Raw genomic sequence first — 232,540 nt, 5'->3', positions numbered from 1 at the left:
GAAAACATACTTCACTTTCTAACAGTGTATAATGCCCTGTGAGTGCTTTGCAATCTTATCTTGATAGAACTGCATCCGCCGACCCATTGGGCCCCTTGTTTTTGTCTGGTTCAGAGGGTGCTTTCACTTATCAGGTTTTTAGAACAAAGCTTGATTTCTGCCTTCGTGCAGCTAATATTCATAATGGGAACATTAAAGGTCATTCATTTAGGCATTTTGCTCATATCGTATTTGTATTTCTTGGATATTGTATTTCTAACGATAGTCAGTAATATCATTGCTATGCAAGGGGGATCTTAATTACTTGTTATTACTACATGATAATGTATCATTTAACTATTATTTCAGGTATTTTATTATTTTCATGAACAATGGAATTGTTAAGTTTTTTTGAATGTATTGTAATTGAATGTCCCAAATGCATGTTGAGTGGATGAAAGAGATCTGTGTCTAAAATGAACCACTTTAGTCTTTCCAGTATTCAACGAGAGGCGCCAGCGGGAACACCATGACGAGACTATATTCCAAAGCGATTGTAGACTGTCTTTTGATGACGTCATCAACACAATGTCATCAGCATAAAATAAACAACTAAAGTTAATGTCGTCAATATCAATACCAAAATTTGAAGCGTACAGTTCATCAATTAAGTCATTAATATAAATAGCAAATAACGTGTGAGAGGCCAAACATCCTTGTTTTACTCCACGTGATTCGGGTAGCCAATCGGTATGCAGATTGTTAATGTGCACACAACAGGTGACACCATTGTAAAGAGCAAAAACTGCGTTGTAAATAGCAACTTTTATACCAGACTGTAGCAGTTTATACCAAAGACAGTCTCTGTCGACCTAGCTGTAATATTGTAGCTCAAAAGACTTTTAGACAGAAAATGGTGTCGTCTTTAGAGCTACAATTGGTGCCTATTACTGCTAATGGAGCAAAGTAATGATTATGCAAACCATTATTAAAACGTTTGCATGAATTTTATCTTATTTGTTTTATATCGCTTACCTACTAGACAATAAAACTGAACCGTATAAAATATCAAATTCTCAGCTAGACATTATTTTTTTACATATACATATCATGGCCTCTCTGAAGAGAATTTATACCGGAAGTCTTCAAATTATGAATTTGACGTCTTGTGAGCGGTACGGTAGATATTAAGAATGGTAGTTATGTTTGTTTAGGATAACAACATTATGTAAATGCTTGTATATGCATAAATTAAAGGGAAACCTATAACAAAATATAGAAAATTGTGCCCGAGTGATTTTCGGAGGCAGTGCTCCACTACGATACATAGGGACCAATTCGTATCCGGTCGAAATGTATAGTAGGCCGGGTACGTATATTCGTTCTACTGTCGACCGTGTCAAAAGCCTTACGAAGATCAATGAAGCACAAATAAGTAGACTGTTTAGCGTTGATACGATTCTTCACGATGCTTTAAAGCGAATACACGTGGTCTTGACAACTTCTCTCCCTTCTGAAACCGTTCTGTGCTTCATGTAGAATATCGTGTTTCTCAAGCCAAGATGAAAGACGGCGGTTAAGAATATCACAATAAATCTTGCATGGAACAGACAATAGGATAATACCCCGGTAAGTCATCGGGATGGTGCTATTCGGTTTAACGATAGGGTTGATGATTCCTTGCTTCCAGTTATCAGGAACGACTCCGTGAATAAGACAGTGGCTGATTAGGGAAAGCATGATGTCCACGCAAGCGTCGTTTTTCAATACTTCCGCTGATATGCAATCGATATCGGCCGATTTTCCTATTTTTGCGCGATGTATTGCGTCAACCACTTTCTGACGTTGGATTGGCATGTTATGATCCGATATATCATAATTATGATTTAAGGGCACTGTATTGTTTGCAATACGCTCTTGTACTATTTTCAGGTGTTCGTCGTCGTGCTCTGTTGACTCGACGTCGTTAGTCGCATTCAAACTCGCGTAGTCTGACCGCCACCGTTCGAGAACATGGCGAGTGTCGTTAATAATGTTACCGGTGCTATCTTTGATTTGGAGCACGATTTGCGTTGGCCTATCGTTTTTTTCCCTATTTTACCGATGCCATTTCAGAATTCCTTGGAGTTTGGTTGTTATAGCTTATTATGTAAATCGTTCACTTGTTGAACCTGAAATTGTCGTTTGACTTTCTTATGTAACTTATAAAACTTTTTACGATCTACTCAATATGAATGTTTCAATTGACGTTTTTGCGACTTTTGCTAATCGATACATCGTAACCAATCGCGCTCTTTTTTACTACAGAGTTCCACTTACGCTTCAGCTCATCGTTCCAATAGGGCTTAGAAGATGATTTTACAGAAGCCCGTACATTGACTTTCGCGTTAACTTTTATACCTGCGGTATCCATATTATGATGCCGAAGGTCTACAAAATCATCATACTCGGCATTGACATCCATTCTATTGTTCAGATGATTTTGTAGTCGTTCAATGGTTGCATTGATGATAGGTAACTGGTGAGGTTGACGAAGAAAGTTATTTGGGACTTTTTTAGCCTTAAAGGGAGTATAAGATTCGGTGTCAACAATTAAGTGTAGCTCTAGATCTGGATTGTTCGCTTGTTCAGTAGGCTGACAATCCCTTGGTGTACCTACAATTTTGTATTGACTATTGACGGTCAAACTGTGCAATTATGAGATTCGACACGGTTCCTTGACCTCGCACTATGTGAACATACAGACGTGCGTGGGTACCTATGAGCTTGACCACCAGGTATTGAGCGACCACTGGTCAGTATACACACAGCCTTCGTCCGTGAACAGGTAAACGTTTTACTATCACGTTCACATACATTTCATTACATGACTAATATCACTTTCTCTGTATACTTTTGACAAAATGTTTGGAGAAACGCACATGCACGTGTCATTATATCTATACCCCACGAATGATGATTGAAGTTCAATATATATTATCGGTGATATTATATTATTGTGTAACGTAAACTTGTAATGCTCATACTAATAGCCATACTTCACTAAATTCCTGGTCCACGTGTGCAGTATATTACATTTTATAAAGAAAACGTACTATATATATTAAAAATGAGAACGTACGATGCATAATTAAAATGTTAAGGAGCGATAGAAATAAAACATATTATTGTACATATATAATTGATTTCATATGTACATGTATAGAACGTACGATTTGTTCATTGCTTTTGTCGAAATACACCAAAGTTATCGTGACTAGAAAGCATCAAATGTCTTATCGGTATATACATTGTACCTAACCCGTTTATAGAGATGTCATTTTGATGTGTTCTCAATATAATTTATCCTATTCAATTCACTAGAAATCAAATCCACTTTTTATTCTTTTCAACAAATGTTTTTGATGTCATTTATATATTATATGGTTTGCAGTGAAATGGCTATTATGCTTGAACCTTCTTCAAGTGCAATAATTGATAGCTCTAAACTTATGACGAAACTGGTCAAACCTGTTCATCAATGTATGGACCGCCATATGTGGTCATTATAAACTAGCCCCGACTCCTTCTTTACAGCTTACGTTTAAAGTGTATTGTCAATAATTGCGTGTCCACTCATCGGACGTAGGTTCAAAATAAACAAGGACCGATCACGTTTAAAGGAATGTGTTTACAAATATAGAGCCTGAGGACAAAAACAGTACACATAGTTTACATATATTACATGTGTTTATGTGTTGACATAAATGTAGATGTATAGTACCTTATATACCCGATATATACCCGATTACGGTCTGAATTAAGCAAAACGCTTCTTGACCTCGTAAATGCATTATCTGTAATATACATATACATTAATATTATTACCCAATGCTCAATAAAATCATGAGCACAAATACACTTGAGTTGTATAAGCAGACTAGAAAACAAATGGCTTATAGTAATTATAGATCGATTAATGGCTGATACTGGCTGGAATATCTGTTATACACGGTATAAATAAATATTAACTAGATAATATAAGTTTCAATTGTTCTTTCCAATAAGAAAGCATTGCATTGTTCATTGTTAACAAGGATTTTGAAAACTTTAACCATTAGAAAGTCCTTTTTGTTTTGTCATTGACGATACGTGCGCTGGCGTCAACATGTGATTGCTATGTCAATTCACAATTAGACCAAAATTCTTACAAATCGATTCACTAAACAAATTCAATTTGACTGATACTATGTCTAGTTCCTGTTTACATTCAGCAAAAACATTTGACAGAGATTGAACGCTGTTCTTGTATTTTAAGAGGAGATAAAAACTCTTAATAAATTGGGAATTTGTGTTATCTTTGTCCGATAATGCTGCACCTTGGTCTTATTTATCATCTTAATTACATGTGATCTTTCTTTCTCAAAAGATGGCATCATTGACTTACACTGAGAAAAGAAAAAGAGCAAATATTAGTACCCAAACTTATATATTAGGATATATTATACAGATGATTGATGACTTATCAGTCAACACTCAAAACTCATTGCCCGAAGTGTTGGGACCTACCTGACGAACTGTTTCACATGCAGTTCTTAGGATTGGTCCCAACACCGTAGGAAAAGAGTTTTGACTGTAAGCTGATAAGACATGAACCGACTAATTTGTTACCTGAACAGAAAGAGGTCTCTTATTCTTGAATATTCCGCGGAACATATCACTATGCCTGAACCAAAATTTTCTTCTTTTCTACAGAAATGACGGCCGGTAAAGGACACAGCGCTTATCGCATCCTCTTGATCCTGCTAACCTGGCTCGCGTTTGGCGTGACGCTCTTCTTTAACTATCTGGGATCAGGGGACGCTGGCAAAGACTTGGGTAAGTCTGCAATAATAACCTTAAAAACATGTGTAATTTGCACATTTAACATCGATAGAGAAGGTTTTAAAATTTTACTGGATAAAAGACGTCCACTCTTGGCTGCTGTCGATCTTTGAATTTTGAGGTACTGCTCTGTTTACAATATATATTTTAGCCTTTCTTTATAATAAAAGTTATTGATGCTTGTAAATTCATTAAAGTGATCTGTGCTGTCTTGTTTCATTTGGCAAGAAAGATAGTATTTTACAAAAGAAGTTCAATCAATACAAATAGTTATGCATGTGAAAAATCGATTACATGCTTATATAAGAATGCATATATTCATCGTTAACCATGTAAGTAAAACCTGTCTTTGCGACCACCTGGCTGTGAAAAGGCTAAACTCTCAATAAATTCATATTATTGGGATTTCGGGATACACTGGCTTTATATAAATATGGAATGTGTTTAATGGACAATTGATCTGGTGATGGGAAATTAGTTTGTAGTTAGTAAGTGCTATGCAATAGCTACAGTGGTTATATAATCAGTGTGTTCTTTAACTTTATACTTCTACAAATTAGTTTGGTTATGTCTTAATCTTTTCTTTCTGTTTCCCCACTTCTTACTTTCGCTATATATTTTGTTTTCTTCCTCTTTCTATGTATTTTTTTATTACAATATAATATTTCATGTGTATGTCGCTTTCACCAATTTTGTTATATAATAGTTGTGGAGAGGGCTTTTATAAGTTGTTATAACTTGTGCCCAATCCGTTTGTTATAAGCAATAAAATATGCTTAAATCATATAAATGTTGTGTGCCAGAACATCACATTTTGAACAAGTAAAATGTATCAAAAAACGTTTGATCACGGTTTTGTTTAGCAATTAATAGTCATAATCAACAAACCAATCAAACAATTGTTGTAAGCGATGTAATTTTAAGCATTTTTATTTCATTTATTTAATTGCAAAATCTTATTTATGTTACAGGTATTTATGAGAGTAATACCGGCGATGTCTCCGATTACTTCTACCTCGAGATTACACCTGCTGGTTGGGTCTTCACGATATGGGCTTTTATCTACGTTTGGCAGTTCCTCTGGCTGATATACGGACTCTCCACCATATGCCGGAAGTCCGACAGTGGTATATACATTTATCAACTTCCGGTTATGCCTCCTTCAATCTACATTATTTACATCCTAAATCTTGGATTTAACATTGGTTGGATGGTTTTATTTGACCGAAAGTACATCAACATTTCTTTGCCTGACGCCGCTCTGATGGCCATCACCTTGTATATTGTTCTTGGTATTTCCTGTACGGCAGTGCACAATAACTTGAATCGGTTGATCAAAGATGGCGGCGGTAAAGAAGCGTGGTTTATCCGCTTTTTCCTTCAGAACGGCGTAGCATTTTATGCCACCTGGGTAACCATAGCGACTCACCTTAACCTGGCTATGGTGATGCACTACAGTGGAGGAGTAGCCAACGACATAGCCTGCACTGTAGCTCTTGGAGTTTTGTTGTTTTTTGTGATTCTGTGGTTTATGACCGAAACAATCCTCCTGGACGTTTACACCAGATACTTGTTCAGTCCCTATATCGTCCTTGTCGTAGGCCTCTCAGGGTCTCTAGCAAAGAACTTTAATCTTGACCTTCGCTACAGGAACACGATTCTCTCAGTCATTATTTTAGGACTGTCTGGATTTTTCTTGCTTTTGAAGATCATCCTTATCCTTGTACGCCATAACAGCAAACCGCTGTCCTCAACTGTTTATTTACAAACAACTTCAGAGAAGTCACAAAAACCAGAGGCGTAAATGACCTTTCCCACAAGTGTCATTGCTACAACAGGACTATATGATAAGACTGTGACACATTCTTAAAATGTGGTACAATTTGTATCAAAATTGTAAATTTGTGTAAACTAATGCTTCTACACATGTACATAATCAATCAAATCATAATATCATAGTAAATTCTGAGACAGTAGTATACATTGTATCTAGTTGTAGGACAGTTTTCATGTTATTTAAGGAAGTGTCAGGGTGCTTTAAGAGTTCATTTAGTGTGAAGAAGATGCATTCTAGTAGCTCTGAGCGAAGAAGTCTCATCTGGGAAGCGAAAATGTCAATGACATGAAATAGCTGTTTTCGTTTTGTAAAACATGTATTGTTGTAAATAGTAATATTTATATTGCATCCCTGTGGGACAAAGCCAGCATAATAAAATCTCAATAATGATTTTCTACCATCGCTTTGTGGTGTGTTCCGGTTGAAACAAAGGTGGCAGGATTCGCAATGAAGATGATAATAATGCTTCTTCTAAGAACGAGTCAATGTTTCAAAGCAACAACGAATGTTTAAATAGCATTATTATATGACTGGTGTTTTTGCTGTATTTTGATTGGCCGATACGTTTCTCAGAAGTATTCATCAACTGCGATACCAACCCCGAAATCGGCGGCGAAAAGCACGCGAGGTTACTGGACTCAGTCCAGATACCTCTCGCGAGTCCAGTAACCTGTGTCAAAAATAGATTGAGGGAAACTACCTTTAGATGTGACGTCATAATCACTTTTGACGTTTGTTGTATGGCGCAGTGTCGCACTTTGCTTGTCGCACTGTCGCTCTTCGCATTTTGTTTTTCACTTTTGACAATAAATTAAATAATCATAGTAATAATGACTTTGGTCAGACATGATAATATGCACTGTAAGCCTATATTATGATATAAGATATGGTAGAAATTATCATATTTGCAAATATGTGATATTGTCAAAACCTTACCTATAGATTGAACTAAACAAGTTATCAAAATCTTGGTACTCTTGGTTGCTTAGTAACATTTAACTTTTTTTCTTCTGATATCGTAACCCAGGCGAGATACTGATTTCTCGAAACAATCGTATTCATAAACGGACTTAAATCGTTTTTCACATAATGTTTCAAAAGGTCTGAGGTCTGTGTGTTTTGTTCCTAGAAGTCGGGGCTACATATGTCTTATGCGACATTATATAAATAAGCGAGTTAAGACATGATCATGTTTAAGGTTGTTCTGATATAGACAAAAACGTAATATCATTCATATACCGTTATACATGGTAGTACTTAGTCGTTAGGAACGCAGGTCGGGGAAAGAGACGACATTTTATTTCATGTTCTGACATTGCATTCATGTTGTTTACATATATGCTACCACAGTGTTACAATCGCTTACCTTTATAACCACATACATATGAAATAATTTTAAAACCTTCTTTAAAAGCCAACTAGCAAATAAAACGGGCAAGTACGAATACCGGAAGAATCGACAGATATATAGTCCCTCATGCTATCGTTGAAAAGTGTGACATGTTATCGATATAATTTTTGCTACCTTGCGATTTTGAAGGTGTTGAATAGAAATGCGCAATATTAATGATATTTATGATCTCGTAGTGATGAGGCGGCCAACGTCGCGAGTCCGATTGGAAGTCTTTCCGTGGTCATGGAAATGTTTCTAATACAGAACCGAATAGACATACGTTTCGGAAAGAAGACGACAAAAAGATAGCTGAAAGTATTTCAGCTCTGTCCGCTTCATGGTTTAATAACTTTTAATGTATATTCCGTCAATGTTGGCTGATGATATTGACGTAACGTTGTCTTTATTCACGCTTATCAACACTTTTAAGAGTTTGTTGTCAACTACAGAAGTGGGGTCAAAATTCACAGTTTTGTGATCTACTAAATAATGAATTATGTATACTGAATTAAGATTATCAACATATTTGATATTTCGAAAATGAAAGTCAGCGGCAGGCATGACTGCACTAATTACCTTCTCATTTCGACAGTGAACAGTTGGGGTTTGATTAGTTTAACGTCCTATTAACAGCCAGGGTCATTTAAGGACGTGCCAGGTTTGTTGGTGGAGGAAAGCCGGAGAACCCGGAGAAAAACCACCGACCAGCGGTCAGTACCTGGCAACTGCCCCACATGGGATTCGAACTCGCGACCCAGAGGTGGAGGGCATTTGGTAATATGTCGGTACATCTTAACCACTCGGCCACCGCGGCCCGGACAGTGAACAGCAGTACAGGGTACAGTGTGGGTCTACTAATACGGCTGTAACGAAACATACGCCGATATCATAGTTATGCAACAAGTTATACAACGGCTATTATCTAACATGCGTTTTACTATCTGAAGTTCAGCTGGGACGTCACGTTTGTAGAAACGTGTTCATAAATAAGGTATACTGTTGGGTTGGGAGTCCTTATTTATTCAGGTCGTAGACCTGCAGTAGTAGGACCGTGTACCCGCATAAGGTCAAACTTGATGGGCTCCATTGTATAAATATGTACTTTGTATGCTGACGCTGAAGTGTTATTTTGTGGGGATTACGATGTGCTAAATTTTTAAGTTTTCTTTGGTTCAAAAACCATGTACGTTACCTCTCGACACATTTGGTTATCACGAATTTAAATGTTTTAAATGATTTTTGTTAAGTTAAAACATATTTTATTAAAGGATTAATTTGAACAGATTTTTTTATGTTATGGAAATATGACATGAAAATCTTGTTGTACCCAAAATAAACCATGAAACTTGTATATGATATTGTCATCTTCAAACAGACGAAAGGTTCTAGCCTTGTTTTATAATTGCTCAGGTAATTGATGCATGTGAAGAAAAAAATAGGTCCAAGTAATGATTGAACCTTTTGAATATGGACAGTATTGCAACTAAAATTTTCATTTAATACCACTGTTTGAATTTGATTGCCGAAAAAAGATGACAATCATGTTAATGTCTGTCAATGCCATAGAAGTATAGTTTATATTACTGTATTATATATTTAGAACGAGAAAGTGTAAAAATTGGCACACAATCCCTTCACCCATTGCACAATATTCTTAAATAAATACTTTAATGTTTAAAATACAATATTTCAAAACAAAACATAAATGATCTCGGGGCAAATGATAGCCTGTATTGCTTCCAACATGGTTTCTTCTGAATACGGTCATCCAATGGCAATAATCATTACAGAACCTGAATTATGATAGAATTAGTAAGATTATGTAAAAAAAAATCATCCTAATTTTTACTTCTTTCTTTTCTTGAAGTTTTTATGAATGAAGCTGTGAAAATTATACAAAAGTACAAAAATGTATTTGTTGCTTTACAAGCATTTGCAACAATACAGAAAGTATGCACTCTTACAGTTCTTGTTTTTATGCTTTATGAATGTTAAGATGAAAACAAAGCTGAAGAAGTGACATTTTGATTACTAATATCATCGTAAAAGTGCGAAATAAAATGGTAGATCACAATTTGGCTTCTTACTTTTGGCAGTATTGCCAAAATTCATTTTGAGATCTTATTTGATTTTGTAAAAGTAGATGTAAAATATATGCATGGTAAGTATTGTAATTGTTGGTTTTTTTAGTGTTGAATAACATATTAAAAGCTTTTCTTGATTCGTGAGTATGAAAATTACGTCACAAGTGACTTTGAAAGGTGAAATGTTCGTTATGAAAGTCGTTGTCATTTCTCTTTAATGAATATCGTATAAATGTAAACAGATGCTATATCAAATATTATCAAATACAAAAAAAATGGAAAAGGTAAATGGTAATAAACATTACAGTAACATACGTTTCTCAGATTTAGGTAATTATCCGTTTGCAAGTAGTGTGGATTGAAAAAATAATATCATAATAAATATTACATTAAATTGTGGATTAGATGTACATACACTTACAACAGTGAAAACATATTTAGGTTACCGTAACTGCGTTACGAAAAATGCGATAACGAACATTTCAACCCTTCATAACCCCTAGTTCTGAAATAACTTACAAATTGACAGTCAGTATTTTGTTGATTTCAAAACAAAGATTTATTTATTTTTTACTCAAATTATATAATATATCATATCTTTCTTAATTTATGCACATTGGTGTGTATGTGGGGGGGCTTTAAAACGAGTGTATACATATTGTTATAATGATTTTAAGTGTGTAATTTTCGAAACATGGTTACACACATTATTCAAAATATGTTTATCCCATAACAATCAACAGAATTTTATATGAAGAAGAAGAAGAAGAAGAAGAACAAAAAGAACGCAGCTAGTGACATGTGATATTCTTCCTCTTCATTGTTTCCATTATACAGTCAGTAAAGATGTTAACACTGAACTTTTTTTAACATTTTGTTATTGATTTTCATAACATACACAGTACAATATTACATTGGACAAAACTAAACCTTACACTACAATACAAACACTATACATTGCAATGATTGCGTGTGTATCACACTTGGCTGTATTGATATATGATGAATTCGACATACATGTTCAGAAGAGGTGACAAGCAATACACATGCAACACAAGACCAATGTCCATTTAGGTTTTAATATGTTTATCACAAAAACTGTCAAGCGATTTAAGAATGTTCTCCTTTTTCAAATAAGGAATGTCATCCATCCCATCGTCTAAGGAACTTAGTATATTCACTTTTTGATTTTTATAGAAACTTTTCAATCTCATAGTATAGGTATATATGAGATTTCAGAACTTTAAAACAAACAGAGCTTTTCTTAGTTCTACAGTGATATACATATTGTTTAAAAAAGTCGTAGCATCGTGTTTATCATATTGTTATGGCGACCATGTAAGCCAAGCAGTAATGATAATGAAGATACGCTAATATTAAAAGTAGTCTTTTCACAAAGCCATTTCTCAAATTCCATACGAAGCTTGGTTATTATTGAACATTCGTAAAATAAGTGTAAATACGTTTCATATTCATTCCCGCAAAAAGTACAAAGCGGGGAGCATTGAACTTTGTTAAGTGTAAAACTATAATAATTAGACTTCTGATTTCATTAACTCTGTGTGTGAATATTGCTTAGATTTCTAGCAATACATTATACATTGAGTAACTGAAGTCAAAATATCTATAGAATTAGTCAATTAAGTTATATACCAAATTTTCCTCTTCGACAGATTTGCTCTTATATAAACGATAGTTTTTTATCAATTTTGTACTAACCAGCTGCCTACTGGTAATACCATTTTCTCTCGTATTAACATTTGATATGCAATAACTACTATTTTGGTGTGGTATTTTTACCGACTCCAGATGAGGGGGATAAAGATGGTTGACGAAGGTGGTCTAATCTGCTTTTCAATATTATTTTAAAAAATGAAAAAAAAAATAACTAACGACTTTCTGTGGATGATATTACAAGCTCGCAACACGGATCAGTTTTTGGAATGACTATGATTTTTTAAAATGATTTTCCCAATACGGCGATACGATTACTACAACGTTCCGGTGATTGTGACGTCAACTTTTGACTTTTTACCCAGGTCGTTATTATAATGTCTATTTTACTCCAAAGTACATAGTACATATCAATAATAAGATATATTGTAACAACATGAAATGGTATGTATAAAATTACGGAAAGAGAGAGACTCGGAGAAGAAAAAAAATACACAACATAATTATGATATATCATAACAAGAGAGAAGAGGGCAGAATCTCTCGGATATTTCTATATCAAAATTATTCTGATGTATATACAATAACAATTTATACATATATAAGGAAATAAACGACCAAGTTTTGCAGTGATTGTAAATCAGCTACATATACAAATTGAACATCTTTTAATAAGTATACACTGATATCAATCTGAATTGTTCCAAATCATACCTTTCCAATGTATAGCCCAAGGGACCTCCTAATAATACATGTATTAATATGAAATAAAATCTACATTTGTGATTGAAACAGTTGAACATATGAAATCATCTCTTATCTTATTTGTTCACTTTAATGAATAATTTAAAACATTATGATTAACAATATCAGTGTGAAAGTGTCCACAAGAGTGATATTATATTACAGAATTTTATAAACGTACAGACACAATCATTTGATAATATATCTTACATTTTCATTTTTGTTTCGGTATGATTCTGTTTAGTTATAGAGTATATTATAACCCGCCTTGGTCATGACATTCTTTTATTCTTCACACGAACAATTTGGAAACATAACTGTATACGAAACAGGTATATAACGTATATGCCACACATATCCTCAATATCCAACGGGTTACTATGTCTGTCGCTATATCCACAGTAGCTATAACGACAGTGATAGTAACCCCTTGGGTATTGAGGATGAGTGATAGTAACCCTGGAATATCAATGATATGTCATACATTAATATGAATATGCATTTCAGTTGATTTCAGCAGTACTTGCATCCCTGTTCTCAAAATGAACGTCATATTAATAATTACAATATACTTCGCTGATACTTCGCTGATGGCGGCCTCGTTGAAAGTGTACACACTTGTAGAGAGGCATTGATGGTATTATAGATCTTGGTGGAGATAGGGGTTTTTCCCCCTCCTACACCGACTTTTGAGTTCCGGATACGCACGCACAGATATTATAGTTATTTACAAAAATTTAAAAGTACCACTATTAACAAAAAAATAAAATATCTATAAATTCCAGTCATAGGGACTGAAAATATGTATCATTTTAAAATATTGGTGTCAAATGAATTGAGGGTACCCTAAATATATATATATACTTCCCCAATATGTTTTGTTGGGAATAAAAAGATGAACACATCTTACAAAAAATTAGATGTTCATATATTTTCTTAAATATCAAAAAAAACTAATTTATAATAATATACATTGTATGTTGTTTTCCTGAAAATAAAGAAATTCGTCATTGTTAGTGCATCTGTACCAAATTTGACCTATTTCGTGACATCGTTTTTATGTCATGTGATATTTAGTTCATGTGAACGGACACTTAAACAACGACCATCCTTCTCACACCAACCACTTCAATCTCGCACCAACCTGCGTAAAAACAATAATCATGGAGTAGGGGAGATGACTCGTGTTTACAACTTGTCAAGTTGCATAACGTAAGCAGACGGCAATTTCACACAATCGAATTAGTTCCGCATGTAAACATACATGGCTTACCTAGCACGACAATGTGTGCGGCAACTAAATTTTAATATTGATGCACATATACAATGTTTCCATAAACTAGTATGTATACTAGATGTATGCGGTTGCTAAATATTAATTAAAATCCGTAACACGGAATAAACCGAGTCGCGTTATAGTGCGGATTTTATTATGCGGGGTAAGAATTTGCCTTAACACCGGATTTACATAAGACGGAATTTTATCACGTGGCTACACACGAGGAATTTCTATATAAACAACGTGATCGGCTGCAGACCGACATACAAGAGAAACAAACCACAGCGTATACGTACAACGGTATGTACAATTTACTTGAAATATTCTATATTTTAAATGGCTTTTCGTCTATTTTAAAGGCTTTTCGTCTGCTTCATGACGATGCAAACATTATCGTTATGGTCCAGTAAACAATGGCATCGTATATTCGATTAGGCTAACATGCAAGATGCGGCTGTTGGATAGCTTGAACAGCTGTTGTTTTGTTGCGAATCTAAATGGAGCTTTACGATATACATCTAGTTCTAAAGTGTGTTGATCATGCATCACACACGCAAGACTACTTCTAGTATATCAGCTGTATGTGTCCATCCATGTAAATATGATTATTATATATGGGTAGTTAGTACATGTAGGTATATATAGGCTTGTATTTTAGGGGTGCGTTATGAGTGGTTGGTTAGGTAGATATAGTTGTTTGAAGTCATGATTTACATGCAGATTACATCAGATCTGAGATTTACAGGAGATACATTCCTGGTTACATTAACATCTGTTAGAAAGTTGTTTACTAAATCAGGACTTTAAACTCAAACATTGAAATCAACTATAAGCATGTATACACGCTCATCTATAGCTTCCGATCACTAGCGATCTCTACACCCCTGGACTATCTCATAGTAAAACTGGAGGCAACAGAATAGAACATGTACAGGTAATTTAGTCATTTGATGTACATCAAAAGAGCGTATAACGGTACACTGTGGTCGACTATGTGGCTTTGAAGTTGGGCGTCGCTCTCTCTGTAGTCTTCAAAGGACATTTTTGCTAGCCTGTGATTGGTCAAATGTTTTCGGCTGAGCTGCCTTCAATTTCGCTATGAAATAGTCCAGGGGTGTAGAGATCGTAAGTGATCGGAACCCCTGGAACATTGAAATCAACTATAAGCATGTATACACGCTCATCTATAGATTTATTGATATATTAAAAAACAAAACTTAAAATAAGTCTGCAATCTTTAGGGCTTTCGTAGCTTCGTTGCTCATCAGGAGATGTTTGATGATGTTGGTAAGACAACAAAACAAACAACAAGGATTGATTACGTCATAGTAATTAACAATTATGAATCACTATGACGTCATAAAATATACTTAGAAGTCATTGTACATACGCTTACAATTATACTGAACTATTTAAACCAAGTTTTAACAACTGCCGTTCTATCATAAGATTGCACGATTGTGTTACAGTACTAGTGTATCGACTCACTGTAGTAGATTACATGTTACAGGTGAAGTGCCTATGTAACACGCATTGTGATTGGCTGAGTTGATCTAAAAATAGAAGAGAAAAACGTGTGTGCACAGTACATAAAGCTGGGTTTTTTAGCCTGCCATGCTTGGTCTCATTTTCTTCCGATATAATTTAACAACTTCTTCACTGACCTTTGTTGGTGTCATGATAGACCGAACACGTGGAAGCAGAGAACCATGTTGTTCCTCGCACAACTTTGCGATGTTTCCGACAGGTGGATTTACAAACGTCGGCCGCTTTAGATATATTTCCATAGGACACCCCATGCCATCATTGTACATTTTCACTACCCTTTCGCGTACTTTTAGATCGGTTCGTGGCTTTGACATGTCGACATATGATCGGTTGAGGACTGCTTCTAATTTTGGCTGTGATCGGTTGAACCGCTTCTAATTTTGGCGCAATTTTAGCGAGAGATTAAAATAGTAACGTAACGTTACACATGTGCAAACACACATGTATCTTACCGGTAACTTATAATATGCACGCGTTGGCAGCTTGGCGATCGACGATTTTTAGTACTTCCACACTTTTTTATTCAGTATAAAGTTCAAATTCAGAGTTAAATTGACATTTTAAATATACCTTACCATAATTATGAAACTGAACAGTTGTTTTAGCAGATACTTTCTTCTTGACCTTCATATTTATTCATTAACGGTACCAGTATTATCATGTTTAAATCAATATTATGTATTCTTCTACAGCTAGTATAACCTGATTGTGTGTTATCTCTTTCCATGTTTGATTTTTTTTCAATCATCTTATTTATATATTTACAACAGCTATTTCAGGAAAATCTGTCGGTCAAGTTCGTCACATGTGCTAGGTGTACTACGGAAAAAACCACCCAACAGTCATGTATATTACAGCGCGAATTCTATATATCAGCGTTATTTATTTTTATAGCGTAATACTTCTATTTTACAAATATTAATTTTTCAGATGTTTATCTATGAACATTTGTAATTGTTTCGACGTACTTACAACGTCCCGATTGCACAAATAGGTTGCATTGTGTAACGTTTATTTATATACACACTTCAGCCAATCACAATGCGTGTTACATAGACACTTCACCTGTACCATGTAGCGATGTAATCTACTACAGTGAGTCGATACACTAGTACTGTAACACAATCGTGCAATCTTATGATAGAACGGCAGTAACAACTGCATACGTACATTTCTGTCCACGAAACAGACACCTTATGTTTAAACCTGTATTTTACGTGGATTTCACTTGAGATAATGCTAGTGATCTATATCAATTAAATTTTATAATGTATGTACTGTGTTATTACGAACTCCCCGCCCCATTTTAGAAGCAAGAGGTCATCTGCCGTCACGTGTCAAACAACGAGTAGTATGGGTCATTTAAGCTCTGAATGTAAACAACTGTGTACTATATGTAGCTGGTAGCCGTAAGGTCACAAGTAATAAATGACAACTAAAGTATTCAGTGTCATGGCCTGTGGCCTCTTGTTGGCTAATAACATGTTTAACAATTTTCATATTATGATTGAATAGGTTTCATCTAAAGTAAATTGACAAACTTGGGAAAATTTTGATAGCGTCTATTTTGTAATATTCTGCCGGGCTTACTAAATTTGGACTACTGGGTTCTGGTATCAAATTAGCCTTAAGGGTGGCTCGATCCCTAGACTAGGGTACATTATGCTTTCCCGTAATACAAAAAAAGTATCCAAACATACACGAATTTGGCGCTGTTAATAACATGTTTTTCTTTTCTTTACAGAATTTTCAAGATGGCGGAGGCAAGCAGACTACGCGTTTTCCTGATCATCATGACGTTGATCGTGTACATCGTCATGGTGACCTTCAACGCTTTGGCTGGAGCTGTGGGCCAGAAGATAGGTAAGCCTGTCTAAGATATATCTAAGAGCTATCTGATTAATCAATAATGCAATAACCAATTGTCTTCGAACGATGTCAAAACATAAGATATTGCACAATTTTTATGTTCTCTTTTCTTTCATTGGAACATCATGAAGATATTGCACAATTTTTATGTTCTTTATTCTTTCATTGGAACCTCATGCCATATTTTGTTTGGTGACAAAATACTTTGTGTTTTGCTTACAGGACTGTTTGAGAATACTACAGGGGAGATATCTGACGTATTCGCACTACAAATCACCCCAGCAGGATGGACATTCAGTATCTGGGGCATTATCTACGCCTGGCAAGCTCTCTTGCTTCTCTACCTCCAAACCACAATCTGTCGTAAAACGAAATCTGGGGCTTACCTTTACGAACTTCCAGTTTTCCCTCCAGTATTTTTTGTATTGTATATGATTAACAACATAGCCAATGTAGCCTGGCTGTTTGTATGGGACAGTCAAGAGATTGTGTGGTCACTAGTGGTCATCGCCATCACGCCCATCACATTGTATGTGGCTCTCTTTTTCTCCTACAATAGACTATACAACAATCTTGGCAGGCTGAATAAGGAGAATGCAGTCAAGGACATCTGGCTTATTCGCTTCCTGGTACAGAACGGCATGTCCCTCTATGCAACCTGGGTTACCATAGCTACTTTACTGAACGTTGCTATGGTGATGACATATAAAGGTGGCATCGCTAACGAGGACTCTTGTACAGCTGTGCTGGGCATCTTAACCGCCTTCATAATCACGTATGTTGTGTTGGAGAACACTATCTGGGACAAATACATTAGATACACCTTCACTCCCTATATCACACTTACAATGGCTCTAGGTGGCGTGGTATCCAAGAACTTCGATCTAAACGTTCGTGAACGCAATTCGATATTTTCACTAATTCTCCTCATTATTGCTGCTATACTGCTTGTCGCCAAACTTATCATAATGATTGTTCGTCACTATCGTCATCCTATCTCACCCAAAATTGAGTACGAACCAACTATTTAAACCTGTTCATATCTCATGAGTCCAAACGTATTTCTATTCATATTGCAACGATTCCGTTGAAAAATCGACGGTTTCTGTTCAAAACTGTAAAAGTAATGTTAACAAACCCCGAGGTGGATGTAATGAGAGTGTGTAAGTGCTGCTGATTGGCATTAACGGCCTCAGACTGATTTTGCTGTATAGTTGTATAATTTTCGTTATGAAATTTTCAAACTGTATGCTACAAATAAGTAATACATGTTACATTGCATGTCGTTCGTTATACATGGGCATAATGTAAACCACGGATATAGCAATATTTCACTTCATGCTAATAAAAGCTGTTCTACTGTAATAATGAGTAATGGTATTTACGAATTAAACTATAGTTATAGTGCTAAATGGTTATTGGCATCACTGGAATTCTAATATAACAACTGTAATGCTATTGAAAAATGACAATGTCATGTCTTTCCTAACAATAAGTTAATTTTATTTTGAATTTAGATGTTATGTAATTTATGTGTATTTAGATGGGTTGTAATTTATATGAAATTGAGGAAAACTAGTCCGTCGACATGCTTTAAGAACTAACAGGTACATGTATATAGATCAGTCAATTACGTGTTCATTTGTGTTGTATGATAATATGTTGAGTCTGTCATGCGGCTGATGGCTCTAGTCTAGAATATAGTTCCTTTACTTATACTATTTAGTTTAAGTTTTAACTGCTGTGGTGCTGCATAGAATAGTTGTCTACGTACGATGTTGCGATTGTCTCCCTTGTGAACACTACGAACAAATTGTGTCTTTAATAAATGAATCAAGATATGTCTTTTTGTGTATTTCAACATATGTCATTGTTTTGTATATTTTCTACATTTATATTGTATACATATTTTTCAATTAAAACAACATGCACAAAATACGCAAAAAATAGTTCGTTTTTAATCCATATCAATTAGTGATTTTTTCTGACTGATGTCCTGAACTGGGTTAATTAGCTTTCCAGGCAGGATATTGCATTTGACTACACGGTATGGTGAGTAAGTTGTTAATCAAATGAATAATCGACAGCGAGATTATGCCTTTCTGTATATTGTTTCAGCTGTAAGAAGCCTGTTTAAATACTGCCCATTATTATTTGTTCATCTGGCTACTCGATGGTATGAAACAGCTTAACTACACTTGGGTTTCTATAACGCTAAGTCAAGAGATATTGCATTAATATTAGTAACTCAACACACGGAAAGCTTAGATGTTGAGACAGCCAACCTTGTTTCTCTAAGAAGCAGACAAACGGTTATTTCATCCACATATATTGATTTAACTATGACAGTTGTTGTATCATTCCATCTATATCAATTTCAGAAGACAGCTGTTTGATCCCAATGTAAATTATATGATTGATGATCTGTCAATGTCTTACGTACGCGTGTAGCGATGTTTTAAGCGTCAAGAAAACGTTGTGCATTCTCTATGTCAAATAATGGGAACTCGATAACAATTTATTTTATTTTCAACTGTGTTAAATAAACTCTCAGTCCTTTGGATCTGCCCCCATGAGTTTCTATTATCACTCATCTGGGATTGGGGTTGCTACAGTAGCTGCGGATGACAGACTTTCTGCTTCTGAAATAGCAAACTAAATTACTATGTATTTCATTATCAACAGGCTCATTTTATTTAGTACATTTCCCCTTCCTTCAGAATTGTTTGGTCATTGTCTAAAATTCATGCAACAAATTATGAGATTGATCAGCATTAAAATCAATGAAGAAATGCATTTCAAGGATCGCTTTTGAAAGGTCCTCCAGTTTTCGTTCTCTCTCTCTCTCTCCCTCTCTCCCTCTCTCTCTCTCTCTCTCTTTCTCTGCCTGGATACATACAGTATATACAAACACTCTCACCAACCGACATTGCTGGGGATATTTGCAAACCATTTTGAAGAAAGAAAACAAAGTTGTTGTTTTTTTTTTTTTGTTTTTTTTTTTCGGCTTTAAAATAATGATGTGATAGTCTGCTCTGATAGATAACCGTCAGTAATACTATCAAATATGGCTGTCAGTGGTCTTCCATGAAGGACTGATCCAGATTGTATTCTTTAGATTTTAGATTGTGGTATTTTAGCGTTTTAAAATGTGGGGAGAAAAATTGTTCTTTCAAAGAAGGACTCCTTCTGAGACAATGTTATTTACCAATGTTGCTTTGATGGTTTGGTGAATCATTGCACAAAAAAAAAAAAAAAAATGCTGAAACAAATTTTTGATATTAATTCGCGCTAATGAAAACACTACATTTTGTACGATAAAACGAACTTTATTTTCGGTAGATCACATTGATTTCCTAAATAAGATCTATCGGATTAAAGATATAACAAAAGCTATAGAAACAGGTAACAATATTGTGATTGTTGGATATGATATTTGTTTCACAAAAGAGTACTTTGTTTTTTAAAGTTACATATCACCATGTCATAACGTTATATTCACATCTAAGTATGTTGGTACGTTTCTTCTTCTATTGTGATATACTACAACGGACATTACATAAATGGTATTTTTACACGGATATGATACTTAATTCGATCAGTTGACATTATGCCTCAACACATTATACACTATGGACATTTATATATTACATACTTTATATTGATGCCATTTGTACATTGCATAGCTTTTACAACATCATTTAGGCAAAAAAATACTTAACTCCAAACATTATAATACACTATGTGAATTAAATATTGTACACGTGCCGTGGCATAACTGGTGCCATGTCAAATATAGAGAAAACTTTGGATCACTGCATTGACAGTTAATTCAAACACTGGGCAGGGTTATAAATATTTCAAGCATTTTTGATCATATTTCACTGTTTAAAATCAAATCGGAGCTAATGTGATGAAACAATGCACAATACTAAGAATGTAACTTTTAACGAATGAATTGTTTAATGATCCAAAGTTCAACCAACGACAAAAATTATTAGAATTCTACTCTTTTACGCAGTTGCTTTTGGTAGAATTGATTTGTTCGATCGTTTTGAATTTCCTTTCCTCTCGTATCGAGTTAAGGTATCGAATTCTGTTTTTATTGTGTGTATAGTAATCCGCAAAGTTAGAGGCAATTATTGCAACGGGCATGGCCAGTAGCAGCAGACCGCTTACGGCACAGAGAACACCAACAACGTAACCCATAGCTGTGGTAGGGAAAAAGTCGCCATAACCAACGGTTGTCATGGTGATGATAGCCCACCACATCGCTATAAACAGGTTGTCATATGTACCATCATGGAAAATTTCTGCGTAGAATATTGCACACGCGAAAATGACTGTAGCGACTCCGAAAGTGATGCACAAGAGAAATAACTCTTTCAAGCTTGCTTGTATGGCAAATAGCAGAACACGAAACGCACTGAACTGTTTTTGTAGTCTTAAAAATAATAGCACTCGTAACACGGTGAAGAATCTGACAACCATGAAAAATATAGCAGTACTTTGAGATTCAATCATGTCACCTTTGTAGAATTCAAACGCAAATGTAAACCACATGCTTAAAGTGAGAATGAAAGTTATGGCCTTCATAGGGGAACATATGAACTTTTTACGGCACGGACATAACACAAAACTAAGAACAAGTTCAACAGTGAAAATTAGCATGCACATAAATTCCACCACAAATAGACTTGGGTCCATATCCTTCATGTAGTATATTCGGAGCTTCTCGGATGGTATGCTATAGTTGACGTGTTCTGGGTGAAGGATGGAAAGGTATAGGTCACTTCTGTACTCGGACATGGACGCCATGAAGAAGACGAGAGTGCTCAAACTGACAACCAACATATAGATCGAGTGCCAGATCTGAAAATAAAAACCATCGTATCGATATTTTAACAAAAAAAAAAAACCATTCTGATTAATATACCATAGAAGATGAGGACAGTACTTAAAGTGAATAGTCGGGCAAAGAATACCAGTCTAAATGCGTTCATTGGCCTTCCAAAAGTTCTCATATATTAATACGACGGTCAAGTTCTGCTTACGTTTCCCAGTTCTGACCATTAAAAGAAAGAAAAGTTGAAAGCATTGAAAGCGAGGCTGCGTGGAAATGTAACCACGGACATAGTCAGCCGGGAGGACGTTTTAGGATTCCTATACTTTAAATTTATTTCTTCGTACGGAGATATATTCTGACGAGAGATTTTATTTTTCTATTTCATAAGAAATTGTACTGGATACATTCCCACCATTTTTACCGACTTTAGCCATCCTTGCCCGACTGTTCACTTTAAATTGACTTAAGTGAATGACAAATTTATAAATGTTCTGATTGATATCGTCATGAAGATTATGAGGGTACTACATTTAATGGTGACCGTAACCAGCGATCCTAAGAATACAGAAGGTTTTTAACAAAATACTTGTACGTACATATCTTCACTGATCGATTTCTTAACCACCCCACTACATATGCTGACCTCTGAGACCTAGAAAGTAGGAAACCCTTAATGCTATTTTATTTTTCCATGGCTTAGTATCACGAATATTCCTTAACTTTAAGGAATTCTTAACTTATGTCCTGAAGTAAAGCATTAACGAAGATAAGGAAAAAATCTTATTAATATTAATTTAAGAATTGAAAAAAACAGTTTACAAGTACATCAATTTTGTTTATCTATTTTCAGAAATATATGATTTTACATATTTTTCCAAACATTGACCCGTGACAACAATCATCAATTTTACTAAATCTGTTGAAAATGATATTTAATTAAATCTATATAACCATTACTTTCATTACTGGCTATTTATACATATATCATTTTCTGGCACAAAAAAAAATATATATCTTAAAGTAGGTCCATTAGATGTTATTAATTCTGAATGTAATGCTGTAATACTTTCCTACGGGAATTTCAAGATAAAGAAATCCTGAAAGGACTATGTATGATTTAGGCTCATTTTTGCCCCCCAAATCCATCAAATTTTCAAAACTGTTATTAAGCGATCAATATGCTGTATTTTAAATTTATAGTCCATACCTGATTCAACTATAATGACTGGGGTTTTTTTTGGTTTCTTTTTTAGCTGTAGTTGCCATGGTAATAATTTGAAATAAATTATGAAAATGTGGAAATTTTCAAATTTTTGATGTTTTTTGCTAAGTTTTTGTCTATGAAACTATAGAGCGCATCCTTGAACAAACTTTATTTTTACTGAGAATAAGTATGTACTTTCGATACATAGGAGAAATGTAAAGTTTGCTCAAGGATGCGCTCTATGTTTTCTTCAACAGAAACGTAGCAAAAATGGTGAAAACTGTCAAAATTTCCACATTGTCTTGAGTGGTTACCATGGCAACTGCAGTTGAAAAATTAGAAAAAATATCTTTATTATTAAATTTGGGATGTACTTAATAAAAAATACTACAATTTAAAAAATCAGTAACACTTTTGAAAATTTGGCCGGAATTTTTCACGAATTTTTCATGAAACACTGAAAATAGTATAAAGATCCTCCCTACTTTCTAGGTCTCAGAGGTCAGCATGTACGACAATAGTCATATGGCAGCTTATGGAGACTTCTTCGTTTACTTCATACTCGTAAAATGTAAACAAAAATGCATGTGTCCTGACGCGAGCTTTTCTTTTATCGAAAAAACGTGTACAAATGAAGTCATTTAATTTAAAATAAATAATGTTAGTTTTAATGATGAGATATATACATATCGAAATAGATTGATCCAAATATACTTCAAGCAATTTGAACGGCGGATGTCTGCGTGAAAAAACGTTGGCTTTGCAATAAAGTAGCTGACAGCACTGCTGACTAAATTAAACGAATATCCCCCCTATAAATGTGTAGTTAACATTTTTGACAATCTGGTTAAAATTGTAAATTTGTATCTTGATATCCGTGTCGTTCCGCTGAATATGCTTTCTGTTGATGTAACGGAGCACAGGTTTGCCGGAAAGGCTTGGATATCATGATTTTAATTAGATTGACATTTTTCATAAATTCATGTGAGTGTGATATCACTCTATCAAAACCTACAAGGTGTATTATCATTTTATTTAATATAATTTCTGAATTTTCGCAATCGCTGTTGCCAGATATGGAATACAGATTACCGAGGGTTTTTTTCAAGATCAAATGGCAGCTGATCAAATGCAGGATATTGGTCATAATGTGAAACGCGTGATTTTTATCAGTTTTAGCGGACTAACTACCAACATATGGAGAAAAGGATGCTCGTCCTGTAAAAACTAAATTTTCTTTTCAATATACAAAATCATTTTTTTAAGTGTCTGCACGATATATAAAATAATTTTTTATTGATATAACCACGATATGATGTATCAAATAAATATCTTTATTTGTATCTATACGAATTGTCGATATAAAAATAAATGTCGAAGGAGAGGGCAGTACTTGATACTGGCTACCAACATGAAGATCGAATACGCAGGTTTCAGATATGTAAATACTAATAGAAAGAATCCGAGTGATATCTTCATGATTATGCGATAAAGCACATTGGTTCTTGTTTCAAAAGATATCAGAGGTCTCATGCATGCTATGGGTCGAATGAATGCTGAAAGGATACCGTCAGCGGAGCATGGTGTGAATGGAATAGATAGAGAAAAGGGTTCTCGTATGCTGAGTTTGGAGTGTACGTATGAAGAGCAAAAAATAACCATTGGAGGTTATGGGGTGAACTGATAAGGAACGACTTTTATGCATGGAATGTGGTTATTTTGTGAATGCACTGACTATAAGATGAACATATGTGAAGAAAGCTCGAACTCATACATATGGTGTGGAAAGATGATTTAGAAAAGAAGGCAGTCAATTTTTGTAAATGACGGCAACATTTTGTTACGTTCTTTCCTATGTTTCAAAACACCAGTCTTACATTTTTGAAGTAAAATGTATTTACGCATCATTTTTTTCTAATGTTTATGATTTAAATATTCTATGCCCAGCACAAGCCGCCTTAAGGTATTGGAAGCACGTGTTACATTCATTGTTCTATAATCGCATTACGTTGAGTTTAGACGATCTATTGCCGCATTGAAACACATATTGGACAATAAGTCATTAAAACATATTTAGTGTCGGTATAAATCGAATGATATATCCAGGAAATATGGGCATTTAATCATCATTTGCGATCCGTCCCAAAATAAAAAAGGTACATACGATTTTTAAACGCCATAGAATTATTTGAAAGTACTTGCTTCTATTACTATTCTAACTGAAATAAGAAAACAACAAAATTAGGGGATTAGTGTCTGTCATGAAATCAAGAGCTGTTTGAGAACAGTGAGCTCGCCTTTGAAAACCCTTTCTTACGAGAGTTTGACCAATTGTGCATCTCAAATTTTTAATAAATGCATATTAACGGTTTAATATTTTCATAAAAAAACATTTATAAAACGCATTTTGAACAATGAGACATCTTGAAATCATCAAAAGTTAGCGCTTTCTCCTCTCAAACGATTTCTTATACCCATCACAACATTTATTATTTTATATTTATATAAAATAAACCTGAGTTGTTACATATAACAGCATTTCAACTCTTGAACCAAACAATTTCACCAACTAAATACATTTGACTGAATGGGCGTCTGGAAATTCTCAACATCTTGGTCTGGAAATTCTCAAAATCTTGTGTTTTCTCCATAAAATTATTGTCTTTATTACCCAACACGTATAAACCTATATTAATGTCGAAGAAAATTGCGGTTGTTATGGATGACAGTATTTCGACACTAGAACATAAACGGATGCCACTACTGACGCCGGAATGATTTTGTAAGGCACATTATTTCAAAAGACAACCAAGTTAAATAGTGAAAACAAATTCTATGTCGACATTCTACAGTGGGGAAATATACGTAATAGGTTGTGGTGTGAATGTTGTGACTTGTCATATCTAGATAAATAATGTTTAAACAAAATCAGTCCCAAGCCTTTACATTTTGTTTCTCATATACACTTTCAAATGTTGCACCAAGTGTTGTGAGTAGCTTGTGCTTGGAAAGATGAAGAAAAATGTATGTTTTCAAAAATTATGTTTTATTTTTTTTTTTTTTTTTTTTTTTTTTGCAAATCAATGTTATCCGATTGCATGTAGATATTTACAGTTGGCTGATCTACATAATAATTCAGAAGGTCATACATCAGTTTAGTTAAGAATAAACCTTTATCAAGAAGATAACCACAGATCGCCATTATTAATGGTAAAAACATCGCATATTATCGCCTGGTTTCACAGAATAATGAAAAAAAAGAAGTTTTAGTACTTAAACATACAATTCTAATATAATTTTTTTTCACATCAAAGTTATCATCTTGGAATTGTGTTAAATAAGCCTCAATGACCAGGATCGTTTAGTCAAATACCTACTTACTACACATCCTGCCTTACCACTTACTTATACCTTATTCTACTAAAGGTTTCCAAGTTTTCGAACTCACTTTGCATTGTCCACAATATATTTCAAGTTTCGTATTTTCATAGACTGTCTTATGCACTTATTCGACATCTCATTGCATACGCTGGTACATGAGATTATTCTGTAATTGGCAAATATAAGGAGAGAGCTACCTTTATAGTACCTCCCGCGAACGCCCCGCTTGATTACACAGGGATATTAAACGAGTTCGATTAGCACACATGAATTACCAAAGTAATAGGAAAACCAGACAGATTAAACGCATTTATCTGTTTCATGTGTATTAGCGATTTCTTCAAAAAATGATAAAGCAATAAATGAATACTGGTCCTAGGGATAATTAGGTTTGCTGGTTGAACATCTGCTGGATTAAGTCAGATATACCCCCAATAAGTACAGGGTTGTTTGAGATAACATTACTAATGATATAAAGCTATATATCTTGACAAAGATGAGGCATAGTGGCGTATAATTGAAGCATGCATAGGTACTGGTATATAAGATACTGCGATATTTCGATCAATAGTGCTAGTTCGGTTTGATAAACCCACTTTATTGTGGATTAACCTTCGTATTCGCCGGTATGCCAGTTGTGTTTATCGAATTAACCAAAGATATTATCGATAAAAAGGGACTACTAGTATTGACGATAAACCGTAGATTTTGCCTACAAACATAATTTAAACATAATTTATTTCTATAGGCGATGAATGTTTAGAAAATATAACTAACAACGTGGTATATTTGTAGTTACATGTAATGTAGCTGCAATATTGTAGCTCAAAAGACTTTTTGACAGAAAATGGTGTCGTCTTTAGAAAGGCATGGTAGGCCGGGTATGTATATTCGTTCTACATGTAATGCGGCTATGTTAAATTCAATAAGGTGGTTTTATAACACGATAAATCTATTACTGAATTCGATAAAACTAGTTTATTTTTCATTGATAAACCATGGTTATTGGTTCTATATAATAGATGAACTCACTAAAACCACTATTAACAGAAAACCTACAAACTAATATATGTTTTGTTGACCTACATTATGATTGATACGCCAACCTTAAACACGATAAAACAGGCTGATGGAACGAACATGCTGATTTTACTGGAATAACCTATTCCTATTTTACCGATGATTAGTAGGTTTATCGATTGTAAATGTCTACCTAAGTGACCATAAATTGAGTTTTTCGACATTTATTTTTTCATTTTTATGTCATTATTTGCTAGAAATAATTCTCACTTTTCTTTGTTGTGGTTGAAGATGTTTTGCGCTGTAAACCATGAATATATTTGCTTTAATGTCGTTTAAGAATAATAGAATCTTACATGTGCCTCTCAAGTAGACAAGGATATCTCAATCCGAGTGTAAGAGTTTGTTTGGCCAACACGAGGCTTGATAGCCTGGCCATGATGTTGTCTCATAGAATTCTGTTGTTTTATTGTATTGTTCAGGAATGAAATAGTGCCGGGGCGAAAAACGAAAACATTATATCACCAGGAGAGAGCAATATAGGCTATTGGTATTGTCGAACCTGTCGATGGATGTAATAGTATGTACAATAAAAAAGAAAGATATCACAGCTTAATATACATAACTCCAATAAGAAAATGTTTCTCACAATATAAATCGTCTTTTACCATTGTCCAAGGAAAGACAAAGGCATTAACCACTTAACTATGTGACCATACTACGGTACAAAAGTGCCCTCTCAACATGGTCATAATGGGTTTTGTACATCAGCTCAGATTTATGGCTTTGAATCATAGTATCAGCTTAGAATATTTAGTTATTGATTTAAGAGATATCACAAAACTATACCTTTATTTCCACATTTTTATTTTATTTTAATTCCAACACCTTAAATATCCATCGGATCCTTTATAAGCCTATTTTGGAACTTGATGATGATAAACCATTGAAAATACTAACATTTCTGCGTGGCTATCACAGACATGATATCAATATTAATAATGCTATTTTTGATAAAGATCAGTGATTGTCAGGGATACCAATATATTTCGTTGATTTTCTTTTCTTTTCTTTTTTTGGCTTGTAATATCATTTCAATCTATATGTAATGATATAAACTAACTGATCGACTTTTTCATGATGAAGTGAGTGTGTCAATATCTTGATACATGTATTATTAGGATATAAAATTTGATTTGTTTGTTTCTTTTTATTTTTAGAAACAACACATTGTATCATTATAATTTTGAAATAAATATTATACATCATTCATCTCATTCTTTCATCACCTATTTCAATCTCCTTGGTTTGTGCTACTGATAATCATTTATATCACTGATTTATCTTTAATTTCGCCTCTAGCACAAGCATTACTACTGTTAGACATCATATTTATGAAAAACAAATTGTAAATGTGTCGTCATAATTAATTGTTTTCACCCAAATATTCATAATTACATCATAATTTGATAAAATAGTTATCGACATTAATTTGCATTTCTGTTTTAACGAAACTTTACACAAACAAAGTTTTCCAATAAAAATGGCCAATTTAAGAATGGCCATGAACTAAAGTTTACGGTTTTAAATTTTTTCTAAATGTGCCAATATTCGATAGAAGGGGCATGAAATGTAAATATTTAAAAATGACGAGTCCCACCTTTTACAAAATCAATAGTCAGGCTAATTATAGTTTAATGCGAATTTTCAAAACAAGCTCAACTAATTTCTTGGAACACAAAATTGACAACATTATTTACTTTCTAGCATATTCTTAAGTAGAGATAAAATTGCAATAATCAAGTTATTAAGCTAATCAATATTTGAACAACTGTGATAAAATGTATGGTTAAATCATTTTCATAAAATAAACAAACATACCAAAGCGGCCTTTGATGACTTTGGGTTGTCCAAGGCAATCCATATCTTGTACTGAAGACTATCCGGGTTGACATCGTCATGGTCTTCCTCTTTTGTGTAGAGTCCATTGTTAACCTTACTTAAGTTTTCCATTACTTCCATACTGTCATCTATTTCATAATAGGATTTCCAACAACACTCAGAGATACAAGATACTGGGATTTTCCAAAATTCCATTTCTTTCCGAAATACCGAACCACATACATTCTTTGGAGTATGAAGTTCGTGCAGTATGTACAGATTGAGAATGGAGTTAAATATACCTGGGTCCCTTTCAAAGAAATATTCGTCGTTTTCTTCGTCCCAGTAATCGGAACTATGGTCCAGCCCTGACAATAAAGAGTTCGGATAGGCTCCGAGGGTGGACTGTTTCACTTCAAACCGAACACCTCTGATATTTATCTTGACTTTTGTGTTGTGATCCGTCGTCATCTTTGTGACAGACTGTTGTGGACCGGCTTGTGGTAATGTATCACGAAAATATCACTCATAAGTGGTGTAGTAGCTCGCCCAACGTCCAGTATTAATACCACATCCTAAATGCTCACTATGCATATTAATGTTGTCACGTGAATGAAATTAGGATCGACCATTCACATAGCTGTTTATTCCTTGGATATACGTTGTTATCATGGAGTTATATACATTGTAAATATAACCAATTACAACAACATTTTTCAGTATAGTCCATAGATCAATAATGCACCGCTGTAATGAAATCCACCAAAGCTACTAATACTAATACCTAACTAACCTTCTTGAATATGAATGAAAGTTTCAATTACAATACGAAATGCATTGTTCGTAAAGTGTAATTCAGAAAAACATTACTATGTATATTGTAACAATACACTGTAGTGAAATGTACGTGAAACACTGTTTACCACGTGTATGTAGCGCGGATTAAGAGGTAACAGCTATTGCTTATATTATACCTATATAGCTATACATACTGATACTTATGTTACACATATGTACTTTCATTCTGTTAGCAAAATAGTTTCGACAGATATACATTTTTGCAATCATAGAGACTGTTCTCTGTATTTGTTCACAGTAAATTACTTTATTTCCGCTCCATTGACTTTCAATACAACAAAAGTAACATTTGGATAAAGATGGATAAAGAAAGTAAATAACTCAATATCAAAGATGTATCAAATATTTACTTTAATTAAACATCTGTCTTTTGAAGTGTACATACCAAACCTCGCCTCTGACAAATATATCATCATATACAACAAAAGAAAAATCAATGATGATAAAGAGAAAAAAACGTCAATATTATCGAAACCATATTGAGAATATTGCCTCATTTTCTAAATTGTAAGTTATTCAACACTTACATATGTGTACATGATTAAAGTATTATAACACAGAGAAAATCTATCCTTCACTTAACATTTTTTCTTTATACCTGCCTTTAGTATATATAAGCTAAAAAATCACACCAATACCCACAATTCAAGTTTTAAAGGCAATTATTATTCTTTCCTCCGTAAATAAAGCTAATTTAAAAATATTTTTAAAGTTTTATTCTTTTTAATTGTATACAATATCTTACTGAAATATTACGAATATAGAGATATGTTTCGTATATGTAATCTTTCACAATTACTCTAGACAATACTAATATCAAAGAACCGGTTTTATTCGCGGAGATGATATTTAATGCTTTTTCGCGTGAAAAATGGACAATATTTAAATATCGCAAATTTGATCTGCGAATTATTTTGAAATAGTTGATTCATTTATACATTTAAAGCCGGACCGCGCAAAATAAAATCGACTAAATTTAATTATTTAGTTTTATTGTTTTGTAACGATTATACAAAAATTGATTTTTTTGTAATTTAATACCTGGAATGGTTGAACATGAGAAAGATGATATTCCCCGAGGCCACAAGCCAATGGAAATACAATTTCAATGGTTTAACAATTTCTCATATTAACCTACAAAAGTGCAATAATTGTTATGTTATAAGAGACGATGCCTGATACAGTGTACATGCTTAACAATTTGAAATAAATTAGAAACAAGGACAGCACAATGACTAATTAAACAGCAAAATCAAGGAATATCTTTATCGACATATCCTTGGTACTTTTAGCAATTTTGCTATTCGTCTTCCAAAGGATATCCTTTCGTGAATAGAAATATTATCCAATCAAACCATAAACGATTAAACATCGGGGGGAAATAATTATAAATTTGTTAGATCATGTGTAAAAATAAGCACTAGGGAAGACTCAGGCGGCTCTGAAGGATAAACATACTTTCGACCAGCATTAGCAATATAGGTAAAAGTTTAGTATAAATGAGTTTAATAGGAAGCGATAATTTCCGTTAGAATGTATGGTATCGATCAATGTCGCTCTATAAGATCCATTTTCACAATGTTGTTGATGACATGCAGCAACCACGAGGAGCGCTGATTAGAGATCCAATGGTTAAATAGGTCACTTTTAAGATAAGATTTTAACAGTAAACACATACATATCAACATGTTGTCGCGATCTAAAGTCTGTACCGTGTCGAGTAACAACACCGCCATTCAGTGTAGCAGACCTCATCACGGGTGGTAACGTTAAAAAGTTCGTGAAGCATGAAGATATATATATTTTGATGAATTTATTTGACGTTTATGTAAAAGTAACCTCATATTTTAATGTAACATCTGCTTGTACAATATATTCTTTATCTATATATGAGCTAGTTTCTGCACCGATTTGTCTCCTTTATCACATTCTGCATGCTATATTTAATTGCTGGGGTGTTCGGGGATCCATTGAGTATAAGGCCACTGCTTTCCTCGTGTGTACGATTCTGTTCTGACGAGGCAGAGGACAGTACTATATTATTGCTATAAAACAGATTCAATTAGAGATGATGTGCTGCACTACCCAGAGTCACGACTTTCGTGACAAGACCAACCGATGAATAAAGATCTTGCTGAATGAACTGGTTCTACTAAAATGATAATTCATTCCTGTTATTGGCTTAACGATTAACTCTCACGCTCCCACCAAAGTCTCAAGGTTGAGTTTGTTTCCGGTTATGGTGACCTAATTCTGAGATGATCTAATTTCTATAAGTAAACATGTTTACGACCCTTCAATTTTTTAATGTTTTACAGCCAGTTATTTTCTTTGGACAGATATTTTGGAGATTTTGTGGGACTATAATCGTTAATATTTAATAAATAAAATATTGAGAAATAACTAAATCATAATCATGAAGACGGATTAATACAAGTACATTGTACTTGTTTCTGAATCCAACCTTTTATGACATGTATGTTGTGCTATATTGTTATTGAATAAAATATTGTTAAAAAATCCCAAAATCGCAAAAACATGACCCTCGTAAATAATCTTCTATTCGACTTCTGATCATACCTTTTATGTTTTGTTAAAAATATCAGGTAAAAACCGTATCTGAAACACCCCTCCTGATTACGACTATATTATATACATGGAAGCATTTGTGGTTTCAGAAAATGTTCATAACATGTCCTTGTCGATATGTTTCAATGTCGTAAAAAATTAAATATAAAAATTATTAATATAAATCAATGTTTGAACTCTTCTATAAATATGATAATGTTACTGTTTTAGAAGCTAGATCACCTAATTGTCGACAAGAATACATGTTATCTTATAATCAATAATTACACATTTATAACCTTTACTGCAATTATATTACATGACGTAAATAAAACTGCAATCTTCAAGAATAATAATCCAACATGTGCTTTTATTTTACAATAAAGTTTCAAACGAGTGTTGTTACAATAAAGTTTCAAACGAGTGTTGTGTATATAACGAAATTACATTCTTACCAATTTGATTAAAATCATGCCTTGATCTCAACGCTGTTCCGTTAGGCACTGTATTCTATCGAGTGGAGATAAAGATATGAATTTTATCAGAAAGATATTCTTTTTCATATATAAAGTTTAAACTCAGCATGTGCTATTTAGATACTTAACAAGGTTAGGTATTACAACAGGTGTCTGTACCATAAAGTATCACTTCAACGAGTTTTGTTAAGGCCCACTACCTTTCCGAAGCGGCTTATAATTTTTGAAATGGGAATGTAAAACGAGATCGATAATTTTGTAGTGTCGCAAAAGTTATTAACTTATAATTACCGTTAATACTACATTTATCATCACCTTCTGAACAATTTCTTTAAAATAAATAAAATGTTAATTTTCCTAACACGGGTCGTTTATGCTTCTCGCCGTCGTTCTAAATACCGCGCTGCACGAGCCGGCAAAACAGCGAAGTTGTCATATATTACGCAGGAAATCTTGATTATGTTTGATGAAAGTACCCTATCTTTAGTCCATCTATATGTATTTTCTTATGTCATTAATGTTTTTAACAAACCTTTAAATTTTGCTCCGAAAAGGTAGTTGGCCTTTAATATCACGAGGTTCATCAAATGGTGTTTACCACAACATACATCCCCTTTATTCTAGGAGTAACAATCACTGTCATAGTTTCCACCCCTTGGCTATGACATGGCAAAACTGGTGGCAGTTCAGGAGAAAAAGTGAAACCAGTTACAGGCCAAAAGAAACTTCCTTTGAAGCGACTCCAACTCCAAAACACTGTGAACCATTATTCCATTATTTTGATGTACGCAAAAGGACAAAATAGCCGTACATCAAAATTATGGAATAACGGTTCCGTTGTCGCATACAAAGTTTCTGTTTTGATGTGATATAGTACCGGGATAGATATTACACACCCAACAATAAATGGTGTTTTCGTTATAAGATTACAACATAACAAATGATGTTCACAAATGGTGAAACATTCCAACATGTTTCGTTCATATCTTAAGGTAAAACTGCCTTTGAATTGTTTCAACTGTTGTTTTCATCAATATTACGTTCCGCCAAGTAATGATTAGATTACAAAATAACACTACAAGACGACTTTAGTGTTGATTACATGACAAGATTTTAGAATGCATTTAAGATACGTAACGATTTTTCTTATTTTGTATTTTTAAAAGAGGGATATCGGACTTACTGATCTAGAACATGAAAGCTGTCTACGGGCTTTCTTAAAATGTAGGCTCAGTGCATTATGTGTGTATAGTGTCTCGGGTCATGTGGACTTTAATTATAAACACCATCTCAATATACTTTCCATTTGTATAAATCAATAGGTTCAGCATACATGATCGGAAGAAAATGCATAGACAAGCATATTACCCATGGAAACGTATAAATTAATGTTTTATTCTATGAGCTGAGCCTTGAAACATGTAGATATGAAACGACGTGTACATTTTAGCTAGATTACATTAAGCTTGGATTTCGTAGTGTTTCTGATAATAGCAAAGGATTCCTTGTAAATTTCATTCAATAATTGATCGAAATAATAGTGCACATTTTACGTGATAACACATTGAATGTTATTGGAATGTATCATTTAATGAGGAATTTTCTACCTAAATTGCAGCCGCATCCAAAGGCGCAGTGTCTTGTACAAATCAATAAGATTTGCAACTTATCCGTGTATGGAAACGAAATACATGTAATTGTACATACTGTTAAGTATAATTAAGGATTATATATATTCCAATTGACTAAACGAAAATTGCGCTCATATGTTATGTCTACATTGTGTTTTGTCAATGTGAACGTGAAAAATGTCTTTTATTGTTTTCTTACATCGTCTATCATTGTTCCCAGCGAAACTCTCGGCAGATTTCGTCACAAAATACTTCATTATGAAACTTGACAGACAGGTATACCCAATATAAGGGTCCGATATGTAACATTTTTGTTCGTGATCCAAGATGGCCGCCTGTCCTATATTCGGCTTTCATAATTCCGTCTCCAATTTCGATTGACATACCCTAAAATCTTGATATTAAGTCTGAATGGAAAATAGACCGGTCATGAAAGTAAGCCTTAGATTTCTTGCAATCAAAATGCATCTTGAAAAATATGCCGGATTCGAGAAAGACAAAAACACTTGAAAATAAACCCTTGGGTTTCTTTCAGGAAAATTATCTCAAAAATCGACTTTAACTGACGCTGACGTGTAATCAATAAAATATTGTCATAATGGAGTATATTTTATCAAACATACAATCTGTTACAGATTGGAGACACACGTTAAATATTAACTGGTAACTGTTAGTGCTATCCCCTCACCGATAAAGGGCTTCGAACTTTAAACCGGTCTCGTAAATAAGGCTTACATCCCTTACAGGATAAATAACTTCGAAAATAAGACGGTCTTCAAAATAAACCTGGGATTTCTGATGTAAAAGAATATAAGCCTCGCCTTATTATCCATATTTTAGCGTATTGTCTGTATTTTTAAAATTCCGAAAAAGGCAAGGTTATCGAAAGGGTTGTCATGGTAGCCAAAAGCAAGAATCGGCTTGGTCATTTTTGTCTCGTATATATGATATATATATTACAAATCACACTAAACGCCAGAAGCCAAGTGTACAAAAACGATATTTTATATGAGAAATCCTCATTAAGCATGTTTGAGCGAGAAAAAAAAATCTCCAAAAAAATTTATACTATAAAAGCCAGATAATAACATCCAGTTTTGAAAGCCGTTTCGTTTTTAAGAAAGTTGCATGTTTTGGGCTGCTATACCTTCTATGCATAATTAAACAGATAGTTAAAACAATTAGACACCAATTATTGGTATTAACGTAAAAAAATCGATATTTTTTGCAACAAAAAAAAAATCAAAATTTAACCAAAAAAAAAAAGTTATTTTCTGTATATCCTATGTGCAAAACACCTTATTTAGCTTATAAACCACTAAACCATGTGGCTAATTCAACCATTGCTATTGCTACAGTTATGATTTTATTAATTTTGATTACTATTTCAAGTAAATATTTCACCGTTGCCATAGTTACAAAAAGCATATGACCTTATCTACTTCTATTTGGGAAACTATTCGTATTTGGTTCAATTAAGATCTATACAAACATCAGAAAAATCTTTTCCACACGTCCCCTGACTTCTGTACACAAAGCTGACGGTTATTCATATATTTTGATATTTTAACTCATGAAATTAAAGGTTTCCTGACCTGGATCCTAAAATAGATACGTCTGTTTTTCGAATAATTAATACTGATCTGTGCATTGAATCAATCATTTTGCATTTATTAGAAATTTAAGCTATCGCATTCTGACTTTGCCACACTGTAAAACAGAATTTCAGTTTTCTGGAAAAGGACGTTTTATATTCCATAGCGTGATCTGAAATTTTGTGAACTGTCGTGACTTTGAATTCAACGTTGTTAGTAACCTGTGAAGAGGTTGATGGTCCGCGGTGCGTTTGTATAGAAACGCCATTCCATCATTAAGTATCGTCATGTTCTGACTCATTATAAGACTTATTCAAATCGATCGTGGTCCAGTGCCTCTTGTCGCCCCGACAAAAGTATGTGGTTAGTTCACAAGTAAGAATTGATGGATCAGTCTTGTTATGCGGAGATATTATTGATACTGTGGTTTAAATATGCTTCCTTTACATGTACAATATTGAATACCTGTGAAGAATTAACAGTTCTGATGTCATTAGACTCTCATATATTCAGAATAAATCAATCCGTTACTTCCAGCTTCATTTTTTGTGTAGGTAGGTAAATGTGTTTATTAAGGATGAGTGAGGTCGATGACATTTTTAAACAAAACAAAATGTCATAATACTATCGATTTTTGTCATCTCTGCGATAACCTTTTATTGTTGAATGTTGTTTTTTTTACATTTTGGTAAAACCCATCAAAAGATATGAGAAACAAAAACAATAGGACACATGTAGTGTTTAGTGGGTAAAAACCTAGTAATCTGGCAATACAAAAAATCGTCAATGCGTACGAACACACGAAACAATTTTTTCCGCTTTGTGTAGGGAGAAATGGTGCCTTTAGGTACAGCGGTCTTCTTTCTCTTCTTTATCTTGTTCTTCTTCTTCTTCTTTTTCCTCCTCCCCGAGTACAGAAACCAACAACGAAGACCGATGTAAGCTACGTATTATCCGATGTAAGCTACGTTTTAAGTTTGATTATCAAAATAATAAGCAAAATGTCTTGGCCACATAATATTAGTTATTAATTAATCATGAATATTTTCGAAACATTTTGGATATGCTTATGTATTGTTATGTACACGTATTTGATAAAAGAATATGGCATTAACACACTGCATAAAATCTTGATATTATGACATATGCATGGAAATTAACGACTTGTCATTAAAGTCATTGCCAAAGTCTTTCTACATATTCATCATAAAATATAGACGTAAATCTATTTTCGTCCTTTTATACATGGAAAGCTGACAGTCAAAGAAAATGGTTGTCTGACAAATTGTAAGTGTAACTACTCTACAGGGTAATAAATACGCTCGTTGTTATGTATATTTCATCTGCTTCTTATGCTCAGTGTTTTCTGAACAGGAACTTTGTGATGGAAGTGGGATAACGTAAATTACAAGTAGACTAAACGATGTGTAGAACTCTTGATAAACGAAAGTACATAGAAACAGTAAAAAGTATTCGATCCATAATTATGATCTTATTTCGAGATTATGAGGTTTTTGTTACTGCCAATGCCACATATGATGATAGATGATGTTTGTAGACATGCATATTATTTGCCAAATAACTGACAGTTTATTCCTATATGAGAATCTACAATGTTGTCTAATTCCGTATACGTTAGTTGTTTGTTTTCTCGTTTTTCACTTTAACCAGAAAAAAATTAAACTTTAATTTTAACGATTTCGAAAATTCGCTTAAATGAACATCAGAGAACATTTGCTTGATTGAATACTTCTAATTTCGTGGGTAAAATGTTCGCGATTACTAGATTGGCACGTGAATTCGCAAAAAATATCACCCACCCCCGCAAAAATTAACTGCTGGACGTTATTATGAAAATGTACAGAATGAACCTTTGGTATAATGTCGATTCCTCACTCAAAGGTTATGAAAAACAAATTGACTTTTGCACACAGGTTTTTGTTGAACTCACAAGAATAAAGAACTATTCCTGATTTACCAATGTGTATAATAAAAAAAATTTCAACGATGCGTTTTTGTTTTTGTTTTTTTTTGGTTTTTTTTTTAATTTACTTATCCAGAATAATGGCAACTACTTGGGCATAGTTTCGTGAAAGTATTTAGATTATAGAAAAATAAAACATGTGAAAAAAATCCAACTACAACAGTAATTTCTTCTTTTTTTAACCTTTGTAGATACAAATAATACATCATAATTGGTCCATTATTATCGGTAATATGACAGTATTACTGATGATAGCCTTAAATGGACCAATTTCCATAACCCAGCGTCGAATGAAGTGGTAGATAATTCAGCCCTGATGTTACAATCTATCGTGTCTTCATGAGAGGGCACTAACCCCATTTAGCTTTATCAAGGGAGACATTAGTGCCTATGATATAATAATACCATCTGGTGGGATATGGTTCTCTCCCCTTACGGTACGATAAGACTAAACAATCATAGATTATACAAACATTATAGATAAATACAAACATATTCCATGTTTATCATGTATCATGATAGTGTATAGTTGTTTGACTTTGCGCGGAGAAAACTTCGAGAGTTCCTCAAAAAGCTATCCAAGTTATTTTCTTTTCATTCTTTCCTTTTTCTTCGAGGTTTTTAAGATATAGCGAAGTTTTATTTCTCACGAATAAAAACAGCTATACAATATATGTGTCATAACAAGGCTCAGGTTAATCAATATTGCTAATTTTAAGGAATCTTTAACTTTCATTCATTAAAACAAATGTTCTTTACCTTACGAATTTTCCATTTTCCTTGTAATGCTTGTCTTTAGACACTTTGGCGCCGACATTTAATTCGGTATAATCGTTAAAGACTGATACAAACCTCTGTCAATCTTCAATAAATCAAATACCTAGTATTCTTATATGGTGTACTGTCTATTCAGTAACATATTCAGACATCTAAACGATTATTTCTAAGAAACAATGAGTGCAAACAATGAGTGTAAACAAAACCGAACGTTTCTGATCCTTATTGCTTAAACGTACCATTATTAGTTCTCCTTTGGAATATGCATGCTTCAATTTTGTCATGTAGTTTTTGCATGGCAACACTGAAGCATATATAATAAAAAAAATCTCCATTGTTTGCATATAATATATTTACAAATACAAGGGGCATAAAACAAATATAACAGGCAATATAGATTGCATTTCTATCTCAAAAAAAACAACATTAAAACATATCATATTACTCTTTTTTTATATATTTTGAGTTGAAATTAACCTACACATATAGACACACAGGAATAGTTACTACCATACTACCCGCTCAATAAGACCACTTTACTATGGCCTCAAATGGTCATTCAATTTTTCTGTCTCTTGGGGGTAGAATGTATAGACAGATTTGACAGAAATTCCAACGGTACGTTGTTATTGTTGTTAGAGAAAACACTTTAAGTTGCTCCATCAAACTTATTTCTATTTGATGTTTTCCTTATCAATACCTATTTGTATTAACGTTGCTGCCTTTCTACGTCCTCGTGGTTAATGAAGCGTGACGAAGGCGTACTGAGCTACGTAAGCTTGTTGACTAATAGATATGGCTTAAATGTTAAAGGATAAAACTGTCATTATTTGCTAAGTTACAACTATTAACTGCTGGCGAATGTACAGGAACGAGTAAAGTGACATCGCTTAGCGCCTACCGAGGCTTTTCACGTTAGCCTGTCACCGATCAGAACCCGGACGCCTTCGTCACTTGTGGACCTTTTTGTTGTGGTCGTATTACCATATGATGTGGTATCTGGGAAAAACAGCTAGAAAACAAAGTAGTTCTATCGCTTTCAATTTGTCATATATAGTCTCTCACTGGTGTCAAAACTAGGATATCGTATGTGTACTGACTATTGAAGCAATTTCTAAAACTTTTTAAGTGAAATTTATTCAGAATACTTGATATCGCGATTGGTGTAGTGCAGCTGTCAGTTTCCAGACATCTTCTAAAATGTTATCACGATGTGGTGTGTAAAAACGTGATAAAGCAACATAAGTCTATGACATAAGACATTCTACGGAACACTTGTTTATCATTAAAATGCAAGGGAAAACTATTTACCGATTGGAGCCAAGACTTAAATCAACAAGCAGGTCCCAGGGAAACATTTGGACTCCAAATGCCGCCATTACTGAGAATGCCCTTAGCCGTCGTTTAGGAGAGCTTGACAAAGAGAAAACATTATTTCAAGCAGATTATCGCTACAGACAGCGGGAACTCCAGAGAGAACTAGAAACCATCCGGGCATCAAAACATGCAGGTAAGCTTTAATTTAGATATCCAACAATCATAGGTATTGCAGTTTGGTAATGCCATATGGCTAGTCGATTATAGCGAAGAATTGGAAGATTTAAATTACTGTAAACCAACTTTTTTTCGTGACGACTTAATTTCGTTTTTCCATGTTAAACGCCCCATAGTGCCGTAAACTATCAATGCGATACCAGTCTATAATCTCATAAAAAGCAAACAATCAGTTATCAGCAATGTACAGTATACGTATACTAATAAGAATACCGTATCAGTTTGTAGATTTACATATAAACAATTGTAGACATTGTTTCAAAGAAAACGAAGGAGTCGAATTTCTGCATAATTAGAGACAGTACTATCATGGAACTATCATATATTACCCTAGTTAGTTGGGAATATGTTTTTCAAAATTTTTCAAAAATAGGTATCAAACATGTATATAGAATATTTGCAAGTATGAATAAATAAATCTTATTTGATTATCATTTCATAAGATGTCCCTTCTAAATCAAGAACATGGAAGAAATGCAACGAAGCTGATAGATACGTGTGATGAGAAACAATGTAAATAACATGTGTAATTTTATTTTCCCTCAAAGATGTGACACTCTGCCTTACTGTGTTTTTCAGTGACTGCAAGGCGTGACCCTAGCCGTCGTTTTTCCAGTAGGCATCCGACTGATCCAAAAAGCATTACAAGTATGATAGATAGATTTAAGAAGAAGCGTACCGACCAAGAGTATTTACAAGACCAGTTACGACAACGGCGAGATAGTCTAGTCAGCTGCATTGGGACCAAATCCAGTACCAATGTATTCTCCGAGGACGATTCGGACATTTCAGATAGCGAAAGATACACTGGTCCAAAGCCACCAAGTGGTACTATCCTACACGACATGCATACAGCTCTCGCCAAGACGAAACCCTCTGAAGGTCTTACTTCTGTAACCAATGAGGCAGGCGAACGGCCACTCCGAGAATCCCGAAAAAGGAAACCAACATACCCTGACGCCACGTTTCCAAGAGGATTGTCCCATTGGTCAAACAGAAGGCGGCTGCGAGAAGGATCTAGAATAAAGAAGCGGGAATCAAAAGAACCTCCTGTCTCGTTAACTATGTCTAGTCCATCCACAAAGGACGAGGATGGAGAATGTATCGAACCAACTCGGTTGACAGAATCTGAGACTAAGGTCGATGCTTCAGACAATCCGCTACCTGAAGATGACAACATGCTCAGTATAACACATAACCCAAATCAAACCAGTGGAAATATGAAAGGTATCAGCAAGGAAGGTTTATACGCAGAAACGAATGAGCATACAATGGACAAATACGCAGGCCCTGAAAGAGAAAATAAACAACTTCTAAAGAAAGAGTTTGAGAACACCACTAATATCATAACTCGGCGATGTTCTGAACCAGTGACCATTGGTAAATCAGAGACGTTCATGGAACTTTCCGATAACAATACCAAGACGGAATACGTTCCTGAAGAAATACTTCCCAGTGTTAAGGATCATAAGATTGTTCGACGCTTTTCAGAGAATGATAAATATCAGTGTAATTTTATTAAAGATTTAATCGAAGACCACCAGCACCCAAAAGACAACGTCGAAGGAACAAAGGAAATGACCGAGTCTGACGTCATATGGGATGACGTCAGACGCTGTCGGTACCTGCGTGGATACGATCCACCTATTATGATAATGCCAAAAGAGGAAATCAATCTTTTTGTCTTTGGAAGAGATGAAAATGACATTCTCGAACTGCAACGGGAAAAACACTTTGGACTTTGAAAACTTTGTCAAAACAAATATTTTTTTCTAACACAATGTGCAAATGTAAGTATTTTGAATATTTTCATTACATATTGGGGTATTATGGACCTAATATTTATATAGATAAACTATGTCAACCAAAAACTGTGATTTCTTCAAAATAAAAAAAACTAAAGTCATATTTTAGTTGTTTTAAATAGTAAAGCAGAGATTGTTAAAGGCCCATTACCTTTCCGGAGCAAAATATAAAGGTTTCTTAAAAAACATTAATAACACCAGAAAATGCATACCGATGATCTAAAATAAGGTTACGACACCAAACATATGCTAGATTGCCTGCGTAATATGTGAAAACAATGGAAAGTCAATTCGCTGTTTTGCCGTCTGGCGCAGTGATAGTCAACTACCGCGCGCTATTTAGGACGACGGCGGGAAACATAATACGACCCGCGTTATGAAAATAAACATTTTATCTATTTTAATCAAATCGTTCAGAAGGTGATGATAAATGTAGTATTAACGGTAAGTTAATAATTTTTAGGACTCTACAAAATTATCGATCTTGTTTTACATTCCCATTTTAAAAATTAAAAGCCGTTTCGGAAAGGTAGTGGGCCTTTAAGTACAAATAAAGGCATACAATCATGTATAAAAAGATACTTATACACGCATAAAAGGGACAGAGATACAAGGAAAGACACAAGAGTTTATGGATACAACAACCGACAGTGGAACAGGTGGACAGGAAGGCAGATACCGTAACTAACAGATACAAAGTTATCTTATTCATTTATCTCTTCTATTGGCTATTTTTTTAGATGTCAGTATTCTATTCTAAAACATAGTTCATCTAAAAGTGTTGATGATATTGATATTTTCATCAGATATATCAGCAAATGGAGTCATTTTACCTAATTTAACTGTGTAGTCAGTCAGGTGTGATTGTATCGAAAGCCTGTTTGAAGTCGAAACATTCTACACCCATGATGTTGCTCTTTGTCAAGCTCATCTGTTTGATCGCTATAACTTAAATCTTTATAATGTTATTTGATACATTATTTTCGTTTCTGATTCTAGTGTTGTAAATCATGTCTTAATCTTCATCGGACTATGAACATATTCCCAGCACTGTTCTTGAACTTTTGATTTACGTTCCATCTATTGATTTTTCATGTCTTTGGGTTGCATATCATTTCTGTTCTGTCTTTAGGCCTCAACATTATTTGGTGTCCGATTTCGCATGCTTTTCCGTTTTCCTTTAATTCATTAATAGTGGTTTCATTGTTCGAGATTCATTTCCCTTCTGTAATTGGCGGCACTGGAGTACTGGTGTATTGATATTAATAAATAAGATTATTCTGTATATAAATTTCTGCCAACCTTCCGTGGAAATAAGTCAATTGAGTTCACGTTTCCACTTTATAACCCTTATTATTTTATTAGCCCTTGCTTGTTGACGCTGCAGAAAGTTCTGTTTGTTGTTGGCAACTCATGATTATATATCTTTGTTCAGCATTGCAGTGTTATGATGATGATTTTTCCATCCACGGTGCTCCGTCCACAGGCAAAATATAGTCAGGTCAATTTCATCTGAAAAATCTGACCTGAAATTTACCTGAACATTACCTGAAATTGAATTGAATCAATTTCAGATCAAACTGACCTTTAAAAATACCGTCCTTACATGACCATAGCTGTTAATAGGACGTTAATTAATCAAACTAACAAACCTTAAAAAATCACGTGAATTCTGGTCAAAATTTTCATGTGAATTCCATGTCAATTCCAGGTGAATTGCAGATTTTCTTGACCTAAATTGACTTCTCGGGTGAATTTTGACCAGAGATATTACCCCTGAAACTGCCCCGACTTTACCTGAAGATATTTTGCCTTGTATATACAGGTCTGGGATAACATTTGCATAATTCAGTAAAAATATCAAGTCAAAAAAGGACCAAATATGTCCTCCAAGTCAGGTAGTCTATAAATCATGTTAAAATAAATGTACAGTTGTACTATCTATTTGGCAAAGACGGTGATACAATAGTTCGTTTGTTTTCAGAAGGGATTTTTTTTTTGTCTCCTGGTAAATGTTTGAAGGTGAATTTCTCAAGTATTATCGGAAAATCCATAAGCTTCTTTTTATAATTGAGTGTATTTTTAAGTAAAAATGTTAGAATTAATAACTATGTAAGAAAATTAATCAAATTAACAAATTTCAAAGTTAAAGTCCAAATGTGTTTTTTTTAACATTTTATCACAATAAAAAAAAAAACATATTGTCTAATTATATTTGGTTTCTGTGTATCTAATGTAAACCTTTTTTTCTACGTCAAGGTCACATACTAAAGTATAGAGAGTATGTGTTGCATCCTTATCGATTGGCTGAAGTTTGTTCCATACCTCTGTTAACAAAACTCTGCTCATAAATAGTGACGTTATCTGATATCATATTAGCATGACATTAAGAATATAGACATCTAATATTGATCTGGAAATATATACATCTGTACTTGATAAATTAATTGGTTTATACATATTTTATTTTATCTTTTATATACAGGTACAAAGGGACTGGCCACAAGTCTATTTATTAATACATCTACATAAATTTCTCTTTTTTTCCTTTTTTTTATATAATATATTGTTAAAAGTAAATCATAAGTTTTAATTTTACTCTTTTCTATTTGGATAACACAGTTTGCAAACTGGGTTTTTTTCATACTCTGATGAAATTACATAGTGACATCAATGCTTAAGTAACAATAGTAACAAAAAGAAAGACACAAATAGACCACTTCTATACATGTATGACCATCAAAGATAAAGTACTTGTTATCACAGATAATTCACCACTAACATTTCACCAGCAAGAAAATATTGTCATATTGATGTCATTTGGCAATTAAGATATAGTATTCCCAACTTGAATGAACCTGAATCTGACATATGTATTGCAGAAAGGCAGCTACAACATAAATCTGCACCATAATGTGTAGGGATAAAGACTGAAGTCAGATAAAATCCATTGTAACTAACACGGTCATCGAAGAGCTGATCAGTGATTGCGTTATGACCAGATTCGGACAGTACAATCACTTCCGCCAGACACCATGTATTCTCCACTGCGGTCAAATATCAGACACTGGACTGCATCTTCGTGTCCAACAAGAGGACTCACCTGTAGGAATGATGAAAATCAATTTGTCAAGACTTTTGCTTCCATACATGTGGTAAGGAAAAAGGGGGGAGGTATGGGGTCATAAACAGATCAGAAACATTTTGCCATGAAAATCTGTATATATATCCAGTAATGTTATCTAACCTTTACATTTTTTAATTCAAAAGTCTAGAATTTATGGCATCAATTGCTTTCAAAGACAAAAAAAGAAATAAACAGTTTGTTCAGGCCATGTTGTCAACTCATCATTCAATTAAATAATGATGCAATTTGGCCTTGATCTCTGCATGAACTTCATGAACTTTACCTTTACATTTTACCTCTACACAATATTTTCATGTAAAAATAATGGTTATCTAAAACATCAAATGTACTGATTTATCAAATAACAGTAAAAGTATCAAATATGAAAAGCATACATGGCAATACGGATTTGAGACTTTATAAAACTTCAAAAGTAACACTTACTCTGCCATTGGATATTTCATACATCTTGACAGTGCTGTCGTTGCTTGCCACAGCCATGACTGAACCTACAAAAAAAAGACAATTTCTTAAATTCATATTGCCTGCTTAAAAAATGCATAAGGCTAGTTTTAAACTTATCACAAAAACTTAACAAAATTGTGTCAAATAATCAACAGAGTATTATACAGTTTAATAAAGTACCAACCCAAACAGTGGTCCATCAATAGTTGCTTTGTTTCAAATCATTATATCATTTACCATTTGTAGAAGTTAATAGGTTAATGCACAGAAATTGTAGAAAATGATGCTGCTTTGACAATGAAGAGGTCATAAATATATCTTATAGATGGTACATACTACAAATATTGGCATTTCATAAGCATAACTCGTCTAATATTAACAGAAAACCTCTTTACGACTAATACATATGCTTACCTGAAGGATCAAAGGATACTCGGTTGGCTGGGTGTGGTCCAGTATCAAAACTGACCATAGGTGCAACAGCTCGGATATCCCATAATTTCACAATACCATAGGAATCACAGGATCCCACTGTATCACCCTGCAAACACAGACACCATCATTCTACAGTCAATAATGTGACATATTGCTCAGAATGTGTGAACGGAATTTGATGCTTCATGAATTTGGTATCTTTCAGATATCTTCAATTTTCAATGCATATTCTGTATTTGCATTTTACACAGTTAATCTATCCTTGCAGGAAAGTATTGACTGTAAGATCAATTGTTTATATGCACATTCCTTCAGAGAAAGCAATCAGTTTTTCTCACAAAATAATAACATCACAATAAAGAACTATCCGCAAGGGCAGATAACTGAAATATACAAAGATGGAATAGGTATTAAGTCTGCAAAGTCTACATCCAATGTCAATATCTAAATGAAATATTGATAATTGTAAATACTTACTCTTAAGTTGAATGAAGCATAATTAACAGAATGCATATGACCATAAAATGTCTGTGCACAAAGGCCCTGAAAGAAAAAAAATCAGCACACTGTCATCTAACAATTTAATGCAATTTGTCAAAGTAATTTTCAAATAAAACAAATAAAGATTGTCAACATTTAGCATCAATCGATGATCATGCATCTTATTATTCATCATCTGATTTTTTTCTTAATTCCTTTTGAAAAACATAATAGAGAGTAGAACGTCTCCCATTTTAAATTATCTGTAGTAAACCGATGGCTTTACCTTTAAAGGCAACATATATACAGTAAGCTCTAAAACTTAAGGTATTTCTTTTAAAAATATTACAAACATGAATGGAAGAATGGCTACGAATAAAAGTATTCTTAAGCTTTGTTTGTTATATCTAATTATCCTATAATTATTAAAAAAAAAATTTTCAAAAAAAATCAGTATTTGTTGTTTACTCACCGTTCTTGCATCCCATAATGATATGGTTTTGTCAGCAGAGCATGTGAGTAATGTGTTGGAGTAGGGAAGGAATTCTATACTATTGACAGAGTCAGCATGTCCTCGCATGGTGTAGCGACATCTCAGACTGTTCAGATCCCATACTTTGGAGGTATTGTCCATAGAACAGGAAGCCAAGAAGTCTCCACATGTGTGCCATGAACAGCCCCATACTATTTAAACAACAGACAAAACTGTCAAAATGTTCCTAAACTACAGTATCTGTTTTAGGATTATCTCCCTTTTAACTAAGAATCTATCAACTTAGTATAGTTAAAAATTAATAAAAAGTTTTGTTAATCTCAATCAAACTTCGTTTTCTCTTAGTTAATTAATCATAACTCAAATACTTGAATAAGTTCCAAGTGTTATCATGGTCCAGTTGACTTCCACTTAACAAGGCTTGACTCAGTTTTTTTTTATCTTAGAAGAAGTTTTACTGTACAATTTTATTTTACTCAAGCTGATTTGTTTGAGGAATAGAGTAATATTATATGTACACGGGGAAGAGGGCTTATTGCAGAGCGGAGGCTTATTGCCATCATAATTTGAAGCATATAACAACAATCATTGAAAAAAACAAGGTTTCAATATTAACAGTCTGAACTGAAGTTTATGTTTGAAATAAAAAAGAAGTTTAAAATGTGTGTTTATTTGATTTCTGGCCAACACACATGGCCCTACACAGAAGGAGCAGTCTTACCTGCATGTGTATGATCTGTAAATGTATGTACACATTCAGCCTTGGAGAAGTCCCAGATCTTTACTGTAGAGTCTCCACTCGATGTTGCCAGCTTAGATCCACTGAATGATACAAAAGTTGATACGTTATAATGTAAATGTTAATTCTTCTTTAGATCCACAAATACATGATAGCATCCAAACAAAAGCATGTAAAAATCGAAAATGTTATATTATTGCTTTACCTAATGCACATACAGCTAATATATAGATCTAGAATTGTGACCTCTGCAATTCATTTATCTAACTGATACATTATACCACAGGTTGTACAGTAGCCTATATCTGTTTTCTAACTTTTACATACAATAAAATTGATTATGTTTGGAAAGTGGAAATTTCTTGGTTGTGACAATGATCAAATAACAGTGAATTCAAAATTTAAAATTTAACGATCAGCTGAGTAAATAGGAATTACCCTATACTTGTTGATATAGAATATGGGCATTGTTGTCCAATACTAATTATGTATTATGAAGCATTATTAACCAGCACACTTACGATGGGTGGAAGTCACAGCCTGAAACCCAGTCCGTGTGACCCTCTCCTGTCATGATAATGTCCCCACTAGGCACCGCCCACATCTTCCATGTATGGTCGTCACTGCTAGTTGCCAGGATCTGTTTCCGTGGGTGTAAGGCCACACTACAGAGGACAAAAACAAATTTACATATATGTAAATGACTTTAACAGTTAGGAGCTCCATAAACGGAATCCAGACAAGTCTGAGGTCATTTCTGGCATCAATATATGAACATGAAAGATTAAACTTGCATAATGTTCAACTTTGTCTCTTTGATTGACCTAATAATGTCAAAACTCACATGTATTTACATGATTATAATTGATTATGATTCATTTTGTATTTTTGGATCTTTATGTGTTATATGTGGGGTAGATGACTATTTCATTGGAGAAGATATAGCAGATGCACTTTTGTATGTGAGCTAGGATGTATAGGGTAGAAACATATTCATTTTATAAGGGATATACACAAGTATACGTGTTTGAAGGATAGGTTAGCATACATGTGCATGTAATATGTTACTCCTTAGTCATTAACAAAGAATTCTGTCAGTAATAAAACTGATTAAATATAAATAAGTGATGAAATGTTATGACAAATGTGCACAAGATGATGTGTTATATGGTTTTGCTGCCAACACAATACTACCTTGAACGTTAACAGTTGAACACTCCATCAGAGGGCTGATACTACAGCCTTGCACGCTGTCATTACAGTCTTGATAAACTGATCCCAGTGTGGGTGATGTTATCTCTATGGTGACGACAGGTGTAATGTTGTGATCAACCAAAACCATTAAAGGTGTTATTGCATCGGCTGTAAATGTATATACCCTAACTGCGCAATTAGAGAATAGCTCACCATGGTGTCAAGACAAAGTTAACAAAGGTAAGGTTTCTTACTCGCTGATGGGATGAGAGTGGGCCTGGAATGTATTGGACAGTCGGAATCCTCCGGCCCTCGACAGATGACCGGTGGGAGCCTTGATCTGGGCCAGTAAGGGGTTCACACCCGTGTCTACAGGGAACACCGAGTCCTACAATCAAACAACGTTAAAGTAAAAATGCATGTTTTTACTTTTCATTTTCAGTTTTCCTAAGTCTTCACTGTATGAGCATATTAATACTCAACATTTTTATACTTAAAATATCTGTTTGACCCATTCATCCCTGAAATTCCAAAATGGACTAGTCCAGTCTTTGAACTAAAGGAATCTAAATGCATCTTCAGGGGTGATTGGGTTATACCTGTACAAAACAAATTAACATAGGATTCCACTGCTGACAGAAATTTAATTATCAGTGACAAACAATGAAATGACCTACATCTGGGTGGCGCTTGTAGTCTTCAGGGATCTTCTGGACGTCCTGTAATGATGTACGACTATGTTCCTGTGCTAGGGCTTTCTGTGTAGGACCGCGCCCCTCAACATCCACAGCCCAGTTACGACGTTCTCCTGATCCCATCTTACCTATGTGATGTATTTAAATATAGATGTCAAACAGAGAAATTATCTCAAATTTTAAATTCTTAATGTAAACTCAATTCAGTCCAACTTAGACCATTAATCTATCACTTCAATCAATAATATTGTAATAACCAAAAAATTGTGCAACAGGCTAAGACTATATGTAGAAGGCTTATTGATAGACCTTGTCAATGAGCTTAATCCTTTTTGTCAAAAAAGGCAAATGAAATATTTTTAAATCAGATACATAAACCCTCTCCTAGCCAGAGATTTGACATATACACATGTAATGATATATTAAACCCTTGATATCCTATTAATCCTAAGAAATTCTGTTTTGTTCATTTTTTCACCATTATATTCAATTTAAGGATGCTCCACAGACGGCAGAGCATGAATGATATTCATCATTTGAACAATAATTAGTGTATAATCGTGTATATTTATATCTAATTAACACAACAAATAATATAAAAAAAAAAATTTTTGCCTTTGGTGCATCCGCAATCAGTACTTCATTCCATATAGGATATAGTGCCACAGAATTTTTTAGGAATGCAATTAATAATTGTTTATATGTTTAACTTGAAGTATAATAAGAAGCTCAAACTTTTCATTGGTGGTAATGGTGTGAAGTAAGTAACTTTTATAACTAAAGAAAATACTTAATCGTCTGCTCCTGTTTTTGATAGTGAAAAAATACCATTTGACAGAGTTGGAGCATCTTTAACCTTTTAACACTATTTCTTCAATCAAACAAGAAACAGTGGAACTTTTCTAAACTTGATGTCAAACAGACCAGCAGATTTTGCCGGTATATACAGGTTCTGGATTATACAGGTTTTAGTTACATAATGTAGAATAAATAAAGAAGAAAAATGCAATATAACTATATGCAAGGATAGGCAGGGATTTGGATTAGACAAGGACCAGTTTGGCAGGTTATACTGTATTTCTGAAGAAAAATGTATAGTTTCAGTCTCTCAGTGATCTAATACAGTAAAACCACACGAACTCAGAGTCAGTCTGCGACTTTAAGCACTAGTCCGATGCCCATGACTAGTAATTTTACAGCCAGACAAGTGCCAATTGTAATGAACTAGTCCGATTGGACTAGTGGCTCACCACCTGATTAAAACTGGTAAACACTATATTTACATACAAGAGCAGTGGTTAATTGCATTTTCAACATATTTTGAGTACAATCTGTATCCAATTATTTCAGTCCAGATGCATCATTTTTCGAGAATTTGCATTCAGACTGTAATTTGGGTCTAAAAATTGAAACTGATCATGACTGAAGTGCTGAAGCAAAACTGCTGTATATTTAATTTCGACTAGTGATTAAATAGTCAGACTAGTAAAATTTTGGGCTTTGACTAGCAGCGAAAAAAATTAACGTCACAGACTGAACTCAAACAACTTAGAAATAGTGATGGTTCGAGGATCATTAAACAATCAAATTTTGGAGTAAACCATACCATTTTGTTTGCCCGAGCCTCCTTTGAAGGATTCCATGGACTTGAGTGTGCTCTGTAATCCTGTTACCTGTCCCACAGCTCGGTCTTTTTCCAGCTTTGACAACATTTTCTCTTTCATGGCAACCTCATATTTCTTCTTCAGTTGTTGTAGGGTGGGTTCATATTGGGCATAGTGACGTTTGAGTCTGAAATGAAACATAGATTGATCATCAAAATTTGGATCCCGATTAAGAATGAGAATATTTGCAAGTCATGCTGAAAATACAAGAACTTAAACAGATTACTGCAGTAGTTGAATATGATGGTTATTTCCTGAAGAAAAATAAGCATCATTTATCATATGTACTATCAGACCAGACTGTATTTGTATAAATAGCTTCCATGAATTTTGCCATTTTGGACCACAAGAATGTGACCTTAAGTATATACATGTATATGTGGTCTTTATAAAGAGGCTGTCACATTCAGGCTTTTTTAATTTACCTTTTCACATCACTTATAAGTTTGTTTTTCTCCTGAACAACTCGTTTATGATGCATCCTATGGTAGTCCCTTTCCTTCCTCAGTTTCACATAGGTTTCCTTCGCTTTCCTATACAGAAAAAATAACAATATATTATTCAGTGAAACATTGACCTTTCATGAAAACTATATCTAGCAGGGATCAATCTAGCTCTGATTTATTACCGTTTATGGGTAAATTTCCCCTCAAGGAATGAATTCTCCTCTGGCCAAAAATTCACCTGAAGATTTAAAAATTCCCCATTTGAAGCTAAAAAATGACTGTTTTTGTAACACAATTTCCCCTGTGACTTATTTTTCATTAATTTTTTATACTTTTGTTTGCAAATTTCTTCATATTTATCATATAGCTACTGCATATTTTATGATAAACTCAATTTTTTCATTATTGAGCTTAAAATTTTGCTTTACTAAATCTAAAAATAAAAAAGTTGTTTTACAGTACTTTTTTGTCAAAATGAATATAATTTTGGACATAAATAAGAAGATTAAAATTCCCCTATATTTCGCCAAACTTTTCCCCTATTTCGATTAAAGGGGTAGTTTCCCCCCAAACCTAGATTGATCCCTGTCTAGGTAGACTCTAAGCATTTTAATCAGAATGTCAGGACTTATTGGTTCATTGAGAAGTACTATCCAAATATAAAGGCCAATTATCAGATTATGAACTTCTTGGCTATTTAACAGAAATCACCTTAAAGTTTTTTCCAGAATGTACCCATCATCTTGACTACATTAAGTAGTCCTTCATCTCAGCATATGTGAACAAATTCAAGTCTCTTAGACTCTTGGTTATTGAAGTTGAAAGAGTTTTTTGCCTATTTGACCCATATGACTTTGAATAAGTAAACAATGCATTGTCTTAAAGATTGTAAATTGTACATATATGTATTGTGTGTCAGATTTCGATCTTATACACCTACATTGCAGCCTCTTTGTATTTGGCGACTTCTTGTTTAAGGAACTTGACCTCGTTATCCAGATCCTGGTTACGCAGATAAATGTCAGGTACTACTCCCACATCTTCTTCATGAAGCAGTCCCTTCTGTTGGAGCTCATACCTATCAACAAAGGGGAGGTAACTGTCATATAAATATTTATATATTTTTATATTTAAGTATATGGAAGTCTCAAAACACGATTCATATTTAAAATGAAATAATATAGAGTTTGAAATCAGAAGACAAATAATGGATCTATTATTGTCATTTTTTAATTTGATTTTTATTACAAACAATCAGAGGTTTGTTTGATTAATTGATGTTTAAATATGATTAAAATATGGCTTTAACTCATAAATTCCCTCTTCATGTCATATGAAAAGGCAGGGAATGACAGAATGTGACAGAATGTGATAGAATGAACATTATACAATATTAACATAATAATATTATGTTTCTTTATCCTGTACATGTTCATACCAGCAGTATAATTACTAATTTAATCAATTACCGAAATAATCTACAAAGTTGAAGACAATTTACATTTTGATAGAATCGAATGTTTTGTCTATCTTACCATTCTGTTTGGAAGCAATCAAGTGTCCGATTCATCCCCATTCGTACCAAAAAGTTACGAACATAGTCATCAACCACTTCTTCTCTTTTAGTAACAGAGAAACGAGGAACAGACTCCTTCTTGATCTGAGAAGCAAATTAAAAATTGACTTGTCATCTTAACATATTGGTTTATATGTATACATTACTTGTGACATATTCTAATGTAGCTTTTATAGCTTCAAAAATTGAAAGATTTCTCACAATAAAAGTTATCATGTCATATTAATATACAGAGAATTGGACTGTACTGAGAATTGGAACTTGCAATACTGAATAGACATGTAAAATTACAGTCTTTTTTAGTTGGGATGTTTATGAACCAATAATTTTCAATGTTTTACAGATTTTGTCCATATTTTACATTATGATTAAGTCTAAACCTATATAAAACAGTAACAATAACACAGTTTAAGCTTACCCCAGCTTGTTTGTCATCTTCCACATCCTGAATTGTTTGTACAGCTATGTCCAAATCTTCCTGGAGATCTGTAATAGAATGATTTTTTTTTAATTCAAACTTTTTTATTGAATGTGGTATAAAATTGACATTGTTTATGCAATGGATTCACATTTTGATAGAGTGAATTCTTCACATTGTCTTTATAGTTGATGTCTTTATCAAGTGTGACAGCATTTAAGTAAAAGTTCATTGACTTACCAGCTGCTAAAAAATCTTCATCTACAGGGACCTCTTCATATGTGTACTCCTCATCTGAGTCAATAGCAATTTTCTCCTCTGTGTCATGAGTTAAGGGGTTTATAAACATACAAAACTTACATCTATAGGTACATACACTGTAGAGCAGATTTACCAATACATACAGATGAATGAGATGATCGGTAAGTGTCGCAATTACCACTTTAATTGGACACAGTGTTCAATTATGGTAGTAATTGCGACACGTGTTAGTTCTCTCATCTCATCAGAACATCTTTGCAAGCAAGTGAAAACAACATGTACAAGACATGATGAGCACAATGTACATTAACATGTACATTATATGTACATATCTTATGTAAAATGTACACTATACACCATGACCCATCATACAACCGGCTCTGACTGACATGTATACATAATGTATACTGGAAATACTTGGATACAACTGATTTAGCAGTCTGTCAAGTGATTTTGACAATTCTACTCACCAGTTCAAACACTGTACCACCATCTGATTACAAATATTATTGACAACAGGTTTTCATTTTACTCATTTAAATTTAGATCTACATTAAGGCGTGATACTCGAGGATACAGTACTAAAACACATGTAAACAAAACATGTTTCATACAATGTACTTGGCATTTACAAGGGCTTGGCGGGAATCTTACTTACGTGATCATGCAGTAAATGTAAAATATGCATAGCAAGTTCACCAACATTTAGAGTGGTATAATTTTTCTTTCGTTAAAATACAAAAATAAAGTGTATAAAGGATACTTTCAAGATAGTATTTCTCCGTTTCCCCGTTCGCCGCCATCTTGTTACTAGTGTGATCGCTATGGAGATTAGTCTGGATCAGTCAGATGCTTGATCACTATACACGCTCGACTGTGTAGGCCTCGCCCAACTCGCGCTATGTACAAATCACAGCCAATGCTGAACTAGCTGGAATGGAATTAACTTGGATGAAAAACTCCATACTACTAGCTGTAAATTAAGATTTCCAATACAGTGTATGAAGTTTTCAGTGGAACCATAAAAAACAGGCTTTCTATATATTGTCTTTAAAAATAATTCTTGAAGTTTAGCTAAAACTGCTGACCGTGAAATAATTTTCAGAAATGAAAAAATTGTATGAAAGGTCAGATACACTTACATTTGCTATCCAAGAAAATGCAATGTATGAAAAAGAGTCGATTAAGTTATCCCGTCAAATTTCGAAAATTTGGTATCTATACAATATAATTTATTTTTATCTTCACTAACAAATTGCAATTTGTGATAGGGATGTAAGAGTTGTTTCCCTTGCTATAATTTGTCACCTTTGAGACGATAACTTCTGTGACGTCACGTCTTTTCTGAAATTCCTATTATAGGCCTACCTTTCCGTAACGGCGCCAGGCGACAAAACAAGGAAATGAATCTTCACTGATTATTTGTTTGGTATTGTGATCTCATGTTAGACCTTCGATATATATATATATATATTTTTTCTTATTATCATTCTTTTTAATAAATCACCTTTATTTTTAGTTTCGGCCGGAAAGGTAGATAGTCAACTAACGCGCGGTAATTAGGACGACGACGGGAAATATAAGACGACCCGCGTTATGAAAATTACTACATTTTTGATTTTATATGAATTGAATTGTTAAGATGTGATGATAAACGTTGCATTAACGGTAATATAATATATGTGACTCTTAAAATGCCAATCAGGCTCGTTTTATATTCACAATTCAAAAATTGAAAGTAGTTTCTGAAAGGTAGTTTGCATTCAAGTAAGTCAACGGCTGATAGCATAGTTATTATCAGGTAATTTTAAACACATGTTTTCCTATATATCTTCCAGTCACTATAATGCTGTTATATTAGTACCAAGTATATGCTAGCATGTATATGCATGTGTATAATGTATAAGACTGCTGTAGTATTATATAATTGGTATGAATATAATATTTACTTTAAGAAATCTATCTCTTCTTTCTTCAAAATAAACGTCTGTCCTTTCCAGAGAATGCGCGATCTGTTTCCTTTTTTGCTGTTCAAAAAGTTATTACGTTTTTATCAAAATATTTTATTTTGCGAGAAAAAAATAATAATGTTCATTAAGGAAATAGTACATGGCATTTATGAATATTTGCCATAAACTTGAAATTTAATGTTGCAAAATTATCATTTATTAAATATATTTTATTTTGCGGGAAAAAATGAAATATTACATGAAATTTGTGGATGTTATTCCTAAACAAATTCCATGATAAAAGTCGTTAAAGATAATGTTACAATATGCGATCATTAAATATTGCAACAACAGAAGAAAAATGGTGTAGCATGCCCTTTAATGATATATCAGGCGTGATAGCCATTGTCGAACAGCATGGCGCATCTCCTTTGATTCAGTCGGATATTTTGATATTCATATCTCTGATTTAGTGTAAACAATATAAACACATATTTTTATGTGACAAACAACAAGCCGATATCTATTTTTATGACAGAGAAGGGAAATAAAATCAGCACATCAAATAAGCTATGAAGATGATGCAGGTTTAATACCGATTTATTCTTAGAGATACATGTAAATGAAAATGAATTGTATCATCGGCGATTTCATTATTCAGCCATCGAATTCGACAATGATTTGATCAGTTTCATTTTGCAACGTCGAACCAACTACAGTCACTTGCACGGGTAAGGTGATTGCGGAGACATGAAGACATGAAGACACACCCTTGGTTGTGTATCTCCACAGACGTCAGGCCCAACTCTCACAGCTCCTTTCGACTCTAATCCGGGAATATTTACCTTGATTATGAAGTATACGTGTGTGGCATCGGAAGGCATTATCAGTAAACACACATACACACACATGCCTATGATATCTTTTGTAGTCACCATTGCTGCACCAGACCATTGTCTAATTTGTAGTAAATACGTTAGCTAGGATCTACATTGACAGGTACACTGTAATAGGGAGTAACGAGGCATCATGACAATTAAATAACAAATGGATCAAACAGAATTCAATACAGTTACGTGTTGTTTGGAATATTTGTGTCGATACATGGGCATCAGCATTTTTATAATTATTTATGTTAGGAAACAGAAAGTTTGAACAAAGTAGTACGTGCCCATTTGTATTCATTAACAAGAGACCGGGTAGCCTCGAGTCATCTGACACATTTTACAGACTCAATTGGGTTGCAATCCATATGCAAGCGTTGAAGATGTGTAGGAGTTTAAAACAAAAAAGTAATAACGACCTTCCTCTTTTTAAATCTTAACGGTCATATGACAAATTTTATTTTAAAGAAAGACAACTTTTTAAAAGAACTGATATGAAATTTAATGACACTCACTTGTTATTATGAGAAGTATGAAACTTCAGGTTTAAAAGACCCTGTTTTAAAAACTGGTGATTTTCTGTATTCCTGTACTTGAACATAACTTAGCTGATATAAAGTATCTACGCATCCGTCCTAACCTTAGATGTTAATGTTGACTCGTAGATTGTTGTGTTGGCATTTGTAAATTTTGGCAAAATATCCAAAAATAATTGAACATTTCAGTATGGCGAGTCCACAGGGTTCAGTCACCAAATAACCAGGCCATTATGTTTACTAGTAGCGCTGGTTTGACCGGATTCTACTTTACAAAGGCGTATATACATCGAGTCCTGTTTGACCTTGTCAGGAAAAAACGGCGGCTGATTATAACAAGCAAATATGGTATATATGGGACGTCCCAATTGATACCAATGTACATATTCATTGTTAAATGTCATGTAATAGTGGGAATAATGTTTCTTTAAGAAAAAAAAATGTTTAATTTAGGAGTGTAAGTGCATTTCCACAAATCTGCATGTTTTGCCCCAAATACAACAGTTAAACTTTTTTTCCCCAAAACTAGTCTTCGTTTCATGTTCAATGTTCCTAAAATATTTAATAGACGTATTTGAGGTGATTGAAATGCCTTTCTTTATGCTAACTAATATTTGCATCATATAATCTACAGTAGCATGGATATAGACACTGTTTAGTAACTAAGCTAAGTTCAAGTACCCCTACATTTGTCAATGATATATTCACTAGATGCGATCAATATGTTATTATGACCAGAGTGAAAGAATTAAAATGCTATGTAATTTTTAGTATCCAAATAAGAATTAAAAAGTTAATCCGAGCACTTGACAATAGTAGGCTATATAAGCCTATCCAGTATATGTGCTAATTTGCCTATTTGGAGTTCGTCCTAATACATATTGATTTAATATGCCAGTAAATCAGTATTGTTGATTTCATGTACAGATGAGTTCGTCAAATGAAACATCCATTGTTATTTTCCATAATGTCATGCATATTGTTATATCATAGGCTAAAGCATTCACATAAATGCTGACGACTTTCCAATTTGTGCGCGGGTTTAATATTCATATATGTCTATATATAGTCTAGTAGCAACCGCCACCAGATTGTTCGCCATAAAGCCAGACCGACCGATCTACGTTCAAGGTTACATATGTGTACAAGAAACCAGTACTACCAGAGTACATCAGTACTACCAGAGTACATAAGGTGTCCCAATTCACTGTATCGGTAGTCAGCTTAGTCCTAAGGTCAGGTTGACGTTACAAGAAGAAATGACGTCCAACACCGAGTTACGGGGGATTGTGTACAATGGGACTAATTGTTATTCTTCTGGAATGGAAAACAGTAGAAAAGTTGTACGAACTTTCACCAAACAAATTCTGCAATGTGTCGGTAAGATATCAATTTAATTGCTATATATTTATGAACTATATGGAACGCGAATTTAAGAAATTTTGATATCTACGATGGGAATTATTTTTGTTTTGAAAAAGTTCATTTACATAATGTTTGGAAAGTTTTACATGCACTTGCAGTGAATATGCAATTGCTTATACAACTGGACATGCATAATAAAACATTAAAATGTAGATTATTTTGTTTTTATTTATATATATTTTTTCTGTTAGAACTGTACATAAATCGTGCGTCAAAAATATTTGTAACTTGTAACGATATTGCAGTTTTTATTATGACGAATTGTTGCTGTAAAATTGTACATATATGTCTAGAATATTTATGTATTGCATAGAATCGGTTATATCAAAGAAAAAGTGTTGTCTTGATCCTTTATATTTTTATGAAATGAATATATCATTGTTAAGAAAATCTCTTGGAACAAGACCACAAGAGCTCAGGGACGATATGCATAGCGGAATTTGGGGCTGCCGATGGAGGCGTGTCACTTGAGCTAATGGTCACTTTGATTGGTAAGAGCACTTCTCATTGTGATAGATCATGAGTTACTTCCCCTTGTATCTGACGGAGTACTGATGTAGTAAAATGAAGGAAAGTAACTCCGATAAATCAGAATGTCTTTTTTCTTGTCTATTGCAACTGTTGTTATTATATTGTACATATCCATAAACATGCGTGTGGATATTTCAACGACGTCGGTTTGTTTGATGAATTATACAAATGTACATGGAACACAAACTAGAAGACGTCAAATTTGAACGGATTAGTTATAAAATTAGATTATAATATTGTCTTTTAGAATTGATAAGTGCCTCTATACTAAGATAATGCCACTTAACCTTATTTGTTCAAGCCCACAACATACTCAGTTTTGGAGCTGGCTTTATCCCTTCATCAGCTGCTGCAAAGCACAGTTCAAAAAAGCTACCTTCTTATAGCTGATGAATTAATATTTATATTAGATATGCTCTGATTTTCAATATTTTCGTTGGCTAATACATGGCCACGTGACGTTCAATATATAGTATATTGACTCGGTGTTTCCATTTTTAGAAATAAAGAGTTAATATTCCTTTGTGAACTTCATTCCTCAAACTCTGCATTCTTCAGGGTGCCGTTCTTTGACCAACGCTTTTTATATTATTCATATGCACATACGAGATTGTTCTTGGCATTTGTTGAAGAAACGAAATATTTGATATGAAAGTAAAGGACCTTTGATTCGGCCCATATACAAAATAATGTAGTGTTATATCGCCCATGTAGATTTTGAAATAACGACCTCGGTCCATATAGTGTTATATCACCCATGTACAATTGTAGATTTTAAAATAACGACCTCGGGCTAAGCCCTTGGTCATTCTTTAATTTACGCGGGCGACATACATGTAACATCATATGGACCTCAACAAAGATCCATAAATGAGATATATTTCATAATCGATAACAGGCCGAAAGACCTGTCAGAAAAAGTATATCATCATTTCCGCTTTCGTGTGATTCCATCATAAGACGAACTTGAGCTTTAAATAAATCTTTCAGGATTTCTTTTGTACATTTAGATCACATTAACAAATTCTTGGACGATCTAAGGGATATCATAATAGTTTACGAGGACCAGCTGTTCAATGACTTCAATGTTTTATTTAAAACAGTTCATGGTAAGTTTCTTTTTTATATGTTTTTGGCTCCCACAAGATCATACTACATGTATAATGATTTAATTCCAATTGTTTAATAATTTTGATATACTTAGTACTTTCGATTAACCAAACGTCGACTGTTTACAATGATCAAACTAGTTTTCGGTGGATCATACATAGAAGTTTAAGGAAGAAAACTGACAACATAAGTTGGTATGATTATTTTGTAATCTGAATAACCTACATTGATAAAATATCCCTGAAAGAATATTTCTTAGTATGTTCAGTACTATAAAAAAAAAGAGAACAACATCTACCAAGATGTATATTTTTTCACTTCAATTCTAATTCTACAACTAACCTGCTACCCCCCCCCCCATATTAGTGGTAAATTATTTTCGCCTTTTCTGTCAATACGTTTTCGTTAAATATAATATTGTAACGTATTTTCGAAAAAGATAGAGGGATTTTTTTTGAGATCGAAAAACAAGCCATTTCGTAATTCAGTTCAAAATAAATTTTGCTCTTAAATTTAATTGTGCAGAAACAATTTCTAGTATTTTTTATGTTACACGGAAATGAGATTACAAGGACTGGAATCTGTAATATAAGGAAACACCACACCATGTGGTACACAAAGAGAGTAGTATAAAATATGGTAGGAAATAAAATAAGCCATCAATAAAATGGTATACTCACAAATTTTTTCACAACCCATTGCTCATGAAATTAAGACTTAATCCCGATTTCTGGAAGCAAACTGACTTGATGAATAACAATCATATAAGTTACATAAGGAGAAAACAAGTTTTGACTTAATCAGCACTTTTGTTTCGGCATATCGAAGCATGTTCTGACATTAACTTTTAGGGATGTCTTTGCTGAGTCAGAAAACGCGCACCTGGGACTGGTATTCCTGAGAATTTCATGAGCTTCCATATCACAGAGCTTTGCTATCACTAAATGTTTATGATTATTATGAAATTAAGTATGTATTCTTATTTTATTTCCAGCCACCAACTCGAACATGACAAATAAATTGGGCGATAATGTACATGTCCTAGCTAGTGCGACATCTATGTACAGAAAATGTGTTCCTTTTGCTTCGGTGGATCTAGCATTCTCTTCAATGGCTAACCACTGGCTGAGTGAAAAGTAGGTATGATTATGTTACCTACATTAAAACGGTAAGTCATTCCATTCTACGGTTATGGTATTGAGTGTTCGTTAATAGGAAGGAGTCAGTGTAACCGAGAATAAAATAGTTGGTCAAGGGAAAGAAAGAGAAAGAAAGAAATAAAGAAGAAAGAAGAAAGAAACAAAGAAAGAAAGAAAGAAAAGAAACAAACAAACAAAGAAAGAAAGAAAAAGAGGGGACATTTGTATATATTTAGAAGGCTGACCCCAAGACCCCAAACTTGACAGCCTTCAAACTGTGCAGCCTTCAAATGTATGTTCTAGGGATAATAAAATGTTTTTGTTTAAAAATAAGTTTGGTATAAATAGGGGCTATAATACACATATTTAGGATTTCTTTGTTCATAAATGAAACATATGCTCAATCTACGAGACTCATCGCTCTTTACATCAACACATGTTCGAATAGTTGACTAGTGAAAAATTATTGCTTATTTGCTGCAAAATCTGTTATTTCCCTTAAAAATAATATCCTACTTTAGACTAAGACCTGCCTTATTATCTTTAGAACAACTGGACCTTGATACAATATATCTAGTTCAGTATAGTTTTTGCGGTTGTCGTTCATGAATCATTATACTTCTTCTAGTTTTTAAATGTCTCTGTAATTATCGAGGGGCTACTTTCAAGTCTTTGCAATATGATCTTATTTTAACTGCTTCAACTTTTTTAGTATTTTAGTTTTTTACAAAACATATCAAGTTATTTCTTTCTTGACCGACGTGTGTAGTGTAAAATGAGGCCAAATGCAGTCAAGATGATAGAACATATAAATATAATGCAAAATCTAAATAACAAAACGCAACAGTACAATACATTTGCGTTATATTACATCATTATCATGAACTATATGAATGATATTTTTTTCTAGACCTTGTGAAAACCGAGACGGTATTTTTCAAACAGACTGTAACAATGAAGATCTGAAAGCATTTCGTCATCAATGGAAGACCGACTGGAAGCAATTCTTGTCGTGTCGTGCAAAAGAACTTCGTCAAGGTATCGCATAACATCCATAATTAATATCAAAATGTATACTTACACCTTAGATATGACTGTTCTAGTCTTATGAGGTACAAAAAAAGCAAAATTTGCTCCACTGCAAAATAGTTTTGTAGTCTTTTAAAATGTCTTTTAGTACATTGTATTATGTACAAGATAAATAGCATGCGGGATCTTTTTACCGTATAGATAAATTAAGTCTATGGCTAGAATTGTTGTCAGTGTGGTAATGAATAAGTGTAGAACAATTAGGTAGACAGAGTGTGTCCTTGGTCTACGCCAGGTGTAGTTTTACAGTAGTTTTACGAGATAAAAAGGGAACAATTACCCCGACACACATTTAGTTGAGAAGATAAGTGCAGTAATATGGCCAAATTGTGAATTTAATCGTAATTTTAGCAGAAGATGCTAGCCCTTTAAAAATAACAAAGGCATCAATTTAGGTGTATTCAGACCGTAGTTTATTGTGCTTTACATAATCATAAAATAACAATACAATAAAATAGATGTTTTCATTTATAGAATAAACTTAAACTATGATCCTCCAATTTTACGAATTACTTAAGCTACAACAATTATCTAATGTATTTATTCTAAGTAAAATAAAGGGGGGAATTAAAGAGTGGTTGGTAAAATAGGAAAAAAAAGACTTTTGCCTTCTGTAACCTAGCTTGTAAATTTCGAAGTGCTGATGTTTTCTCATCAGATGGGACATAGTTCCATTATTTTCATGATTTGCCATTGATCAGTTAGAATAATTTAGTGTTGGTTTACTAATATAAGGCTTTTAATCCCATTGTTCAGTCAGAGTATTTATCACTCTGAAACTGGCCTTATATAACCGGAAACACATGTTAGCAATAACTTAATTAATATTCCTCATTATGATAAAACCATGGCACAGATAAAGTTAATGCCAGAAGAAATAGGGCAAAAGAAATCTTTTTGGCCTCTGGGACGTCAATTTTTTCAAAAACCTCATTATAGATCAATGCTAAGTAATGTTTCTGATTTTTTTCAATTAATTCATTCCTGATTGATGTATGAATGAAAAGAAACATTTGCGACATTAATAGAATTTAAAGAAATTTCATATCAATTTGACGTCATTGGGCGGCATTTTTCAAGATGGCCGTCAAAAATTTTCACAAAAAGTTCATTATAGATCAATGGCAGCAGTTCTTTTATTATTATTTTTCATTTTATTTTTTCATAATTGATGTGTGAATGATGTATGAAAAATAAGATATTTGCGACACTAATTTAAAAAGAAATTTAAGATTTAAACGTCATTATGTGCCATTTTCCAAGATGGCCACCACATTTTTTCCAAAAAAAAACCCTCATTGTAGATCTATAGTAAGCATAATTTCATCTTATTCATTCATAATTGATGTATGAATGAAAAATAAAACATTTGTCACACATTTTTTTTATCATTGCTTTGATTTGTGATCAGGGGGTTCAGAAAAATATTGATTCAAAGATTTGGAGGGGGATCTTCCTAGCCCATGGCCTAATGTAATTGTGAGCGTAACGTCACACTTTTCAGAGAAAACATCGGGAATTTTGTTAACAAAATAATAAAGTCACCATAGAAACCTATGCACAAGGGACGCAACACTTTTGTCATAATATCATAAGATATCTTATTATATTTTGTTATGCAATATATATATGTATATTGGATTAAAATTGTTCGATGAATGATAGAATGACAAGTTGGACTCCTTGCCATTCAAGATTGAAGTTGTTTGTATACAATAAAATTAATAAGTACAAATGTACTTATAGGCGGCTACTTGGCTGTGGTTTCCTTTGTCACTGATGACAATGGTCGATGTAACAATCACGTGGGGGAAAACTCTTACCAAGTCTTCACCAGTATCTGGGAGGAATTCCAGCAGTGTGGCAAAATCACGCAGGTAACAAAAACGTAACATCTTAGATATCTTAATATTGCTAGATAAGGACATTATTTGGTTCATTTTATTTAACTACTATTCAAACTTTTTGAACATTCGCACGTGTGATCATGATGATTTCAAGGTGATGTATAAGTCTTAAAAAGCAAACACACCAAGAGGCACGTAGCTCAACTTTTTAAATTATATTTGATCCATCCATGGAACCGCTAAACGGTTGACTTCCAAATCTGCTTATTTTTGGATGAATTAATAAACAAAATTAAGCTTTAAATATGCATTTGCCTTTATGTAGGATGTGGTGTGTATACAATTTTGTCGTTGCCAGCATGTATAGGTGTTTGGTTTTTTATAGGAAGAATTTCTCCACACTTCTTCGGTGACATATCACCCTACTAAAGCCGAACTCGTGCAACCATTCCAGGACGACATTAAAGGATGCCTAACGCTTGTTTCCTGTACACAAAGAGATATTGAAATTTTTCCTGATCTACCCAACAATGCCGGTAAAGTTGTTTGTAAACACTGTACATTTTTATGTATACTTGACCAAAAGAGTCTTTCAGTCATTTTGTCATCAAGTAAAAATAAAGACTTTATTATTATTATATAAGTTTTATTTTTTCAAACTGTTCAATGAACATCACACTTATGTGTATTTTTCGCTATATCTGACATGAATGGTGATTTGTTTTCAAAATTTATAAATTGTGAACGTTTATTGTCCATATGGTGTTATCCGCTCAGCTTGATAGAATAGAGAATTACGGAGGCCAAATATCCAGTTCCATGTGACCTTGCATAAGCCAACGAGAATAATGAAAAATCGATGCATATTAATTTTTATATTGTAAGGCCATGTTTTCGCTAATTATGAAAAGAAAGGTGATCAAAAAACAATTTTTGACAGTTTAAACAAATATATGTTCTAATGTACCCTGCAGGTATAGAGGAAAAGGAAATGTTTATTGAGAAATCCATAAAGTGTATCAAACCTTGGCTGTACAACATCCTCCAGTCAGGACTATCTAAAGACCGAACTGAAGAGGACAAAGCGAAAATAATGCAGGATTATTTCCGGAAACTCCGTAATATCCTCGCTCAAAAGTCAGAGTTTTGTCCAGTACTATACAGGACTGCTTGTGTTGTAGCTAAACGCACATGAAAAAACTTAGATATTTTTATTGCTACTTGTAGAAGAGAAATTAACTTATTACGGTCTTTATTTGATAGTTAATGAAAAACGAGTGTCGATAAATCATTTCAAATAAATTCACCCTATACTGGCCATACATTTGCTATAAACAAACATAGAACGAAATTTATTTGAAGATATTTCAGAATATGTTTTTGCTTGATATTGAAAAGTGCTTTAAACTCATGTAACCAAACTTTCTTCCGCGTGCAAATTTTCGAACAATTCGTGATTAAAGTAAAATCTCGAAAGTTAATCTCTCCGTGAATAGATATTCTGACCTATCAGATTTATTTCCCCTTGTTTACTATAACTGGTAAATGAGGATGTTATTAGATATCTACCAAGTTGTTAATGAAAAGAATTCAAATTCATTTTCTACTCCGAAAAAAACTACTACATAAATAAAGTCATAAGTATATACTCGGTAATCGCAAAATGTAGTAGCCATGAAAAAAATGGTGTTCTGTACGTTTCTTTTTATCTGTTTAAATACAATAAGTCAATCTACATGTTTTTTCTTCGTTTATGTATCTCCCTCTAAATACAAACAAAGGTAATTTGTTTATTTGATCGAGAATTTTGATACCATTGTTAGAAATTCTTTTCTATTTGGAATGACAAAGTTACAGTTACAATATTGACTAGAGACTTGGTCGTTATTCAGACCGGATTACATACTTTTGGCTGCGCTTATAAATACTGTCGTTGTATTTACGAAGCGAAGACTAGTGTAGATTAGAAACAAGTTTGGCAGACAATCTAGTATTTCTGCTGCATAACGGAATACGACAACAAAGGTCCGGAGAGAAGTATTCGCATGCTTGATTTCTTGCATTTTTTCATAAGGATTCTCGACGGATTTTATTGCAATTTCCGTGAACTGCTAGACTAATAGTTTTACACCTGGCAATATTTATAGCATTTTCCCATGTTGGGTTTTTCTGAAACCGAACAAGACAATGTAAAAATATATGACTAACTAAACTAACTAAAGATCATTAAGCGTACGAATAATTATGCCAGTCGGGGTTATAAATGTGTAAATGTAGTATGCATTTGTTTTCTGACACTACAGTGTCTGGCGAAAGAAAAACCAGGCCCCAATATCATGAAACGGCCTTAAGTCTTAAAATGTCTTAAGTTTAGACTTAGCGTTAGCCAATCACAGATTTTTTTTTTTTTAAAGTCGCATCACTTTTTATTGGCTCAGCAAGACTGTTTCATGATCCCGGGGCACGGGTGCAGCATTTTCATTAGTTATATGAAGATAAATACCTAGTGCTTAATATATGTGTGCTACAACATCATGTTCAAAATGAAGAAAAAAAGTTTTATGTTTTTATACGTACCTAGGGTACATATCATGCCGGTTCAGATTTCACAAACGTTGTTTTAATTTGTAAAATGACAAAAAAATCAAACCAGCTACGTTTCACGGTGGGCAACGTTCACAATCTCTTTCTAAAATGCTTTTACACGTCCTACATAGACATACATTTTATTGAATATACCATCGTTTTTTCAAACTTACATATCACTTAAGTGATCTTGGTATCTGAAATTACAAAAGCAGTAGGTAACAAATGTCAGTTGATCCAGCTAGAAGTCATTGGTTGGACATCATTCGCCGGCCTAACTTATACAGAAAACCACATCCATTGTACATGTGATATCGTTTTGTTATGATCTAGATGGCGGTATAGCATTTTTTTATTTTCCTATACATGGGAACGTAAGTAAATATCTGTAGATCATTTATACGGATCCGTGCCATATCAAGTGCGAAACTAGTATTTTAAAGTTTATAGGCTAATGCATTTCTAATAAAGGTGCAATATCGTTATTTCCGACAGAAAGAGTGTATTTTACCTTTTCCAGATTATTTGGAGATATAGCTGATTTCAGTGAATGAAACAAAATCAACTATTAAAAATCATGTAAGATCCTGATTTATTACTTTTAAATCAAAATGGGTTGGGTTTTTTAATCATAACATAAGTACATTTTTTTGTTAAAAGCAGGCTATAAATAATTGTTTTCTCAAATACGTTTTCGTTATTCGCAACCAAACACAATACTGGGTAAATGTTTACGAAATTATTGACACAAATGGATTAATATGAATAACCATTATTAATACCCGGCATAGCAAAATACAACCATTTTTCCATATCAAAATGTTATCATTTCAAATAGAATTTTAAAAAGAAAAAAGAAAAAGGTAAATAACAAAAATATCAAACCTTATACAACATTTAAGGAAACTGAGTATAGAATTTCATTACATACAGTTTGGTTTGGTTTGTTTATTTTTACGTCCTATTAACAGCCAGGGTCATGTAAGGACGTGCCAGGTTTGTTGGTGGAGGAAAGCCGGAGTACCCGGAGAAAAACCACCGACCAACGGTCAGTACCTGGCAACTGCCCCACATGGGATTCGAACCCGCTTCCCAGAGGTGGAGGGCTTGTGGTAATATGTCGGGACATCTTAACCACTCGGCCACCGCGGCCCCTCATTACATACAGATTGCCTGAAACAAAGCAAAATTTGTTAGTAGTGAATGTAAATGCATAACTCTTTGTTTTATTTTTTGTCCAAGACATTAATATAGCTTATGTCAAGATTTGATAAATATTATATATATAATTTATCTTTGTTAAGGACTTGTATCATATTTTTTTTTATTTATTTCACACGTGGTGACACGACATTTTCATTTATTTATATTTGTGTATTATTTACAAGTGTTTTTCTACCTATGTATTTGTCTTAAATATTTACATCTTTTTTAATTTACTTGATGATATTGTAAACTATTTTGGGTTCCGGCGTTATATGTCTGTGCTAGTTAACTATAATTGCTAATAGCTGCTCCATCTTTGACAAAACAAAAGGAGGCCATGTGACCTGGTACTTATTGTCGGGGTCTTTTTATCAGTTTGCACTGCCATCCGGATTCAATACAACATGGCCAGTTATTCCAATTTACAAAACAAAATATCTTCACAATACCATAATGCATATACAACGTAGGTGAAGTTCGATGTGCCGTCCATTAGTGCCACATTTTGGTGATTATGACATCATAGAAATCTTGTCAAAATATGACGTCACAATCACAGGAAGTCCGGACTAATTTATGAAAAATTCGTACTTCACCCACGCCCAGTTTAAGTATTTTGAAATCGACGTATTTTAAAAGTATCGTGGACCAAAGAACTAAAAAAAATAAAAGATAAATAGAATCTAAGAATTGAAGTCGGTTATGGCGTTGTCTTCCATATGTATTATGCTTTAACGACGATGAATTAGTATAGGTTTGAGTTTATCATAAGTAATTAATCAAGGTGCAATAACTCATTTTGTTAACCTTATATTGTGGTTTCCTTATAATAAATATTTTCCAAAAACTAATTTGTTTTGTTGTTTTTCTCATTTGTGCATTGCTCATATAAATCACTACTTTTCACAAATTTGTGTTTTGGGATGCAGTCATATTTTTGAATTGAGATTTTTATGAAAAGAACACTCGACCATGTCATTGCGCACCTTATATGTTTGTTCCGAGTTTAATCAGAGAATATTCGCCGATAATTTCATATTATCAACTCCCAGTTAACTTCGCAAACTTCGCACCACACTGCAGCTCTCCAAATGTATATTTGAACACCGTATCCCGGCAACCATGCATTCCAAACGCAAAGTTGTAATCGGAAAGCATTAATAGAATGTAAAGCCGTGATGACTTTCCGAAGCATCTTGGTGCACCATAAGGTTAAACCAGCAAAATAAGAAACGGGGGAATGTACGTATGATATATAAATTGAAAACCGTTGATGAATTGAACCGTTTATGAGAACTCCAAAGAGACGTGGAAACTCAAGTAGATAGAAAATTCATGAGATCTGAGCTCAAACAATAGTCTCTTATCAACGAATCATCAATCACAGATAACGTTACACAAAAAACAATAATAATTTAGAATACCAACTTGAGAAACTTCAAACAAAAATGATAGAGAGGAGAACAATTTGGTAAAAGAAATCATCTGTACACGGCGTTGTAGAAAAATAGCACATACAAACCCATAAGATTGTGTTAAATAAACATTTTACATTGAGCACTCTGAGTCTATGATAATATAACTGCAATGTCAAGGTTTTGGAATCTTACACAGAACCTGTACAATACGTCATTTTCTACACTACTTTATCCATTTATCCATTTTGAATTAGGAGTTTTTAATGGGACTTACTATCCAGATTAAGATAAACACCAAATCCTCCGTCTGCCATATAAAGTGACAACAAACCCGAATAAAGATTTGCAGTCAAACCATTGGTATTTGATAATTCTTATCTTAAAGTTATATTTCCTGCAAATTTCACTGTAACGATATGTTGCTAAAACATTTGATATTTGAATATGGACATGTAACTTGATGATTTAGCTCCCAAACTATATGTCGGTCTATATTTTTTACTAAAGCGCCTTCAATCACCGCCATGTTCAGTACCTTCGGGTTTTGTCAGAGTTCCGAATCGTATCACATGACCGACGTCGACACGACCTGCACGTGGTGATCCAGGTGTTTACGTTTTTCTTCTGGCTAATATGAGCAAATCATGCTGGTATATGTCCAAAGAGCGAGTATTTGAAACATCTAATTCACACATTTCCACGATTCAATATGGTGTGTATCAGATATTGTAATGTGCGAGCATTATTTTCTTTGTAGATCCAGTCTGCTGAGGTCGACCACATGTTTTGTTTACGAAAAACTGTTGACATTTTCTCTTGGTTTCACAACTCTCGTGTTACTTCGAGATTGTCGCGACGATGTTCGGAAGAGTTCGGAATGATTCGGCATCTTTCGAGCCTATTTTTTACGTGTACACGTTAAACAGATTTTTCACTTTTATAATTAAAATTACTTCCAGTACTACAACTTTATAAAAAGTGGTAAAATTGGAAAGTTTAAACCTCGGACACACCATACAACTTTCAGTGATCGTCGAATCTTGACTTACCCATACAGGATTACATTGACGTCTTCAGTCTTCTGACACTAGTATATGGCCTTAGGTAGCTCTTCTCACCAGAATTTCACCAGACAAACATTCATAGAAAGACTTTTGACCTGTGTAGACATATGGTTATATTTAAATTTATGGTTAAAATGACACTAGTGTTCGATTTGAGGTGTTTCTTCCAATATTTGACAGAAACAAAGCAAAGTGCTAAAAGGATCAACGGCATACTTTCAAGTAAGGCAAGTATCCCTAACACACTGAGAAATGTACTGCCGTTGACTGGTTGTTCATTTTTACATATTGTGTATCATAGAATATATAGCCCTTTATATTCATCAATAAAACAAGACATTAGACAGAAGACAACAGCATATGTTTCCGTCTCGAGTATTCTATTCATAAAACAATTGTACATATCATTTTAATAATATATTGTAAGATGTAAATAAAAAAAAAATGGGCAGCGGATAATGCCTATCTTAGTCCTCTTCCGTGGCACTGCTGTTTAAAAAGAAAACACTGTGTATCATATAACAATATTAAGATGCGTTCTGTCTAAAACGAACATGTTTGCAAAGAATCCAAGAAACCCCTGGTTATAATGTTATTATATTCATTTACAGAGGTTCGTTATAACCGTGTTCAGCTGCATGTTTAATTAGTAAAAAAATAAGTAAATAATACAATAACTTACAATTAAGCAGTAAACATTAAACGCGTTTAGCTACAATACAAACAGTTCTGTACAATATTGGACTAAACTCTGACTTCTGATCAAGAATATTACGGAGTTTCCAGAAATACTCCTCCACTATTCTCCCTTTGTCCTCCTCGGTTCGATCTGTAGACAGTCCTGAGTGGAGGATATTGTACAGCCAAGGTCTGATGCACTTCATTGATTGCTCTATAAACTTCTTCTTCTCTTCTATACCTGCAAGAACCAACTTGATCCGATAGTTATATAGCAAATGCTAGAAGGTTCATTCCAATAAGGTCTTATAATACACGCGTAGCCTGGTGTCTATTTTTTATTGTCAGTATCATCAAGACAAGAACAAAAAGAAACCATATTCATTGTCTGGAAAACAACAAATGGTGTTTGACAATTGAAAATGAGTACATGTATATGCATTTCAAAATACATTAAGAGTATGAGTTTATCATTACTCAGTTACTTGCAAGATGTTAGAACGAAGATATGAACCCAACCTATATAATTTCAGACCATCTAAAGATAATTTTCTTATCTGTCCTTAGTTTCTATAGAGTTATTTGCCCTTGTGGGTAGGTATTGATTGTTACGTCATATGTTTGCGGGCGTGACGTCATAATTTTCAGTGAAAACTACGTAAATTGCGCTCACAAAATAATTACGTCACAATAGATACCTACCCCCAGGGGATCTAACTCTGTATTATACAAAGACGGAATTGCAGCTATCAATAAGAACATCATTGATATTGAAACCAAGGTGCACTAGGTACATGCACGTGTCAATCAAACGTGTCCCGAGTGTACGTTAGCTCATGCTTTACGTCATCGTGTTAGTTGCGAAAGATTGGATGAGAGAGTTTCACGGACTTCCATTATACCATCAGGGCGAACGAATGGAATAATGTACATATGTAGCTACTCCTAGTAAGTCCATCCTCGATATTCATGGGTTTATTATCACTGTCATAATATCCACCCCTGGAGGCTCCGTTTGCAACATTAGATGTACATCTAAAGCTTCGAATAACATTAGGTTGTGGTTTACGTACAACTTTGAACTTGGACGTCGCTTTCTACATAATCTTTACAGGAAGACTCTATAGGCCTATGATTGGTCAGCTTTTTTTTCTTGAATTGCCAGCTTTACTATAATATGGTCCATGGGTGATATTACGACATTAATAGTAATAAGTATATAACACGTGCTGCATGTTTTCGCGTCTTCTATTTGTATAATAATGGTTTCAGTTAATGTGCTACATTCGTGTTGTATGGGCGGAAGGTTTTATTTGGATTAATTTGAACATTAAAAAAAATCTCAAGCGCAATATTGTATATCAAGACCTGGGTTATTCTATGTCTTTGGTAATAACCTCACCTGCATTACTAGATAGGCCAGGTGATAGTTCCACTCTTTCCGAGTATGATTAACCAGATGAAGATTGGTTTGCATATTGTCGTGGAATGGTTCTAAAAGCTCCGTCTCACTTGGTGTATATGTCGAACTGGTTGTCTGAAGGAATTCCTCCTAAAATAACAAAGAAGAGCGTAATAAAATATCAAATATACATAATCACTTATCATTTTAGTTATCATTGGTATTTAGCCTTTGTACTTTTAGAGGTTGTTCATGAGAAAATACGTAGTATCACATTATGTGTGACACAATGTTAAAGGTACTTTGTTTTTTAACTTTCTCATGCTGCCTCATGCTGTTGCACATCTTTTCGGAACCTACGAGAGCGAGATAATATTTCCAACATGTTATATCAAGACAGACACTTTTCTTCAATAGCAAATTTTGTTTATTCAATAATTCTTTAATTACTACACCTTTACACTAGAAGTGATTCTTTAACTTCTACAGGACATTTTCAAAGAGCTCTGAATGCTAGTATTTCAAAAATAGAATTACAATATATATTTTCCTCATTTCCTTTTTTCCTTTATTCACCTGAGTGATTTTGCTACTCTGCTCGAACTCCTTCCAGATACTGGTGAAGAATTGGAAAGAGTTCTCCCCCACATGGTCGTTTAATCGTCCCTCCGCATCTGTGACAAAGGAAACTACAACCAGGTAGCCCCCTGTATAACATAATAGATATATGGTAGCCACGAAACCCAACTGATGAATCAGTCATTTAACTTATATCTTATAGGCAGATGATTGTTTTCAATTTCAAGTTACGGAGTTTTGAGTTGGCAATACTATTTGCACTATGGCATCACTGACGCCTTCTAATGGGTAGAAACAGCTGTTGTATATGTTTTTCAATGGTTCTTTATATTTATTTATACATAAATATGTATTGATTTATGTAATGTGTAAGATTTATCTATAAGAGATATAAATGTATATGTAATAACTGATTTATGGTATTGTTTAAGTAGTTGACTCATACTGTACAAGTAAAAATTATCCGCCTCATACACATATCAAAATCAAAATAATTTGAAATGTTAAAAAGAGAAGGACGCTGAACATGGGTCGATCATGCGTGTTATTCAATAACATTCAATAGAAAAACATGACGTAGTCACGGTACTGTAAATAATAATGATATGCAAAGAAATCAAACATGTCATGGTTTTATATCACGGCTTTAACAAGAACATCTACACCACAAGAATGCTACAGATTGGGGAAATTGTAAATTACCTAGCCTGAGTTCCTGAGCTCGACACATTAGAAACTGTTTCCAGTCCTTTTTCCACTGTTGTCGATACGCCTCCAGTTCCTCGGTGTCACAGTCAGACTGAAATATCCCTGCTCGGATGTGGCAGGGCCTGGGTATAAAACATACAGGATATTGAAAGAGTGTTCATCTCATGAAAGTTTTGTTATATAAACGAGTCTTCAAAAGCAACAAAAATATTCAAAACATACACAGTAACATTCACACACATATTTATAGTCAAACTTTTTTTCAAAGTTCTAATTTTCCAAAGTCATTATTCAAAGTTATCTTTCATTCATAATGGAGAATAATAAACACATACACTAAAAAGGAGATTGGGGATTAAGTAAGGTAGGAGTTGGAGGGAGGTAGGGGAGATAAATCTGTCGTATGTTAATACTAAAAATTGACCCGAGTTCTATGCAGAGAAATATAAATGTCTTGTTCATGAAAACAAATTAGGTTGAATAACTAAAATAAATATACACAATGTACTTATATCAAAAGTTCAACAACATTGCAGTTATCAAAGTGTGATGACATAAAATTCGATCTTGTGATATAACAATAGTGACACATGTAAAACTAGTAAATGAATACTTGATATTAGATAAAAAATAAATAAAGGTTTTAGTAAAGAATCATTGTCTTACATTTCACTCAGCCACTGGTTTGACATTGAGGAGAACGCTAGATCGACAAAGCCGGTCGGTAGGCACTTTTTGTACATAGATGTAGCACTAGCTAGCACATGGACATTCTCCTTACTTTGAAATTCAGATGGGAAGTTTGAGCTTTCAGCTGAAATGAAACACATAGATCTTCAAGATGACTGCTGCATTGTATTAAATATCAAAAAGACAAAAAAAAACATTATTGTCATGGAATAATGGTCTGGATGCTTGAAAAATGTTTCATTAAAGATGCTTCACTGCTGACAAATTGTATTTTTTTCATTATCAAAAACAGGGGCAGATGATTTAATATTTTTCTTCAGTTACAAAAGTTACTTATCTTTACACCATTATCACCATTGAAAAGTTTGAGCTTCTAATTTTACTTCAAGTTAAAAATATGAAAAATAATTAATTGCATCCCGAAAAAATTCCATGGAACTATATTCTATATGAAATGAAGTACTGAATGGTCATGCATCAAAGGCGAAATGAATTATTTTATATTATTTTTTTTTCGTGTTTAATAAGGCATATATATACTGGATTAAACACCAATAATTGTTCAAATGATGAATATCATTTATGGTCTGTCGGCGGTGGAGGATCTTTGAATTTGTTGCCTCTTTTTTATTTTTGAACGCATTGCCTTCAAAATCAACTAAAATATTTAGTGTCGAGGGATTACAGAACATGAATATCGGAAAGACATGTGAATTTAATTTAATTAGAACTTTTTCGTAAATGTTCAACAAAAAATCTTACAATTTTAGCATGCAAGTAAAATAATGACTCGGACAAAATTGACTTACTATGAACGGTCCTAAATAGAACGTTGTAATCGTTGAGTAACTGGTCTTCGTATACGAGTAGGACTTCTGTGTGGTCGTCGACTAACTTGGTTATATGATCTGCAGGAGAAACAAAACAAGTTTGAATGTGCTGCACTATTTCTTCTAAGCATATTACCGAGTTATCTCCCTTGTGGATAAGTATCACTTGGGACATCATTACCTCGTGAGCAAAACATACGTCTTTTTCATTAAAAAAACAGGATGTAACATTACCTACCCACAAAGACAAAGCCTTGTAATACAGTAAGCAAATGCAGAATATACGAAAAATCCGCGGTTATAGACTGATAATGATAATACTGGAAAGTATCGTTATTGAGTCCATGTCACTTCAAACAGTAAATATTTAAATATTAAATGATTTGCTGGAACTGTTCAATGTTCGATCAAACCTACCTATTAAGGTATCCATCAGTTCTAGTGACACGCCTCCGTCGGCCGATCCAAACTCGGCTATACATACCGTGCTTCTGATTCTGTCTTCTTCTAATAGGAATTCTTCAATACAAACGTAGAGAATGATAGCATGGCGCCTTAGAATGTTGAAAAACAACAACATCACCTATTGTTATTTTAGCGTCTGTCAGGAAAAACATTTCTGATTCATTAATTTACAATTATGTTATGCAATGCCCGGTATGTCGGGTTGCATACTGCAGTGATATGGCACTATAAAACAGGAACATACTGCAGGCTCCCAAAACACACGTACTTCACACACATAACACACCGCATACACGGTCTTCCCTGGTCGTTAATAGGACATTGATCTAATCTATCAACCAACCAATGTCAATATATCATGTAATCACCTCGATATTTTTCCTCACCTACACATTCGAGTACTTGTTTGATGAATGTCCGAACTACTTTTCTGCTGTTCTCCATTCCCGCGGAGTAAGTCTCGCTTCCATTATGCACTACTCCACGGGGCTCTGGCTTGGAGGTCATAACAATGTCTTAGATTCAGGATTGAAGATACTGTAAAAGTACACATTTTGGTTGTAATCCGTTTTTGTTACGAAATCAGTATTTAAAAAAAAAAATTTTTTTTTAATTTGTCTATTGCATGCTATGCGTAAATGTATTTCCAGTATCTCGTACCTGGTTAATACTACAAAATGCCTATGTATGAGATTCAAGCATTTTTTATAATTTTAACTTGTTCTCAAATATAAACCAATTAGACATCGTTTAATTGTTCATGTTAACATTATGTTTTCAAATATGTTCTATATCAAATACACAGAATAACACGTGTGTTATACATATTTAACATACTTATTTAAATACAGTGTACCAAAACTTTGCTAGAAAAAACAACACATAATATTTTCAAAGAAATATTTTTGTCAATATCCCAAACTTATTCTGTAGATATGTAACTGAAAATCAAATCATATAAAACGAGGAATATCAAAGATACCGAAATAAGTCAATTATGAATATTCAAATAAAGATACGCAAAGAAAGCAAAATAACAATACATTACTAAATATAGCATGAAATAACAAACCTTCATGTATCTGTGATGATAAATACCCAATACACATCATAGTAGAAATTCCGTGTAATAATGTTTTGTACTTTTACACAGATGGCCTTTTAAAAGACAGAAGAGTTATAATGCTCAACAGTGCGAAATCATTAGATTAACACAGAGAGAAATTGGCGGATCAATGGTATTTGAAATGTGATGTTATTCATTTATCTTTCCACATGATATTGTTGTGTTTATAAACGTTTATATAAAGGAAGACAGTGATTTGCAACTATAAACATGAACTGAGTGACGATAATTTAAAACATTATTTAACATATTCAGTTTTGATTCCCCCTCTCTTTTTTAGAAGGATGCTTATAATGGTGTTGTCTATGGCGTCAAATACTGAGTTGTCTTCTTCAATAATGTGCAAAATAATTGAATAAAGATGATGTTTGTTTCCAAAAAAAGTGTAAAATTCTAATCACATTTACATTAAATTAAACAATGGTGTTTTTATACAGTAACTCTGTATAGGTTTGGGGAAAACCATCCCTTAGCCTTGAAAAAGCCAGCAGTGTCGACAAAGGATCTGGTGGAACAAAAGTATAGATACTGCACATTGATTAGTTTCCTTTATTTGAAGAAGTTATGGTGAGCTACAGACCTCCCTGGTAAGCCTCAATCATTCAAACAAATGTCGATTTCGTGAACAATGAGGCTTACCTTCCTGGTAAGCCTCAATCATTCAAACAAATGTCGATTTCGTGAACAATGAGGCTTACCTTCCTGGTAAGCCTCAATCATTCAAACAAATGTCGATTTCGTAAACCTCAATCATTCAAACAAATGTCGATTTCGTGAACAATGAGGCTTACCTTCCTGGTAAGCCTCAATCATTCAAACAAATGTCGATTTCAATGAACGAAGAAAACCCAAATACCTGTATTATTTCTTCCCAACCAATTTTGCGGACGAAAGGTGTGATTTTGTATATCTATCTGGTTGCAACGCAAAGGCTTTGTTTTACCATTAATTCCATAATGTGTGTGCATTGTATTCCATAATGTGTGTGCATTGTATATACATATATAATTCATATTATATATTTGATATATTTGTATATTTATCTGAGATACAAACTTTAGAAATCTACTGAGATATTTGTGAAACAAGACGCATGTATATTGACAAAAACATTTTTAACACATGTGCCAAACGGAGTATATATTAAAATATACCGTATATCCCAGATATACACTGAAATCAGTGGGCCCAGATGATGTGCTCATTATAAGCAGGGTTTTACATAATGAGGTTTTACCATTTGTCGAATACAACTTTTATTAAATAAAAGAAATTAACTAAACGAAATTATTTCATAGATTCTGAAATTACACACATTCGATCAATACATTTAAATGACTAAATATTTAGATAAGAAATTAAGATAAAGTAAATAAAACATATAATAAACACTTTTGTAACAGTCGCTTATACGGAGCTGCTCTTTTCAATATATTATTGACTGGATGACAATGTTGATGTGACATTTCTTCACAATAAAACATCACCTATGGACACGTAAACACATAGTCAACACAGAAGTGCATGAAGTTTAACTTTGTATTTCATACCTGATACATTCATTTTTGTACATATGGTTTCTTCTTTATATCCAACGATAATAATAATAAAATTCCTATGTTTGTAAATCATCATCTACTAAATCGATTTTTTTGTTGAGAATAGTGGCCTCTTCAAAAAGTTTCCTTGAAAGAGATAAAGGTAATATATACTACAATGTATGAATATACGTCGAACACAGTTGAATTTCAAGTACTTGTTTTATTTGTTTACTCATGTAACTATAAGAAAGTATTCCATATACATATGTATATTTGGAAAATTGGTTTAAGATCATTTACATTGTCCATACCTTTTTATTAGTCGTTTCATCTCTCATGGAATTGCTGCTTTAGATTTAAACTGTACACCGAAAAATGAAGTTATAATGGTATGAGTTGTATCTTCTTAGTTTATCGATTTACACATTATGAAAACATCTTCTGAGATATGAATTATGCATTGAATTATTCATAGGCAACTCAATGTAGTTAATATATGTACTGTATGTACAACGAAAAGAAAATGTTCTTTCTACAGCATCCCGTATATACCAATATTTGACATTATTGTTTCCGGTTGTCCGGATTATTTAACGGATTAACAAAATTCAATCTGGGTTATTTTAAAGAGATCGCAAGCGGTCAGTCAGTCAATGGAGAAATTGAATAATTACAAGCGCGCTTTTAATGCCAGAAAATAATATATTTTCCAAACCAGCTTACATTTCATCAGCGTTAGAGACTTAACAAAAAGTATTGCCATTTAAAATATCTGCAAGATTAGAAATGTCTCAAGATATAAAGGAATATCTATTTAATTCCCCCCCCCCCCCCCAAAAAAAAAATCAAAAAAAAAATCCTCCATTTAGTGATATCGATCTCAGATGTTGTGCACTATCCCACCCAGCATGACAGACTATTAGCTGACGTATGTACAAATGTACCTACAAACAAGTTTACGGCGGTCATGTACACGTACTTAACAATGATAAATATCAGATTGTTCTTTGCTTGAAGCTTTTCATACATTAGAAAAAATTCAAATGGCCTTCTGTTATATCTGTTATCGTGACGACCATTTTTGTTTATACCACATATTACTATAGAATCGGTGGGTATAAAATACGTGTTACTTGTCAAACCGATGAGAAATATTCAATAATGCATGCCTGTATAAAGGATTTAAGGGTTACCTTCAAATGGTCGTAGTGACTATTACAAGTTTATTATTAGTTTAACTACATGGTATTGTGCTGCGTTGAGTATCACTAGTACAAAAACAAACTTTACCGATAACCACCTTTCAAAAAGGGGATACCTTGAAGCCCACTGTCTTTACCCTACTTGGCACTACGCATTCACAGATGTAAAAAATAAATGAAAAACGTCAAACAATTGTACTATTACTATCATTGAAATAAAAGTTTAGCAATGCAACAGTCATATAAATAATTACGAATATGGTGATTACAAAACCAGCACATTGTTTTTCTAAGTAATCGTTCAAAGTTGTGTCTATAGTTTCTTATTTCATCACAAAACTATGGTGTATATTTAAAACATGCTTATTTGATATGTATGCTTTTTATGTAGTTAATTAGCTTGACTACAGTAAACTTCTTTGTAAGCACGCAACATAAAGTAAAGGACGTGTTCAAAAAGAACCTCACAAACTTCTGAGGACCCTTTCTCGATAAAGGGAAGGGAAATAGTGCAATGAACCTCTTTATCGTTTTGATTACAAAGATATCAAAGACAGCTGGAATCGCTTCTTGTTTGAAACTAGCTTCAATATTTTAGCTCAATAGACGTTCTGACAGAAAATAGTGCCGGCCGAAAGGCATAGTAGGCCGGGTACGTAAATTGGTTCTAGTTTTAAACTTACAATTGTAAAGGTTTTTTGCAAAACCGGATTTTCACAGAATTCTTTTCAAAGTGTTAAGCCGTAAATACAACCTAGTAGAAAGCAGCACGTTTAATGGCATCGGTATAGGTCGATGCTTGGAAATACAGAGCTAATGCTGTTTGTTACTCAATATGCGACGTTAGATAAAACTTCTTGTTTTTTGTACATGTATCTAGTAAAATGTTAAGATCAAACATTATGTCCAATCTCTGAGATTTCACTGTGGCGAGCTTTACACATCTATAGGTAAATATGCATATCATGGGTTCAGCAACATCTGGATTTATTATACGACTTGCTGCAATATCACCAATATGTAAACTATCTATTAGATAGATCTCGCACACATGAATACGAAATAGAATATGATTATCAAATTTTAATTATCTATAAGCAAATGATCCTGTTACCAGTTTTGATATAATCACAGTACATATCATAGATGTTACTAATATTACAAATATAAAACGAGTTAATGAAAGTTGTCGATACATAAAACTTACTTCATGTACTATGTACTATCGTTAACATAAAGTGTCACTAAATGTAGGTAAAGATGTCTCGACATATTACCACAAGCCCTCCATCTCTGGTCGCGAATTCGAATCCCAGTTGGGGCAGTTGCCAGGTATTGACCGCTGGTCGGTGGTTTTTCTTCGGATACTTCGTCTTTCCTGCACCAACAAACCTAGCACGTCCTTACATGACCGTGCCAAGCTTTAATAGGACGTTACATAGATAAACCCAGGCCAAGTATGTATAAGAGGTCTAGGGGAGCGAACTATACCTACATGTATGGTCATTGCGATAAGATGTCTATGATCAATCATATTTGGTACATTCGTCAGCAAAAGTTGATCTTGTCTAATCGTGAACCACTTTGTCAACGTTTCCAATCATCGACCAATACAGATTAAACGTGCTGCATCAGTACTAATAAAAACTGTGTAAAAAGTTACCGAGACGTTTGTTAATAACTACAAGTTGTCATTTGCCAATTTTATAAACACTACATCACTGCAGTCAAATGACATCGAACATATATCGATAGCTTTTAATACTACAGCAAAACAAACCTTAAGGGCTATTGGACTTGACTATGTCAGGTGTATACGGGTATATGCAGAATATCTGAAAGACGATTTTTAACTTAAGAATTCAAATTATTAGTACACCATATGTCTAAAATCAAGTAAAGAACACAATGGTGTTGTCAAAAAATAAATATATATTCCAATTTAATATTTAACTTAATTTAAATCAAATTCCAGCAGTTTACGAAATTCTAAGACACCATTATATGTTATGGTCTAAAATATCAATAATTATCCTATCATATCTTCAAACTATGCGTATTTACTTTTCGAATTTAATGATAACACCATATGCTAAAATAACAGACCTAAACTTGAGCCGGATATCTGTCAAAAATGGCTTCACAAGGCAGACATGTTGTTTCCATAAGAATAGTTCGTATGAGGCCATTTAGGGTAAATTGCGTGAAGAAATTATAACAAATAACAATATTCCTACTTTCTGAACTAGTAACGATGATAGTATTCATATATTTATTGGGTTGATATATTGTAAAGCACGAAAATACCGCTCCCAACATTTTCAACACACAATCATAACCTGTGGTACACCCTTGGAAATGTCAACAACGCACCTGTCACAATTCTGTCATTTTGACGACGAGCTTAACATTTTCTGCTGAATGTTGGGAAATATGGCTTGCGATTGTTTGCTTAATCTATGCATGACAAGCATATACTTATAAGTCAATGTCATGTTACATCATGTCTCGCCATTTAAATCCGTTAGACCGAAAAAATACAATTTGTAAAAAATTTAAAACCGAAAGTACGTAAACCGGAAATGGTTGCCCAATATGTCATCGCAAAAATAAGATTATGTTTTATCGGTAAACTCATATCGGGTTGACATTTGATGCTAAAATAATGTTAAGTATAAATAAATAAAACATGGCAAATAAACATAGTGCTGTGATTAGATGTTTCACTGGATATTTCCCTTCGAAGACTTTGCCGTGGCTTAGTATTTTTAATGACATAAACGGCAAAATGGCGAGAAGAAAGTGAAAGTTATAAGCATGCCGACGACAGAAACGTAATCGTGGATGCCGGCATTTGTTGATTGCAAGCTATTTGCGTTATTTGTTACCGGGAAAACGTCATCCTTTGATTTGGCGAAGGATTTGTTCGAGATTGGCATAGTTTCTGTTGTAATAGGTTTTTATTCCAGCCACGTGTTCCGTCCCACATTGCTTGTGTGTACGGCAAATGTGTCCAAAAATCAAACTAACGTGTAGCTTGCACAGGCGAAAAAGTAAACAAAACTCGGTAAATACATGTAACCACAATAACACTGAACATGTATGGAAGGGTTTTTGTTTACAAATATGCATTATTATGATGAATTTCAAACAGTTCTTAACACCGACAAAAGTTAGAATTTTGTTGTTACAAAGTTATTTTTTTCATAAATGTCGAGTTTCAACGTTTATGTATGTATTTTAAACAAAGTGAGGAAAATGTTAGAACATTCCGTGCAGTTAATAGCTTGTTTGACAAAATACGTTTCACAACCTCCAAAATGGCGATAGTGTTGTCCAATAGCCCTTAATTATGAAATAGTTCAGGTATCAAGTAAAACCATATTAGAATTATCATAAGTTCGGGCGCTTCACGCTGATATGAGAGCTCCCAGGTCGGTATGGTTAAGTGAAGGTCGTCCAAGAGGTTTTCAATTTAAATCGTATTCGAATTACAGTGTAAACTTTGTGGTAAAACAAGCAGCGATATTTATACTTAACTCATGATAAATTAATGGATGGCGTGGTAATGCGATAAATGTAATGTCTTATGTGCAGTTTTCAATTTATGTATTGATGAACAATGTTATTTTTACTTGTGATCGTTCGAATATGCTTGTCTGATGAAGAATGGGAAATAATGATGATTAATGCGGCAGTGAATATAAAATATATGTTATGCGAGATGGAGAGCCCGTTATAACCCAAATATTGTAAAATTATAAATAAGTCATATGACTTAGTCAAAGTTCAAACGAGAAACAAATATATGTAAACAATTGATATGAAATGGATATTTAGTATAGAAGTAAGGCTCCGATAATATTGTATTACAATGCATGTACAATCTATTTACGTTTTGTGAAACTAATATTATGTAAAAATGTCGATAACGGTAAACTCTTAATCAGGAGGAAATAAAGATTGTCTGTCTGTCTGTCTGTCTGTCTAATAACACGTATGTGAAAGTAAATAAAATCATTTGAAATCGAAATCCATCACCTTTGCATTGGTAATGAACACCTTCACGTTGAAATACATTGTTTTGTATAAATGACCTCTTTCGCGAACAATGGAAATTTGCCCACGAACCAAATTTATTAAAATTAAATGTTATATGTAGCAGATTTTTTTTTCGTTCTAAGTTGTATTAATTTTACTGCATATATTACTTCCTAGCAGTTTAAGATTTTGATTGTTCAGAACATTTTGTGATCAATCAACTGAAGTTTGGTTTTGAGTTTTGGATTTCCTTAGAATTTTCATTAATTCCATAAAGGTTAACTAAGAATTGTTTTTCAGTTTAAAAACTAATAGCATCTTTTATGATTAATGAAACAGTCAAAAGTGTTTGTGGTTCGCAGTTTTATTTTTCATAATTAGCTTTGGGTATCGTAAACACATCATACTATCAATCAAAATGGCTTTAGATTTATCATTTGAGGTGTTAAATTTTCATTTTATAAGAAGTTTGGTTATTACAACATGAATTATACATGTCAGGGGAGCAAAATGAATTAATTTATATGTGAGACAAAGCTAAGTAACATAAAGTATATGCATACACTGTATCTAAATGATTTTCAGTTTGATCAGACACTCTCATTTTCTGTTTGACTGTTTCTCCATTATCTCTGTACGATTAATGCCATATCCGCCAATTAACATTTTAGAGATATTTTTAGGATATTTTTTAGGATTACTTCAAAATTACTTACAAAATTCATGTAAGTTTAAAGCCAAAGTCAGTTTATATAGTATGGAATAAAACGGTTTCATCGCCACACGCTCTTTACCGCAAGGATATACACCATGTACATTTGTACTGTGATCGAAGCCTTTCTTTTGTGTCTAATACTCAGCAAAGCTATTTCATTTTCTAATCATCAAATAATACTAACATGGAATTCAAATATGATTATTGACAATAAAGATATAATCAAGTTTTGATGATATACTTATAGATAACATGCATTTTCATTATCAAAGCTGCTACATCCAGTTCGTTATTTTGCATGATTAAAGAAGTGGCATGAATGTATCTGAATTTGAAATAATACAAAAAGAGTTTCCCGACCAAATTAAACTTTAAATCTAAAACATTATAATATGTAAAAGTGATGAGATTTAGATTTTTGTTAGCATGAATCAACATAAATGTTAATCTCTCAGAAGTGTTAGCCCTGCAAATAATGGAACTACTGTAGGTTTGTTAACCTGGTAACTCTTCCCTCTCATACCACACAGTTACAGAATCGTATTTCACTGTAAATATGCTCTAAAATTACAAAATAAAACATTAGAACAGGACATATAAGTAAAGCTACTTCAAATGCAAAACAGCTTATTATGGTCTTAAACACCTAAATGTTTTTGTAATTTTGAATATGTAAAACTTCATTTTTCTTCAAAGTATCACTAAATAAACCAATTTGAAATCATATGAAGCATTAAATGAGTATTTGATTACATATTAATGTTGACACCGTTTGATTCGTAATTAATGATCCAAAATAAGCATTTTCATATCTTTATGTATCATTACTAAAAATAGACCTTGCAATATTATAACTTTGAAACGACAAATTTACCGGTCCGCAATTCTTCTGAAATTTTCACAATATTTATTTCAAGTAATGAGCCAACCTTGTAGAAAATATTTTTGGTGCACTCAAACTATAAGTGGGTGAATCACCATTATTAATAAATGACATGGTCGAAAATAACACCCAAAATTTCAACATTTTCTGTCTTAAAAATGTAGCCAAAATTCTATTTGTTACATTTTGCCTAAATATTTGTGATCATAATATGTAATTATTTTTACTCTTTAGAAAATAATACAGTTTGATGACATAAAACATTATTTTGATCCTTTTTTGGATCAAAAAGAGAACCCTGGCATACACCTCTACTGGGAAACTTTAATTTGGCCATAGCACATGCCCCTGGGACCTTTTGAATTTTTTAAACGTATTTCGAGGGTTTGCATTTATGTCGCTACATTTAATTTTAATAAAATTGGTTCGTGGGCAAATTTCCATTGTTCGTGAAAGAGGTCCATTTTCTTTGAAAGATTTTGATATCAAGAATGCAATTTGCATCCCTCACGTAAAAGGTTATCTTTAAAATATCAATTCACATGTGTTTAAGTTGAGCTTAGTACTTGCAAACGATTACAAAAATGATTTGGTTCTTCTGCGGTCTCTACTATTAAGTAACTTTAGGTTAGCCATATAACTCACCATTTAGTGTATAGTCAAGGACAGAAGATGATTTCCAACAAGTGGGTTTTAAAGCTATTTAATACACTAATAACTCCTGTTTGTGATAAGCACATCCATTATCTACAAAGTTCGGTCGGAATACGTCACAGTTTTAGGAAAATCTTGACAGATGTTAAAGTCCCGTGTAAATCACGTGTGACTATCGGAACAAAAAGATAAGTAAAAATCAAACACAGATATCGATACCGCATGTAAATGTTAAGATTAATAGGTTGTATCAAGAAAATCTACACAAAATTCTTAGTAGCATTGATAGAGCAATTGTAGAAACTCGATGGTTGCATACCGTCAATTTAAAGTCGTCACCATAGAAGTCGCGAGTTTGCCGCATGGAATGGTCCTTTCCTGTGAGAGGTCAATAAGACGGCAAATAGTCACGTGGTGTTCTCGGCTAACTAGGGTTCGTTTCAAAAGTGGGGCCAACTTGTGAGATTATCAATTCATAGGATTTTTTCAGAGATTTCGGATCGTTTCCATTTGCCTTGACATAGATCACGATTTTCGTGACAATAGATAATATTTGTTTGTTGATATTTTTATTACCGTGTATTTGATAATAAAAACACATAAAAAGTGAAATCTTTTTTTATTGTTTTGATATCTTGTTATTTCCAAGACACGCGAAACGCTAACAAAGTAACACGGAAGACATTACCAATTCTATGAAACGGTGTCAGTAAATTATTCAACATACTTCCATCAGAATCCTTCTGTTAACTAACTGATGTGCTCACACACTCTTTGACTGACGATGTTGATTAATTATCGAGTACTGTAATCCAATATATTTTCGCGGAGACTGAATCACGCGTTTTCACGCCGAACGACATTAACGAGGTGATTAAATATTTTCGTCTTTTAGTATTTCCAAAATCCGCGAAATTTAACAGTATGTAATGCCGGAAAATGGTCTAAATTATCGTAATAGTTCACAAAATGACTCAAAATAATCGTACATGGATATTATATGGTTTATTAGTGTTTACTATCTTGTTTTCTCACCGCGATTCATTAGCCCACTCAAGCCATCCTCGATACTCCAGGGGTTCCGATCACCTACGATCTCTACACCCCTGGACTATCTCATAGTGGGGGCACAGAACAGAACAGGTAATTTAGTCCTTTGGTGTACATCAAAAGAGCCGTATGGTACATTGTGGTTGACAGTGTGGCCTTGATGTTAGGCGTCGCTCTCTCTCTGTAGTCTTCATAGGAATTTTTTGCTGGCCTGTGATTGGTCAAATGTTTTTCGCTGAGCTGCGTTCAATTTTACTATGAGATAGTCCAGGGGTGTAGAGATCGTAGGTGATCGGAACCCCTGGAATATCGAGGATGCACTCAAGCATATATACATATATGTTATACTTTCAGTGAGCAATTAGCTACAAGGTATCAGTCATATGTTTATAGATCATCAGTAGATATAACTAGAATGAAAATCACCATCAAATCTCTGTAAGCTGGTCAACAAACATACGACTACACATTGTTAACAGGCATTCTGAAACGTCCTATTTTCAATATCTAACACGTGTCCACTGTTTTATAGAAATAGTACTATGATGGGCTTACGAGGAAACACTTCAAATAATTTCTGTCATTTCTGAATTTATAACTTAATCATAAATATGATTTCATTACATGACCAAAGAGCCAGAGTAGTGTGGTCAACGTCAGAGATAACCGTATTGTCCCTGCTGCACACGTGACCGGATTGACACTGAAATGCAAAAAAAAAAAAGTATTTATTATATAATTTTTGTATAAACCTTGTATTTTAAACGAAATATGGAGATAACATAAAACGGGTTGAGATTCTCCTGTCTCACTCCTAAGGTGGTGAAAGATTCTATTAATCTTACACAGGTGGGCTGTAAGACAACTCAATCGCGCTAGACAATTAATACATCAATACATGGGGCGTAACTGCGGCGCGCATTGTAGATGACGTCATCAATTTTGACGCATAACGACGTTTCTGCGATAATGGCGCATGAAAAAGCTGGAAACCAAGTGGAATTTCATCATTTTTTCTACTAAGTATGGGAGAAAAAAATCAAACATGGGTCTGTGAAGTGGACAGGGATATCTCATCCCTCGTGAAAGATTTTGGCCGTCAACCCTGGCTAAGTCTCGGTTTGACCAGCCAAAATCTTTCACTCGGGTTGAGATATCCCTGTCCACTTTACAGACCTATGTAAGATTCTATTAGTCCTTGATCAATAAAATATTTTGAATTCAATTTGATATTTCTGTCCTGTTACACAGAATCTGTTACAAATGATACAAACCTCTTTGGGACGATTTTCAGGAGTGTAGAGGAAGGTCCACTCGTACCGAAAGTCGTGGTCATAACATACAGCTCACCTGTATAACAACAATCACAATTCTATTTTCATTGTTGTTTATTCATGTATAACAACAATCACAATTCTATTTTCATTGTTGTTTATTCATTACGATGTGTTAATTATTGTTTGGAATGACAGACAAATTCTGGTAAGAATATCGTGCAATAGTGATATCAAATTAGACATTGTAATATTATTTTGGATTCCAAATTAATATTGAAATAATCATTATATTAATCATATGATAATCATAATATATTACCATCATTATCCTGACTGAGCGTGCGCAGAAACGTGCCGTACTCGGCGCGTGCGCCACATGGACATGCACCCTTGGGACAGAATGATATGTTGCGTTGTACTAGCTGACCTGTAGCGTTGTCAAGGCTCATCAACCCACTGAAAGACAAGGAGAACATAGTTTCAGTATACCTGTTGCTTCTGACCAATAGATCCGAATGTTTTCTATGTTTTTTTATTGGTAATAATTAAGTTTGAATATTTGTAATAAGTTCACATTTGAAAACCAGGTAAACACAAAACGTATAGATGGCTTCTTTTGTGGGTAAAACAATCCTCGCGAAAATAATACAACAATAGGTTAGTATAACCTATATGGATGGATAGGTTCATAAAGTAACTGAATGACGAAGACAAATAGAAGGACAATGGGACAGTGTCCACTTTCACGAACATTCCTTAACTTTAAGTAACTCATTAACTTAAAATACTTCATAGGAAAGCATTACTGGTTATAAGGAAGGTCCCTCAACTTTAAATGTTTTCCTTAATTCCTGCAATGCTTTCCAATGAAGAATTATTATAAGTTAAGGAGTTCCTTAAGAGTTAAGGAATGTTTTTGAAACTGGGCTTTGATCGCAAATCTAATGATAAACCCGCAACAGGTCTTGTCGTTTATTTAAATATGATGTCATTTATACCTAGTTAACAATTTCATTATGTCTCAGCCAGAGAAAACAAATGTAATCAGTAAGCGCTGAGCATATGGACTGGTATCATCACAAAATTCGCCAACATTTACATGCAATAGCAATATTTCTGACACTCAGAAAAGTCTTTAATATTCATGCAAATGATAAAGACAGACAGATGGTCATATTTGAAATCTACATTTCCTGGTTATTTTTCCAAATAAATAGACTTCAAACTCTGGGTGAACACTGTGTATATTACAGTCATTCTATTCTTTCTTTTACATTTTTAGATGTCATCTTTTTTACCTTACTATAGTGAGTCATCTAACTATATATAGGACAGAATTACTTACGTTAATAAAGAGGTTCTTACCCAGAAACATCCCCGAACAGATACTGTCCGACAAACTCCGGGAAGTCGGATCCGTGGTACACATACCCTCCTATCACGGCACGGTGGGTAGCCGAGTTATTGTACGTGTATATAGGTAGTACTTCATTTTCTGAGTGTAGAACATCAATGTTAAAACGTTTGGAGTTTTTTCTTTCTATTATCATTTAAAGTTAACAAAATATATATCAATAGTCACTGATTAGAAGAAATCATCATTCTTTGCATTACCGTGACACACAATGAACATCCATCCATAAAAATGTGTGTTCTATTTCATGTTGTTCTTGAATGCCATTGGTTACATGTTTTGTCATCAATTTCTATGCAAAAAGTAGGTCGTTTTACGCTCACATATACATGACGTAATTATCAGAACCACTCACCTAGATTACAGTTTCCCGGAGAAAAACATATTCTATTTCATGTGCCGTGACTAATATTGAATACCATTCCCAAAGGCCTTTGTTCTTGAATGCCATTGGTTACATGTTTTGTCATCAATTTCTATGCAAAAAGTAGGTCGTTTTACGCTCACATATACATGACGTAATTTTCAGAACCACTCACCTAGATTACAGTTTCCCGGAGAAAAACATATATTTCCTTCCTTTTTGTTCCAGCCGTAGTTTCCTCCTTTCTGGATGATATTGATTTCCTCCTGGTCGTTATTTCCGGTGTCCCCACAGTATAGCTCCGTACCAGGACTTTCTGTACAGAAACAGATTGTTTAAGTTTAACGGCCTATCTAAAGCCACGGTGATAAATTTACGTTCAATCATGTAGAACGCTCAATACATTTCTGGCTGAAGAGGATGGTGATTTGAATTTTATTTAATATGAGCTTCGAAACAAAAGTTCTAGTTTTAACTGATATATTTAAATAATATATAATGATAAGGTTTTGGCGAGACTTGTATACAAATAGAGTAAAGGAAATGAAAAGGTGCTAATAAATAGCAATCCTAAAGATCAACTGACAAAAGAAAAAATACCAATAAATGATGTGAATAATGAACAAAGAACAAAGAGAATTAAAACAAATGAAAATAGGATGTGGAGGGATGAACGAACGAAAGGGAGGAATTCATTTTAATTGATAATCTAGTTAATATTCATATGGTACATGTTGTCCCTATTTTGGATACTCACTTCGGTCAAAGCTACATCGGAACATGTTCCTGCAGCCATACGCATACACTTCCGACCGGAAGCTCTGATTGCCGATGAATGGGTTATCAGGTGGGACCCGGAAGTAACGTAAAATGCCGTCTACCACCTCTCGTTTGTTTACGTCTATTCGCAAGATTTTGCCCAAAAGACTGTTACTGGGGAATAATAACATACAACATAAAATCAAAATTCGGCTTGGCGATCAAAGAATCATCTCTATGGCATGTCCAATTAAGCTTATGTTGTGTGATGTCCTACCACTGTAACTAAGGTCATGCAATGGCAACCTACCCTGTATGTGGTGCATGCGTGTTCTGGAAGTAGTGCTGTAAATTTACGTCGTGTCTCCTTGTGAAAGCAGAATCCCTAGCTACCCCCTAGTGCTACCCCATCAAAGAATATTGTCAAACACGCCATGCAATTTACCCCATGTTATTTTACAATGATAATCCAGCTGTTTCGCTCCCCTCTTAATTTTCTCGACAAGATAAACTACCTTAAACCGATTGTTTTAGATGTTTGTGTATCTAAGTTTTGAAAAAAGGAATATCCATTATATTCAAAAAAACGTTCAACTCAAAGGCCAAAACTTCTGTATGCTTATTCATATTTCGACATTCAACCAGGGACGCTTAATTCAGCAGTTTGTCCACAGCTATATATATCCATGGCTTGTGCGTTAACTTTGTTGCCTTATTTTAGAAAAGGATGCCAGGAACAGATAATTTTACCCAGATCGCTAAATTCTGCGGCATATTATAATGGTTCATATATGGAATAACAATGTCAGCTCATGCTAGTAGTTTTACTATATCCTGTAAAGCTGTAAATCTGTCGCCACCCCAATACATACCCATCTTGAGCCTGGTCAGCCATTTGTTCGTTGCCCGTGTTTCCCGGTACCCCTCCGTCCCCTACGCTGATATACAGGAAGCCATCGGGACCAAACACCACCTAGAGAACCAAAGGTTTTAATTAAGATATATCTTTGAAAAGCTAAAGAACAGGACTGAGTTTCACTAAAGGTCGTAAGTCTACACGTAGACGTAGACGTAAACGTAGACCTTACGTCCGAACTTACGTGTGCGTAAGATGTGTTTCACTAAAGGGCGTAACTCTGCACGTACGTGTAAACGTAGACGTAGGATTTTGCGTAACTTACGTCCGAAAATCAATTTGTATCATCGCGTCTGATTGGCTGATGTGACTTGGTACCCGATCAAATTTGGCGGGTGTTTTATATTCCGGCTTGTTGTCTATTTGATTAGTATTCTTATGTTTTATCGTGTACAAATCAAAACATGCCATTTATTTGACATGAAAAAAATATTTGTATAAAAATCGATGCGTTCTCTATATATCAAATTGTCAGGAGCGAATTTGAAAATGATTTTTGCATGACTGAATTTACATGTATACATGTATTTAAAAAATCGTTAATTATTATTAAAAAGAGGACAGTTATGCAATAACATGTACATTATGTTTACTTTACTCGCATTGCCGTCAAGACAGAGATTTATCGGAATATCCTACTATTTGGTCACCATTTAACAGGATATATAATTACCTATCGACCATTTATCGGAATATTCCACTATTTCCACAATTTTATTTTATCAAACTTTTTTTTTTCTCATATAGATTTTTGGATCTATGAGTTCATACCATAAAAGAAAATGGAAGAAAAAACATATGTCCATGTGCTCGTTTTTACGGTGGCTGGGAGCGGACATGAAATAAATATAAGACTCTTTCATATGTGGATATGAAGGATAGGGATATTCTACCCGAGGGTCACAAAATGTAGTAAAACCCGAGGCTTGCCGAGGGTTTTGCAACATTTTGTGATCCCGAGGGTAGAATATCCCTATCCTTCATATCCACTTATGAAAGAGTATTTTTCTTTCATACCACAACGTTTTACTGCAATTTTACAACTATAATATCCCGCCATTTTGAAATAAATTCGAAGAAATCCACGACTGGAAGTCAATTTCCATACATGAAAAATTACGTGATATTTTCAACACAAATTCCGTTGCTTGCATCTTTTATAGTAAAACCAGTCAATTTTGTGAAAAAAATGTTAAAATTTTACCGAGGAAATAGAGATTTTGTTGACGCCGTGACGTCACGAGGCTTTATTGCATGGGTAGCCATGCAATACAGCCTCAGGCGACATGAGTGTATTGCCCTAGACCAGCCAGTATTACACGTGTAGGTATGAAATAAATAAAATTATTGCGTAGGAACGAAATATCATTGCGTGGGAACGAAATATTATTGCGTTCGAACGAAATATTATTGCGTGGGAACGAAATAGTATTGCGTTTGAACGAAATATTATTGCGTGGGAACGAAATATTATTGCGTTCGAACGAATAATTATTGCGTTCAAACGAAATAACTATTGAGCTCATTATCATACACTTTATCTAAAAAGATGTTTTCCTTATTTTTAACGTTTTAAAGTTTTGTTTATTGTATTACACTTTATATATTCAATTGAATTATATATATAATTGTATTTATCTTGTACGTACAACATAGTATCTTGTACATGTATGAACAACTGAGTGTATAAACATGTACGTACAAGATACTGTAATAACTTGTACGTACTTGTAAGATATGAAGTTATACGTACAAGATAATAACTTGTACGTACAAGATACTAGGTTGTACGTACATGATACAACGATGTACAATGTACGTACAGACGTACAAGATAATAGTTTGTGCATACGTACCTACAAACGTACACGATACTGTAATAATAGATATTAATAAAATACTAAGTTATACGTACAGGATTATAAGTTGTACGGACATGATAAATAAAATTATATACTTTAGTATTGGTCCTAATACGCTGGCGTAAATAAAAGCAGTCTATGTACTTTTATATCACTGTTTATATGACTTTAACACATCGGATTATTATGTTTCAATATTGCCGTTTGAATGTGTGCAAATTGTGTTACAACGAACATTATTTTGTATCAGTACTTAGTCAACTAATTTTAAGAAGTAAAATAATGAATTTCCATGACTTTTCCCACAATTTAAATGCAAATCATTGAAGGCAAGTACTGATAGAATACAAATCTAAATAATATATGCAATAAACTTTAAAGTAAAGGTTTCGAAGCAAAATATGCTATATAAAATATACTTGATTAAGAAGGTTAACACAGAACCACTTTAAATGACCAATAACAAAGAATATCGATATGAAATTGCAGACTCCCACATTTGAAATAGCCAAATGTGAACTGTTGATATTTCGTTCGAACGCAATAATTATTTCGTTTCCACGATGTAATTTTATTTATTTCATGTCCGCTCCCAGCCATCGTACGTTTTTGAGCTATTGTCACTCAAAGATACCTAGTTGACAAAATATTGGATTTTATGGAAATTTTGCCGTTTTAAACATATACACAAGAAATTTAAGTCATATTTTCCTAATGAGGTGTGTGATATGTATGGATGTTTGTGGAATTTATTTTCCACTATTCTTCTTTAAGAATATACCAGTTTTAATTAATAAGACTATATGCTATCCCTACCCCTTAATTTTGAGCTACAAAACGCACCATTTTCGGCCATTTTTGCCAAATTTAACCCTTTATAGAAAAGTTCTGGTATTAAACTTTTGTTAATATTGCCGTCATATTATGAATTTCATGAAATAACGAAATCAATGTTTTACTTTTAAACTACTAAATTATGACAAATCGGCAAATCGTTGGCTAATAATCGAAATCAACAAGATAATAATACCTGTATACCAATTGATAAATCAAAAAATAAAATCGATATACGCTCTTATGTGATTAAAAAACATGGTTATGCTGTTAACATGTTTAGTTTATTCAACTGACCACCAATGAATGTAATTTTGAAGCAATCTGTGAATGATATTTATACTGTAGTAAGAATTAAAGTGAACAGTCGGGCAAGGATGGCTAAAGTCGGTAAAAATGGTGTGAATGTATCCAGTATAATTTCTTATGAAATGGAAAAATAAAATCTCTCGTCAAAATCTGTCTGCGTACGAAGAAATTAATTTAAAGTATGGGAATTCTAAAACGTCCTCCCGGCTCACTATGTCCGTGGTTACATTTCCACGCAGCCTCGCTTTCAATGCTTTCAACTTTTCTTTACTTTAATGGTCATAACTGGGAAACTAAGCAGAACTTGACCGTCGTATTAATATGTGAGAACTTTTGGAAGGCCAATGAACGCATTTAGAGTGGTTTTCTTTGCCCGACTATTCAAGCCGCGGAAGGTGCTGCGTGTCTCCGATGTTATGTAAACTATAATTTTAAGTCAGATTACTATAATATAAACTTCCATCAATGCTTAAATGATAAAAGTAACAGATTCTTGGGTCATGTACGGTACTCATTATTAGAGAAGACTTACTTAGTTATCGTTTCAATCAGTTTCATATTCAATTCAGAAAATGTACAATGCGTATTTGCTATAACATCATGCAATGCAATAATAAACTACACATTTTCGGCTAACATTCAACAAGAGACTTTGATTTATTTATATCTCTATTAGATTAATTTATATTTGTTAAAACTTTCATCCGCATGTATTCTTCGGTAGTGTAACGATACATCTACATGTACATATGCACATGTATGCACAATACATAACAGGCGAATTTATTCCTAAATAGTTTTATATTAAACCTTTTTTGGTCCCATTACAATATTATTGTTCTGAAAAATCCAACATTTATAACAGCTGCATAGGACTTGGTATTTCTAATTTTTTTTCATTTTGCATTTTTTAAGTGTTGGGTGAATATGCATCCGGATCAAAGATCCGTCACTAGGTTTTTCCTTTAGTTTGACGTGATTGCATCCGTAATCAACAAAGACGTCTGCTGTTGTTGATTTTAAACCTGTTTGAACGACCAGTGTTGTAAATGACCGGCTTAAGTATCTAAAATATCGATTTCTACTCGACCGGAAACTTATTCGATGTTCTCTCAGTCAGAAAACTAGCGTAATGTTGTTGTGAAGTGGGTTACGTTTAATTCTACGTGTACTCCAAAGTAGACGTAGATTTACGTGTAAAATTAATCGTAACTTCGCTGCACGTAAAGTTACGACCTTTAGTGAAACACGTTTTAGACGTAACTTACGTCTACGTCTACGTTTACGTCTACGTGTAGACTTACGACCTTTAGTGAAACTCAGTCCTGTACCTTAGTTACCTCCTACTTCCTAAGGTCGATGGCTTCTTTTAGTAATCAACGACGTATTAGATGGCGGCAGAGGAAGACTATCGCAACGTTTTATGGACGTCTATGGAATCCATTGGTATCAGCCGACTGAATTCATTTGTGGTCAGCTTTGTACTTTGCAATGTTCTGAGTTATTATCATAGAAATGAATTCTGTTTCGAAATCATTTGATTATGGTCTTACCAAAAACGTAACTGTATTTAAGAGTTCAAAATCAGAAAAAAAATCTTGCAATATAATAATTCATGATATTAAGGTTTAATCCCTATTGATAATGAGTCCAATGTATTGACATATCGGTGTGTTTCTGGAAGCTATCTTCAAAATTTTCAAATCGTGCGTCATGTAGACATCCTTATGTAAACAATCTTATCAGGAAATGACTTAATCGGCGGTTTCAATTACATACATTTATTTATAACCTATAAAAATCTTTTAAAGAATGAAAAATGTCATTTCGTGTTCTTTAATTTTGATTTCTATTGTTCAGCTTTTATGATTTTGGTTAATTGTATTTATGTTATATTGACCGCCTCCGCTGTATGCGGTGTGTTTTGGGAGACTGCGGCAGTATGTCCGTAATAGTGGCACTCTTATCCTTCTGTAGTGCTATCTACCTGTAACGTCCTGTCAGAGACACAGGACAAGCACACTCCAGCCTGATTACAAATAAACCAATCATCATTTCCTTTATACAGGAGCAGTTCAACCGAGGGCCAAAAGTGAGGTGTTGTCAAGGGAGACATTAGGAAGAATAAAGTCAGTGAGGAAGAAAGAAAAGACAAATTCATAAAGTTTGTCGCCTGTTACGGTCATGCAATAAGGGCAGCAGGTACAATTCTTACGTCCTACCTGCAACTCGCGCCCCGTGAAGTAGGCTCTGGGTTCTGTCCTCTAGTCAAGACTATAAAAGTGGTAGTTTCTGCTCCTGCTTAGCGTTCAGCATTAAGGGAGTGGGACGACTGGTTCGCCCATTGTCAGTATTATGTGACCGGGTGGGGTGTATTGGTAGGTGTCTTCGACGACAAGCTTCATTGAGTTCCACTATACAAGAAGACACAACACGAAAATACTGCAGTCTCACACAGCACACACTTGCACTTCATACACGCAACACACCGCATACATTTGAGTCAGTCCTTTCATGACACTGGATGTTAATAGGACGTTAATTTAATCAAAGTGCCAAAATACAGAAGCAGTAACTATTTTACTTTTATAAATTATGATGTGCTTCGACCAGAGGACAGAACTCAGAGCCGAGAAAAGTGAGGTGGTGTCAATGATGATGTTTGGAAGAAGCAAATACCGCAAATTTAGTCGCCTTTTATAATTAGTACTGCAAAAAAATTCTTTATGTTATTGGACTGTTGGGAATAAATTACAAATGACATGCCATCGCTGGAAACAAGCGAAATTTCATAATATATGAAACATTTTATAGCATATCATGCAACTGCCCCTTGCAGGTGGAGTGTTAGAATTGTACCTTCAGTCTCCATTACATGTTCATAAAAGGCGACTAAAGGATTTTATCTTTTTTCTTCTTTCCTACTCAGTCACCCTCCTTCCCCACCTCCCTAACGTCTTCTTTGACACGGCCTGATGGCTTTGAGTTGAGCGCTCGCCGCTGTAGTGTTTGGTGTCTTTGGCGGTACGCTTCAGTAAGTTAGCGCTATAAATCTCACTATCGCAAGGAGACACAACATGTTCATACATGGAAGGTCGCCTTAAATGACCTTAGCCGTTAATAAAAAAAAACATTAGATGAATGCAAGTGTATCCTACCGTTCCACCGTTCCGTTGAGGAGACGGTTGCTTGATGGCTAAGAGAATTTTCTCCGTGGATATGTCCCCTTGTCCGCCCTTCTCGGTAATTTCCGACACCACAATGTAATCCTGTCCATCGTACGTCCGTGTGGAATACGTATAGAACTTCCGGTTATTCCGGTATTCCGGATGTAGCGCAAAAGACAGCAATCCTCGCTCATCGGCGGGGTCTGTGTCGTCAAATGCTACATACTCACTCAAATCTAGGAACAACTTCTCACGCTTCTTCCACGATGACGTATATGCATATATCTTGCCGTTCTGTTCGGCCACGAGAAATCCGCCATTTTTGTCTGTGTTTTCTAGAAGAAGGATTGGACTGTCCAGAGATCCGGATTTCACAGGTTCTGTCAGACAAACACATGGCGTACAGGAAGCTGGTCGATTAAACAGCTGTATGATACATAGAATCACCCACAGATAACAGGAGGTCCGTTTTACAGGAGTTCGAATCATGATGATAAATGTTCTATCTCGGTGGTAACTGCCGGATTTCTGACGGATGTTCAGCTTATAAATAAGTAAACTAGTGTCACTGCCCAAGTTTCACGAGTTTACTACCTTTACATCCCGTATAAGCGTACCTGTTGTGTTCACTCGAGTGTGACGATTGATTATGAAACCATTAAGTCTAGAGTGCACTCGATACCCTGGATAACCCTATGGTAAGTTGATAATCACTCCGGGTTTGTGCATAGAGTAATACTCAGAAAAGTATGGCATCTTCCAGACTTAAATGTATGAGCTGTATAAAACCTATGGTTTCCAAACTCTTCTCGGAAGCTTAAGTCCATAGATCATCCTATTACAATAAGCCTTTGTAGATAAGCTGGCATTTAGAGTCCAGTATTTGTCCGTCGATGACCAGCCGTCAATATTCCCAGGGGAACCGGTGATCACACAAACAATGTGACGTTTATCATTAAACGTCTTATATTAAAATGTATTAACAGCGTAAGTCATCGTGTTGTCCAATGAGTATAGATTAAAGTGGATTGGAAGACAATTCCTTAATTAATAGTTCCTACTATAGATATTTCAGATGTAGTCATATTTAATCGTTTCTTTCACGCTGGGCATTTTGCGACAAATTATGATATCGTTAGTGTATAATCAGTTACCGTTTAACCGATTATTTTTGCGGGCCAATATTTTTGCGGTTGGAACCTAAAACTAGAAAATTAAGTATTAGTGAATCAAATTTCGCGATTTGGCATACAGTGTATACATCAGTTCTTTATATTTTGTCAGTCGAAATTTAAAGACCAAGGCAATGGCCCTCAAAATCGCGAAAATAACCGACTAGAAGGTATTAAGAATGCGCGAATTAATTATATACTAACCTATCAAAATTAATTTTTCACGAAGATTTGATTGCTCTGAAATATGTACGTCAGCATAATTTGTAAGTACCGGGTGGGGTATGCTGCTCGGTATCTTCAACATGCTTCATACCGCAGTATACCACAGGGACCTGGCACGATTTTTTTTAAACTAACAGTATGCATACTATAATATATATATGTATACTAATGGTTAAAAATTTTCGTGCCAGGTCCCTGTGTAGTATACCAACAATGCGAATACACGAGGACGTTCTTAAACGACCTATAGCTGGTTTAGAACTTGAGCAATACCTCGCCATCCCATACTCATACCGATTAAAATGCATCTATTCAATACGCCTACTTAATACAAACAGTATCGTGAGTTATATCCGGTTGAAATAAGATTGAAAACATTTGACAGGCCGTTACCTGTAGTCAAGGGTGATTGGTTATGATATAGATATATACGTATCACCGGTGTTTTAAAACTCCTAGACCTGAGAATGTTAAATACCAATATGAGACATGGCTAGATCACTTGATATACAATAATATCACATACATTACATTGCAATTCACTAGAAAGTGACCAATAATGCAACCATTTCCTTAAAAAATACATTTAAAGTTGCATGTGCTGTAACTCGGCGAAAATGTTCGCATGTTCATTCTTCTTCATTAATCTGTTGATAAGGTAAGGTTTGATGAATAAAGTTGTGAAAAATCATTCAAATGGCTTCAGATGCCTTATAGACGTTAGTTACAACACAGAAATTATGTACTATAAAAGTTGTTGTTATTTATGCCTTATGTATGTTTAGATGGAAACTTTCCTGTAGGAAATCACTTTACAATTACTAGCAACACTGTAAAAATGTGAAATGAAATTGTAGACCACAAAATTGACTTCATTGTCTGACCGTAGGTACTCACTTCGCTTCACTATTGATGAACATATAATGATTTTTGGCAGTACTGCTAATAATCATTTTCTGCTATTTCTACTTGTAAAATTAAAACCAATTCATTGAAAGTACTGTAATTTTCAAAATTTTAGCAAATTTTGGTCATGAATAGCATATTACAAGCTTATCTTGATTCATGAGTATGAAAAATTCGGCACATATAACTTTAAACCAAAACATACAAATCACTGGAAATTTTTATTTAACTTCAACATCTTATTTCACTTTACAAGATGCAATATGTAATTAATGCATACACACATTAATATTCAAACAAAATTGGTAACATCTGATACAAACTCTATCTGCATACTATAACTTATTGATAATGACAAAGGCTGGAGTTCTGTTTCATATTTAGCTTATAAATCATCTTTGTAGATGGAAAAAAACGTTTGGAAGTATGCATGGTTACGGTTCAGAGTTTATGATTAAAATGATAATTGATTTTGAACTGATACCAGGATACCAAATTGAAATACAAAAAAAAGAGTGCAATGAGGAGATATTATATTATAAGTATATTTTATGGCAACCAACTAGTCTTCATTTCTTCTGAAACAATCACTATGATCACATAGTAAATATTTGACGTCATAATGTGCTGTAAAATATACAGCATAAGGTATTTTCGTACATTTACGACAAAGGGGAACTAACTAAGTTGACCTAAAGCATGCATCACAACAATAATTCAAATCGTTTAGTTTCCATGGAGAAATACAGAGCATGTAATTGTGTCAAAGAAACACACGCAGAATCAAGCACATGTAACCGTGGCATGGTTTTCATTGGGACACTCATGGGGACCCCAGCCACGATGTCCACACTGGAAAATGTCCGGTTCGTCTCCATAACAACGGACATTGGTCATCCAGGCTGGTCTTTCCGCGATGCCATAGACTCCTGGTCTATTCCGGAACCCGCCGAAGTTACTGCAACATTAATTTCATTGTAGATGATATACTACATGTGTCATTTCCATAAAATATTATTGACATAATTATGGCTTATACATAACAAACATATGTAGTTTTCATTAAAGGCAAATTTCATCTTGGAGGCGAACACCTTTGTATGATCTGAAGACTGTCTTGGTTAATAAGACTGCTCTTAATACAATTAACATTTACAAGTATAATTTCTTTGTCAATTGGCTGATCTCTATTGACAAGGCTGACAATAAGTTGGCGAAATTAATTAAAAATATTAATTATTATAATAGTAATTAATCATTTTCTCCAGCAATTCATCGTCTTGTCAAGATTCGACTTAAATTTTAACTTTGTGGGGATGATATTATCGACAATCTTCGAAAATGATGTAATAGCCTTGATTTCGTTCATTTGCATGTCACGTGATACTTACAAACCCATCATGCGACACACCACGGTGGCGTCCCTGTCGTCCCATCCGTCATCACAGATGGCGCCCCAGATCCCCATCCGGTTCATCTCCACACGACCTTCACCTGGCAGTCGTCCACCAGACAACCGCAACCCTCCAACTACAGGCCAAACATTCACATTTATCTCATTTATCTCAAATTAGTACATTGCGAAACAAATAAGAACCTTGGGCATTTCTGTTACTGAGAAAAGCTCAATTGAATGGGAAGTTCAAAAGTGGAAAGGTGGACGAAGCACAACCACTGGCGAGGCACATGCCTATAGGTCACCCTGACCTTTCTCAGGTCATATGACCTAAAAATGAATCCGAATTTGAAATATGTATGTATATGGTCAAAAAGGCTATCCAATGTTGATATCAGTCGTATGCTGTCCTGTGGTCGTCACACAATAGGAACTGTAGGAAATAAAGATTAGCACATCACAATTTAGAAATAAATACCTTGCCATTAATAGCATTTTAATCACAGATTTACATTTACTGACTTATCGATAGGTACGTACAGAATGGTAGATCCACATAACAGATGACCCCAGCGTCCTCTTGATGGTAACACGAGTGATCTCCCCATGGATTGGAGATACATTCCTCCAGAGTGTCTTCCTCTCCCGTACAGTTCACATCGTCCAACCAGATGGCTCCACTTCCGGTTCCGAAATAAGCTTTTGATTTGGCGACACCGCCAGCCCTGTGGAAACCATTGGTGAAAGTGACATTGTTAAGTGTCTGATATTATCATGTCGGTAAACATCATTGTTAAATCGCTGTAGAAGGCTGCCAAATCTGAAATTTCAGTCAATGGGGAGAAGTTACTTACGTGAAGCCCGCCATTCGACAAACGACCTTAGCATCCTCATCGTCCCAGCCATCATCACATACGGTCCCCCATCGGTTCCGGTACAGTACCTCTACACGTCCCTCAAACAAACCTGTACCCCCTACCAATCGGACACGCACCATGGATTCTGAAAGAGGTGCATAGCTTATAGCAGCGATACTAGTACTTAACTGACAGTAAAATGTTTCCAGAAATCTATAATTAGATAACGACATAGCACATACGAGTATACTTGGTCTATATGAACGTAAACGTACCCCAAGGTATTCATCGTGATGAAAAATATACTCATGTAATGTTTCTCAATAAAAAAAAATATTTCCCGTAAGCTATATAAAATTGTTAGTGTTGTTGGAAAATGTTTTAAAAAACATTCTAATATGTGTACAATGTGTCTTCATTATGGCCAAAGCACAGGCGTTTGGCTCTAAACATCTTTTTCTCTATATATGTAATACTGTGTCAGTTTCCTCTCTATATATATGTAATACTGTGTCAGTTTTCTCTCTATATCTATGTAATTCTGTGTCAGTTTTCTCTCTATATATATGTAATACTGTGTCAGTTTTATCTCTCTATATATGTAATACTGTGTCAGTTTTCTCTCTATATCTATGTAATTCTGTGTCAGCATTACATATATATATTTAAGCATTAAACTATATCTTCCAGTGCCATCTATGGTCTATATATATGCCAGAGCTTTGCAGACAATCTTCATAATGCGTGCTAGCTCTGGCATCTATATAAATTATAGATGCCATAGGAAGATAGTTTAATGCTTATATTTACATTATCAACTCATTTTGTGGTCTCTGTATTAAAACTGTATAAGCTAGACCAGGAAAACCGAGATGGAACAGCCATTTTGACGGTGCTCAGTTGACGTCACCACGTTAACATTAGTGACGTCATAATAGTCACATTTTGGGTGTCAGTTATACCGTCATATCCTTCACTTTGCCTTGGTTAGTTTATATAGTAGAAGTAACAAGTTAATGTAAATACATATTAAAAGTGACATGTAAATGTAAATATATATAGAGAGAAATGTCGATAGAGCCAAACGCCTATGGCCAAAGCATCTGTTTGATCAAAACCAACATTCCGTTTCTATGATATTGGGTGTAGACAATTACAGCGCCATCATTTCACAGGCATTGATTTTATCTGCAATTTGATTGGCTGAGCGGACAGTGCATTTCAAAGTTGATAGTTCTTACAGAAAGACTGTTCCCGATAGATTTGAAGATACATATTGTTGATCAAAGATTGATTTCCCCAACCAGACTTCAGTATTCGTAAATTCGAATGTTTTCTAACTAAATATTCCTTTATTAACATGTTGGTACATTTTGCATAATGACATAAAAACTGAGTTACGAAAAGATAGATGACCTTTTTTCACCTGGAGTCTGATGACGCCTGGGTTCACTACCATTTCCGTTATGTTGACGTCACAGACATACGTCCCAGCATCCCTCATCGTCACGTCATATATGACCAGTTTGTCGTCATTTATGAAGGACTGAGGTGGAAGTACCTGTGACAGAACCAAATTCATTAACTGTCTGTATAATGTTAGTATTACACAAATTGATTGAAGCGTTCCAGTGCTATTTTGTTGAATTAGCTATTGTCCAGTTGGCATTCGAAGTTTAATGCTTATTTTTACATTTGATAACAATTTTATAATAAAATCTAGAGAAATTTTGAAATTGTAATGAATAATGACGACAATTGTGACGTCACAATGATAATGAAGTAAAATAATCAGATGGCACTTCATGAGTTGAATAATGCCAACTGCGTTTTGTAAGGTTACATAGTGGGGTTACAGTGAAAATGAAAAATTTTAATCATAAATACTAGAATTCTATGGAAGTGGGTGTGTCGCCTACATAGCAGATAACTAAGTGATGTTATCAAGTCTCGTAACTCTAGCAAATATTGGATTATATAATAATAAATAAGCAAAGTTTTCGCACGGAAACCACGAAATTGTCTCTTTTGACGATTTTAAAGCCCCGTAACTCTTGGAAATATTAACGGATTTTGACCAGTATCAAACCAATCCGAGATCTTATTGATATAAAGCAATATACCAAAGGTTGAAATTGGGAATAAATACTAAAGTGGAAATAAATACTAAAGGTATCGAGCGGTAACCATGGATTTATCTGTCTTGACGATTTTAAAGTTCCGTCACTCCCGCAGATATTGACGGATTTTGACCGGTATCAAACCCATCAAAGACCTCATTAATATGAAGCAACACACCTTTAGTTAAAATCAGACAATAAATATGAAAGTTATCGAGCAGAAACCATTGATTTATCTGTTTTGTATGGTGGCTGATTACGGCCATCTCGTGTTGTTGTGTTGTCGCCTTGTCGTGTTGTCGCCTTGTCGAGTTGTCGCGGTCTCAAACTGCGACAACCCGAGATTTAACAGTTAAAATGTCGACTTGTCGCGTTCATATCGGAAGATGTCGACATAAACAGAAGAATATGTCGACTGACACCGACTTGTCAGTTATTGATGTCGACATCTAAACTAAAAGACGTCGACATCTGGTCTTGAAAGTGGAAATCAAAGGCCACCCTTTCATAGGGCACTGTGTATATGCAGCAAGGCACCATACAGCAGAGTTCGACGTTGATTTTGTTAATTCAGAAAAGTTTTTATTTATTTGATTTCAAAATTAAAAAATGTGATCCTGCACATCCCGGCCATGCAGCTGAAGCCTGCGTGTATGTACACATTGTAACTGTTAGTCCGAGCTGAGGAAGTTAGAGTGCAAAAGGACTCTGCTTTGTACAACAAATTTCCATCTTCTTGGCCATAATCATTTATTCATATATATAACCGTGGGTTGAAAATTCGTTTAAAAGCTGTGTTTGTGCTTTGTGGATTAGCATTCGTACCAAGTCCATGTGGTACATACCGTACTATACTATATTACAATGATTTTTTCAAGATTTCATTTTTTTGCGAATCACGAAAAATACCAGTTACGTAATTTAAAAGCCAAAAAGGTCACAGTACAGATACACAATACCCATTTGGAAACCAGCTTTACTTGTTAGCTTGCCCTGTCCATATATACATGTATACATAAATATTTACATCCCTCGATACACTTAAATAAAGGCACAACGAATTTTTGTTACGGTCTTAATGGCCAGATTCAACCTTTGGGCTAAAAATCCTCCCGCGGGACGCGGTTTTAGCTCCAAACTCGGGATATACATTGTATCTGCATCTATTTTTTGTAGTAAAAACGTAGTAAAAAAAAGTCACGTGCTTATACCTCATTCATGCCATTGGCCGGAATATACAATTGTATTATGGGTAACTAGTGATCACGTGATTTTGTGTTTACTTCCAAATATGGTGATAGTTTGCTTGCCATTTCTTCGGAGAAATTGATTTATTTGAAAATATTTAGACTCCAAAATGTTATTAATATTGCATGCATATCATTTTGACTTGCACATATGTATTATTTTACTATAAATAATGAACTGAAATGAGTTATAAAACTGTCATTTCCACGTTTTGTAAATAAATGATATAATGCGAATTGACCAATTCAATAGGTCTAACCGTCTAATCTAGGATCAGCGAAGATCGGCTACTCCCGGCTAAATTCGTAGAATTCTAAATTTATATTTATATGTATTATTACCTGCTTTAGGGTTCAGAACATATACATATAACACAGAGAAAATAAGATCTTCTTCAAAAGGCCTAATTATGTATAAATACCAGATCAGAGAAATCACTCTATTTGGAAGTAAACACACACTCATGTGATCACTATTTACCTACTAATACAATTCCATATTTATTTCGGCCTATGGCATGAATGAGGTATAATCACGTGACTTGTTTTACTACGTTTTACTACAAAGAACGCGTGTTTTGTACCATTATGGGGGAAATCCTCCGCGGATCGTGGTTTCATTTCCACCATTTGAAACAGAAGGCTTAGAGTAGACTTTGATTGTGAAACATTGATAAATTGAAGATTACATGTTGTGCCATGGCAGATGTCAAAGTTCATGTATATATACTCGACAATTACTTCATCTAATAAATTTGTGTTAATGTACCAGGCTAAATTTTGGTTGAATAATGCATGGGAAGTGAATTAATCCAGAGATTTAAATAGTAAATCTCTGATTAATCTTAACTTTTCCACTTTGTGGAAAATCCTTCAAAACGGATTTATCTCCCTTGATTAAAACTTGAATTTTTTTCATTTTTTTTTTTAAATTCAATAATGAATGCAGATCAAATATATTAATCAAATATGTGTATTAATTTAATTTGAAACATGTTTGTTTTGCTGAAAATTTGCAAAAAAAATAATATCAATACAAAATATTCATGATTGTAATTTGATTGTTGTTGTTTTTGTACTTGCTGTAAAATGAGAAAAACCGTGTTGTGGAGAAGAAGTTTGTTAAAATTTGAATTGTTTACAAATGGATGAGAGTTGAGAATGAGCAGAAGGCAATAAGGATATATATGTCTAACAGTCACCTAAATTCCGATATGCACAGTTATAAATAATGTTTTGCTTTTAAACAAACAAATAAATATGTCTCAGCCCTGTGACTTGGCACATAGGTCAAGATCATTGATTTGAACAAACTTTGTATTCCTTCATCCCAGCATGCTATGGCCCAATAACATGTCCATGTATGAGGTTCTTGGTTATTAAGAAGATTGTAAATTGTTTACAACAGACACTGGATGTTGCCGGCCAAAAGACAATTGCAATAGGTCACACAGAGGGAGATTAATTCAACACACAACCATTATATACTTTATATACTTTTTCTCATAAATCATTACATATAATCATTGTTCACATCCATATCAATGGCGACGCTAACAGGAAATTAATGAATATGCAAAATGGCGTGCGAGCGTCGAAGGGTCGAGATTTTGGTGTTTGGAGGTCCGGGGGTCTCTCCTGGAAAAAAAATTATTACGATTTAGAATGGCTGAGATAATTTTTACGATGTATTTTGATGATTTTGCGAACGCCGAATGCGCGAGATTTTGGTGTTTTGGGGGTCTGGGGATCTCCCCCGGAAAAAATTACGATTTTGATGATTTTGCGAGCGCCGAATGCGCGAGACTTTGGTGTTCTGGGGGTCCGGGGGTCTCCCCCGCGAAAAATATTACGATTTGGAATGGCCAAGATGAGTTTTACGGTGTATTTTGAGGATTTTAATGCGTTCTTAACGTGGTAATTTTTCGATTTACATTTACCTGCATTTAGAAATTATAATTGTGAATGTCGTCATATCATTATGCAACCCTGCTCGATCTGAACATACGACTTCACACCATCAGCACATTGTTGTTTAACTAATAAAATAATGAATTGATTTAATTGTCTTGCTTAGACATATAAGGATGTAACCATTATGCATTATGAGCGTAATCCCATGTTAAGTTGCAGAGAAAAAGTCATTTATATGGAAATTGACCACTTTTGGGACCCCGCCCCTCAGGCCCCCGGGGGGTTAGCCCTATCATTTGCACAATTTTGAATCCCCACACTATAAGGATACTACCATTGTATTATGGGTGCTATACCGTGCTTAGTTTCAGAGAAGAAGTCGTTTATATGGAAAGAGCCAAATTGGCCACTTTCGACCCCGCCCCTCAGGCCCCCTGGGGGTCAGCCCCATCATTTGCACAATTTTGAATCCCCACCCTATAAAGATGCTACCATTGCATTATGGGTGCTATACCATGCTTAGTTTCAGAGAAGAAGTCGTTTATATGGAAATAGCCAAATTGGCCCCTTTTGACCCCGCCCCTCAGGCCCCCTGGGGGTCAGCCCCATCATTTGTACAATTTTGAATCCCCATCCTATAAGGATGCTACCATTGCATTATGGGTGCTATCCCATGCTTGGTTTCAGAGAAGAAGTCGTTTATATGGAAATAGCCAAATTGAACCCTTTTGACCCCGCCCCTCAGGCCCCCCGGGGGTCAGCCACATCATTTGTACAATTTTGAATCCCCAACCTATAAAGATACTACCATTGCATTATGAGTGCTATCTCATGCTTAGTTTCAGAGAAGAAGTCGTTTATATGGAAATAGCCAAATTGACCCCATTTGACCCCGCCCCTCAGGCCCCCGGGGGGTCAGCCCCATCATTTGTACAATTTTGAATCCCCACCCTATAAGGATGCTACCATTGCATTATGGGTGCTATCCAATGCTTGGTTTCAGAGAAGAAGTCGTTTATATGGAAATAGCCAAATTGACCCCATTTGACCCCGCCCCTCAGGCCCCCGGGGGGTCAGCCACATCATTTGTACAATTTTTAATCCCTACCCTATAACGATACTACCATTGCATTATGAGTGCTATCTCATGCTTAGTTTCAGAGAAGAAGTCGTTTATATGGAAATAGCCAAATTGACCCCATTTGACCCCGCCCCTCAGGCCCCCGGGGGGTCAGCCCCATCATTTGTACAATTTTGAATCCCCACCCTATAAGGATGCTACCATTGCATTATGGGTGCTATCCCATGCTTAGTTTCAGAGAAGAAGTCGTTTATATGGAAATAGCCAAATTGACCCCATTTGACCCCGCCCCTCAGGCCCCCGGGGGGTCAGCCCCATCATTTGTACAATTTTGAATCCCCACCCTATAAGGATGCTACCATTGCATTATGGGTGCTATCCCATGCTTGGTTTCAGAGAAGAAGTCGTTTATATGGAAATAGCCAAATTGACCCCTTTTGGCCCCGCCTCTCAGGCCCCTGGGGGGTCAGCCCCATCATTTGTACAATTTTCAGTTAGTAGCCCATAAGGATGCTACCAGTCAAATTTTGTTGAAATCCGACCAGCGGTTATGGAGAAGAAGTCGATTGTTGACGGACGGACGGACGGACGGACGACGGACGACGGACGACGGACGACGGACGACGGACGCCGGACGCCACGGTATGGCATAAGCTCACCTTGGTCCTTCGGACCAGGTGAGCTAAAAATATTTTAAGAAACATTTTTGAAATAGTAGAACCCCGTTGATGGACATTTTTTAGTCTAGTTCATGTGTATTTAATTTTTTATTATTAAAGGTTTGAACATTACGTGCTTGAACTTTTAGGAAATGCGCCGCAAAGCGGCAAAATTTTCTAAAATGAAGTACGAAAAATGTGCAGGAGGACCCTTTTCTTCCTACGCCCCTGCAGTTGCACATTTAAAAAGTTTAATGAACTTGGTACCCATTACTGACTGATGTAAATCATGCCAATAAAAGATGGATCTTTTCTCTATTTCTGTTGTTCTTTACCTTTTTCTTTCATCTTGGAAAATGTTTTATAACATGGGAAAAACTAAAAATGAAGTCTATATAGCAGGAATAACAAAACACATAGCCACCTGTCAGCCATGCATGTTTTTTTTTCTGATTGGTCACCCGAGTTCGGATAAAGAATGAAACAAATACATACACTGTATATAAGCACCATATATTTGGCCTATCAGGCCCATGAAATCAGCCAGTGATGATACCCATTTAACCTTTTAATATATGAAGAGTATTTGATTCATTTGTATCTGTTTCTATGAAAATTGAGCAAATAATGCTCATAAATGTGTTTCCCTATATAAACTATGGTACAGACCCTATCCCCTGGAGAAATTCCGAGACCCCAGGGCCATGAAATTCACAATTATTGGTAGAGGGCCTTGAGACCTTTCAATCTATGAAGAGTTATTCTGACCACAGGTGCTCGTTTCTAATATAAGTATAAGTATATAATACTGGGTCAAGGTCTATAACTCGGCCGGCCATATAACACTACCCAATTTCAGAAAAAGTATGATTATTATCCAACCGTATAGAACATGATAATAGGAATACTCTCAATCGACAAGCCAGATAATTTATCTTTAATTTGGTATATGATACAATATAAATCACGCCGTATAAATGTCACTAGGTATACAGAAACATCGGAAAACAGCCAGATTTCAACTGGTCGGACACTGTGGTGTCCTCCGATAAACACGCCAGGGCTCTAATGGGTAGCTCAAAAACCACTGCATGTCAACATTTCAGCTTCATAGGAATTAAAGTTTGGTGAAAAACAAACTTACCGGTATGTTAGTGTTTATCTATATACCATCCATTTGCTCAATACAGCCTTTTGAAATTTCCAATTGAAAAATTGTGTCTCTAGCCGTCATGTTGATATGTGTGTAGTACATTTGTTTTCTCGGCGTTGATTGGTCAATTAATTTTCGAGAGCCAATCAACGCCGACAAAACAAATCTACTGCACACATACTTACATGGCGGCTAGAGACATAAATTTTTCAATCGGAAATTTCAAAGGGCTACGTTAGGCAAATGGATGGTATTTATCCATGGAATCTATATGAAGAGTTATTCTGACAAACAAAATGATACATTTTCGTACGGAACCTACCGAAGCATAATGAGTTTAGGTCCCGATAGGTCCCAAATTTACCAGGCGGGAAGCTGCCATGTAAGCACATAAGCCCGTGTTTTCTTAGTATATGTGTACATACATGTATGTATTTATAATTAGAATTCCCAAAAAGCTAAGTGGGGCTATGCGGAAGCTTATACTATTTGTTTGGAAATAATATGGAAAATAAACTATGATATGATAGTATTGCTAACAACTTCAAATGGTGGAAATGAAACCACGATCCGCGGAGGATTTCCCCCATAATGGTACAAAACACGCGTTCTTTGTAGTAAAACGTAGTAAAACAAGTCACGTGATTATACCTCATTCATGCCATTGGCTGAAATAAATATGGAATTGTATTAGTGGGTAACTAGTGATCACATGAGTGTGTGTTTACTTCCAAATAGAGTGATTTCTCTGACCTGGTATTTATACATAATTAGGCCTTTTGAAGAAGATCTTATTTTCTCTGTGTTATATGTATATGTTCTGAACCCTAAAGCAGGTAATAATATATATAAATATAAATTTAGAATTCTACGAATTTAGCCGGGAGTAGCCGATCTTCGCTGATTTTAGATTAGACGGTTAGACCTATTGAATTGGTCAATTCGTATTGTATCATTTATTTACAAAACGGGGAAAATGGCAGTTTTACAACTCATTTCAGTTCATTATTTATAGTAAAACAGTGCATATGTGCAAGTCAAAATGATATGCATGACAATATTAATAGCATTTTGGAGTCTAAATATTTTCAAATAAATCAATTTCCCGAAGAAATGGCAAGCAAACTATCACCATATTTGGAAGTAAACACAAAATCACGTGATCACTAGTTACCCATAATACAATTGTATATTCCGGCCGATGGCATGAATGTGGTACAAGCACGTGACTTTTTTTTTTTACTACGTTTGACTACAAAGAATGCATGTTTTTACTACGAAAAATAGATGCAGATGTATCGCGAGTTGGGAGTTTAAAGCCGCGTCCCTGGAGGATTTTTAGCCCAAAGGTTGTATCTGACCATTGAGACCGTAACAAAAATTCGTTGTGCCTTTATATAAGTGTATCGACGGATGTAAATATTTATGTATAAATATATATAATATGGACAGGCCAAGCTAACAAGTAAAGCTGGTTTCCCAATGTGTATTGTGTACCTGTACTGTGACCTTTATGGCTTTTAAATTACGTAACTGGTATTTTTCGGGATTCACAAGAAAATACAACATAATTTTTTTTTTTTTCATTCATTCTTTTAATATAGTATAGTACGGTATGTACTACATGGACTTGGTACGAATGGCAATCAACAAAACACACACACAGCTTTGAAACGAATTTTCAACACACGGTTATATATATTAATAATTCGTTGTACACTTCCTTAGCTCGGGCTAACAGCTACGTACACGCAGGCTACAGTTTCATGGCCGGGATGTGCAGGATCACAATTTTTGGTGTTTTTTTTTTTAAATCAAATAAATAAAAACTTTAATTAACAATCAACGTCGATCTCTGCTGTATGGCTTTTGCTGCATATACACAGTGCTTTATGAAAGGTTGGCCTTTGATTTCCACTTTCAAGACCAGATGTCGACATCTTTTAGTTTAGATGTCGACATCAATAACTGACAAGTCGGTGTCACACCCGAGTATAAACACATTAATCGCCGAGTTACCGACTGTCTACATAAATATCTTGGAATCATTATGTGGGCATGTACATGTGGTAAGTCGACATATTCTTCTGTTTTATGTCGACATCTATCGATATGATATCGACTTAATGCCTTAACGATGTCGACATTATTAAGTCGTAAGTCGACAAATCGATGGCAGTCATATGCCACCTTAAAATTGCAATATTTTCTAATTTTCGGATTAACGGGCCTTCGAACTATTAGGCCTTAGCGGTTCAAGTGACCTTAAAATTAACAGATGACGATCACTGCGTACTAATCAGACGGCGTGACCAGACCATTATTACACGATTATAATATAATAAACAAATTATTGAAATTCATAGTTCAGAAAAAAATACTTTGACAACTCTCGGTAAAGAAATTGCTATCAAATATCTTCATATAGCTACAAACACATGCACACAATTATTTTCATTAGCAATCCAATATGGCGAGTGTTATCCATTGTTTGCGCATGTGTAACAGGAAGGCGACAAGTCGACAACTCGACAACACGACAAGTCGACAACTCGACAACACGACAAGTCGACATTTTACCGCGACAACACGAGATTCTGTACGCGCTAATTAGCGTGTTTGAAATGTCGACTTGTCGTGTTGTCGACTTGTCGTGTTGTCGTGTTGTCGACTTGTCGCGGCTCGAAAACGCGACTAGTCGACATTTTAACCGTTAAATCTCGGGTTGTCGCAGTTTGAGACGGCGACAACTCGACAAGGTGACAACACGACATGCGACAACACAACAACACGAGATGGCCGTAATCAGCCACCATAGTTTTGACGATTTCAAAGTCCTTTAACTCTTGCAAATATTGACGGATTTTGACCAATATCGAACTCATCCGAGATCTTATTGATATAAAGCAACATACCAAGTTTGGTTGAAATCGGACGATAAATACTTAAGTTATCGCACGGAAACATTTTTCCGGACGCCGACACCGACACAGACGCTGACACAGTGATACCTATGTGTTGCACTTGCGTTGCAGGCGACACAATAAAACCAACTGGACAACGGTAGATTAATAAAGCCCTCTAGCGCTTCAAGTTGAATTTGCCGCCATTCATACTCCCATATTGCCCACTGAATATAATTTAATGTTTAAATTTACATTTGATAAAAATTTTATTATAAAATCTCGAGAGATCAAAAATCATTATCGTCAAGGACGGAAGAAACATTACAACAGCTATAGTCCGTGATCGCTGATAATGACGTCAAAATAAGCGAATGACAGTTCATGCACTGAACAACGCCAACTGCACTTGGTAAGATTATAAGTTTGGTTATAGTGATAATGTGTGAACATGACGTCTTGAAAGCATTATACTGTATAGTATATGACATACATAAGAATTCTAGTATACCATACAGTATGTAAGAGATGCAAGTGTAAGGTCGTTTAGACCTCTTGTGACGTCATACTTACGCCGTTTGACCGTGTCCAGTATACCGGAGCAGTGAGCATGACGTCCCCTGTGATCTCACACTCTAGAACGGCCTTACTACCGCGGTAGACTGCGATGTCCTGTCGCTGGACCTTCATCGTTAGGGTGGGCACTAGATAAAATGGTTAAAATTATGGTAAAAGTTTGGTCAAAACATTTTCGGTAAGAGCTTACAATGGAATATGAGCCAAAATTACCTTCCATAATTTGTACCAAAATTCATTAAATAAATACAAAATATTGACTAGGAAAACAATAGCTTCTAATATATTTTACAATCTTTACACCGACTTAATTAATAAGCAAGGTTAATCAATTTGCTAGGTCCTACCTTTCACGATAAGTTCAACAGAGGTCGGCGTGACGTCATCGCTACGTTCGCTATGACGACATAAGTAAATTCCACTGTCATTGTAGTCAACGTCACGTATTATCAAATTTCCATTCTCTGTTACATTCTCAAGTGGCAGCACCTGTCATACATTTTAATAATGTATACGCTCATTTTAAAATATTTATTTATCATATCTATCAATTTCATGTTCACAAAATTCTAATGTAAGTTATGCTGCAGCACATTTAACCGGAAATAAAATTCAAAAGGCGATTTACTGTGACAGTATTTATTGATATACTTCTTCCAGATTAAAGAAATTTCTAGTTAATCAACACTTCATTTATACACAATTTAAAAGAGTAAAACGTAGTAAAAAGTTGCCAACTCTCACGATTTTGGCGGGAGTCTCACGATTTTCAGTTATGTCTCCCACGACGCGAGACAAAACCTAACGATATAAGAAAATCTGGTCTTATTATTTAAACATAAATGGCCCTTTTGGTTCTTGTCTAGTTATTGGCGATATAAGTAAAAACAATTTGATCAAATATCCTTCAAGACTAAGTATTCCAGACGCAGAAAAAGTTTCCGCTCTACTGTAGAATACTATTTAGGAGTGACTAATTAATATACGATTAATTATACATCAGAAAGTTATTCCTATGCATGGTTTATTTTATACAAGCCAAGTTGTCATGCAAATAAAATTAATGTACTTAATCAATTTGAGTAATAAAATGACATTTAAACACCTACCCCGTCCGCCTTTGACCAGGAGATAGAAATATTGGGTTGGTCAACTCCGTCCACACTCCAAACACACCTCAGCACGGCCGTCTGTCCACGGACAGTGGTCACTACAGGACTGATCGCTCGCATGGCCAAAACTGGCTCTGTAACCAGAGTTAGATCATGTACCATAGGCACAACGTAATTGTATTTCTTGTACCAAGAGAGATTTTGACATTGAAATTGAATGTTTACGTCTGTTTGAGTCATGATCAGAGCATGCAATTTCAATATTCAATAAAATAAAAAATATTTAACTTTTATAAAATAATTACAAATACCAAAGTTAATTTGTGTTGGTATATATTTATATACCTTTTGTTGGCACCGTTATCCCAGCATTCCTCATGCCTTCCTCCAAAGCACCAACACGTGACGTCATAACATCCATGACGTCCGACATATTGGACATCGAACCAATGACGCCATCAAACTTGTCACCAAAGTTAGTTTTAGTGTTATTGAGCGAGATTTCAAATCCTTTCTTCATGTAAATAGTCTGGTAATGGAGTTGCCGGATGTCTAAACTGAGTCTGCGCATGTGATTTATTATCTGTCGGAGTTGTTTCCGGTTGGATTTTACCTTAAGGTGTCCGTCCTTGTGCAAAAGTTCATGACTTTTATTCAGAACATTGGTGATCTCATCATGCATGAGTTTCTTGTTTCGGAAAACCTGAAGCTTCAGTGCATGCAACTCCGACACCACGTCCTGAAGTGTCATATTGGTATCCATGGAGACATGGTCCGTTTCCATTGATATATCATCAATATACGTTGTATTCGTTGCTAAGCAATTTGTGCCAAAAAATATGACAAACACACCTGAAATGGCACAAACATCCATGATGATGGCTCCAAAGTAACAACCAGCTATCTTGAACACTTGACTATCCTTTCATACATGCTTCTGTCGCGACGCCTTCGCTTTCTGTATTAACGTTCATGAAATATTCCGTGCAGAATATAATTGAATTGTTTTAAGGTATCCAATTGGCTTCAATCCCGTTTTCTATTTTAATTGTGTTAAATTTCACGTCTATTTTGTCTGGAGACATCAATTTTTCAAGTACTCCTGGCCAGACACGGTGTATTCCAATTTTAAGTGATAGTCTGTTACTTGATTTTGACTTTTTCTCTGGATGCCATTTTTAACCGGAGTATTGTTCGTCCATGAACTGCGTTATCTTTTCGGAAAACATTCGCCGGAAACTCCAGAGTGAATGTCCAGTATGACGGAAAATGACCAAGTCAGTCTCGGTATTACTCACACTTCACCCATCCCCCTTTTCCTGATGACCTCTGCGCAACCACCTTGATATGGAAGTCCATACACGCCGTAAATGTATCTCACTATATTAGCAGTCTATCTTAGGTATTTGTATGGATGGCAAAATACACGTATAACGTTAAGTATCAGAAGAAATGTTTGATGTCGTAATCATGTGATGTTGGAGCGATTCGAAAATTAGATTTCGAAATCACATTTTAAGAATGTTTGATAAAGAAAACATGATTTCTCTGTCCAGCGAAAAATGGGAAAACGCAAATGAATTGATAAAGTCTAATAATTATTCATTCATTACGTCGGATAATATTGAATAATTATTGTAATATTGAATGTATCGAGTTTGATGCTAAACGGTGTCACCGTGCATACACGTGCTTATGACGGGCGTAATATTGCGGTTTTGAGATACAAGTAGTAATGTGACGACGTTTAGATACGATTACTCCCACATTCAGCGACTGTTGCTTTCGTGAAACCGACGTTATAAACACCATAAGGCCATCTCTATCAGTCAGTCATCGTTTCTGACACTGTCATATATGGGTATACACACTGAACAGAGTTTATTAGCCTAAATGTTATGCTAATCTACCAGAGTACTGACGGAGAAAGGTTGCATTAATTAATCGGACTCCAACCAATTTTTGCCATCTCGAAACCAATGTATTCCGGATGGTGGAGTGATTTTTATACATGTCTACCACTCACTTTGCATGAAGTACAGGCGCGGATCCAAGGGGGGGCGGACCCGGCGTACGCCCCCCCCCCCCCCTAAAATAGGAGAGAGTAAAAGAAAAGAAAAAAGGAAAAAGAAGGGAAAAAGGTAGAGGGGAAGGAAGGAAAATAAGGAAGAAAGAAAAAAATAGAAGGAGAAAGGGAAACAATTAACGATACATAGGGACCAATTTCGTACCCGGCCTAAAGGCCATAGTAGGCGGGTACGTATTATTCGTTCTAGGCGGCCCCTAGACCCCCATCCTTTTCTTTGCTTCGTGCCTCTATGCATAGATATTCAGAATTTTAGGCAGTGCAATTCTGAAACTTTATATTCAAAATATGACATTAGTCGTCAAAAATAATAAACGAACATTTTTACATGGCTTCAATTATTTTTTGGAAAAAGTGTACATTTATTCGAGGGCTTCTGGGGGCCTAGGCGGCCCCACCCAGACCCCCGCCCTTCTTAGCTTTATGTCCATATAAATATTAAGATTTTGATATTGCAATTCTGTAAGTAAAAAAAAAAAACTAAATCAAAACTTCAAATAAAAAATATGACACTTGACACGAAAACCATAAATAAACATCCTTAATGTGTTCATGAAATCCTCAGAATGCAGGATTTTGCACCATTTATTCAAGAGCTTCTGGGGGCTAGGCGGCCCCCAGACCCCTCGCCTGATTTGCTTTGTCCCACGCCCCCTCTAACTCAAAACCTAAATCCGCCCCTGAAGTATGTGATGAATTGTTTGATAACGTTGTTTTGACTATCATAAAACCGGATTGTAATCATATCAAAAGTCGGTAAATAAATTGTAGAATACGAATTTTGCCGATTTTTCATTTTTTTTTATTATTATTTGGTCTATAAAATTGATATAAACTGTAACTAATTCTCAGACCTCTGTGATTGTAAATGTTCCGTCTATCTTTGTGATGTGGACTCGATTGGCTTCCATACTTAGATAAGAGCTGCATGCTGTTTCTAAATTCTACCCTCTGATAAAATTTCTCATCAATGTGATAGGCCGGAGTTTGATTGAAATATCGTATCAATTATGTCATGAGTTGGGAAGTTCCGGGTCCATTTAACAACCATTACCCCAGCTGGTCATTTCCCGGGAGACTAGTGGTCAGTACGAGCGTTCTCTGGTGGTCACGCGCCATTTATTCCTGATTTACAGTTTAGTCATGATCTGTGGCGTGTTTAATTAAGTTCAGCATAGTTCGAACATCCGTCGGACTTTTGTGTTTCCGCAATAACTATGTGCGTGTACCGCGCAGAAAAAATTACAGGTGCAATTTTTATAGATTCCAGCATTGCAGCATGGTATTACTCTGAAGATTTTTGTCTTTTTTAATTTAAAGTTACCCTTATGAGCCCATGTCCTTGAAACTACCATTAGTATGAAAAACTTAACAACCCCGTAATTTCATCATTATCAGATTTGCAGTTGTCTCCCCTTCAATGAGAAATCGTACTTCAAGGCAGTATCATCAGCAGAAACAATTTATTGACAAACAAAAAAATTGAATTCTAGAAAAAAAATCATTATCATTTATAGATTATGAAATTCATTACAACATGAAACGCTGGCAAACCACATACACACGTATAACATTTACAATGTAGGCACGCCCAAGGTTTTGGTGATGGAAATTAACAATGTCACATTTTCGTCAAAATGTGTCTTGATACAAGATAAAACTCATTCGTCTGACATCATGTTATCAAATATTACGTTTCAAAAAGTCATTCCTCTCTGACTTCCTGAGATCAAGCAGGTACCTATACATGTATATAATATTTATTAAACCCCCAATTTTCGCGGGTCAAAAATAATTTGTGATAAGCGATTTTAACTTCGAATTAGAAAATTGAACTTCGAATTAGAAAATTGATTTCTAAGAATTTCAATTTAACAACCATGTTGTAACAGTTTTTATCAATTTCTTCTTATTACCAAATTTCGAAGACCATAGGAATGTCCCACGAAATCCCCTTTCAAAATAACCGACTATACAATAACACCATCTACTGTACTGATCAGAGGTACATGTAGGAACTCGGACATCTAGCAATGAATGTCTCTACAAGTACTGTTAACATCAAATATTTTTGTGGAAACAGGTACAGAATGTTACCTACAGATTAAAGTGACTTAACATATCTCATGTGGTCAATATAGTAATAGTATAGACATTCACATAGCCTTTGCTATTACCACTGCTCTCGTTCTTTCCATGGTAGTAGAGTTGTTGTCACACATCATCTGAAACATAAAGAAGGGAATTAAATGCACACACAGATACATACCGGGGACCAAAATAAAATATGTTTTACACCTATCATGTATTATAAAGAGGCCAAAAGTATGACTAATGAAGCCTAAATAACTACTTTATCATGGGACACTGCTATACAGTAAGGGGAATGAAGACCTACAGTCTTTCTGTTTGGGTGATCAAAATATATACAAAAAGGGAACCACAATACACTCCCCATGTCCATATAAGGGGCAACAATACACTCCCCTGTCCATATAAGGGACCACAATACACTCCCGCTGTCCATATAAGGGACCACAATACACTCCCCATGTCCATATAAGGGGCAACAATACACTCCCTGTCCATATAAGGGACCACAATACACTCCCCATGTCCATATAAGGGACCACAATACACCCCCATGTCCATATAAGGGACCACAATACACTCCAACTGTCCATATAGGTGACCACAACACACTCCCCCTGTCCATATAGGTGACCACAATACACTCCCCCTGTCCATATAGATGACCACATTACACTCCCCCTATCCATAAAGGTGACCACAATACACTCCCCCTGTCCATGTAAGGCACCACAATACACTCCCCCTGTCCATATAAGGGAGCACAATACACTCTCCTTGTTCATATTAGGGACTACAATACACTCCCCCTTTCCATATAAGGGACCACATTACACTCCCCATGTCCTTATAAGGGACCACATTACACTCTACTTGTCCATATAAGGTGACCACAATACATTCTCCCTGTCCATATAAGGCACCACAATACACTTCCCCTGCCCATATACATGTAGGTGACCACAATACACTTCCCCTGCCCATATAGGTGACCACAATACACTTCCCCTGCCCATATAGGTGACCACAATACACTTCTCCTGCCCATATAGGTGACCACAATACACTTCCCCTGCCCATATAAGGGACCACAATACACTCCCCTCCCATATATGTAACCTCAATACCATCACACACCCAACCATAAAGGGGACCAAACTTTGAAAGGTATTACCTGGTAATGTCAATTGATAAAATGAATTTGCAAAAGACTTAAACCAAATATAATTAACAGAATCACAAATCAAAATTGGTGCAGTATATGATGAATTGTATACTGTGTAAATACACATATGATCACTTTGTGTTTATTGCACATGTATTTAGAAGATAACATCACACTTTCCATTATATATAGTGTAGTTTATCCCAATATAAAAACTACACACAACTAAATAAATTGATTTAAAGAATAGAAATATACCATCAAATTCTGTTGACTTTTGACTAGGCTTTTTTATTGTCGCTTTATCTTTGATAAGTTGTGGATAGTCTTTGATCACTTCATTTCTACAGCGGATAAAGACACTTATAAAGTAGCTGTACGAGACAACTAGAGCTGTTCCAAATGGTAGGAAAAACCGATTCTTGTACTTCAAAAATTTCTTTGTGTTGTACATATATATTTGTTGTGCAGCATAAACGGTACCAAGTGCTGAGGAAAGAAGAAAATGATTAAAATACACATCATAACATATACATGCTTCATGAAAAAGCTTTAACTCTTTGTTTACATACAGAATATTTGACCTTGTTCATGGTTCCTTATGCTCAAAATGTATGAAATATCTAATGAAATATCTACATGTTATGTCCAATAAAAACTAACAAAAACTAAAAAAAATATCACAATACAATGCATGTCCATATATTATACAGTGTATAGTCTTCTGATGCTTCTAGTAGATGTTTGCTATAAATACTGTAAAGGTTTATTCAGACAACCAATTTCTCCTATATTCATTAGTTTCCTGCAATAACAATTTCTCTCAAACTTTTATTTATGAAAAAACTTAATAATATTCACAACATGTTTCTGTACAAGAACCATCCTCAATGTCCCAGGGGTTACTATCACTGATGTAATATCCACCCCAGGAACTGTTCTTAAAAGGCAGTTCATGAGAAAAGAAAGTGACCAATCACTGGCCTGCAGTGACTCATTTGAAAATCACTGAGAGAATGACGCCCAATTTCAAAGTCATACAGTGTACCTAAATGAACATCAACACTTTTCTTTGTCAGATGTCTTTATTATGATTTGATTCTTTTGATGTTGATCAAAGGACCAAGTTACACCTGTATTTTCCGTTGCCTTCAATTTTGCTTTGCTATGGAACATTCAAAGGGTGGATATGATGACAGTGATACTAACCCCTAGAGTATACAGGATGTACAAGAACCTATACCTATATTATCATTTATATGAAATGCATAAAAAGTGCTCCTTACTTGCAACAAATATTCCCATGGATGCATATTTTCCAGGTTGCATACAGGCAATAATGTCATCACGCTGTGTATAAAATAATATCGTAATTAGTCACAGCTTGGCTATTTTTTTGTTTATTTTGGTGATGTTGATAAAGCTTGAATTTATCATTTTACTTTAACATTTCTTGTTTGTTCTTTTTTATTTAGAATCTACTTGTAAGTCATAATTCTTTTAATTTTGAAATCAAGATTGCTTGAAATCAAATCGTATATTATCGACAAGTTATACTTGGTTTAGCAACACCTATATGTAGAGCATTGAATGAAGCAGTACAGTATGGGAGGCCTACAGAATAGCTAGTTGTGTAACCATGACGTGCTTTGGGATGCATTTTTACAGCAGTCTACATCATATAGTAATATTTATACAATAAATTGAACTACTTACTGCATCAGTTCTGTCTATTTCCAGCTGTGTTTTCTCACTGGAACTTTTACTCATTTTTATTGTTCTGTTGTCACATACATAACGTTTAACCTATGCCTTCATTTAGTGCATCGACAAAGTGAAAGTAGGTCAATATTAATTAGATCTTTTGGGCGTTTGCTTTTGACGACGCTCTAACACGTCGTGGATTCAAGCATGTAGATAACCAAGATTTTGAGAAGCATGGTCGACGTTAGGATAGCCGGTGGTCGTTCATCAACGAAACCAAATGTTTCCGCGGAAATAACTAACCTTGTAACGCCTGGTGATGTAATAACTGCAGATACAGGTTTTATGCGGTATGTGTGCCTAGCGACGCTTTTCTAACCACATCGTATTCTATAATCTGGTATTATGCGTGTAGGCCTATATATAACTTTACCGTATATATATATATAGTGAGAATTCAATATTGACTGTTGGTAATATATCAACATGTAAATTTACAATGTATGTATCATTAACACTTTCATACATCTACATTACAATCTAGACTATTAAATCTTATATGTAGTAATTAAGTACTGGTATACAAAATGTACATGTATAGTGGTATTTGACACTGTTAAATTTTGTTTTGTTTATATGAATAATACAATAGAAATGTTAAGTATATAAGATAGGTGAACGTACTAAATTATGTTTAATTTGCGACTTGTGTGGATGTTTCAGTGGACATGGAACCTACATGGAAGATGAAAAGCTATACGCTTCAGTGGCTGGAGTTGTGGAACGAGTCAATAAACTCATTTGTGTTAAACCTTTGAAAACCAGGTGCATCAACTGACATTCACAATTTTCACTTGCACCTCAAAATCACACAAGATAAATGAAATAATGTTACAAGCATTTGAAACAATCTACTCGGTCATATCAAGCTATCATGATTAATACATAATCATATACATTGATACCCGCGTTATTGACCACCTCTATATAAAGACTACTTGCTGAAGAAGACCACTTTTCTATGTTTCAATTTACTAATTTCAATACAATTCTACCTGTGTATAAAGACCACTTGATTGTAAGCACCATTATTCCCTCTGTATTTGGGTGGTCTTTATAGACAGGTATGAGGTTTGATTGGATGTAATAGTTAATTTATGACTAAATCATTGGAGAAACTGTCAATTAACATTTTAACTTTAATATATGCTTATTAACTCAAATGAACATTAAATTACATGTATATATTATATATACTGTATAGTCTACAGATAGCGAGTAGAAGAATATGGATACAAAGAACATTTATAATTACACTAGAAGTAGTAATCATTGTATAATTGAATTCATGTACTATTCATATGGATATAGATCCATTATATGTCATATTAAATCCTATTAAAGATAACCAAGATCCATTTTCATGAACATTCCTTAACCTATAATTCTTCATAGGAAAGCACGACATAATTAGTAAGGAAATTTTCTTAACTTAAGAAAAAAAAAATCTCTTTAACTAAATATAATGCTTTCCTATAGAATATTTTAAGTTAAAGAAATTCCTAAAGTTAAATTATGTTCATGAAACAAACTGGGCCTTAACTACCCAGTCTGAGTTATAAATAAACTTAGAAATGTAATAAGAACATAATATTCTTCATTTGTATTTATAAATCCAGTTGATAAGAATGTCAATTTCACAGGTACAATGGTGAGATAGGAGACGTAGTTATTGGTCGGATCCTGGAGGTTGGTACTCGTCGTTGGAAGGTGGACACCCATGCTAAATTGGACTCAGTACTAATGCTGTCCTCAGTTAATCTTCCTGGCGGTGAACTGGTAGGTTTCCATTGTAACTGTATCTGACATAGACATAGTCCTATTTACATATACAGTCCCTATTTACATAAGGTGTATACAGTGTAACATTAATAAAAGACAAAATTGAACTTAAGAGGATGTCTATTAGCAAGAAATTAATCTTATCCCAAACAAATGTAAGGCATTCTGATCTATCAAGATTTACCTCCTTTTATTTTGTTTCATTCCATACATGTACTGATGAAGTGAAACAAGGGGAAGTAACTCTGATAAATCAGTACAAAGAAAAATAGCTGTAGACATTTGGATATCTGTCTAGTCAATAAAGCAATATGAGATGTTCATGTGGTCAATCTGTATAATTATAAACACACAAAGTAGCATAGGATTATAAGGGAAGAAAGAGGTGACTTCAAAGGAAACAAATGCACAAAATTACAGAAATGTTGGTGAAGTTTGATAGACAATCTGATGTTTGCCTCAGATCTTTCTTTGTTATAGTAATTTCAGCTCACTCTCAAGATGTGTCCAACCTGCAGGGTGTTTATTAATTAGCATGATTTTGAAACCCTAAGATTGGTAGAATTTATTCTTATAAAAACCATTCCAGAAGTATCAGGTACTTCAAGAACCAGGTCATGGCCGAGATATATTTTTGCCTATTGAATGACAATGTTTATGTCACAAAGAAAATTGTTTCCTCTTCCAGAGACGGCGATCAGAGGAAGATGAAAAGATGATGAGACATTACCTCAAAGAAGGAGATCTGATCAGTGTATCCTTTTTGTCATTTCATTGAATGATATGTTAGGTAGACGATTACTATGCCACACTGGTTGTGTGGAGATTAAAAAATGATGTAGCTCTGATATGATTAATCTTCTTGATATTACCTGTTCTTTTCTGTCTTAATTTGCATATTACAGAGTTGCCTCCTTTGTGGTTTGGTATCTACTGTGACATACCAGTAATTGTTCTGTAAGTGAACTTGTATGGTTTTCTCTGAAAAGTATAATGTTACGTTTGCAAACACAACGTCACAATCAAGACCTACCCACAAAGGCAGATAACTCTGTAATATGCAAAAATTGAATATTTCTTGATGCACATAGACAAGGAAATGTGGGATATAAAACAATTGGGTTACAGTGACCTACATTTCAACCTTTGACCTATATGAGAGACCAACATGTCTAGACTATATCTCCTGTACTGATTGTTTACCTTAACAAGACACCAGGCAGAGGTTCAGTCTGTGTTTTCTGATGGAGCCTTATCACTCCACACCAGGAGTCTCAAATATGGCAAAGTAAGTGAGACATCAAGTATGGTTACTATCCTGAATGTTGATGGTGATGATTGTTTGTAGACATTGGATATTGTTTTTAACTTGAAAACATGTTTGGGGAATCTGTTTGATATCACGTACATTGTATTAGGCTATTAGCCATTAACCAACTTAAAGTATTTCATTTTTCAAAACTATTTAACATGATTATAACAAACCTCTGTGGACCAACCATATCAATTGGCTACATAAAAGCATGATCCATTATATACATGTACAAATATTACAAGGATATTATAGAAACCTTGACAGAGAATGAAAGTTCTTATGTTATAAGCATGGATTTGTTGTAGGCATATTCAATATAAAAAGTTTTACTATATATATACCAGTAACTTAAGGCCTTACTACTTCACTCCAAAAAATTAGCAATTATGCATTGAAACATTACGAAATTATTTCTATGAATTTAAATCGAGTACATAGAAAATAAAAAGTGATGCCAGGTAATACTGATACCTTTCTCTCTATAGTTATCGCAAGGCCAGCTGGTGTCGATTTCACCTTCTCTCATCAAGCGTCGTAAGACCCACTTCCATAACCTGCCATGTGGAGCCAGTATAATCCTGGGTAACAATGGTTACGTATGGATCTGTCCGACCATCAACGAGGAGACCGAGCAGACGGGCGGGTACGAACAAAACTATGAGGTAAGTTAGGGCAGATCATGGCCAGGATCTCTTGTTATAAAACTACGAGGTATTAGTAATGGCAGACCATGGCCAGGATCTCTTGTTATAAAACTACGAGGTAAGTAATGGCAGACCATGGCCAGGATCTCTTGTTATAAAACTACGAGGTAAGTAATGGCAGACCATGGCCAGGATCTCTTGTTATAGAACTACGAGGTATTAGTAATGGCAGATCATGGCCAGGATCTCTTGTTATAAAACTATGAGGTAAGTAATGGCAGACCAAGGCCAGGATCTCTTGTTATAAAACTATGAGGTAAGTAATGGCAGACCAAGGCCAGGATCTCTTGTTATAGAACTACGAGGTATTAGTAATGGCAGATCATGGCCAGGGTCTCTTGCTGGTTAACAGCAGACGTGCTCCTGTAATTTATCCTTTTTCTCAAGAAATCTTAATATACATATTCTAAATCTCTTACAAAATAGATTTGGTAATGTCATTGATGTCAGTATTAAATTATTAGGAGATTCTATTTCATGTCATCTTCCATAATCAATAAAGAAAATTGAAATGGGAGGCAAACAAAGTTATTCTTGAAAACCATTATAAAACATAAATTGATAAAGTCTATTCTGTCTTTGCATATAACAGATTTATCTGCCCTTGCGGGAAGGTATCAATTGTGATGTCATGGGTTTGAGAGTATAACATCATACATCTTCTCAGAGAAAAATGATGGGAGTTTCGCTCACCAAACAAAGATACCTACTTGTAATTGAAGTAACACTGTTGTAGGAAATACCAAATTCAAATTAATATGGAAGTACCCAAACTGAAGTTAATTGATCATGATATGAGGAAACACTGGAATATTGCAAACATATGTCTGTAGGCTACAAAAACAAACCACTGTTTATATGAGTTATCTGCCCTTGTTTACAGCCAGTCCAGAAGTCGGACCGAGAAGTGATAGCCAGATTACGTAACTGTATATTAGCCCTGGCTGAACACAAGATGATGTTGTATGATACAAGTGTACTCTATACATTCGAGGCCTCTCTCAAATACGCGGTAAGTAGAAATTACATAGAATTGATTTTGTGTAAAGTTAGAATACATAAATATTAGGCAAACTTTGTAGTTATTGCTGTGGCTATAGATATACTGTATGCATATCAGGGGAATTACGTATATCTGTTCTGAAGTTTTGTCAAATAAAGAGGGAAACTGTTTTTGCATGTGATCAACATAATGTGACTGGATGGAGTGTGCTGATCGGTATCTTTGGCGGTTTGTTTCAGTAAGACACACTATCATGTGGGCAAAAGTTTCTACTAATACAGACAAAATGAACATACAGCAGTCTCCCAAAACATTATATACAGTGGGGGTCTGTCCTTAAATGACCTAGCTAAGCTGTTCATAGAACATAGAAGTGTTTAAACATTTTCAGTCAATATCTAGACATTAAACTTTATTTATTTTACATTGATTACGAAACAAACAAGTTATACAACTTATGCAAATCACTCTCGATGGCCTGGATGTAAGCGTGCGAGGGATCTTACTGTGGGAGGAAACCGGAGTGCCCAGAGAAAACCTACGAGATCGGGCAGGTGACCCCTAACCTTTTCACGTCCGTGCCGGGGATCGAACCCCGGCCGGCTAGGTGAAAGGCGAGTGGCTTAACCACTACTCCATCCGCTCACGCAACAATCTAGACATTTCAGATGAATCACCTCATGAATTTTGTTGATACATCTGTACTGTGTTTTTTCAGGTGAAGGATACACTGAAGCCTGAAGTAATGGCCGACGTTATAGAGATAGCTCAACAGAGACTGGAGAGAGAAGGCACATGAAGAATCCAACTCTAAGTACATCTATATCTCCATAGCTGTATAGAGATGGCTTTACGACCTCGGTCATCACCAATTGTATTGACTCTATTGGATACACAGACTGGTCATCAATGAGGCTATAAAGGTCAAGGTCAGATGCTACAGACCTGTACCAGTATATCACGTTGATATTTCTTATGGTCCATGAACTGGTTTGTGTTCTCCATGCATTGATATGGAAAAGAGACTGTCCGTTCCATATATGACTGATTTGTGAGATTCTGTATTTCCTGTAGATTGATCTGCCAAATATGCTTCATTGAACAGATGTGAAAACATTTTGCACATGTTGAAATGTGAGAATCTTGGAATGCCTTCCTCATGCAATTAGTGATGTAATTGCCATTTCATGAATTTTGATTATCAGAATGCCATTTCATTTTATGTACAACGATGTAGACTACATCGTATACAAGTACATTGTACCTGTACTGTGAATGTACTTGACTGATATTTGATAATCTAAATTGAAGGAGAGAAGAATAATTTGTATGTTTAGGAAAGGAATTTCCTGTTGTATCTTTCAATTTACTTGAAATTATTTGAACACCTTGAGCTAAGCTTATCCAGGTATAATTGTAAACATATGGGAAAAAAAAGGTAAACTGGGACCAACGAAATACTTCTAAATCAAACCAAGACTTTGAGGTATACAAGTTTTTACTGTATTATACACACACTTATCACTGTAATCATGGGTACCTGGCAGCTATCAAAATTAACAATAAAATGAACTATTGGCTAAGCATGTGTTTTCATTGTCTTGATTGTAAAAGAAGCAACTACTAGTTGTCACCTTCTTAGCTCCAACTGTTTGGAATTCAATTCCTGTCATGGTCTGTGATGATGAGGTACAGTGAACATTCATATCGTAGCGGTAATCTTATATTAGCGTTTTTCGCGCAAGCAACGCTTTGCAAAAAATATCTTTTGTATACATGCCGTTATGGTGATTACGTGAATAATCATTGCTCAAACTTGTTCCAAATTGCCTTTACAAAGTTCAAGGGACCGATTGTAAATACATGTATGTATATTTTTGCCATTTTTGTATTCTTTGTTATATAATTAATTAGAATTCTGTAGGGAGAGGGCTTCATATAAGTTGGAAAACTTGTGCCCAATCCCATTGTATATAAAACAAGGACATAGTCATTCAGATCCCCCGCCAATGGAGATATCAAAGCTGAAGTAAGTTTGATTGTGGAGATTTATGTGTATGGAAAAAAAACAGGAAAAAGGAAGTTGAGCTAAAGAAAGATGGAGTATAATTCAAGTAGAGCGGGGCTGCAATTGTTGAATCAGGTATACAGCCTTGACATTTATATTAGACTATATACACAAAGATGGGTGGAGTTTTGCAAAGTAACATTTACCATTTACCATGATTATTGTCAGCAATGTTTCCATGGTAACGGAAAAAGTGCATGAAGTTTCGTGGAAATATCTATGCTGGTTTTAGAGTTATGCTCCGGAAATGAACCTGCTACAAAAATATGATATTTTCAGCAATGTTTCTATGGTTACAGAAAAAAAGCACAAAAAGTGAAACCTAAAAATAGCAAAAGGCACTACTAGACCAAGAGAACAATGTGTCTATGAAGTTTCATGGAAATATCTCTGCTGGTTTTAGAGTTGTGCTCTGGAAACAATTCTTACACAAAAATCTGCCATTTTCAGCAATGTTTCCATGGTTACAGAAAAAAATACAAAAAGTGAAAACTTTAAAATAGCAAAAGGCACTACTAGACCATAAGACCAATGTGTCTATGAAGTTTTGTTGAAATATCTCTTCTGGTTTTAGAGTTATGGTCCGGAAACAAACCTGGTACAAAAAATATGATATTTTCAGCAATGTTTCCATGGTTACGGAAAATATGCAAAAAATGAAAACCTAAAAATAGCAAAAGGCACTACTAGACCATAAGACCAATGTGTGTATGAAGTTTCGTGGAAATATCTCTTCTGGTTTTAGAGTTATGCTCCGGAAACGAACCTGGTACAAAAATATGATATTTTCAGCAATGTTTCCACAATGGTTACGGAAAATATGCAAAATATGAAAACCTAAAAATAGCAAAAGGCACTACTAGACCATAAGACCAATGTGTGTATGAAGTTTCGTGGAAATATCTCTACTGGTTTTTTTAGAGTTATGCTCCGGAAACCATTCGTACGGACGGACGGACGGACGGACGGAGGGACAGAACCCATTTGTATATCCCCCGCCAACTTCGTTGGGCGGTGGATAATTACACAACAAAATATGCTTAAATAAAAAAAAAAAATTTGATTACGCCAAAATAAGTCCGGCGAGGTATTCTCATTATCTCTTAATCAGGGGCATGTTCATGAGTTTACTCCAGGTACTCTGGCATACCAGGCCTTAAATGAATCTTACTGTTAAGAAGGAATACAAAACAAAACTAACCTAAACCCATGATTGCCCCTGGTGTCTCCAAGTATTGAGGTCCAAGCAGCAAATTTTTTCTCTACTTCATCTGCTATATTTGTATGTTGAAATGGGATTTCCCATAACAAAATTTACATACATGTACTATTCACAGTTTGAGGAGGCTGTTAGCGCCAAATAAGGTATCCTATACATGACACCTTCGGGAGCAATGTCCTCTTCTTTTCCACCACTTTCCACAATCTTTCATAAAGAAGACACAAAATGAAAATGTACTTAATTGTTTTATTTTCACATTAATGTACAACCATATACATTGACTTTTTTGGACAAAAATGGCTTGCATGTCTATTAAAGAGCTCTCATCACAATGCACTCTGTACACGGGTTATAAAGCTATCATACAGAAACAGAACATGCAGACTTGATACACACACACTTTCTCGCTATTATAAAACATGCATTCTTCACTCACACAAAATATAGTTAGGTGACAACCTTGATTTCTTCTCAACATCAGACAATGTTTCAAGAAATAAAGATCTCCAAGTTTCATGAAAGACAACTTCAATGTCATTTTTGAGAAGAAATCAAGGTTGCAGGATTAATTAATTATTTTAAGATAAAAAAGTATTTTTGCACTTAAACCAACCATGAGCACTGTACACGTTCTTGTACATAATCACAAGCATTTCATGTTCTCGTATGGTCATAACCCAAACTATTTCATACTCCTATTGGTCTACCATCAACTGGTTCTAGAAGCACAGAAGAGTCCGTCAAAAGGCCAAAGCCATTTAAAGCAAGCAGAATGTACAGGAAGTCTATCAGCAATGGAGAAGTTAATTACAAATATTCAGTCATTTCGTTAAGTAGGAATTTATCAAAACAACGACAAACAGTTTTTTTGTCTAAAAAGAATTAGGATTTTCTGTAAAAATGTTACCACAAATAAATAAATATAAAACAACATATGGTATCACATTTAAGCACATACAGTCAGTCTCTTAAGGTTTTCCCATCTCAAGGAAGGGAACGTACATTCAGCCAATTTACCTCCATGTACGGTGGAAGGGTTCATACAGCCAGATATCAAGGCTTTCTAATGTTGGGAGGCCTCAAACACCCAGATATAATGTTTTGCCCTTTTCTGTATTAAGGAAGGCCACATGTAGCCAGAGCTCTATCATCAAGGCTTTCCCCTCTGTGTACAGGAAGGGCACTGTGCAATACAGATATTACACTATTTGTTCCCATGTAATCATATTTAGTTTTCTAGAATCATTACAAATCAAAGAACACTGGGCCACAGTCATCATTTTACATTTACACTTGAGGTACAGATGTAGAGTAGGACTAATTCATGTACCACTTGATACCCAATAGCGTTTGTGTGGGACTAGGACTAATTCATGTACCACAGCGCAAGTCTTTGTAATTTTCCCCCTGTAATGACATTAGCTCGGGATATCATCTTTTAATATCATTCCATCACCAATAGAAACAATAGTCCTGCACGTCAGGTTTCATGTGGTATGTGAATTAGTCCGTTAGAAAGAGAGGGACAGTGTAGAACTAAAGAACTTTTTTTAAAAGAACAAAAAGCTTGCAAAGAGAAACCCTCAGTCTATCTTAATTCCTTCAGGTACTCTCCTTGACTTAACAGGTAATTTAAAACAGAAAGTGATAGAAATCCTAACAATGTAAAATCAATTATGAGTATCTGAGATTATCACAGGTTTATATATACCTACATATATTATTGATTAAGGGACATTTCTATAATATACCTGTACAGCTAGTGATGCCTGACTTCATAATTGTTGATCACAATTCATATATCTTCATATCAACACATGTCACGACATTAAAATTTGAATTCGGTATCTTAAGGTAGTTAGTTTAATTTTGACTTAACTACATAATATGTTCTGTTGGGACGTGAGTTTTTCCATGACTTGTAATTTTTCCTAATTCAAAACAACGACAAACAGTTTTTTTGTCTAAAAAGAATTAGGATTTTCTGTAAAAAAAAACACAACAGTTACCACAAATAAATAAATATAAAACAACATATGGTATCACATTTAAGCACATACAGTCAGTCTCTTAAGGTTTTCCCATCTCAAGGAAGGGAACGTACATTCAGCCAATTTACCTCCATGTACGGTGGAAGGGTTCGTACAGCCAGATATCAAGGCTTTCTAATGTTGGGAGGCCTCAAACACCCAGATATAATGTTTTGCCCTTTTCTGTATTAAGGAAGGCCACATGTAGCCAGAGCTCTATCATCAAGGCTTTCCCCTCTGTGTACAGGAAGGGCACTGTGCAATACAGATATTACACTATTTGTTCCCATGTAATCATATTTAGTTTTCTAGAATCATTACAAATCAAAGAACACTGGGCCACAGTCATCATTGTACATTTACACTTGAGGTACAGATGTAGAATAGGACTAATTCATGTACCACAGCGCAAGTCTTTGTAATTTTCCCAGCGCAAGTCTTTGTAATTTTCCCCCTGTAATGACATTAGCTCGGGATATCATCTTTTAATATCATTCCATCACCAATAGAAACAATAGTCCTGCACGTCAGGTTTCATGTGGTATGTGAATTAGTCCGTTAGAAAGAGAGGGACAGTGTAGAACTAAAGAACTTTTTTTGAAAGAACAAAAAGCTTGCAAAGAGAAACCCTCAGTCTATCTTAATTCCTTCAGGTACTCTCCTTGACTTAACAGGTAATTTAAAACAGAAAGTGATAGAAATCCTAACAATGTAAAATCAATTATGAGTATCTGAGATTATCACAGGTTTATATATACCTACATATATTATTGATTAAGGGACATTTCTATAATATACCTGTACAGCTAGTGATGCCTGACTTCATAATTGTTGATCACAATTCATATATCTTCATATCAACACATGTCACGACATTAAAATTTGAATTCGGTATCTTAAGGTAGTTAGTTTAATTTTGACTTTACTACATAAAATGTTCTGTTGGGCCGTGAGTTTTTCCATGACTTGTATTTTTCCTAATTCCTAAAAACTTTTCAAACTAATAATATATGTAATCAGCCATATAGGTAAGAGGAAGTTCTTAAGTATAAATCATCTTTTCCCCCAAATATTATTATTTTTCTAATTTTGCATAACTTATAAATTTTTATGAGATCAAATCCATAAGGTATTTGTCATAGTGCATTGATACAAAATGTCCAATTTTACACAAAATATCAGATATTATACAGTATAAGCCTAGAAAATGTGGATCAAAAATTCTTATCACTAAGGAAGTTTTCAATATATTTCTGATGATAATGTATAACAGTCCAGCATTGTCTGATCTTAATATGCTGTCAGCTTTATCAAATTTGATTCAAAACACAACTCATTTTACGGCGATTTATAATTAATGTAAAAATCCTGGGGGAAAAAAACAACCGTGAATGCGTACTAAACAACCACCATGTAATTTGTATATATATAATGCCAGTATATGGAAGTTGTATAAATAATGTCTTTCCCCGATGTCTAAATGTTAGTATAAATATCTGGTATTTACAACTACATGAAATGTGTACATACAAATGTACATATATATATATATATATATATATGAAGATGAAAGATTTACAATGTATGATTGGCAATGAAGCAGAAATCATTTCTTCTCTCACAACCATTTTTTCCAATAGTTTGTATTGTATATAGCTAAAACTCATTCACCCCTAAAAAATTATGAACTGTTCCAGCCATTGCATTAGAAGAGTCCAAATGTGTATCCAGGGGTGAATGAGTATGTTTTATAATATATATTCATAAAACAGTTGAAAAAAGTTGCTTGAGAGACTAAACAAATTGTCCAAAAGTTATACAAGGCTTTTAATGAGTGTGGTCCCATACACTAGTAATTTAGATTCTATTTATAACTCTACAGAATTCAAAGTGAGAGAAAAGACCCTATTTAAATATCTTACTCTAAATTGAGGTTCAATGTAGATATATCAGATATCTACATTGTATATTGAAAATAAACATGCCATTAAATTGCAATTATCATTGTGTTGTTAGCAAGAAGTGCATTATCATTTGATATACCTTTCATTAAATGTATTATGCTGTATTATATAGGGCAGTAAGAACATATATTAGCTCCCTAAAAAGAACACAAGCAGTACTGACTGCTAACTCATATATGTATATATATCAAATAAACAAGGAAAATGTTTATGGAATCAGAAATAAAACGATAATACACTAGGTAAATACATGTATGTATACCAGGGTAGTTCCTTAATGATATCATATATTTTGATGTAATTGATTAAATTTAACATCACAAACTAGGATTTAGTCGTATCGAGGTTAAGAACCCTACACAGAACTCCTGATGATTTATAGATGAGGGGACAACTGCTGGTGTTATCCTCAATAGGTACAGATCACTGGACTAGACGAAGAAAGACAAGTTACTGATTGTACAGGACAAGGGGAAGTAACTCTTCAAGAGCCTATTATCTGATCATTCACTCTCGCATTCTCTCTTTCTCTGTATATCATAATATACACTCACTCCAAAGCACATAAACAGATCTGTACACTTATTTCAGAATCATTTATTTTGTATTCAAACAAAGAAAAGAGAAAATTGTAATATGTTGTAATAGTTCACAAGCTTTTTATAGTATACTCATATTTAAATCGTGCGAGTTAGGCATTAAAAAGAGCAGGCCTTTTTGGATTGTTCTTAACTTTCGGTTATATATGTATAAATTTATTTAATGGAATATTCTTTTATTTTATTACATTAATGAGGTAGGAGAATTTAAAATGACTGTTTCATGACCGTAGTCACATTTCTACAATATCTGTCTGTGGAGAGATCTTAAACCAATTTAAGATATAAATGTGATATTTATATATATATATATATTTGAGTGCATCATAGCTACAGATACCAAAATGATCACAACAAACATTTTCCAACAGAGTGCCATATTTTGTTTCCCTTATCAGTACTGACCTAGGACTATAAATGGACAACCTACACCTTATACCACAGCTTATACGAAATATAATCCATCTTCTTTATATAGAGATTTATATACCGGTAATTGATTGTATTAGATAAATAGATTGACAACCGGGTTATCAAGCTCAGCAGTGAAATATTCAGTATAAAACACATTAGGGAAAACAGTATGCCAGGTACTGTTGTCTAAAGTTTATAAATCAAACATTGAGGGAAATGTTTATTTTGAATAGCACTTTTAAATAGAGAAAATCTACTGTAAGACTATAGAAGGATTGCAAAAAATGTTTCTTAATGTAACTGAAACCCTACTGCATGTGTTTAAATGCAAAACATAGCAGTTTAGAATAGTTAAGATAGTTAGAATCAAGGGGAGATAACTCACATCTATAACCTGGATCTATTAGAAAGGCAAATATAAAAGGTACCAAATCATTCCCTCTAATTACAAACTATGTGTTCTTTAATTTGTTTGATTTCAGAAAAAATCTGCAATCAGATCTGCAATACATTTTTACTTATTTTATGTCAGTAAAATAATAATTCATGATTTCATGTAGTTATAGGTTAGTCTACGTTTCCATGTAAATTATAGGAAATAACTTGTTTTTCACATTGTCAGCTTATGTAAATAATCTTGAAACAAATTGTCAGAACAACCTTAAGTTATCATTTATTAAAGTGAAATCATTACTATGCATAAAATGTAAATCTTAACAGGTTTATATGATATATGATTGAATAGATAGTATTATTTGCCATATGTGTATAATATCAATGTAAATCATAATGTTACTTTTCACTTGTTACATGGCATTTATAAAGTTTGTTTAATGCTGTTAATACAACCAAATTTTGAATTTCATTTGAACAGGTTAAGCAGTAGTGTTGTGGGAGAGCTTTACAAACATATAATGGACCAAACTAAACTATAAATACTCAAGAAGAACCACCAAGTATATATAGCCGTTAATTTTTAATTGAATATAATTTTTAAATATTTTAGAGGATATACTAATGGCCACGAAAAAAATGAATCCCTGAAATAATAATAATAAGCAAATTGATTTTCCAATTTGCAAAATCAATTAAAACATTTTTTCAAGTTTTTTTTACCAACTGAAACCACAGGCTATATATATGGTACACCTCTATAAAAACAAATACATGTACAGATTGTGTAGCTTTATAAGTAAGACTCAGACTGTTTGGCAAAAGGTATATGTATGCTATAGAAACGTATCAAGAACACAGAAGATATCTTTATGATTGGTCACCTCTAATACTGGCAGTAAGATCCATCACTCAAATCACAGGTGATGAAAATGATAAAATCAAGTGGTCCTAGTTTGTTAATAATATTAAAAACAAAGTTTTGTATAAGGCTGAAAGGATATGTTGAATGAAAAAAATAATGGAGATTTTGATCTTTCTACAAAACAATTAAAATGACAATATTGTACAATAATATTAGATTATTTATGAGTTGACATGATTAGTACAGAAACATGTCACACACCGACACAATGCTATATTTAGATCTCTGACTTGTACCTCATTTGCAAGAATAACTAGGTGCAAAGCTCCTAACACCAGGAACTCAACACGCATTTCATTTGACCTTTCACCTCTCGAATGTAAATATATGAAGGACCTTTCACGTTTTGGAATCATTGACTCTTGCAAACGTTTGACCTTTCACATCCATGAAGGATATCTTTGCACTTATTAAATGATATACCAGATAGAACTTACATCACATTTCACTTTTAAGATCTATTGAATGCCACGAACACAACATGGTCCCATTCTCTTGAAAAATAAAAATAATAATTGAACTTAAGTAGACGTTAAGCAAATCCAAATACCTCAGCCAATTTTTACGATTTTTTTCTTCTTCAGAAATGGAAACATCACTTTTCACCTTTGTATAAGATCACTAACTTCCTGTACTGTCATCTTAATATCACCGATAAGTTTGCCTCCTCCCGATGGGTTAGTGCTACTAAATTTTTTCAGATTTTCACTATGTGACTGTAGGCGCGACAGAAGCTCTCGAGCATGAAACTTTGCATGCGGAGGAAGAGAGTCTATAAAATGTGAACACTGCTCATGGAAATTTAAAACCTGTTCCGAGAGAACCATGAAATTTGTGCTAGATTTATTTCCAGTTGCTTGTAAGGAATCAATACATCCTTTAAGATTACTGGAGGAGTCTAGTATTGTTTCCCGTGAAACCTTGGGTGTGTCTGAATCGGAGCTCTGTCCATGTAAGTAACTTTCCGGTACAGTATCCAGGGTATCTATCATCGACTTTGACATCAGCGGGTTTATACCGCCAGATGACGCAGCCATCTTTGGTAATACAGGTTTGTATATATTGTCGTCCTTACTAGCTGTGGGTTTGTAGGGTTGCATTTCTACACGAGGTTCATTTTTTCTCGTCACAATGTCCGACTTATTACTACTCGTTGACTTGTCATCCCTCAGCGACTCTCTCCCACTTTCCCCGCGTGTGAATGGTTTGAAGGAACTAAACTCACTCGACCCTGGTCCCTGTGACTGAAACATGGCAACTTTAGATAAGAAAGAGGCACCCTGTTTATCCTCCGACGGGTTTTGAGCGATTTGCATGTGTTGTTGCATGGCTGCGTTAACACTTGCCCACTGGTTTTCATCTGGTGTCGTATCGTCTGGTCGAGGATAATCCCCCGTGGATTGGGAACGTAACTTGTGGCTGAACTGAGGCCGTACAGGCTGAACTTTGTTTTCAGCATTGTGCTTAAGCCTTGCCTCGACAGATTCCGGACTTTCTATAACAGTAGAGTCTGTGTTACTACCAGGGCTGTAGTCCAGAGGGGCCCCTAGAGACTTATACACAGGGGTCGGTACAGATGATAGAGGCTCATGGCCCTCGTGATTATTAGCCTCGCTATGGTCAGTGAACATGCGAGACAGTCGGGGACTGGGTTTAGGTTTGGGGTCATTGTAATGTTTTGGGGGTTGTGAGGGGTCAATACTTATAGGCATGGCTCCATGCGTAAGATCAGACTTATGTCTTTGTAGGAGACCTCCATGATGTGATGTGGAGTTCTCCACAATGGTATGCTGTGATTGGGATTTCACAAAAGCTGAAGGCTTTACATTCGGTTCTGGTTTAATGATGTTTGACTCTGAACTGGCCACCACCTTGGCTGCTGAAGGCTCAGGTAGAAGCACAGGACAAGAGGAAATGCTGGCAGTATCTGTCCCAGAATCGTGGTCCTCAACTTGGGGAAGCTCCTGAACTGGATTTCTCTCGGTTCCACTTTCCATTGATGCAAGATACGCCTCTATTCTACGTCCCTTTGGAATGGTTCCATACCTACTAATGGCTTTGGTAACATTATCCACATCTAGCTTACCTATGGTTACACTCTCACTCTCAGCATCCAATGAGCCTCGCCCTCGTATCAACTGGGCCGACTCAAATCGTTGCACATTATCAGATGAGTATTTTCTACGTGGCATGCCCAGTGCCTGTTGCGGGAGGGGCAGGGCCTTTTTTGGGTACTGTTTACCTTTATAAGTTACTAAAGGAGTTGCGTCCGTTCCTTCATCAAAAGTACTAGTGCCCTGGTCTACTTTTTTACTTTCTAGGTCCGATTGCCTAACAGTCTCACGGTGGTATGGCAGTGAAAACTTTCTACCACTACTCCGTTCCTGCGTGTGTTCGAATTGTCCAGATTTAACTGCACTGTCTGTATTTATCAAGTATTTTGATTTGTCAATCTGTGCACGTTTCAGACTCTCCGTACTACTCTGTGAAATACCACTATCCTCCATCCTGTTCTCCTTAAGAGCTTCCTTTGAATCCATCCTTTGGAAAGTTTTCGGAGAACCAAGTTCAAATCGTTTTGATGGTTGGAGTGTAACCATCATTGGGGTAAAATCCCCAGTAGAGGAATCCCGTTCCACATTCTCCTGTTCATCATACTGTTCGACTAGGGTAGAACTTTCTATCTTAGCTTTTTGTAGTTTCATTTTAGCCTTTAGTTCATTCTCCATGTCCTTAGGATTTTCTGGTGTATCCTTACATGATGTTGTCCTACGAGGCGGGGCAGGAGCCCCCTTTTTGCGTGATTTTGATAAAGATTTGCTGTTTTGTCGTAGTGCTAGTTCTGTTTCCTCCATGGAAGGTAACACTCGCCTGCCTGCAGGGGGTGTTGGACCTGTAGAAAAACAACACAGTATCAAATTAGTAGACGTGTTTTGGATGATCATTGTTAACAAATCAACATTTGCTCAAATTTTTCTTTCTGCAACCTTATTTAGGTGAAACTTAATTTTCCATTTTAATTCCAAACAACTTTTTCAAAGTGATTCCATGATCAAAAGTTGCAAAATTTTATTTGGCTTGTATGTTTTTGCAGCAATTCATTTTTCTACCATCTTGAGCCCAAATACTCAAAAGTTTTACCATACAGTTCCGCTGTTTTCAGATTAATTAATGAAGTCAAGCTATATCGTTTTAAAGGCATAGCAGCAAAAAAAAGTTGATATCGTACCTGCACTGATACGGCCTTCTAAATGTTCACTGCCGTCCATACTTGGGGGCTGTCGAGCTTTCTTAGTGGGGGCTCGTTTGGTATCATTCTTCTCCAACTCCTTTTCTACCTCTGTTACAGACAAGAAAAGAGAACATTTTAAAGTTGAGCTTGGTCATCAAAGATCTATTCTAGGCTGGATCGCTACTGGTTTGAAAATTACAACAAGCAAAATATATCCTTACAGCCAACTTAATTTCAAGCTCTACTGGAGTTAAGTTTCAAAAATTACAACTTGTAAAATATGCCCTTACAACCTTATAAAAGCACACATGCTAAAGAGGAAATATAACATACCGTTTTTAATTTGAATCATCAAATATTACAGATATTTCACATCCAATATCCTGTTGACACTATGGGAACTTTCTCAGGGGGTGTAAAACAACTGTGCTGTGATGTTACTCACAACAGTGCAATGTTATCGTTTTATACTGCATCAAATTATGTTCATCAATTTTTTTTCAACAGGATTTTAGATTATTAAATTAAACTCAATTCTATTTGTTTTAAGTGTATAAAAAAAATTGGATTCTTGTCTTATGGATCTGATCTATAGACAGAGAACTCCTCTCAGCATACTTCGCGCTGCTGATTGTAGTAAGCCCTTGGAATATTTCTGTCAATAGACCAGACTTGTATAAGATTCTTTATCTGTATGTGACACTATCTCACCTTCACTAATACTGGACTTCTCAAACATGTGTTCTAAGGAGTTGTGGATATCTTTAAATGTTGGTCTGTCCTTTGGGTCCCAATGCCAACCTGTATAACAACATGGCCAAATTGTCGATTTAGAAAGCTCTACAAGTTGATACCAATGAATTTATGCTTTGATACTTGCTTTATGTACAGCAAAAGTAGTGTACCTATACAAATGTAATAATGTGACGTTTGCAGTTTGGGTTTATTCCCTTATTTTCATCTATTTATTAGACATTTTTATTTTATTTTCATTTATTTATTAGAAATTGCAATTAATTTATTAGAAATTGCAATCAACAAGAAAAACTCGGTTTCATGGTTTTTTCCTTGAAAATAAAAATCTGAGAACTGAAGCAAGGACATTACATTTACTGTTATCTCTATATATAAAGCACTTCTAAATCTACACATTTTAAAGAAATGAGAAAAGACAAAACTCTGAATGCCACAAGTTTTAGCACTTACATCTCATCATTAATTCATAGACATTAGCTGGACATCCCGCAGGCCGGTCCATCCTGTAGCCTCGCTCCAAGAGGTGGTACACTTCAGTCAGCTCCACCCCAGGGTAGGGCGACATACCATAGGTAGCCAGCTCCCACAGTAATACCCCAAACGCTGAAATATAATACAGAGAATGAACTTAATATCTGGAGGCACTAGGGTATAGAAGCAGTACAGTAATGAATAAATTTGGTATATCCAAAATGATCAGATATAACATTGGATACAAACAGAATATCTGGAGGTTCATAAGCGATAATGTACATTGCTGGTCTATCCAAAGTGATGAAATGTAAGATTGGGTACAAACAGTATGAATGGTGGTGCAAAGATATATAGCAGCAATAACACTAATGGACTTTCCTCAATGCTGAAATAAATGGCATGGAGTACAAGCTGAAAGTTTACGAGTACTGGGATACATTAGCATTAATATTCACTAATAGATGATCTATAATAATGTGTGGAGGTACATCAGCAGTGATACTTGATTACCCTGATACTGAACACAACATTAGGTGAATATTAATTTTTTTTAACAATTTTGCATTAATTCAGACTGAAGTGCTTACATTTTTTCAAAGATAACACAAACAATTCAAAAACACAAATCTTTGAATTTTTGTACACGTTCACATCTTGCATCGTGTGCACAAAGCAAATGCACAGATGACATGAAAAAGGAGTTCTATAAATACATGTATATCCTAAGTATAAGATAGCTCATTGTTATATGGCTAGGTCGGTGTTACCTACCCCACACATCTGACTTGGTGGAGAATCGATTAAAGGCCAGCCCCTCGGGAGCTGTCCACTTGATGGGAAATTTGGCACCAGCATGAGCTGTGTAGGTATCATCCTTCATCAGCCTCGCCAGTCCGAAATCTGCCACTTTGACTAGATGGTTTTCTCCTACTAGGCAATTCCTTGCCGCCAGATCCCTGTGTTAAAAAACAAAATCAATATAAAGAATGTTACAAGTCCATGTATCTTGTCTTTCAATCTCTTGTCATGATGGGTCCTCATTGAATGTCATTTTGATAAAATGTAACACAAACCAAAACAAATTAATACCTAGTAATACTTTAATATAATTCTCTTTCCTTAATAACATTCCTTTCATTCCTTCATGAGAGAAGTGTAAACATTCCAGATAATTTCTTCTAGGAACAGTCGCTAACCAGAACTAAAACAGAAAATTTAACCACAGCAAGTACAGCAGAAAATATCATTGGAAATAATTTCTTTATTTTACAAAGAGCTTACCTGTGGATAAACATTCGGGTTTCCAGGTAGGCCATGCCTGATGCTATCTGGGTAGCCATATGCATGAGTATGGTAGCGCCCACCTCTCCCTTCGGCGAACCACGAAGGAAGTCAAGTAGATTGCCGTGTGTCATGAACTCTGTTACTATGTAGAAGGGTGGTTCTCTTGTACATACACCTGTCAAAGAAAAGGACAAATAACCACAAAAAGTCTAAAGCAGTTCAACAGAAATATCTACATGATCAGGCATCATACTGATATCTTATAACTTGGACATTGAACAGCTATAGCAAAATGGAACATCATTAATAGTCTTTTTTGTATTGGTCTGATGCTTTGCTTATTCTATTTTCATTCATTATTCAATCTAGCATGGGGAAAGAACTCCCAGTAAACAGAGCATATCTTGTAAACATTTCCTTGCTGTTCTAGAGTAATGTAGATGTAATTCTCTTACCCAGCAGCTGTACCAGGTTAGGGTGCTTCATCTCCTTCATGATACAGGCCTCCTCTAGGAAATCCTTCAGGGCCATAGTGTCCTCCTGAATAACATTAATATTTAGATATGAAGACATCTAAATCATCATGCACATTGATTTCAAGTTACCTCTCATTGGCTACCGTATTTGCCGTAATTAAAACCCCTCCCTCTATGGATTTAACAATGTTTTACAACATATGATGCCTCTAACATCAGCATTGTATACCATATTACATGAACTTGCGGGGGTTTTACATGTAAATCGTGACATGATAATGCGTCTCAGGATAAAAGGCATTTGCATGTTTATTGTAATTGATTTATGAACCATGAGTACAGAAAGATTCAAAGTAAGATTGACGTTTTTCTTCCACAACTTACATTTTGGTTCATTAATAAGCCACCCAATTTGTTACAATTACCTAAGCGCCCTGGGCGCTAATTACGGCGAATACCGTACATATCCCAACAGCATACTGTCAAAATAACGCTTGGTCATTGAAAAGAATTCTATTTCCAGTAAATCAATGTGCACTTTACTTTCACGAATTATGTGATTAAAGTAAATTTGCATAATTTCTCTCCATTAATTAATACAAATGTGATTTATATTGATAGGAATTCCCATTTAATTTTTAAATCCATAAAATTCAATCTTCAGGAAATTGTAAGAAAGAAAGTTGGTTAACCGTATGTGGTATAAACAATTGTAAAGGACCATTTGTTTCATTAAAATTGGTAACTATTAATTGGCATAATATTGGTAATTTGGGCATTTGGTTTGTGGCCTTGAATGTATAGTGTATATTGATTTTACAATATATGACACCAACACCATCCAGCAATATTTCAAGCAGTGATATCTTTAAATTAAGATAAATTAACTGAACAAGCATTATTTCCTCAATGAACCCTCATTCCCTACCTTGAGAGTTTTCACAGCCACCGTTTTATTGTAACGTTTCCAAATTGCCTCATATACATCACCATATTGCCCTCCGCCTGGAATATCAAATGATACATCATTAGTTGTCTCTACATATACACTTTCTTTCATCATGGAACTAATATTCTTCTTAGTAGAATATTTACCTTAACATTTCAAGTGGATGAGACATAATTCAAAATCCCAAAAGGTCTGATGAATATATCGAGTATAAGATGGGGTTTCTCTGCCATACTGATTATGAAATAATGCAATGTATATATGAAGCACATTGATGGGGTTTCTCTCTCATACTGACAAAGAAATGCTGCAATGTATGAAGTACATTGATGGGGTTTCTCTCTCATACTGACAAAGAAATGCTGCAATGTATGAAGTACATTGATGGGGTTTCTCTCTCAGACTGACAAAGAATTGTTGCAATGTATGAAGTACATCGATGGGGTTGAACTTTCATACAGATTATGGAGTACTGCAATGTATGAAGTGCATATATGGGTTTCTCTTTTATTCTGATTATGAAATACTGCAATGTATGAAGTGCATAAATTGGTTTCTCTTTATTCTAATTAAGAAATATTGCAATGTATGAAGTAAATTGATGGAGTTTCTCTCTGATTTATGATATCACCAAAATTTCTGGTGCTTTGAGTGAAGTCCTTTTAACGGTACATCTAAGAGTACAGGTGGAAGAGAAAATCAATATTCCTTCTTGAGATAACGATTATCAAACCTCACATCATCTTGTTTATTTCATGAAATTAAAACCTACGCTCGACATCATGAAGAGCATTTATGTTACTGTATTACCTCTAGAACGATAACAAAATGGCATCAATTATTTCAGGAAAAACTTAGCGCACACATTTACTGCAAAATATTGAACATAAATCAATTTTGAATTTCAACATAACCATTCTGGATTTCTCAACATACAACCAAGTTGACCAGTACCTAGCCTGTGTTTCATGGCGATTTCTGTGCGTTCAATCTCCCATCGGTCAGGCTCAGGACTGAGGCCGAATACAGTGGGTTTGGTGCGTTTAGGGGCGGGGTACAGCAGGGTGGTGACCAGTCCATCTGAGTGTATGGAGTGATGGTGGACTAACTCTGCCAGTGTGTTAAAGCGATGTTCCTGTGTCACAAACACCTGTCACAAAAAATTATTACTTAATAAAACATGTATGATACAAAACATATCTCAATTAAATGGGTATCACACAAAAAAACATCTCTTAATTAATTTTAATACCACACAATGCAAGCTGTATGTACTGATACAAGTTCAATAGGGTGTTACTATAAAAATTATTATGAATACAATTCACATTAATACTGATATGTATATAATTCATATGTTTTCCATTACTGGACATTAATTACAATACAAACATGAACCAGAGAGCATATGATTCAATGTAGTTTTGATTGCAACAAGAAACATTAGGTTTTCTAGATATTTGTTTTCAACTGGTTCTCTTAATTTTGGAACAATTTAATAACAGCTGTAAATTTTAGCTGCTTTAATTTACTTTCAACAGGAAGCCTTTGATGATCTATACAATAATTATATAACTAATGCTATCTGACGGGATATTGTCCCCCTATACAGCTTAAACATGTCACTTCCATTCAGAGACAATCAGGGATAATTTCCACAGATCTGCCTGCTTTGACAAAATTAATTGCTTTCACCACATATAAAGGACTGCAGTTGGCTGTCCAATCAATATTCCTGTAACAAAAGTTATGATGTTTCCATGGTATCATTTTCCCAACCAATTACGGCCAGTTTGATATCTTGGTGAAAACTGACACTTTATCCATAAACCTCTCATCTCATCATGATCAGCTGCTGCACAAACATGGGGATAGATCAAACTTAGGCTGCAATTCCATTTTACTTCTTTTACATATATCTTTTGAAAATATACATTGAAGGTCATCTGAAGGTTATGTTGTAAAGAAGGATCTTCAAAACTCACCCAAGCTTAGGAAGACAGTTCAAACACATGTCTTTATATTCAATAAATAATACAACGTCTGGAACATATAAGCACTTTTTGTATATAATTTGAAGAAACTCAAGAATGTAATGATAATTACATCCTTCAGAATCATATTGAAGACTTTCAGGATTAATTGTAACAATGAACACCAGAAATGCAACAATGACCTTCAGAATAATCCTTCAGAATTATATTGCAAGAATCATCTTCAGAATCCTGACTTTCAGAATTGAAACAACAACCTTCAGATTTGCAACGAACAATGACTTTCAGAATTGTAACAATGACCTTCAGAATAGCTTGACTATTTAGCTATTGACTATCTTGCTATTGACTATCTTGCTTGCTGTTGACTATCTTGCTGTTGACTATCTTGCCATTGACTATCTTGCCATTGACTATCTTGCTATTGACTATCTTGCCATTGACTATCTTGCTATTGACTATCTTGCCATTGACTATCTTGCTATTGACTATTTTGCTATTGACTATCTTGCCATTGACTATCTTGCTATTGACTATCTTGCTATTGACTATTTTGCTATTGACTATCTTGCCATTGACTATCTTGCCATTGACTATCTTGCCATTGACTATCTTGCCATTGACTATCTTGCTATTGACTATCTTGCTATTGACTATCTTGCTATTGACTATTATTGACTATCTTGCTATTGACTATCTTGCTATTGACTATTTTGCTATTGACTATCTTGCCATTGACTATCTTGCCATTGACTATCTTGCTATTGACTATCTTGCCATTGACTATCTTGCTATTGACTATCTTGCCATTGACTATCTTGCTATTGACTATCTTGCCATTGACTATCTTGCTATTGACTATTTTGCTATTGACTATCTTGCCATTGACTATCTTGCTATTGACTATCTTGCCATTGACTATCTTGCTATTGACTATTTTGCTATTGACTATCTTGCTATTGACTATCTTGCCATTGACTATCTTGCCATTGACTATCTTGCTATTGACTATCTTGCCATTGACTTTCTTGCTATTGACTATCTTGCTATTGACTATCTTGCTATTGACTATCTTGCTATCTTGCTATTGACTATTTTGCTATTGACTATCTTGCTATTGACTATCTTGCTATCTTGCTATTGACTATTTTGCTATTGACTATCTTGCCATTGACTATTTTGCTATTGACTATCTTGCTATTGACTATTTTGCTATTGACTATCTTGCCATTGACTATCTTGCTATTGACTATCTTGCTATCTTGCTATTGACTATTTTGCTATTGACTATCTTGCTATCTTGCTATTGACTATTTTGCTATTGACTATCTTGCTATTGACTATTTTGCTATTGACTATCTTGCTATTGACTATTTTGCTATTGACTATCTTGCTATTGACTATCTTGCTATTGACTATCTTGCTATTGACTATTTTGCTATTGACTATCTTGCTATTGACTATCTTGCTATCTTGCTATTGACTATCTTGCTATTGACTATTTTGCTATTGACTATCTTGCTATTGACTATCTTGCTATTTACCTTTCCATCAGAATCCTCACTGATCCTGTAATGATACACCCTTCCTTCAAACCTGACCGATATTGACCTTTGACCTGGGCTACTCTCACTCTCCCTGACCAAGAAGCTTCCATTGATGCCACTACTGAGGAGATATTCCGACGCATTCCGGGATATCTGTCCATGGTACCAGGAAAACTTGTCCAGACTGTTGACAGGGGCTATGTAGTTACTAGGCACCCAGCCAATGTCGCCGGCTTTGTTCTTGACCTCACACCATTCGCCTCCCTTGTTGTAGCCGAGGATGGTCACCTGTTCACCTGCAGTAATGATGTCTGAGAGTTAGATATATACTTATTCTAGTCTCAAGTTTGCCATATGTCAAGTCTTCTACATGCATCATGCCAACGTGCAAAATGCAAACACTACCACTAAAAGCTATTCAAAACCAAAAGGAAAAGGTCACTGCAAACACAGACTTCTACAATAGGAATAGGCAGTAGGTTTCATTTATATTGAAAGGCTTCATAAGGGTAACCTTGATGTAACCTTAATTAAGATACAGCAAATACTGACTTACTAATGTAAAATAACTTTCTGAATCATGAAAGACAGCTCCAGAATAATAATTCAAATTGATATTCCTCAGGATTTGCATTCATATAAAGGACTAGAGAATATACGATACCAAGGTCAACAGAAAATTCTTTGTCGTTTGCATATTTTTTGTTTTTTTTGTTCTGGATTCTCAAATATCAAAACAAAACACACAAGCACAGCACAACAGAAGAATGAAGCAACAGGAAACATTGACAGAGAAACAAATCTACTATGTCAGCATTACTGAACAATAGGCACTCACATTACAATAACCTATGACAACGAACAACAGCTAGACACGGACAAATTCTAACCATCAATATTACACAGAGGTCTATACTCAATAGGGTCTAAACAAAGCCTGAGACTCATTACAGTCAGGGAATAAGGATCATCACAAAGCTTGGTGTAAAAGGCTAGAATTCATATCTATTTCACATAAATTGAGTGGGTTTTCTGATGTATCATATTTATATTACCCTAAAATAAAATTTAAATGTGCAAAATTTGAGATTTCCAAATTAAATGAATATGGAGTGCAAACTTACCATCAAAACTTAAGGGTAAAATTAAAAGTTAATTAAGATTAAAGATAAGGGTGCAAAAATTACATCGATATAGAAATTTGTCGAAAAAAAATTGTCAATTCTCAACGCAACGAATGGATGAATTCTGCACTCTGGCACTGTGATTGTATATTGTGATTGTAATAAAAGGTGTAGTTGATGTAGAAAACAAAAGTAAATATGGATTGCAAGCTACTGTAACAACACAACATAAAAATTCTATGTTCATAATCATACAATGTTACACATACTTTTGTCCGATAGCATCAAACCCATGGTCAGTTTCAGCTACATCCCCATCAAGTTGTCCAATATTGTATCTGAGGCTATACCATTGTTTATTGAAGATATCCAATCTTAAGACTTTCACTCTTGCCAATTAATATCCCTAATTTCTCCAAGGTTAAAGGACAGATCACATCCATCTTAACGTAATCAATATCACCCCTTCATTTGCAATGTTTGGTTTTGAACAGACTCCTTAATTCCACGGAATGGACACACAGTATTTCATTCATTTCTTCAAGAATTTGGATTGCAATCTGCATTCTATAGTCAAGTCATTTACGTTAATTTTCATCTGAGTGAAAAAAATGAATCTCTTCTGACAAAAAAAATATTTGGAAATTTATTCCATTCTCAGTTGCCTCGTAAAGGTATTGTTGCCATTAGAAAAGCTTCCATTGAATCTACAGTAACACACTTATACACACTTATATCAGTTGAATGAAAATTATTCCAAAATACATATATAACATTTCTTGAATCCCAAATGAACATTTTCAAACTCCTATAGCACTTTAGATAGTAGAAAACATATCCAGTTACAACTAGACAATAAAAAGTTAAAGCGAATCGAAAAAAGATTTAAATATTTAACTGACTTGCACACAATCAACCAATCAATTGTATAGCTTCATTAAATATGCACTACCTGCCTTGATGATAGAACCTGGTAAAAAGGAGGAGCAGCCTAAGCTGTAAATGCCTAGCGATAATGAACTGATAATGACTGATAAGGTCATGTTACTCACTATGTCATTTTTTTTTTACTGTAAATGTATCGTAAATCTTATACGAATCTACTTCTTTTACTAGAGCATGTACTGGAATATAGCAAGCTACACTGCCACCTTTCAAAATTTTGTCCACAGTATATTTGTATTAAAAGATTATGTCATATTGCTACCTCTATCAAAATCCAGTCATTTGATGAAATGTCTATTTTTAGCTAAAGTGACCTTTATAGATGACCTTTAGAACCTAAACATAACCTTACTCTGTGTTTCCTCATCACTATTTATCCTATACTATCTCCTACACTAAACATTTGTTCTCCTCTAACCTTCCTGTTGACAGATACCTTTAACAATACTGAGCTGGTTGTCTCCCCCTGACTGGAAGTCGTAGAGGGCGACAAATAGGTTAGGGTCATCCTCGTTCTGACTAGCCAGCAGGTTTTCCTTGGACATCCATTTTGTGTTGAGAACATCACCAATAGAGGGCGCATCTGGGAGGGGGCGTGTCTGCAGGAGAGAATCTGGAAAATACAAAAAGAAAATACTTTTAAGGTGGAGCTCAGCTATTATAATGTTTTCAAATGGTATTGTTGGAACTGCTCTGCAGTCTTCTGTCTTCTACTTAAATATAAAGATGTGGTTCATTTAATTCATATATCCACTCCCTTTCATTTCATATTCAGTTTCTGCTATACATTTATATCAGTAGACTGGCCACCAGACCCTAAGTTATTGTTAAGATTTTCTCAGAAATGCTTTAATACTAGATTATCTCCCCCTAGTTAGAAACTTAGGATCATACATGATGCATTATCAAGCCAGATTTTAGTGATGTTTTTAATAACTGGCAGTCAGTCTATAATATCAGTAGAGGTAGGTTAATATACAGGACTGAAGATGCATTTGTATGCTGTACCTCATAGCTAGATCTTCCATCTCCAAAAGATCAAAGTCCAGTTTAGTCTGTTGACCCAAAAGCAACATCAACATAATCATTGTACTATTTGTACAATGTTATTGTTACCCCACACCCTATGACCAACAGCCAATGGCTAAATGCCCTAGACATATCTCGCCAAGCATGGAATGCAAAATGACTGGTTTCAAGATCTTCTAGAACATGTATATATATTTATCTCACTACAAGCAATATACTTCACGTCAGATAATGATATACATTACATTCGAGATTCTTCAAACAAACATGTTTATCGTGACCTAAATCACGGTCAAATGTTTAGAAAGGATATTAGTACGAAAGAGATTCGTCTGTAATAATTGAATGTTTAAGTTTGCTGAGCACAAAGTCTTTTTAACAATCACAGAATGGAAACATTGATTCGCTGCATGCAAACTGAAGACCAATTCCATGTACCTGTATATGCTGGTTATTAAATTTTGTTACAGGGTTTTCAGAAATGTACTTGTATCTGTTGTATTGAGATCTAGATCAATAGTAATACACAAGACGTATAGAAATCAAGCCATAGGTAATTTATAAAACTCTATACAAACACTAACACGAACTGGCTGAGCTGATGCTGCAATCTCATTCTTTCTTTCTCCCAGCGGATCGGGAATTAGATAAACAAGAAGATTCATCAGCGATGACATTTATCTGAGGAAATCAGAGCATCCTCAAAACAGAGTTACACACAAGGAAATCATGGAAAGAACTGGAGAGATTTGTAACAAGTTCTCAATTTTCAGCACTGCATATGCAGAGAGGAATAAATCCAAATCTGATCAGATGGAATGCTTGTACATGTAGAATAATCAATCTGGGGACAAATACAGATAGATGGCAGTAAATAAGATATCATAAGCAAAATTTAACCTGATAAAAACATTTCTCTATACATCCAAGTTACTCTGAAATTCATATGAATTCAAGATTTTGATCATGAAACATGCAACTCAAGAAACTTTGTACTTATAGTTTTATCCAAGACGTTCAAATTTATTAAACTCTGCTTTATCCTAACATCTTGATACAGGGAGAGTTATTAATCTACAACAGGAATAAAAAAAAAACCTCATTATAGAACTTAAGGAAAAATTTAGATGTTTTCATGTCACTGCTGCCGGTCTCAATGGGACCATAACATGCAATTTGGTCATGGTATATATGACGAGGTTGCTCGTGTGAAAACTGGTCCTCTTCTGGTAGGGGTATCATATACACATTACATGAATGAAGAGAAAAATTCAGGGTAGTAAAAATGAAAATGGTCTTCTATAATACCTGATTAACCAAGTAGAATGGGAGACATACATTAGCCTAGTAAATCTACCTGTAATTACACTTACTGCCCCGTGGTGGGCAGACGGACCTACGACGGGTAATGTTCAAGTATATACAGTTATTACACGTAATCACTTCATATCAATCTATCATCTCCCGTTTCTAATACAGCCAGATTTCACAACCGATTTCATCTTCGGCTCTTTAAGAATTTCTCTAACAATGAGTTCTTACAGACTTAACTGTATCACTAGTCATACATTAAAAGTTCATTCATGATATTATCATCAGTTGTAACCTAGATGTTGAATTTACAAATTCAGCTACTTTCAAATAGTTGATCAGTGTATCAAGTAAAGAAATAAAGATAATTCCAAAATAATATCTTAACACTTAACCCTGACAACCTAATGGCATTTGAGGAAACAAGGTGATGGCCATTCCTTAATTAGGTCAAATGAATGACCTTGTAAACCACATTGATTTTGCAAATATGTGTACAAGTAGTAATTGAAGACATAATGTGTGGCAAAGATGATGGAATAAATTGAACCCACTTTATACTTCTTAACTATAGAAATGATTGTGAGAGATTTTTATTATCGATTGAATTTTCCTCATGCTCAAAAGAAAATTTATATCACACGAAATACATATATCCGACCGAGATAGGATTGTTGTGTTATTCCTGTAATACATGTTATAGCAGTATAGCCTTCCCTCTGGTTCCAACACTTGTGTTGGTGGAGGAGAGATCTGATGACTCAACTATATAACCACATTAGCAGCCATTCCAGACAGACACCCAATCATTCCACACTTGTACTGTACTTTTATCACATATAGGGACTAATATTTCCATAGACCAGCTATATATCTTAAAGGGCAAAACCATTTTCTGACCATGAAACAACCTAACAAGTCCGCTGCCAATCCACTCAGCCTACTGTATCAAATGAATACATGTATACACGATGTAGCTGTCACTTACGTCTGCTAAGTGGTTTAAGATATTCTTTGTGATATAACTAAGAGACACATATCTTTTTTGCAGTATTTGTCATAAAAAGTACCCCCACTTCAAATCAACATATTACATTTCATGAACCCGATATAAAACACCTAAAGATTGCATGGAGTTATGATGTGATTGGATACCTACAATGTGTGTCGTCTGCCAAGTGGGTTCTTTCTTTCGGGTTTAATTTAAAACTCTTCAAAATTTTTAATGCAAAGAAATGTTCATATCTTTGTAACAATTATTCCAATACTGTATTCAACAAATTTCATAGTTTTTATATTCGTGGTACCATAGTAACCACAAATTAACTAATGTTCCTTATAATTCACAACAAAAATTTCATGTCCTAGAGTAGATTTCAAGTACAAATGACAAAGACATAAAATAAACCAAGCTATATCTAATGATGACAAACCAAGGTATAAATTTGACCAGCTAATACATCAAGCCATAGCAGACTCAATCAAACCGAACTCTATCACCAGGTGACAATGGGACATGTGACCTAAGCATTGCAGCAATAGTGGCAGAAACCCACAGTGAAAACCAAAACCGATGAGAAAGTCACATTATAGCTTTGTGCTTGTTATAGCGACAGGAAGCATTGTTATAATAAAGCGATATTGATGGTTTAGATCATAACTTGGTCTGTAAACGTGGAGGTTTTATGTGAGGCTGTAGTGTTACAGCCAACAACAACATGCACTACTTTAAATAAAACTCCCCATATAAAATCAATAGGTGTGTGAGGGGGGTTGACTGGTACAGCGCTAGCTTGGCTCTTCTGTTTACCTCATTCCCCAGGTAAGTTTCAGGTTAATGGGGTCCATCAATAGAAGATAAATATTTATTCGTTATACCTTTCTCTTCACTTAAACGATATTTTGCATTACTTTCTTCGAAAAATCAGTCAAAGATTGCAAGCAATGGTTGAAATCCTGTCAGATCACCTTAGCTCATTTGCATCAGCAAAATTAAGTGTTATAGAGAGGAACATTGTCAGTTTTGTCTATTGCACCTTCTGTACACCTTTAGCTTACTATACACCTTTACCTATAAATCTACTTTGTATTTTCCAACTGACAAGCTGTTTACTAATTCCCTCTGGCCCTGTACTCCCAAAGTAGACACGATTTATCTACTTTTTTAAGCTGACCGCAAACTGCAAAACTATACCAATGTACATCTATCATTGTGACACGATGATTCTGCTTGTTGTTCAGAGGTTTGAGTTACACTTGTGGCTGCACCGCAGACAACACTAAGGTGTGTTTCATTGTGAGAATACAAGTCCACTGTATAGATTTAGATCCCCATTGTTTATATTACTTCCTGTACTTGGCTTTTACAAGGGGTACAAGATAGCGCTGTGGTGGCAGGTCTCACTTTCATATCTATAACAAAAACATTTCAAAGAGAAAGTTCTGTCAAGTTTGCACCACAAAAGATTATTCCTATAGACACATATCAGAAAGATGTGGTAACTCTTTACATAAGTTATGTATATACAGTTTGTAATTATATACATACTTTTATACCTATAAACTTCAAAGGTTTGAATATACACCATAGATCCAAATCTACCTTGTTTAAATGAATAGCTCGCGAGTTCTACTAACAAAGCAATAAAACAAATGCTACATTTTTATGGAAATGATTTTATCATTTTTCTAATTTACTTTTTTTTAAACTTTTTTTTTCCTTTGAAATAAAAGGCGTATAAAGCGTTTGGAGAATCAAGCTATATTTCTATTATGAATGCATTTGTTCTATTCCAGTAGCAGTATCTGGTAATATTTGCTATAATAATGACACAAAATAACTGATATAGTGAAGGCAGACTTAAAGATTTACTCCTATCCTTTCCTGTCATATAGCCAAAACAAATGTGCAGCCATTAAGTGTTAGTGTTGAGAGAGACACCTTTAACAGATAACATCAACAAGACAACCAAGGAAGGTGTCCCTGAAACCTCCTCGTTGTTCACACATAAATCGTCTGTCAAATACTCACAATATCTAACTTCCTGTTGAAATTATCAAAATATGCTGAACAAGCAAAATGAACGGCTGCTTTTGTAGAATAAAAGTTATCTTCTTATAATGATCAGGCTTACAAAAGCAAATCTTGTTAAACTGCTGCTTTAGGACCCAAATTTAAAACAACAATGGTTCAAGTATTATCAACAAGCTGAGTGGGAAAACATGTCACTGGGATTAGAGTACATTAGAAAGCTATTAGGAACCAGACTCACAGGGGAGGAGAGGGAGGTATATCAGCTCACTATCTACAGACAGCAGTGAACAGGGAGGGGAATATCAGCTGGACTATCTACAGGCACTCAGTAAATGGGGATGGTGGGGGAGGGAGTGAAGTCTGATCAGGCAGGGAGTGAGATATAGCTGATGGCTGGTCATGATGAGACAGTCACATGGCCTGGAATACCAACAACAATACACTCTCACCCCTCAAGACACATTTAGACTCTTCAAAATCAAAGACAAGTTCAGTCCATTATGAAATTTCAGGGGTGAATGAGTTGACTAGGACCTATTACAAAGAAATGAAATTGGCTTGGCAACAGTCTCTAGGGTATAGTTGTTATCACTACTTTAATTGGGCTTTATCATTTTGGTCATATATCAACATTCATGTCTTAGCTTCAAACATGGGAGAGGTTTTAATAAGTAACCAAGGCTTAGCTTCAACCTGAGAAATTAGTATAGTAAAATTTTGGGTCTGATAACAATTTAATGTTTGATATATATATAGCTCAATATTTTATGTAGAACACAGTGATAATTTAAGAAGCTTCAAGGAAATATGTAACCTTTCCATGAAAGGTGCTACGATCGATGTAACTTCTATGGAATGTGTGAGATTCAGACAAAAGTTTCACAAGGCAAAGACTTTACAAATGTAATTTTGATTGAGAGGCACAGAAATATCAGCTTTTCATTTCAACTTGATCGAAAGTTATTTAATATCCCCCCCCCCCAAAATTTTTTTTTTTTAAAAATCCATGTCTTTGTGTCTCCATCATCCGATATCTTGAAATGCTCATATTCCATAGTATCACATAGAACAGGCACTGATAATGCTTATGTATATATGTAAGAGGTCTTTTTTTATTATAGATATGAATGTCATCTTATAGAAGTGGGGTCAGACACTCATTTCCTCCGTGACCCAGAAACCAGTGGAAATAGTCCATCTCTAGTCAACTTAACAATGCCAAATCAATATATATATGCTCTCATGTGTCACTTAGTTCTCTAGATCTTCATCCTTATTTCTATACAGTATCTCCTTCTTTCACTTTTACATGTGGTATGGCCATGGTTAATATATAAATGTCTCAGCCTTCGTTTCAATGAAACTTGGACAGAATCGGAAAGCTAGATAGCTTAAGCTAGCCAGGATAGGACATAAGATCAACATGTACAGGTTATGACACTCCATCACTGGCCAGGATAGGACAGGATAAGATATGATATGCAGCAAGACCATATGGATAACACATTGTGTGTCTCACTCCCCGAATTTCATAGTTGGAGCATGTAAATTACAAGATACCAAAATGACATGGGTAAAGTACAATTTACCATATAATATTCCAGTGATAGTGACCTCATATCTTAACCTCATTTTTGTCACAATCACTGTAAGATGGGACTATAATCAATAATAAGTCGCACTTTACCCCATTCTATATATGTATCTCAAAACCTTAGCATTGATCTGATGAAATATTTAAAAACCAACATTCCTGTTCAAAATTCCCTATAGTTTGGCATATACATAACTTGGTTTAGTTTTATTAGTTTAATGTCCTATTAACAGCCAGGGTCATGTAAGGACGTGCCAGGTATGTTGGTGAAGAAAGCTGGAGTACCAGAAGAAAAACCATCAACCAGCTGTCAGTACCTGACAACTGCTCCACATGGGATTCAAATTCGCAACCCAGAGGTGCAGGGCTTCTAGTAATATGTTGAGAGATCTTAACCACTCGGCCACCGCAGCCCCTTATACAGAACTTAAACCTGTTGTACGTCCAATTGTGACAGACACTTGCAGTGAAGTTTCAAATCTTTAAGAAAATGTTTAAACATTTGTGTGTCCTCTACATAGCACTTTCATACAAATTTTCAACTAAGGTGATTATCATTGTTTGAGTAGGAATGCCTCACACCTTTGGTGGTCCATTGTGTGTCGGTAACAATAAGTCGGTAACACTAGGTACGAAGATTGGAAATCCATCAGTTTTCTGTAGTGGGAGGAAACAGGCGAGATGTAGGCGTGTCTATAATACAGGTACGTACAGATAACAGCATGATAACATACAGGTAAAACTGGTAAACAGCATGGGAGGAACAAGGACAGCTTTATACCAATGTGCATGTATTCTTAACAGGTATTGTTCTCTAATTCTGTCAGAGAAGGTTCTCAGTTTGTGTTGAGATATATCGCTCCGTTCAACTTGTATGCAAATGTACTTTTAACAAAATGTCTTTTGAATTGATAAGGTTTTTTTATAACTTTTAAGATTCAAATACCCAATGAATGTTTAACCCATCGAATAAAGAGCATAATCAATGGGCAATCACGAGTATCATTAGTATTCAACAGTAAAAGTGGACTAAGATACTTTAAAGTGAAACAATTTCTCCACAAGCTAAGTAGACTTATTAGTTGGAATTGGTATTATGGTAGAATAAGTGTCAGTCATATAGTAAAACAATGATACCCAATTACAGTGGCAGTTTTCCGCAACATTTACAATGTATTTAATGCCATTTTGTATGTCTGCATTAAAACAAATAGTCATGTCGTTAATCAGACTGGCACACAAGAACGGTGTTTACGGTGCAGTAACTGCCACTTTGTAAGTAAAGCACAGCTACAAAATTAAGCAGACACCTATATACAAATATAGCCCTAGACTCTGTGTTGCAGACGTGTGATCCATCAAACCCGAGGTGTTCAATACCGAGTACCAATCACCAGACACGTACCAATCACCAGACACGATCAAACATCACACACTAAACACATCAGTGAATCGCATGCATTTCCTGCACCTTGTGTGATGGCTTCAGTGCAATAAAGAACCCCTCACATGGGGAATCCGGGCAATCCACAGCCACAAACATCCAAACACACACTGCATGCAAGCTGCGGCTCTTACAATCAATGACGGCAAGAAATGTGCATGGAAACTATATTTGGTTATCCAAGATTCAGAGAAATGATATAATTAGAACTATACATTCCTATATCAAATACCAAAAGAGTGAAATTTGTTGTGCTTAAAAAGTTGATCCTTTGTTGAAGTAAGTTTACCAATGTTACCATTGTTGGATCTTAAGATCAGAGATTAAATGTGAAGTAGTACCTGTTTAAAGATCACCATTAGGAGTTGGCGGACTGTGTGGGTTTACCGGCTACTGTCTATGAGTGATGAAGTGAACACTATCAATAGAAACCCTCTCGACCCTGTGATGGCTGTGACCACATAAAGGATCTAAACATTACTGTGACTTTTCCACCTTGACGAAAATCAAATCTGAATAGCTGCTGTCACTATAGAAATCTGATCAAACATAAACTCACTGTTTAGAGAGCTCCTGTTACCTTCCCATCATAGGCTGGGTCAGTAGCCCTTTTCAGCCCATGATCACTTCTGAGAAGTTTTAATTAATGGTTTTACTAAACAGTTGATCATGAAAGCACAAGCTTCAATTTCATGAAAGAGCACATGTCTAATGAAGAACTAAACATGTGCTACTACCTAAGATGAGGTCTATAGGGATGACCATGGGCAACTGGAATTAAGAGCTTTTAATTACCAAAGTTTATCCAAGACATGAATGAGTGGATGAAATTCTAACCTTGTACTAGAACTGATGCTGCTCCTTATTTTATCTTTAACTCTTGTTTTATCTTGTATCTCAGACAAACTGCCTACAAAGAGGATACTAAACATTATAAAGTTCATTACTCATTCCCACCCAAACATCAATGTGTCCGTGTATGTATGACAGAGCTTTTTAGCCTGATACTGGGGAGGGATACAGAGTTCAGCACTGTCTCCCCCATGATTCATGCCATCTGGGGATTGGACCCCACTATCCCATGTCATAGTAGTAATATGATCTTTAGCTTTATACACTAAACACAATATCTATGTTTTTTATCAGTCGATTGATAAACTGTACTTACTTACCCTTTCTACCATAACCAAATAAACCAAACACTTAAACCTAAAGTTTTGACAGAATTAACACTGGTACTGATATTGTACACCACAACTGTTGGAAAAACCTCTTTATTTGTTGGTTGGGGACTTTCACTTTATTACTATATAGGCCATGGCATAGCTTTGTGTAGTAGCTGGTGGCTATAGCCTTAATTCAGCTCCCAAAACAATAAAGACAAGTCAATCACATGTCATCCAGGGCAATTAATTTATAAGGTTAGCACAACCCAGACCATTTCTCAATTTCCTGACCAAAAAAAAAAACAGAACAAATTAGCAGTGACAAATTACCCTCAGCATTCAACATGTATGAGAATTATGCAATGTGTTTGGTTTTCTTCAAATCAATATGAAGTAAATGATATACTCCTGGAATTTATAGCGAGAGAGAAATCTTATACTCAATATGCAATGTCTGGGTGTGAAAAATCCATTCCCACCGAAGACTTGGGCCAAGTATTGTGTGTTATGTAGATTTCTGCAACAGACATATTATGACTGAACTGCAATGATACAATCGTCATAAATATTACAGCAGCATTGCCAACAAATTGGGGGTAAAAGGTCGTTGAGGCAGGCCTTTTAACTGTGACTTGAGGGGGATGTCAGACCCTGCCCAGATGTCTATAGTACCACTAGACTCCTCAAGAATGTCCCAACATGTTCTACATGTGTTCCTATACCAGTGCATCTATTGTCTGAGGGTATGCATGGCCTGTAAGTCTCATTCAAGGGGATTACATTCACTGGAATAACAATACATCCAAGTAATTCTATAAAGATTCATGTAAAATTACTGTTCTTCCTTCCTTTTTTTGAGAGAGAGGAAAGATTAGAGGATTCAATTTTAGAGAAACTTCCATTACTTTTTTTTCAGAAAAAAAATAACTAAGGAAAAGTCACTTGTGTCAAAATGCATTTCTAAATGCTTTAAAGTTTACTGTGTTGTATTTATTCATTTTTTCAAAACATTATTCCACATATCAACCAGGCCATCCTTTGAAAATTTCAAAAAGTTGGTTTTACTCTGATTGTGTTTTTTAATGTGTAACATTAGGTGAGCGGTAGCTAGTATCGCCCTGACCTGACAATTTTACACCATGATTGAGCACCATTCCTATACCCTATAAACCCTTTAAACTTGCTCATTTCCATTGATCTAGGATAACCTATTCAGAAAGAAAGGGGAGACAGGGTTATTTTATCTGTCCTTATCCATTGATCTGAACTTGTGTAATATAGATAGCTGCATTGGAAAGGTTAAGGAGAAAATAAGAGAGCGCTTAGTGTTTTTATGACGCGGTGTGCAATGAAGTACAACATGGGATGCAAAGTTTTCGGCCATAAACAAGCTCTATTCAGGGAACCTTAGCTATTTTATAGCCCCGGTGCCTTTTTATTCCCCAAATGTTGGAGCACAACTTGCAACAAAATCAGTAGAAACCGATAGTCTTAAACTTGAGCCATGCAGGCCCCTGACAGCAGCAGCAGTACTAGGAATGGGGAGGACACAGCACTCTTTTACATAGGTGGATTTACAACTAGGGTGGGCTCTTATACCAACAGGCTCAGCAACTCAAGTGGAAAACAGCTGACGAAAACAGTGTGAATATAAAAACTTACATTTCTTGCCAAAGGATAATGTCATGATGTCATCTTGAGCGAATGTGCAGTTATGATCTTTCACTTTTTCATTCATGTATGTTTGGCTATTCTGTCAATCAAACTTGGTGAAATCTTCAATATAATATACCAACTATAAAACTTGGGTAGAAACACTTAACTATATTATGTTAGGTTTTTTTCAAATTATATGTTATTTATACAAATTTTCTTGTTGTAAAAATACAGTTTAGACAAGGAAGACTTAACAATACCGAAACTAATACCTGGAAACATTGGTTCAATGATTAAATCATGTATTGATGACCATATGTCAGATCTTTCACATCAATGGACAGATTGTCCATCATGGTACTAAGTGGTTGCATAAACTCCAAGGTGAAAAGGTCGCTGACCAGGTATAGTGGACAATGACTTAGGGTTGACACCCACACTATTACACCATACAGGTGATGTATAGGTTAAACCCTATAGAATTCTTACGTAAGCTATACCGCCTAATGGACAAGTTATACGCTCAATTATACATTATTGAACAGCTTATAGTATACCAACAAAGAAAGGCAAACATTCGTACCAGGCTTAAATGGGACACTAAGAATTTGAATCACTGATCCGATACATTACTCATCACTAATGAATAGAAGAAAAATATTCATTATTTCAATATTTTCTTTAGATCTGTTTATGATACCACAAAGAGAATACTTAAGTTCAAGAAAATAATTTTCTGAAGAAATTCACATAAATCACAGGAAATGTAATCAGCACAGACCTGTCCATTACTCAATTTCCTGACAACAAAAACCAAGTCAAGAGTGGCAATTAATGTAAATTCGACCTCAAATTGAAATATTCAGTTAATGGCTACAACTGATGCTGAGCAGAAAAACAAGCAAGCTTAATTTCAATATCTTATGATATCAAGAAGCCTTTAGTAATATTTTTTTTGTGCATCAAAGTTTGTATGGCCCCTATATATGTGAGATAGCTCGGCCATTGGTCTAATCTTCCTTAACAGTGCCTCACAATAATACAAGCTGTCACATGGATATTAAGATTAGATTTCAATGTGACATGGGAATCAAAAATCCATTGAACTCGAAACCCAAAAGTTGCTGATGGCAAAGAATTGATTGCATTTAGGATTAATTTGCAGTTTTCCGGCTAAAATCAGCTGATTTTCTCCCCTAATTTCTGATTTACACAGAGTGAGGCAGCTAACTTCATCTTTGATACTATGAGACCTAAACGACAATGATATTACAGCTTTTGTCAATCCTCTTAGCGAGGATTAGATTTGGTTCCACACATAAATATGGCAGACAGACATTTATATGAGAACAGTACAAGCTGTTAGGAATCATCAACTAATAATGACCAAGATTTTATAGAACTTTGATATTAGTTATAACAGAATGTTTGGTAATCCATTCTATGTATTATATAGTTTTCTTTTATATTTACATTTATGGTATTAATTTTTCGTTAGAAGATTTGTATTTGTAACCCTTTTGTAGGTTAATATAGACTTTTTAAAGTAGTTTTGGTAAAAAAAAAGAACTTTTATATGTACACGCAGAAGTATCGGTTGCAATAGAAATTCCATAAATCTTGTTATATCTTTAAACTGAAATAGCTTTTGATTTTTAAAATGTAACTGTAAAACGAATTTGATAATTTTGTTGAGTCCCAAAAGTTATTTGTTAAAGTGTTAACTGTTATAAAAAGTATTTGATATCAAACAAGCCATGATAAATGTGTACTGAATGGAACTTGCTTTGTGTTATCACTATCACAAGACCATAACACCACTATCCCTATCTAGTATCTAATAGCCATACAGTTATGAGTCAATTAGGATATAGGAATAGCTCATTCATTATATCACTACTCATAAATGATCCAGTTTGATCTATTACAGTGGCTGACATCATGAAGGACGGGGAACAGCACAAAGTAACCCATCACTGTTATGAAGCTGTCAATATAGGGCCATGTTGACATCAGCAGTATAAATATATAGGGGAGAAAATGTTCTTGCCGTCGACATCAGGTCCATATGACATCATATCCATACAACACCATGTCTATAACAGTATATCTGTATATTATAATAGCTCACCTTTTTTCAATTGTTTTTCCTTGGCACCTTTCCTCAATTGTAGTACCTTTTTGATAATTAAATCCATGTACACAGTGGTGTGATCAGACTTGACACAGGTGGCCGTCGTCCATTGTACAGTGATGACCGTTCCAATTTACAATACACTGGACGGACCTACCACCATTTACTACGTACAAAACACACTGAAAATTTGTTGGAAAAACAACTACATATGTACTGTACATATAGACATAGGAGATTATATTACACTATATAGCAGATCAACTAAAAAGTACTGTGTGCCCTTGGCTAAACCACTTATGGAAAACCCGTTGTACTTGTAGGCCTGACCAAGATAAGTGTGGGTGTGTGTTGTCCTACGTCTCAGGTGTGCTGTGTACCTGTGTGTTGACACCAGTGTCCTAACCAGCCTAGGTATAATACCCGCACACCTGCTGACTCAGTGTCTACATAAATCATACCTTTACAGATCTTAACTCCAAATTACTGCTAATGTCCAACATGGACGACTGTAGCCCAGGGTATATCTACCTGTATAAAACGTTAACCATCTTATCCAACTTTAAAACCAGTACAATACCATCTTAACCAAGTTTAAAACCTGTGCAAAACAATCTTTAACCACTTTTAAAACTTAAAACAATTATTTATGAGAAAGTATATCATTAATTATTCATTCAAACATGCTAAAAGATAACATAACTTTGAAACAAAATATTTTGGTTCATTATATTCACAGTATTACATGACAAACTAGGTCCTCTGGGTGCATTTACATAAGTATGGTATAAATCTGATACATTACCTGTTTACGGATATGTTAGAGAAGTCGTGATCCACACCTTACAGTAAGAGGGTGTCACATTTACATAGTAAGATTTACCATAAATCAGTGTAAAACTCAACAGACAATAGGTGTAGGTAGCCCACCCAACAACATTATATATTTACATAGGGAGAGATGGGAAATATGTTACTTGTAACACTTACAAAAGTTTTCATATCAAAACCCATGAAGGGCCAGGGTCAATAAATTAAAGTGGGTTATCCTGAATAAATTAACACCAATATATTCTAGAAATCAATAATCAAACACATTAAAAGTCATTATTTTGATTTTTAGAAATGAACTGAATTGTAGATTACTAGATAATCACAAGATAGAAGGGATGCAAAGTTATCTTTCTGAGAGAAACAAGGATAAAATGATTTGTTACAAGCCTATCAGGAATATATGCAGAGACCAAACTGTTTCTCAGTGCATGGTTCCAAGCTAGTTAAACATTCCATCACAGGAAGCATAAAATTAAATTACAGGAAATAAGCATTTAAATCCACATATGGGTATCTAAAAGATCTTGGTGCAAAACAAATTAAAACAGTTTATACTAAAAGCTTATTTCTAACAAAGAATAAAACTAAAATCAGATTGGGCTCACATCTACATATACTTGAGCTAAAAGTGTTGAGGCCTGCGGACTGTTTCACACTTAATTTAGTAACGAGAGACATTATTTCATCTCATTTATCTGGTGTTGTGTATTGTGTAATATCAAGGTGAAAAGGCCATACATTTGTGTATACCTGAGGGCTACTGAAAAACAGTGAATGTCCTATTAAGAAAAGCAACTTTCAGTCCAGTTTGTTTTAAATGTGTAAATATTTATCTTGCAGCAAAGGGAATCGCACCACCTTCCTGTACAGTAATGTATACACATTAGTGTAGTAACAGGTAGAGATGAAGCTGATTACATACTAACTAAGTTTCGATCCTACACATGTGTTTTACTTACAAACCTGTAACAGCTGTTCTACTACTGGTGCCTCAATAGTACATGAAACCAATTCATTTTCTTTAAATTTGATCTCAAATTTTGGTTCAGCTTCATTTCCTTTCAACAGCTAATTGGGTTATATAAGGACAACTTTATACTTGATGTGTATGTAAAATACATCTCTAAGAAATCTGTATTTTGATAATTTCCACAAAATACTTTGATAACCTTTTGATAAACCTTTTATAAATTGTGAAAGAATGTTAAAAACATTTAACTACATTCCATTAACTATCTGCATCTGTGATCAATGACTGATCTAAAACTCAATTTAATCAACAAATATCACGTCATTGATTTGTTACCAAAATCTTACCTAATATTACACAATATTAATTTGGCCATTGCTTTAATTAGGTTAGTTTTAGCACTCCTCAGCAAATCAAAGATATATTTCAATAAATTCTGAAAAAGAACATTACACACATCAGGAAGAATTCAATGATTAAGTCAAATTAGAATCTAAATCAAATGAAAGTGATTATCGATAATAGATGACCATTAATTTATGAAGTGCATGGTTATACCTAGGAATGTCAGAATCTGTACAATTATGATCACCTCTGGTTCAGGTTATCATCATAAAGCGAACAGTCAGGCCACTAACAACATCCTCATCACCAGCTAAAACAATGTCAACAGCACTTAAAATGTACTTGTGAGGTTGAAGTGGAGGTGATGGCTGATATATAGCCCTCTGTACTGTAATATATGGTGTAATGGCTGATGATGATTCTGTGTAGAGTTTACATAGATACTGTGGTCACCAGGAATGAATAAAATTTCAAATACTCCACATGCTTAAAATATATATCTACTTATAAATGTAACATTATCATTACCTCAATTAATAGTCAATGTACAACAGCAGTTACATGGTGGATATAAGCATCAACCATTTTTTTTTTTTTTTAATCCAGACTAACTAATCTTACTCCAGAAATTTTTTTTGGAGTAAATTTTGAAATTATATTTTTTTCTTATTAGGATGGAAACTAAATATATTATAATTAACTGATATGTGAGCACTATGTTGTTTTTCATTCAGTCATTAATGATATGGAATACACACGTAGCCTGATTACAACACAATTACTTAATGTCACTGAATAGATCTTTGCCTTCATCATACAGATATAAGATTACCCTCAAGCTTTTATATTCTTATCACAGCAAGCCTACCCTCTTGTTAACTTTACCTAAAAGTTCAGATCGTGGGTAGAATTTAATACTTCCTGACGGTACTATTGACTTACAAATCAAGAATCCTGTTTTTGTTTGCTAACGCCAACACAGGTAAATTTATATCATCTTTGTCCATAAACTGGGTGACCATTCACGATCAGTGATCATGTGGAAAGATGTACAATTATGAACTATAGAGCAAGTTTTACTCCAAAACACTGCGCTTCAGAGAAGATCTAATTTAAAGTGTTTAATGATGCAAACAACATCAGTTGAATCATCAACGACCAGGCAGGTGAGAAATACGTTCACCAAGGAGCTACTCAGCATTGGAACTGTTACATCCATCAGCATAATAATTACATACAGATGTGGCCCACCGGTCAAATTTAGATCGGGCTTGATAGGAGGGGTCAACAGGTGTAGATTCATCACCGTGACCACTAGATAACTAGACCGTGACTATCACACATCTAAATATTGGGGCTAGACTTCTACTGTTAGGACAGGATACTTCTATAGATACATATATCAGCAGGCTGTTGACCAAGCAAGTCAAATATCACTTCATAATATCATTTGCTAATGTCTGCAAGAAAATAACTAAATCGTATAGCTCATACAGCAAAACTAGTAATGCAAGTATTCTTTAATCTTGTCAATCGAAAAAATTATAGACAAGTTGGGAAAGTTGTTACCTATAGTTTTACATTTACAAGTCCCTCACTCTTGATATCTCCTGAGCCCATGCTGGCAGTTATATTACAAAGCATTGACATAACCATGGGTTGATCTTCCACTCAAAAAAATGGACAAGTCTTTAATGACCAAGGTGCAAAAGCACTCAAACCAATCTGTTTGTTGTTTGTTGCTATTTAATGTAACAGGGTAAAGATTTGCATTGGAAATAGCATTTCTTCTGGCATTACAAATATTGTAGTTGTGCATGAATTATATCAGAAGATTATAATTATAGACTTAGTCATGGTGAACAACACCCATACGATCTATCACGACACTGAAACAGTCAAATATTAATCCATCTAAATATTATAATGCAGTATATCTTTATACCAATGTGGATAACCAACTGATGCGGATTCAGAAAAGCTTAAAGCTATATTCTCATGCTCATAACAAGTTAAACAGAGTACAAACGAACTTCCAATTCATTAATGTTATTTCCCAATCACTAAATTGAATACGTCCCCACAAAACAACCACAAGCCTCTAACACTTGTCAATGGAGGTGACTTGAAGGTATACACAAGCAAATTAAATCAATTTGCTTTAAGGCCTAAAACTAATTCTGTATTTGACAGCTGAACAGCTCTGATATTTAAAATCTGCTTTCACACCTCACCATCGCATTTCAACAACCCAAATTAATGGCGAGTAAAGTCGAAAATTTGCATTTAGGAATGAGAGGGAAGAAAATTTCATTAACTTATTTGAAGGCATGTTCATCCATTTAAATCTCCGTGGAATAGCTTCATTTGAATTGATAGATGAGTCCAAGACTACAAAATAGGGAATGAAGGGATTGTGAGCATGTACGGCGCAGTTGATGCACTTTATGCCGCTAGAGTTGCAGCAGCTGAAGCTAAGGCAGCGGCATAAACACACCAATTGATAAGACAGGTGAGAGCTGCTGTTAGAGAACGAGCTGCAGCCCAATCAAAACATAATTCCTATAGGAGCCACTACAGAGCTGGCATCCTGGTTACAGTACAGAAGCGTGATCAATAACTTGGCTCATCAACCGACATGTGATGTAACCAGTTTGATTCACATCAGAGGTGGACAGTTTCTACCACTCAAGACCAGGGACAGGTACAATCTGGGCAATTCTATTGGGTAATTCAAGGAGCCTGACTAAAGGTCAAGGTCAACAATCTAGACAGTCGATAAACTAAAAGGTCAACAAACATATATACTGGAACATACAAAATGATATCTTGGACCTATACCATTATAAATTTTACAGGTTCCTATACTTTAGGTTCTGCTACAGATTATGTTATGCCTGATGTATTAATGCGGAAAGTGTTTTTAACAAAAACATGCAAAGACCTACAAATTGGTCGAGGTAAACAAGAGGAAGCATCGGTCAAGGTCGAGAACAATATGTAATAATGGAGACATAATTTTTCACCTGGAATAAACTGAAAAGTACAACTTACAAATAGATTTGTGTTAAGTCTAGATCTGTGTATACCCAATACAGAAAGACACCAACAAAGGTCAAGGTCAGGGAAAGAATATTCAAAGAACTAGGTTAAGAAACTATTTTTAGTATTTCTTATATCGATCAATTTTTTAAATCAGAGAGGTATTGCACAACTACATCTAGAGTAATAAAACCTTGTAGGTGGGTTAAAACTTTAAATCAGATCAATAAATAGATAAGGTAGATGAGACTTGTCAGGAGAATTAGTCAAAGCTCTACTGGATTGGCAGCTGAAAGCTTAAGACAGTCCTGTAGAAGCCAGACTCAAGGTCGTACACATCCTGGAGTCTTTAAATAGATTGAGTTCAATTCATGGAGACACATTAGCCAATAAATTTTCATGAGGACATAAAGACAGGTCTGGGTCAGAAAGCTTCTTCACACAAATCAGAAGTGGACAACACTTACACTGAGGAGATAGCCAAAGACATTACAAGTAGCTAATTTATGATGGCTAGAGCATTATAACTCTAGACCTCACATGCTAAAGCATTATAAATCTAGACTTTGTGATGAATTTACATGTAAATATGCATGGTTTTGAGGTGGAGAGGTGAGCTCTGTGACCATGCAGCCTTGTGTAATCAATAGTCACAGTGTGTCTTCTACCAAACGATAGCCCCATCATGGCAATGTTGTCCAATCTATACTGCAATATGACAGATGTAAACTTTATCTGATAAATCAGACATTGACATCACAACATCCATCCAGTCTGGAAATGGGACTCTACAAGAAACGATACAGAAACATCACAAATAGACAGACAGACAGACAGGAGAGCTCAGCATGTACACGAAGGAACTTGTGGGAGCTTTAATATAGAGGCTTCGAGATCCCAAAATGACATGGGTAAAGTACCATTTACCATCGATTAGTTGTACCTTCTACTTTACCAACATTGTTTTGGGATGTGAAACCTCTGAGCTGCCAATTTGTTATACCCACTAAAATGTCAGTTGGAAAAATAAGGAAACCAATTTGCTTCAATACTAAAGTGATAATAAGCTACCAAGGAATCTCTGTAGCTGTTAAAAATCCATACACCTGATCCACTTCTTGTTAAGCTAACAAGGCATCCATGTGACTGTTGATCATTCATATATACATTTGATCCACTACTAAACCTAACTCATATCAATTAAGCTAACAAGACATCCTTATGACTGGGTTATCTGGTGGTGTAGTGGTTAAGCCGCTCGCCTTTCACCTAGCCCGCCGGGGTTTGATCGCCGTCCTGGACATAAAAAGTTTAGGGGTCACCTGCCCAATCACATGGGTTTTCTCCTGGCACTCTGGTAACTCAACCCAACAATGCAACCCTGTAACTGCATGTTGATCATTCATACAAGTACCAAGTTATAGACTGATGGGACATGCAAATACTGTTATAGCAGATGTGTATGATTATCAACAAGAGGCCAGATGACCTAATAAAGAGATCATCATTAGCCTTAAAAGCTTGGTATGGACAAACAGCATCTCCTTTATAAGTGGACAGGTGGGCATCGGTCCTGGTAAACATTATACAACATGTTAAGTACAGGACTCAGTCATCACAGGTACAAACTATCCAGGTAACCAAGCTAAGTCAATAAATCTAGACCCATATGTGTAACTCAACTCAGCCTTATTCATTACAAGTACAGCATTATAATTTACCAATTAGGCACTAAATCTGAGACTTTCTGATGCCTTTGTGGGCTGATAAATGGTTCATCCTTATAGCTTATTATTCATTAACACTTCAAAATTACTGATGCTTATAGTTCACAGATGAGAAATTTTCTCTGTTTCTTAAATTTCAAAAACCAGACGTCAATATGAGCTCATGGTTTGGTCAAAGCACATACCATTAAATACATATATAGATCACCTGTAAATTAAGTGACACAATACTCCCAACCATATCAGTTTTATGAATCTGTAAACAGGCATTATTAAATCTTAATTACAGTAAAACTTCCCTTTTTTCTGTATAATCATCAGACACAAAAAAATGATTGTAATAAATATATCAATACCTTGAAAAGCATCACCATATAATATAGTAGGAGTTTGACCCATTGAGTTATACATCCTGAATGATCAGCACAAAGGTATACATTGTCTTTGTGGCAATTGCAAGAAGCAATATCTCCAAAAATAACAAGTGGAAAAAGACTTCCTGCGATACCTGCATGGACTCCATTTTCATTCTCCCATTTAAAATCAATGTTGTCAGAGAAAACAAATGATCTTTTTAACTGATATTGTCATAAGATTCAGAGAATTCATTGATTAGACATTGACTGAATTATAACATTTCCCACTTGAGGCTCTGAAACATGTATAAATCATTGAGGCTATAAGGGCTGTCGCTGTTGCAAGCTCCTGAATGACAGCAGGCATACTGCTATAGCTTCAATTTGGTGTGATTCACATATATATAGCAATGCTATATTTGCCACACCCATTTGATGGCAAGAATGGCAAAAAAATGCCGAGTGATTATTTTCAGTACCACAGCTGTGTGCTGACAGCAGAGGAATCGGGTAAAAAGTAGTCCTAGATGGAAAGGTACATTTGTCTCAAGTCTCTTTAGATTGTATGGTACCACATTTGTCTTGGAGAAAATGAACGTCTCAAACATCTCAGAGAAGTACAGTCTTGACAATGAAAAATACAATCCACTAGTAAAACAGTCAATGGAAATGTAATGCATTTACAATGAACTGATTGAGACAGATCTATCATCTTAACCCCAACCCATTACGATGTCATGTAGTTATAGGCATTCATCATGTGGATTTTTCCTCTATCTGATGATTACTGTATATGGTATAGATTCAGAAAGCCTTTTACAACATCTGCCAGCCTATCCAGAAGACCAATCAGGAAAGCCATACATTCATTGCCATGGAGTTTCCATGCAATATTTGCCAGCATGTCAATAATTTCCAAAAGATATGGCTCCTGAAGACAGTCCTCAATGCCATTGATCATTCAGCATGTTCAGAAGATGGGTCAGGATAGTACTGTTCTCAATTCAATTTTACCTTGAAGTTTCAAGGATAAATGTGTAAGAAGACATTTTCTTCCTGCATTTATAACAACGCTTACAACATTTGAATTAATTTTCTAGGACGGTCGATATATAGCTGTGGTATACTTTTTTTTTAAATTAGCTGTCAATTACGTATACACTTATATTTACAACTTCAAATTGTATCAGGATTCTTTAATTGAAACAAACAATTTGTTTCATCCATCGATTAGTCATCCAAAATAATTGTCTTCTCAAGCAAATACATAAAAATCCAAGTCTCAACAAGCTTTATGTGAAATTAATGAGCTTTATATATATGAAATGTAAATCTATTCTTAATCATAACCCTGACCAATGGCAATTCTGAGACCACTGGCCAAACTCTAATTGAACATTACAACTGTAAATTGCTACATGCCTATAGAACTGAACAGTAGAGTCCAACAGACTCAGACACACATAAACCAATAAAAGGAACAAGTTTTTCCTTCGACAATAATTGCTTTAGTTGACTGTAACAAGTCATTTCCGGTCTCAGAAATACGGGAGACAATAATTTACCTTGTGCAATTAATTACACTCATGCCTAACACATCTGAATCAATATTCAGAAGACGGAAACAAGGAAAGATGTCAGCAGACTTAATTAGAACCCTCATCAACTCAAACCAATATAAAATAACCCATATATATATGATTTATTTTTTCATACAACCAAAAGTGGGATGCAAAATTTATTAACCTTGCTTCATGTAGTGGAAGCACAAGGTGATATTTATTGTTTTATCACAGCATAAATGTGTATAAATTTTGATTTTGATTTTTCCTCAGATTCAACATTAAAAGCAACAATATAGAGCTTATAGCCAAATGAAAGAACTCCAATACCAATTTAATTTACAGCTATCTTTTTAAGGGAATAATAAAAGATTTTGAATATAAAACTGACAGTTACCTGCATCATTTTCATTGGGTACTTAATCTGATTTGTGTAAAATAATCACAATGCACCATCTTGGAGATAATAAGTATCATGAAATTGCATGTTTTATAAGTTAACAAGGGTGTTGATGCCCATGCTCAAGAACCCTATAAATGGTTTTCAAGGTAAACAACTGACGCTATAGAGCATGTTACATTTAATTTACCGTCCATTGGATGGCCGTGATCTGGTTGTATGTGTCATCCAAACAAAGTGAAAGTTGATCAGTCGCACTAATAATATAACCATCAGGGATTATCACATGTGTCATGTGGCCCATCAGACTAACACCGGCCAAGCATGTGATGTATACAATGCTAGAGCTATACCAATCTGAACCAACGCCTCTAACAGGCCGGGAATAATCAATTTTTATTGAGAGGTGGAGAAAAAACAACCCTGTCAGACATATTAGATTAATATCCTTGTACATGCCCGAGTCTAGCAGATTCTTCATCAGTATTGGTGGTAACAGTCAGATACAATAGCTATTAGTATCATATCCCCGTCAACTTGGCAGGGGAAATCCTATGTAATTCTCTACAAGTAAAAGGCCACGATCACAATCCTTTTGATTTGGCACCGGAGTAACGTGTAGATATATATATATTGGTAAAGTACAAAACTACTTCCTATGGCAATGGTAGTGATTTCAAGCATATCAAGTGTTCAGTATGTTAAATATGGATAGATAATAGCCTCACAGTGTGAAATTGAGGAATAGTTTGTTCTGTGAAAACTTTTTGTTAATGTGCATTACAAAGAAAGCTGTTAAGGAAATTTATGTTCCACACATCTATTATTTATCAATCAGACGAGTTAAGGTGTAGATCACAGTGCTGAACATGTGGGTCTCAAACAAAGCTGCTCGTAATCACAGCAAATTGGATACAAGGTTATAAATTCCCCAAAATTACATTCGAATTGTACTTGTACGATATATATATACAACTTTAGCTTTATATATCCTGTTTCACACACTAACATTATGGTATCGTTAAGTATTTCCTTCTGAAAAGTGAATACAAAACATGTTTTTAACAGGCATATTGCTCTTCTCAAACTGTTTTTGCATCATAATAGCCTTGCCTGTATGACCAATAAAGTACTTATTTATGTACAGGAGCGAGACAGTGTTATTGGAAGAGCTTAACCAAAGTAAAAACAAATTGGAGTTTTCTATATAAAATATACATAGAAAGTAGAAAATGGGACACCAGTGGAACACTAACAGGTCCTGGTTCCTCTGTGATTTGTAAATTTGTGGGTAGAAGAAATTTTGCTATGTGGTATAAAAATTCAATACAGACCTGGACATGGATGTATAAAACTCCAACCAGACAAGACTGGTACCCAAACCATCTGTGACATGGCACAACAACAGCTGAATCTAGGGTATAATGTTAAACAGACACAGGGCAGCTCCATCTTAACAACTAAAATTCAGATCTCTTTCATTATCACCCCTAAATCACCACTTTCCAGCTCCAAAAACATCATCTGCACAGCAAACTATAGCACATACATATAGCCAACATTTATTCAATTAAAAGAAATCACAAATTCTCTATATGTATATAAGCATGTTTTGTTGTTTTTATTTTGGACATGGCACCAATATGAACAGAATTGACTTGACTGACAGATGATATTGAGATATTAGTGTTGACTTGTGTGACACAATAGTATATATATGGCAGTGCTCCAGGCCACAGATCTATACTACATGTATGCCTTCTGGGTGAGCTCTACTTCAAAGCATCAATCAACAACTTATCATAGAAATATTTTGTCAGGTGAAATATCTTAATTATTATCTACCTGTAGGTTTATTACATATTAATAGATTTATTTCAATTGCATGTCTTGGAAGATTTCTTATAAATTTCATTTACAGAGTACATATGCAGCTACCATTGATTTTGTCTGGAGCTTGACCTGAAACTCGGGGGCAACACATATGTACAGACAGATAAGTATAAGATCAATCAGAAACTTGTAAGGCATGGGTAGATATGGCAGTGATCTGTACATAACACATCTGATATGTATTATCCCTTACTGTCGGTAGACGTTTTCTATCAATTACCTCCCCTGTCAATAACAGTCTGATTGGCACCTGCACAGTGACCTTAGCACTGGGATACATAGACCTTTATCAAGTCCAGTCTGGGCCACTTATAGTGTTTGTCTAGATGTTTAATGGAGATAATTCATTTATTGTTTAACCAAAAAGAGAAAATGATTCTCAGATAAAAAACTATTTTCATGAGTTGAAAATCTAATTAGAACAGAAATAAAGATTTCCATCGATTGGTTATCAAAATAGAAACAATATCCTAAATTGGCACTGAAAATATAACTTCAAATTTCTAAGATTTTTGATGCCCCCATCGTCAAATGTTCAGAGAACAAATATACATGCATGTATACATTTAACACTAAGGGAGACAACTCATATTTTTTTAAATTATATTCATGGTTATAGTACTATAACTACATGCAGCTAAGATTCCTGGAATGAACACTATGCATTGGTTGTGTATTTTTTGGCAAATGAACAACATTGATGTTCCAAGTATCGTATGATTCAGCCTCATCAATTATGTCAATCTTCACCACAGCAGAAATTCTGTCGGAAAAACAATTGATGCAAAAAGGAGAGGATATGGATATCATATTAGTCTTACAGAAAGTGTTCATATATGAAGGTGCATGTATAGATCAAAGTAATTATGAATTCAGTCACTGTGGTACATATTTCTGTTCATACCCAATTACGAATAGTCCAGTATTAATTAAAAGATCAAGATATGCTTATCCTTTGATGTCTCAGTGCTAGGTGTGAGTATAAGCATTAAGATTCAGTTGAACATATTGACTAAGATAATTTATTTGAGTCACACGTTGCTCGAGTATAAACCTATCAATAATGATTATAGTACTGAGACACCCACACACCACAAGTATAACCACAACGGCCTGACCCCCAGGGCCAGTATCAACATCACCCCTGGGGCCTCTCAGGGTGGCCAATCAGATAACTCTCTATACCACATACATAGTCTAGTGATTAAAGATGAGCAAATCATATATACCTACCATTACACAAGTTTATATATCTTTATATCAAAAGCCTTGTTAACATCAATCTACCTGGATAAATGCTTCTCCTGCAGCGTGTAGTGTAATGTTTCGCTACCTGGATAAATGCTTCTCCTGCAGCGTGTAGTGTAATGTTTCGCTGTTTATTTGCATTTGTGTAACGTCCTGTAGCTACATTAAGTCGTCACTTAAAAATGTTGTGGTGATGGAGGGAAGCCTGAGTACACATACAAAAAACCCTGACCTACAGTCAATACCTGACAACTGCACTACAATTTTTTCAATTCTCTCAATACAAATGATGTTTACAAGCTAACCATGCTTCCATCAAACCAGGATCAACACAGCCTGGGGTTTGTCTTCAGACTAAAGACACTTTTACAGTAGTGTTTACACTTGGACCTTCTACTTAACAAACTTAACAAACCCCTCCAGCATAGGTCGGAAATTAACATTAAATCAAAACAGGCGTACAAAAGAGACAGTTGATAAACAAGTGGTTCTGTGGATCAAAGCAGATGAAGAGAAAAGTAATATTTTGTCAGTATTAGAAATAATTGTGAAAAGAAATAAATTCAGATATGCATGGGTACATAAATAATTAATATGAAATTTAAACAAAGTTTGCTTTTATTGCATGAATTATATTTTTAACCAATTTCCTTTAAAACTGAATTGGAGCTTATAAACTAAATCTTGGTATTATATATATAATTACTTTATCATCATTTAATGACATCAGAGCATTTTGATCAGAAGTTTTACTAGTATAATCAATCACTGCGATTTTTAAAGCAGTAGAAGAAACATTGAAATGTGGAGTACCTTAGCGGTAAAAGTGGAAAGGTCAATAAAGCGTGATTTGGCTATCAGACAACTTCTGTATACGTAGGGAGGTACCCAGAACATTGGCCTGCTGGGAGGTTTCTGTATAGAGACAAAGAGGAAGGGAACAGCCAGTGTCATTACAGTCATATCAGAGGTCAGACATGACAGTAAGAGCTGATGGTCAGTTAGGACAGTCAGTGTGGAGGTGGTCAAGAGTGGCTGGGTAAATGTGGGTGGTATCCCTACAGTCTAACTAGCACTTGACACTGTCTCCAAGTCAGGCACTCTGTAAAATATTGTGGAGGAGGGTCAGTATGACACCAGAGAGGAAGTGACCATTGGTCAGTGCTGGACATAACAGTGGACAAGATTAAAGAGTTGATTTCTGAAGCATCAACAAAACATTTATGTGTGGGATACCACTACAACTTCCTTTACAAACAAATTAGTTATGATTATATGCATGTTGACTCACTTGATGATAAAATCTGGTCATCATCAGAAGTTCTATAGAGTTGAACCAAGGCATTCTGGCCATCTTAAAAACATTTCAGGATTCATATGTATTGGTAGTAATACTAGCAATATTCATCTTCATGAGAAACTCATTAGCTACACAAGAAGTCATTTCTGTTTTTCAGCTCAATTTTTATGAAGGAGACACAAACTCAACTGTCTAAATCGGCAAAGTGTGCATATCTAGTGTTTTTCAAGACAGGCTAGATCTGTTTACCAATAAATTCATAGAATCCATGCAAAAGGCATTAAAGACTTTTACACGATATGTAAATTAAACCTGGATGATATGAAAATGTGTATAATGAACTGGCACTACAAGTACTGTTTTAGCTTTCCGTAAATGTATGCTTGGTAATTGGTCTGCAGAAAGTAAGATGTGCAGTTCCTGATGAATTAATTAACAGAGACAGGTGTACATGTTACTCATTTAAGAGTAATTTCCACGAGATAGCCATGATGAAGGCTGGTCCTGCTAGGCGGGGTGGGTGGTATACATAATACCTCTGTCTGTTTGGAGGGTAGCTATATAGGAAGAGTAAAACTGAGCAAATGTCATGGAGGCAGCAGGTAAAACACGATGTTAAATGACAGTCAAACATCCCAAACAGGTAAAGGTACAACCAGATCACAGGAGTCGTATAGACAAGGAAAAGCCAACATCCACATAGAGGAGATGCCACAGTAATTATTCCCAGACGTTTGGGGCTGTACTGAATGGACCATATCATAAACACCCAGCCTCCGAATCTCCAGGTGTACTGTATACTATATACTGTAGTATGTATATACTCAACACTTGTATATATGTTAGTACTGCGGTACATGCTTACAAACCTACTGATTTCACTAAGGGATGAAGCTAACATAACATTTGTCAACACTGAACCACAGTTCAATGCATATATCTATAAGAAATATTAGTTTTATGGAACCTATTCCATTGATATACAAATGCAAATATTTTTATTTCAACATGAAGACTCACTATGGCATCAAAATATACAGGCTACTGTTCCTTCATTATATATATAGTATAAATTGTGTGTGTTCTTTATCAGCTGTTTAGAAGTTATGATGTTAAAAAAGATATCTCAATACACATAAATATCGCCTAATGGCATCGTCATATACGACCTTACTGGCCCCGTACAGAGTTAGCAGATCAACATATTAAACACATATAGAAGCACACCATGATGTTTTCCAGCAGATCAAACCCTTTTAAACTGACCCTATCAAGTCGAGATAAGATAAGCCAATCAGCCACTATATACAGAGTAGATAACCCAAAGGTGTTTTCTCACAAAAGTCACTTGACTTTTATCAGGACATCAAATGTTTACTACAGCAGATAGACCAGTATATACTTAGTGCTATAGTGCACAATCAGATATACTGCACTTAAATACAGGTTTATCAATAAGGCCACCGAGGGTTAAATGTCAAAAACACTATGATATAAAATACATTACATATTATCATTTTAGGTTTTCCCAGTGTGTTAGATTACTTTTCCCTTTTCAAGGAACGGCCATTCATTCTACAGAGTTTAATGCCTTCAAATTTAATTAAAAACCCATTATGCCGATTTCCATTTCAACTGATCGTAAATATCATTATTGTATATATATGACTACCCATGTTTCGAAAGTGTCTGGCTATGGAATACACATTAATTAAATGATAGATTATACAGTCAGTGACCAGCACACAAGTCACTGCCTGTTAACGCAATAATTACTTTATTGTGTATCCCAATTCAATTATCATATTAACCTCCCATATCACCATTGAATCTCATATTATTTGTCAATGACAGGGTATATCATTTAGTATTATAAAAGGAGTTTGGTTGACATGCATGACTGGTTTTATAAATAAACAAACACATTTATATGGGGGAATTCTCCCTTATATGACACTAGCTTCATATCCCTTATCAAATCTAAGGACAAAAATTTTACACAATTGATACCTGAAAGGCAGTTACAACTTCAATATTAAAATTTGACAATTTGAGAAATTCAAACTGCCTATCTTTTACCAAAATCATTATGGCATATCCTTTATAGAAATGTCTTGCATTAACAACTTTTGAAAATTCTTCAAACTTCTGTCAATATGAGCGAAACACCCAACAAATCAAAAGGACTTCCTATAAGCTTTATTATTATAAAGATTTCCAGTCATACTATTCAATTAACCTGTGCCATCATTTTTTTCACGCAAAAACCCTTTGTACATGTAGTTCCATAGGTGACAATTATATTCCTTCTCGTGAGGAAATCGCCATGGTAATTATACACGAGTAAATCACCACAGTAATTGTTATGTTCTTCTTTACAACGAGAGCTTCAAGTGAAGAAACTTCCGGATCCATACAAGACTCAGCTGCTGTACCTAATTGCCCGATATTTTGGTAATCTACAGCTGAGGAAGGTAAACCTTAAGTATCCTTTACTTACATCTATACTTTTGCATGTAATTAAGTACATCTAAGGACCATAGGCAACAAACATAGGTCTGATCTAGAACTCTTTTGTCGGGAACTTGGCGATGTAGCAAATTTAAAATGCAGACTATAAGGTTTCAGAATACCGATTTGGCTACAAGGCAGCTTTCAACACTGCAGTAGGGTAAAACGCTATAGCTACAACACCACTCATAATCGACTTGATTTCATCAAATGAACCGTAAACTTCGACAAATGTAGCAGAAGAATTTGCCATGTTATTAACAGAATGTTTGAGTTATGGCCACATTATCATATGCAAGCCACTACAGCTTATTTTACACAAACATGATCATTTTTCCTGTCGGTTGAACTGATGAATTGAAAACATGGAGGCTTTAAACTAATAGTCTAGATCTTTGTATGCTGAAATTACAAATCAACCCTGACATCAAACATAATCATATTCAATTACTAATGTTATCATATTTTTATATAGTCATATTGAGTACAAAAAGCAATGAAACAGATGTACTAGTATCTTTCCAAACAGAGTATAGACAGGTAACAGAGTATAGACAGGTATCTCTAATTTTGATGACTACATGTAAAATTTTTGGTTGTATGACACAAATGCCTCTCAAACCTTTGTGTGTATTCATAAATAAATACATACATTATACAACAAATATACATAAATCAAAACTTCCTCTATTGCGTAGTCCCCACAAGCATGATCTCTTTTTAATTTTTAATTGGTCATATTTGACATTTGACTCAAAAACTTCAGTCAATTGTAATGACAACCACACCTTGATATGTAGAAATCTTTAATGCAAGCATTATGTACTTTCATCAAGTTTTCGTTAGGTATACTTCATTGAAAATCATGAGAAATAGCTCTAGATCTAACACACTGATAATAATGCAGCCAAATTACAATGGCACAAAACAACGCTCATGCCACCCTTCATTCAAGAACTAGTACTCTTCAAGGGAATGTTCTGTGAATCAAAAAGTTTTCAAAGTCTGTATAAATGATTTGTTCTATAGAGCTAAGCCAAAATCTGCTGGCAGCTCATGAAACAATAATGCACAGTTGTGTTTTATTTTACAGACTAGAACCGACCGAGAAATTGATTACCACATTCCCACTCCTTAAGTAGGAGGAGGGGGGATAATTACAACTACAGGCGCAGTACAAAAATGTCCAGGCCTATTTGTTAATGGCAGCAACGATACAATGATTACTGGAAATTACACATCATTACTTGCACACACAGTCTCTATAGGCAGAACTCGATCATATGGTTTCCTCAAGGATTATTGCTGTACTGCAGCAATGTAGATGAGGTAAAGGCCATGTATTTATATATAGTTATTCAGCAGTTATGTTTGGCACATACTGTTGCAACAATTCATTATGAGTCTTGAAGCTTGTTCTTCACATTCAGTATCATTCTGTTGCAATTAAAGACAAGATCGAGATTCCACGGGAAGAATCTCCTCTCTTGTATATATTCAAATAATACATTTATGATGATGGACTATTCAAATCATCTTGTATCTGTGGTCAGTCAGCTGTCTGTCTCTCTTCATCTGTATATATACATGTATAGGTAAACAGACAGCCATTTTGGATTTTGACAATTGAAGTTTGTTATCGCTATTTAGTATTTTTCAGGAAATACTGAAGAGATATCTCTCAAATTTCCCGCCGGTATGTACAATGTATTGCTATATTTCAGAATACTAATGGAATCTCTCTCACATTTCATATGTTTAGGTTCAATAGGTAGCAAGAATACATATTACATTTTGGGAACAATCGGACAACAAGATGGCCGACAGCTGGTCATCTTGGATTCTGACATTTGAAGTTTGCTATCGTTCCCAGATAGCATGTGCAATTAAGGGATTTCTTTAAAATTTCATATATAGGTCCCCACTATGCACTCTCTAATGTTATAGTCTTCTTTAAGTATGTCCCAATAATTTTTGATGTGAGCAATGAAATGAGAATGTAGACCATATCAGCAGTATTTTCCTGTTTGAGGTTAGGCTAAGTACCTGCCATCTTAACAGTCTGTAGGTGTACTGGCTGCGGTCAAACATCTGGATAAACACTTTCCTAGATGACAAGGTGACCACATAACACATGTCACTGTTGGTATACGATGACTTCCATTTCAGGCCCAAGGTGAGTACTTCAGCGTGGTGATGTGTTTCTCCTAATTCAAAGGACTGGTAATAAAAACCTGGTGTTAAGTTAAGAGAGTCTTCCTTATATATTGTACTCTTCAGAAACCTATCCCAAAGTCATTCTGGAAATAGTTTTATCTCCGTAACCACTAATCATCCGCTTATCAATGTGGCATTATGTACATACGGAGCATCATGATCATCAACATTTAAAAATTGTGCTTGGATTACTTAAACTTGCTGCAAACAATATTCATAAATCTTTCTAACACTCAGTCAAATTATCCTTCGTTCAATAGTGAGAGTATCGATAAAAGAAACATGACATTACTCTAATATAAATACTTTCAACACAATTTATCCAAAGTAAAAAATGACCAACATAATACAAGAGTGATTGAACTTTTAAGAAGCATTGATACCCTTCTAAAGAATGACGATGTAATCAGTATCCATCGCTCAGAGCTAGTCATCAATACATTTAATGATATCAAGAAGTGTAATTCAAGAAATCTTGGGAAAAAATAGCAACAATCTCAGCAACCATCAAAAGAATGGCAATACTAGTCATTAGCGTTCAATAGAAACAATTCATTTCAAAAGACTGGCAATACAAGCAATATGACCTTCAAACAAATGACAATAAAGATCAGTGACCTCCAAAATAATAACAATCCAAGAATTGACCTTCAAAAGATTGATAACAAAGGCTAGCAGTGACCTTTAATAGGAAACAAGAGGCCCAGAGGGCCTGTATCGCTCACCTGGTTTGTAATGCCAAGTAATGTTCTGAATACAGGTTCATTGTTTCTTTTCTGAAGGAATTTTAATATTAACCTCTAAATCCCCTATTGGGCCCCACCCCTCCCGCCCCCAGGGGGTCAGAGCCAAAATTTATACTAGTTCTGTTCCCCTTCTTCCAAGGATGTTTATGGCCAAATTTGGTCACAATCCAAACAAAACTCTAGGACAAGAAGTGATTTATAGGATTTACCTCTATTTCCCCTATTGGGCCCCACCCGTCCTGCCCTCGGGGGGCCAGAGTCAAAATTTATACGAGTTCTGTTCCCCTTCCCCAAGGATGTTTGTTGCCAAATTTGGTTACAAACCATGCAGAACTCTATGACTAGTAGCGATTTAAAGGATTTACCTCTATTTCCCCTGTTGGGCCCCGCCCCTCCTGCCCCCGGGGTCAGAGCCAAAATTTATACAAGTTCTGTTCCCCTTCCCCAAAGGATGTCTGTGGCCAAATTTGGTTACATTCCATTCAGAACTCTATGACTAGTAGCGATTTAAAGGATTTACCTCTATTACCCCTATTGGGCCCCGCCCTCCTGCCCCTGGGGAGCAGAGCTAAAATTTATACAAGTTCTGTTCCCCTTCCCCAAAGGATGTTTGTGGCCAAATTTGGTTACATTCCATTCAGAACTCTATGACTAGTAGCGATTTAAAGGATTTACCTCTATTTCCCCTATTGGGCCCCGCCCCTCCTGCCCCTGGGGGATCAGAGCGACTTAAAGGATTTACCTCTATTTCCCCTATTGGGCCAAGCCCCTCCTGCCCCCGGGGGATCAGAGCCAAAATTTATAATTTAAAGGATTTACCTCTATTTCCCCTATTGGGCCCCGCCCCTCCTGCCCCGGGGGGGACAGAGCCAAAATTTATACAAGTTCTATTTCCCCTCCCCCAAGGATGTTTGTGGCCAAATTTGGTTACAATCCATGCAGAACTCTAGGCTAGCAGTGACCTTTAATAGGAAAAAACTCATCAATGCAGGCATCACTACAATTGAATTGAATGGCAATGAAAGTAATGATCTTCAAAAGCATAAAGTAATAACACTACAACACAACCAACGTACGACCCTGGCCCTGATAGACTACCACTACAAGCAATGACCAGCAAAAAGGAAGAATTGTAATATACTTTTCAATTTAACCAACATTTTGACCTTCAGACACAAAAGTTGTAGATATTTTAACGTTTTCTTAAGGATACATCAGAACATTGTTGTTGGCACTTAAGCCTTTATATGTTATTGGTCTAAGCCACAAATATGTAAGAATCTATTAAGATGAAATGATGCTCCTGCTACCACACCAAATCTCTCTTCATACATAACACCCAATGCACTGGGATACACAGAGTGCCAACATTTGTTTAGAATAAAATAAAAATAACCATTCCTTGTCGTCTTTGTCCACTCATACAATTGCTGAATTATATAATCATATATTAATCATATTCCTTGAGAGAGACACACAAATAATAATCACCAAACCAGATTTCTTAACATCATTCCTCTATCTATATCAACATTAGTACAACAAACTCTTGATGAGCTAGTCTCATATATTTGTACATGTGCACCACATGTGCAGCTTCAAATTGCGATGATGAATATGCAATAGTTAGGATAGTACAAAGAATGACTCATTGATTTCCAGAAAGAATTTGAACTTGCTGACATTTTCAAAAACATGTATTTCGAAAATGTGTTGATCAACTGAATTAGCAAATAACCCTTGAATCTTGTCCATGTATACAGGCTAAAACATTCAGACAGTAGCTGCTTATACAATTACAGACCCCATGTCTTTGGCTCTGAACTATGTACATCACATTTGACAATATTGAGTGTACTCCATAGCCTAATACTAGAATATGACTCACAAATGATAGTCACCACCAAGAATACCAATACTTCCAGAACTTGCAATGGAATCAATGAGTGTAATATAAATCTCACTTTCAGGAAGAGCGCATGGCATTTTATTGTAACAGTATTAGGATTAAGTAGTCCATATCAATTATCACTAAAGTGTCTGGTGTATATTACAAAGTCTCAATATATATCTTGACCCTCATTTTTTTTAATCTCTAATGTTTGTCTTAATTGCTGAAGCTGTATCTTGTACTCAGGTACATCATGAAGTATTCTTTGGCTTAGAATACCCTAGCTATAGCTAGGTACATATGTAGTTTTTTTATATAGAACTGTCACTTTACAATGGTAAATCTTGGAATTCAGTGCAGAGATTTTGCAATAAAATTGGGAACATGTCTCATTTCTTATTTATACTGTATACATACACACATACTACAATTATATAGCTGAAGTTGAATTCCACAATAACTTTCTTTTGATGTCTGTGTACTGGTTAAACATTATGCCATTTACCTACAAATGTACTACGTAAAGCAATGAAAAAAGCACTAACCTCATATGTCCATGAGTTATTAACTAATTAAATAGATTTTTTTTGTCTGTTCAATATAGCTATTGCTAGTCGACACCATATGAAATGTCATTGTGTTATCACAGTGAACCAGTTGTGCATGGCTGGTAAGTGTCAATAAGATAGCATTAGGAGTGAGCGAGATTATAGATTCATGGACAGCTGATGTAATTACACTTATTAGTCGGCCAGCACCTCATTTACCTCCTCATCACCATAACAAATAACAAATCAAATATCAAACGAGTCCTATACAATGGCAACCAGTAACACTCCTAAACCGGACCATACCCAGCATTAAGTCTGAAGTACACCAATTAAGAAGATCTGTGTAATATCTGGCAGTAGGAATCCAAAATCTGTATGCTCAGTGAATGGTGCAAGAGATGAGATATTTATAACACTAACTGCTGCATGTGTATCTGTAAACTTTTATCACTTTTCACCTGAACAAATGGGTGATAATTTACTGAGATTCCTTACATGATTTATTACTTAATCCATCTCTTTCTTATCCGATTATGACAATAATATCTCAGCCAAACTTAAAAAAATTAATAAATAAATACTAATACAATCATGAGCATGTAACATTTTAGTACATGTTAAAGAAATAGTGATAAAAATTATTCGTGCTAATTATCTGAACCTTGAAGCCAAATAATTATGATTATAACCCTAAAACTGATAATAATTCCCATGAAATTAGAGAAAATATTAATTTCCATTTATCCACACATTGTCATTAAGCTTTTTCTTACCTACATGATGAATTTGGCATGGTTCATTTACCAAATAAGCACTCTAATGTGAAATCATTCAGGAAAATAGAGTTACCAATATTTTGTTTACATCGAGAAAATCTACATTTTATACAAGTCAAGGTCTGAACATTGTGAAAAATACTGTATAAAACGATGAATGTTTCATAAGACTTACAATAACAGATATAAGGAAGAGAAAGAAGACTTGCTACAACCATATACACATTCTACACCATTCACCACAGGATTGTAACCAAGCATGCAACCACGCAGCAAAATACAGCTCCTTGTCAGGAACAGCTACCCCACATGGGAAATCTACAATGGCTGACCTGCAGTCAGGCCAGGGGGTGTTCTCAAAATTGTTTCTAGATTATAAAGAGGCAATAAATATGCAGTCATCCATTTAATACAGGCCAAGACTGCTTCTGATTTTCGACATCAAAACTGAATGAACGGATTGATAATCATATCAAATACCAATTGCATAAGTGACAAGATCAATGGCATAGTATTTTATGAATGTTTAGTTTACTCGGATGTCTATGTACATATGAAAGAAGAAGAAAACATAAGAACAAAACTACAAGCAAATAAATTGGGAAAACAATATTTCTGATCATAAAATCATTATCAAATTCCCAGTATAACATTTATTTATAAGGTTTCTATAAAAGAAATTGTACAATATCCCCTACATGTACCATACACTCAGCTGCTTGATATGTAAGTGTAACATGCTCCTTATCCATACACCTTCTATACCATATAAAAAAAACAATGAAAAAGATTACAAAAGTGAAAGTGAGAAAAGAGGGGGAAAAGACATGGAAACTGAAATTAAAAAAAAAAAAAAACATATTCCAAGAAAGAGAAACAAATGAAACATACAAAACAACAAATAGCTAAAACTAATTACAAAGACCCTGTGATCCTGGGTAAAGCATACCATAGACAGATTTTGTCATCCCCTTTCTGCTGTTGGGGCTCATGTCCATAGGATCAACTGAAAAATCAAATAAGGAAATAGCTTAAACATGACATCGAGCTACCATGAAATACTCCACACAAGTTCACTCTCGCTATAAGTAAATTAGTAGACTACAGAGAATAAAGCCTCAAATCAAAATCAACCACAGCTAATTATATATAAGCAATCTTGAATTAGGATACAAACGATTGCAATTCCATTTTAGCTCATTCATTTGAAAGTTATGTATGTTCGTACTGTTGAACTTCTTTTCAGGCCAAATAATAATTGCATCAAAATTCAAGCTTCTCTATCGGTATATTACCCATAAAGATACACACTGAGGATGTTAGTATATGTAATGTATATTTTTATATAATATTAGACTATTAAATATCTTTCACACTAAAAAATGCATGCAAACCATGCTTCACTAATATGCTAAGTCCAAATATCATGTTTACACACTATCAAATTTGCATGTAGCTCAATTATCAATACACATTTTGGCCCATCAGCCTGATCAATATTAATAATACTCATACGGACCTCCATCCATGGATCAGAAAAGTGTGAAGTTAAAAAACAAAGGGCGAGCAATTTTAACAGCTTCAATGATCAATAATATATTTTAGTGTCAATGTATAATACCTGATATGTTATTTGTTAATAATTTCCATTAATGCAGTGCCTGTAGCTATGATTATTATATATACAACAATAATAATTTCTGTTACAATGCTTCAGTAATATCACAGTTACCATATATATACTACGAGTATTCCAGCTCCAAATGTGTATATATATAGTGTGTGACATAAAAGAGCAACTGTACAAAATTAATTTCCTTAAAACTAATTTAATAAAACTTGATAAAAAAAGATGCTCATATAAATCAATAATAAGTTAATCACAAGCAGTATAAGATATGACTTATACACAAGGCCATGATACTGCAACAAATGAATTTGCTTGGAAGACAGAATACCTAGCTTGTTTTGTTATACGATTGCCCCGTCATTTTTTTATGGAACTTGTTGTTTTCCAGTGATGGTATATATGTCTACATATACTCCTCCTCTATACTATCTACTAGTACTAGTATTCCCACGCCACTAAGTTGTAGTACAAGATGTCCCTGTCAGTGTACAGGCCTCTACATATATGTACTCGTTTCTGCTATGTACAACAGCTGTGTGTAATATATATAATGACAGTATATACCTACACAACAAACATATGTAATAAAACACACTTGTAATTGTGCAACTTCACACAACTAACGATAACCATGAAGGAAGAGCACACAAGCAACTAAAGCTATCTTCACATGTTAATTGTTCATGCTGCATCCATACTCTGTCAGCTGATTCAGCTGTTCTATTTATATCTAGATAGACTACATACTGTCATATACCACAAGAAATAAGCTCGAAAATGATAATAAACTTAGTCAAAGTAATTTACAACTATCATATAAGGGCATATAGTATATGAATACTATATACAATCATAAATTTAAAGAATAGTACATTTGTTTCATGATTTTAATATTGATTGCTTTAAACATATACAAAACATGAGTTGTCTCCCCTGTTATGCTATTAACATTCAAGAAATATTAGGCTCTAATCATGATCATGTCCCAAATATCAAGGGATACCTTAAGCTTGGACTAATATATTCAAGTAGATAAGTATTAAAAAAAATCCTTATTTCTGGAAAAAAATATAATTTTGCTTTCAAAATTCTATGATTAAAATTCTTCGATTAAGTGCTATGCTACTTTTCTATAACAGCTATGTAAGATAGAAAGATGCATAAATCTTTCTCAAACTTTCCGTATACCTAATATATATTGAGAGCTATGAAATTCCATATCTATCTTGCATATTACAGAGTTACTTCCCTTATTGGTAGGTATCCCTTGTGACGTGACGTCATCATTTACGGATAAAATTGACATTGTTTTCTCTGAAAAGTAAGACGTTATTCTTGCAAACACATGACGTTACAATCAATACCTACTCGCAAGGGCAGATAACTCTGTATTATGCAAAGACAGAATATCTTCACGGCTCTATGTTTTTGTCCATGTCTACAGCCTGATCAAAATACAAACAATGTAAAGAGTTTTCACAACTATACAGACATCAAATGTCATCTAAACTGGCTGGTACTGAACCTTGATACGCCAGACTGTCCATGAATTTTAAAACAATACGTGGCCAAAACGTGCAAATAAAATTTACTCCTGCATATAGCGAAAAAACACTTTATCTCTTCACCAAGATACATGTATATACTGTATCTGAGCGATGTTTATTCCATATATTTGTAACAGGACAAGAAAAACTATAGCGTCCAGTAGTCCAATGTTCAAACTCAGGCATCGACAGAGTATTTAGTAGTTGGGTAATGGGTCAAACGTTAACTTGAATTTGGGTGCCAATTGAATTTCTCTAACAGTAGAGCTACATAGAGCAGACCAAAATTTACCATCTTAACCAGTTTTGAACCAGTGACCTCCGAACACAAGCCAGTAGCATATATGTTCCATCCCCTTACCTAATGGCAAGGGTGATAACTCTGTAATATAATATTTTGGTTTGATTTGTTTAGTTTTAAGTCTTATAGCCAGGGGCATGTAAGGATATGCCAGGTATGATGGTGATAGTGGAGGAAAACTGAAGAATCCTGAGGAAAAACCTGTACCGACCAACAGTCAGTACCTGGCAACTGCCACACATGGGATTCAAACTCACAACCCAGAACTGGAGGGCTTGTATTATATGTCAGGACTTCTTAACAACTCGGTCACCGCAGTAATATGCAAAGACGGAATTGTGTCTACTGGAATGGCCATGTAGTGAAACTTCATTTTGCAACCAAATGATTATTATATATACCACAAAAAATACATAAATTTTATAATCATAAATTGTATAATCATCAATACGTCAATATGAACTATATTCTTGGGCAATTAGTTCACACCTCAAGCTCTCGAATCAAAATATAAACATATGATTAGTGTCAATATCACCAGTTATCATACTATGGTATATCTTAGTGGAAAAGTTCTGCAAATTAAACAGTAAGAATATATATCAAGACTTTAAATAACATTCTAGTCTTTTCAAAGTACTGTAAGCATGTCAATGCTTCCATTGAAAGATCCTCAATCATCTATTTTGAAACTCGGTCATGTACCCCTGTATAATGAACTAAATCAAAATCAATAAGCATGTTTGTTGGTCAAGTCCAGGTTGGATTTTCTTGCATTTGTATCACATTCTGCAGAAGCTGAAAGTAAAACATATTAGAAGAGAAAAGAATGACTCCCTTCTATTATCACGATTATCTATCAAATAAGGCATAACTTACAAGATTAAATGTAGGGGTGAATAATACAGACATATCACATGTACAGCTGGTATGTCATATATTCTAGGAATCTTCGTTTTTACCTTCATAGAACTAATTATTCCAGGCAAAGTCATAATCAAGTCCAGCAAGTTTTAGTTGTCTTACCATTACTTCACCTTCTAAAATTTGTCATCTGGTTTTCTCGTGCTCCACACACATTGGTGTCCACACACATTGGTGTGTGCAATACACAGTGTATTACGTATACACACTCGGATAAACAAAGAAACATTGACACTCATTCAGAAAACTATGACCGTGCAATGCACAAACGTTCACGACTAATACACTGAAACAGATCTTTAATCGTGTAGAATGGCATGAACGACAAATGTTATATTTATAATTCTCAACACCGCGTGCATCAGCTTCGTGTAATGTGTTTGTAACTGAATGTGATCATCAATTTATCAAAAGATCTCCTCTGTCATTCGTGTCGCATAACTGCAGATATTAGCAATCTGCGATTATTTCAGACCACTCATAACACTCAAGCATCCGGAAACAATACTTACCAGCCGGCTCAAAGAAAGTCCCTGGTGGAGGCCGGGAGGGTTCCTTTTGTTTTCCTTTGCTTTTTCCAGCAGTTTTATTCTCCTTCCCTTGTTGAGCCCCCATTCTTCATACGACGTTGGTCTCGGGCCTTTTTTCTAACCCCCTACGCCTAGCACCATGCTCACAAACGATTAACTACATCTCTCTTTATCTAAGGTGTACAATAAATTGTGTCACTATATTTCATAAATGTTATATACGTCGATACAGCGGCAAAATGTAATGACACAGATCTACTTCCTTCCCTTTTCGGTGGCCGCCATATTGTCTATTCCGCATCGAAAACGAGGTTGTAAATTTCACCGACAGATGACGGTGACCTCATCATTGATCATTCACGCACGCTTTGTTTGGGAAAACACCCTTTTAGTGCTATTTTTAGAACGGAATCACGAAAACTGAGAGTTCGTCTCGTTGGCTGCATCATCTTTTTTTGTCCAAGAAAAGAATCAAATAAAATATCTAGACTTATATTTGACACATAGTCGTGAAAATATGACGGATTATGATATGACTATTAAAATTCTATTCAACTCTTTCAATGATTTTTAAATACTATCTCCCTCATTACATGTATTAATGCGAATGTTACATTCATAATGCGAATGTTTTTTGTCAAAAAACATTCTGGACCTACATGTAGGCCTATACATAATTAGCAAATTCCGAAGTTATTTTTTAGCAAATTCCATTGACAGAACTGTCTTAGGCTTGTTATCATTTGCTCAAGGCAAGGGTATAATATTGCTTATAATTTTCATTATCTATTAAAATTTCAATAACTTGTATTGGAAAACCTAATCTAAATTATTTGATATAATGTCATTTACTAATACATTATAAGAAATACATGAATAGTTGACCCCGTGTGATAACTTCTTTTTTTTTAATTCAAGTGTCTCATAAGCTGGTACAGTTATAAAAATGTTTTTATGAATTGTTTTGTTTGACATGTCACTTTAATAAAATAGATCTTGAATATTTTTTGATTAATATTATTCAATCGATTTTCACCTTCGAAAATTATTATATATAAAATAAAATGTCCGAGATGAATTTATGCATACCACATGGCCATAACTACAGGGTCTTGGCACGAATTTCCAACCAAATGTTAAAATGTATGTATTATAGGTATGATATATTTAGGTATATATTGACCGTTGGTCGGAAACCTGTGCCAAGTCCCTGTGGCCATAACAAGACCTGTAGACTAATTAAGATCACACATTCTTTAGTATTTCCATCTAAAAGGTTTTGAATACAATTTGTAGATCCCCCTTTCTCCTTGTTATATATCTATTAATCAACCTTTTTTGTCAATTCAATAAATGTTTAACCGACAGGACTAATAAAAGTTCATACATGAAATATGTTTTATTCATTTTCATAACCAATTAGCAAACTTGTAGGCATATTTCATATTAGCTCCAAATTACTGCTGGGTTTAGTTTCCGTTCGTGACTTTTATTTTAGAAATATAATGGGATGCAATTTGCGTGTGATAGTTGTTCAACTTAAAATTATAATTATAGTTAACCTCTTAGACAACCCACTTAGTGCCGACAGAAGAATTACGGATGATATAACTATTTTTGTTGTGTGTCTAACCCGATTATTATGATTGTCCTAACAATGCGACAAAAATTAAACCACTTTAACATTGCGTTCTCATTAATATTGTTTTGTAGACCAAACATCCTGGGTATTCCTGTGGTTACTACCACTGTCGTAATATCAGATATTTAAATAAACTTTCTAAATCTTTGGTATTATACACTCCTGGACGATGTCAATAGCAAAATTGAATATATATAATAGCCTAGTGTGTCTTTGACTTATCAGCGTGCTAAATACCAGTAGCTGAAATAATCAATAGATCTAAATTATCTACCAAAATTCCATCACACATTATATAGGATTTTTTTTTAAATTTTTCCTTCTTTTCGTTGGGGCAAATAACGTAGAAATTGGATGAGTGAAAGTTAAAGGTCCTATGAATCATTATTGTCAATGGACCAGAGACGAAGAAGGTGACAGGACGTTTGTGCCCGGCGGGAGACAGAAATGGCTTCATTCTGGCTGTGGAGGAAACGAGAGGAGCTGTGGAAAGTACTACACAAGTAAGATTTGTATAAAATATGTTGCAATTCTAGATTGGCGGATAACTGAGTGGTCCCGGACAGGGACTTCATCACGGATCAGTCGGCGCTCCTCTGGAGATTGTAGTGGACAGCATCGAACCAATCGTAGGAGGAGGATTCACCTGATGACGAGGGCATGGCGCGTCAACGACATCGAAATGTATTTAGGTACTTACAGTCTGGGGAACCAGTGACCACCAGGAAAGTCTGGATAACAATTGTAAATAGGGCATTGACAACATGGATAGACAGGAGGCAGTCTGTAGATAGTCAGCTATAACACATACATTACACGTTAAATCACATTTAGGCAATGAAGGATGCAGAGGTTTAGCAGGATAAAGCACATCTTCCGTGAGGAAGAACCCTTTTCAATCCGCTATAGATAGGTACATAGAAAAATACTCCGAAGTCGGACGAGAGAGGGCAAAGATGAGCGACCTAAGTTGGATGGTATAATGTAGACGACACCGGAACAGACAAGGAGTGCTAGTCAGAACAACGGAAGTACATGTAATTGTGGAAAGACACTAAGAACAAGCGGATACTGAAGATTCACATGGGAAAGATGGGATGTGCACCAATTCTGTAACTGACACAGCGCACAGGGCAACCTGAGACGGAGGAGGTGGTGGTGGTTCAGGACTCAAACCACAATGACCACAACGTCCAAGTGTCAGAGAGAATAGCGAAGGCAATCAGAGTTATAAGAGAACATCTGGGCCTGGTACCATATAACTATTCTCAGACAAACTGTCTTAATTTTAGACTTAGCCAATCAAAAAAGACGTTACAAGAAGTTATGTCATATATGATTGGCTAAGTCAAAACTTTTCTCCAAAACTGTCTTAATTTTAGACTTAGCCTATCAAAGATGACGTTACAAAAAGTTATGTCATATATGATTGGCTTAGTCAGAACTTAAGACTAAGATTGTTTTATGATCCCGGAGCCAGGAGAGAGGGCAAAGGAAGGCGGATGTAAAGTGGCCATCCAAATATGAAGGAGATTGGGAGAAGTTCGAGCATGACGAACCTGCATATTCTAGCAGCATCTTTGGAATGCAGCATCGATAAGAGGAGGCACGGCAACAATTACATACAACGTCGGTCTAGATAGATTTGGTGTAGAGGAGAGGAAACAACCAAACGAAATAGGCAGTAAAACAGGAGACAGCAAAAGATAACAAATCCGAGGAAGGATTTGAAACAACCGACAAGAAGGTTCCAACAAGCACCCAAAGAAGAAAGGCCAGCATAGTCGGAATTGAGAAAGACCACCAAAGAAGTGTTGAAGATATTAAGAAGAGCAGAGCGAAGTAGACGGATTGGAAAGCAGAGAGAACGTGCAAGAGCACAGTTTACAGCCAATCCATTCCAGTTCACATCACGGATATTAGAAAGTAATGGGTGTGGAACATTGAAAGCCGGAAGTGAAGGTAAGAGGTAGAGAAACATCTAAAGAACCCGCATAGTGACCATAGAAAGAATGAGGCTTTGGGAGAATTCGAGACTTCGATCCAGCCAGACCAACCTAATTATGTGTTGGATCAATCAGAACCTAATATTAAGGAAGTGTTGGAAGTCAAGGCTAGAGCGGACCTAATGGTATCCCATATAAGGTATACATAAACTGACCAAAACTTATTACCCGACTATGGAAATGTCGAATGTGGATGTTTTATACCAAAGGAAGAAAATTAACAAACACTCAAGCAATTCAGAACTATTTCATAGTTAAACATCGAAGGAAAGATATTTCTTGCTATACTGCATAGAGAATGACCAAATATATGCTGACCAATGAGTATAGACATCACTGTACAGAAAGGAAGTGTATCAGGATGCATAGAACACAGGTGTTTTCACACAGATCATCAGGGAGGTCAAGGGAAGGAAATGAGACGCGGCTGTTTTATGGTTAGACCTGGCAAATGCATATGGTTTTATGCCATATAAGCTTGTCCAACTCACGCTGGAGAGGTACCATGTGCCAGAGAAGTTACGCCATCTGCTAAAGGATTAATTTGACAGACTTCAAATGAGGTTTACAGTACAGGACTACACAACCACTTGTCAGCGTCTAAAGTTGGAATAGTTACCGGATGCACTGTGTCGGTGATCATTATTATTCGTTACGGTCATGAATCTGATGGTTTAATCTGTAGAAAAGATGAGTAGAGGACCATGGATGAAAGCAGGTACTCGACAGCCTCCAGTCGAAGCTTTCATGGACGACATGACAGTAAGCACAGATCACATCATCAGCTGAGCTCGAATGAAGATCAACCCCACTCATACTTTTGAGATAGGAGAAGACACAATTGCAACCGTGTCTGAGAAGCCAGTGAAATACCTAGGTAAATACTAAAACGACACACTAAATGACTCCAAGAACGTGAGTAAAGCGCACATACGGCTGGAGACATCGATGGATACGATGAATACCATATGCAGAAGTGGCGTGCCTAGGAAATCCAAGGCCTGGATTAATCAACATGTCGTGTTACCTCGAATACTTTGAATCCTCTAGTTTACGAAATGCTAATGACAACAGCCGAGGTATGGAGCGGTTGGTTATCAGATATCTGAGAAGATGGCAGACAGTACCTTAGTGTTTTAGCAGCATTGGGTTCTAAAGTTCAGGGACAAAGTTAGAACTTCCTCTGACGTCACGAACAGTAGAGGGCAAGGTCACCGAAGTCAGACAGCTACTGATGCTGAGGGAGAGCAAAGCTACTAAGGTAAAATATCAATTTATTTTGAATGGATATGATATGAATGATTGAGAGGTAATAATGAATGAATATATCTGTAACTAATGTGAAATTAGTGACAGTTAATGTTCAACATTAAAATAATCAATTTAAATATGGAAATTGGTGTGAGAGTCCTTTTATGAAAGGAAAATATTGTTATTAACATATCTATTGAATAAAAAATACTTGTTGGAAAAAAAGTTAAGAGGAGCAAAGATGGACACCAGATCTGGGCGAAAATGGTCTGCAAAGAGGACAATGAGTGAAGCAGGGTCAAGTCTGAGGCATGGTAATATGGAGGTATTTTACAAAAGGTTGTTCCAAAAATTAAGCACTCGCGGAGATATCCACTAGTATTGAATTTCCTAGGAAATATTTTACATTGATATCATCGGCTCGGGAGCGACCGTGTATTTTGTTTGGAATTTCTTGAGCTTTTGATATGTTATTCAGCTCCAAAAGTTACCAACATTTTGAGAATTACAATACTTTCATTGCATAGGTTTTAATTTTACAAGTACAAAAAGGACTGAAAATTATGTTAACGTCTTCAGTGTAGTGAAATGAGTACATACGGTCAGACCATGAAGCCATATTGTTGTCCACAATTTCATTGCACTTTTTACAGTATTATTAAACTAGTATTATTAGTAATTGTAAATTGATTTTTGAAGGTACGTTTCCTTCTAAACGTGTATAAAAAACATACAAAAAACAAGAATTTCACCGTGCATAACCTTTGTGTTCCAACTAACGTGTATAAGGCATTATATAGGTTTGTCTGTCCATTTGAATGATTTCCACAGCTTTATTCATTAAAACTTGTGGTTTTAAATAGATAATTGAAGAAAAAATAACATGTCTAAATTTTCGGCCAGTTACGGCACATATAACTAAAAATGACCTTTTCCTGTAGTTTGCTATATACATATATAGGCTGACCAACAGATCCTTAGTAATTAATTTAGTCATTAAAGATGCTCCACCGCCGACAGATTTGATTTCATCAATTGAACAATAATTGGTGTTTAATAGTATAATATATACACAAAATGATATAAACTAATTTATTTTGCCTTTGGTGTGCGTAATCAGTACTTCATTCCATATAGGACATTGTGTCACGGATCTTTTTCGGGATGCAATTAATTATTTTTATATTTTTATCCTGACGTAAAATCAGAAGCTCAAACTTTTCAATGGCAGTAATGGTCTAAAGTAAATAATTTTCGTTATTGAAGAAAAATACTAAATCGTCTGCTACTATTTATGATAGAGAAAAACATTATGCCCATTTTAAGTGATGTTTTTTAATATTCTAGAGATTGGTGACCATGTACGATGCACTTCTCCTATTATCTTAACCAATGTGAATTTACTTGTATTCGATCTAGGATTGTGGAAGGGAACTTTCATTGTACTTTTGAAGATATTATTATTTTTTATAGATTATTATTAAACAATTTTCACGTGCGCTTGCCGTTTATCTTTGATGACACCGTGATCGTGAAAGACGACTCAATTTTGGTATTTCAAATTTTCTCTCCTTTTTAACAGACTTTCGTATATCTAACATCTTCGTTCGCTTCAGTAGACAAGGTTGTGGGTTCTGTATCCGGGCCTAGACATACCACAGTATATAAAACTGGCACTACAGTTTTCGCCCCCTTTCTATAATTTTACATATACACTGAATATATATTTCATGTAAGACTCCACATATGTCCTTGTTTTGCATATTGCATAATGGCCGACAGTTAACCATTTTGGATAGCTTAACTTTGAAAAGTAGAAAAAAATCCCTCTTTCCATTATCAAACTTGAATTATACTTTAGTGGGTGCCCCGATCCCTCTGAGATCTCTTTGTTGATCTAGTGGACCGACTTACCTGCCCAATGTTAGAATACCTTGACCAGGTGGGATGTACTGTTCGGTGTCAGTGGCCGGATGATTCAGTGTTACAAACTATTACAAGGAGACACAACATGAAAGTTCCCCAGTCTCCAAAAAAATAACCAGCAGGCTTACCAACACCACACTGCATACAAGCATTAGCCAGGACAAGGACATAGAGCTTAATTCAGCCAACTATATACACAAGACTGTTTTATTAACTGCTTTATCTGTTTTGAAATCGATGTCTTCGTCATGTCTTTCTTCAGTCTTCTTATGATGAATGATGGCAGTACTAGCAACATCCTCGATTCCCCAGGGGTTACTGTCAATGATTTTATATCCATCCCCTGGACTACCTCATAGTAAAACTGGGTGTGGAGGCAGTTTAGAAGAAAAAAAACTCTGACCAATCTCAGGCCTTCAAAGACTATCTTTGATGATTACAGAGAGAGCGACGCCCAACCTGAAAGCCACACACAGTCAACCACAGTACATCAGAAGACCAAATTACCTGTGTGTTATGTTGCTTTATGTTGAATATAACGTCAATGATTGTAACCACTGGAGTATGTACTATCAAATAATCTTTTAACTTCGATAGTTACCGTCCGTACCATATTTTCATACCTTTTGATGATATCTTGATATAACGTCCAGCGCATTTCGTTTTCTATATGCAGTGATATAATCTGTTAGCGATAGTTATAGTTTGAAAAACAGATAAAAGATCCCTCTTTCCATAATCAGACTTAGATCATTCTTTTGTGGGCGCCAAGACCCCTCAATATTCCTCTGGGATCACTTGTTACTTTAGTGGGCCGACCTACCTACCCAATGTCAGAATACCTTGACCAGGTGGGATGTACCGTTTGGTGTCAGTGGCCGGATGATTCAGTGTTACAAACTATTACAAGGACACACAGCATGAACGTTCCCATGTCTCCCAAAATACCCAGCAGGCTTACCAACACCACGCTGCATGCAGGAGAAGTCTAACACATCAGCCAACCAAGTACACAAGACTATTTTATTACTGTTATTACTTTATCGATTTTGAAATTGATGTCTTCATCATACCTCTCTTCAGTCTTATGATGAATGGAAGCAATGCTAGCAACATTTTCGATTCTCAAGGGGTTACTATCACTGTCTTTATATCTACCCCTGGACTATCTCAAAGTGAAACTGGCGGCAGTTTAGGAGAGTTAAAACTGACCAATCACAAGCCAGCAAAGACTTCCTTGATGATTACAGACAGAGCGATGCCCAACCTCAAAACCACACACAGTCAGCCACAGTACATTAAATGACCACATTACCTGTGTGTTGTGTTGCCTTCATATTTGGAAAGACATTTTCAAGGGGTGGATATGACGTCAGTGATAGTAACCACTGGAGTATCGAGGAAGTCCTAGCAAATGTGTTTTTCTAATAACTTTTTTCAGACCTTTTGATCATATCCTGATAAAACGTCATATGAATTTCATTTTCTATATGCAGTGATATAATCCGTAAGATTTTTTAACTTGACCATGACTTCTCAACCAGGAGTCAAATAAGTTAGAGTTTTGTAATCCGTTATAAACACAATGATGGAGGTTGCTATCATATACCAAAAACATTCCATAAAGTATGTTCAGTGCGATGTTATTTAATTACTGACACGGGAATATAAGAATTAAAGCATTTTAGGGGTCTGGATAAATATCGGCAAAAATCATACTCATATGGGGTATAAGAAGATAATACCACCACTAGAACATAAAGACGTATCCACAGGGACCTGGCACGATTTTTTAAAACTAACAGTATACATATATATATATTACTATAATATATATATGTATACTAATGGTTAAAAATTTTCGTGCCAGGTCCCTGTGGACGTATCTGGCCTCCTATTCTTTGTAAAGACGACACCAATATCTGTCTTGAGGTCTTTTTGATCCTTACCGACTTTTGATCTAGACCTCTAAAACACCTAAAACAAATCTTTGAATACTCTGTTAATGAGATATTAACCTAATCAAACCTAGTAATTATTGTGTTTAGATTATATTTGACCATTGGTGGAGAAGCAAGGTTCAAAAACCTTGTCGAGAAGCGAGGTTCAAAAACCCTTAAAGATGCTCCATCGCCGACAAAGCATACATGATATTCATTATTTGAATAATAATTGGTGTATTATCGTATATATATATGTCTAATTAACACAAAAAATAATATGAACATTTAGTTTGCCTTTGGTGCATGCGTAGTCAGTACTTCATTCCATATAGGATAGTTCCATGGAATTTTTTCAGGATGCAATTAGTAATTTTTCATATTTTTAACTTGAAGTAAAGTTAGAAGCTCATACTTTTCAATGTTGGTAATGTTGTAAAGTAAGTAACTATTGTAACTGAAGAAAAATACTAAATCGTCTTCTCCTGTTTTTGATAGTGAAAAAATACCATTTGTCGGCGGTGGAGCATCTGTAAGTTTTGTCAAACTGCGATGTCTCATATCCCTTTGATTATAAAGGCTGTGTTATATTGACAGGTCCGACAAGTGAATTTCAATGTCACTGGTCTTATTGTTCATAATAGACAAATAAGTATTGTTTATATAAGGCATATATTACTAACATGGATGTCCTTCACTTAGACTAGGCACCTCAGGCTGTGACACAAACAAACGAAGGGAGGTAAGTCGCATTAAATAAACCGCAGTGGCCATTTTATGAAAATTGTGACGAAAACAGTTCGATTACATGCTCAAATTTATTTGTTCTTGTCGTATGACTATCACAATTAATTATCCTTATTAATTACAGCTTCAGTTTCATTTAGAGAAATTGTTTTCTTTTGATTTTATTATGCGTCTTTACCAGAATGATCCTTCACTTTGCGTAAGTGTATCCTCGATACCCCAGGTGAGACAACAAACACAGGTAATGTGGTCCTTTGACGTACATCAAAAGAATCGATACACTGTATATTGAGGTTGGCTACTTGTAGTTTTGAAGTTGGACGTCGCTCTCTTGCAGTGTAATGAAAACAGAACAATTAAGGATTAACTTGAATAGATTTTTTATGTTATGGAGATATAACACAAAAATCTGAGTGTACTCTAAATAAACCGCGAAGCGGTTTATGATGAGAGTACACTCAGATTTTTGTGTTATATCTCCATAACATAAAAAATCTATTCAAATTAATCCTTATAATTCAATTTACTAAAGATAATCTCTTCAACATTTAAAATTCATTTTGGGACTCGCTTGTCTATGAAATTATTACGCCGTCATCTCAGCCAATCAGAAGCGACGTTACAAACGGCGACGCCATTTTTTCCTTTATGGGCTGATAAAGTAAATTTTTAAGCCAATGGAAATGCTCGTAACAAGCAACATTGAATTATTAAACTATAAACCTTAATATTTACGTTTCTGGTAAATCCAGTTGAGTGTATATGGAAGCCGTCATCTAAACTTCAGAAGTTTTCCGAAAAGGAATGCGAACAATGGATTTGGGGTGAAGTGTATGTGCTGATTTATGATTGCATTGTTCTCGTGTGATCTTTATCGAAATGTTGTTATCATTTCCGTCATTTCTGTTGGTGTGTAGTATGATATAACATAGAAAAACTGGATATTATTTAGTATAAGGTGTACTATCCTAGGTAGCGGTCTATCTTGGGTAGTCCGAATGATTCTGACTATCTATCCGCTTTTTATATACTGATCATCCGCCCACGTCAGTATATAAATAGATAGATAGTCAGAATCATTCGGACTAATCTTGGGTAGCCTTATTCTCCGGCTTTCTTCCACTTCGTAAACAAAACTGGTACGTCCAAATATGGCACTGGCTGTTTATTGGACGTATGATACAAACATTCAAACAGATACCTTACAGGTACGCAAATGCAAAATAAAAATGTTAATAATCATAATTTTGGTTTAGTAGCATGGATATGAAATACCGTAATTTCCTGTGTATTGCTCGCAGGCAATACTATTTTTACATCAGAAGATGCCTAATGCGGACTAACTGTGGAAATTTTTATCAAATTTGAAAAAAATGTGCGGGCTATATGTTATATATAGCTCTAATAACCCTCTTACAATGCTAAAGTAATTTCACATGAGCTATTATTTTTTTTTTTTTTTTTTTTTTTTTTTTGCATTTATTAAAAACCTATTTTAAAATATATATGTTATTGATAACTTTGCTTATCTTTGAATAAACCTGAACCCTTTTCGACATGAAATCACTATAGCATATACAGACTAACATACCATTATAAGTATATACTGAACTTTCAAGGATGACTTCGAAGTATTATAACCCGAGGGCAATCTGTAATTTATTTTACAAAATAATAGAAAATACTCGTTTTTGCTTCCCGCGGGTTTTACCTCGATGCGAGTAATACGCAGGATATTACCGGTATCCTTTACACAAACTAACACTGTATATGAATCAGAAAAAAAACGCTAAAATAAAACTGCCGCTAAAATAAGTACGTTTACAGTACTCTGATTCTGCAGATTGTAAGGAATGCTGACAAGTTGTATAGACTACCTAGGTGCATCCTCTATATTCCAGGGGTTCCGATCACTTACCTGTACTGTCCTGTTGCCTCCAGTTTTACTATGAGATAGTCTCGGAGTGAAGAGATCGTAAGTGGTCGGAACCCCTGGAATATCGAGAATGACCTATGTGTAGACTCGGCACCTCTCTCCCTTGAATCAGAAGTCTCACTGGAATGTTAAGATACCTCATAGTGTACGGCATCAATTTACTCTCGTATAATGATATTATACAACACGGAGACTTACTTGTGATAACATAATTCACCTCTACATATATATATATGTATATATGACTTTGTCTTTATTAACGTATATCATGATAAACTCCTAAGCATTACATGAATAAAAGATATCAAAACCATACTAAAATTAACAAGTTAACAAGTAAAGTTATTCGTGTCAAACAACTTCAGTCAAAGTACAATCACAAGGTGTAAAAAATAAAAATAGCAAGAAAATGTAATACAAAATGATTTTCATATCAAGCCGTTTTTTTAATATCAATAATTCTATACAGATCCTGAAGTATTTTTTTTTCCAAATATCGATTCTTCATTTTTTATAAATGTCAGTTTCATTACAATGTAAGGTGTACATCACTGCTTTCTAGCGACGGAAACAAATTGTTTGATTTATTAAGTGATGGGTTATTATTCATATAAAATTATCAATTTATAGGAAGCCAAGAAGGAGGAGACGGATTACAAGTTTACAACTTGTGTCTAATTCTTTTTTTAACATAATGTGCAAATAAAATATGCCATTTTGATCTAAGTTACTTCCCTTAGTTTTACTCCGTCACTGACGAAGGGAAGTAACACCGATCAACGCCTTGACAAATAACAATCAAAATACGAAGGAAAAAGCACACTTTAATCCCAGACATGAATTTAAAATCATCATGTACTTGGCACTTATTTCCCGAAACAAATTTTTAAAATCTAAACTAGTCTCTTTAAGTCAACTATGTATAGAGGTAAATTCTTTTCTTTTCGAGAAATCGTTACCTTGTTTGGTTTCCCTTTGCTGAAAACCTCGGCTGTGCAGCCAGGAATTTGAAAATACTAGTAGATTGTCATACTGTTTTATTGTTAAACCCATTCAACATGTCATCACAACGTTAAACTGATATTAAAAAATAAAAAGTCTACCAAAAGACTTCAGCAATCTCTATTAAGTAAGTTCATAAGTAATAGCAGAAAAATAATCCTTAAAAATCACACGTAAAATTCAAAAAGGCACATATCCGGTACACTGAGAGTACAACTGCATTGGGTGATCTTAACATTCTGCGAATAATTCCCAAAAACATTAATGTATCGGTTTCATTGATAAGTTCCAAATGGACAAATATTGATTGACTTGTAAAAATGTCAAACATAGCTGCAGAATATTAAAAAGAAACCATTGTGCATTTCTACGAATAGGAATGAAGTGTCTCTCGCATCCTGATATTTATCAAAAACATTATTATGTACATGTTTGTGATATCTGATAAAAAATAATCTTATTATAATAATATATTAAAACATAGAATCTCAGTAAAGTCATGTTTCACTCTACTTAATTCGCCAAAATTAATTGTGTTTTAGATTTCTCACTCATTATTCACTAATTTTAGGATATAGTCCATTATCCTTTACTCCTGTAACACCATTTAATCACCTTCTGTTTTTTCATTTGCATATAGTAATACATATACATGTATATATCAAATATTTTATACAAGAAAAGGTGAAAAGGTAAAATAGACACAGACGGATCTCGTTCACCCAAGTTCGGACAACTTGACTATCTTATTAAATTAGAATACTAGCTCTAAAAGTTTAGCCATGGGTTCATTGACTTTAATATAACGAGATTCGACTGTTGTGTCGACTAAATACAATCGACATTAACTAAATAAACGAAATTATCACAGATAGCTACTTCCATATTATTGAATTAATAACATTGACTTTATAAACCTCCAAGAACATAATGACAAAAAGAATACTTAGTGATGCATATACAGTGTATATAATGATAAATACGAATAAAATAGGCACGTAATTACATATTTAACATACACGTATCAACCTAGATTACACACAATATATATATAACTAGTATTAACTTTTTTCAAATATTAAAGAAAATAATAAACAAATGTGACTATCTTTAAACAGATACACATAATTGTAAGTAAATGTGTCTAGTTAACATGAAATTAGCCTATTTTGCGTGTTTTAATATTTCTACAGTAGTTACATACACAATGCACTTTAAAAGCTTTGTTAATTTATTACAAAATGTACAATTCTTTGTTAGATACTGTTTATTTGCTTACATCTCCGGAGTGAACATCAGCAGTGAGAAATGTTTGTGCATATGCCAGTTTGTTACAATAATACGCTATATGGGTTATCTTAATTGACATCATTTTATTTGCGTGTATTCAAATTCGCGGATGTAGCCAAATGATCACTCGCGAATAAAAGCAACTGTATATCAAAGCTTACATCACAGGACCTTAACAAATAACTAATACACAATGTAAATAAAACCCACAATACCCTTGTCCCGTTACATTCCACTTCCCTGTGAACCCAGGACGCACAACGTCTTCGTCGGTGTCCGTAGCAAAGGTATCCAATGATTATATTTCTTAAAATAATTGTGGATAATTTTATCACAAGATAAATAAAAACATGTATAGAAAAGAAGACGTCAATAATAATAAATATGTATCTATTATAAGTATATGCTACATAAGTAACAGACTCGGTGATGTTTTCACAAAAATGAACGTCATTATACCAGAAGCAAACTAAGTGACTCAATGAGATTGAAATAATATCGTCCATATGTAATGTTTATTTTGTAAAGTTGTGAAAATTTTGAAAACGACATGAAAATGAAACTCTATTAAGAGGAAATGAAGAATGTCTGTCTGTCTATGAACATCCAGCTAAACTCGTCATAAAAGCTCATCAGACACACATCGTTACAATATTAATGCTACTTTCTAACATTAGAAAAAGTATGTGATACGAAGAAAAGATAGTTACATTGTCTGATCATGTCATAAATCTTCTCTTAAAGATGCACCACCACCGATAGGGCAAACACAATATTTATCATTTGAACAATAAATTATGTTTAATCTCGTAATTACATACAAAATAATTTGTTTTGCTTCTGTTGTCTTCACCATCACTTACCTTATTGTATATAGGGCATAGCGCCATGATTTTTTCGGAATTGAAATAGTAACAATTTTTTAATACTTTTATTCAGAAGTAAAATAAACTGTCTTTCATTGATGGTAATAGTGTGAAATATTTTTTTCTTTAAATTTTACTGGAGAAAAATACTCATTCGTCTGTTTTTAATAGATACCAATTACCATTCATCGGCGTTGTAGCACCTTTAAACGTATGAAATATTTAAAAAAAATGTACAAATATACATAAAAATCCACCATTCAACAGTAACGTTACAAACAACATATTTTACATACGCAATGCGTCTTGTAACTGTCCAAGCAAATGAAACCGTTACAAGTAATAACGATGACAGACACGTGATAAAACAACATATCATAAAACATAAAGTTGCCCGCATCACGATTTGTAAGCACGCTTTAAGAAAGCCTTATGCAAATATTTTGCAGTCATTCCATATTACAGAGTTACCTATCCGCAAGGACAGATAACTCTGTAATATGCAAATACTGAATAATTCTATCTGGTACACGCAACTTCGCTAGCCAAGGGTATTCAGTACGATAGTTTCCCTACGTGTGGTACATGATACAACATAAAATTTGAATAACATTTCATATAACATGTATGGTTAATTTTAAATAACAACGTTTTAATATTGGAATAATAATACTATTTACATTCATGCAAAAAAAAATGTTTCAATTTTTTGAAAAAAAAACCCTCCAGATTATCATTGTCATTGTCATGTATAAATAATTGACGCAAACGATTTTTCATTGGTTTTATTAGTTTAACGTCCTATTAATAGCCAATGTCATGTAAGGACGTGCCAGGTTTGTTTGTGGTGGAAAGCCGGAGTATCCGGAGAAAAACTACCGACCAGCGGTCAGTACCTGGCAACTGCCCCTATGGGGTTCGAACCCGCATCCCAGAGGTGGAGGGCTTGTGGCAATGTGTCGGGACATCTTAACATTCGACCAACGCGTCCCCTTTGACGCATACGATTTCAAAATAATATCAATATGCTAATAATGCTTAAAAAGGGTATATACAGGATAAGATCACTTACAAACTTAACTTCTGAAGTATGCGAAAAATCAAACAACTGTACATTTAGCAAATAAAAAATGACGGATACAATGTCCAAACAATATAAAAATGCTATTACACATTTATACTTAAAATGCTTTACCTGGGGTAAAACATCAACTAAACTTCCAATACATGCGAAACAATGATGAATAAAAAGGAAATAAATGTGAAATTAAATAAGTGCATATATTTACATTTACTTGTCACTTCTACTATATAAACAAACCAATTCTAAGTGAAGTACATGTATATGACTGTATAACCCAAAACTTGACCATTATGACGTCATAGATCATAGATGCAATAGGGAAAAAAATTAATGCTTAAGTAAATAAAATACTACACAAGGGTCTTTGGATTGAAAATGGTAAATATGAAAAATAAGGAATATGTCTTTTGGTTCCTGCCGCTGGAATGGTGATTAGCGTCTAGAATGTTAAAAACGACAATAAAAATGACTTAGTAATTTTGTCTGTGCGACATGTCTGACTTGCTTACACCGTTTTATAACTAGTTTAGCTATCGGTATAAGTATATATATGTATATACTAAAGTTTATAGTTTTATAGCATATTAATAGGTCCTTGTATTCGTGACTAAGGTATCAAAATACCCTAGTTTTTCATATTTGTTTTTGTGAAAAGGATAAATGCACCTATGGAATGACAATTACTGATTAACATTTATTAAAATGTATGACGTTATTGTAACGTAACCTTACCTGAGTTTGTTATCGTCAATGTTGTTATATACATACACAGTTATCTCCCCTATCCCGTTGTTAATGTACAATAATGCCAATTTTCAGTTTTCCAGCCATTTGAATTGGGTTTTTGGGGGTTTTATCGATATAACTTAGATAACTCTAGCATCAGATATTTACTCTGTCTTTTTGTCCCCACCCCACCACCATCACCACCACTAAAAGACACCAAACCTAGCATATTATTGAATGACCATTGCTCTCAACACGTCAGAATCAAAAACCTTAACCCAATTTCATGTTTACTCTGGCTTTTTGCCCCCACTAGATATGTCATTGAATGGCCACTACTCTAATACTTCGTAACTAAAACCCTAAACCTTAAACTCTAAGTACCCAAAACCCTAAACCTACTTTCATCTGGGTATCCTAACGATGACTATTTTCCATGGCTAGGTCTGTCAGATTTATCTCCGTGTTCTCTCTATCGTTCCATCGTATAAGTTTTGTGACTTGCTTGGATTCAGCGTCCAGTCTTTCCTCGTAAAATGGCTGGGTTATGTTGATGGTGAGTGGCTCAGTAGATTTGACTGTGCTGTGGTATGCAGTCGGAGAAGCTTTCTCTTCAAATTGATCCCCCGGATTTTTGTCTGTCATCTTCAGGAAATATTTTATTTCCGTAACCCCATTTCGCTTTACTTCTCGCAGTCCGAATGGTGATGTTGGAGGAAATTTGTACCATGACAGATAAAATATATCCTCTAGAAAAAGAATAACTGAAAGTTGTTGGGTACGGTAGAAAGCTGATTCGTTTTGCCTCACCGCCGCACACGTTTCCGATATCATTGCTATCAAAGAATTCAGGAGAATCAGATAGGTCATCGTAACGTACACCAAGTAGACGGCATATGCCATAGCAGGATCCCTAGCTTGACCTATAACCTCGATATCTCCTAAACCGAACATCAACCGGATATTAAGGAAGACGGTTCGACCGTAAACTGAGAGTGAGATTTCTCTGTTCGCATCACTATCGTATGTTGTCGGTACTCCTGTGCCTTGAAACAAGATTTGGAATGCAATAGAGAAGGAAACTAGGGCCAAAACAAGAAACAATCCAAACCGTAAAAGGTCTCCGAAAATGACACGTTGTATCATAGCTACATAGTAGCTGATCGACTCGAAAGCACGACAGAAGAAAATGCTAAACCACCACCCACAAAGTAGGGAGATAATAATAGCATTGGCATCGTGCTCCACGGAGATGAAATACCATACTTTGTCTATCACGAGACAAACCGAAAACACCAGCATCAGAATAAGGTATTCAAGGTCATGAGTGGCATATTGCAATGCATTTGGTCGTACGAATCTCGTTACAATTAGTAACCCCGATATGAAAAGGTAAACTATGCCCACACCAATTAAGAAACATGAAGAACCATACACAAATGTCACAGGCAAATCTTCCGTTCCAGGATTCGTAGTATTTGTTGGAAATGCCACAATCGACCATTGCATGGCGTTGAAACTGTACAAAATCATGATTGAAATATGGAGAGCTAACCAAATAAAGAACCATTTTCTATTCGATTTCCATTTTTTCGTGATAAGTTTCTTCATGGGAGGCTGCCTGATGATTTCGAAAACAGAGTTTTTGTCTCTGGCGACAGACCTGTTACACATCATCTCCAATACACTCTGACTGTACTGGGACTTCACTTTCTTCACCTTTTGGCCAACTTCTAACTTTTTCGTAGAAGGCGTGGCTGTTGAATTAAAGTTGTTTGAATTCGATTGATTCATTGGTCCAACTTGAGTCGATTTGATTCTTCTAGTTTCTTCTTCTTGTTTCCGCTGAAGTAGGAAATGCGACACGGTGTCAATAACAGATATATCAAAGAGATTCGAATCGAAAAGTCTGTCGTCCTTGTTCGGAATCTTCTCGCTGTTCAAAATCATACTGAACAGTTTAGGTAAGCCGAAGTGAGCAGCCAACTGTAACGGTCGCATGCCTTCTTTGTTGGTAAGATGAAATACATTATCGGGGAGGAGTGCGTTCTCAATCTGCCTGTTTTCATTACAATTCTTTGCAAAAGAGGTGAGAAAATCCCACATGGCAATTACTTTCTGGATATCTTCTGGGTGTCTCGCCGCATGCTTCACGAGACAGTGATATGCTGTATCTCCTCTGCTATTTTGGGCAGCAATTTTTTCATCGGCATTCCCTCCTTCAGATTTTATCTTTTTGGCCTGGTCATCTGTCATCTCAATTACTACTTTTGCTGTTTCAATGTCTAGTGTGAGCACTGCAACGATGTAGGGTAGCTCCCCTTCCATGCTGGTCTTCCTGAACAAAGTCCCTTGCACTTTAGTGTTGAAAATATTATGTCGTATGTTGTCCCCAATAGTAGCGTCTAAAAGCAATCTTCTGATTTCCTGAAGTGTGTCGTTATGTTTCCGGACTATGAGAATATGTAAAGGGGTTTGGCCTTGATGTTTGTTGCCTTTAGCCTTCTCAAGCAGTTCAGGGCATTGCCTAACTAACTCTTCAATAACTGGTCTATGTTTTTCGTCCAAATGCGTGACTGCAAAGTGAAGAATGTTATCATCTGTTTTTTCTTTGCTGTTTTCGTTTTTGCAATAATAATGTTCCAAATCCGATTTAAACGAAAGTTTCTTCTCTTTCTCCTCGTTTTTCTTGTTTTCATCAAGAATCTTAAGAGCCAGTGACATATTTTGATTCTTGATAGCTCGCTGCAGTGCCTCCATTTCTGTTAAGTCAAGATGAAGAACGTGTATTAGTGTTAGGTCTAGAGAAACACATTATAACTGTTATTTTTATGGAGAATGCTTTTCCTCCAACCATTCATTGACTTATCACTGTATTAAGCCATGGACCTCGTGGGTATGACAAATTGCACGCAAAACCGGAAAGACGGACAAAATAATTACACGGCTTCAAACATTCGTGTGACGTAATAATGACGTATACTCAATAACGTATTTGATTTTAAAGAACAATGGACGTACCACAAATGATTGATGATTGACAAATTTTGCACCTTATAACGTAAACACACTACTGTAAGAGCGATTTGAGTAGTTCTATACAGAACATTCTTTACTACCTGGCAAGGGCCAGGGTTCGGCAGACCACAATGTAAAATGGCGGACAGCAAGTTTGCACGAATTTGAACATTTCATTACAGTGGGCTTTTCTGGCATATCACAGTAACACCAACTAATCTAATTTCCATTAGAACTGGTTTGTTTTCGATATATATGCAAATTTTAATGTACTCTTAGACTGAATTGTCCCTTTATACCTTTAATATAGTCCGCAAAAGATTCAATAGGAAATCAAATGGTTAGTTATACAGAGTAAATGACCTAATATTACCATGATCTATACCATGAATAATTCATTTCGAAATGATTGTTTGATGCGTTCGTCAGTTTTTCAGTTTCCAGCAAACAGACCTTAGAACATTTGACATAACTTACTTTCTGGAAATTGGAATAGTTGATATCTTCGCCAATATAGAATATATCTAACAAATATAGGATAATAAAATGATTGAGATATGACTGTCATATGCTAGTCGAGATTTTGGTGTGTTCGATGAAAGCCAGTTACCTCCAAAATTGAATGTCATATTTGATATACGGTCGCTTCAAAGTCCTTGCATGACAAGTATCTTAACTAAGTGCTTAATTTCTTAATACAGCTGAACACAGCTATTCCGTCTTTGCATATTACAGAGTTAGCTCCCTTGCGGTAGGTATCCATTGTTACGTCATTGTTTTGTGAGCGCAATTCACGTCGTTTTCTCCGACAAGTATGACGTTACACCCGCAAACACATGACGTCACAATCAATACCTACCCGCAAGTGCAGATAACTCTGTAATATGCAAATTCGGAATAGGAGATTTCAGAAAAGATGGCGATGACGTCACACAAAGGTACATCCGGGCGCTCAAAGGTACAACTCCGTATATCTGTACACATAAACATGTGGGAACACAGCCGCTTGAGATGTTTGTTTACATTTTATTGTAATAAATAGTACGGCAATCCGAGAACTATTGCGTTATTTTAATTTTTAAAAGTGTAAATAATAATATTTAACAATATTATATAAATATAAACATCTGGCATTCATATATTTTACTCTGTTTATACTCCATTTTCGACCGCCACGAGAAAAAAACAAGGTCGCCATTAGACCTACGTATAAACATTGACAGAATATTAAAAATATCAGCTTGAAATTATAAATTTAATTCCAAGTTTCCCGAAATATCATACTGACATTTTAATAAGCGATTACTGTTGTCTAAGTCTTACTTGGTAAACACCTTACGATGTGTGATTATGACCAAACTAAAATTTACCCCAAGCGCACGGCAGCCATTACGTACAGTACTGCCGAGATCCCGAATTTCGTCATTTTTCAGAGTCACAAACTTACGTATTCTGGATAACTTTTCCGTCAGAAATTTTGGAATTTAGTTAATGACATACAAATGAGTCAGTATATAGTTGCTTTTTATAATATTTTAAAACAAAACTTCGAGTAATTTAGGATTCTCGAAGCCGTGCGCAATGTGTCCTGGTCGGCATTTACAGTACTACGATCTAGCTATATTGTAGTCTATCTAACATGTATTCAAATTATTTAAAAGTAACATCACTTCAATGTGGGACTTCACATAGCAGCCCATGGAATAAAAGTGACCAAAAAATTTAAAAAAAAACTCTCTACAGCATGAAATTGAACGATTTCACCATTTTATTTTTTCGAGATATCGGCAGCCATACTGTACATGTACGTGCACGTACATGTACATATAGATCTGCATTTACGTGTAACACAGTGGCTTATACCATTCCTTTAAAACAGGATATACATGGAAAATAACGAAATATATATATTTTACAAGTACTTATTGAGATATGTGTTGGTAATTACGTATTAATATTATTATTATTCCATATTATTTGGCATTTCTGCAGTATTTCTGCAACTAGAAAAATCGAACGAGTGCAAGAGAGGGGCTTGCGATTCATTCATAATGACCACACCTCTAACCTTAAAGAACTGCTAGCCGGATCAAATTTGTCTTTTTTACATGTCCACAGGATGAAAATGATGGCCTGTGAGGTTTTTAAAATTTTTAACAATATTGCTCCTGACTACATACGTAACCTTATTAAAAAACAAGAAAACACTTATAATTTCAGATCTGAAAACAAAGCAAACCTACCCAGAGTTAACACCACCAGGTATGGTAAGAAATCATTCAGGTACGAGGCGTCCCGCATATGGAACAGCCTCCCAAATGACCTGCGTAAGGTTGAAAACTATGCAGAGTTTCGGAGGCTGCTACGTAAGTGGGACGGCCCGGACTGTAAGTGTAAACTTTGTTCTTAATGTCTCCCTGCATCCTGTGGTGTAACACATGTCTTTATGTCTTTATTTTATTTTTATTTTGGTTTGCTTTGTTGCTTGTGTTGTCACCCCTTTTAATATAAATTTGTAAAAAATTCTGTGATAGCTTATGTAGTGCCTGTACTTATAATTACTGACAACTGTGATGCTTTAGTTTTAATTTCTGTTATATATACAATATACTTTGTTTTGTCGAAATACAAGCTCGAACGAGCTTATGTTACCATGTTTTATATATTCGACACTAAATAAAGTTTCTTGTATCTTGTATCTTGTATTAATTTCCCAACTATGGGCTGTGGCCCGAGGTGATCTACCAGCGAAGCCATGCATGAGCGGCCGTGGTCTGGCCAGGTGGTTCACATTCGTTATATTTATATTAAATAGTATTGTGAACAGCTTTTTCATGTATAACAGAAACAAAATACATTGAAATCAGTTATCTATTCATAACTTTTTTCACTACTTGGATTTCTACGTGTGAACAAAAAACGGGTACTTGTGACGGCCCGGCACCGCTTCGCAAGCTGGCTTCAACACTAAATCTACAGATATATTTAGCAATAACCAATTGTAAATATGAAAATATAAATGTCTGTCAACCTCTGAAACAATCAAAAAACATTCTGAAATCAGAATTTGCAAGTATGAAAGTGTATACTTTTGTCAACGTATCGATTGTATAGCAGGGATGTACGTATCTGTTATTGTTTTTATTAGTCGCCATACTGTGTTTGTACCTTTGAGGACCCGGATATAAACTTTCTGTGACGTCACGCCATCTTTTCTGAAATCTCCTATAATGAACCTCTAGGGGCCAACGAAATCACTTCGTTATAAGCTTAGCTCGTTTGTACACATTACAAACAGCTTACAGTGACCTTGACATGGAACTAGAATTACAATAAAAAAATAATGTTATAACCATGAATCCGTATCACCTGTTAGTTTTGAGTTTTAATATATGGTCAAGTGCACTAAATTCGTCAGGGACCTGTTTTTCTCATGAACTATCGCATGATTTCATAAAGCGAATTTGATCAATTAAGATTTGTCTTTCTTAAAAGCGAGTGTGTGTTATAACCAAATGATTGTATAAAAACGATGTAACAATATACCCCAAAACGAAGTTTTTTTCTTAAGCCGATTTAAAATGAAAATTTAAAACCCCACTGTCAGCGTTTGACTGTCCATGTGCACTGATCAGCAGTACGTCAACAAAGTACCGGAAGTCACATGTCTCATCATGTAATTCATAGCCCAGATATTGGGTTATTACAAATTATTTTGGCGATTCAACTTACTCGAAATTTTTGGTGCGGTACTGATGAATATTGGTCCTTCAAGGATACAGTAAAAGACGATTACAAAGAAATTCTAGAGACCAACAAATCCACTTCAATATCAACATAGTTCGTAGTGTCATTACAGACATCTTATATTGACCTTGACTGGGAATGATCATTAGTATCCTTGACGAGACAATTTGTATGTTATATCACCAATGGTTATTTTTGTGTTTTTATAGACTGTGATGTATATACAAACATGTAAACGCTGTCTTATAAGGCTGTATCTCCATTTGCCCACTTTTTATAATCTGATAATTAGCAGAATGTTGTGACAAAGATTATAGTCTATTTCAGATAAGTTAACCTGGGTTTACCTGTGTTTTACCTGTGAATTTCACCTATGATACGTACTGTACTTATTCAATAAGGGTATCATTTATGTATAACTTGATGTACATGTATGGAAATAATATTACATGGAAAAATCTTTTGGTTTGATACTCTTTGTGATGTCAGTTATGTTATTGATTTTTCATATTAATAATATACATATAATAATAATATATAATGTATAAGTAAATAATTAACACATCAAACGTAAAATCAATATTTGGTCCTAACTTCAAAACTTCAAAATTCCTTTTTCTCTTTTTGACAAACATATATACCTGTACATATAAACACATAAATAATAACTATAATTGCTAATTGTAGTTCAATCAAAATATACTTTCTTGGATATCGAGCTACATGTATTGAGGTACATACACGTATAAACTTTAGTGGCATTTATAACATAATCCACATTCAACATATTTACAAAAATAGTTTATGGTAATAATTATGTAATCATGCAGTTTATGTTTACGCCTCTTTTCATTAGAAATCACCTTTGTGACAATTCTACTGAAATATTTATACTGCAATACATCGTGATTTTTAGGAATCCCATTGAGTCATTTTGCCGACAAAAATCTTACTCTTACCTTCATAATTTGATATGTTCGAACTATCGGAAATATGATCTATTATAAAAAATCAGGGTTCGAACTATCACTAGCTAAACAATTATCTCAATAACATTCACATTCTTTCAAACCATTTGCAATCTGCAGAAGTCTATATTCTGTAGAAATGCTTAGATGTTTATAATGTGATAGGAGGGATGCGCACTATACATGTATATACATGACAAATCATGCAAATTCTTGTCACTGAAGAATTGGAATTTCGAGACATCTAGATCTGTACAGTTTGATATATAGGGTATACAACTGTATATGATATAATTAATATATTAGATACAAGTACAAACGTACATGTATATGCATTTGTATATATATATTCATGTACATGTATATTGTTACATGTATCATCCTATAGATCCTTTATATCCTTTATATCGATCTGTAGCTATTATTCTATTATGGCCCTTTCCAGAGGGAACTGTTCTGCTATGGTGTTGTCTGGCGAGGTATAGTCCCCGAGTCGAAGACGAGGGGACTATACCTCGCCAGACAACACTATAGGAGACCGACGAGGGGACTATACCTCGCCAGACAACACCATAGGAGAACTGTTCCCGAGGGAAAGGGCCATAATAGATTTAGTACGTCACATGACATTCATTATGACGTCATATATTTGGTCGCGTGCTCATTCCCGGGGGACTATACTTTGGTATAGTTCCCGTAGTCAGGTAAAGTCTCCCGTAGAAGAACAGAAGGACAGGGAACTGTCGTAAAATAGATCATGGCTGTTATCCAATCGCATTCCTAGTAATTATCATGTGATGTACTAAATAGCTACATTGTACACAAGTGCACATGCCACTGTCTTTAACTAATTCTTGAAACTGCAACAGTTTGTAAAAAAAATCTGACATTTAATTCTCCTAAAACTTGGATGAAATTTTGTTCTTTAATACACCATTCCAATGGTGAAATTTATAAAGATGTAACATAAAATATCATTTATATTTGTCTGTCAAAGCACACAAAATATTATATAGTACTGTATTGTATACAGATATCGATATCTCTCTATCTATTTCCCCACTTTTGATAAACTAGAGGTAGCTCAGGTAAACGAACACAGGAAAGCACAGGTAAAAATTATTATGGAACTGACTATAATTGGTTTTCCATTGTTCTCCTATACCAACACTTTTCTTTGTTCTCTAAAAAGTGGGCAAATGGAGAACACATAATAGTACACTAAATGAGCAAATTATTGCTTTAAACGTGAAGAGCTCGTGAACTGTTTACCTGTAGTCATTAGAGAAACCTGTCGGTGTGTTATATCGTCGGTATAGACTTTGTGTTCACCTGGATATCACAAAGAAAAAGGATATAATTACAAAGTCGCACATACGAACTTAAAGCCATTGTAACACACACAAAATATATACAGAAATTTTTGCTTCAATATTCTTGTGTCAATAAACATCTTCAATACTCCAGGGGTTACTATCACTGACGTTAGTGAAAGTAACCCCTTGAGTATCGCGGATAACCGATAAAGAAAGTACAGATTTTAGAAATATTCCATAACAAAACTTGATGATTTGTGATTTGATGACGATAGAATTTTTCAGTCTTTGACAAATTATTGTTACTACACATCTTGAATGCAAGTCAATATCAACCATACATTTTGCGCTTGTTGCATTTTTTCACCCCACTAGATTATATCGCTAATTTATCAAGTTATTTCATTGTAACTTTTGTTCAGCACAGTTAACAAGATATCAAAGGGGGACCTTGTCATTGGACATTCTTTGTCTGTAAACTGAAGAATGTATCTGTACAGTTGTAATTGGTTCAGATACCTAATTATTTTGTAATATTGATAGTGGTACTAGGAAATGAAGATAACACATCTCAACATGTCGAAATCCAAGATAGCTACCTCTTAGTAATCTCGTTTAATGCGTCCAAAAATGAAATATGCACAGCTAGAATCCAAGGGAAGCCTTAATATGGAATTTTGGACAGATTTCTTTTGTACTATCTGAGAAATAACGATAATAAACTTTCCGCATATAAAATTCCAGATACGCCATGGTTACGATAGGATACACTGCTGCCAACCTATTTTACGAACGCACCTAAGCCCGCATACTTGGTCTTACATTATTAATCATATGGTTGAATGAGATAACACTAATATATTCGGCCATGAACTAGAACAGCAAGCCAATGGCTTAAAAATAATCCCCGGTTTTTTTTAAATTTTAAAATATCAAATATATCAAGCCTCCAAATGGACTTATGTTAAAGAGACAATTCACTAAGGCAAATTCTTTTACATAACCAATAAGCAAACTATAGCATAAATGTATTGTTCTACATTTCTTATGAAACATATAACGTAAAACATTGACAAATTCCACAATATTGTTAAGTATTTTAATTAATATCGTTGAAATATCAAATCGTTGATCAATACGATTAAGCAGGTACAATATTAACTCTGTACCCATACCCGAGCCAAAGTCACGCACGTTAAACAAATGAACTACATAACCACTGAGAAGGTGATAAAATGATTTTTAGGCAAGACAATTCACCTAATAAGGTAAACACACTACTGTCAGAGCGATTTGAGCAGTTCTAGTCAAAAGTTGCATTACTTTACGAGCAAGGGGCAGGGTTCGGCATACAAGAAGTTCGACCACAGTGTGTAATGGCGGACAGCGAGCAAGTTTGAATATTTCACACACGTGTCACCACCATAGGCGTTTCAGGCATATCACAGTAACACTGACTGATGTAATTTCCATTAGAAGTTGTTTTATCTGATATATATACAAATTTTAATGTTCTCTTAGACTGAATTGTCCCTTTAACATAATTAGCATTTCATAAAATAAGGTCACTGTGAACTATTTTCAGATAGTAAGTTGTATTTTACATTTTTTTATCTTCTTCATAACAATGCATGATAATTCCTGAAAATCCTTTAAAAATATCCTTTTGATCAAGCAAAACTTGGACCATACAAAAATGACCCTCTTGTAGAACAGCCGATAATTACCCACCCCCCTCTAAACACACACTCACACACAACTCACAAGCCTCACAAGGGATTCCGACATGACTTCAATCATATGCCATATCATGATGAGCTAACCCTGGGGTATCTAATAATATATATAAGGCAAAAACCTTATTATATAGACAGCGGATTAGGCCACCAGAGGGCCAAAAATTGACAATCCTTCTTTCGTGATACTTGACCTTGAAGGTACGTGTAGCTACATGTTTATAGTTTTCCCGCTGTACCGCATAGATCATTAAAAATAAATACAAGAAGCCATTAAACCCATAGGTTTTGTTTATTCAACTCCAAAGGTAACCATTGAGCGTTGGAGAACATTTATTTTAATCAATACAACTCGTTCGACTAATTGTTGATAGCTGTAGCGATCACCACGCAGTATGTAGCCAAGCCTCGACATAGCATACCCGATTCAAAACACAAAGTCACGTGCGATACTGGGACGGTTTGATTATGAGATTGGGATCCGTCTATTAAAGTGTGAAAATTATCATAACAGAAAGTCTACCAATTCCGTAATATGCAGAAAACATACAATACATGATATGAGCCTTGATGTGTAATAACATGTTCTTATACTACTTTCGTATTCCACGAATTGCCATATCTGTCCTCTAAAAAACATTGTATTATGTTTGTCAAATGATATTTTTTGAAGATGGTCAATTGTTTGCATGTTTGTTTCACAATTTTTATACGCCTTTTCCTCGCACATATATAGAAATAATGATTAAAATATAGAGCAAAAATGACGCTCACTTTTTCACCTTTTTCAGAGAAAGTTATGGAGGAATAACGACGACTTATCAACTGTTTTCGCATCTTCCTCTGTTCATCACACATAGGACGAGGTCTAGCACAACGTCAGTTTGGCGTCAGTAATTGTGACGTCACAATAGATCAAATAGAAAATCAACTGGTGAGTTGTGAAGAGTAAATGACCTAATATTACCATGATCTATACTATGACTATTGCGATATGATCGTTTCATGCGTTTGCCATTTAATACTTCACACAATACTCAGTATATCATGTACTATATGATACTCAATATAGCGGTAAAAATGTTCTATTATCAAAATCCGAGATGTCAGCCTATTGGCATCTAGTTGACGAAGCGGCCCCAAAAAGCTATATGCACATTAAGGGTCCACGGAGAGCGTGTACGTGAAATTTGAAACAAATGTCTGCAATACTTTCTGAGAAATAGCTGTAACAAACGTCAATTATAAAAAAAAAAAAAAAAAAAAAAAAAAAAAAAAAAAAACTTAAATGGCTGCCTGTCGATCATTTGCTATACGGATCGGTCCCAAAATGCAATATGCACAACTAGGGCTCATGCAGAGCCAACCTATAAAAATTTGAAACATATATCTTAGGTACATTCTAAGAAATAGCGGTAACAAACTTTAACTATCAAAATTCAGGTTTCCATTTTTCAGCACTACTTGTAGTAACAGCTATTCTCATTGTACACGACAAAATGCATAGCCAAATTACGTTATGATGCAAATATTTTGCAAATTATATGAAATAAAAAGTTAATTTTCTACAACACGGTCTGCAATCCAAAATTATAACATCGAGTAGTTGTTTTGTCGACGCATCCAATCGTTTAATTTCGTTTTATTAACCAATTACCAATAACCTGCTCTCTTCATTTCATATTTGCTCCCTATACTGTCTGAAATAGTTTCAGCATGACCAAAATTTATTTCGAATAATTTTATAATGGAAATAAAACACACTTACCACTTGTTCACAATGGGGATCGTGGAGAGCAAGATAGCAGTATGATCTTCTCCAGTTAACATGCCTCAGCAGGATTTGATTATCACATCTTGTGCGTTTTCGATCTGCAATATTGCAACAGGACAGCTCATCAAAATTTAATTTATTACAATTACTCACACAACATAACACTGAAGCATGCTTTGATGTTCAACATGCTTCAGAATTGATAGTGAAGACAAATGCAAATCAATGAACCTTCTTGAAATCACTGAAAGAAAAAAAATATTTTAAGAAAGGTGGTTTCATCGATACTAGACAAGATTTATCTTGTGTAGTATCGATGAACACACGAGAACAACATAATTATGATAATTGTATTCTGGCCTTTGTAAACGCACAGTAGAGTGAGTTTCAACAGGTCCACTCCTTCATAAACTATTCCTTGCCAACTACTGTGAAAATACCTATGGTATTTGCGATTTATACTCAAATTATACAAATCTAAATCAGAGACATAGAGCTAGATATCAAAATAAAAAGCGAAATACAAAACATTTTTGTAAAGTATATTCTGTAACATAGGCGACGAATAAACAAATGCGGCGATCGATACACAAACGATCTCGTTACAAAGACAGTCCATAGTAACGCCACATATACAAAACATTATTATCATGTCGTCCCGCATAGAGTATGCGTGGTTAAAGCCTTAGTATATGTAGGTCGCATTGTGCAGTACATAGTGCAAACTACATGGAAACATTCAATTTCTGATTCATGTTGATAACGTCATACCGTCTTCCGTCTTATTACATTAAGGTTGAAGACCGTGTTTAAACTAGTAAATTTTGTATGGCTATATATCACTTCTTAGGTGTACTTGAACAAAACTTGAGTTGATATAAAGTGTCTATGCATTCATCCTAACCTTAGGTGTTACTGTTGACTCGTACATTGTTGTGTTGTTTGCAAATTTTGGCAAGATATGCAAAACATTGCACATATTTTTGTTGCAAATCCACAGGGTTCAGTACATACATATGTATTTCTGTCACCAAATAACCATGCCATTATGTTAACTAGTGTTTTTAGCATGCAGTAGGAACGATGGTTTGGCCTTATTCGGCTTTACAAAGGCATACACATCGAGTCCTTTTTAATTTTCGAAATAATGTTTTTATTAGAATCAGATTAAAGACTAATCAGATCAATTTCATCCAACTGCAGAGAGGAATGGTTTATTTTGCCTTCTTCACACACAAAGTATTTGGGAACAAATTTATGAACCACATGTATCGTCTTAAAGTCAAAAGTTCTAAGAACAAACGAGGCCAAGATTTGGGACGGAAATATTTTAATTTTACCTGGAATTGTATAATCCTACTTAACATTACCTCTACATTGAAAATGTATTTGCCAGTCATGAAGAAACAACCATTTTTCTTTTTAGGTGCGCATGTTTGTTTACGCTTATGTGTGAAGAGTCGTACGTGTTATGACCTATGAAAGCCGTATGCACATGTCTGTTTTCTGATGAAAAGTACCCGGTATTCATGGGGATTACTACAATTCTTTAAGCTTTCAGAAGTAACACTACAATAAGTGGGTACTGCAGTAGATCACTTTCAAGTATAAATATATTTGTAGTATGCGTCCAAAATTAGACAAAAACTAAAAGTACTCGCTTGGATAACGCATATGTACATGTCCAATGTCATCATTTAAAAGGCAGTGAAAACATCGAGAGTGTTAGATAATGACAGTATTATGTCTAGAGAGTAAACAACAACACAATATACATTATACATGTATGATATTATAAGACTCTTTCATATGTGGATATGAAGGATAGGGATATTCTACCCGAGGACCACAATATGTAGTAAAACCCGAGGCTTGCCGAGGGTTTTGCAACATTTTGTGATCCCAAGGGTATAATATATCTATCCTTCATATCCACTAATGAAAGAGTATTTTTCTTTCATACATCGACGTTTTATTGCAATTTTACATGTAAAATATCCCTTCATTTTGAAATAAATTCGAAGAAATCCACGGCCGAAAGTCAATTTTACATACATGAAAAAATTACGTGATACTTTCAACAAAAATCCCGTTGTTTACATCTTTATAGTAAAAACAGTCAAGTTTGTGAAAAAAAATGTTAAAATTTTACCGAGGAAATAGAAATTTTGTTGACGCCGTGACGTCACGAGGCTTTTTTGCATGGGTAGACATGCAAAACAGCCTCAGGCGGCATGAGTGTTTTGCCCTAGACCAGCCAGTATTACGCCCGTGGGTATGAAAAAAATACATGTATATCTTCTATCTGGACCAAAAAGTTGCCGGTCAAAGGACCAGCGACATGATGAATTGTCTGCCCGTCTATAAAGTTGTTGGTCACGGGCAGCCTGAGAGGCGTTAATTTCGAACGCTGCTTCTGAACCTAAATTCACCAACCCATGTGGCAAGTGAACACTGCAAAATTATTATTATTTTTATTCCAATATTTGATATTTTATACCTGAGGTCTTTAGCAGGATTGAAGAGCATACAATACGCGTAGCCGCAAAATAACCCAAATTGATACCCTTCATTATATACGTGTATATACATGTATTACTAATCGTTTATTTTCCATGTACAGGTATATTCAATACCTTCTTTCCTTATTTCATTCAAATCGTATCAAAACATAAGAAAAGGTATTGAGGTTTTATAGCTTCATGGAAAATATAAATGCACGTACCTTTGGTTACGATGAAGATGGCGGGATTCAAATTTCCATGTATGCACACTATCTGGTTACGCCGATCAACGATTATTATCTGCAATGTAAAGACAAATCAGCATGATAGTAAACAAACGGCAATGGCAATGCAATGAATGTGTTTTTGTAAAGTGTGAAATTATTTTTATTACTTACTGTGATTCTATTGAAAGAGCGGGGTTAGTTAAGATAAGAATTAAAATATAAAGTACCGTTTTTCCACAGACAGGTTTTATTCCGAGAAGTGCTTTGTAATCATTCTGGGGAAAAAGTCCTGCTGGAATTCTCGGAACTGAACTCACGCCTTTTAAATCCTTCATAATGAACTGTTCTATTTTTGGAACTAGAATAGCTCAAATGTGTCTTCGAGGTGTATATAGGTTAATGAACCCCAAGTGTGAGTAAACAGACGCCAGGGACTCACTAAACCAAAATTGTGTAGTGTCCATTCCTGTCGATCTGTTTTTGTGTCTCACCATGTAGAGTCGAGGGAATGTTAGACATGGAATGTTTAGCTGTTATGTAAACATATTAGGTTTTCCCCCAAACCCTTTCTCTTACATATAAAACAAAACACACAAACGATCAATGTAAAATATGTCGATCGATACACTGATTATTACGTTAACAAAGACAGCCTTTAGTAACAGTAGACATAAATCATATCGTTCTGTAATTAGTGCGCATGTTTATAGAGATATCAGGTCGCATCGTACTAAGTATCATTTAAACAGAATATCCACTGCAAAATATCGAGAAGTAAAATTGCGTTAACGACCAATTCATCATTAAAACCAATACCTTCATTTAATACAACTATATACGGGGACGCCAAACGGCTTTATCTTTTTGTAATCAAAATCAATATCGTGAACATGGAAGTTAATCCTGTCACAACATAAGCTTTTTTGTTTTACAAAATTATCTTTCATTAGACAAAAAATATTTCTGTGAACAAAATTATCTAAAAATTATTTTTGTCAAATACAAATATCAATTCTGTGAATATGTTTTTTTTGTGCAAAAAGAATTAACGTCGTTGAAAAAATACTAAAATAAAAAATTGTATTTGTTTGTAGAGCATAGCGATAAAGGACAGGGCAATATACCTTATTCGACAGCGCCAGGCAAAGGCCGAATAATGCTAGACATTTAAAAAGAATAAAAGAGACAATATCAAGCACATGTGCAATAATAAATCTGAAGACCGAAACACCGTCCATCAATAGAGGCCAAATTACATGCATGTAATTGATACATTTTTAGATAGGTAATCTACATGAAAATGATAAATGAATTTTCATTGATTCAAATTAAGTGTGATAAACCAAAATTCAGATTAACTCTCATTAGAACACGGTATTAAATTGTTGAACATGTGTCCCAGGTTTCAAAGAGATGATGATCCTTTTTCGGTGTATGCGAGTCATCTTTTAGAATTATATTATCCGATAAAATGTGTAGTATGTCTATTTCCTTGAGTTGGGGATTAAAGTGTCTTTATATTACCTATGATAAAAAATATGTTCCCGTTCTTAAGGAACATCACATTATATTATAAGATGTGATGACTTAGATGAGGTTACAACATCAAACAAATGCAAGATTAAATGTTTTAAAAGTATGTATGTTAACAAGAGATTAATTTCGCTCTTTTGTCGTGTGGTGCAGTGATAGTCAGCTAACACGCGGTAATTAGACGACGTCGGGAAACATAACACCGCCGACAGAGCATAAATGGCATTCATCATTTGAATAATAATTGGCGTGTAATCGTGTATATATCTGTCTAATTAACACGAAAAATATAATGAAATAATTCATTTTGCCTTTGGTGCATGCGCAATCACTATTTCATTACATATAGGATATAGTGACACGGAATTTTTTCGGGATGCAATTAATTATTTTTTATATTTTTAACTTAATGTAAAATTAGGAGCTCAAACTTTTCAATGGTGGTAATGGTCTAAAGTAAGTAACTTTTGTAACTGAAGAAAAATACTAAATCGTCTGCTCCTGGTTTTGATAGTGAAAAAATACTATTTGTCAGCGATGGAGCATTTTTAACATTTAACATATTTAATTTAGTTAAATTGTATAATAAATTAATTTATTTATAAGATGATGATAAGTGCGGTTTTATCGAAAAGTTAATACCTTTTGCGACCCTACAAATTTATCTTAAATAGCTATACATTCCCATTAAAGAATTACATTGTAATATAATGGCTATTTCGATTTAGGAATGTACGTTTAAGGACAAGATAATTTGGACATATGATATGTTTACAGGATCTTACGTACTATAATGAGACAGAATATTAAAGGACTTGCTAGGTTTATGAGGGGAAGGAGTACCCATGGAGAAAACAATGACACAAGATCAGTAGCTGACAATTACCCATGTGCTATTAAAACGTTCATTACTCTGGTACGCAGATTTATCTTTGGAAGTTCATGTTTAATTTAGGAGCTGCCTCAAGAATTATTCATTGCCCTAACTGACATTTTTTACACACCTGTTTAAGAATCCACAACAAGGTATAAGCTTACAGTTAGTCAAGATAAATACATTCATACTGCGACAAATAAAATAAACAACAACAGTGCTTTAAAGATGCTCCACCGCCGACAAAGCATAAATGATATTCATCATTTGAACAATAATTGGTGTTTAATCGTGTATATGTATGTCTAATTAACACAAAAATTAATATATAATAATTTATTTCGCCATTGGTGCATACGCCATTAGTACTTCATTCCATATAGGATATAGTGACACGGAATTTTTTCGGGATGCAATTAATTATTTCTCATATTTTTAACTTAAAGTAAAATTAGAAGCTCAAACTTATGGTGTAAACAGAGTAACTTTTGCAACTGAAGAAAAATACTAAATCGTCTGCTCCTGTTTTTGATAGTGAAAAAATACCATTTGTCAGCGGTGGAGCATCTTTAAGATTTGATAATTTTATTTTGTTGTACAGTGTATATCAAATATGCAACTATTGGGTTCTTTATGTATATATTTTTTTAATTTATTGAAAATAATCCTAGCGATGCTTTGTGTTTGTTCATGATATATTCAATGTTATAAAACATATCAGTTAATACAAATATATCTTCGAGTTTATATAAAAATTGAATTGAAGACACAATGCCTGTTGTGTTCTTTGATATTTTAGTCATACTGGAAGAGTCGAGCTGGGTGTTTAAGGTTTAAACGGTACATTATCTAATAAGAACAGTAAGAATTGTTTCGTGCTATACATCATAATAATCATACAAATCATACAAATTGCCAACATTTTTTTTTAAATTTAATTATATCAAATTATAAAAATAATCATTGGATAACATTTTAATATTTTGTTTTTTTATCATAAAAAATGGAAAATCTTATTTTATATATTTTTGAAAGTTATACTGACATTTCATCTAGTAATATTTCCAATTGTCCTCGATATTTCCAATGCTATTACATATGTATATCGTATATGATGATAAATCTAGTATCAAATCTTAAGTGATGTTCTGTAAACAGACTTCCTTTCGCGGTTACTAAATTTCGAGATTTCCGTTTCAAAACATTTTGCTGAGATAAAGTTTCGCAGATTTAAAATTGAATTGGGATATCTTTGAATTTAGATGTACAATAATAATCTAAGATTATTTCGCGGAGATAAACATTCGCGAATTTACCTTGATCGCGAAATTCCCAGAAATTAATCGCACGCGAAAGACAGTTGGTTTACAGAATCTAATCATTATTGGGATGCATAATGCCACGTAATACCAGGATCGGTGTTAAACAATTGCATTTAAGACATGATTCATTTCTTTTCCGATATGCGTATACATTACATTAGTACATTTAAGAAACTATTTTCCGATTTCACTCGAGTAGATTCGGCTGCATGTGCAACAAAATCGCCAAGAGATTTACAAAAAGCTAGCAGATCGCAGTATCAAGTCAGTAAATCAATCCACTACGCGTACACGTGTACTTATTATTGGCCTGGTAAACTGACAAAGCAGTTGACATACATTATTGCATTGTTTGATAATCTCGATTAGTTTATACTATTGATTGTTCGTTAACTATGAATGAGCACATTACGGTAAAATAATCACCATGAACAACATCGCAAAGAGGAATGCATTCATGTTAACTGAAGCAGTACATATGATTGTGTAGATTTCGGAAATCGACCAGTATTTCTCAGAATAACGAAGCTCTTGGGTGGTTTAGAAATACGTTCAAGCGACCGCAATTAATTTAATTATTATATAGACAGCGGATTAGGCCACCAGAGGGCCAAAAATTGACAATCCTTCTTTCGTGATACTTGACCTTGAAGGTACGTGTAGCTACATGTTTATAGTTTTCCCGCTGTACCGCATAGATCATTAAAAATAAATACAAGAAGCCATTAAACCCATAGGTTTTGTTTATTCAACTCCAAAGGTAACCATTGAGCGTTGGAGAACATTTATTTTAATCAATACAACTCGTTCGACTAATTGTTGATAGCTGTAGCGATCACCACGCAGTATGTAGCCAAGCCTCGACATAGCATACCCGATTCAAAACACAAAGTCACGTGCGATACTGGGACGGTTTGATTATGAGATTGGGATCCGTCTATTAAAGTGTGAAAATTATCATAACAGAAAGTCTACCAATTCCGTAATATGCAGAAAACATACAATACATGATATGAGCCTTGATGTGTAATAACATGTTCTTATACTACTTTCGTATTCCACGAATTGCCATATCTGTCCTCTAAAAAACATTGTATTATGTTTGTCAAATGATATTTTTTGAAGATGGTCAATTGTTTGCATGTTTGTTTCACAATTTTTTATACGCCTTTTCCTCGCACATATATAGAAATAATGATTAAAATATAGAGCAAAAATGACGCTCACTTTTTCACCTTTTTCAGAGAAAGTTATGGAGGAATAACGACGACTTATCAACTGTTTTCGCATCTTCCTCTGTTCATCACACATAGGACGAGGTCTAGCACAACGTCAGTTTGGCGTCAGTAATTGTGACGTCACAATAGATCAAATAGAAAATCAACTGGTGAGTTGTGAAGAGTAAATGACCTAATATTACCATGATCTATACTATGACTATTGCGATATGATCGTTTCATGCGTTTGCCATTTAATACTTCACACAATACTCAGTATATCATGTACTATATGATACTCAATATAGCGGTAAAAATGTTCTATTATCAAAATCCGAGATGTCAGCCTATTGGCATCTAGTTGACGAAGCGGCCCCAAAAAGCTATATGCACATTAAGGGTCCACGGAGAGCGTGTACGTGAAATTTGAAACAAATGTCTGCAATACTTTCTGAGAAATAGCTGTAACAAACGTCAATTATAAAAAAAAAAAAAAAAAAAAAAAAAAAAAAAAAACTTAAATGGCTGCCTGTCGATCATTTGCTATACGGATCGGTCCCAAAATGCAATATGCACAACTAGGGCTCATGCAGAGCCAACCTATAAAAATTTGAAACATATATCTTAGGTACATTCTAAGAAATAGCGGTAACAAACTTTAACTATCAAAATTCAGGTTTCCATTTTTCAGCACTACTTGTAGTAACAGCTATTCTCATTGTACACGACAAAATGCATAGCCAAATTACGTTATGATGCAAATATTTTGCAAATTATATGAAATAAAAAGTTAATTTTCTACAACACGGTCTGCAATCCAAAATTATAACATCGAGTAGTTGTTTTGTCGACGCATCCAATCGTTTAATTTCGTTTTATTAACCAATTACCAATAACCTGCTCTCTTCATTTCATATTTGCTCCCTATACTGTCTGAAATAGTTTCAGCATGACCAAAATTTATTTCGAATAATTTTATAATGGAAATAAAACACACTTACCACTTGTTCACAATGGGGATCGTGGAGAGCAAGATAGCAGTATGATCTTCTCCAGTTAACATGCCTCAGCAGGATTTGATTATCACATCTTGTGCGTTTTCGATCTGCAATATTGCAACAGGACAGCTCATCAAAATTTAATTTATTACAATTACTCACACAACATAACACTGAAGCATGCTTTGATGTTCAACATGCTTCAGAATTGATAGTGAAGACAAATGCAAATCAATGAACCTTCTTGAAATCACTGAAAAGAAAAAAAATATTTTAAGAAAGGTGGTTTCATCGATACTAGACAAGATTTATCTTGTGTAGTATCGATGAACACACGAGAACAACATAATTATGATAATTGTATTCTGGCCTTTGTAAACGCACAGTAGAGTGAGTTTCAACAGGTCCACTCCTTCATAAACTATTCCTTGCCAACTACTGTGAAAATACCTATGGTATTTGCGATTTATACTCAAATTATACAAATCTAAATCAGAGACATAGAGCTAGATATCAAAATAAAAAGCGAAATACAAAACATTTTTGTAAAGTATATTCTGTAACATAGGCGACGAATAAACAAATGCGGCGATCGATACACAAACGATCTCGTTACAAAGACAGTCCATAGTAACGCCACATATACAAAACATTATTATCATGTCGTCCCGCATAGAGTATGCGTGGTTAAAGCCTTAGTATATGTAGGTCGCATTGTGCAGTACATAGTGCAAACTACATGGAAACATTCAATTTCTGATTCATGTTGATAACGTCATACCGTCTTCCGTCTTATTACATTAAGGTTGAAGACCGTGTTTAAACTAGTAAATTTTGTATGGCTATATATCACTTCTTAGGTGTACTTGAACAAAACTTGAGTTGATATAAAGTGTCTATGCATTCATCCTAACCTTAGGTGTTACTGTTGACTCGTACATTGTTGTGTTGTTTGCAAATTTTGGCAAGATATGCAAAACATTGCACATATTTTTGTTGCAAATCCACAGGGTTCAGTACATACATATGTATTTCTGTCACCAAATAACCATGCCATTATGTTAACTAGTGTTTTTAGCATGCAGTAGGAACGATGGTTTGGCCTTATTCGGCTTTACAAAGGCATACACATCGAGTCCTTTTTAATTTTCGAAATAATGTTTTTATTAGAATCAGATTAAAGACTAATCAGATCAATTTCATCCAACTGCAGAGAGGAATGGTTTATTTTGCCTTCTTCACACACAAAGTATTTGGGAACAAATTTATGAACCACATGTATCGTCTTAAAGTCAAAAGTTCTAAGAACAAACGAGGCCAAGATTTGGGACGGAAATATTTTAATTTTACCTGGAATTGTATAATCCTACTTAACATTACCTCTACATTGAAAATGTATTTGCCAGTCATGAAGAAACAACCATTTTTCTTTTTAGGTGCGCATGTTTGTTTACGCTTATGTGTGAAGAGTCGTACGTGTTATGACCTATGAAAGCCGTATGCACATGTCTGTTTTCTGATGAAAAGTACCCGGTATTCATGGGGATTACTACAATTCTTTAAGCTTTCAGAAGTAACACTACAATAAGTGGGTACTGCAGTAGATCACTTTCAAGTATAAATATATTTGTAGTATGCGTCCAAAATTAGACAAAAACTAAAAGTACTCGCTTGGATAACGCATATGTACATGTCCAATGTCATCATTTAAAAGGCAGTGAAAACATCGAGAGTGTTAGATAATGACAGTATTATGTCTAGAGAGTAAACAACAACACAATATACATTATACATGTATGATATTATAAGACTCTTTCATATGTGGATATGAAGGATAGGGATATTCTACCCGAGGACCACAATATGTAGTAAAACCCGAGGCTTGCCGAGGGTTTTGCAACATTTTGTGATCCCAAGGGTATAATATATCTATCCTTCATATCCACTAATGAAAGAGTATTTTTCTTTCATACATCGACGTTTTATTGCAATTTTACATGTAAAATATCCCTTCATTTTGAAATAAATTCGAAGAAATCCACGGCCGAAAGTCAATTTTACATACATGAAAAAATTACGTGATACTTTCAACAAAAATCCCGTTGTTTACATCTTTATAGTAAAAACAGTCAAGTTTGTGAAAAAAAATGTTAAAATTTTACCGAGGAAATAGAAATTTTGTTGACGCCGTGACGTCACGAGGCTTTTTTGCATGGGTAGACATGCAAAACAGCCTCAGGCGGCATGAGTGTTTTGCCCTAGACCAGCCAGTATTACGCCCGTGGGTATGAAAAAAATACATGTATATCTTCTATCTGGACCAAAAAGTTGCCGGTCAAAGGACCAGCGACATGATGAATTGTCTGCCCGTCTATAAAGTTGTTGGTCACGGGCAGCCTGAGAGGCGTTAATTTCGAACGCTGCTTCTGAACCTAAATTCACCAACCCATGTGGCAAGTGAACACTGCAAAATTATTATTATTTTTATTCCAATATTTGATATTTTATACCTGAGGTCTTTAGCAGGATTGAAGAGCATACAATACGCGTAGCCGCAAAATAACCCAAATTGATACCCTTCATTATATACGTGTATATACATGTATTACTAATCGTTTATTTTCCATGTACAGGTATATTCAATACCTTCTTTCCTTATTTCATTCAAATCGTATCAAAACATAAGAAAAGGTATTGAGGTTTTATAGCTTCATGGAAAATATAAATGCACGTACCTTTGGTTACGATGAAGATGGCGGGATTCAAATTTCCATGTATGCACACTATCTGGTTACGCCGATCAACGATTATTATCTGCAATGTAAAGACAAATCAGCATGATAGTAAACAAACGGCAATGGCAATGCAATGAATGTGTTTTTGTAAAGTGTGAAATTATTTTTATTACTTACTGTGATTCTATTGAAAGAGCGGGGTTAGTTAAGATAAGAATTAAAATATAAAGTACCGTTTTTCCACAGACAGGTTTTATTCCGAGAAGTGCTTTGTAATCATTCTGGGGAAAAAGTCCTGCTGGAATTCTCGGAACTGAACTCACGCCTTTTAAATCCTTCATAATGAACTGTTCTATTTTTGGAACTAGAATAGCTCAAATGTGTCTTCGAGGTGTATATAGGTTAATGAACCCCAAGTGTGAGTAAACAGACGCCAGGGACTCACTAAACCAAAATTGTGTAGTGTCCATTCCTGTCGATCTGTTTTTGTGTCTCACCATGTAGAGTCGAGGGAATGTTAGACATGGAATGTTTAGCTGTTATGTAAACATATTAGGTTTTCCCCCAAACCCTTTCTCTTACATATAAAACAAAACACACAAACGATCAATGTAAAATATGTCGATCGATACACTGATTATTACGTTAACAAAGACAGCCTTTAGTAACAGTAGACATAAATCATATCGTTCTGTAATTAGTGCGCATGTTTATAGAGATATCAGGTCGCATCGTACTAAGTATCATTTAAACAGAATATCCACTG

General features: G+C 34.7%; 13 protein-coding genes across 26 annotated transcripts; 5 read left to right on the top strand and 8 right to left on the bottom strand.

Moving 5' to 3' along the window:
- Positions 1-2,666: 2,666 nt before the first annotated feature.
- Positions 2,667-7,074, top strand: LOC138322511 (uncharacterized). Its single transcript, XM_069266533.1, has 3 exons — positions 2,667-2,806; positions 4,714-4,836; positions 5,814-7,074. Exons 2-3 carry the CDS (start codon positions 4,716-4,718, stop codon positions 6,644-6,646), a joined length of 954 nt encoding a protein of 317 aa, XP_069122634.1. The 5' UTR covers positions 2,667-2,806; positions 4,714-4,715; the 3' UTR covers positions 6,647-7,074.
- Positions 7,075-14,011: 6,937 nt separating this feature from the next.
- On the top strand, positions 14,012-19,217 carry LOC138321632 (uncharacterized). Of its 2 annotated transcripts, none has more exons than XM_069265434.1 (3): positions 14,012-14,153; positions 17,146-17,264; positions 17,493-19,217. In XM_069265434.1, the coding sequence occupies exons 2-3, from the start codon at positions 17,156-17,158 to the stop codon at positions 18,299-18,301; spliced, it is 918 nt and encodes a 305-aa protein (XP_069121535.1). In that variant the 5' UTR covers positions 14,012-14,153; positions 17,146-17,155; the 3' UTR covers positions 18,302-19,217. The 2 variants fall into 2 exon arrangements, with proteins under 2 accessions (XP_069121535.1, XP_069121533.1); XM_069265432.1 differs by lacking the exon at positions 14,012-14,153 and adding an exon at positions 14,420-14,448.
- A 1,377-nt stretch (positions 19,218-20,594) lies between these two features.
- Positions 20,595-30,504, bottom strand: LOC138321631 (potassium voltage-gated channel protein Shaw-like). The gene is made up of 2 exons (XM_069265431.1): positions 29,603-30,504; positions 20,595-22,142 (listed from the first exon to the last, which is right to left on the bottom strand). Exons 1-2 carry the CDS (start codon positions 30,071-30,073, stop codon positions 21,276-21,278), a joined length of 1,338 nt encoding a protein of 445 aa, XP_069121532.1. The 5' UTR covers positions 30,074-30,504; the 3' UTR covers positions 20,595-21,275.
- Positions 30,505-40,433: 9,929 nt separating this feature from the next.
- LOC138321630 (uncharacterized) lies at positions 40,434-42,825 on the top strand. The gene is made up of 2 exons (XM_069265430.1): positions 40,434-41,001; positions 41,625-42,825. Exons 1-2 carry the CDS (start codon positions 40,782-40,784, stop codon positions 42,788-42,790), a joined length of 1,386 nt encoding a protein of 461 aa, XP_069121531.1. The 5' UTR covers positions 40,434-40,781; the 3' UTR covers positions 42,791-42,825.
- Positions 42,826-45,295: 2,470 nt separating this feature from the next.
- LOC138321629 (sperm-associated antigen 16 protein-like) lies at positions 45,296-55,741 on the bottom strand. Its single transcript, XM_069265429.1, has 16 exons — positions 55,607-55,741; positions 54,823-54,900; positions 54,583-54,650; positions 54,124-54,248; positions 53,529-53,666; positions 52,568-52,675; positions 52,085-52,269; positions 50,461-50,606; positions 50,038-50,171; positions 49,111-49,254; positions 48,572-48,672; positions 47,830-48,041; positions 47,355-47,420; positions 46,857-46,983; positions 46,422-46,486; positions 45,296-45,953 (listed from the first exon to the last, which is right to left on the bottom strand). Exons 1-16 carry the CDS (start codon positions 55,644-55,646, stop codon positions 45,843-45,845), a joined length of 1,848 nt encoding a protein of 615 aa, XP_069121530.1. The 5' UTR covers positions 55,647-55,741; the 3' UTR covers positions 45,296-45,842.
- A 3,649-nt stretch (positions 55,742-59,390) lies between these two features.
- LOC138321627 (uncharacterized) lies at positions 59,391-67,025 on the top strand. Its single transcript, XM_069265425.1, has 8 exons — positions 59,391-59,592; positions 60,024-60,128; positions 61,179-61,277; positions 62,273-62,414; positions 63,328-63,455; positions 65,253-65,383; positions 65,739-65,889; positions 66,328-67,025. The coding sequence occupies exons 1-8, from the start codon at positions 59,472-59,474 to the stop codon at positions 66,546-66,548; spliced, it is 1,098 nt and encodes a 365-aa protein (XP_069121526.1). The 5' UTR covers positions 59,391-59,471; the 3' UTR covers positions 66,549-67,025.
- A 124-nt stretch (positions 67,026-67,149) lies between these two features.
- Positions 67,150-83,388, bottom strand: LOC138321628 (uncharacterized). Of its 3 annotated transcripts, none has more exons than XM_069265427.1 (9): positions 83,222-83,388; positions 77,348-77,516; positions 76,932-77,033; positions 76,494-76,592; positions 75,661-75,808; positions 74,989-75,116; positions 74,284-74,414; positions 73,708-73,857; positions 67,150-72,546 (listed from the first exon to the last, which is right to left on the bottom strand). In XM_069265427.1, exons 2-9 carry the CDS (start codon positions 77,484-77,486, stop codon positions 72,541-72,543), a joined length of 903 nt encoding a protein of 300 aa, XP_069121528.1. In that variant the 5' UTR covers positions 77,487-77,516; positions 83,222-83,388; the 3' UTR covers positions 67,150-72,540. The 3 variants fall into 3 exon arrangements, with proteins under 3 accessions (XP_069121528.1, XP_069121527.1, XP_069121529.1); XM_069265426.1 differs by lacking the exon at positions 83,222-83,388 and adding an exon at positions 82,955-83,031; XM_069265428.1 differs by lacking the exon at positions 83,222-83,388 and adding an exon at positions 82,955-83,030 and having other exon boundaries at positions 77,366-77,516.
- A 4,355-nt stretch (positions 83,389-87,743) lies between these two features.
- On the bottom strand, positions 87,744-99,969 carry LOC138321626 (HHIP-like protein 2). 2 transcript variants are annotated; one of them, XM_069265423.1, is made up of 8 exons: positions 99,085-99,969; positions 92,878-92,978; positions 92,004-92,173; positions 91,422-91,562; positions 90,834-90,963; positions 89,788-89,924; positions 89,466-89,541; positions 87,744-88,894 (listed from the first exon to the last, which is right to left on the bottom strand). In XM_069265423.1, the coding sequence occupies exons 1-8, from the start codon at positions 99,580-99,582 to the stop codon at positions 88,795-88,797; spliced, it is 1,353 nt and encodes a 450-aa protein (XP_069121524.1). In that variant the 5' UTR covers positions 99,583-99,969; the 3' UTR covers positions 87,744-88,794. The 2 variants fall into 2 exon arrangements, with proteins under 2 accessions (XP_069121524.1, XP_069121523.1); XM_069265422.1 differs by having other exon boundaries at positions 92,004-92,179; positions 99,085-99,965.
- A 1,629-nt stretch (positions 99,970-101,598) lies between these two features.
- On the bottom strand, positions 101,599-118,318 carry LOC138321625 (uncharacterized). The gene is made up of 9 exons (XM_069265421.1): positions 116,760-118,318; positions 116,412-116,548; positions 115,650-115,791; positions 115,300-115,430; positions 105,066-105,210; positions 103,647-103,794; positions 103,333-103,517; positions 102,788-102,926; positions 101,599-102,354 (listed from the first exon to the last, which is right to left on the bottom strand). Exons 1-9 carry the CDS (start codon positions 117,286-117,288, stop codon positions 102,180-102,182), a joined length of 1,731 nt encoding a protein of 576 aa, XP_069121522.1. The 5' UTR covers positions 117,289-118,318; the 3' UTR covers positions 101,599-102,179.
- Positions 118,319-119,822: 1,504 nt separating this feature from the next.
- On the bottom strand, positions 119,823-123,611 carry LOC138321624 (uncharacterized). Its single transcript, XM_069265420.1, has 4 exons — positions 123,473-123,611; positions 123,043-123,106; positions 122,015-122,245; positions 119,823-120,725 (listed from the first exon to the last, which is right to left on the bottom strand). The coding sequence occupies exons 1-4, from the start codon at positions 123,524-123,526 to the stop codon at positions 120,715-120,717; spliced, it is 360 nt and encodes a 119-aa protein (XP_069121521.1). The 5' UTR covers positions 123,527-123,611; the 3' UTR covers positions 119,823-120,714.
- A 41-nt stretch (positions 123,612-123,652) lies between these two features.
- LOC138321623 (exosome complex component RRP4-like) lies at positions 123,653-129,908 on the top strand. Its single transcript, XM_069265419.1, has 8 exons — positions 123,653-123,810; positions 124,184-124,285; positions 125,164-125,299; positions 125,991-126,056; positions 126,522-126,590; positions 127,103-127,279; positions 128,205-128,333; positions 129,043-129,908. The coding sequence occupies exons 1-8, from the start codon at positions 123,695-123,697 to the stop codon at positions 129,121-129,123; spliced, it is 876 nt and encodes a 291-aa protein (XP_069121520.1). The 5' UTR covers positions 123,653-123,694; the 3' UTR covers positions 129,124-129,908.
- Positions 129,909-134,077: 4,169 nt separating this feature from the next.
- LOC138321622 (tyrosine-protein kinase Abl-like) lies at positions 134,078-191,699 on the bottom strand. Of its 4 annotated transcripts, none has more exons than XM_069265413.1 (13): positions 191,372-191,699; positions 187,407-187,463; positions 151,157-151,333; positions 148,649-148,962; positions 146,065-146,260; positions 145,090-145,166; positions 144,141-144,225; positions 143,683-143,860; positions 143,173-143,357; positions 142,378-142,530; positions 141,883-141,972; positions 141,169-141,279; positions 134,078-140,832 (listed from the first exon to the last, which is right to left on the bottom strand). In XM_069265413.1, exons 1-13 carry the CDS (start codon positions 191,472-191,474, stop codon positions 138,542-138,544), a joined length of 4,017 nt encoding a protein of 1,338 aa, XP_069121514.1. In that variant the 5' UTR covers positions 191,475-191,699; the 3' UTR covers positions 134,078-138,541. The 4 variants fall into 4 exon arrangements, with proteins under 4 accessions (XP_069121514.1, XP_069121515.1, XP_069121518.1 ...); XM_069265414.1 differs by having other exon boundaries at positions 148,649-148,947; XM_069265417.1 differs by lacking the exon at positions 187,407-187,463.
- Positions 191,700-203,259: 11,560 nt separating this feature from the next.
- Positions 203,260-232,289, bottom strand: LOC138321621 (transient receptor potential cation channel subfamily V member 4-like). Of its 7 annotated transcripts, none has more exons than XM_069265406.1 (7): positions 232,008-232,288; positions 231,775-231,853; positions 229,043-229,146; positions 223,090-223,168; positions 220,359-220,462; positions 216,811-216,870; positions 203,260-210,567 (listed from the first exon to the last, which is right to left on the bottom strand). In XM_069265406.1, the coding sequence occupies exons 6-7, from the start codon at positions 216,818-216,820 to the stop codon at positions 208,223-208,225; spliced, it is 2,355 nt and encodes a 784-aa protein (XP_069121507.1). In that variant the 5' UTR covers positions 216,821-216,870; positions 220,359-220,462; positions 223,090-223,168; positions 229,043-229,146; positions 231,775-231,853; positions 232,008-232,288; the 3' UTR covers positions 203,260-208,222. The 7 variants fall into 7 exon arrangements, with proteins under 7 accessions (XP_069121507.1, XP_069121508.1, XP_069121513.1 ...); XM_069265407.1 differs by having other exon boundaries at positions 231,952-232,028; XM_069265412.1 differs by lacking the exon at positions 216,811-216,870 and having other exon boundaries at positions 232,008-232,289.
- Between the last annotated feature and the right edge of the window lie 251 nt (positions 232,290-232,540).

Source organism: Argopecten irradians, chromosome 4 (assembly GCF_041381155.1).
Source record: "Argopecten irradians isolate NY chromosome 4, Ai_NY, whole genome shotgun sequence".
In the NCBI taxonomy this organism is placed as follows: Eukaryota; Metazoa; Mollusca; class Bivalvia; order Pectinida; family Pectinidae; genus Argopecten; species Argopecten irradians.
This window is presented reverse-complemented; position numbering and strand designations above follow the sequence as displayed.

Coding starts and splice junctions, on each gene's coding strand:
- LOC138321626 (XM_069265422.1), bottom strand. CDS start 99,582: ATGATTCGAACTCCTGTAAAACGGACCTCCTGTTATCTGTGGGTGATT. Junction 92,979..99,084: donor CTCAACGGAACGGTGGAACG/GTAGGATACACT, acceptor TTGGTTCTCTAG/GTGGTGTTTGGTCCCGATGG. Junction 89,925..90,833: donor CTGTTCGGGGATGTTTCTGG/GTAAGAACCTCT, acceptor CTTGTCTTTCAG/TGGGTTGATGAGCCTTGACA.
- LOC138321625 (XM_069265421.1), bottom strand. CDS start 117,288: ATGGATGTTTGTGCCATTTCAGGTGTGTTTGTCATATTTTTTGGCACA. Junction 116,549..116,759: donor GATAACGGTGCCAACAAAAG/GTATATAAATAT, acceptor CTCTGGTTACAG/AGCCAGTTTTGGCCATGCGA. Junction 105,211..115,299: donor ACTGGACACGGTCAAACGGC/GTAAGTATGACG, acceptor GTTCTGTCACAG/GTACTTCCACCTCAGTCCTT.
- LOC138321629 (XM_069265429.1), bottom strand. CDS start 55,646: ATGGCGGCGAACGGGGAAACGGAGAAATACTATCTTGAAA. Junction 48,042..48,571: donor TACAGATCATACACATGCAG/GTAAGACTGCTC, acceptor TTGTTTAAATAG/TATGGGGCTGTTCATGGCAC. Junction 46,487..46,856: donor AGTATCCTTTGATCCTTCAG/GTAAGCATATGT, acceptor TTTTTTTTGTAG/GTTCAGTCATGGCTGTGGCA.
- LOC138321624 (XM_069265420.1), bottom strand. CDS start 123,526: ATGAGTAAAAGTTCCAGTGAGAAAACACAGCTGGAAATAGACAGAACT. Junction 123,107..123,472: donor AAATAGACAGAACTGATGCA/GTAAGTAGTTCA, acceptor TTTTATACACAG/CGTGATGACATTATTGCCTG. Junction 122,246..123,042: donor CATGGGAATATTTGTTGCAA/GTAAGGAGCACT, acceptor TTCTTTCCTCAG/CACTTGGTACCGTTTATGCT.
- LOC138321623 (XM_069265419.1), top strand. CDS start 123,695: ATGGTCGACGTTAGGATAGCCGGTGGTCGTTCATCAACGAAACCAAAT. Junction 125,300..125,990: donor ATCTTCCTGGCGGTGAACTG/GTAGGTTTCCAT, acceptor TTCCTCTTCCAG/AGACGGCGATCAGAGGAAGA. Junction 126,057..126,521: donor AAGAAGGAGATCTGATCAGT/GTATCCTTTTTG, acceptor ACAAGACACCAG/GCAGAGGTTCAGTCTGTGTT.
- LOC138321630 (XM_069265430.1), top strand. CDS start 40,782: ATGCAAGGGAAAACTATTTACCGATTGGAGCCAAGACTTAAATCAACA. Junction 41,002..41,624: donor CCGGGCATCAAAACATGCAG/GTAAGCTTTAAT, acceptor TGTGTTTTTCAG/TGACTGCAAGGCGTGACCCT.
- LOC138321622 (XM_069265413.1), bottom strand. CDS start 191,474: ATGGGGGCTCAACAAGGGAAGGAGAATAAAACTGCTGGAAAAAGCAAA. Junction 151,334..187,406: donor GATGACAAAATCTGTCTATG/GTATGCTTTACC, acceptor TGTATTTTCCAG/ATTCTCTCCTGCAGACACGC. Junction 140,833..141,168: donor AGAAGGCCGTATCAGTGCAG/GTACGATATCAA, acceptor GTTTTTCTACAG/GTCCAACACCCCCTGCAGGC.
- LOC138321627 (XM_069265425.1), top strand. CDS start 59,472: ATGACGTCCAACACCGAGTTACGGGGGATTGTGTACAATGGGACTAAT. Junction 60,129..61,178: donor GCTAATGGTCACTTTGATTG/GTAAGAGCACTT, acceptor TTGTACATTTAG/ATCACATTAACAAATTCTTG. Junction 65,890..66,327: donor TGATCTACCCAACAATGCCG/GTAAAGTTGTTT, acceptor TGTACCCTGCAG/GTATAGAGGAAAAGGAAATG.
- LOC138321628 (XM_069265427.1), bottom strand. CDS start 77,486: ATGACCTCCAAGCCAGAGCCCCGTGGAGTAGTGCATAATGGAAGCGAG. Junction 75,117..75,660: donor AACCAGTGGCTGAGTGAAAT/GTAAGACAATGA, acceptor TTTTATACCCAG/GCCCTGCCACATCCGAGCAG. Junction 73,858..74,283: donor AGAGTAGCAAAATCACTCAG/GTGAATAAAGGA, acceptor TTGTTATTTTAG/GAGGAATTCCTTCAGACAAC.
- LOC138322511 (XM_069266533.1), top strand. CDS start 4,716: ATGACGGCCGGTAAAGGACACAGCGCTTATCGCATCCTCTTGATCCTG. Junction 4,837..5,813: donor GGACGCTGGCAAAGACTTGG/GTAAGTCTGCAA, acceptor TTTATGTTACAG/GTATTTATGAGAGTAATACC.
- LOC138321632 (XM_069265432.1), top strand. Junction 17,265..17,492: donor AGCTGTGGGCCAGAAGATAG/GTAAGCCTGTCT, acceptor TTTTGCTTACAG/GACTGTTTGAGAATACTACA.
- LOC138321631 (XM_069265431.1), bottom strand. CDS start 30,073: ATGACGACGGATCACAACACAAAAGTCAAGATAAATATCAGAGGTGTT. Junction 22,143..29,602: donor AGTCATCAAAGGCCGCTTTG/GTATGTTTGTTT, acceptor TTTTATTTTCAG/ATCTGGCACTCGATCTATAT.